This window comes from Phalangium opilio, unplaced genomic scaffold (genome assembly GCF_054372755.1).
Source record: "Phalangium opilio isolate 3A_F unplaced genomic scaffold, DU_Popi_V2 ptg000118l_1, whole genome shotgun sequence".
NCBI classification, from domain to species: domain Eukaryota; kingdom Metazoa; phylum Arthropoda; class Arachnida; order Opiliones; family Phalangiidae; genus Phalangium; species Phalangium opilio.
This window is the reverse complement of record NW_028324211.1, coordinates 896,564-1,100,948: the sequence shown is the minus strand read 5'-3', so window position 1 is coordinate 1,100,948 and position 204,385 is coordinate 896,564. Positions and strand designations below refer to the sequence as shown.

The window sequence follows — 204,385 nt, the reverse complement described above, 5'->3', positions numbered from 1 at the left end:
CATTGTTTGGGCCTGCGAAAAGTTTCATATCTACCTTTTTGGCAAATCCTTTACCATCGTGACTGACCACAAACCGTTGGTTTTTGTCTTCAACTCTACCAATCCGCATTCACCGGCTCGAATCGAACGTTGGCGCTTACGCTTACAACGGTATGACTACGTCACCCGCTACGAAGCCGGCGATACCAACCCTGCAGATTTTCTCTCGCGCTCCCCTGACGTCCAAGCGGTACCATACCAGAATGCACACTTGGCTGATGTGTATGCCCTCCACATCTTAACCAAAGCCATACTTCACGCCATGACGTACGATCAGGTTGTCCTAGCCTCACGGGAGGATGCAGCCATTCAGAAAATCAAGACGCTTTTGACCTATGACTCGTGGCGTAAATCTCGCACATCCGATCGTAATGATAGCGTAGCTCAGGAACTTCTAGCTATGGAACCAATCAAAGATGAGTTGTACATGGCCGAGGAGGTCCTCATGCGTAACTCTCGCATCGTCCTACCGACATCGTTGCGGGAAGCTGCTGTAACCCTTGCACATGAGGGTCACCAAGGTATTTCGAAGACCAAACAATTGTTACGAGCAAAGGTGTAGTTCCCTGGGATGGATCTAATGGTGGACAAGATGGTCCAAGACTGTCTCGCTTGCCAAACCACCGCATTACCAAGCAATCGTGGACCCCTCAATCCTTCGCCCTTACCAGAAGCGCCGTGGAAGTCACTATCAATTGACTTTGCCGGTCCACTTCCTACAGGCGAATACCTTCTCGTCTTGGTGGATGACTATTCGCGTTTTCCCCTTGTGGAACTGGTCCGCTCCACAGCAGGAGGATACGTTATTCCCATCTTACACCGTCTCTTCTGCGCTTGTGTCCCATTCGACCGAATCCCAATCGACCGAACGCGTTTCCCATTCAACCGAAAACAGCCCAAATGTGCGGTTTGGGGAAAATATATATCAAAATTTAAAAAGCAAACGTTTTCACTTTATTTAAGGCTTTTTTTTCCCTACAGTTTTTGTTGTATATATATACTGATGTTTGAAATGTAAAATTTAACTTAAAGAGTGATTGATAACTGAGAGAATTGCTAATAAAGGCGGCTTTCTTTACATTAATAATGGTTACTTGTTTCAATTGAATAAAAAAAGGATAAAACTAGTTACTATAATTGTAGAAATCCCTCCTGTAAGGTTCGAATAATAGAAGTAACCTAACCTAACCAAACCAAACCAAACCTAACCTAAACCCAAACCAAACCTAACCTAAACCTAACCCTAACCTAAACAAACCTGACCAAACCAAACCTAACCTAACCTAACCTAACCTAACCAAACCTGACCAAACCAAACCAAACCTGACCAAACCAAACCTAACCTAACCTAACCTAACCTAACCAAACCTGACCAAACCAAACCAAACCTGACCAAACCAAACCAAACCTAACCTAACCTAACCAAACCAAACCAAACCAAACCAAACCTGACCAAACCAAACCAAACCAAACCTGACCAAACCAAACCAAACCTAACCTAACCTAACCTAACTTACCAAACCTAAACCTAACCAAACCTAACCAAACCTAACCTAACCTAAACCAACCAAACCTGACCAAACCAAACCTAACCTGACCAAACCTGACCAAACCTAACCTAACCTAACCAAACCTAACATAACAGTAATGTTTTGGAAAAGGCATATTATTTGAGAAGTCAATGAAGCTAAACATGAACATTTCGGAAAAGGCGTACCATAGTAAAATAATTTGTAAAATATTACTAACCTAACATAACGAACCCAAACCTAACCTAACATAACAGAAAAGTTTTGAAAAAGGCATATTATTTGAGAAGTCAATGAAGGTATAAAACATCAATATTTTGGAAAAGGCGTAACATTGTTAAATGATTTATAAAATATTACTAACCTAACTTAACCAAACCAAACCTAACCAAACATAACAGTAATGTTTTGGAAAAGGCATATTATTTGAGAAGTCAATGAAGCTAAACATAAATATTTTAGAAAAGGCGTAGAATAGTTAAATGATTTATAAAACATTATTAGCCTAACCTAACCTAACCTAACTTACAATTTCCTTCTCTGGGTTTGAACCCGAGCCTCTGAATTAAAAGCCTGATATTCTACCATGCTGCTGCGGTGATTCGAAATCCTCACAGAAATTTAATTAACTAATTCTTTCAAATAAATTCCCATTCAGCAGAAACCCGCCATTGGGCTGGAAATTTAAATATATTCTTCATAAAAAACCAAAAAGCGGTTTCGGTCGAATGGGATTCGGTCCAATGGGATAATACCTCTTCTGCACATTCGGTATTCCGACCACGGTTCGCTCCGATAACGGACCCCCCTTTAACGGCTATGAGTTTTCGGATTTCGCGAAGGAAATGGGTTTTACACATCGTCGCGTAACTCCTCTCTGGCCACAAGCTAATGGTCTAGTCGAAAGAATGAACAGAACCTTGAAGAAATCGCTCCAAACGTCTTCAATCGAACGATCTAAATGGCAAGACACCTTGAATACATTTCAACTAAACTACCGCGCAACACCACACTCGTCAACAAACTTTGCACCAGCGACGGTGATGTTTGGTCGTGATTTACAATGCAAGTTACCTCAATCTCCAAAACATATCGAAATACCGCCCAACAATATTCAAGAAAACGACGCCGCAGCTAAGGCGAAAATGAAATACCACGTTGATAAACGTTTCATTATACATGCGACACCTTTCTCAATAGGCGATTCAGTATTAGTCCAGACCCGAAAGAAAGGCAAACTTTATCCGACATATGATCCAGGGATTATGGTAGTCACGAAAATAAAAGGTTCAATGATTACAGCTACTAATAACCATCGCACGATAACGCGTAACCAAAGCTTCTACAAGTCGTATAAAGGAGTATCCGCTCAGCGTTGGAGTCAATCTAACAAGGACACTCCCGTGCCTCTGCCACAACCGACCACGACCTTGCCCAGCCAAGAGATGCGTCCAAGGGATGTTCCTATAACAGATAGCACAGATCCTATCAACCCTTCTCGAGAGATTCCTCCCGAATCAAATCTTGATCCACCTATCCGAGAACGTCGCTATCCTCAGCGGGAACATCGACGTCCCCCTCGTTACTTGATAGATGAAATGTGACATTTCTACAATTCCTGAACATTTAACCATTTGGACTTTTATTTTGTTTTCGCGTTACCTTAAGTTAAAATCTAATAAATAAATAAAAATCCCAAGGGGAGGATTGTAGCATTTTCAATCAGTAAAATTAAAACACCCGCCAAAAGCAATAACATAGGTACTATACCGCCATCTAGGCAAAGATATGTAAAATAAAAGAAATTGTAAGGTCCAAGCCCGAGGAAAATATTTTAGTCAGTCATCGTCACTGCGTGACTCCCGGTCGTCTGCAATCTCAATTTCTCAAAAAAAGTATTAAAATGGCGTTGACATTGAAAAATCGACAGTTGTTGTGGGTTTTATATTTGTGGCAAATATATACTAAAAAAAGATGGTGTCATGAATATTGGGTACAGCCATTAATTGAAAGCAGAAAATTTAAAGGGAGTTATCACATCCTACAGCTTGGAAGTGATGTAAACTTCTGGTTATATTTTCGTATGACCAAGGCCCACTTTGCTAAATTGCTTTCTATGGTTGAGATGTCAATTATGAAAAAAATACTCGATTTAGGGAGGCTGTTAGCCCCGAAGAGAGGCTCTCCGTTACTCTGAGGTAAATGTTTTTGCACGTTTTAATTTATGCTTTGATTTTTAATGAATAGAAAATTTGTAGATATTTAGCGTCTGGTGAAAGCATTCGATCCTTATTTTTTAAATATCGCCTTGGACACAGCACAATTAGAAAAATTATTAAGGAAACTTGCGAAAGTATCTGGGTAAATCTTCACGAAATCTATATGCCAGTAAGTAATTTATGGTTGAAAATTTAGGGCCCCCTGTCTTATAACTTGGTATTTTCTTTAGGCTCCTGACAAAAGTCATTGGCAAAGTATAGCTGATAAATTTTTTTAATTTAATTTTATAATTTCTTCTGCAAGCCTAATATAATGAACCAATTAATTTCCTTTGATTTGAGTTTGTGCTTCAAGGTACAAAACTTTACTTGAATATTGATTTTAAGTTATAGACTGACTATTTAAGTTTAAAACCTGACTGACTTACTGTCAGTAATTAATGATCAACGCGCAGCCCAAACCACTTTACCCAGAAGGCTGAAAATTTGCATAGACCTTATATTCTTAGAAAAAAAGGTAGATTTTCCAATCCAAAGCTTGCGGCCCAATATCCTATACACCGGTCTTATGGTTTTTTGGCTTCAATTTGCCGCCATTTTTATTATCAGGTGCCCCTAGAGCACCCAGAAGGCCCGGGTTCAGTTCCCGGTATCGGAGGTCAATTTTCTGTATTCTTTATTAAGAAACGATACTAGGAACTCAATCGATAAAACTCAAGCAGATCCGATATGGTCTAGTGGCTAGGATATCTGGCTTCACCCAGAAGGCACTTGTTCAATTCCCGGAATCTGAGGTCAGTTTTCTAAAATCTTTATTATGAAACGATAGAAGAAGCTCAATGGTGAAAACTCAAGCAGATCCGATATGGTCTAGTGGCTAGGATATCTGTCTTTCACCCAGAAGGCCTGGGTTCAACTCCCGGTATCGGAGGTCAATTTTCTAAATTTTTTATTAAGAAACGATACTAGGAACTCAATTGTTAGAACCCGAGTAGATCCGATATGGTCTAGTGGCTAGGATATCTGGCTTAACCCAGAAGGCCCGGGTTAAATTCCCGGTATCGGAGGTCAGATTTCTAAAAAAATTATTAATCAACGATACTAGGAGCTCAATTGTGCAAATCAAACGGAACCGATATGGTCTAGTGGCTAGGATACCTGGCTCTCACCCAGAAGGCCCGGGTTCAATTCCCGGTATCTGAGGTCAGTTTTCTAAAATCTTTATTATGAAACGATAGAAGAAGCTCAATGGTGAAAACTCAAGCAGGTCCGATATGGTCTAGTGGCTAGGATATCTAGCTTTCACCCAGAAGGCCCGGGTTCGATTTCCAGTATCTGAGGTCAGTTTTCTAAAATCTTTATTATGAAACGATACAAGAAGCTCAATAGTGGAAACCCAAGCAGATCCGATATGGTCTAGTGGATAGGCAAGCTGGCTTTCACACAGAAGGCCCGGGTTAAGTTCCCGGTATCGGAGGTCAATTTTCTAAATTCTTTATTAAGAAACGATACTAGGAACTCAATCGTTAAAACTCAAGCAGATCCGATATGGTCTAGTGGCTAGGATATCTGGCTTCACCCAGAAGGCACTTGTTCAATTCCCGGTATCTGAGGTCAGTTTTATAAAATCTTTATTATGAAACGATAGAAGAAGCTCAATGGTGAAAACTCAAGCAGGTCCGATATAGTCTAGAGGCTAGGATATCTGGCTTAACCCAGAAGGCCCAGGTTCAATTTCCGGTATCTGAGGTCAGTTTTCTAAAATCTTTATTATGAAACGATACAAGAAGCTCAATAGTGGAAACTCAAGCAGATCCGATATGGTCTAGTGGATAGGCAAGCTTGCTTTCACACAGAAGGCCCGGGTTCAGTTCCCGGTATCGGAGGTCAATTTTCTAAATTCTTTATTAAGAAACGATACTAGGAACTCAATCGTTAAAACTCAAGCAGATCCGATATGGTCTAGTGGCTAGGATATCTGGCTTCACCGAGAAGGCACTTGTTCAATTCCCGGTATCTGAGGTCAGTTTTCTAAAATCTTTATTATGAAACGATAGAAGAAGCTCAATGGTGAAAACTCAAGGAGATCCGATATGGTCTAGTGGCTAGGATATCTGGCTTTCACCCAGAAGGCCTGGGTTCAATTCCCGGTATCGGAGGTCAATTTTCTAAATTTTTTAATTAAGAAACGATACTAGGAACTCAATTGTTAGAAACCGAGTAGATCCGATATGGTCTAGTGGCTAGGATATCTAGCTTTAACCCAGAAGGCCCGGGTTCAATTCCCGGTATCTGAGGTCAGTTTTCTAAAATCTTTATTATGAAACGATAGAAGAAGCTCAATGGTGAAAACCTGAGCAGATCCGATATGGTCTAGGAGCTAGGATATCTGGCTTAACCCAGAAGGCCCGGGTTCGATTTCCAGTATCTGAGGTCAGTTTTCTAAAATCTTTATTATGAAACGATACAAGAAGCTCAATAGTGGAAACCCAAGCAGGTCCGATATGGTCTAGTGGATAGGCAAGCTGGCTTTCACACAGAAGGCCCGGGTTAAGTTCCCGGTATCGGAGGTCAATTTTCTAAATTCTTTATTAAGTAACGATACTAGGAACTCAATCGTTAAAACTCAAGCAGATCCGATATGGTCTAGTGGCTAGGATATCTGGCTTCACCCAGAAGGCACTTGTTCAATTCCCGGTATCTGAGGTCAGTTTTATAAAATCTTTATTATGAAACGATAGAAGAAGCTCAATGGTGAAAACTCAAGCAGGTCCGATATAGTCTAGAGGCTAGGATATCTGGCTTAACCCAGAAGGCCCAGGTTAAATTTCCGGTATCTGAGGTCAGTTTTCTAAAATCTTTATTATGAAACGATACAAGAAGCTCAATAGTGGAAACCCAAGCAGATCCGATATGGTCTAGTGGATAGGCAAGCTGGCTTTCACACAGAAGGCCCGGGTTCAGTTCCCGGTATCGGAGGTCAATTTTCTAAATTCTTTATTAAGAAACGATACTAGGAACTCAATCGTTAAAACTCAAGCAGATCCGATATGGTCTAGTGGCTAGGATATCTGGCTTCACCGAGAAGGCACTTGTTCAATTCCCGGCATCTGAGGTCAGTTTTCTAAAATCTTTATTATGAAACGATAGAAGAAGCTCAATGGTGAAAACTCAAGCAGGTCCGATATAGTCTAGGGGCTAGGATATCTGGCTTAACCCAGAAGGCCCGGGTTCAATTTCCGGTATCTGAGTTCAGTTTTCTAAAATCTTTATTATGAAACGATACAAGAAGCTCAATAGTGGAAACCCAAGCAGATCCGATATGGTCTAGTGGATAGGCAAGCTGGCTTTCACACAGAAGGCCCGGGTTCAGTTCCCAGTATCGGAGGTCAATTTTCTAAATTCTTTATTAAGAAACGATACTAGGAACTCAATCGTTAAAACTCAAGCAGATCCGATATGGTCTAGTGGCTAGGATATCTGGCTTCACCGAGAAGGCACTTGTTCAATTCCCGGTATCTGAGGTCAGTTTTCTAAAATCTTTATTATGAAACGATAGAAGAAGCTCAATGGTGAAAACTCAAGCAGATCGAATATGGTCTAGTGGCTAGGATATCTGGCTTTCACCCAGAAGGCCTGGGTTCAATTCCCGGTATCTGAGGTCAATTTTCTAAATTTTTTAATTAAGAAACGATACTAGGAACTCAATTGTTAGAAACCGAGTAGATCCGATATGGTCTAGTGGCTAGGATATCTGGCTTAACCCAGAAGGCCCGGGTTAAATTCCCGGTATCGGAGGTCAGATTTCCAATTTTTTTTTATTAAGAAACGATACTAGGAACTCAATTGTTAAAACCCAAGCAGATCCGATATGATCTAGTGGCTAGGATATCTGGCTCTCACCCAAAAGGCACTTGTTCAATTCCCGGTATCTGAGGTCAGTTTTCTAAAATCTTTATTATGAAACGATATAAGAAGCTCAATGGTGAAAACTCAAGCAGATCCGATATGGTCTAGTGGCTAGGATATCTGGCTTTCACCCAGAAGGCCCAGGTTCAATTCCCGGTATCGGAGGTCAGTTTTCTAAATTTTTTTATTAAGAAACGATACTAGGAACTCAATTGTTAAAACCCAAGCAGATCCTGTATGGTCTAGTGGCTAGGATATCTGGCTTCACCCAGAAGGCCCGGGTTAAATTCCCGGTATCGGAGGTCAGTTTTCTAAAATCTTTATTATGAAACGATAGAAGAAGCTCAATGGTGAAAACCTGAGCAGATCCGATATGGTCTAGGAGCTAGGATATCTGGCTTAACCCAGAAGGCCCGGGTTCGATTTCCAGTATCTGAGGTCAGTTTTCTAAAATCTTTATTATGAAACGATACAAGAAGCTCAATAGTGGAAACCCAAGCAGATCCGATATGGTCTAGTGGATAGGCAAGCTGGCTTTCACACAGAAGGCCCGGGTTAAGTTCCCGGTATCGGAGGTCAATTTTCTAAATTCTTTATTAAGAAACGATACTAGGAACTCAATTGTTAAAACCCAAGCAGATCCGATATGATCTAGTGGCTAGGATATCTGGCTCTCACCCAAAAGGCACTTGTTCAATTCCCGGTATCTGAGGTCAGTTTTCTAAAATCTTTATTATGAAACAATAGAAGAAGCTCAATGGTGAAAACTCAAGCAGGTCCGATATAGTCTAGGGGCTAGGATATCTGGCTTAACCCAGAAGGCCCGGGTTCAATTTCCGGTATCTGAGTTCAGTTTTCTAAAATCTTTATTATGAAACGATACAAGAAGCTCAATAGTGGAAACCCAAGCAGATCCGATATGGTCTAGTGGATAGGCAAGCTGGCTTTCACACAGAAGGCCCGGGTTAAGTTCCCGGTATCGGAGGTCAATTTTCTAAATTCTTTATTAAGAAACGATACTAGGAACTCAATCGTTAAAACTCAAGCAGATCCGATATGGTCTAGTGGCTAGGATATCTGGCTTCACCGAGAAGGCACTTGTTCAATTCCCGGTATCTGAGGTCAGTTTTCTAAAATCTTTATTATGAAACGATAGAAGAAGCTCAATGGTGAAACCTCAAGCAGATCCGATATGGTCTAGTGGCTAGGATATCTGGCTTTCACCCAGAAGGCCTGGGTTCAATTCCCGGTATCGGAGGTCAATTTTCTAAATTTTTTAATTAAGAAACGATACTAGGAACTCAATTGTTAGAAACCGAGTAGATCCGATATGGTCTAGTGGCTAGGATATCTGGCTTAACCCAGAAGGCCCGGGTTAAATTCCCGGTATCGGAGGTCAGATTTCCAATTTTTTTTTATTAAGAAACGATACTAGGAACTCAATTGTTAAAACCCAAGCAGATCCGATATGATCTAGTGGCTAGGATATCTGGCTCTCACCCAAAAGGCACTTGTTCAATTCCCGGTATCTGAGGTCAGTTTTCTAAAATCTTTATTATGAAACGATATAAGAAGCTCAATGGTGAAAACTCAAGCAGATCCGATATGGTCTAGTGGCTAGGATATCTGGCTTTCACCCAGTAGGCCTGGGTTCAATTCCCGGTATCGGAGGTCAATTTTCTAAATTTTTTTATTAAGAAACGATACTAGGAACTCAATTGTTAGAACCCGAGTAGATCCGATATGGTCTAGTGGCTAGGATATCTGGCTTAACCCAGAAGGCCCGGGTTCAATTCCCGGTATCGGAGGTCAGTTTTCTAAAAACTTTATTATGAAACGATAGAAGAAGCTCAATGGTGAAAACTCAAGCAGATCCGATATGGTCTAGTGGCTAGGATATCTGGCTCTCACCCAGAAGGCCCGGGTTCAATTCCCGGTATCGGAGGTCAGTTTTCTAAAAACTTTATTAGTCAACGATACTATGAGCTCAATTGTGAGAAACCAAATAGATCCGATATGGTCTATTGGCTAGGATATCTGGCCTTCACCCAGAAGGCCCGGGTACAATTTCCGGTATCGGAGGTCAGTTTTCTAAAATCTTTATTATGAAACGATAGAAGAAGCTCAATGGTGAAAATTCAAGCAGATCCGATATGGTCTAGTGGCTAGGATATCTGGCTCTCACCCAGAAGGCCCGGGTTCAATTCCCGGTATCGGAGGTCAGTTTTCTAAAAACTTTATTAGTCAACGATACTATGAGCTCAATTGTGAAAAACCAAATAGATCCGATATGGTCTATTGGCCAGGATATCTGGCTTTCACCCAGAAGGCCCGGGTTCAATTCCCGGTATCTGAGGTCAGTTTTCTAAAATCTTTATTATGAAACGATAGAGGAAGCTCAATGGTGAAACTCATGCACATCCGATATGGTCTAGTGGCTAGGATATCTGGCTTTCACCCAGAAGGCCCGGGTTCAATTCCCGGTATCTGAGGTCAGTTTTCTAAAATCTTTATTATGAAACGATACAAGAAGCTCAATAGTGGAAACCCCGTCAGATCCGATATGGTCTAGTGGATAGGCAAGCTGGCTTTCACCCAGAAGGCCCGGGTTCAGTTCCCGGTATCGGAGGTCAATTTTCTAAATTCTTTATTAAGAAACGATGCTAGGAACTCAATTGTTAGAACCCGAGTAGATCCGATATGGTCTAGTGGCTAGGATATCTGGCTTCACCCAGAAGGCACTTGTTCAATTCCCGGTATCTGAGGTCAGTTTTTTAAAATCTTTATTATGAAACGATAGAAGAAGCTCAATGGTGAAAACTCAAGCAGATCCGATATGGTCTAGTGGCTAGGATATCTGGCTCTCACCCAGAAGGCCCGGGTTCAATTCCCGGTATCGGAGGTCAATTTTCTAAATTTTTTAATTAAGAAACGATACTAGGAACTCAATTGTTAGAAACCGAGTAGATCCGATATGGTCTAGTGGCCAGGATATCTGGCTTAACCCAGAAGGCCCGGGTTAAATTCCCGGTATCGGAGGTCAGATTTCCAATTTTTTTTATTAAGAAACGATACTAGGAACTCAATTGTTAAAACCCAAGCAGATCCGATATGATCTAGTGGCTAGGATATCTGGCTCTCACCCAAAAGGCACTTGTTCAATTCCCGGTATCTGAGGTCAGTTTTCTAAAATCTTTATTATGAAACGATATAAGAAGCTCAATGGTGAAAACTCAAGCAGATCCGATATGGTCTAGTGGCTAGGATATCTGGCTTTCACCCAGAAGGCCCAGGTTCAATTCCCGGTATCGGAGGTCAGTTTTCTAAATTTTTTTATTAAGAAACGATACTAGGAACTCAATTGTTAAAACCCAAGCAGATCCTGTATGGTCTAGTGGCTAGGATATCTGGCTTCACCCAGAAGGCCCGGGTTAAATTCCCGGTATCGGAGGTCAGATTTCTAAAAAATTTATTAATCAACGATACTAGGAGCTCAATTGTGACAAACCAAACGGATCCGATATGGTCTAGTGGCTAGGATATCTGGCTCTCACCCAGAAGGCCCGGGTTCAATTCCCGGAATCTGATGTCAGTTTTCTAAAATCTTTATTATGAAACGATAGAAGAAGCTCAATGGTGAAAACCCGAGCAGATCCGATATGGTCTTGCGGCTAGGATATCTGGCTTAACCCAGAAGGCCCGGGTTCAATTTCCGGTATCTGAGGTCAGTTTTCTTAAATCTTTATTATGAAACGATACAAGAAGCTCAATAGTGGAAACCCAAGCAGATCCGATATGGTCAAGTGGATAGGCAAGCTGGCTTTCACCCAGAAGGCCCGGGTTCAGTTCCCGGTATAGGAGGTCAGTTTTCTAAATTCTTTATTAAGAAACGATACTAGGAACTCTATCGTTAAAACTCAAGCAGATCCGATATGGTTTAGTGGCTAGGATATCTGGCTTCACCCAGAAGGCACTTGTTCAATTCCCGGTATCTGAGGTCAGTTTTCTAAAATCTTTATTATGAAACGATAGAAGAAGCTCAATGGTGAAAACTCAAGCAGATCCGATATGGTCTAGTGGCTAGGATATCTGGCTTTCACCCAGTAGGCCTGGGTTCAATTCCCGGTATCGGAGGTCAATTTTCTAAATTTTTTTATTAAGAAACGATACTAGGAACTCAATTGTTAGAACCCGAGTAGATCCGATATGGTCTAGTGGCTAGGATATCTGGCTTAACCCAGAAGGCCCGGGTTCAATTCCCGGTATCGGAGGTCAGTTTTCTAAAAACTTTATTATGAAACGATAGAAGAAGCTCAATGGTGAAAACTCAAGCAGATCCGATATGGTCTAGAGGCTAGGATATCTGGCTCTCACCCAGAAGGCCCGGGTTCAATTCCCGGTATCGGAGGTCAGTTTTCTAAAAACTTCATTAGTCAACGATACTATGAGCTCAATTGTGAGAAACCAAATAGATCCGATATGGTCTATTGGCTAGGATATCTGGCCTTCACCCAGAAGGCCCGGGTACAATTTCCGGTATCGGAGGTCAGTTTTCTAAAATCTTTATTATGAAACGATAGAAGAAGCTCAATGGTGAAAACTCAAGCAAATCCGATATGGTCTAGTGGCTAGGATATCTGGCTCTCACCCAGAAGGCCCGGGTTCAATTCCCGGTATCGGAGGTCAGTTTTCTAAAAACTTTATTAGTCAACGATACTATGAGCTCAATTGTGAAAAACCAAATAGATCCGATATGGTCTATTGGCTAGGATATCTGGCCTTCACCCAGAAGGCCCGGGTACAATTTCCGGTATCGGAGGTCAGTTTTCTAAAATCTTTATTATGAAACGATAGAAGAAACTCAATGGTGAAAACTCAAGCAGATCCGATATAGTCTAGTTGCCAGGATATCTGGCTTTCACCCAGAAGGCCCGGGTTCAATTCCCGGTATCTGAGGTCAGTTTTCTAAAATCTTTATTATGAAACGATACAAGAAGCTCAATAGTGGAAACCCCGTCAGATCCGATATGGTCTAGTGGATAGGCAAGCTGGCTTTCACCCAGAAGGCCCGGGTTCAGTTCCCGGTATCGGAGGTCAATTTTCTAAATTCTTTATTAAGAAACGATGCTAGGAACTCAATTTTTAGAACCCGAGTAGATCCGATATGGTCTAGTGGCTAGGATATCTGGCTCTCACCCAGAAGGCCTGGGTTCAATTTCCGGTAGCGGAGGTCAGTTTTCTAAAAACTTTATTAGTCAACGATACTATGAGCTCAATTGTGAGAAACCAAATAGATCCGATATGGTCTATTGGCTAGGATATCTGGCCTTCACCCAGAAGGCCCGGGTACAATTTCCGGTATCGGAGGTCAGTTTTCTAAAATCTTTATTATGAAACGATAGAAGAAGCTCAATGGTGAAAACTCAAGCAGATCCGATATGGTCTAGTGGCTAGGATATCTGGCTCTCACTCAGAAGGCCCGGGTTCAATTCCCGGTATCGGAGGTCAGTTTTCTAAAAATTTTATTAGTCAACGATACTATGAGCTCAATTGTGAGAAACCAAATTGATCCGATATGGTCTATTGGCTAGGATATCTGGCCTTCACCCAGAAGGCCCGGGTACAATTTCCGGTATCGGAGGTCAGTTTTCTAAAATCTTTATTATGAAACGATAGAAGAAGCTCAATGGTGAAAACTCAAGCAGATCCGATATGGTCTAGTGGTTAGGATATCTGGCTCTCACCAAGAAGGCCCGGGTTCAATTCCCGGTATCGGAGGTCAGTTTTCTAAAAACTTTATTAGTCAACGATACTATGAGCTCAATTGTGAAAAACCAAATAGATCCGATATGGTCTATTGGCTAGGATATCTGGCCTTCACCCAGAAGGCCCGGGTACAATTTCCGGTATCGGAGGTCAGTTTTCTAAAATCTTTATTATGAAACGATAGAAGAAACTGAATGGTGAAAACTCAAGCAGATCCGATATAGTCTAGTTGCCAGGATATCTGGCTTTCACCCAGAAGGCCCGGGTTCAATTCCCGGTATCTGAGGTCAGTTTTCTAAAATCTTTATTATGAAACGATAGAAGAAGCTCAATGGTGAAACTCAAGCAGATCCGATATGGTCTAGTGGCCAGGATATCTGGCTTTCACCCAGAAGGCCCGGGTTCAATTCCCGGTATCTGAGGTCAGTTTTCTAAAATCTTTATTATGAAACGATACAAGAAGCTCAATAGTGGAAACCCCGTCAGATCCGATATGGTCTAGTGGATAGGCAAGCTGGCTTTCACCCAGAAGGCCCGGGTTCAGTTCCCGGTATCGGAGGTCAATTTTCTAAATTCTTTATTAAGAAACGATACTAGGAACTCAATTGTTAGAACCCGAGTAGATCCGATATGGTCTAGTGGCTAGGATATCTGGCTCTCACCCAGAAGGCCCGGGTTCAATTCCCGGTATCGGAGGTCAGTTTTCTAAAAACTTTATTAGTCAACGATACTATGAGCTCAATTGTGAGAAACCAAATAGATCCGATATGGTCTATTGGCTAGGATATCTGGCCTTCACCCAGAAGGCCCGGGTACAATTTCCGGTATCGGAGGTCAGTTTTCTAAAATCTTTATTATGAAACGATAGAAGAAGCTCAATGGTGAAAACTCAAGCAGATCCGATATGGTCTAGTGGCTAGGATATCTGGCTCTCACCCAGAAGGCCCGGGTTCAATTCCCGGTATCGGAGGTCAGTTTTCTAAAAATTTTATTAGTCAACGATACTATGAGCTCAATTGTGAGAAACCAAATTGATCCGATATGGTCTATTGGCTAGGATATCTGGCCTTCACCCAGAAAGCCCGGGTACAATTTCCGGTATCGGAGGTCAGTTTTCTAAAATCTTTATTATGAAACGATAGAAGAAGCTCAATGGTGAAAACTCAAGCAGATCCGATATGGTCTAGTGGCTAGGATATCTGGCTCTCACCCAGAAGGCCCGGGTTCAATTCCCGGTATCGGAGGTCAGTTTTCTAAAAACTTTATTAGTCAACGATACTATGAGCTCAATTGTGAAAAACCAAATAGATCCGATATGGTCTATTGGCTAGGATATCTGGCCTTCACCCAGAAGGCCCGGGTACAATTTCCGGTATCGGAGGTCAGTTTTCTAAAATCTTTATTATGAAACGATAGAAGAAACTCAATGGTGAAAACTCAAGCAGATCCGATATAGTCTAGTGGCCAGGATATCTGGCTTTCACCCAGAAGGCCCGGGTTCAATTCCCGGTATCTGAGGTCAGTTTTCTAAAATCTTTATTATGAAACGATAGAAGAAGCTCAATGGTGAAACTCAAGCAGATCCGATATGGTCTAGTGGATAGGCAAGCTGGCTTTCACCCAGAAGGCCCGGGTTCAGTTCCCGGTATCGGAGGTCAATTTTCTAAATTCTTTATTAGTCAACGATACTATGAGCTCAATTGTGAGAAACCAAATAGATCCGATATGGTCTAGTGGCTAGGATATCTGGCTCTCACCCAGAAGGCCCGGGTTCAATTCCCGGTATCTGAGGTCAGTTTTTTAAAATCTTTATTATGAAACGATAGAAGAAGCTCAATGGTGAAAACTCAAGCAGATCCGATATGGTCTAGTGGCTAGGATATCTGGCTCTCACCCAGAAGGCCCGGGTTCAATTCCCGGTATCGGAGGTCAGTTTTCTAAAAACTTTATTAGTCAACGATACTATGAGCTCAATTGTGAGAAACCAAATAGATCCGATATGGTCTAGTGGCTAGGATATCTGGCTCTCACCCAGAAGGCCCGGGTTCAATTCCCGGTATCTGAGGTCAGTTTTTTAAAATCTTTATTATGAAACGATAGAAGAAGCTCAATGGTGAAAACTCAAGCAGATCCGATATGGTCTAGTGGCTAGGATATCTGGCTCTCACCCAGAAGGCCCGGGTTCAATTCCCGGTATCTGAGGTCAGTTTTCTAAAATCTTTATTATGAAACGATAGAAGAAGCTCAATGGTGAAACTCAAGCAGATCCGATATGGTCTAGTGGATAGGCAAGCTGGCTTTCACCCAGAAGGCCCGGGTTCAGTTCCCGGTATCGGAGGTCAATTTTCTAAATTCTTTATTAGTCAACGATACTATGAGCTCAATTGTGAGAAACCAAATAGATCCGATATGGTCTAGTGGCTAGGATATCTGGCTCTCACCCAGAAGGCCCGGGTTCAATTCCCGGTATCTGAGGTCAGTTTTTTAAAATCTTTATTATGAAACGATAGAAGAAGCTCAATGGTGAAAACTCAAGCAGATCCGATATGGTCTAGTGGCTAGGATATCTGGCTCTCACCCAGAAGGCCCGGGTTCAATTCCCGGTATCGGAGGTCAGTTTTCTAAAAACTTTATTAGTCAACGATACTATGAGCTCAATTGTGAGAAACCAAATAGATCCGATATGGTCTAGTGGCTAGGATATCTGGCTCTCACCCAGAAGGCCCGGGTTCAATTCCCGGTATCTGAGGTCAGTTTTTTAAAATCTTTATTATGAAACGATAGAAGAAGCTCAATGGTGAAAACTCAAGCAGATCCGATATGGTCTAGTGGCTAGGATATCTGGCTCTCACCCAGAAGGCCCGGGTTCAATTCCCGGTATCGGAGGTCAGTTTTCTAAAATCTTTATTATGAAACGATAGAAGAAGCTCAATAGTGAAAACTCAAGCAGATCCGATATGGTCTAGTGGCTAGGATATCTAGCTTTCACCCAGAAGGCCCGGGTTCAATTCCCGGTATCTGAGGTCAGTTTTCTAAAATCTTTATTATGAAACGATAGAAGAAGCTCAATGGTGAAAACCCGAGTAGATCCGATATGGTCTAGTGGATAGGCAAGCTTGTTTTCACCCAGAAGGCCCGGGTTCAGTTCCCGGTATCGGAGGTCAATTTTCTAAATTCTTTATTAAGAAACGATACTAGGAACTCAATCGTTAAAACTCAAGCAGATCCGATATGGTTTAGTGGCTAGGATATCTGGCTTCACCCAGAAGGCACTTGTTCAATTCCCGGTATCTGAGGTCAGTTTTCTAAAATCTTTATTATGAAACGATAGAAGAAGCTCAATGGTGAAAACTCAAGCAGATCCGATATGGTCTAGTGGCTAGGATATCTGGCTTTCACCCAGTAGGCCTGGGTTCAATTCCCGGTATCGGAGGTCGATTTTCTAAATTTTTTTATTAAGAAACGATACTAGGAACTCAATTGTTAGAACCCGAGTAGATCCGATATGGTCTAGTGGCTAGGATATCTGGCTTAACCCAGAAGGCCCGGGATCAATTCCCGGTATCGGAGGTCAGTTTTCTAAAATCTTTATTATGAAACGATAGAAGAAGCTCAATGGTGAAAACTCAAGCAGATCCGATATGGTCTAGTGGCTAGGATATCTGGCGTTCACCCAGTAGGCCTGGGTTCAATTCCCGGTATCGGAGGTCAATTTTCTAAATTTTTTTATTAAGAAACGATACTAGGAACTCAATTGTTAGAACCCGAGTAGATCCGATATGGTCTAGTGGCTAGGATATCTGGCTTAACCCAGAAGGCCCGGGTTCAATTCCCGGTATCGGAGGTCAGTTTTCTAAAAACTTTATTATGAAACGATAGAAGAAGCTCAATGGTGAAAACTCAAGCAGATCCGATATGGTCTAGTGGCTAGGATATCTGGCTCTCACCCAGAAGGCCCGGGTTCAATTCCCGGTATCGGAGGTCAGTTTTCTAAAAACTTTATTAGTCAACGATACTATGAGCTCAATTGTGAGAAACCAAATAGATCCGATATGGTCTATTGGCTAGGATATCTGGCCTTCACCCAGAAGGCCCGGGTACAATTTCCGGTATCGGAGGTCAGTTTTCTAAAATCTTTATTATGAAACGATAGAAGAAGCTCAATGGTGAAAACTCAAGCAGATCCGATATGGTCTAGTGGCTAGGATATCTGGCTCTCACCCAAAAGGCCCGGGTTCAATTCCCGGTATCGGAGGTCAGTTTTCTAAAAACTTTATTAGTCAACGATACTATGAGCTCAATTGTGAAAAACCAAATAGATCCGATATGGTCTATTGGCTAGGATATCTGGCCTTCACCCAGAAGGCCCGGGTACAATTTCCGGTATCGGAGGTCAGTTTTCTAAAATCTTTATTATGAAACGATAGAAGAAACTCAATGGTGAAAACTCAAGCAGATCCGATATAGTCTAGTGGCCAGGATATCTGGCTTTCACCCAGAAGGCCCGGGTTCAATTCCCGGTATCTGAGGTCAGTTTTCTAAAATCTTTATTATGAAACGATAGAAGAAGCTCAATGGTGAAACTCAAGCAGATCCGATATGGTGTAGTGGCTAGGATATCTGGCTTTCACCCAGAAGGCCCGGGTTCAATTCCCGGTATCTGAGGTCAGTTTTCTAAAATCTTTATTATGAAACGATACAAGAAGCTCAATAGTGGAAACCCCGTCAGATCCGATATGGTCTAGTGGATAGGCAAGCTGGCTTTCACCCAGAAGGCCCGGGTTCAGTTCCCGGTATCGGAGGTCAATTTTCTAAATTCTTTATTAAGAAACGATGCTAGGAACTCAATTTTTAGAACCCGAGTAGATCCGATATGGTCTAGTGGCTAGGATATCTGGCTCTCACCCAGAAGGCCCGGGTTCAATTTCCGGTAGCGGAGGTCAGTTTTCTAAAAACTTTATTAGTCAACGATACTATGAGCTCAATTGTGAGAAACCAAATAGATCCGATATGGTCTATTGGCTAGGATATCTGGCCTTCACCCAGAAGGCCCGGGTACAATTTCCGGTATCGGAGGTCAGTTTTCTAAAATCTTTATTATGAAACGATAGAAGAAGCTCAATGGTGAAAACTCAAGCAGATCCGATATGGTCTAGTGGCTAGGATATCTGGCTCTCACCCAGAAGGCCCGGGTTCAATTCCCGGTATCGGAGGTCAGTTTTCTAAAAATTTTATTAGTCAACGATACTATGAGCTCAATTGTGAGAAACCAAATTGATCCGATATGGTCTATTGGCTAGGATATCTGGCCTTCACCCAGAAGGCCCGGGTACAATTTCCGGTATCGGAGGTCAGTTTTCTAAAATCTTTATTATGAAACGATAGAAGAAGCTCAATGGTGAAAACTCAAGCAGATCCGATATGGTCTAGTGGTTAGGATATCTGGCTCTCACCCAGAAGGCCCGGGTTCAATTCCCGGTATCGGAGGTCAGTTTTCTAAAAACTTTATTAGTCAACGATACTATGAGCTCAATTGTGAAAAACCAAATAGATCCGATATGGTCTATTGGCTAGGATATCTGGCCTTCACCCAGAAGGCCCGGGTACAATTTCCGGTATCGGAGGTCAGTTTTCTAAAATCTTTATTATGAAACGATAGAAGAAACTCAATGGTGAAAACTCAAGCAGATCCGATATAGTCTAGTGGCCAGGATATCTGGCTTTCACCCAGAAGGCCCGGGTTCAATTCCCGGTATCTGAGGTCAGTTTTCTAAAATCTTTATTATGAAACGATAGAAGAAGCTCAATGGTGAAACTCAAGCAGATCCGATATGGTCTAGTGGCCAGGATATCTGGCTTTCACCCAGAAGGCCCGGGTTCAATTCCCGGTATCTGAGGTCAGTTTTCTAAAATCTTTATTATGAAACGATACAAGAAGCTCAATAGTGGAAACCCCGTCAGATCCGATATGGTCTAGTGGATAGGCAAGCTGGCTTTCACCCAGAAGGCCCGGGTTCAGTTCCCGGTATCGGAGGTCAATTTTCTAAATTCTTTATTAAGAAACGATACTAGGAACTCAATTGTTAGAACCCGAGTAGATCCGATATGGTCTAGTGGCTAGGATATCTGGCTCTCACCCAGAAGGCCCGGGTTCAATTCCCGGTATCGGAGGTCGGTTTTCTAAAAACTTTATTAGTCAACGATACTATGAGCTCAATTGTGAGAAACCAAATAGATCCGATATGGTCTATTGGCTAGGATATCTGGCCTTCACCCAGAAGGCCCGGGTACAATTTCCGGTATCGGAGGTCAGTTTTCTAAAATCTTTATTATGAAACGATAGAAGAAGCTCAATGGTGAAAACTCAAGCAGATCCGATATAGTCTAGTGGCTAGGATATCTGGCTCTCACCCAGAAGGCCCGGGTTCAATTCCCGGTATCGGAGGTCAGTTTTCTAAAAATTTTATTAGTCAACGATACTATGAGCTCAATTGTGAGAAACCAAATTGATCCGATATGGTCTATTGGCTAGGATATCTGGCCTTCACCCAGAAAGCCCGGGTACAATTTCCGGTATCGGAGGTCAGTTTTCTAAAATCTTTATTATGAAACGATAGAAGAAGCTCAATGGTGAAAACTCAAGCAGATCCGATATGGTCTAGTGGCTAGGATATCTGGCTCTCACCCAGAAGGCCCGGGTTCAATTCCCGGTATCGGAGGTCAGTTTTCTAAAAACTTTATTAGTCAACGATACTATGAGCTCAATTGTGAGAAACCAAATTGATCCGATATGGTCTATTGGCTAGGATATCTGGCCTTCACCCAGAAGGCCCGGGTACAATTTCCGGTATCGGAGGTCAGTTTTCTAAAATCTTTATTATGAAACGATAGAAGAAGCTCAATGGTGAAAACTCAAGCAGATCCGATATGGTCTAGTGGCTAGGATATCTGGCTCTCACCCAGAAGGCCCGGGTTCAATTCCCGGTATCTGAGGTCAGTTTTCTAAAATCTTTATTATGAAACGATAGAAGAAGCTCAATGGTGAAACTCAAGCAGATCCGATATGGTCTAGTGGCTAGGATATCTGGCTTTCACCCAGAAGGCCCGGGTTCAATTCCCGGTATCTGAGGTCAGTTTTCTAAAATCTTTATTATGAAACGATACAAGAAGCTCAATAGTGGAAACCCAAGCAGATCCGATATGGTCTAGTGGATAGGCAAGCTGGCTTTCACCCAGAAGGCCCGGGTTCAGTTCCCGGTATCGGAGATCAATTTTCTAAATTCTTTATTAAGAAACGATACTAGGAACTCAATTGTTAGAACCCGAGTAGATCCGATATGGTCTAGTGGCTAGGATATCTGGCTCTCACCCAGAAGGCCCGGGTTCAATTCCCGGTATCGGAGGTCAGTTTTCTAAAAACTTTATTAGTCAACGATACTATGAGCTCAATTGTGAGAAACCAAATAGATCCGATATGGTCTATTGGCTAGGATATCTGGCCTTCACCCAGAAGGCCCGGGTACAATTTCCGGTATCGGAGGTCAGTTTTCTAAAATCTTTATTATGAAACGATAGAAGAAGCTCAATGGTGAAAACTCAAGCAGATCCGATATGGTCTAGTGGCTAGGATATCTGGCTCTCACCCAGAAGGCCCGGGTTCAATTCCCGGTATCGGAGGTCAGTTTTCTAAAAATTTTATTAGTCAACGATACTATGAGCTCAATTGTGAGAAACCAAATTGATCCGATATGGTCTATTGGCTAGGATATCTGGCCTTCACCCAGAAGGCCCGGGTACAATTTCCGGTTTCGGAGGTCAGTTTTCTAAAATCTTTATTATGAAACGATAGAAGAAGCTCAATGGTGAAAACTCAAGCAGATCCGATATGGTCTAGTGGCTAGGATATCTGGCTCTCACCCAGAAGGCCTGGGTTCAATTCCCGGTATCGGAGGTCAGTTTTCTAAAAACTTTATTAGTCAACGATACTATGAGCTCAATTGTGAAAAACCAAATAGATCCGATATGGTCTATTGGCTAGGATATCTGGCCTTCACCCAGAAGGCCCGGGTACAATTTCCGGTATCGGAGGTCAGTTTTCTAAAATCTTTATTATGAAACCATAGAAGAAACTCAATGGTGAAAACTCAAGCAGATCCGATATGGTCTAGTGGCTAGGATATCTGGCTTTCACCCAGAAGGCCCGGGTTCAATTCCCGGTATCTGAGGTCAGTTTTCTAAAATCTTTATTATGAAACGATAGAAGAAGCTCAATGGTGAAACTCAAGCAGATCCGATATGGTCTAGTGGCTAGGATATCTGGCTCTCACCCAGAAGGCCCGGGTTCAATTCCCGGTATCGGAGGTCAGTTTTCTAAAAACTTTATTAGTCAACGATACTATGAGCTCAATTGTGAGAAACCAAATAGATCCGATATGGTCTATTGGCTAGGATATCTGGCCTTCACCCAGAAGGCCCGGGTACAATTTCCGGTATCGGAGGTCAGTTTTCTAAAATCTTTATTATGAAACGATAGAAGAAGCTCAATGGTGAAAACTCAAGCAGATCCGATATGGTCTAGTGGCTAGGATATCTGGCTCTCACCCAGAAGGCCCGGGTTCAATTCCCGGTATCGGAGGTCAGTTTTCTAAAAATTTTATTAGTCAACGATACTATGAGCTCAATTGTGAGAAACCAAATTGATCCGATATGGTCTATTGGCTAGGATATCTGGCCTTCACCCACAAGGCCCGGGTACAATTTCCGGTATCGGAGGTCAGTTTTCTAAAATCTTTATTATGAAACGATAGAAGAAACTCAATGGTGAAAACTCAAGCAGATCCGATATAGTCTAGTGGCCAGGATATCTGGCTTAACCCAGAAGGCCCGGGTTCAATTCCCGGTATCTGAGGTCAGTTTTCTAAAATCTTTATTATTAAACGATAGAAGAAGCTCAATGGTGAAAACTCAAGCAGATCCGATATGGTCTAGTGGCTAGGATATCTGGCTTTCACACAAAAGGCCCGGGTTCAATTCCCGATATCGGAGGTCAGTTTTCTAAATTGTTTTATTAAGAAACGATACTAGGAACTCAATTGTTAGAACCCGAGCAGATCCGATATGCTCTAGTGGCTAGGATATCTGGCTTTCACCCAGAAGGCCCGGGTACAATTTCCGGTATCGGAGGTCAGTTTTCCAAAATCTTTATTATGAAACGATAGAAGAAGCTCAATGGTGAAAACTCAAGCAGATCCGATATGGTCTAGTGGCTAGGATATCTGGCTCTCACCCAGAAGGCCCGGGTTCAATTCCCGGTATCTGAGGTCAGTTTTTTAAAATCTTTATTATGAAACGATAGAAGAAGCTCAATGGTGAAAACTCAAGCAGATCCGATATGGTCTAGTGGCTAGGATATCTGGCTCTCACCCAGAAGGCCCGGGTTCAATTCCCGGTATCGGAGGTCAGTTTTCTAAAAACTTTATTAGTCAACGATACTATGAGCTCAATTGTGAAAAACCAAATAGATCCGATATGGTCTATTGGCTAGGATATCTGGCCTTCACCCAGAAGGCCCGGGTACAATTTCCGGTATCGGAGGTCAGTTTTCTAAAATCTTTATTATGAAACGATAGAAGAAGCTCAATGGTGAAAACTCAAGCAGATCCGATATGGTCTAGTGGCTAGGATATCTGGCTCTCACCCAGAAGGGCCGGGTTCAATTCCCGGTATCGGAGGTCAGTTTTCTAAAAACTTTATTAGTCAACGATACTATGAGCTCAATTGTGAAAAACCAAATAGATCCGATATGGTCTATTGGCTAGGATATCTGGCCTTCACCCAGAAGGCCCGGGTACAATTTCCGGTATCGGAGGTCAGTTTTCTAAAATCTTTATTATGAAACCATAGAAGAAACTCAATGGTGAAAACTCAAGCAGATCCGATATAGTCTAGTGGCCAGGATATCTGGCTTTCACCCAGAAGGCCCGGGTTCAATTCCCGGTATCTGAGGTCAGTTTTCTAAAATCTTTATTATGAAACGATAGAAGAAGCTCAATGGTGAAACTCAAGCAGATCCGATATGGTCTAGTGGCTAGGATATCTGGCTTTCACCCAGAAGGCCCGGGTTCAATTCCCGGTATCTGAGGTCAGTTTTCTAAAATCTTTATTATGAAACGATACAAGAAGCTCAATAGTGGAAACCCAAGCAGATCCGATATGGTCTAGTGGATAGGCAAGCTGGCTTTCACCCAGAAGGCCCGGGTTCAGTTCCCGGTATCGGAGGTCAATTTTCTAAATTCTTTATTAAGAAACGATACTAAAAAACTCAATTGTTAGAACCCGAGTAGATCCGATATGGTCTAGTGGCTAGGATATCTGGCTCTCACCCAGAAGGCCCGGGTTCAATTCCCGGTATCGGAGGTCAGTTTTCTAAAAACTTTATTAGTCAACGATACTATGAGCTCAATTGTGAGAAACCAAATAGATCCGATATGGTCTATTGGCTAGGATATCTGGCCTTCACCCAGAAGGCCCGGGTACAATTTCCGGTATCGGAGGTCAGTTTTCTAAAATCTTTATTATGAAACGATAGAAGAAGCTCAATGGTGAAAACTCAAGCAGATCCGATATGGTCTAGTGGCTAGGATATCTGGCTCTCACCCAGAAGGCCCGGGTTCAATTCCCGGTATCGGAGGTCAGTTTTCTAAAAATTTTATTAGTCAACGATACTATGAGCTCAATTGTGAGAAACCAAATTGATCCGATATGGTCTATTGGCTAGGATATCTGGCCTTCACCCAGAAGGCCCGGGTACAATTTCCGGTATCGGAGGTCAGTTTTCTAAAATCTTTATTATGAAACGATAGAAGAAACTCAATGGTGAAAACTCAAGCAGATCCGATATAGTCAAGTGGCCAGGATATCTGGCTTAACCCAGATGGCCCGGGTTCAATTCCCGGTATCTGAGGTCAGTTTTCTAAAATCTTTATTATTAAACGATAGAAGAAGCTCAATGGTGAAAACTCAAGCAGATCCGATATGGTCTAGTGGCTAGGATATCTGGCTTTCACCCAAAAGGCCCGGGTTCAATTCCCGATATCGGAGGTCAGTTTTCTAAATTGTTTTATTAAGAAACGATACTAGGAACTCAATTGTTAGAACCCGAGCAGATCCGATATGCTCTAGTGGCTAGGATATCTGGCCTTCACCCAGAAGGCCCGGGTACAATTTCCGGTATCGGAGGTCAGTTTTCCAAAATCTTTATTATGAAACGATAGAAGAAGCTCAATGGTGAAAACTCAAGCAGATCCGATATGGTCTAGTGGCTAGGATATCTGGCTCTCACCCAGAAGGCCCGGGTTCAATTCCCGGTATCTGAGGTCAGTTTTTTAAAATCTTTATTATGAAACGATAGAAGAAGCTCAATGGTGAAAACTCAAGCAGATCCGATATGGTCTAGTGGCTAGGATATCTGGCTCTCACCCAGAAGGCCCGGGTTCAATTCCCGGTATCGGAGGTCAGTTTTCTAAAAATTTCATAAGTCAACGATACTATGAGCTCAATTGTGAGAAACCAAATTGATCCGATATGGTCTATTGGCTAGGATATCTGGCCTTCACCCAGAAGGCTCGGGTACAATTTCCGGTATCGGAGGTCAGTTTTCTAAAATCTTTATTATGAAACGATAGAAGAAACTCAATGGTGAAAACTCAAGCAGATCCGATATAGTCTAGTGGCCAGGATATCTGGCTTAACCCAGAAGGCCCGGGTTCAATTCCCGGTATCTGAGGTCAGTTTTCTAAAATCTTTATTATTAAACGATAGAAGAAGCTCAATGGTGAAAACTCAAGCAGATCCGATATGGTCTAGTGGCTAGGATATCTGGCTTTCACCCAAAAGGCCCGGGTTCAATTCCCGATATCGGAGGTCAGTTTTCTAAGTTGTTTTATTAAGAAACGATACTAGGAACTCAATTGTTAGAACCCGAGCAGATCCGATATGCTCTAGTGGCTAGGATATCTGGCCTTCACCCAGAAGGCCCGGGTACAATTTCCGGTATTGGAGGTCAGTTTTCCAAAATCTTTATTATGAAACGATAGAAGAAGCTCAATGGTGAAAACTCAAGCAGATCCGATATGGTCTAGTGGCTAGGATATCTGGCTCTCACCCAGAAGGCCCGGGTTCAATTCCCGGTATCTGAGGTCAGTTTTTTAAAATCTTTATTATGAAACGATAGAAGAAGCTCAATGGTGAAAACTCAAGCAGATCCGATATGGTCTAGTGGCTAGGATATCTGGCTCTCACCCAGAAGGCCCGGGTTCAATTCCCGGTATCGGAGGTCAGTTTTCTAAAAATTTCATTAGTCAACGATACTATGAGCTCAATTGTGAAAAACCAAATAGATCCGATATGGTCTATTGGCTAGGATATCTGGCCTTCACCCAGAAGGCCCGGGTACAATTTCCGGTATCGGAGGTCAGTTTTCTAAAATCTTTATTATGAAACCATAGAAGAAACTCAATGGTGAAAACTCAAGCAGATCCGATATAGTCTAGTGGCCAGGATATCTGGCTTTCACCCAGAAGGCCCGGGTTCAATTCCCGGTATCTGAGGTCAGTTTTCTAAAATCTTTATTATGAAACGATAGAAGAAGCTCAATGGTGAAACTCAAGCAGATCCGATATGGTCTAGTGGCTAGGATATCTGGCTTTCACCCAGAAGGCCCGGGTTCAATTCCCGGTATCTGAGGTCAGTTTTCTAAAATCTTTATTATGAAACGATACAAGAAGCTCAATAGTGGAAACCCAAGCAGATCCGATATGGTCTAGTGGATAGGCAAGCTGGCTTTCACCCAGAAGGCCCGGGTTCAGTTCCCGGTATCGGAGGTCAATTTTCTAAATTCTTTATTAAGAAACGATACTAAAAAACTCAATTGTTAGAACCCGAGTAGATCCGATATGGTCTAGTGGCTAGGATATCTGGCTCTCACCCAGAAGGCCCGGGTTCAATTCCCGGTATCGGAGGTCAGTTTTCTAAAAACTTTATTAGTCAACGATACTATGAGCTCAATTGTGAGAAACCAAATAGATCCGATATGGTCTATTGGCTAGGATATCTGGCCTTCACCCAGAAGGCCCGGGTACAATTTCCGGTATCGGAGGTCAGTTTTCTAAAATCTTTATTATGAAACGATAGAAGAAGCTCAATGGTGAAAACTCAAGCAGATCCGATATGGTCTAGTGGCTAGGATATCTGGCTCTCACCCAGAAGGCCCGGGTTCAATTCCCGGTATCGGAGGTCAGTTTTCTAAAAATTTTATTAGTCAACGATACTATGAGCTCAATTGTGAGAAACCAAATTGATCCGATATGGTCTATTGGCTAGGATATCTGGCCTTCACCCAGAAGGCCCGGGTACAATTTCCGGTATCGGAGGTCAGTTTTCTAAAATCTTTATTATGAAACGATAGAAGAAACTCAATGGTGAAAACTCAAGCAGATCCGATATAGTCAAGTGGCCAGGATATCTGGCTTAACCCAGAAGGCCCGGGTTCAATTCCCGGTATCTGAGGTCAGTTTTCTAAAATCTTTATTATTAAACGATAGAAGAAGCTCAATGGTGAAAACTCAAGCAGATCCGATATGGTCTAGTGGCTAGGATATCTGGCTTTCACCCAAAAGGCCCGGGTTCAATTCCCGATATCGGAGGTCAGTTTTCTAAATTGTTTTATTAAGAAACGATACTAGGAACTCAATTGTTAGAACCCGAGCAGATCCGATATGCTCTAGTGGCTAGGATATCTGGCCTTCACCCAGAAGGCCCGGGTACAATTTCCGGTATCGGAGGTCAGTTTTCCAAAATCTTTATTATGAAACGATAGAAGAAGCTCAATGGTGAAAACTCAAGCAGATCCGATATGGTCTAGTGGCTAGGATATCTGGCTCTCACCCAGAAGGCCCGGGTTCAATTCCCGGTATCTGAGGTCAGTTTTTTAAAATCTTTATTATGAAACGATAGAAGAAGCTCAATGGTGAAAACTCAAGCAGATCCGATATGGTCTAGTGGCTAGGATATCTGGCTCTCACCCAGAAGGCCCGGGTTCAATTCCCGGTATCGGAGGTCAGTTTTCTAAAAATTTCATAAGTCAACGATACTATGAGCTCAATTGTGAGAAACCAAATTGATCCGATATGGTCTATTGGCTAGGATATCTGGCCTTCACCCAGAAGGCCCGGGTACAATTTCCGGTATCGGAGGTCAGTTTTCTAAAATCTTTATTATGAAACGATAGAAGAAACTCAATGGTGAAAACTCAAGCAGATCCGATATAGTCTAGTGGCCAGGATATCTGGCTTAACCCAGAAGGCCCGGGTTCAATTCCCGGTATCTGAGGTCAGTTTTCTAAAATCTTTATTATTAAACGATAGAAGAAGCTCAATGGTGAAAACTCAAGCAGATCCGATATGGTCTAGTGGCTAGGATATCTGGCTTTCACCCAAAAGGCCCGGGTTCAATTCCCGATATCGGAGGTCAGTTTTCTAAGTTGTTTTATTAAGAAACGATACTAGGAACTCAATTGTTAGAACCCGAGCAGATCCGATATGCTCTAGTGGCTAGGATATCTGGCCTTCACCCAGAAGGCCCGGGTACAATTTCCGGTATTGGAGGTCAGTTTTCCAAAATCTTTATTATGAAACGATAGAAGAAGCTCAATGGTGAAAACTCAAGCAGATCCGATATGGTCTAGTGGCTAGGATATCTGGCTCTCACCCAGAAGGCCCGGGTTCAATTCCCGGTATCTGAGGTCAGTTTTTTAAAATCTTTATTATGAAACGATAGAAGAAGCTCAATGGTGAAAACTCAAGCAGATCCGATATGGTCTAGTGGCTAGGATATCTGGCTCTCACCCAGAAGGCCCGGGTTCAATTCCCGGTATCGGAGGTCAGTTTTCTAAAAATTTCATTAGTCAACGATACTATGAGCTCAATTGTGAGAAACCAAATTGATCCGATATGGTCTATTGGCTAGGATATCTGGCCTTCACCCAGAAGGCCCGGGTACAATTTCCGGTATCGGAGGTCAGTTTTCTAAAATCTTTATTATGAAACGATAGAAGAAACTCAATGGTGAAAACTCAAGCAGATCCGATATAGTCTAGTGGCCAGGATATCTGGCTTTCACCCAGAAGGCCCGGGTTCAATTCCCGGTATCTGGGGTCAGTTTTCTAAAATCTTTATTATGAAACGATAGAAGAAGCTCAATGGTGAAAACACAAGCAGATCAGATATGGTCTAGTGGCTAGGATATCTGGCTCTCACCCAGAAGGCCCGGGTTCAATTCCCGGTATCTGAGGTCAGTTTTTTAAAATCTTTATTATGAAACGATAGAAGAAGCTCAATGGTGAAAACTCAAGCAGATCCGATATGGTCTAGTGGCTAGGATATCTGGCTCTCACCCAGAAGGCCCGGGTTCAATTCCCGGTATCGGAGGTCAGTTTTCTAAAAATTTCATAAGTCAACGATACTATGAGCTCAATTGTGAGAAACCAAATTGATCCGATATGGTCTATTGGCTAGGATATCTGGCCTTCACCCAGAAGGCCCGGGTACAATTTCCGGTATCGGAGGTCAGTTTTCTAAAATCTTTATTATGAAACGATAGAAGAAACTCAATGGTGAAAACTCAAGCAGATCCGATATAGTCTAGTGGCCAGGATATCTGGCTTAACCCAGAAGGCCCGGGTTCAATTCCCGGTATCTGAGGTCAGTTTTCTAAAATCTTTATTATTAAACGATAGAAGAAGCTCAATGGTGAAAACTCCAGCAGATCCGATATGGTCTAGTGGCTAGGATATCTGGCTTTCACCCAAAAGGCCCGGGTTCAATTCCCGATATCGGAGGTCAGTTTTCTAAATTGTTTTATTAAGAAACGATACTAGGAACTCAATTGTTAGAACCCGAGCAGATCCGATATGCTCTAGTGGCTAGGATATCTGGCCTTCACCCAGAAGGCCCGGGTACAATTTCCGGTATTGGAGGTCAGTTTTCCAAAATCTTTATTATGAAACGATAGAAGAAGCTCAATGGTGAAAACTCAAGCAGATCCGATATGGTCTAGTGGCTAGGATATCTGGCTCTCACCCAGAAGGCCCGGGTTCAATTCCCGGTATCTGAGGTCAGTTTTTTAAAATCTTTATTATGAAACGATAGAAGAAGCTCAATGGTGAAAACTCAAGCAGATCCGATATGGTCTAGTGGCTAGGATATCTGGCTCTCACCCAGAAGGCCCGGGTTCAATTCCCGGTATCGGAGGTCAGTTTTCTAAAAATTTCATTAGTCAACGATACTATGAGCTCAATTGTGAGAAACCAAATTGATCCGATATGGTCTATTGGCTAGGATATCTGGCCTTCACCCAGAAGGCCCGGGTACAATTTCCGGTATCGGAGGTCAGTTTTCTAAAATCTTTATTATGAAACGATAGAAGAAACTCAATGGTGAAAACTCAAGCAGATCCGATATAGTCTAGTGGCCAGGATATCTGGCTTTCACCCAGAAGGCCCGGGTTCAATTCCCGGTATCTGGGGTCAGTTTTCTAAAATCTTTATTATGAAACGATAGAAGAAGCTCAATGGTGAAAACTCAAGCAGATCCGATATGGTGTAGTGGCTAGGATATCTGGCTTTCACCAAGAAGGCACGGGTTCAATTCCCGGTATCGGAGGTCAGTTTTCTAATTTTTTTTATTAAGAAACGATACTAGGAACTCAATTGTTAGAACCAGAGTAGATCCGATATGGTCTAGTGGCTAGGATATCTGGCTTAACCCAGAAGGCCCGGGTTAAATTCCCGGTATCGGAGGTCAGATTTCTAAAAAATGTATTAATCAACGACACTAGGAGCTCAATTGTGACAAACCAAACGGATCCGATATGGTCTAGTGGATAGGCAAGCTGCCATTCACTCAGAAGGCCCGGGTTCAGTTCCCGGTATCGGAGGTCAATTTTCTAAATTCTTTATTAAGAAACGATACTAGGAACTCAATTGTTAGAACCCGAGTAGATCCTATATGGTCTAGTGGCTAGGATATCTGGCTCTCACCCAGAAGGCCCGGGTTCAATTCCCGGTATCGGAGGTCAATATTCTAAAAACTTTATTAGTCAACGATACTATGAGCTCAATTGTGAGAAACCAAATAGATCCGATATGGTCTATTGGCTAGGATATCTGGCCTTCACCCAGAAGGACCGGGTACAATTTCCGGTATCGGAGGTAAGTTTTCTAAAATCTTTATTTTGAAACGATAGAAGAAACTCAATGGTGAAAACTCAAGCAGATCCGATATAGTCTAGTGGCCAGGATATCTGGCTTTCACCCAGAAGACCCGGGTTCAATTCCCGGTATCTGAGGTCAGTTTTCTAAAATCTTTATTATGAAACGATAGAAGAAGCTCAATGGTGAAAACTCAAGCAGATCCGATATGGTCTAGTGGCTAGGATATCTGGCTCTCACCCAGAAGGCCCGGGTTCAATTTCCGGTATCGGAGGTCAGATTTCTAAAAACTTAATTAATCAACGACACTAGGAGCTCAATTGTGACAAACCAAACGGATCCGATATGGTCTAGTGGCTAGGATATCTGGCTCTCACCCAGAAGGCCCGGGTTCAATTTCCGGTATCTGAGGTCAGTTTTCTAAAATCTTTTTTATGAAACGATAGAAGAAGCTCAATGGTGAAAACTCAAGCAGATCCGATATAGTCTAGGGGCTAGGATATCTGGCTTAACCAGAAGGCCCGGGTTCAATTCCCGGTATCTGAGGTCAGTTTTCTAAAATCTTTATTATGAAACGATAGAAGAAGCTCAATGGTGAAAACTCAAGCAGATCCGATATGGTCTATTGGCTAGGATATCTGGCTTTCACCCAAAAGGCCCGGGTTCAATTCCCGATATCGGAGGTCAGTTTTCTAAATTGTTTTATTAAGAAACGATACTAGGAACTCAATTGTTAGAACCCGAGCAGATCCGATATGCTCTAGTGGCTAGGATATCTGGCCTTCACCCAGAAGGCCCGGGTACAATTTCCGGTATCGGAGGTCAGTTTTCTAAAATCTTTATTATGAAACGATAGAAGAAGCTCAATGGTGAAAACTCAAGCAGATCCGATATGGTCTAGTGGCTAGGATATCTGGCTCTCACCCAGAAGGCCCGGGTTCAATTCCCGGTATCTGAGGTCAGTTTTTTAAAATCTTTATTATGAAACGATAGAAGAAGCTCATTGGTGAAAACTCAAGCAGATCCGATATGGTCTAGTGGCTAGGATATCTGGCTCTCACCCAGAAGGCCCGGGTACAATTTCCGGTATCGGAGGTCAGTTTTCTAAAATCTTTATTATGAAACCATAGAAGAAACTCAATGGTGAAAACTCAAGCAGATCCGATATGGTCTAGTGGCTAGGATATCTGGCTTTCACCCAGAAGGCCCGGGTTCAATTCCCGGTATCTTAGGTCAGTTTTCTAAAATCTTTATTATGAAACGATACAAGAAGCTCAATAGTGGAAACCCAAGCAGATCCGATATGGTCTAGTGGATAGGCAAGCTGGCTTTCACCCAGAAGGCCCGGGTTCAGTTCCCGGTATCGGAGGTCAATTTTCTAAATTCTTTATTAAGAAACGATACTAAAAAACTCAATTGTTAGAACCCGAGTAGATCCGATATGGTCTAGTGGCTAGGATATCTGGCTCTCACCCAGAAGGCCCGGGTTCAATTCCCGGTATCGGAGGTCACTTTTCTAAAAACTTTATTAGTCAACGATACTATGAGCTCAATTGTGAGAAACCAAATTGATCCGATATGGTCTATTGGCTAGGATATCTGGCCTTCACCCAGAAGGCCCGGGTACAATTTCCGGTATCGGAGGTCAGTTTTCTAAAATCTTTATTATGAAACGATAGAAGAAACTCAATGGTGAAAACTCAAGCAGATCCGATATAGTCTAGTGGCCAGGATATCTGGCTTTCGCCCAGAAGGCCTGGGTTCAATTCCCGGTATCTGGGGTCAGTTTTCTAAAATCTTTATTATGAAACGATAGAAGAAGCTCAATGGTGAAAACTCAAGCAGATCCGATATGGTGTAGTGGCTAGGATATCTGGCTTTCACCAAGAAGGCCCGGGTTCAATTCGCGGTATTGGAGGTCAGTTTTCAAATTTTTTCTATTAAGAAACGATACTAGGAACTCAATTGTTAGAACCAGAGTAGATCCGATATGTTCTAGTGGCTAGGATATCTGGCTTAACCCAGAAGGCCCGGGTTAAATTCCCGGTATCTGAGGTCAGTATTCTAAAATCTTTATTATGAAACAATAGAAGAAGCTCAATGGTGAAAACCCGACCAGATCCGATATGGTCTAGGGGCTAGGATATCTGGCTTAACCCAGAAGGCCCGGGTTCAATTCCCGGTATCTGAGGTCAGTTTTCTAAAATCTTTATTATGAAACGATAGAAGAAGCTCAATGGTGAAAACTCAAGCAGATCCGATATGGTCTAGTGGCTAGGATATCTAGCTTTCACCCAAAAGGCCCGGGTTCAGTTACCGATATCGGAGGTCAGTTTTCTAAATTGTTTTATTAAGAAACGATACTAGAAACTCAATTGTTAGAACCCGAGCAGATCCGATATGCTCTAGTGGCTAGGATATCTGGCCTTCACTCAGAAGGCCCGGGTACAATTTCCGGTATCGGAGGTCAGTTTTCTAAAATCTTTATTATGAAACGATAGAAAAAGCTCAATGGTGAAAACCCGAGCAGATCCGATATGGTCTAGGGGCTAGGATATCGGGCTTAACCCAGAAGGCCCGGGCTCAATTTCCGGTATCTGAGGTCAGTTTTCTAAAATCTTTATTATGAAACGATACAAGAAGCTCAATAGTGGAAACTAAAGCAGATCCGATATGGTCTAGTGGATAGGCAAGCTTGCTTTCACCCAGAAGGCCCGGGTTCAGTTCCCGGTATCGGAGGTCAATTTTCTAAATTCTTTATTAAGAAACGATACTAGGATCTCAATCGTTAAAACTCAAGCAGATCCGATATGGTTTAGTGGCTAGGATATCTGGCTTCACCCAGAAGGCACTTGTTCAATTCCCGGTATCTGAGGTCAGTTTTTTAAAATCTTTATTATGAAACGATAGAAGAAGCTCAATGGTGAAAACTCAAACAGATCCGATATGGTCTAGTGGCTAGGATATCTGGCTCTCACCCAGAAGGCCCGGGTTCAATTCCCGGTATCGGAGGGCAGTTTTCTAAAAACTTTATTAGTCAACGATACTATGAGCTCAATTGTGAGAAACCAAATTGATCCGATATGGTCTATTGGCTAGGATATCTGGCCTTCACCCAGAAGGCCCGGGTACAATTTCCTGTATCGGAGGTCAGTTTTCTAAAATCTTTATTATGAAACGATAGAAGAAAATCAATGGAGAAAACTCAAGCAGATCCGATATAGTCTAGTGGCCAGGATATCTGGCTTTCGCCCAGAAGGCCTGGGTTCAATTCCCGGTATCTGGGGTCAGTTTTCTAAAATCTTTATTATGAAACGATAGAAGAAGCTCAATGGTGAAAACTCAAGCAGATCCGATATGGTGTAGTGGCTAGGATATCTGGCTTTCACCAAGAAGGCCCGGGTTCAATTCGCGGTATTGGAGGTCAGTTTTCAAATTTTTTCTATTAAGAAACGATACTAGGAACTCAATTGTTAGAACCAGAGTAGATCCGATATGGTCTAGTGGCTAGGATATCTGGCTTAACCCAGAAGGCCCGGGTTAAATTCCCGGTATCTGAGGTCAGTATTCTAAAATCTTTATTATGAAACAATAGAAGAAGCTCAATGGTGAAAACCCGACCAGATCCGATATGGTCTAGGGGCTAGGATATCTGGCTTAACCCAGAAGGCCCGGGTTCAATTTCCGGTATCTGAGGTCAGTTTTCTAAAATCTTTATTATGAAACGATAGAAGAAGCTCAATGGTGAAAACTCAAGCAGATCCGATATGGTCTAGTGGCTAGGATATCTAGCTTTCACCCAAAAGGCCCGGGTTCAGTTACCGATATCGGAGGTCAGTTTTCTAAATTGTTTTATTAAGAAACGATACTAGAAACTCAATTGTTAGAACCCGAGCAGATCCGATATGCTCTAGTGGCTAGGATATCTGGCCTTCACTCAGAAGGCCCGGGTACAATTTCCGGTATCGGAGGTCAGTTTTCTAAAATCTTTATTATGAAACGATAGAAAAAGCTCAATGGTGAAAACCCGAGCAGATCCGATATGGTCTAGGGGCTAGGATATCGGGCTTAACCCAGAAGGCCCGGGTTCAATTTCCGGTATCTGAGGTCAGTTTTCTAAAATCTTTATTATGAAACGATACAAGAAGCTCAATAGTGGAAACCCAAGCAGATCCGATATGGTCTAGTGGATAGGCAAGCTTGCTTTCACCCAGAAGGCCCGGGTTCAGTTCCCGGTATCGGAGGTCAATTTTCTAAATTCTTTATTAAGAAACGATACTAGGAACTCAATCGTTAAAACTCAAGCAGATCCGATATGGTTTAGTGGCTAGGATATCTGGCTTCACCCAGAAGGCACTTGTTCAATTCCCGGTATCTGAGGTCAGTTTTTTAAAATCTTTATTATGAAACGATAGAAGAAGCTCAATGGTGAAAACTCAAACAGATCCGATATGGTCTAGTGGCTAGGATATCTGGCTCTCACCCAGAAGGCCCGGGTTCAATTCCCGGTATCGGAGGTCAGTTTTCTAAAAACTTTATTAGTCAACGATACTATGAGCTCAATTGTGAGAAACCAAATTGATCCGATATGGTCTATTGGCTAGGATATCTGGCCTTCACCCAGAAGGCCCGGGTACAATTTCCGGTATCAGAGGTCAGTTTTCTAAAATCTTTATTAGGAAACGATAGAAGAAGCTCAATGGTGAAAACTCAAGCAGATCCGATATGGTGTAGTGGCTAGGATATCTGGCTTTCACCAAGAAGGCCCGGGTTCAATTCCCGGTATCGGAGGTCAGTTTTCTATTTTTTTTTATTAAGAAACGATACTAGGAACTCAATTGTTAGAACCCGAGTAGATCCGATATGGTCTAGTGGCTAGGATATCTGGCTTAACCCAGAAGGCCCGGGTTAAATTCCCGGTATCGGAGGTCAGATTTCTAAAAAATTTATTAATCAACGACACTAGGAGCTCAATTGTGACAAACCAAACGGATCCGATATGGTCTAGTGGCTAGGATATCTGGCTCTCACCCAGAAGGCCCGGGTTCAATTCCCGGTATCTGAGGTCAGTTTTCTAAAATCTTTATTATGAAACAATAGAAGAAGCTCAATGGTGAAAACCCGAGCAGATCCGATATGGTCTAGGGGCTAGGATATCTGGCTTAACCCAGAAAGCCCGGGTTCAATTCCCGGTATCTGAGGTCAGTTTTCTAAAATCTTTATTATGAAACGATAGAAGAAGCTCAACGGTGAAAACTCAAGCAGATCCGATATGGTCTAGTGGCTAGGATATCTGGCTTTCACCCAAAAGGCCCGGGTTCAGTTACCGATTTCGGAGGTCAGTTTTCTAAATTGTTTTATTAAGAAACGATACTAGGAACTCAATTGTTAGAACCCGAGCAGATCCGATATGCTCTAGTGGCTAGGATATCTGGCCTTCACCCAGAAGGCCCGGGTACAATTTCCGGTATCGGAGGTCAGTTTTCTAAAATCTTTATTATGAAACGATAGAAGCTCAATGGTGAAAACCCGAGCAGATCCGATATGGTCTAGGGGCTAGGATATCTAGCTTAACCCAGAAGGCCCGGGTTCAATTTCCGGTATCTGAGGTCAGTTTTCTAAAATCTTTATTATGAAACGATAGAAGAAGCTCAATGGTGAGAACTCAAGCAGATCCGATATGGTCTAGTGGCTAGGATATCTGGCTTTCACCCAGAAGGCCCGGGTTCAGTTCCCGGTATCTGGGGTCAGTTTTCTAAAATCTTTATTATGAAACAATAGAAGAAGCTCACTGGTGAAAACTCAAGCAGATCCGATATGGTGTAGTGGCTAGGATATCTGGCTTTCACCAAGAAGGCCCGGGTTCAATTCCCGGTATCGGAGGTCAGTTTTCTAATTTTTTTTATTAAGAAACGATACTAGGAACTCAATTGTTAGAACCCGAGTAGATCCGATATGGTCTAGTGGCTAGGATATCTGGCTTAACCCAGAAGGCCCGGGTACAATTTCCGGTATCAGAGGTCAGTTTTCTAAAATCTTTATTATGAAACGATAGAAGAAGCTCAATGGTGAAAACTCAAGCAGATCCGATATGGTCTAGTGGCTAGGATATCTGGCTTTCACCCAAAAGGCCAGGGTTCAATTCCCGGTATCTGAGGTCAGTTTTCTAAAATCTTTATTATGAAACGATACAAGAAGCTCAATAGTGGAAACCCAAGCAGATCCGATATGGTCTAGTGGATAGGTAAGCTGGCTTTTACCCAGAAGGCCCGGGTTCAGTTCCCGGTATCGGAGGTCAATTTTCTAAATTCTTTATTAAGAAACGATACTAGGAACTCAATTGTTAGAACCCGAGTAGATCCTATATGGTCTAGTGGCTAGGATATCTGTCTCTCACCCAGAAGGCCCGTTTTCAATTCCCGGTATCGGAGGTCAGTATTCTAAAAACTTTATTAGTCAACGATACTATGAGCTCAATTGTGAGAAACCAAATAGATCCGATATGGTCTATTGGCTAGGATATCTGGCCTTCACCCAGAAGGACCGGGTACAATTTCCGGTATCGGAGGTCAGTTTTCTAAAATCTTTATTATGAAACGATAGAAGAAACTCAATAGTGAAAATTCAAGCAGATCCGATATAGTCTAGTGGCCAGGATATCTGGCTTTCACGCTGAAGGCCTGGGTTCAATTCCCGGTATCGGAGGTCAATTTTCTAAATTTTTTTATTAAGAAACGATACTAGGAACTCAATTGTTAGAACCCGAGTAGATCCGATATGGTCTAGTGGCTAGGATATCTGGCTTAACCCAGAAGGCCCGGGTTCAATTCCCGGTATCGGAGGTCAGTTTTCTAAAAACTTTATTAGTCAACGATACTATGAGCTCAATTGTGAGAAACCAAATAGATCCGATATGGTCTATTGGCTAGGATATCTGGCCTTCACCCAGAAGGACCGGGTACAATTTCCGGTATCGGAGGTCAGTTTTCTAAAATCTTTATTATGAAACGATAGAAGAAACTCATTGGTGAAAACTCAAGCAGATCCGATATAGTCTAGTGGCCAGGATATCTGGCTTTCACCCAGAAGGCCTGGGTTCAATTCCCGGTATCGGAGGTCAATTTTCTAAATTTTTTTATTAAGAAACGATACTAGGAACTCAATTGTTAGAACCCGAGTAGATCCGATATGGTCTAGTGGCTAGGATATCTGGCTTAACCCAGAAGGCCCGGGTTCAATTCCCGGTATCGGAGGTCAGTTTTCTAAAAACTTTATTAGTCAACGATACTATGAGCTCAATTGTGAGAAACCAAATAGATCCGATATGGTCTATTGGCTAGGATATCTGGCCTTCACCCAGAAAGACCGGGTACAATTTCCGGTATCGGAGGTCAGTTTTCTAAAATCTTTATTATGAAACGATAGAAGAAACTCAATGGTGAAAACAAAAGCAGATCCAATATAGTCTAGTGGCCAGGATATCTGGCTTTCACCCAGAAGGCCCGGGTTCAATTCCCGGTATCTGAGGTCAGTTTTCTAAAATCTTTATTATGAAACGATAGAAGAAGCTCAATGGTGAAACTCAAGCAGATCCGATATGGTCTAGTAGCTAGGATATCTGGCTTTCACCCAGAAGGCCCGGGTTCAATTCCCGGTATCTGAGGTCAGTTTTCTAAAATCTTTATTATGAAACGATACAAGAAGCTCAATAGTGGAAACCCAAGCAGATCCGATATGGTCTAGTGGATAGGTAAGCTGGCTTTTACCCAGAAGGCCCGGGTTCAGTTCCCGGTATCGGAGGTCAATTTTCTAAATTCTTTATTAAGAAACGATACTAGGAACTCAATTGTTAGAACCCGAGTAGATCCTATATGGTCTAGTGGCTAGGATATCTGTCTCTCACCCAGAAGGCCCGTTTTCAATTCCCGGTATCGGAGGTCACTATTCTAAAAACTTTATTAGTCAACGATACTATGAGCTCAATTGTGAGAAACCAAATAGATCCGATATGGTCTATTGGCTAGGATATCTGGCCTTCACCCAGAAGGACCGGGTACAATTTCCGGTATCGGAGGTCAGTTTTCTAAAATCTTTATTATGAAACGATAGAAGAAACTCAATGGTGAAAACTCAAGCAGATCCGATATAGTCTAGTGGCCAGGATATCTGGCTTTCACCCAGAAGGCCCGGGTTCAATTCCCGGTATCTGAGGTCAGTTTTCTAAAATCTTTATTATGAAACGATAGAAGAAACTCAATGGTGAAAACTCAAGCAGATCCAATATAGTCTAGTGGCCAGGATATCTGGCTTTCACCCAGAAGGCCCGGGTTCAATTCCCGGTATCTGAGGTCAGTTTTCTAAAATCTTTATTATGAAACGATAGAAGAAGCTCAATGGTGAAACTCAAGCAGATCCGATATGGTCTAGTAGCTAGGATATCTGGCTTTCACCCAGAAGGCCCGGGTTCAATTCCCGGTATCTGAGGTCAGTTTTCTAAAATCTTTATTATGAAACGATACAAGAAGCTCAATAGTGGAAACCCAAGCAGATCCGATATGGTCTAGTGGATAGGTAAGCTGGCTTTTACCCAGAAGGCCCGGGTTCAGTTCCCGGTATCGGAGGTCAATTTTCTAAATTCTTTATTAAGAAACGATACTAGGAACTCAATTGTTAGAACCCGAGTAGATCCTATATGGTCTAGTGGCTAGGATATCTGTCTCTCACCCAGAAGGCCCGTTTTCAATTCCCGGTATCGGAGGTCACTATTCTAAAAACTTTATTAGTCAACGATACTATGAGCTCAATTGTGAGAAACCAAATAGATCCGATATGGTCTATTGGCTAGGATATCTGGCCTTCACCCAGAAGGACCGGGTACAATTTCCGGTATCGGAGGTCAGTTTTCTAAAATCTTTATTATGAAACGATAGAAGAAACTCAATGGTGAAAACTCAAGCAGATCCGATATAGTCTAGTGGCCAGGATATCTGGCTTTCACCCAGAAGGCCCGGGTTCAATTCCCGGTATCTGAGGTCAGTTTTCTAAAATCTTTATTATGAAACGATAGAAGAAGCTCAATGGTGAAAACTCAAGCAGATCCGATATGGTCTAGTGGCTAGGATATCTGGCTCTCACCCAGAAGGCCCGGGTTCAATTCCCGGTATCGGAGGTCAGTTTTCTAAAAACTTTATTAGTCAACGATACTATGAGCTCAATTGTGAGAAACCAAATTGATCCGATATGGTCTATTGGCTAGGATATCTGGCCTTCACCCAGAAGGCCCGGGTACAATTTCCGGTATCAGAGGTCAGTTTTCTAAAATCTTTATTATGAAACGATAGAAGAAACTCAATGGTGAAAACTCAAGCAGATCCGATATAGTCTAGTGGCCAGGATATCTGGCTTTCACCCAGAAGGCCCGGGTTCAATTCCCGGTATCTGGGATTAGTTTTCTAAAATCTTTATTAGGAAACGATAGAAGAAGCTCAATGGTGAAAACTCAAGCAGATCCGATATAGTCTAGTGGCCAGGATATCTGGCTTTCACCCAGAAGGCCTGGGTTCAATTCCCGGTATCGGAGGTCAATTTTCTAAATTTTTTTATTAAGAAACGATACTAGGAACTCAATTGTTAGAACCCGAGTAGATCCGATATGGTCTAGTGGCTAGGATATCTGGCTTAACCCAGAAGGCCCGGGTTCAATTCCCGGTATCGGAGGTCAGTTTTCTAAAAACTTTATTAGTCAACGATACTATGAGCTCAATTGTGAGAAACCAAATAGATCCGATATGGTCTATTGGCTAGGATATCTGGCCTTCACCCAGAAGGACCGGGTACAATTTCCGGTATCGGAGGTCAGTTTTCTAAAATCTTTATTATGAAACGATAGAAGAAACTCAATGGTGAAAACTCAAGCAGATCCGATATAGTCTAGTGGCCAGGATATCTGGCTTTCACCCAGAAGGCCCGGGTTCAATTCCCGGTATCTGAGGTCAGTTTTCTAAAATCTTTATTATGAAACGATAGAAGAAGCTCAATGGTGAAAACTCAAGCAGATCCGATATGGTCTAGTGGCTAGGATATCTGGCTCTCACCCAGAAGGCCCGGGTTCAATTCCCGGTATCGGAGGTCAGTTTTCTAAAAACTTTATTAGTCAACGATACTATGAGCTCAATTGTGAGAAACCAAATTGATCCGATATGGTCTATTGGCTAGGATATCTGGCCTTCACCCAGAAGGCCCGGGTACAATTTCCGGTATCAGAGGTCAGTTTTCTAAAATCTTTATTATGAAACGATAGAAGAAACTCAATGGTGAAAACTCAAGCAGATCCGATATAGTCTAGTGGCCAGGATATCTGGCTTTCACCCAGAAGGCCCGGGTTCAATTCCCGGTATCTGGGATTAGTTTTCTAAAATCTTTATTAGGAAACGATAGAAGAAGCTCAATGGTGAAAACTCAAGCAGATCCGATATGGTGTAGTGGCTAGGATATCTGGCTTTCACCAAGAAGGCCCGGGTTCAATTCCCGGTATCGGAGGTCAGTTTTCTATTTTTTTTTATTAAGAAACGATACTAGGAACTAAATTGTTAGAACCCGAGTAGATCCGAGATGGTCTAGTGGCTAGGATATCTGGCTTAACCCAGAAGGCCCGGGTTAAATTCCCGGTATCGGAGGTCAGATTTCTAAAAAATTTATTAATCAACGACACTAGGAGCTCAATTGTGACAAACCAAACGGATCCGATATGGTCTAGTGGCTAGGATATCTGGCTCTCACCCAGAAGGCCCGGGTTCAATTCCCGGTATCTGAGGTCAGTTTTCTAAAATCTTTATTATGAAACAATAGAAGAAGCTCAATGGTGAAAACCCGAGCAGATCCGATATGGTCTAGGGGCTAGGATATCTGGCTTAACCCAGAAGGCCCGGGTTCAATTCCCGGTATCTGAGGTCAGTTTTCTAAAATCTTTATTATGAAACGATAGAAAAACTCAACGGTGAAAACTCAAGCAGATCCGATATGGTCTAGTGGCTAGGATATCTGGCTTTCACCCAAAAGGCCCGGGTTCAGTTACCGATTTCGGAGGTCAGTTTTCTGAATTGTTTTATTAAGAAACGATACTAGGAACTCAATTGTTAGAACCCGAGCAGATCCGATATGCTCTAGTGGCTAGGATATCTGGCCTTCACCCAGAAGGCCCGGGTACAATTTCCGGTATCGGAGGTCAGTTTTCTAAAATCTTTATTATGAAACGATAGAAGAAGCTCAATGGTGAAAACCCGAGCAGATCCGATATGGTCTAGGGGCTAGGATATCTAGCTTAACCCAGAAGGCCCGGGTTCAATTTCCGGTATCTGAGGTCAGTTTTCTAAAATCTTTATTATGAAACGATACAAGAAGCTCAATAGTGGAAACCCAAGCAGATCCGATATGGTCTAGTGGATAGGCAAGCTTGCTTTCACCCAGAAGGCCCATGTTCAGTTCACGTTATCGGAGGTCAATTTTCTAAATTCTTTATTAAGAAACGATACTAGGAACTCAATCGTTAAAACTCAAGCAGATCCGATATGGTTTAGTGGCTAGGATATCTGGCTTTCACCCAAAAGGCCCGGGTTCAATTCCCGGTATCTGAGGTCAGTTTTCTAAAATCTTTATTATGAAACGATACAAGAAGCTCAATAGTGGAAACCCAAGCAGATCCGATATGGTCTAGTGGATAGGTAAGCTGGCTTTTACCCAGAAGGCCCGGGTTCAGTTCCCGGTATCGGAGGTCAATTTTCTAAATTCTTTATTAAGAAACGATACTAGGAACTCAATTGTTAGAACCCGAGTAGATCCTATATGGTCTAGTGGCTAGGATATCTGTCTCTCACCCAGAAGGCCCGTTTTCAATTCCCGGTATCGGAGGTCAGTATTCTAAAAACTTTATTAGTCAACGATACTATGAGCTCAATTGTGAGAAACCAAATAGATCCGATATGGTCTATTGGCTAGGATATCTGGCCTTCACCCAGAAGGACCGGGTACAATTTCCGGTATCGGAGGTCAGTTTTCTAAAATCTTTATTATGAAACGATAGAAGAAACTCAATGGTGAAAATTCAAGCAGATCCGATATAGTCTAGTGGCCAGGATATCTGGCTTTCACGCTGAAGGTCTGGGTTCAATTCCCGGTATCGGAGGTCAATTTTCTAAATTTTTTTATTAAGAAACGATACTAGGAACTCAATTGTTAGAACCCGAGTAGATCCGATATGGTCTAGTGGCTAGGATATCTGGATTAACCCAGAAGGCCCGGGTTCAATTCCCGGTATCGGAGGTCAGTTTTCTAAAAACTTTATTAGTCAACGATACTATGAGCTCAATTGTGAGAAACCAAATAGATCCGATATGGTCTATTGGCTAGGATATCTGGCCTTCACCCAGAAGGACCGGGTACAATTTCCGGTATCGGAGGTCAGTTTTCTAAAATCTTTATTATGAAACGATAGAAGAAACTCATTGGTGAAAACTCAAGCAGATCCGATATAGTCTAGTGGCCAGGATATCTGGCTTTCACCCAGAAGGCCTGGGTTCAATTCCCGGTATCGGAGGTCAATTTTCTAAATTTTTTTATTAAGAAACGATACTAGGAACTCAATTGTTAGAACCCGAGTAGATCCGATATGGTCTAGTGGCTAGGATATCTGGCTTAACCCAGAAGGCCCGGGTTCAATTCCCGGTATCGGAGGTCAGTTTTCTAAAAACTTTATTAGTCAACGATACTATGAGCTCAATTGTGAGAAACCAAATAGATCCGATATGGTCTATTGGCTAGGATATCTGGCCTTCACCCAGAAGGACCGGGTACAATTTCCGGTATCGGAGGTCAGTTTTCTAAAATCTTTATTATGAAATGATAGAAGAAACTCAATGGTGAAAACTCAAGCAGATCCGATATAGTCTAGTGGCCATGATATCTGGCTTTCACCCAGAAGGCCCGGGTTCAATTCCCGGTATCTGAGGTCAGTTTTCTAAAATCTTTATTATGAAACGATAGAAGAAGCTCAATGGTGAAACTCAAGCAGATCCGATATGGTCTAGTAGCTAGGATATCTGGCTTTCACCCAGAAGGCCCGGGTTCAATTCCCGGTATCTGAGGTCAGTTTTCTAAAATCTTTATTATGAAACGATACAAGAAGCTCAATAGTGGAAACCCAAGCAGATCCGATATGGTCTAGTGGATAGGTAAGCTGGCTTTTACCCAGAAGGCCCGGGTTCAGTTCCCGGTATCGGAGGTCAATTTTCTAAATTCTTTATTAAGAAACGATACTAGGAACTCAATTGTTAGAACCCGAGTAGATCCTTTATGGTCTAGTGGCTAGGATATCTGTCTCTCACCCAGAAGGCCCGTTTTCAATTCCCGGTATCGGAGGTCAGTATTCTAAAAACTTTATTAGTCAACGATACTATGAGCTCAATTGTGAGAAACCAAATAGATCCGATATGGTCTATTGGCTAGGATATCTGGCCTTCACCCAGAAGGACCGGGTACAATTTCCGGTATCGGAGGTCAGTTTTCTAAAATCTTTATTATGAAACGATAGAAGAAACTCAATGGTGAAAACTCAAGCAGATCCGATATAGTCTAGTGGCCAGGATATCTGGCTTTCACCCAGAAGGCCCGGGTTCAATTCCCGGTATCTGAGGTCAGTTTTCTAAAATCTTTATTATGAAACGATACAAGAAGCTCAATAGTGGAAACCCAAGCAGATCCGATATGGTCTAGTGCATAGGTAAGCTGGCTTTTACCCAGAAGGCCCGGGTTCAGTTCCCGGTATCGGAGGTCAATTTTCTAAATTCTTTATTAAGAAACGATACTAGGAACTCAATTGTTAGAACCCGAGTAGATCCTATATGGTCTAGTGGCTAGGATATCTGTCTCTCACCCAGAAGGCCCGTTTTCAATTCCCGGTATCGGAGGTCAGTATTCTAAAAACTTTATTAGTCAACGATACTATGAGCTCAATTGTGAGAAACCAAATAGATCCGATATGGTCTATTGGCTAGGATATCTGGCCTTCACCCAGAAGGACCGGGTACAATTTCCGGTATTGGAGGTCAGTTTTCTAAAATCTTTATTATGAAACGATAGAAGAAACTCAATGGTGAAAACTCAAGCAGATCCGATATAGTCTAGTGGCCAGGATATCTGGCTTTCACCCAGAAGGCCCGGGTTCAATTCCCGGTATCTGAGGTCAGTTTTCTAAAATCTTTATTATGAAACGATACAAGAAGCTCAATAGTGGAAACCCAAGCAGATCCGATATGGTCTAGTGCATAGGTAAGCTGGCTTTTACCCAGAAGGCCCGGGTTCAGTTCCCGGTATCGGAGGTCAATTTTCTAAATTCTTTATTAAGAAACGATACTAGGAACTCAATTGTTAGAACCCGAGTAGATCCTATATGGTCTAGTGGCTAGGATATCTGTCTCTCACCCAGAAGGCCCGTTTTCAATTCCCGGTATCGGAGGTCAGTATTCTAAAAACTTTATTAGTCAACGATACTATGAGCTCAATTGTGAGAAACCAAATAGATCCGATATGGTCTATTGGCTAGGATATCTGGCCTTCACCCCGATGGACCGGGTACAATTTCCGGTATCGGAGGTCAGTTTTCTAAAATCTTTATTATGAAACGATAGAAGAAACTCATTGGTGAAAACTGAAGCAGATCCGATATAGTCTAGTGGCCAGGATATCTGGCTTTCACCCAGAAGGCCTGGGTTCAATTCCCGGTATCGGAGGTCAATTTTCTAAATTTTTTTATTAAGAAACGATACTAGGAACTCAATTGTTAGAACCCGAGTAGATCCGATATGGTCTAGTGGCTAGGATATCTGGCTTAACCCAGAAGGCCCGGGTTCAATTCCCGGTATCGGAGGTCAGTTTTCTAAAAACTTTATTAGTCAACGATACTATGAGCTCAATTGTGAGAAACCAAATAGATCCGATATGGTCTATTGGCTAGGATATCTGGCCTTCACCCAGAAGGACCGGGTACAATTTCCGGTATCGGAGGTCAGTTTTCTAAAATCTTTATTATGAAACGATAGAAGAAACTCAATGGTGAAAACTCAAGCAGATCCGATATAGTCTAGTGGCCAGGATATCTGGCTTTCACCCAGAAGGCCCGGGTTCAATTCCCGGTATCTGAGGTCAGTTTTCTAAAATCTTTATTATGAAACGATAGAAGAAGCTCAATGGTGAAACTCAAGCAGATCCGATATGGTCTAGTAGCTAGGATATCTGGCTTTCACCCAGAAGGCCCGGGTTCAATTCCCGGTATCTGAGGTCAGTTTTCTAAAATCTTTATTATGAAACGATACAAGAAGCTCAATAGTGGAAACCCAAGCAGATCCGATATGGTCTAGTGGATAGGTAAGCTGGCTTTTACCCAGAAGGCCCGGGTTCAGTTCCCGGTATCGGAGGTCAATTTTCTAAATTCTTTATTAAGAAACGATACTAGGAACTCAATTGTTAGAACCCGAGTAGATCCTTTATGGTCTAGTGGCTAGGATATCTGTCTCTCACCCAGAAGGCCCGTTTTCAATTCCCGGTATCGGAGGTCAGTATTCTAAAAACTTTATTAGTCAACGATACTATGAGCTCAATTGTGAGAAACCAAATAGATCCGATATGGTCTATTGGCTAGGATATCTGGCCTTCACCCAGAAGGACCGGGTACAATTTCCGGTATCGGAGGTCAGTTTTCTAAAATCTTTATTATGAAACGATAGAAGAAACTCAATGGTGAAAACTCAAGCAGATCCGATATAGTCTAGTGGCCAGGATATCTGGCTTTCACCCAGAAGGCCCGGGTTCAATTCCCGGTATCTGAGGTCAGTTTTCTAAAATCTTTATTATGAAACGATACAAGAAGCTCAATAGTGGAAACCCAAGCAGATCCGATATGGTCTAGTGCATAGGTAAGCTGGCTTTTACCCAGAAGGCCCGGGTTCAATTCCCGGTATCGGAGGTCAATTTTCTAAATTCTTTATTAAGAAACGATACTAGGAACTCAATTGTTAGAACCCGAGTAGATCCTATATGGTCTAGTGGCTAGGATATCTGTCTCTCACCCAGAAGGCCCGTTTTCAATTCCCGGTATCGGAGGTCAGTATTCTAAAAACTTTATTAGTCAACGATACTATGAGCTCAATTGTGAGAAACCAAATAGATCCGATATGGTCTATTGGCTAGGATATCTGGCCTTCACCCAGAAGGACCGGGTACAATTTCCGGTATCGGAGGTCAGTTTTCTAAAATCTTTATTATGAAACGATAGAAGAAACTCAATGGTGAAAACTCAAGCAGATCCGATATAGTCTAGTGGCCAGGATATCTGGCTTTCACCCAGAAGGCCCGGGTTCAATTCCCGGTATCTGAGGTCAGTTTTCTAAAATCTTTATTATGAAACGATAGAAGAAGCTCAATGGTGAAAACTCAAGCAGATCCGATATGGTCTAGTGGCTAGGATATCTGGCTTTCACCCAGAAGGCCTGGGTTCAATTCCCGGTATCGGAGGTCAATTTTCTAAATTTTTTTATTAAGAAACGATACTAGGAACTCAATTGTTAGAACCCGAGTAGATCCGATATGGTCTAGTGGCAAGGATATCTGGCTTAACCCAGAAGGCCCGGGTTCAATTCCCGGTATCGGAGGTCAGTTTCCTAAAAACTTTATTAGTCAACGATACTATGAGCTCAATTGTGAGAAACCAAATAGATCCGATATGGTCTATTGGCTAGGATATCTGGCCTTCACCCAGAAGGACCGGGTACAATTTCCGGTATCGGAGGTCAGTTTTCTAAAATCTTTATTATGAAACGATAGAAGAAACTCATTGGTGAAAACTCAAGCAGATCCGATATAGTCTAGTGGCCAGGATATCTGGCTTTCACCCAGAAGGCCTGGGTTCAATTCCCGGTATCGGAGGTCAATTTTCTAAATTTTTTTATTAAGAAACGATACTAGGAACTCAATTGTTAGAACCCGAGTAGATCCGATATGGTCTAGTGGCTAGGATATCTGGCTTAACCCAGAAGGCCCGGGTTCAATTCCCGGTATCGGAGGTCAGTTTTCTAAAAACTTTATTAGTCAACGATACTATGAGCTCAATTGTGAGAAACCAAATAGATCCGATATGGTCTATTGGCTAGGATATCTGGCCTTCACCCAGAAGGACCGGGTACAATTTCCGGTATCGGAGGTCAGTTTTCTAAAATCTTTATTATGAAACGATAGAAGAAACTCAATGGTGAAAACTCAAGCAGATCCGATATAGTCTAGTGGCCAGGATATCTGGCTTTCACCCAGAAGGCCCGGGTTCAATTCCCGGTATCTGAGGTCAGTTTTCTAAAATCTTTATTATGAAACGATAGAAGAAGCTCAATGGTGTAACTCAAGCAGATCCGATATGGTCTAGTAGCTAGGATATCTGGCTTTCACCCAGAAGGCCCGGGTTCAATTCCCGGTATCTGAGGTCAGTTTTCTAAAATCTTTATTATGAAACGATACAAGAAGCTCAATAGTGGAAACCCAAGCAGATCCGATATGGTCTAGTGGATAGGTAAGCTGGCTTTTACCCAGAAGGCCCGGGTTCAGTTCCCGGTATCGGAGGTCAATTTTCTAAATTCTTTATTAAGAAACGATACTAGGAACTCAATTGTTAGAACCCGAGTAGATCCTATATGGTCTAGTGGCTAGGATATCTGTCTCTCACCCAGAAGGCCCGTTTTCAATTCCCGGTATCGGAGGTCAGTATTCTAAAAACTTTATTAGTCAACGATACTATGAGCTCAATTGTGAGAAACCAAATAGATCCGATATGGTCTATTGGCTAGGATATCTGGCCTTCACCCAGAAGGACCGGGTACAATTTCCGGTATCGGAGGTCAGTTTTCTAAAATCTTTATTATGAAACGATAGAAGAAACTCAATGGTGAAAACTCAAGCAGATCCGATATAGTCTAGTGGCCAGGATATCTGGCTTTCACCCAGAAGGCCCGGGTTCAATTCCCGGTATCTGAGGTCAGTTTTCTAAAATCTTTATTATGAAACGATACAAGAAGCTCAATAGTGGAAACCCAAGCAGATCCGATATGGTCTAGTGGATAGGTAAGCTGGCTTTTACCCAGAAGGCCCGGGTTCAGTTCCCGGTATCGGAGGTCAATTTTCTAAATTCTTTATTAAGAAACGATACTAGGAACTCAATTGTTAGAACCCGAGTAGATCCTATATGGTCTAGTGGCTAGGATATCTGTCTCTCACCCAGAAGGCCCGTTTTCAATTCCCGGTATCGGAGGTCAGTATTCTTAAAACTTTATTAGTCAACGATACTATGAGCTCAATTGTGAGAAACCAAATAGATCCGATATGGTCTATAGGCTAGGATATCTGGCCTTCACCCAGAAGGACCGGGTACAATTTCCGGTATCGGAGGTCAGTTTTCTAAAATCTTTATTATGAAACGATAGAAGAAACTCAATGGTGAAAACTCAAGCAGATCCGATATAGTCTAGTGGCCAGGATATCTGGCTTTCACCCAGAAGGCCCGGGTTCAATTCCCGGTATCTGAGGTCAGTTTTCTAAAATCTTTATTATGAAACGATACAAGAAGCTCAATAGTGGAAACCCAAGCAGATCCGATATGGTCTAGTGGATAGGTAAGCTGGCTTTTACCCAGAAGGCCCGGGTTCAGTTCCCGGTATCGGAGGTCAATTTTCTAAATTCTTTATTAAGAAACGATACTAGGAACTCAATTGTTAGAACCCGAGTAGATCCTATATGGTCTAGTGGCTAGGATATCTGTCTCTCACCCAGAAGGCCCGTTTTCAATTCCCGGTATCGGAGGTCAGTATTCTAAAAACTTTATTAGTCAACGATACTATGAGCTCAATTGTGAGAAACCAAATAGATCCGATATGGTCTATAGGCTAGGATATCTGGCCTTCACCCAGAAGGACCGGGTACAATTTCCGGTATCGGAGGTCAGTTTTCTAAAATCTTTATTATGAAACGATAGAAGAAACTCAATGGTGAAAACTCAAGCAGATCCGATATAGTCTAGTGGCCAGGATATCTGGCTTTCACCCAGAAGGCCCGGGTTCAATTCCCGGTATCTGAGGTCAGTTTTCTAAAATCTTTATTATGAAACGATAGAAGAAGCTCAATGGTGAAAACTCAAGCAGATCCGATATGGTCTAGTGGCTAGGATATCTGGCTTTCACCCAGAAGGCCTGGGTTCAATTCCCGGTATCGGAGGTCAATTTTCTAAATTTTTTTATTAAGAAACGATACTAGGAACTCAATTGTTAGAACCCGAGTAGATCCGATATGGTCTAGTGGCAAGGATATCTGGCTTAACCCAGAAGGCCCGGGTTCAATTCCCGGTATCGGAGGTCAGTTTCCTAAAAACTTTATTAGTCAACGATACTATGAGCTCAATTGTGAGAAACCAAATAGATCCGATATGGTCTATTGGCTAGGATATCTGGCCTTCACCCAGAAGGACCGGGTACAATTTCCGGTATCGGAGGTCAGTTTTCTAAAATCTTTATTATGAAACGATAGAAGAAACTCATTGGTGAAAACTCAAGCAGATCCGATATAGTCTAGTGGCCAGGATATCTGGCTTTCACCCAGAAGGCCTGGGTTCAATTCCCGGTATCGGAGGTCAATTTTCTAAATTTTTTTATTAAGAAACGATACTAGGAACTCAATTGTTAGAACCCGAGTAGATCCGATATGGTCTAGTGGCTAGGATATCTGGCTTAACCCAGAAGGCCCGGGTTCAATTCCCGGTATCGGAGGTCAGTTTTCTAAAAACTTTATTAGTCAACGATACTATGAGCTCAATTGTGAGAAACCAAATAGATCCGATATGGTCTATTGGCTAGGATATCTGGCCTTCACCCAGAAGGACCGGGTACAATTTCCGGTATCGGAGGTCAGTTTTCTAAAATCTTTATTATGAAACGATAGAAGAAACTCAATGGTGAAAACTCAAGCAGATCCGATATAGTCTAGTGGCCAGGATATCTGGCTTTCACCCAGAAGGCCCGGGTTCAATTCCCGGTATCTGAGGTCAGTTTTCTAAAATCTTTATTATGAAACGATAGAAGAAGCTCAATGGTGTAACTCAAGCAGATCCGATATGGTCTAGTAGCTAGGATATCTGGCTTTCACCCAGAAGGCCCGGGTTCAATTCCCGGTATCTGAGGTCAGTTTTCTAAAATCTTTATTATGAAACGATACAAGAAGCTCAATAGTGGAAACCCAAGCAGATCCGATATGGTCTAGTGGATAGGTAAGCTGGCTTTTACCCAGAAGGCCCGGGTTCAGTTCCCGGTATCGGAGGTCAATTTTCTAAATTCTTTATTAAGAAACGATACTAGGAACTCAATTGTTAGAACCCGAGTAGATCCTATATGGTCTAGTGGCTAGGATATCTGTCTCTCACCCAGAAGGCCCGTTTTCAATTCCCGGTATCGGAGGTCAGTATTCTAAAAACTTTATTAGTCAACGATACTATGAGCTCAATTGTGAGAAACCAAATAGATCCGATATGGTCTATTGGCTAGGATATCTGGCCTTCACCCAGAAGGACCGGGTACAATTTCCGGTATCGGAGGTCAGTTTTCTAAAATCTTTATTATGAAACGATAGAAGAAACTCAATGGTGAAAACTCAAGCAGATCCGATATAGTCTAGTGGCCAGGATATCTGGCTTTCACCCAGAAGGCCCGGGTTCAATTCCCGGTATCTGAGGTCAGTTTTCTAAAATCTTTATTATGAAACGATAGAAGAAGCTCAATGGTGAAAACTCAAGCAGATCCGATATGGTCTAGTGGCTAGGATATCTGGCTTTCACCCAGAAGGCCTGGGTTCAATTCCCGGTATCGGAGGTCAATTTTCTAAATTTTTTTATTAAGAAACGATACTAGGAACTCAATTGTTAGAACCCGAGTAGATCCGATATGGTCTAGTGGCTAGGATATCTGGCTTAACCCAGAAGGCCCGGGTTCAATTCCCGGTATCGGAGGTCAGTTTTCTAAAAACTTTATTAGTCAACGATACTATGAGCTCAATTGTGAGAAACCAAATAGATCCGATATGGTCTATTGGCTAGGATATCTGGCCTTCACCCAGAAGGACCGGGTACAATTTCCGGTATCGGAGGTCAGTTTTCTAAAATCTTTATTATGAAACGATAGAAGAAACTCAATGGTGAAAACTCAAGCAGATCCGATATAGTATAGTGGCCAGGATATCTGGCTTTCACCCAGAAGGCCCGGGTTCAATTCCCGGTATCTGAGGTCAGTTTTCTAAAATCTTTATTATGAAACGATACAAGAAGCTCAATAGTGGAAACCCAAGCAGATCCGATATGGTCTAGTGGATAGGTAAGCTGGCTTTTACCCAGAAGGCCCGGGTTCAGTTCCCGGTATCGGAGGTCAATTTTCTAAATTCTTTATTAAGAAACGATACTAGGAACTCAATTGTTAGAACCCGAGTAGATCCTATATGGTCTAGTGGCTAGGATATCTGTCTCTCACCCAGAAGGCCCGTTTTCAATTCCCGGTATCGTTGGTCAGTATTCTAAAAACTTTATTAGTCAACGATACTATGAGCTCAATTGTGAGAAACCAAATAGATCCGATATGGTCTATTGGCTAGGATATCTGGCCTTCACCCAGAAGGACCGAGTACAATTTCCGGTATCGGAGGTCAGTTTTCTAAAATCTTTATTATGAAACGATAGAAGAAACTCAATGGTGAAAACTCAAGCAGATCCGATATAGTCTAGTGGCCAGGATATCTGGCTTTCACCCAGAAGGCCCGGGTTCAATTCCCGGTATCTGAGGTCAGTTTTCTAAAATCTTTATTATGAAACGATACAAGAAGCTCAATAGTGGAAACCCAAGCAGATCCGATATGGTCTAGTGGATAGGTAAGCTGGCTTTTACCCAGAAGGCCCGGGTTCAGTTCCCGGTATCGGAGGTCAATTTTCTAAATTCTTTATTAAGAAACGATACTAGGAACTCAATTGTTAGAACCCGAGTAGATCCTATATGGTCTAGTGGCTAGGATATCTGTCTCTCACCCAGAAGGCCCGTTTTCAATTCCCGGTATCGGAGGTCAGTATTCTAAAATCTTTATTATGAAACGATAGAAGAAGCTCAATGGTGAAAACTCAAGCAGATCCGATATGGTCTAGTGGCTAGGATATCTGGCTTTCACCCAGAAGGCCTGGGTTCAATTCCCGGTATCGGAGGTCAATTTTCTAAATTTTTTTATTAAGAAACGATACTAGGAACTCAATTGTTAGAACCCGAGTAGATCCGATATGGTCTAGTGGCTAGGATATCTGGCTTAACCCAGAAGGCCCGGGTTCAATTCCCGGTATCGGAGGTCAGTTTTCTAAAAACTTTATTAGTCAACGATACTATGAGCTCAATTGTGAGAAACCAAATAGATCCGATATGGTCTATTGGCTAGGATATCTGGCCTTCACCCAGAAGGACCGGGTACAATTTCCGGTATCGGAGGTCAGTTTTCTAAAATCTTTATTATGAAACGATAGAAGAAACTCAATGGTGAAAACTCAAGCAGATCCGATATAGTCTAGTGGCCAGGATATCTGGCTTTCACCCAGAAGGCCCGGGTTCAATTCCCGGTATCTGAGGTCAGTTTTCTAAAATCTTTATTACGAAACGATAGAAGAAGCTCAATGGTGAAGCTCAAGCAGATCCGATATGGTCTAGTAGCTAGGATATCTGGCTTTCACCCAGAAGGCCCGGGTTCAATTCCCGGTATCTGAGGTCAGTTTTCTAAAATCTTTATTATGAAACGATACAAGAAGCTCAATAGTGGAAACCCAAGCAGATCCGATATGGTCTAGTGGATAGGTAAGCTGGCTTTTACCCAGAAGGCCCGGGTTCAGTTCCTGGTATCGGAGGTCAATTTTCTAAATTCTTTATTAAGAAACGATACTAGGAACTCAATTGTTAGAACCCGAGTAGATCCTATATGGTCTAGTGGCTAGGATATCTGTCTCTCACCCAGAAGGCCCGTTTTCAATTCCCGGTATCGGAGGTCAGTATTCTAAAAACTTTATTAGTCAACGATACTATGAGCTCAATTGTGAGAAACCAAATAGATCCGATATGGTCTATTGGCTAGGATATCTGGCCTTCACCCAGAAGTACCGGGTACAATTTCCGGTATCGGAGGTCAGTTTTCTAAAATCTTTATTATGAAACGATAGAAGAAACTCAATGGTGAAAACTCAAGCAGATCCGATATAGTCTAGTGGCCAGGATATCTGGCTTTCACCCAGAAGGCCCGGGTTCAATTCCCGGTATCTGAGGTCAGTTTTCTAAAATCTTTATTATGAAACGATACAAGAAGCTCAATAGTGGAAACCCAAGCAGATCCGATATGGTCTAGTGGATAGGTAAGCTGGCTTTTACCCAGAAGGCCCGGGTTCAGTTCCCGGTATCGGAGGTCAATTTTCTAAATTCTTTATTAAGAAACGATACTAGGAACTCAATTGTTAGAACCCGAGTAGATCCTATATGGTCTAGTGGCTAGGATATCTGTCTCTCACCCAGAAGGCCCGTTTTCAATTCCCGGTATCGGAGGTCAGTATTCTAAAAACTTTATTAGTCAACGATACTATGAGCTCAATTGTGAGAAACCAAATAGATCCGATATGGTCTATTGGCTAGGATATCTGGCCTTCACCCAGAAGGACCGGGTACAATTTCCGGTATCGGAGGTCAGTTTTCTAAAATCTTTATTATGAAACGATAGAAGAAACTCAATGGTGAAAACTCAAGCAGATCCGATATAGTCTAGTGGCCAGGATATCTGGCTTTCACCCAGAAGGCCCGGGTTCAATTCCCGGTATCTGAGGTCAGTTTTCTAAAATCTTTATTATGAAACGATAGAAGAAGCTCAATGGTGAAAACTCAAGCAGATCCGATATGGTCTAGTGGCTAGGATATCTGGCTTTCACCCAGAAGGCCTGGGTTCAATTAACGGTATCGGAGGTCAATTTTCTAAATTTTTTTATTAAGAAACGATACTAGGAACTCAATTGTTAGAACCCGAGTAGATCCGATATGGTCTAGTGGCTAGGATATCTGGCTTAACCCAGAAGGCCCGGGTTCAATTCCCGGTATCGGAGGTCAGTTTTCTAAAAACTTTATTAGTCAACGATACTATGAGCTCAATTGTGAGAAACCAAATAGATCCGATATGGTCTATTGGCTAGGATATCTGGCCTTCACCCAGAAGGACCGGGTACAATTTCCGGTATCGGAGGTCAGTTTTCTAAAATCTTTATTATGAAACGATAGAAGAAACTCAATGGTGAAAACTCAAGCAGATCCGATATAGTCTAGTGGCCAGGATATCTGGCTTTCACCCAGAAGGCCCGGGTTCAATTCCCGGTATCTGAGGTCAGTTTTCTAAAATCTTTATTATGAAACGATAGAAGAAGCTCAATGGTGAAACTCAAGCAGATCCGATATGGTCTAGTAGCTAGGATATCTGGCTTTCACCCAGAAGGCCCGGGTTCAATTCCCGGTATCTGAGGTCAGTTTTCTAAAATCTTTATTATGAAACGATACGAGAAGCTCAATAGTGGAAACCCAAGCAGATCCGATATGGTCTAGTGGATAGGTAAGCTGGCCTTTACCCAGAAGGCCCGGGTTCAGTTCCCGGTATCGGAGGTCAATTTTCTAAATTCTTTATTAAGAAACGATACTAGGAACTCAATTGTTAGAACCCGAGTAGATCCTATATGGTCTAGTGGCTAGGATATCTGTCTCTCACCCAGAAGGCCCGTTTTCAATTCCCGGTATCGGAGGTCAGTATTCTAAAAACTTTATTAGTCAACGATACTATGAGCTCAATTGTGAGAAACCAAATAGATCCGATATGGTCTATTGGCTAGGATATCTGGCCTTCACCCAGAAGGACCGGGTACAATTTCCGGTATCGGAGGTCAGTTTTCTAAAATCTTTATTATGAAACGATAGAAGAAACTCAATGGTGAAAACTCAAGCAGATCCGATATAGTCTAGTGGCCAGGATATCTGGCTTTCACCCAGAAGGCCCGGGTTCAATTCCCGGTATCTGAGGTCAGTTTTCTAAAATCTTTATTATGAAACGATACAAGAAGCTCAATAGTGGAAACCCAAGCAGATCCGATATGGTCTAGTGGATAGGTAAGCTGGCTTTTACCCAGAAGGCCCGGGTTCAGTTCCCGGTATCGGAGGTCATTTTTCTAAATTCTTTATTAAGAAACGATACTAGGAACTCAATTGTTAGAACCCGAGTAGATCCTATATGGTCTAGTGGCTAGGATATCTGTCTCTCACCCAGAAGGCCCGTTTTCAATTCCCGGTATCGGAGGTCAGTATTCTAAAAACTTTATTAGTCAACGATACTATGAGCTCAATTGTGAGAAACCAAATAGATCCGATATGGTCTATTGGCTAGGATATCTGGCCTTCACCCAGAAGGACCGGGTACAATTTCCGGTATCGGAGGTCAGTTTTCTAAAATCTTTATTATGAAACGATAGAAGAAACTCAATGGTGAAAACTCAAGCAGATCCGATATAGTCTAGTGGCCAGGATATCTGGCTTTCACCCAGAAGGCCCGGGTTCAATTCCCGGTATCTGAGGTCAGTTTTCTAAAATCTTTATTATGAAACGATAGAAGAAACTCAATGGTGAAAACTCAAGCAGATCCGATATAGTCTAGTTGCCAGGATATCTGGCTTTCACCCAGAAGGCCCGGGTTCAATTCCCGGTATCTGAGGTCAGTTTTCTAAAATCTTTATTATGAAACGATACAAGAAGCTCAATAGTGGAAACCCAAGCAGATCCGATATGGTCTAGTGGATAGGTAAGCTGGCTTTTACCCAGAAGGCCCGGGTTCAGTTCCCGGTATCGGAGGTCAATTTTCTAAATTCTTTATTAAGAAACGATACTAGGAACTCAATTGTTAGAACCCGAGTAGATCCTATATGGTCTAGTGGCTAGGATATCTGTCTCTCACCCAGAAGGCCCGTTTTCAATTCCCGGTATCGGAGGTCAGTATTCTAAAAACTTTATTAGTCAACGATACTATGAGCTCAATTGTGAGAAACCAAATAGATCCGATATGGTCTATTGGCTAGGATATCTGGCCTTCACCCAGAAGGACCGGGTACAATTTCCGGTATCGGAGGTCAGTTTTCTAAAATCTTTATTATGAAACGATAGAAGAAACTCAATGGTGAAAACTCAAGCAGATCCGATATAGTCTAGTGGCCCGGATATCTGGCTTTCACCCAGAAGGCCCGGGTTCAATTCCCGGTATCTGAGGTCAGTTTTCTAAAATCTTTATTATGAAACGATAGAAGAAGCTCAATGGTGAAAACTCAAGCAGATCCGATATGGTCTAGTGGCTAGGATATCTGGCTTTCACCCAGAAGGCCTGGGTTCAATTCCCGGTATCGGAGGTCAATTTTCTAAATTTTTTTATTAAGAAACGATACTAGGAACTCAATTGTTAGAACCCGAGTAGATCCGATATGGTCTAGTGGCTAGGATATCTGGCTTAACCCAGAAGGCCCGGGTTCAATTCCCGGTATCGGAGGTCAGTTTTCTAAAAACTTTATTAGTCAACGATACTATGAGCTCAATTGTGAGAAACCAAATAGATCCGATATGGTCTATTGGCTAGGATATCTGGCCTTCACCCAGAAGGACCGGGTACAATTTCCGGTATCGGAGGTCAGTTTTCTAAAATCTTTATTATGAAACGATAGAAGAAACTCAATGGTGAAAACTCAAGCAGATCCGATATAGTCTAGTGGCCAGGATATCTGGCTTTCACCCAGAAGGCCCGGGTTCAATTCCCGGTATCTGAGGTCAGTTTTCTAAAATCTTTATTATGAAACGATAGAAGAAGCTCAATGGTGAAACTCAAGCAGATCCGATATGGTCTAGTAGCTAGGATATCTGGCTTTCACCCAGAAGGCCCTGGTTCAATTCCCGGTATCTGAGGTCAGTTTTCTAAAATCTTTATTATGAAACGATACAAGAAGCTCAATAGTGGAAACCCAAGCAGATCCGATATGGTCTAGTGGATAGGTAAGCTGGCCTTTACCCAGAAGGCCCGGGTTCAGTTCCCGGTATCGGAGGTCAATTTTCTAAATTCTTTATTAAGAAACGATACTAGGAACTCAATTGTTAGAACCCGAGTAGATCCTATATGGTCTAGTGGCTAGGATATCTGTCTCTCACCCAGAAGGCCCGTTTTCAATTCCCGGTATCGGAGGTCAGTATTCTAAAAACTTTATTAGTCAACGATACTATGAGCTCAATTGTGAGAAACCAAATAGATCCGATATGGTCTATTGGCTAGGATATCTGGCCTTCACCCAGAAGGACCGGGTACAATTTCCGGTATCGGAGGTCAGTTTTCTAAAATCTTTATTATGAAACGATAGAAGAAACTCAATGGTGAAAACTCAAGCAGATCCGATATAGTCTAGTGGCCAGGATATCTGGCTTTCACCCAGAAGGCCCGGGTTCAATTCCCGGTATCTGAGGTCAGTTTTCTAAAATCTTTATTATGAAACGATACAAGAAGCTCAATAGTGGAAACCCAAGCAGATCCGATATGGTCTAGTGGATAGGTAAGCTGGCTTTTACCCAGAAGTCCCGGGTTCAGTTCCCGGTATCGGAGGTCAATTTTCTAAATTCTTTATTAAGAAACGATACTAGGAACTCAATTGTTAGAACCCGAGTAGATCCTATATGGTCTAGTGGCTAGGATATCTGTCTCTCACCCAGAAGGCCCGTTTTCAATTCCCGGTATCGGAGGTCAGTATTCTAAAAACTTTATTAGTCAACGATACTATGAGCTCAATTGTGAGAAACCAAATAGATCCGATATGGTCTATTGGCTAGGATATCTGGCCTTCACCCAGAAGGACCGGGTACAATTTCCGGTATCGGAGGTCAGTTTTCTAAAATCTTTATTATGAAACGATAGAAGAAACTCAATGGTGAAAACTCAAGCAGATCCGATATAGTCTAGTGGCCAGGATATCTGGCTTTCACCCAGAAGGCCCGGGTTCAATTCCCGGTATCTGAGGTCAGTTTTCTAAAATCTTTATTATGAAACGATAGAAGAAGCTCAATGGTGAAACTCAAGCAGATCCGATATGGTCTAGTAGCTAGGATATCTGGCTTTTACCCAGAAGGCCCGGGTTCAATTCCCGGTATCTGAGGTCAGTTTTCTAAAATCTTTATTATGAAACGATACAAGAAGCTCAATAGTGGAAACCCAAGCAGATCCGATATGGTCTAGTGGATAGGTAAGCTGGCTTTTACCCAGAAGGCCCGGGTTCAGTTCCCGGTATCGGAGGTCAATTTTCTAAATTCTTTATTAAGAAACGATACTAGGAACTCAATTGTTAGAACCCGAGTAGATCCTATATGGTCTAGTGGCTAGGATATCTGTCTCTCACCCAGAAGGCCCGTTTTCAATTCCCGGTATCGGAGGTCAGTATTCTAAAAACTTTATTAGTCAACGATACTATGAGCTCAATTGTGAGAAACCAAATAGATCCGATATGGTCTATTGGCTAGGATATCTGGCCTTCACCCAGAAGGACCGGGTACAATTTCCGGTATCGGAGGTCAGTTTTCTAAAATCTTTATTATGAAACGATAGAAGAAACTCAATGGTGAAAACTCAAGCAGATCCGATATAGTCTAGTGGCCAGGATATCTGGCTTTCACCCAGAAGGCCCGGGTTCAATTCCCGGTATCTGAGGTCAGTTTTCTAAAATCTTTATTATGAAACGATAGAAGAAGCTCAATGGTGAAACTCAAGCAGATCCGATATGGTCTAGTAGCTAGGATATCTGGCTTTTACCCAGAAGGCCCGGGTTCAATTCCCGGTATCTGAGGTCAGTTTTCTAAAATCTTTATTATGAAACGATACAAGAAGCTCAATAGTGGAAACCCAAGCAGATCCGATATGGTCTAGTGGATAGGTAAGCTGGCTTTTACCCAGAAGGCCCGGGTTCAGTTCCCGGTATCGGAGGTCAATTTTCTAAATTCTTTTTTAAGAAACGATACTAGGAACTCAATTGTTAGAACCCGAGTAGATCCTATATGGTCTAGTGGCTAGGATATCTGTCTCTCACCCAGAAGGCCCGTTTTCAATTCCCGGTATCGGAGGTCAGTATTCTAAAAACTTTATTAGTCAACGATACTATGAGCTCAATTGTGAGAAACCAAATAGATCCGATATGGTCTATTGGCTAGGATATCTGGCCTTCACCCAGAAGGACCGGGTACAATTTCCGGTATCGGAGGTCAGTTTTCTAAAATCTTTATTATGAAACGATAGAAGAAACTCAATGGTGAAAACTCAAGCAGATCCGATATAGTCTAGTGGCCAGGATATCTGGCTTTCACCCAGAAGGCCCGGGTTCAATTCCCGGTATCTGAGGTCAGTTTTCTAAAATCTTTATTATGAAACGATAGAAGAAGCTCAATGGTGAAACTCAAGCAGATCCGATATGGTCTAGTAGCTAGGATATCTGGCTTTTACCCAGAAGGCCCGGGTTCAATTCCCGGTATCTGAGGTCAGTTTTCTAAAATCTTTATTATGAAACGATACAAGAAGCTCAATAGTGGAAACCCAAGCAGATCCGATATGGTCTAGTGGATAGGTAAGCTGGCTTTTACCCAGAAGGCCCGGGTTCAGTTCCCGGTATCGGAGGTCAATTTTCTAAATTCTTTATTAAGAAACGATACTAGGAACTCAATTGTTAGAACCCGAGTAGATCCTATATGGTCTAGTGGCTAGGATATCTGTCTCTCACCCAGAAGGCCCGTTTTCAATTCCCGGTATCGGAGGTCAGTATTCTAAAAACTTTATTAGTCAACGATACTATGAGCTCAATTGTGAGAAACCAAATAGATCCGATATGGTCTATTGGCTAGGATATCTGGCCTTCACCCAGAAGGACCGGGTACAATTTCCGGTATCGAAGGTCAGTTTTCTAAAATCTTTATTATGAAACGATAGAAGAAACTCAATGGTGAAAACTCAAGCAGATCCGATATAGTCTAGTGGCCAGGATATCTGGCTTTCACCCAGAAGGCCCGGGTTCAATAACCGGTATCTGAGGTCAGTTTTCTAAAATCTTTATTATGAAACGATACAAGAAGCTCAATAGTGGAAACCCAAGCAGATCCGATATGGTCTAGTGGATAGGTAAGCTGGCTTTTACCCAGAAGGCCCGGGTTCAGTTCCCGGTATCGGAGGTCAATTTTCTAAATTCTTTATTAAGAAACGATACTAGGAACTCAATTGTTAGAACCCGAGTAGATCCTATATGGTCTAGTGGCTAGGATATCTGTCTCTCACCCAGAAGGCCCGTTTTCAATTCCCGGTATCGGAGGTCAGTATTCTAAAAACTTTATTAGTCAACGATACTATGAGCTCAATTGTGAGAAACCAAATAGATCCGATATGGTCTATTGGCTAGGATATCTGGCCTTCACCCAGAAGGACCGGGTACAATTTCCGGTATCGGAGGTCAGTTTTCTAAAATCTTTATTATGAAACGATAGAAGAAACTCAATGGTGAAAACTCAAGCAGATCCGATATAGTCTAGTGGCCAGGATATCTGGCTTTCACCCAGAAGGCCCGGGTTCAATTCCCGGTATCTGAGGTCAGTTTTCTAAAATCTTTATTATGAAACGATAGAAGAAGCTCAATGGTGAAACTCAAGCAGATCCGATATGGTCTAGTAGCTAGGATATCTGGCTTTCACCCAGAAGGCCCGGGTTCAATTCCCGGTATCTGAGGTCGGTTTTCTAAAATCTTTATTATGAAACGATACAAGAAGCTCAATAGTGGAAACCCAAGCAGATCCGATATGGTCTAGTGGATAGGTAAGCTGGCTTTTACCCAGAAGGCCCGGGTTCAGTTCCCGGTATCGGAGGTCAATTTTCTAAATTCTTTATTAAGAAACGATTCTAGGAACTCAATTGTTAGAACCCGAGTAGATCCTATATGGTCTAGTGGCTAGGATATCTGTCTCTCACCCAGAAGGCCCGTTTTCAATTCCCGGTATCGGAGGTCAGTATTCTAAAAACTTTATTAGTCAACGATACTATGAGCTCAATTGTGAGAAACCAAATAGATCCGATATGGTCTATTGGCTAGGATATCTGGCCTTCACCCAGAAGGACCGGGTACAATTTCCGGTATCGGAGGTCAGTTTTCTAAAATCTTTATTATGAAACGATAGAAGAAACTCAATGGTGAAAACTCAAGCAGATCCGATATAATCTAGTGGCCAGGATATCTGGCTTTCACCCAGAAGGCCCGGGTTCAATTCCAGGTATCTGAGGTCAGTTTTCTAAAATCTTTATTATGAAACGATAGAAGAAGCTCAATGGTGAAACTCAAGCAGATCCGATATGGTCTAGTAGCTAGGATATCTGGCTTTCACCCAGAAGGCCCGGGTTCAATTCCCGGTATCTGAGGTCAGTTTTCTAAAATCTTTATTATGAAACGATACAAGAAGCTCAATAGTGGAAACCCAAGCAGATCCGATATGGTCTAGTGGATAGGTAAGCTGGCTTTTACCCAGAAGGCCCGGGTTCAGTTCCCGGTATCGGAGGTCAATTTTCTAAATTCTTTATTAAGAAACGATTCTAGGAACTCAATTGTTAGAACCCGAGTAGATCCTATATGGTCTAGTGGCTAGGATATCTGTCTCTCACCCAGAAGGCCCGTTTTCAATTCCCGGTATCGGAGGTCAGTATTCTAAAAACTTTATTAGTCAACGATACTATGAGCTCAATTGTGAGAAACCAAATAGATCCGATATGGTCTATTGGCTAGGATATCTGGCCTTCACCCAGAAGGACCGGGTACAATTTCCGGTATCGGAGGTCAGTTTTCTAAAATCTTTATTATGAAACGATAGAAGAAACTCAATGGTGAAAACTCAAGCAGATCCGATATAGTCTAGTGGCCAGGATATCTGGCTTTCACCCAGAAGGCCCGGGTTCAATTCCAGGTATCTGAGGTCAGTTTTCTAAAATCTTTATTATGAAACGATAGAAGAAGCTCAATGGTGAAACTCAAGCAGATCCGATATGGTCTAGTAGCTAGGATATCTGGCTTTCACCCAGAAGGCCCGGGTTCAATTCCCGGTATCTGAGGTCAGTTTTCTAAAATCTTTATTATGAAACGATACAAGAAGCTCAATAGTGGAAACCCAAGCAGATCCGATATGGTCTAGTGGATAGGTAAGCTGGCTTTTACCCAGAAGGCCCGGGTTCAGTTCCCGGTATCGGAGGTCAATTTTCTAAATTCTTTATTAAGAAACGATTCTAGGAACTCAATTGTTAGAACCCGAGTAGATCCTATATGGTCTAGTGGCTAGGATATCTGTCTCTCACCCAGAAGGCCCGTTTTCAATTCCCGGTATCGGAGGTCAGTATTCTAAAAACTTTATTAGTCAACGATACTATGAGCTCAATTGTGAGAAACCAAATAGATCCGATATGGTCTATTGGCTAGGATATCTGGCCTTCACCCAGAAGGACCGGGTACAATTTCCGGTATCGGAGGTCAGTTTTCTAAAATCTTTATTATGAAACGATAGAAGAAACTCAATGGTGAAAACTCAAGCAGATCCGATATAGTCTAGTGGCCAGGATATCTGGCTTTCACCCAGAAGGCCCGGGTTCAATTCCCGGTATCTGAGGTCAGTTTTCTAAAATCTTTATTATGAAACGATAGAAGAAGCTCAATAGTGGAAACCCAAGCAGATCCGATATGGTCTAGTGGATAGGTAAGCTGGCTTTTACCCAGAAGGCCCGGGTTCAGTTCCCGGTATCGGAGGTCAATTTTCTAAATTCTTTATTAAGAAACGATACTAGGAACTCAATTGTTAGAACCCGAGTAGATCCTATATGGTCTAGTGGCTAGGATATCTGTCTCTCACCCAGAAGGCCCGTTTTCAATTCCCGGTATCGGAGGTCAGTATTCTAAAAACTTTATTAGTCAACGATACTATGAGCTCAATTGTGAGAAACCAAATAGATCCGATATGGTCTATTGGCTAGGATATCTGGCCTTCTCCCAGAAGGACCGGGTACAATTTCCGGTATCGGAGGTCAGTTTTCTAAAATCTTTATTATGAAACGATAGAAGAAACTCAATGGTGAAAACTCAAGCAGATCCGATATAGTCTAGTGGCCAGGATATCTGGCTTTCACCCAGAAGGCCCGGGTTCAATTCCCGGTATCTGAGGTCAGTTTTCTAAAATCTTTATTATGAAACGATAGAAGAAGCTCAATGGTGAAACTCAAGCAGATCCGATATGGTCTAGTAGCTAGGATATCTGGCTTTCACCCAGAAGGCCCGGGTTCAATTCCCGGTATCTGAGGTCAGTTTTCTAAAATCTTTATTATGAAACGATACAAGAAGCTCAATAGTGGAAACCCAAGCAGATTCGATATGGTCTAGTGGATAGGTAAGCTGGCTTTTACCCAGAAGGCCCGGGTTCAGTTCCCGGTATCGGAGGTCAATTTTCTAAATTCTTTATTAAGAAACGATTCTAGGAACTCAATTGTTAGAACCCGAGTAGATCCTATATGGTCTAGTGGCTAGGATATCTGTCTCTCACCCAGAAGGCCCGTTTTCAATTCCCGGTATCGGAGGTCAGTATTCTAAAAACTTTATTAGTCAACGATACTATGAGCTCAATTGTGAGAAACCAAATAGATCCGATATGGTCTATTGGCTAGGATATCTGGCCTTCACCCAGAAGGACCGGGTACAATTTCCGGTATCGGAGGTCAGTTTTCTAAAATCTTTATTATGAAACGATAGAAGAAACTCAATGGTGAAAACTCAAGCAGATCCGATATAGTCTAGTGGCCAGGATATCTGGCTTTCACCCAGAAGGCCCGGGTTCAATTCCAGGTATCTGAGGTCAGTTTTCTAAAATCTTTATTATGAAACGATAGAAGAAGCTCAATGGTGAAACTCAAGCAGATCCGATATGGTCTAGTAGCTAGGATATCTGGCTTTCACCCAGAAGGCCCGGGTTCAATTCCCGGTATCTGAGGTCAGTTTTCTAAAATCTTTATTATGAAACGATACAAGAAGCTCAATAGTGGAAACCCAAGCAGATCCGATATGGTCTAGTGGATAGGTAAGCTGGCTTTTACCCAGAAGGCCCGGGTTCAGTTCCCGGTATCGGAGGTCAATTTTCTAAATTCTTTATTAAGAAACGATTCTAGGAACTCAATTGTTAGAACCCGAGTAGATCCTATATGGTCTAGTGGCTAGGATATCTGTCTCTCACCCAGAAGGCCCGTTTTCAATTCCCGGTATCGGAGGTCAGTATTCTAAAAACTTTATTAGTCAACGATACTATGAGCTCAATTGTGAGAAACCAAATAGATCCGATATGGTCTATTGGCTAGGATATCTGGCCTTCACCCAGAAGGACCGGGTACAATTTCCGGTATCGGAGGTCAGTTTTCTAAAATCTTTATTATGAAACGATAGAAGAAACTCAATGGTGAAAACTCAAGCAGATCCGATATAGTCTAGTGGCCAGGATATCTGGCTTTCACCCAGAAGGCCCGGGTTCAATTCCAGGTATCTGAGGTCAGTTTTCTAAAATCTTTATTATGAAACGATAGAAGAAGCTCAATGGTGAAACTCAAGCAGATCCGATATGGTCTAGTAGCTAGGATATCTGGCTTTTACCCAGAAGGCCCGGGTTCAATTCCCGGTATCTGAGGTCAGTTTTCTAAAATCTTTATTATGAAACGATACAAGAAGCTCAATAGTGGAAACCCAAGCAGATCCGATATGGTCTAGTGGATAGGTAAGCTGGCTTAACCCAGAAGGACCGGGTTCAATTCCCGGTATCGGAGGTCAGTTTTCTAAAAACTTTATTAGTCAACGATACTATGAGCTCAATTGTGAGAAACCAAATAGATCCGATATGGTCTATTGGCTAGGATATCTGGCCTTCACCCAGAAGGACCGGGTACAATTTCCGGTATCGGAGGTCAGTTTTCTAAAATCTTTATTATGAAACGATAGAAGAAACTCAATGTTGAAAACTCAAGCAGATCCGATATAGTCTAGTGGCCAGGATATCTGGCTTTCACCCAGAAGGCCCGGGTTCAATTCCCGGTATCTGAGGTCAGTTTTCTAAAATCTTTATTATGAAACGATACAAGAAGCTCAATAGTGGAAACCCAAGCAGATCCGATATGGTCTAGTGGATAGGTAAGCTGGCTTTTACCCAGAAGGCCCGGGTTCAGTTCCCGGTATCGGAGGTCAATTTTCTAAATTCTTTATTAAGAAACGATACTAGGAACTCAATTGTTAGAACCCGAGTAGATCCGATATGGTCTAGTGGCTATTATATCTGGCTTAACCCAGAAGGCCCGGGTTCAATTCCCGGTATCTGAGGTCAGTTTTCTAAAAACTTTATTAGTCAACGATACTATGAGCTCAATTGTGAGAAACCAAATAGATCCGATATGGTCTATTGGCTAGGATATCTGGCCTTCACCCAGAAGGACCGGGTACAATTTCCGGTATCGGAGGTCAGTTTTCTAAAATCTTTATTATGAAACGATAGAAGAAACTCAATGGTGAAAACTCAAGCAGATCCGATATAGTCTAGTGGCCAGGATATCTGGCTTTCACCCAGAAGGCCCGGGTTCAATTCCCGGTATCTGAGGTCAGTTGCCTAAAATCTTTATTATGAAACGATAGAAGAAGCTCAATGGTGAAAACTCAAGCAGATCCGATATGGTCTAGTGGCTAGGATATCTGGCTTTCACCCAGAAGGCCTGGGTTCAATTCCCGGTATCGGAGGTCAATTTTCTAAATTTTTTTATTAAGAAACGATACTAGGAACTCAACTGTTAGAACCCGAGTAGATCCGATATGGTCTAGTGGCTATTATATCTGGCTTAACCCAGAAGGCCCGGGTTCAATTCCCGGTATCGGAGGTCAGTTTTCTAAAAACTTTATTAGTCAACGATACTATGAGCTCAATTGTGAGAAACCAAATAGATCCGATATGGTCTATTGGCTAGGATATCTGGCCTTCACCCAGAAGGACCGGGTACAATTTCCGGTATCGGAGGTCAGTTTTCTAAAATCTTTATTATGAAACGATAGAAGAAACTCAATGGTGAAAACTCAAGCAGATCCGATATAGTCTAGTGGCCAGGATATCTGGCTTTCACCCAGAAGGCCCGGGTTCAATTCCCGGTATCTGAGGTCAGTTTTCTAAAATCTTTATTATGAAACGATAGAAGAAGCTCAATGGTGAAACTCAAGCAGATCCGATATGGTCTAGTGGCTAGGATATCTGGCTTTCATCCAGAAGGCCCGGGTTCAATTCCCGGTATCTGAGGTCAGTTTTCTAAAATCTTTATTATGAAACGATACAAGAAGCTCAATAGTGGAAACCCAAGCAGATCCGATATGGTCTAGTAAATAGGCAAGCTGGCTTTCACCCAGAAGGCCCGGGTTCAGTTCCCGGTATCGGAGGTCAATTTTCTAAATTCTTTATTAAGAAACGATACTAGGAACTCAATTGTTAGAACCCGAGTAGATCCTATATGGTCTAGTGGCTAGGATATCTGTCTCTCACCCAGAAGGCCCGTTTTCAATTCCCGGTATCGGAGGTCAGTATTCTAAAAACTTTATTAGTCAACGATACTATGAGCTCAATTGTGAGAAACCAAATAGATCCGATATGGTCTATTGGCTAGGATATCTGGCCTTCACCCAGAAGGACCGGGTACAATTTCCGGTATCGGAGGTCAGTTTTCTAAAATCTTTATTATGAAACGATAGAAGAAACTCAATGGTGAAAACTCAAGCAGATCCGATATAGTCTAGTGGCCAGGATATCTGGCTTTCACCCAGAAGGCCCGGGTTCAATTCCCGGTATCTGAGGTCAGTTTTCTAAAATCTTTATTATGAAACGATAGAAGAAGCTCAATGGTGAAACTCAAGCAGATCCGATATGGTCTAGTGGCTAGGATATCTGGCTTTCATCCAGAAGGCCCGGGTTCAATTCCCGGTATCTGAGGTCAGTTTTCTAAAATCTTTATTATGAAACGATACAAGAAGCTCAATAGTGGAAACCCAAGCAGATCCGATATGGTCTAGTAAATAGGCAAGCTGGCTTTCACCCAGAAGGTCCGGGTTCAGTTCCCGGTATCGGAGGTCAATTTTCTAAATTCTTTATTAAGAAACGATACTAGGAACTCAATTGTTAGAACCCGAGTAGATCCTATATGGTCTAGTGGCTAGGATATCTGTCTCTCACCCAGAAGGCCCGTTTTCAATTCCCGGTATCGGAGGTCAGTATTCTAAAAACTTTATTAGTCAACGATACTATGAACTCAATTGTGAGAAACCAAATAGATCCGATATGGTCTATTGGCTAGGATATCTGGCCTTCACCCAGAAGGACCGGGTACAATTTCCGGTATCGGAGGTCAGTTTTCTAAAATCTTTATTATGAAACGATAGAAGAAACTCAATGGTGAAAACTCAAGCAGATCCGATATAGTCTAGTGGCCAGGATATCTGGCTTTCACCCAGAAGGCCCGGGTTCAATTCCCGGTATCTGAGGTCAGTTTTCTAAAATCTTTATTATGAAACGATACAAGAAGCTCAATAGTGGAAACCCAAGCAGATCCGATATGGTCTAGTGGATAGGTAAGCTGGCTTTTACCCAGAAGGCCCGGGTTCAGTTCCCGGTATCGGAGGTCAATTTTCTAAATTCTTTATTAAGAAACGATACTAGGAACTCAATTGTTAGAACCCGAGTAGATCCTATATGGTCTAGTGGCTAGGATATCTGTCTCTCACCCAGAAGGCCCGTTTTCAATTCCCGGTATCGGAGGTCAGTATTCTAAAAACTTTATTAGTCAACGATACTATGAGCTCAATTGTGAGAAACCAAATAGATCCGACATGGTCTATTGGCTAGGATATCTGGCCTTCACCCAGAAGGACCGGGTACAATTTCCGGTATCGGAGGTCAGTTTTCTAAAATCTTTATTATGAAACGATAGAAGAAACTCAATGGTGAAAACTCAAGCAGATCCGATATAGTCTAGTGGCCAGGATATCTGGCTTTCACCCAGAAGGCCCGGGTTCAATTCCCGGTATCTGAGGTCAGTTGCCTAAAATCTTTATTATGAAACGATAGAAGAAGCTCAATGGTGAAAACTCAAGCAGATCCGATATGGTCTAGTGGCTAGGATATCTGGCTTTCACCCAGAAGGCCTGGGTTCAATTCCCGGTATCGGAGGTCAATTTTCTAAATTTTTTTATTAAGAAACGATACTAGGAACTCAATTGTTAGAACCCGAGTAGATCCGATATGGTCTAGTGGCTATTATATCTGGCTTAACCCAGAAGGCCCGGGTTCAATTCCCGGTATCGGAGGTCAGTTTTCTAAAAACTTTATTAGTCAACGATACTATGAGCTCAATTGTGAGAAACCAAATAGATCCGATATGGTCTATTGGCTAGGATATCTGGCCTTCACCCAGAAGGACCGGGTACAATTTCCGGTATCGGAGGTCAGTTTTCTAAAATCTTTATTATGAAACGATAGAAGAAACTCAATGGTGAAAACTCAAGCAGATCCGATATAGTCTAGTGGCCAGGATATCTGGCTTTCACCCAGAAGGCCCGGGTTCAATTCCCGGTATCTGAGGTCAGTTTTCTAAAATCTTTATTATGAAACGATAGAAGAAGCTCAATGGTGAAACTCAAGCAGATCCGATATGGTCTAGTGGCTAGGATATCTGGCTTTCATCCAGAAGGCCCGGGTTCAATTCCCGGTATCTGAGGTCAGTTTTCTAAAATCTTTATTATGAAACGATACAAGAAGCTCAATAGTGGAAACCCAAGCAGATCCGATATGGTCTAGTAAATAGGCAAGCTGGCTTTCACCCAGAAGGCCCGGGTTCAGTTCCCGGTATCGGAGGTCAATTTTCTAAATTCTTTATTAAGAAACGATACTAGGAACTCAATTGTTAGAACCCGAGTAGATCCTATATGGTCTAGTGGCTAGGATATCTGTCTCTCACCCAGAAGGCCCGTTTTCAATTCCCGGTATCGGAGGTCAGTATTCTAAAAACTTTATTAGTCAAAGATACTATGAGCTCAATTGTGAGAAACCAAATAGATCCGATATGGTCTATTGGCTAGGATATCTGACCTTCACCCAGAAGGACCGGGTACAATTTCCGGTATCGGAGGTCAGTTTTCTAAAATCTTTATTATGAAACGATAGAAGAAACTCAATGGTGAAAACTCAAGCAGATCCGATATAGTCTAGTGGCCAGGATATCTGGCTTTCACCCAGAAGGCCCGGGTTCAATTCCCGGTATCTGAGGTCAGTTTTCTAAAATCTTTATTATGAAACGATACAAGAAGCTCAATAGTGGAAACCCAAGCAGATCCGATATGGTCTAGTGGATAGGTAAGCTGGCTTTTACCCAGAAGGCCCGGGTTCAGTTCCCGGTATCGGAGGTCAATTTTCTAAATTCTTTATTAAGAAACGATACTAGGAACTCAATTGTTAGAACCCGAGTAGATCCTATATGGTCTAGTGGCTAGGATATCTGTCTCTCACCCAGAAGGCCCGTTTTCAATTCCCGGTATCGGAGGTCAGTATTCTAAAAACTTTATTAGTCAACGATACTATGAGCTCAATTGTGAGAAACCAAATAGATCCGATATGGTCTATTGGCTAGGATATCTGGCCTTCACCCAGAAGGACCGGGTACAATTTCCGGTATCGGAGGTCAGTTTTCTAAAATCTTTATTATGAAACGATAGAAGAAACTCAATGGTGAAAACTCAAGCAGATCCGATATAGTCTAGTGGCCAGGATATCTGGCTTTCACCCAGAAGGCCCGGGTTCAATTCCCGGTATCTGAGGTCAGTTGCCTAAAATCTTTATTATGAAACGATAGAAGAAGCTCAATGGTGAAAACTCAAGCAGATCCGATATGGTCTAGTGGCTAGGATATCTGGCTTTCACCCAGAAGGCCTGGGTTCAATTCCCGGTATCGGAGGTCAATTTTCTAAATTTTTTTATTAAGAAACGATACTAGGAACTCAATTGTTAGAACCCGAGTAGATCCGATATGGTCTAGTGGCTATTATATCTGGCTTAACCCAGAAGGCCCGGGTTCAATTCCCGGTATCGGAGGTCAGTTTTCTAAAAACTTTATTATGAAACGATAGAAGAAACTCAATGGTGAAAACTCAAGCAGATCCGATATAGTCTAGTGGCCAGGATATCTGGCTTTCACCCAGAAGGCCCGGGTTCAATTCCCGGTATCTGAGGACAGTTTTCTAAAATCTTTATTATGAAACGATAGAAGAAGCTCAATGGTGAAACTCAAGCAGATCCGATATGGTCTAGTGGCTAGGATATCTGGCTTTCATCCAGAAGGCCCGGGTTCAATTCCCGGTATCTGAGGTCAGTTTTCTAAAATCTTTATTATGAAACGATACAAGAAGCTCAATAGTGGAAACCCAAGCAGATCCGATATGGTCTAGTAAATAGGCAAGCTGGCTTTCACCCAGAAGGCCCGGGTTCAGTTCCCGGTATCGGAGGTCAATTTTCTAAATTCTTTATTAAGAAACGATACTAGGAACTCAATTGTTAGAACCCGAGTAGATCCTATATGGTCTAGTGGCTAGGATATCTGGCTCTCACCCAGAAGGCCCGGGTTCAATTCCCGGTATCGGAGGTCAGTATTCTAAAAACTTTATTAGTCAACGATACTATGAGCTCAATTGTGAGAAACCAAATAGATCCGATATGGTCTATTGGCTAGGATATCTGGCCTTCACCCAGAAGGACCGGGTACAATTTCCGGTATCGGAGGTCAGTTTTCTAAAAACTTTATTAGTCAACGATACTATGAGCTCAATTGTGAGAAACCAAATAGATCCGATATGGTCTATTGGCTAGGATATCTGGCGTTCACCCAGAAGGACCGGGTACAATTTCCGGTATCGGAGGTCAGTTTTCTAAAATCTTTATTATGAAACGATAGAAGAAACTCAATGGTGAAAACTCAAGCAGATCCGATATAGTCTAGTGGCCAGGATATCTGGCTTTCACCCAGAAGGCCTGGGTTCAATTCCCGGTATCTGAGGTCAATTTTCTAAATTTTTTTATTAAGAAACGATACTAGGAACTCAATTGTTAGAACCCGAGTAGATCCGATATGGTCTAGTGGCTAGGATATCTGGCTTAACCCAGAAGGCCCGGGTTCAATTCCCGGTATCGGAGGTCAGTTTTCTAAAAACTTTATTAGTCAACGATACTATGAGCTCAATTGTGAGAAACCAAATAGATCCGATATGGTCTATTGGCTAGGATATCTGGCCTTCACCCAGAAGGACCGGGTACAATTTCCGGTATCGGAGGTCAGTTTTCTAAAATCTTTATTATGAAACGATAGAAGAAACTCAATGGTGAAAACTCAAGCAGATCCGATATAGTCTAGTGGCCAGGATATCTGGCTTTCACCCAGAAGGCCTGGGTTCAATTCCCGGTATCGGAGGTCAATTTTCTAAAATCTTTATTATGAAACGATAGAAGAAACTCGATGGTGAAAACTCAAGCAGATCCGATATAGTCTAGTGGCCAGGATATCTGGCTTTCACCCAGAAGGCCCGGGTTCAATTCCCGGTATCTGAGGTCAGTTTTCTAAAATCTTTATTATGAAACGATAGAAGAAGCTCAATGGTGAAACTCAAGCAGATCCGATATGGTCTAGTGGCTAGGATATCTGGCTTTCATCCAGAAGGCCCGGGTTCAATTCCCGGTATCTGAGGTCAGTTTTCTAAAATCTTTATTATGAAACGATACAAGAAGCTCAATAGTGGAAACCCAAGCAGATCCGATATGGTCTAGTGGATAGGCAAGCTGGCTTTCACCCAGAAGGCCCGGGTTCAGTTCCCGGTATCGGAGGTCAATTTTCTAAATTCTTTATTAAGAAACGATACTAGGAACTCAATTGTTAGAACCCGAGTAGATCCTATATGGTCTAGTGGCTAGGATATCTGTCTCTCACCCAGAAGGCCCGTTTTCAATTCCCGGTATCGGAGGTCAGTATTCTAAAAACTTTATTAGTCAACGATACTATGAGCTCAATTGTGAGAAACCAAATAGATCCGATATGGTCTATTGGCTAGGATATCTGGCCTTCACCCAGAAGGACCGGGTACAATTTCCGGTATCGGAGGTCAGTTTTCTAAAATCTTTATTATGAAACGATAGAAGAAACTCAATGGTGAAAACTCAAGCAGATCCGATATAGTCTAGTGGCCAGGATATCTGGCTTTCACCCAGAAGGCCCGGGTTCAATTCCCGGTATCTGAGGTCAGTTGCCTAAAATCTTTATTATGAAACGATAGAAGAAGCTCAATGGTGAAAACTCAAGCAGATCCGATATGGTCTAGTGGCTAGGATATCTGGCTTTCACCCAGAAGGCCTGGGTTCAATTCCCGGTATCGGAGGTCAATTTTCTAAATTTTTTTATTAAGAAACGATACTAGGAACTCAATTGTTAGAACCCGAGTAGATCCGATATGGTCTAGTGGCTATTATATCTGGCTTAACCCAGAAGGCCCGGGTTCAATTCCCGGTATCGGAGGTCAGTTTTCTAAAAACTTTATTATGAAACGATAGAAGAAACTCAATGGTGAAAACTCAAGCAGATCCGATATAGTCTAGTGGCCAGGATATCTGGCTTTCACCCAGAAGGCCCGGGTTCAATTCCCGGTATCTGAGGACAGTTTTCTAAAATCTTTATTATGAAACGATAGAAGAAGCTCAATGGTGAAACTCAAGCAGATCCGATATGGTCTAGTGGCTAGGATATCTGGCTTTCATCCAGAAGGCCCGGGTTCAATTCCCGGTATCTGAGGTCAGTTTTCTAAAATCTTTATTATGAAACGATACAAAAAGCTCAATAGTGGAAACCCAAGCAGATCCGATATGGTCTAGTAAATAGGCAAGCTGGCTTTCACCCAGAAGGCCCGGGTTCAGTTCCCGGTATCGGAGGTCAATTTTCTAAATTCTTTATTAAGAAACGATACTAGGAACTCAATTGTTAGAACCCGAGTAGATCCTATATGGTCTAGTGGCTAGGATATCTGTCTCTCACCCAGAAGGCCCGTTTTCAATTCCCGGTATCGGAGGTCAGTATTCTAAAAACTTTATTAGTCAACGATACTATGAGCTCAATTGTGAGAAACCAAATAGATCCGATATGGTCTATTGGCTAGGATATCTGGCCTTCACCCAGAAGGACCGGGTACAATTTCCGGTATCGGAGGTCAGTTTTCTAAAATCTTTATTATGAAACGATAGAAGAAACTCAATGGTGAAAACTCAAGCAGATCCGATATAGTCTAGTGGCCAGGATATCTGGCTTTCACCCAGAAGGCCCGGGTTCAATTCCCGGTATCTGAGGTCAGTTTTCTAAAATCTTTATTATGAAACGATAGAAGAAGCTCAATGGTGAAACTCAAGCAGATCCGATATGGTCTAGTGGCTAGGATATCTGGCTTTCATCCAGAAGGCCCGGGTTCAATTCCCGGTATCTGAGGTCAGTTTTCTAAAATCTTTATTATGAAACGATACAAGAAGCTCAATAGTGGAAACCCAAGCAGATCCGATATGGTCTAGTAAATAGGCAAGCTGGCTTTCACCCAGAAGGTCCGGGTTCAGTTCCCGGTATCGGAGGTCAATTTTCTAAATTCTTTATTAAGAAACGATACTAGGAACTCAATTGTTAGAACCCGAGTAGATCCTATATGGTCTAGTGGCTAGGATATCTGTCTCTCACCCAGAAGGCCCGTTTTCATTTCCCGGTATCGGAGGTCAGTATTCTAAAAACTTTATTAGTCAACGATACTATGAACTCAATTGTGAGAAACCAAATAGATCCGATATGGTCTATTGGCTAGGATATCTGGCCTTCACCCAGAAGGACCGGGTACAATTTCCGGTATCGGAGGTCAGTTTTCTAAAATCTTTATTATGAAACGATAGAAGAAACTCAATGGTGAAAACTCAAGCAGATCCGATATAGTCTAGTGGCCAGGATATCTGGCTTTCACCCAGAAGGCCCGGGTTCAATTCCCGGTATCTGAGGTCAGTTTTCTAAAATCTTTATTATGAAACGATACAAGAAGCTCAATAGTGGAAACCCAAGCAGATCCGATATGGTCTAGTGGATAGGTAAGCTGGCTTTTACCCAGAAGGCCCGGGTTCAGTTCCCGGTATCGGAGGTCAATTTTCTAAATTCTTTATTAAGAAACGATACTAGGAACTCAATTGTTAGAACCCGAGTAGATCCTATATGGTCTAGTGGCTAGGATATCTGTCTCTCACCCAGAAGGCCCGTTTTCAATTCCCGGTATCGGAGGTCAGTATTCTAAAAACTTTATTAGTCAACGATACTATGAGCTCAATTGTGAGAAACCAAATAGATCCGACATGGTCTATTGGCTAGGATATCTGGCCTTCACCCAGAAGGACCGGGTACAATTTCCGGTATCGGAGGTCAGTTTTCTAAAATCTTTATTATGAAACGATAGAAGAAACTCAATGGTGAAAACTCAAGCAGATCCGATATAGTCTAGTGGCCAGGATATCTGGCTTTCACCCAGAAGGCCCGGGTTCAATTCCCGGTATCTGAGGTCAGTTGCCTAAAATCTTTATTATGAAACGATAGAAGAAGCTCAATGGTGAAAACTCAAGCAGATCCGATATGGTCTAGTGGCTAGGATATCTGGCTTTCACCCAGAAGGCCTGGGTTCAATTCCCGGTATCGGAGGTCAATTTTCTAAATTTTTTTATTAAGAAACGATACTAGGAACTCAATTGTTAGAACCCGAGTAGATCCGATATGGTCTAGTGGCTATTATATCTGGCTTAACCCAGAAGGCCCGGGTTCAATTCCCGGTATCGGAGGTCAGTTTTCTAAAAACTTTATTAGTCAACGATACTATGAGCTCAATTGTGAGAAACCAAATAGATCCGATATGGTCTATTGGCTAGGATATCTGGCCTTCACCCAGAAGGACCGGGTACAATTTCCGGTATCGGAGGTCAGTTTTCTAAAATCTTTATTATGAAACGATAGAAGAAACTCAATGGTGAAAACTCAAGCAGATCCGATATAGTCTAGTGGCCAGGATATCTGGCTTTCACCCAGAAGGCCCGGGTTCAATTCCCGGTATCTGAGGTCAGTTTTCTAAAATCTTTATTATGAAACGATAGAAGAAGCTCAATGGTGAAACTCAAGCAGATCCGATATGGTCTAGTGGCTAGGATATCTGGCTTTCATCCAGAAGGCCCGGGTTCAATTCCCGGTATCTGAGGTCAGTTTTCTAAAATCTTTATTATGAAACGATACAAGAAGCTCAATAGTGGAAACCCAAGCAGATCCGATATGGTCTAGTAAATAGGCAAGCTGGCTTTCACCCAGAAGGCCCGGGTTCAGTTCCCGGTATCGGAGGTCAATTTTCTAAATTCTTTATTAAGAAACGATACTAGGAACTCAATTGTTAGAACCCGAGTAGATCCTATATGGTCTAGTGGCTAGGATATCTGTCTCTCACCCAGAAGGCCCGTTTTCAATTCCCGGTATCGGAGGTCAGTATTCTAAAAACTTTATTAGTCAAAGATACTATGAGCTCAATTGTGAGAAACCAAATAGATCCGATATGGTCTATTGGCTAGGATATCTGACCTTCACCCAGAAGGACCGGGTACAATTTCCGGTATCGGAGGTCAGTTTTCTAAAATCTTTATTATGAAACGATAGAAGAAACTCAATGGTGAAAACTCAAGCAGATCCGATATAGTCTAGTGGCCAGGATATCTGGCTTTCACCCAGAAGGCCCGGGTTCAATTCCCGGTATCTGAGGTCAGTTTTCTAAAATCTTTATTATGAAACGATACAAGAAGCTCAATAGTGGAAACCCAAGCAGATCCGATATGGTCTAGTGGATAGGTAAGCTGGCTTTTACCCAGAAGGCCCGGGTTCAGTTCCCGGTATCGGAGGTCAATTTTCTAAATTCTTTATTAAGAAACGATACTAGGAACTCAATTGTTAGAACCCGAGTAGATCCTATATGGTCTAGTGGCTAGGATATCTGTCTCTCACCCAGAAGGCCCGTTTTCAATTCCCGGTATCGGAGGTCAGTATTCTAAAAACTTTATTAGTCAACGATACTATGAGCTCAATTGTGAGAAACCAAATAGATCCGATATGGTCTATTGGCTAGGATATCTGGCCTTCACCCAGAAGGACCGGGTACAATTTCCGGTATCGGAGGTCAGTTTTCTAAAATCTTTATTATGAAACGATAGAAGAAACTCAATGGTGAAAACTCAAGCAGATCCGATATAGTCTAGTGGCCAGGATATCTGGCTTTCACCCAGAAGGCCCGGGTTCAATTCCCGGTATCTGAGGTCAGTTGCCTAAAATCTTTATTATGAAACGATAGAAGAAGCTCAATGGTGAAAACTCAAGCAGATCCGATATGGTCTAGTGGCTAGGATATCTGGCTTTCACCCAGAAGGCCTGGGTTCAATTCCCGGTATCGGAGGTCAATTTTCTAAATTTTTTTATTAAGAAACGATACTAGGAACTCAATTGTTAGAACCCGAGTAGATCCGATATGGTCTAGTGGCTATTATATCTGGCTTAACCCAGAAGGCCCGGGTTCAATTCCCGGTATCGGAGGTCAGTTTTCTAAAAACTTTATTATGAAACGATAGAAGAAACTCAATGGTGAAAACTCAAGCAGATCCGATATAGTCTAGTGGCCAGGATATCTGGCTTTCACCCAGAAGGCCCGGGTTCAATTCCCGGTATCTGAGGACAGTTTTCTAAAATCTTTATTATGAAACGATAGAAGAAGCTCAATGGTGAAACTCAAGCAGATCCGATATGGTCTAGTGGCTAGGATATCTGGCTTTCATCCAGAAGGCCCGGGTTCAATTCCCGGTATCTGAGGTCAGTTTTCTAAAATCTTTATTATGAAACGATACAAGAAGCTCAATAGTGGAAACCCAAGCAGATCCGATATGGTCTAGTAAATAGGCAAGCTGGCTTTCACCCAGAAGGCCCGGGTTCAGTTCCCGGTATCGGAGGTCAATTTTCTAAATTCTTTATTAAGAAACGATACTAGGAACTCAATTGTTAGAACCCGAGTAGATCCTATATGGTCTAGTGGCTAGGATATCTGGCTCTCACCCAGAAGGCCCGGGTTCAATTCCCGGTATCGGAGGTCAGTATTCTAAAAACTTTATTAGTCAACGATACTATGAGCTCAATTGTGAGAAACCAAATAGATCCGATATGGTCTATTGGCTAGGATATCTGGCCTTCACCCAGAAGGACCGGGTACAATTTCCGGTATCGGAGGTCAGTTTTCTAAAAACTTTATTAGTCAACGATACTATGAGCTCAATTGTGAGAAACCAAATAGATCCGATATGGTCTATTGGCTAGGATATCTGGCGTTCACCCAGAAGGACCGGGTACAATTTCCGGTATCGGAGGTCAGTTTTCTAAAATCTTTATTATGAAACGATAGAAGAAACTCAATGGTGAAAACTCAAGCAGATCCGATATAGTCTAGTGGCCAGGATATCTGGCTTTCACCCAGAAGGCCTGGGTTCAATTCCCGGTATCTGAGGTCAATTTTCTAAATTTTTTTATTAAGAAACGATACTAGGAACTCAATTGTTAGAACCCGAGTAGATCCGATATGGTCTAGTGGCTAGGATATCTGGCTTAACCCAGAAGGCCCGGGTTCAATTCCCGGTATCGGAGGTCAGTTTTCTAAAAACTTTATTAGTCAACGATACTATGAGCTCAATTGTGAGAAACCAAATAGATCCGATATGGTCTATTGGCTAGGATATCTGGCCTTCACCCAGAAGGACCGGGTACAATTTCCGGTATCGGAGGTCAGTTTTCTAAAATCTTTATTATGAAACGATAGAAGAAACTCAATGGTGAAAACTCAAGCAGATCCGATATAGTCTAGTGGCCAGGATATCTGGCTTTCACCCAGAAGGCCTGGGTTCAATTCCCGGTATCGGAGGTCAATTTTCTAAAATCTTTATTATGAAACGATAGAAGAAACTCGATGGTGAAAACTCAAGCAGATCCGATATAGTCTAGTGGCCAGGATATCTGGCTTTCACCCAGAAGGCCCGGGTTCAATTCCCGGTATCTGAGGTCAGTTTTCTAAAATCTTTATTATGAAACGATAGAAGAAGCTCAATGGTGAAACTCAAGCAGATCCGATATGGTCTAGTGGCTAGGATATCTGGCTTTCATCCAGAAGGCCCGGGTTCAATTCCCGGTATCTGAGGTCAGTTTTCTAAAATCTTTATTATGAAACGATACAAGAAGCTCAATAGTGGAAACCCAAGCAGATCCGATATGGTCTAGTGGATAGGCAAGCTGGCTTTCACCCAGAAGGCCCGGGTTCAGTTCCCGGTATCGGAGGTCAATTTTCTAAATTCTTTATTAAGAAACGATACTAGGAACTCAATTGTTAGAACCCGAGTAGATCCTATATGGTCTAGTGGCTAGGATATCTGTCTCTCACCCAGAAGGCCCGTTTTCAATTCCCGGTATCGGAGGTCAGTATTCTAAAAACTTTATTAGTCAACGATACTATGAGCTCAATTGTGAGAAACCAAATAGATCCGATATGGTCTATTGGCTAGGATATCTGGCCTTCACCCAGAAGGACCGGGTACAATTTCCGGTATCGGAGGTCAGTTTTCTAAAATCTTTATTATGAAACGATAGAAGAAACTCAATGGTGAAAACTCAAGCAGATCCGATATAGTCTAGTGGCCAGGATATCTGGCTTTCACCCAGAAGGCCCGGGTTCAATTCCCGGTATCTGAGGTCAGTTGCCTAAAATCTTTATTATGAAACGATAGAAGAAGCTCAATGGTGAAAACTCAAGCAGATCCGATATGGTCTAGTGGCTAGGATATCTGGCTTTCACCCAGAAGGCCTGGGTTCAATTCCCGGTATCGGAGGTCAATTTTCTAAATTTTTTTATTAAGAAACGATACTAGGAACTCAATTGTTAGAACCCGAGTAGATCCGATATGGTCTAGTGGCTATTATATCTGGCTTAACCCAGAAGGCCCGGGTTCAATTCCCGGTATCGGAGGTCAGTTTTCTAAAAACTTTATTATGAAACGATAGAAGAAACTCAATGGTGAAAACTCAAGCAGATCCGATATAGTCTAGTGGCCAGGATATCTGGCTTTCACCCAGAAGGCCCGGGTTCAATTCCCGGTATCTGAGGACAGTTTTCTAAAATCTTTATTATGAAACGATAGAAGAAGCTCAATGGTGAAACTCAAGCAGATCCGATATGGTCTAGTGGCTAGGATATCTGGCTTTCATCCAGAAGGCCCGGGTTCAATTCCCGGTATCTGAGGTCAGTTTTCTAAAATCTTTATTATGAAACGATACAAGAAGCTCAATAGTGGAAACCCAAGCAGATCCGATATGGTCTAGTAAATAGGCAAGCTGGCTTTCACCCAGAAGGCCCGGGTTCAGTTCCCGGTATCGGAGGTCAATTTTCTAAATTCTTTATTAAGAAACGATACTAGGAACTCAATTGTTAGAACCCGAGTAGATCCTATATGGTCTAGTGGCTAGGATATCTGGCTCTCACCCAGAAGGCCCGGGTTCAATTCCCGGTATCGGAGGTCAGTATTCTAAAAACTTTATTAGTCAACGATACTATGAGCTCAATTGTGAGAAACCAAATAGATCCGATATGGTCTATTGGCTAGGATATCTGGCCTTCACCCAGAAGGACCGGGTACAATTTCCGGTATCGGAGGTCAGTTTTCTAAAAACTTTATTAGTCAACGATACTATGAGCTCAATTGTGAGAAACCAAATAGATCCGATATGGTCTATTGGCTAGGATATCTGGCGTTCACCCAGAAGGACCGGGTACAATTTCCGGTATCGGAGGTCAGTTTTCTAAAATCTTTATTATGAAACGATAGAAGAAACTCAATGGTGAAAACTCAAGCAGATCCGATATAGTCTAGTGGCCAGGATATCTGGCTTTCACCCAGAAGGCCTGGGTTCAATTCCCGGTATCTGAGGTCAATTTTCTAAATTTTTTTATTAAGAAACGATACTAGGAACTCAATTGTTAGAACCCGAGTAGATCCGATATGGTCTAGTGGCTAGGATATCTGGCTTAACCCAGAAGGCCCGGGTTCAATTCCCGGTATCGGAGGTCAGTTTTCTAAAAACTTTATTAGTCAACGATACTATGAGCTCAATTGTGAGAAACCAAATAGATCCGATATGGTCTATTGGCTAGGATATCTGGCCTTCACCCAGAAGGACCGGGTACAATTTCCGGTATCGGAGGTCAGTTTTCTAAAATCTTTATTATGAAACGATAGAAGAAACTCAATGGTGAAAACTCAAGCAGATCCGATATAGTCTAGTGGCCAGGATATCTGGCTTTCACCCAGAAGGCCTGGGTTCAATTCCCGGTATCGGAGGTCAATTTTCTAAATTTTTTTATTAAGAAACGATACTAGGAACTCAATTGTTAGAACCCGAGTAGATCCGATATGGTCTAGTGGCTATTATATCTGGCTTAACCCAGAAGGCCCGGGTTCAATTCCCGGTATCGGAGGTCAGTTTTCTAAAAACTTTATTAGTCAACGATACTATGAGCTCAATTGTGAGAAACCAAATAGATCCGATATGGTCTATTGGCTAGGATATCTGGCCTTCACCCAGAAGGACCGGGTACAATTTCCGGTATCGGAGGTCAGTTTTCTAAAATCTTTATTATGAAACGATAGAAGAAACTCAATGGTGAAAACTCAAGCAGATCTGATATAGTCTAGTGGCCAGGATATCTGGCTTTCACCCAGAAGGCCCGGGTTCAATTCCCGGTATCTGAGGTCAGTTTTCTAAAATCTTTATTATGAAACGATAGAAGAAGCTCAATGGTGAAACTCAAGCAGATCCGATATGGTCTAGTGGCTAGGATATCTGGCTTTCATCCAGAAGGCCCGGGTTCAATTCCCGGTATCTGAGGTCAGTTTTCTATAATCTTTATTATGAAACGATACAAGAAGCTCAATAGTGGAAACCCAAGCAGATCCGATATGGTCTAGTAAATAGGCAAGCTGGCTTTCACCCAGAAGGCCCGGGTTCAGTTCCCGGTATCGGAGGTCAATTTTCTAAATTCTTTATTAAGAAACGATACTAGGAACTCAATTGTTAGAACCCGAGTAGATCCTATATGGTCTAGTGGCTAGGATATCTGGCTCTCACCCAGAAGGCCCGGGTTCAATTCCCGGTATCGGAGGTCAGTATTCTAAAAACTTTATTAGTCAACGATACTATGAGCTCAATTGTGAGAAACCAAATAGATCCGATATGGTCTATTGGCTAGGATATCTGGCCTTCACCCAGAAGGACCGGGTACAATTTCCGGTATCGGAGGTCAGTTTTCTAAAATCTTTATTATGAAACGATAGAAGAAACTCAATGGTGAAAACTCAAGCAGATCCGATATAGTCTAGTGGCCAGGATATCTGGCTTTCACCCAGAAGGCCTGGGTTCAATTCCCGGTATCGGAGGTCAATTTTCTAAATTTTTTTATTAAGAAACGATACTAGGAACTCAATTGTTAGAACCCGAGTAGATCCGATATGGTCTAGTGGCTATTATATCTGGCTTAACCCAGAAGGCCCGGGTTCAATTCCCGGTATCGGAGGTCAGTTTTCTAAAAACTTTATTAGTCAACGATACTATGAGCTCAATTGTGAGAAACCAAATAGATCCGATATGGTCTATTGGCTAGGATATCTGGCCTTCACCCAGAAGGACCGGGTACAATTTCCGGTATCGGAGGTCAGTTTTCTAAAATCTTTATTATGAAACGATAGAAGAAACTCAATGGTGAAAACTCAAGCAGATCTGATATAGTCTAGTGGCCAGGATATCTGGCTTTCACCCAGAAGGCCCGGGTTCAATTCCCGGTATCTGAGGTCAGTTTTCTAAAATCTTTATTATGAAACGATAGAAGAAGCTCAATGGTGAAACTCAAGCAGATCCGATATGGTCTAGTGGCTAGGATATCTGGCTTTCATCCAGAAGGCCCGGGTTCAATTCCCGGTATCTGAGGTCAGTTTTCTATAATCTTTATTATGAAACGATACAAGAAGCTCAATAGTGGAAACCCAAGCAGATCCGATATGGTCTAGTAAATAGGCAAGCTGGCTTTCACCCAGAAGGCCCGGGTTCAGTTCCCGGTATCGGAGGTCAATTTTCTAAATTCTTTATTAAGAAACGATACTAGGAACTCAATTGTTAGAACCCGAGTAGATCCTATATGGTCTAGTGGCTAGGATATCTGGCTCTCACCCAGAAGGCCCGGGTTCAATTCCCGGTATCGGAGGTCAGTATTCTAAAAACTTTATTAGTCAACGATACTATGAGCTCAATTGTGAGAAACCAAATAGATCCGATATGGTCTATTGGCTAGGATATCTGGCCTTCACCCAGAAGGACCGGGTACAATTTCCGGTATCGGAGGTCAGTTTTCTAAAAACTTTATTAGTCAACGATACTATGAGCTCAATTGTGAGAAACCAAATAGATCCGATATGGTCTATTGGCTAGGATATCTGGCCTTCACCCAGAAGGACCGGGTACAATTTCCGGTATCGGAGGTCAGTTTTCTAAAATCTTTATTATGAAACGATAGAAGAAGCTCAATGGTGAAACTCAAGCAGATCCGATATGGTCTAGTGGCTAGGATATCTGGCTTTCATCCAGAAGGCCCGGGTTCAATTCCCGGTATCTGAGGTCAGTTTTCTAAAATCTTTATTATGAAACGATACAAGAAGCTCAATAGTGGAAACCCAAGCAGATCCGATATGGTCTAGTAAATAGGCAAGCTGGCTTTCACCCAGAAGGCCCGGGTTCAGTTCCCGGTATCGGAGGTCAATTTTCTAAATTCTTTATTAAGAAACGATACTAGGAACTCAATTGTTAGAACCCGAGTAGATCCTATATGGTCTAGTGGCTAGGATATCTGGCTCTCACCCAGAAGGCCCGGGTTCAATTCCCGGTATCGGAGGTCAGTATTCTAAAAACTTTATTAGTCAACGATACTATGAGCTCAATTGTGAGAAACCAAATAGATCCGATATGGTCTATTGGCTAGGATATCTGGCCTTCACCCAGAAGGACCGGGTACAATTTCCGGTATCGGAGGTCAGTTTTCTAAAAACTTTATTAGTCAACGATACTATGAGCTCAATTGTGAGAAACCAAATAGATCCGATATGGTCTATTGGCTAGGATATCTGGCCTTCACCCAGAAGGACCGGGTACAATTTCCGGTATCGGAGGTCAGTTTTCTAAAATCTTTATTATGAAACGATAGAAGAAACTCAATGGTGAAAACTCAAGCAGATCCGATATAGTCTAGTGGCCAGGATATCTGGCTTTCACCCAGAAGGCCTGGGTTCAATTCCCGGTATCGGAGGTCAATTTTCTAAATTTTTTATTAAGAAACGATACTAGGAACTCAATTATTAGAACCCGAGTAGATCCGATATGGTCTAGTGGCTAGGATATCTGACTTAACCCAGAAGGCCCGGGTTCAATTCCCGGTATCGGAGGTCAGTTTTCTAAAAACTTTATTAGTCAACGATACTATGAGCTCAATTGTGAGAAACCAAATAGATCCGATATGGTCTATTGGCTAGGATATCTGGCCTTCACCCAGAAGGACCGGGTACAATTTCCGGTATCGGAGGTCAGTTTTCTAAAATCTTTATTATGAAACGATAGAAGAAACTCAATGGTGAAAACTCAAGCAGATCCGATATAGTCTAGTGGCCAGGATATCTGGCTTTCACCCAGAAGGCCCGGGTTCAATTCCCGGTATCTGAGGTCAGTTTTCTAAAATCTTTATTATGAAACGATAGAAGAAGCTCAATGGTGAAACTCAAGCAGATCCGATATGGTCTAGTGGCTAGGATATCTGGCTTTCATCCAGAAGGCCCGGGTTCAATTCCCGGTATCTGAGGTCAGTTTTCTAAAATCTTTATTATGAAACGATACAAGAAGCTCAATAGTGGAAACCCAAGCAGATCCGATATGGTCTAGTGGATAGGCAAGCTGGCTTTCACCCAGAAGGCCCGGGTTCAGTTCCCGGTATCGGAGGTCAATTTTCTAAATTCTTTATTAAGAAACGATACTAGGAACTCAATTGTTAGAACCCGAGTAGATCCTATATGGTCTAGTGGCTAGGATATCTGGCTCTCACCCAGAAGGCCCGGGTTCAATTCCCGGTATCGGAGGTCAGTATTCTAAAAACTTTATTAGTCAACGATACTATGAGCTCAATTGTGAGAAACCAAATAGATCCGATATGGTCTATTGGCTAGGATATCTGGCCTTCACCAAGAAGGACCGGGTACAATTTCCGGTATCGGAGGTCAGTTTTCTAAAAACTTTATTAGTCAACGATACTATGAGCTCAATTGTGAGAAACCAAATAGATCCGATATGGTCTATTGGCTAGGATATCTGGCCTTTACCCAGAAGGACCGGGTACAATTTCCGGTATCGGAGGTCAGTTTTCTAAAATCTTTATTATGAAACGATAGAAGGAACTCAATGGTGAAAACTCAAGCAGATCCGATATAGTCTAGTGGCCAGGATATCTGGCTTTCACCCAGAAGGCCTGAGTTCAATTCCCGGTATCGGAGGTCAATTTTCTAAATTTTTTTATTAAGAAACGATACTAGGAACTCAATTGTTAGAACCCGAGTAGATCCGATATGGTCTAGTGGCTAGGATATCTGGCTTAACTCAGAAGGCCCGGGTTCAATTCCCGGTATCGGAGGTCAGTTTTCTAAAAACTTTATTAGTCAACGATACTATGAGCTCAATTGTGAGAAACCAAATAGATCCGATATGGTCTATTGGCTAGGATATCTGGCCTTCACCCAGAAGGACCGGGTACAATTTCCGGTATCGGAGGTCAGTTTTCTAAAATCTTTATTATGAAACGATAGAAGAAACTCAATGGTGAAAACTCGAGCAGATCCGATATAGTCTAGTGGCCAGGATATCTGGCTTTCACCCAGAAGGCCTGGGTTCAATTCCCGGTATCGGAGGTCAATTTTCTAAATTTTTTTATTAAGAAATGATACTAGGAACTCAATTGTTAGAACCCGAGTAGATCCGATATGGTCTAGTGGCTAGGATATCTGGCTTAACCCAGAAGGCCCGGGTTCAATTCCCGGTATCGGAGGTCAGTTTTCTAAAAACTTTATTAGTCAACGATACTATGAGCTCAATTGTGAGAAACCAAATAGATCCGATATGGTCTATTGGCCAGGATATCTGGCCTTCACCCAGAAGGACCGGGTTCATTTCCCGGTATCGGAGGTCAGTTTTCTAAAAACTTTATTAAGAAACGATACTAGGAACTCAATTGTTAAATCCCGAAAAGATCCGATATGGTCTAGTGGCTAGGATATCTGGGTTCACCCAGAAGGCACTTGTTCAATTCCCGGTATCTGATGTCAGTTTCCAAAAATCTTTATTATGAAACGATAGAAGAAGCTCAATGGTGAAAACTCAAGCAGATCCGATATGGGCTGGTGAAGAGGCAATCTGGCTTTCACCCAGAAGGCCCGGGTTCAGTTCCCGGTATCGGAGGTCAGTTTTCTAAATTCTTTATTAAGAAACGATACTAGGAACTCAACTGTTAAAACCCAAGCACATTAAGAAACGATACTAGGAACTCAATTTTAGAACCAGAGCAGATCCGATATGGTCTAGTGGCTAGGATATCTGGCTTAAGCCTGAAGGCCCGGATTCAATTCCCGTTATCTGAGGTCAGTTTTCTAATATCTTTATTATGAAACAATAGAAGAAGCTCAATGGTGAAAACTCAAGCAGATCCGATATGGTCTAGTAGCTAGGATATCTGGCTTTCACCCAAAAGGCCCGGGTTCAATTCCCGGTATCGGAGGTCAGTTTTCTAAAAACTTTATTAGTCAACGATACAATGAGCTCAATTTTGAGAAACCAAACAGATGCGATATAGTCTAGTGGCTAGGATATCTGGATTCACCCAGAAGGCACTTGTTCAATTCCCGGTATCTGATGTCAGTTTCCAAAAATCTTTATTATGAAACGATAGAAGAAACTGAATGGTGAAAACTCAAGCAGATCCCATATGGGCTAGTGGATAGGCAATCTGGCTTTCACCCAGAAGGCCCGGGTTCAGTTCCCGGTATCGGAGGTCAGTTTTCTAGATTCTTTATTTAGAAACGATACTAGGAACTCAGTTGTTAAAACTCAAGCAGAACCGATATGGTCTAGTGGCTAGGATATCTGGATTCACCCAGAAGGCACTTGTTCAATTCCCGGTATCTGAGGTCAGTTTTCTAAAATCTTTATTATGAAACGATAGAAGAAGCTCAATGGTGAAAACTCAAGCAGATCCGATATGGTCTAGTGGCTAGGATATCTGGCTTTCACCCAGAAGGCCCGGGATCAATTCCCGGTATCGGAGGTCAGTTTTCTAAAATCTTTATTATGAAACGATAGAAGAAGCTCAATGGTGAAAACTGAACAGATCCGATATGGTCTAGTGGCTAGGATATCTGGCTTTCACCCAGAAAGCCCGGAGTCAATTCCCGTTATCTGAGGTCAGTTTTCTAAAATCTTTATTATGAAACGATAGAAGAAGCTCAATGGTGAAAACTCAAGCAGATCCGATATGGTCTAGTGGCTAGGCAACCTGGCTTTCACCCAGAAGGCCCGGGTTCAGTCCCCGGTATCGGAGGTCAGTTTTGTAAATTCTTTATTAAGAAACGATACTAGGAACTCAATTGTTAAAACCCAAGCAGATTAAGAAACGATACTTGGAACTCAATTGTTAGAACCCGAGCAGATCCGATATGGTCTAGTGGCTAGGATATCTGGCTTAACCCAGATGGCCCGGATTCAATTCCCGTAATCTGAGGTCAGTTTTCTAAAATCTCTATTATGGAACGATAGAAGAAGCTCAATAGTGAAAACGCAAGCAGATCCGATATGGTCTAGTGGATAGGCAATCTGGCTTTCACCCAGAAGGCCCGGGTTCAGTCCCCGGTATCGGAGGTCAGTTTTCTAAATTCTTTATTAAGAAACGATACTAGGAACTCAATTGTTAGAACCCGAGCAGATCCGATATGGTCTAGTGGCTAGGATATCTGGCTTAACCCAGATGGCCCGGATTCAATTCCCGTAATCTGAGGTCAGTTTTCTAAAATCTCTATTATGGAACGATAGAAGAAGCTCAATTGTGAAAACTCAAGCAGATCCGATATGGTCTAGTGGCTAGGATATCTGGCTTTCACCCAAAAGGCCCGGGTTCAATTCCCGGTGTCGGAGGTCAGTTTTCTAAAAACTTTATTACGAAACGATACTAGGAACTCAATTGTTAAAACCCAAACAGATCCGACATAGTCTAGTGGCTAGGATATCTGGATTCATTCAGAAGGCACTTGTTCAATTTCCGGTATCTGAGGTCAGTTTCCAAAAATCTTTATTATGAAACGATAGAAGAAACTGAATGGTGAAAACTCAAGCAGATCCCATATGGTCTAGTGGATAGGCAATCTGGCTTTCACCCAGAAGGCCCGGATTCAATTCCCTTTATCTGAGGTCAGTTTTCTAAAATCTTTATTATGAAACGATAGAAGAAGCTCAATGGTGAAAACTCAAGCAGAACCGATATGGTCTAGTGGCTAGGATATCTGGCTTTCGCCCAGAAGGCCCGGATTCAATTCCCTTGATCTGAGGTCAGTTTTCTAAAATCTTTATTATGAAACGATAGAAGAAGCTCAATGGTGAAAACTCAAGCAGATCCGATATGGTCTAGTGGCTAGGATATCTGGCTTTCACCCAGAAAGCCCGGATTCAATTCTCGTTATCTGAGGTCAGTTTTCTATAATCTTTATTATGAAACGATAGAAGAAGCTCAATGGTGAAAACTCAAGCAGATCCGATACGGTCTAGTGGCTAGGATATCTGGCTTTCACCCAGAAGGCCCGGGATCAATTCCCGGTATCGGAGGTCAGTTTTCTAAAATCTTTATTATGAAACGATAGAAGAAGCTCAATGGTGAAAACTCAAGCAGATCCGATATGGTCTAGTGGCTAGGATATCTGGCTTTCACCCAGAAAGCCCGGATTCAATTCCCGTTATCTGAGGTCAGTTTTCTAAAATCTTTATTATGAAACGATAGAAGAAGCTCAATGGTGAAAACTCAAGCAGATCCGATATGGTCTAGTGGCTAGGCAACCTGGCTTTCACCCAGAAGGCCCGGGTTCAGTCCCCGGTATCGGAGGTCCGTTTTGTAAATTCTTTATTAAGAAACGATACTAGGAACTCAATTGTTAAAACCCAAGCAGATTAATAAACGATACTAGGAACTCAATTGTTAGAACCCGAGCAGATCCGATATGATCTAGTGGCTAGGATATCTGGCTTAACCCAGAAGGCCCGGATTCAATTCCCGTTATCTGAGGTCAGTTTTCTAAAATCTTTATTATGAAACGATAGAAGAAGCTCAATGGTGAAAACTCAAGCAGATCCGATATGGTCTAGTGGCTAGGATATGTGGCTTTCACCCAAAAGGCCCGGGTTCAATTCCCGGTATCGGAGGTCAGTTTTCTAAAAGCTTTATTATAGCGTTTTCCTTTGTGTCCTCGCGGAGCGCTCCCATGGAGCAATAAAAATGGTAGTAGTAGTTTCCAGCTTCGTTAAAGAGCGTTTTTCTTTGAGTTGATCCGAGCGCTCCCGGAGCGCTCCGAAAAATAAATCGTCTTTCATAGGAAAAAAGAAAGCTGCTCCGAGACGGAGGCGTGTCTTACATTGGCCCAGTCGCTCCCTCCCGGTTTGCTCCCGGATTGATCCCAACCGCTCCGACTCGGGAGACGGAGCGACCAAAATCGAGCGCCTTATGACGTAGTTACAGACGTTTTCAAAATGGCGACGAACGAAATGAGAGTGTCGTATCTATTTCTTGAATCATCTACAGACAGTTCCGATGAAGACATTTTGCTGATACTCAAAACTAGAACAAAACGACCAAAAATTATGCATTACATTGGAAATGTTGTCGAAGAATATACAGATGAAGAAGTAAGTAATTGAGGGTAATTGATTAATCAATTATATGAAACGCATGATATCAAGAACGAATTCAGGATACCATCCTAAATTCGTTCTTGATATATACTAATTGATGTAATTATGGTATTTACATAGTTTAGAAGGAACTTTCGTTTGAAACGTGATACTTGTGCCTCGATCATTGCACGTTTTGAGGAATCTGAATTCTTTCCAGTGAATGCGAAACATGGTGGCCGGAACCCAATTACTGCTGAAACCCATATTTTAGCGTTTCTGTGGTATGTTTGTGACTTGAAAGCGTTTTCATATTTTTATTTTATATTAAAACGTTTAGAATAATTTCCAGGTTTGCTGGAAACAAATCTTGCATGCGTGTTGTGGCTGGCCGATTTGGCATTGCTGAAACGTCAATGTTTAGGATTATTCAACGTGTGCTAGAATTTTTGGTCAAGATTGCACCGACGATAATTAAATTTCCATCAACCCGAGAAGAAAAAGACAAAATTGAACAAGATTTTAGAGACGTATTTACTATATCTCCACACATTTTGCCAAACTATTGAATGTTATACAATTTTGATTAGGTAGCAGGCTTTCCTGGTATTCTGGGATGTATTGATGGTAGTTACATCAGCATAAGAACTCCAGCTCACAAAATTAAATCAACATACACTAATAGGCATGACATGGCGTCAATAACATTACAAGGAATTTGTGACCCAAATAGAAGGTTTCTAGATGTTTTTACCGGCATACCCAGCAAAATTCATGACTCACGAGTTCTTAAGCTATCGTTTATCAACAAAGAACTACCTAATTTGTGTTCTAATGAATATCACATCATTGGAGATGCTGCATATCCTTTAAGAGAATGGCTTCTAAAACCTTACCCCGATTCCAGGCCTCTAACTGAAAAACAAAAACTATACAATCTTAGATTTTGTGCTACTAGGGTTTTAATTGAAAATACTTTTGGTATTTTAAAGCAACGTTTTCGTCAATTAACAAGGATAGATTTTCACGGAGTAAATCGCATGTCGAAATTTATTATGGCATGTTGTGTACTGCATAATCTCTGCATAGATCACAAAGACCAATGGGTATCTGATGCTTCTGGTAGCAATGATGATAGTTCTGATAGTGAAACGGATGATAATTTGCCAGAACCTTGTCCTGAAGAAATTGAACATCAAAATGAACGGATTAAAGATTTACTAGCTCGCGGGGAAGCGAAAAGAAAAAGAATCTGCGATGGATTAAAATAAATTCAGATAAACAACTTTAGATCTTTCGCTCAAATGCCATTTTGGTTTAATCAAGTACTGATTTCTGATACTTTTTTTCAAAATAAATAATGATTTATGATACGTTTGTTTTTTTTTTCAAAATGAGTGAGATTTTTGGAAAAGTAATGATTGATATAATTTGTTTGGTTTCAAAGTTGTGATTGACTTTTTTTGACAACAAATAACGAATGTGTATTTTTTAAAGAAAATAATTATTGATTAATGATACAATTTGCGTTTTTTGATTTCTGTTTTGAAAATAATAATGATACAATGTCTTTTTGTTTTTTTTACATAAATAGTGATAGAAATGTTTTTTGAAAGTAAATAATGATTAATGATACAATTTGCATTTGTTTATTTCTGTTTTGAAAATAATAATGATACAATGTCTTTTTGTTTTTTTAAATAAATAATGATAGTAATGTTTTTTGAAAATAAATAATGATTAATGATACAATTTGCGTTTTTTGATTTCTGTTTTGAAAATAATAATGATACAATGTCTTTTTGTTTTTTTGAAATAAATAATGACAGACATGTTTTTTGATAATAATGATACAATGTCTTTTTGTTTTGTTTTTTTTAAATAAATAATGACAGACATGTTTTTTGATAATAATGATACAATGTCTTTTTGTTTTGTTTTTTTTAAATAAATAATGCCAGACATGTTTTTTGATAATAATGATACAATGTCTTTTTGTTTTTTTAAATAAATAATGACAGACATGTTTTTTGAAAATAAATAATGATAGAAATGTTTCTTGAAAATAAATAATGATGATACAATTTTTTTTGAAAATAAATAATAATGAAGCAAATTTGTTTGAAAATAGATGATACAATGTTTTTTTGAACATATGAAGATGAATGGAACAAAGTTTTTTTTTCAAATTAGTCATTTTTTTTTGAAAATAATTCACGTAAGAGGTCCATTTTTTCTTTATGACGCCTTTCTTTGGCCTCTTCCTTAATTTTATTTATATTGTATAAAGTTTCAGTCAATTTGTCATTGTTTCTTACCTTTTTCTTTTTGGAACCATCCGTAGCCACTGTTTCTGATGGGCGTTTTTCAGCAATTTCTACACGCGTAACACCTCTTAAAACTTCTGGTTCGATGCTGTCGTCTAAAGCGGAAATCTTTGATATTTCATTTTCATATTCAACATCTTTTCTTGTTGAGCCTGAAGTTTTATTATTTTTCTCCGAATCTTTCTTTCTCTTCATCACAGTTTTGTAACGTGTGCTACATTGATCCGAAGTCCAGACGATGCCTAAGATCTCTTCAATATCGCTAGAGATTTTGGTCCACATTGTTTTCTTGTTCTTGAATTTCTTCATTGGTCCTACCTGAATCATGTAGGTTTCATACTTATCTAACAGTAGCTTGGTTTCTGTTGTACCCCATTCTAAATTAAATAGCGAAATTAATCACCTGTATTGTTCTTCAATCAATGAATGAGTATCTGAATTTACCTTTTGACGGTTTATCATCAGAGGATTGAAGTGGTGAGACAACAGTGGGAGAAAGGGAAGGTTGTGGTGAAGAAACAGGATTAGACGTTGAGAGTTGTGGTGAAGATACGCGATTAGAAGTTGATAGTTGTGGTGAAGATACGCGATTAGAAGTCGATAGTTGTGGTGACGAAACGCGATTAGATGTCGATAGTTGTGGTGGCGAAACGCGATTAGATGTCGATAGTTGTGGTGACGAAACGCGATTAGAAGTCAGTGGCTGTGGTGACGAAATGCTATTAGATGTCGATGGTTCTTGTGTAGCCAAGGAAGGTTTGGTCTGGTAATTGATAAGTCCACAATCTTTTAGTTGCTTATCACTGAACGTCATTAAGAATCGTTCACCTACAATGTTGAGACAAATTGATAATTACCATAATAACGTGTTCAATAAATCAGAATACATTCATAAAATAGAAAATGTGGCTTTTACTCATGGCATCTAGAAAAAGATTGTCATGATTTCCATCTTTTTTCTATACATGTAAACAATCAACTTTGTTGAATCTTGGTAAAATTGTAGGTTATAAGCCTCATCAATTTTACCCAAGCGGGCCAAGCTAAGCTTTTTACAATAGAAACAAAATAAAGAAAGAACTTACCATTTTTAATTACGATACATAATATTTCTCCGTTATTATGTCTTTGTATTTCGTTTTTATCGTTACAATAAAAAGACTCAAAAATAATTTGATCATGATGATTGGAAGCCATAATAATTCTCAAAATATTTAGCCCTTGGCCTAACAATCACGACGAGATTACCAGACGACGCGTCACAAAACCGCTCTCAAAAATCTCTTGTCTTTCATTGGGAGCAACTATATATATTCGGTCCTCCGAGCTAGAGCGATGACGTAGCACGAAAATATGGAGCGATCTCGGAGCGCTCTCTGGCGACCACAACGGAAAACGTTAAAGACTGTTTTTGAAGAAAAGGATCTCCTAGTTTTATTCCTCCATGGGAGCGCTCCGCGAGGACACAAAGGAAAACGCTATAAGTCAACGATACAATGAGCTCAATTTTGAGAAACCAAATAGATCCGATATGGTCTATTGGCTAGGATATCTGGCCTTCACCCAGAAGGCCCGGGTCCATTTCCCGGTATCGGAGGTCAGTTTTCTAAAAACTTTATTACGAAACGATACTAGGAACTCAATTGTTAAAACCCAAACAGATCCGACATAGTCTAGTGGCTAGGATATCTGGATTCATTCAGAAGGCACTTGTTCAATTTCCGGTATCTGAGGTCAGTTTCCAAAAATCTTTATTATGAAACGATAGAAGAAACTGAATGGTGAAAACTCAAGCAGATCCCATATGGTCTAGTGGATAGGCAATCTGGCTTTCACCCAGAAGGCCCGGATTCAATTCCCTTTATCTGAGGTCAGTTTTCTAAAATCTTTATTATGAAACGATAGAAGAAGCTCAATGGTGAAAACTCAAGCAGAACCGATATGGTCTAGTGGCTAGGATATCTGGCTTTCGCCCAGAAGGCCCGGATTCAATTCCCTTTATCTGAGGTCAGTTTTCTAAAATCTTTATTATGAAACGATAGAAGAAGCTCAATGGTGAAAACTCAAGCAGATCCGATATGGTCTAGTGGCTAGGATATCTGGCTTTCACCCAGAAAGCCCGGATTCAATTCTCGTTATCTGAGGTCAGTTTTCTATAATCTTTATTATGAAACGATAGAAGAAGCTCAATGGTGAAAACTCAAGCAGATCCGATACGGTCTAGTGGCTAGGATATCTGGCTTTCACCCAGAAGGCCCGGGATCAATTCCCGGTATCGGAGGTCAGTTTTCTAAAATCTTTATTATGAAACGATAGAAGAAGCTCAATGGTGAAAACTCAAGCAGATCCGATATGGTCTAGTGGCTAGGATATCTGGCTTTCACCCAGAAAGCCCGGATTCAATTCCCGTTATCTGAGGTCAGTTTTCTAAAATCTTTATTATGAAACGATAGAAGAAGCTCAATGGTGAAAACTCAAGCAGATCCGATATGGTCTAGTGGCTAGGCAACCTGGCTTTCACCCAGAAGGCCCGGGTTCAGTCCCCGGTATCGGAGGTCAGTTTTGTAAATTCTTTATTAAGAAACGATACTAGGAACTCAATTGTTAAAACCCAAGCAGATTAAGAAACGATACTAGGAACTCAATTGTTAGAACCCGAGCAGATCCGATATGGTCTAGTGGCTAGGATATCTGGCTTAACCCAGATGGCCCGGATTCAATTCCCGTAATCTGAGGTCAGTTTTCTAAAATCTCTATTATGGAACGATAGAAGAAGCTCAATTGTGAAAACTCAAGCAGATCCGATATGGTCTAGTGGCTAGGATATCTGGCTTTCACCCAAAAGGCCCGGGTTCAATTCCCGGTGTCGGAGGTCAGTTTTCTAAAAACTTTATTACGAAACGATACTAGGAACTCAATTGTTAAAACCCAAACAGATCCGACATAGTCTAGTGGCTAGGATATCTGGATTCATTCAGAAGGCACTTGTTCAATTTCCGGTATCTGAGGTCAGTTTCCAAAAATCTTTATTTTGAAACGATAGAAGAAACTGAATGGTGAAAACTCAAGCAGATCCCATATGGTCTAGTGGATAGGCAATCTGGCTTTCACCCAGAAGGCCCGGATTCAATTCCCTTTATCTGAGGTCAGTTTTCTAAAATCTTTATTATGAAACGATAGAAGAAGCTCAATGGTGAAAACTCAAGCAGAACCGATATGGTCTAGTGGCTAGGATATCTGGCTTTCGCCCAGAAGGCCCGGATTCAATTCCCTTGATCTGAGGTCAGTTTTCTAAAATCTTTATTATGAAACGATAGAAGAAGCTCAATGGTGAAAACTCAAGCAGATCCGATATGGTCTAGTGGCTAGGATATCTGGCTTTCACCCAGAAAGCCCGGATTCAATTCTCGTTATCTGAGGTCAGTTTTCTATAATCTTTATTATGAAACGATAGAAGAAGCTCAATGGTGAAAACTCAAGCAGATCCGATACGGTCTAGTGGCTAGGATATCTGGCTTTCACCCAGAAGGCCCGGGATCAATTCCCGGTATCGGAGGTCAGTTTTCTAAAATCTTTATTATGAAACGATAGAAGAAGCTCAATGGTGAAAACTCAAGCAGATCCGATATGGTCTAGTGGCTAGGATATCTGGCTTTCACCCAGAAAGCCCGGATTCAATTCCCGTTATCTGAGGTCAGTTTTCTAAAATCTTTATTATGAAACGATAGAAGAAGCTCAATGGTGAAAACTCAAGCAGATCCGATATGGTCTAGTGGCTAGGCAACCTGGCTTTCACCCAGAAGGCCCGGGTTCAGTCCCCGGTATCGGAGGTCAGTTTTGTAAATTCTTTATTAAGAAACGATACTAGGAACTCAATTGTTAAAACCCAAGCAGATTAATAAACGATACTAGGAACTCAATTGTTAGAACCCGAGCAGATCCGATATGATCTAGTGGCTAGGATATCTGGCTTAACCCAGAAGGCCCGGATTCAATTCCCGTTATCTGAGGTCAGTTTTCTAAAATCTTTATTATGAAACGATAGAAGAAGCTCAATGGTGAAAACTCAAGCAGATCCGATATGGTCTAGTGGCTAGGATATGTGGCTTTCACCCAAAAGGCCCGGGTTCAATTCCCGGTATCGGAGGTCAGTTTTCTAAAAGCTTTATTAGTCAACGATACAATGAGCTCAATTTTGAGAAACCAAATAGATCCGATATGGTCTATTGGCTAGGATATCTGGCCTTCACCCAGAAGGCCCGGGTCCATTTCCCGGTATCGGAGGTCAGTTTTCTAAAAATTTATTACGAAACGATACTAGGAACTCAATTGTTAAAACCCAAACAGATCCGACATAGTCTAGTGGCTAGGATATCTGGATTCATTCAGAAGGCACTTGTTCAATTTCCGGTATCTGAGGTCAGTTTCCAAAAATCTTTATTATGAAACGATAGAAGAAACTGAATGGTGAAAACTCAAGCAGATCCCATATGGTCTAGTGGATAGGCAATCTGGCTTTCACCCAGAAGGCCCGGATTCAATTCCCTTTATCTGAGGTCAGTTTTCTAAAATCTTTATTATGAAACGATAGAAGAAGCTCAATGGTGAAAACTCAAGCAGAACCGATATGGTCTAGTGGCTAGGATATCTGGCTTTCGCCCAGAAGGCCCGGATTCAATTCCCTTTATCTGAGGTCAGTTTTCTAAAATCTTTATTATGAAACGATAGAAGAAGCTCAATGGTGAAAACTCAAGCAGATCCGATATGGTCTAGTGGCTAGGATATCTGGCTTTCACCCAGAAAGCCCGGATTCAATTCTCGTTATCTGAGGTCAGTTTTCTATAATCTTTATTATGAAACGATAGAAGAAGCTCAATGGTGAAAACTCAGGCAGATCCGATACGGTCTAGTGGCTAGGATATCTGGCTTTCACCCAGAAGGCCCGGGATCAATTCCCGGTATCGGAGGTCAGTTTTCTAAAATCTTTATTATGAAACGATAGAAGAAGCTCAATGGTGAAAACTCAAGCAGATCCGATATGGTCTAGTGGCTAGGATATCTGGCTTTCACCCAGAAAGCCCGGATTCAATTCCCGTTATCTGAGGTCAGTTTTCTAAAATCTTTATTATGAAACGATAGAAGAAGCTCAATGGTGAAAACTCAAGCAGATCCGATATGGTCTAGTGGCTAGGCAACCTGGCTTTCACCCAGAAGGCCCGGGTTCAGTCCCCGGTATCGGAGGTCAGTTTTGTAAATTCTTTATTAAGAAACGATACTAGGAACTCAATTGTTAAAACCCAAGCAGATTAAGAAACGATACTAGGAACTCAATTGTTAGAACCCGAGCAGATCCGATATGATCTAGTGGCTAGGATATCTGGCTTAACCCAGAAGGCCCGGATTCAATTCCCGTTATCTGAGGTCAGTTTTCTAAAATCTTTATTATGAAACGATAGAAGAAGCTCAATGGTGAAAACTCAAGCAGATCCGATATGGTCTAGTGGCTAGGATATCTGGCTTTCACCCAGAAAGCCCGGATTCAATTCTCGTTATCTGAGGTCAGTTTTCTATAATCTTTATTATGAAACGATAGGAGAAGCTCAATGGTGAAAACTCAAGCAGATCCGATACGGTCTAGTGGCTAGGATATCTGGCTTTCACCCAGAAGGCCCGGGATCAATTCCCGGTATCGGAGGTCAGTTTTCTAAAATCTTTATTATGAAACGATAGAAGAAGCTCAATGGTGAAAACTCAAGCAGATCCGATATGGTCTAGTGGCTAGGATATCTGGCTTTCACCCAGAAAGCCCGGATTCAATTCCCGTTATCTGAGGTCAGTTTTCTAAAATCTTTATTATGAAACCATAGAAGAAGCTCAATGGTGAAAACTCAAGCAGATCCGATATGATCTAGTGGCTAGGCAACCTGGCTTTCACCCAGAAGGCCCGGGTTCAGTCCCCGGTATCGGAGGTCAGTTTTGTAAATTCTTTATTAAGAAACGATACTAGGAACTCAATTGTTAAAACCCAAGCAGATTAAGAAACGATACTAGGAACTCAATTGTTAGAACCCGAGCAGATCCGATATGATCTAGTGGCTAGGATATCTGGCTTAACCCAGAAGGCCCGGATTCAATTCCCGTTATCTGAGGTCAGTTTTCTAAAATCTTTATTATGAAACGATAGAAGAAGCTCAATGGTGAAAACTCAAGCAGATCCGATATGGTCTAGTGGCTAGGATATGTGGCTTTCACCCAAAAGGCCCGGGTTCAATTCCCGGTATCGGAGGTCAGTTTTCTAAAAGCTTTATTAGTCAACGATACAATGAGCTCAATTTTGAGAAACCAAATAGATCCGATATGGTCTATTGGCTAGGATATCTGGCCTTCACCCAGAAGGCCCGGGTTCATTTCCCGGTATCGGAGGTCAGTTTTCTAAAAACTTTATTAAGAAACGATACTAGGAACTCAATTGTTAAAACCCGAAAAGATCCGATATGGTCTAGTGGCTAGGATATCTGGGTTCACCCAGAAGGCACTTGTTCAATTCCCGGTATCTGAGGTCAGTTTCCAAAAATCTTTATTATGAAACGATAGAAGAAGCTCAATGGTGAAAACTCAAGCAGATCCGATATGGTCTGGTGGATAGGCAATCTGGCTTTCACCCAGAAGGCCCGGGTTCAGTCCCCGGTATCGGAGGTCTGTTTTCTAAATTCTTTATTAAGAAACGATACTAGGAACTCAATTGTTAAAACCCAAGCACATTAAGAAACGATACTAGGAACTCAATTTTAGAACCAGAGCAGATCCGATATGGTCTAGTGGCTAGAATATCTGGCTTAAGCCTGAAGGCCCGGATTCAATTCCCGTTATCTGAGGTCAGTTTTCTAAAATCTTTATTATGAAACGATAGAAGAAGCTCAATGGTGAAAACTCAAGCAGATCCGATATGGTCTAGTAGCTAGGATATCTGGCTTTCACCCAAAAGGCCCGGGTTCAATTCTCGGTATCGGAGGTCAGTTTTCTAAAAACTTTATTAGTCAACGATACAATGAGCTCAATTTTGAGAAACCAAATAGATCCGATATGGTCTATTGGCTAGGATATCTGGCCTTCACCCAGAAGGCCCGGGTTCAATTCCCGGTATCGGAGGTCAGTTTTCTAAAAACTTTATTAAGAAACGATACTAGGAACTCAATTGTTAAAACCCAAGAAGATTAAGAAACGATACTAGGAACTCAATTGTTAAAACCCAAACAGATCCGATATGGTCTAGTGGCTAGGATATCTTGGTTAACCCAGAAGGCACTTGTTCAATTCCCGGTATCTGAGGTCATTTTCCAAAAATCTTTATTATGAAACGATAGAAGAAGCTCAATGGTGAAAACTCAAGCAGATCCGATATGGTCTAGTGGCTAGGATATCTGGCTTTCACCCAGAAAGCCCGGATTCAATTCCCGTTATCTGAGGTCAGTTTTCTAAAATCTTTATTATGAAACGATAGAAGAAGCTCAATGGTGAAAACTCAAGCAGATCCGATATGGTCTAGTGGCTAGGCAATCTGGCTTTCACCCAGAAGGCCCGGGTTCAGTCCCCGGTATCGGAGGTCAGTTTTGTAAATTCTTTATTAAGAAACGATACTAGGAACTCAATTGTTAAAACCCAAGCAGATTAAGAAACGATACTAGGAACTCAATTGTTAGAACCCGAGCAGATCCGATATGGTCTAGTGGCTAGGATATCTGGCTTAACCCAGAAGGCCCGGATTCAATTCCCGTTATCTGAGGTCAGTTTTCTAAAATCTTTATTATGAAACGATAGAAGAAGCTCAATGGTGAAAACTCAAGCAGATCCGATATGGTCTAGTGGCTAGGATATGTGGCTTTCACCCAAAAGGCCCGGGTTCAATTCCCGGTATCGGAGGTCAGTTTTCTAAAAGCTTTATTAGTCAACGATACATTGAGCTCAATTTTGAGAAACCAAATAGATCCGATATGGTCTATTGGCTAGGATATCTGGCCTTCACCCAGAAGGCCCGGGTTCATTTCCCGGTATCGGAGGTCAGTTTTCTAAAAACTTTATTAAGAAACGATACTAGGAACTCAATTGTTAAAACCCGAAAAGATCCGATATGGTCTAGTGGCTAGGATATCTGGGTTCACCCAGAAGACACTTGTTCAATTCCCGGTATCTGAGGTCAGTTTCCAAAAATCTTTATTATGAAACGATAGAAGAAGCTCAATGGTGAAAACTCAAGCAGATCCGATATGGTCTGGTGGATAGGCAATCTGGCTTTCACCCAGAAGGCCCGGGTTCAGTCCCCGGTATCGGAGGTCTGTTTTCTAAATTCTTTATTAAGAAACGATACTAGGAACTCAATTGTTAAAACCCAAGCACATTAAGAAACGATACTAGGAACTCAATTTTAGAACCAGAGCAGATCCGATATGGTCTAGTGGCTAGAATATCTGGCTTAAGCCTGAAGGCCCGGATTCAATTCCGTTATCTGAGGTCAGTTTTCTAAAATCTTTATTATGAAACGATAGAAGAAGCTCAATGGTGAAAACTCAAGCAGATCCGATATGGTCTAGTAGCTAGGATATCTGGCTTTCACCCAAAAGGCCCGGGTTCAATTCTCGGTATCGGAGGTCAGTTTTCTAAAAACTTTATTAGTCAACGATACAATGAGCTCAATTTTGAGAAACCAAATAGATCCGATATGGTCTATTGGCTAGGATATCTGGCCTTCACCCAGAAGGCCCGGGTTCAATTCCCGGTATCGGAGGTCAGTTTTCTAAAAACTTTATTAAGAAACGATACTAGGAACTCAATTGTTAAAACCCAAGAAGATTAAGAAACGATACTAGGAACTCAATTGTTAAAACCCAAACAGATCCGATATGGTCTAGTGGCTAGGATATCTTGGTTAACCCAGAAGGCACTTGTTCAATTCCCGGTATCTGAGGTCATTTTCCAAAAATCTTTATTATGAAACGATAGAAGAAGCTCAATGGTGAAAACTCAAGCAGATCCGATATGGTCTAGTGGCTAGGCAATCTGGCTTTCACCCAGAAGGCCCGGGTTCAGTCCCCGGTATCGGAGGTCAATTTTGTAAATTCTTTATTAAGAAACGATACTAGGAACTCAATTGTTAAAACCCAAGCAGATTAAGAAACGATACTAGGAACTCAATTGTTAGAACCCGAGCAGATCCGATATGGTCTAGTGGCTAGGATATCTGGCCTTCACCCAGAAGGCCCGGGTTCAATTCCCGGTATCGGAGGTCAGTTTTCTAAAAACTTTATTAAGAAAGGATACTAGGAACTCAATTGTTAAAACCCAAACAGATCCGATATGATCTAGTGGCTAGGATATCTGGCTTAACCCAGAAGGCCCGGATTCAATTCCCGTTATCTGAGGTCAGTTTTCTAAAATCTTTATTATGAAACGATAGAAGAAGCTCAATGGTGAAAACTCAAGCAGATCCGATATGGTCTAGTGGCTAGGATATCTGGCTTTCACCCAGAAAGCCCGGATTCAATTCTCGTTATCTGAGGTCAGTTTTCTATAATCTTTATTATGAAACGATAGAAGAAGCTCAATGGTGAAAACTCAAGCAGATCCGATACGGTCTAGTGGCTAGGATATCTGGCTTTCACCCAGAAGGCCCGGGATCAATTCCCGGTATCGGAGGTCAGTTTTCTAAAATCTTTATTATGAAACGATATTAGAAGCTCAATGGTGAAAACTCAAGCAGATCCGATATGGTCTAGTGGCTAGGATATCTGGCTTTCACCCAGAAAGCCCGGATTCAATTCCCGTTATCTGAGGTCAGTTTTCTAAAATCTTTATTATGAAACCATAGAAGAAGCTCAATGGTGAAAACTCAAGCAGATCCGATATGATCTAGTGGCTAGGCAACCTGGCTTTCACCCAGAAGGCCCGGGTTCAGTCCCCGGTATCGGAGGTCAGTTTTGTAAATTCTTTATTAAGAAACGATACTAGGAACTCAATTGTTAAAACCCAAGCAGATTAAGAAACGATACTAGGAACTCAATTGTTAGAACCCGAGCAGATCCGATATGATCTAGTGGCTAGGATATCTGGCTTAACCCAGAAGGCCCGGATTCAATTCCCGTTATCTGAGGTCAGTTTTCTAAAATCTTTATTATGAAACGATAGAAGAAGCTCAATGGTGAAAACTCAAGCAGATCCGATATGGTCTAGTGGCTAGGATATGTGGCTTTCACCCAAAAGGCCCGGGTTCAATTCCCGGTATCGGAGGTCAGTTTTCTAAAAGCTTTATTAGTCAACGATACAATGAGCTCAATTTTGAGAAACCAAATAGATCCGATATGGTCTATTGGCTAGGATATCTGGCCTTCACCCAGAAGGCCCGGGTTCAATTCCCGGTATCGGAGGTCAGTTTTCTAAAAACTTTATTAAGAAACGATACTAGGAACTCAATTGTTAAAACCCAAGAAGATTAAGAAACGATACTAGGAACTCAATTGTTAAAACCCAAACAGATCCGATATGGTCTAGTGGCTAGGATATCTTGGTTAACCCAGAAGGCACTTGTTCAATTCCCGGTATCTGAGGTCATTTTCCAAAAATCTTTATTATGAAACGATAGAAGAAGCTCAATGGTGAAAACTCAAGCAGATCCGATATGGTCTAGTGGCTAGGATATCTGGCTTTCACCCAGAAAGCCCGGATTCAATTCCCGTTATCTGAGGTCAGTTTTCTAAAATCTTTATTATGAAACGATAGAAGAAGCTCAATGGTGAAAACTCAAGCAGATCCGATATGGTCTAGTGGCTAGGCAATCTGGCTTTCACCCAGAAGGCCCGGGTTCAGTCCCCGGTATCGGAGGTCAGTTTTGTAAATTCTTTATTAAGAAACGATACTAGGAACTCAATTGTTAAAACCCAAGCAGATTAAGAAACGATACTAGGAACTCAATTGTTAGAACCCGAGCAGATCCGATATGGTCTAGTGGCTAGGATATCTGGCCTTCACCCAGAAGGCCCGGGTTCAATTCCCGGTATCGGAGGTCAGTTTTCTAAAAACTTTATTAAGAAAGGATACTAGGAACTCAATTGTTAAAACCCAAACAGATCCGATATGGTCTAGTGGCTAGGATATCTGGGTTCACCCAGAAGGCACTAGTTCAATTTCCGGTATCTGAGGTCAGTTTCCAAAAATCTTTATTATGAAACGATAGAAGAAGCTCAATGGTGAAAACCCAACCAGATCCAATATGGTCTAGTGGATAGGCAATCTGGCTTTCACCCGGAAGGCCCGGGTTCAGTTCCCGGTATCGGAGGTCAGTTATATAGATTCTTTATTAAGAAACGATACTAGGAACTCAATTGTTAAAACGCAAGCAGATCCGATATGGTCTAGTGGCTAGGATATCTGGGTTAACCCAGAAGGCACTTGTTCAATTTCCGGTATCTGAGGTCAGTTTCCAAAAATCTTTATTATGAAACGATAGAAGAAGCTCAATGGTGAAAACTCAAGCAGATCCGATATGGTCTAGTGGCTAGGATATCTGGCTTTCACCCAGAAGGCCCGGGTTTAATTCCCGGTATCGGAGGTCAGTTTTCTAAAAAATTTATTTATCAAGGATACTAGGAGCTAAACTGTGACAAACCAGACGGATCCGATATGGTCTAGTGGCTAGGACATCTGGCTCTCACCCAGAAGGCCCGGGTTCAATTCCCGGTATCGGAGGTCAGTTTTCTAAATTTTTTTATTTTGAAACGATACTAGGAACTCAATTGTTAGAACCCGAGCAGATCCGATATGGTCTAGTGGCTAGGATATCTGGCTTAACCCAGAAGGCCCGGGTTTAATTCCCGGTATCGGAGGTCAGTTTTCTAAAAAATTTATTTATCAAGGATACTTGGAGCTAAACTGTGACAAACCAGACGGATCCGATATGGTCTAGTGGCTAGGACATCTGGCTCTCACCCAGAAGGCCCGGGTTCAATTCCCGGTATCGGAGGTCAGTTTTCTAAAAACTTTATTAAGAAACGATACTAGGAACTCAATTGTTAAAACCCAAACAGATCCGATATGGTCTAGTGGCTAGGATATCTGTGTTCACCCAGAAGGCACTTGTTCAATTCCCGGTATCTGAGGTCAGTTTCCAAAAATCTTTATTATAAAACGATAGAAGAAGCTCAATGGTGAAAACTCAAGCAGATCCGATATGGTCTAGTGGCTAGGATATCTGGCTCTCACCCAGAAGGCCCGGGTTCAATTCCCGGTATCGGAGGTCAGTTTTCTAAAAACTTTATTAGTCAACGATACTATGAGCTCAATTGTGAGAAACAGAATAGATCCGATATGGTCTATTGGCTAGTATATCTGGCCTTCACCCAGAAGGCCCGGGTTCAATTCCCGGTATCGGAGGTCAGTTTTCTAAAAACTTTATTAGTCAACGATACTATGAGCTCAATTGTGAGAAACCAAATAGATCCGATATGGTCTATTGGCTAGGATATCTGGCCTTCACCCAGAAGGCCCGGGTTCAATTCCCGGTATCTGAGGTCAGTTTTCTAAAATCTTTATTATGAAATGATAGAAGAAGCTCAATGGTGAAAACTCAAGCAGATCCGATATGGTCTAGTAGCTAGGATATCTGGCTTCACCCAGAAGGCATTTGTTCAATTCCCGGTATCTGAGGTCAGTTTTCTAAAATCTTTATTATGAAACGATAGAAGAAGCTCAATGGTGAAAACTCAAGCAGATCCGATATGGTCTGGTGGCTAGGATATCTGGCTTTCACGCAGAAGGCCCGGGTTCAATTCCCGGTATCGGAGGTCAGTTTTCTAAAAAATTTATTTATCAAGGATACTAGGAGCTAAACTGTGACAATTCAAACGATCCGATGTGGTCTAGTGGCTAGGACATCTGGCTCTCACCCAGAAGGCCCGGGTTCAATTCCCGGTATCGGAGGTCAGTTTTCTAAATTTTTTTATTTTGAAACGATACTAGGAACTCAATGGTGAAAACTCAAGCAGATCCGATATGGTATAGTGGCTAGGATATCTGGCTCTCACCCAGAAGGCCCGGGTTCAATTCCCGGTATCGGAGGTCAGTTTTCTAAAAACTTTGTTAGTCAACGATACTATGAGCTCAAATGTGAGAAACCAAATAGATCCGATATGGTCTATTGGCTAGGATATCTGGCCTTCACCCAGAAGGCCCGGGTTCAATTCCCGGTATCTGAGGTCAGTTTTCTAAAATCTTTATTATGAAATGATAGAAGAAGCTCAATGGTGAAAACTCAAGCAGATCCGATATGGTCTAGTAGCTAGGATATCTCGCTTTCACCCAAAAGGCACTTGTTCAATTCCCGGTATCTGAGGACAGTTTTCTAAAATCTTTATTATGAAACGATAGAAGAAGCTCAATGGTGAAAACTCAAGCAGATCCGATATGTTCTAGTGGCTAGGATATCTGGCTTTCACCCAGAAGGCCCGGGTTCAATTCCCGGTATCGGAGGTCAGTTTTCTAAATTTTTTTTATTAAGAAACGATACAGGAACTCAATTGTTAAAACCCAAGCAGATCCTGTATGGTCTAGTGGCTAGGATATCTGGCTTCACCCAGAAGGCATTTGTTCAATTCCCGGTATCTGAGGTCAGTTTTCTAAAATCTTTATTATGAAACGATAGAAGAAGCTCAATGGTGAAAACTCAAGCAGATCCGATATGGTCTAGTGGCTAGGATATCTGGCTTTCTCGCAGAATTCCCGGGTTCAATTCCCGGTATCGGAGGTCAGTGTTCTAAAAAATTTATTTATCAAGGATACTAGGAGCTAAACTGTGACAATTCAAACGATCCGATATGGTCTAGTGGCTAGGACATCTGGCCTTCACCAGAAGGCCCGGGTTCAATTCCCGGTATCTGAGGTCAGTTTCCAAAAATCTTTATTATAAAACGATAGAAAAAGCTCAATGGTGAAAACTCAAGCAGATCCGATATAGTCTAGTGGCCAGGATATCTGGCTTCCACCCAGAAGGCCCGGGTTCAGTTCCCGGTATATGAGGTCAGTTTTCTAAAATCTTTATTATGAAACGATAGAAGAAGCTCAATGTCGAAAACTCAAGCAGATCAGATATGGTCTAGTAGCTAGGATATCTCGCTTTCACCCAGAAGGCCCGGGTTCAATTTCCGGTATCGGAGGTCAGTTTTCTAAAATCTTTATTATGAAAGGATATATGAAGCTCAATGGTGAAAACACAAGCAGATCCGATATGGTCTAGTGGCTAGGATATCTGGGTTAACCCAGAAGGCACTTGTTCAATTTCCGGTATCTGAGGTCAGTTTCCAAAAATCTTTATTATGAAACGATAGAAGAAGCTCAATGGTGAAAACTCAAGCAGATCCGATATGGTCTAGTGGCTAGGATATCTGGCTTTCACCCAGAAGGCCCGGGTTTAATTCCCGGTATCGGAGGTCAGTTTTCTAAAAAATTTATTTATCAAGGATACTAGGAGCTAAACTGTGACAAACCAGACGGATCCGATATGGTCTAGTGGCTAGGACATCTGGCTCTCACCCAGAAGGCCCGGGTTCAATTCCCGGTATCGGAGGTCAGTTTTCTAAATTTTTTTATTTTGAAACGATACTAGGAACTCAATTGTTAGAACCCGAGCAGATCCGATATGGTCTAGTGGCTAGGATATCTGTGTTCACCCAGAAGGCACTTGTTCAATTCCCGGTATCTGAGGTCAGTTTCCAAAAATCTTTATTATAAAACGATAGAAGAAGCTCAATGGTGAAAACTCAAGCAGATCCGATATGGTCTAGTGGTTAGGATATCTGGCTCTCACCCAGAAGGCCCGGGTTCAATTCCCGGTATCGGAGGTCGGTTTTCTAAAAACTTTATTAGTCAACGATACTATGAGCTCAATTGTGAGAAACCAAATAGATCCGATATGGTCTATTGGCTAGGATATCTGGCCTTCACCCAGAAGGCCCGGGTTCAATTCCCGGTATCGGAGGTCAGTTTTCTAAAAACTTTATTAGTCAACGATACTATGAGCTCAATTGTGAGAAACCAAATAGATCCGATATGGTCTATTGGCTAGGATATCTGGCCTTCACCCAGAAGGCCCGGGTTCAATTCCCGGTATCTGAGGTCAGTTTTCTAAAATCTTTATTATGAAATGATAGAAGAAGCTCAATGGTGAAAACTCAAGCAGATCCGATATGGTCTAGTAGCTAGGATATCTGGCTTCACCCAGAAGGCATTTGTTCAATTCCCGGTATCTGAGGTCAGTTTTCTAAAATCTTTATTATGAAACGATAGAAGAAGCTCAATGGTGAAAACTCAAGCAGATCCGATATGGTCTGGTGGCTAGGATATCTGGCTTTCACGCAGAAGGCCCGGGTTCAATTCCCGGTATCGGAGGTCAGTTTTCTAAAAAATTTATTTATCAAGGATACTAGGAGCTAAACTGTGACAATTCAAACGATCCGATGTGGTCTAGTGGCTAGGACATCTGGCTCTCACCCAGAAGGCCCGGGTTCAATTCCCGGTATCGGAGGTCAGTTTTCTAAATTTTTTTATTTTGAAACGATACTAGGAACTCAATGGTGAAAACTCAAGCAGATCCGATATGGTATAGTGGCTAGGATATCTGGCTCTCACCCAGAAGGCCCGGGTTCAATTCCCGGTATCTGAGGTCAGTTTTCTAAAATCTTTATTATGAAATGATAGAAGAAGCTCAATGGTGAAAACTTAAGCAGATCCGATATGGTCTAGTGGCTAGGATATGTGGCTTTCACCCAGAAGGCCCGGGATCAATTCCCGCTATCGGAGGTCAGTTTTCTAAAATCTTTTTTATGAAACGATAGAAGAAGCTCAATGGTGAAAACTCAAGCAGATCTGATATGGTCTAGTGGATAGGCAATCTGGCTTTCACCCAGAAGGCCCGGGTTCAGTCCCCGGTATCGGAGGTCAGTTTTCTAAATTCTTTATTAAGAAACGATACTAGGAACTCAATTGTTAAAACCCAAGAAGATTAAGAAATGATACTAGGAACTCAATTGTTAGAACCCGAGCAGATCCGATATGGTCTAGTGGCTAGGATATCTGGCTTAACCCAGAAGGCCCGGGTTTAATTCCCGGTATCGGAGGTCAGTTTTCTAAAAAATTTATTTATCAAGGATACTTGGAGCTAAACTGTGACAAACCAGACGGATCCGATATGGTCTAGTGGCTAGGACATCTGGCTCTCACCCAGAAGGCCCGGGTTCAATTCCCGGTATCGGAGGTCAGTTTTCTAAAAACTTTATTAAGAAACGATACTAGGAACTCAATTGTTAAAACCCAAACAGATCCGATATGGTCTAGTGGCTAGGATATCTGTGTTCACCCAGAAGGCACTTGTTCATTTCCCGGTATCTGAGGTCAGTTTCCAAAAATCTTTATTATAAAACGATAGAAGAAGCTCAATGGTGAAAACTCAAGCAGATCCGATATGGTCTAGTGGCTAGGATATCTGGCTCTCACCCAGAAGGCCCGGGTTCAATTCCCGGTATCGGAGGTCAGTTTTCTAAAAACTTTATTAGTCAACGATACTATGAGCTCAATTGTGAGAAACCAAATAGATCCGATATGGTCTATTGGCTAGGATATCTGGCCTTCACCCAGAAGGCCCGGGTTCAATTCCCGGTATCGAAGGTCAGTTTTCTAAAAACTTTATTAGTCAACGATACTATGAGCTCAATTGTGAGAAACCAAATAGATCCGATATGGTCTATTGGCTAGGATATCTGGCCTTCACCCAGAAGGCCCGGGTTCAATTCCCGGTATCTGAGGTCAGTTTTCTAAAATCTTTATTATGAAATGATAGAAGAAGCTCAATGGTGAAAACTCAAGCAGATCCGATATGGTCTAGTAGCTAGGATATCTGGCTTCACCCAGAAGGCATTTGTTCAATTCCCGGTATCTGAGGTCAGTTTTCTAAAATCTTTATTATGAAACGATAGAAGAAGCTCAATGGTGAAAACTCAAGCAGATCCGATATGGTCTGGTGGCTAGGATATCTGGCTTTCACGCAGAAGGCCCGGGTTCAATTCCCAGTATCGGAGGTAAGTTTTCTAAAAAATTTATTTATCAAGGATACTAGGAGCTAAACTGTGACAATTCAAACGATCCGATGTGGTCTAGTGGCTAGGACATCTGGCTCTCACCCAGAAGGCCCGGGTTCAATTCCCGGTATCGGAGGTCAGTTTTCTAAATTTTTTTATTTTGAAACGATACTAGGAACTCAATGGTGAAATCTCAAGCAGATCCGATATGGTATAGTGGCTAGGACATCTGGCTCTCACCCAGAAGGCCCGGGTTCAATTCCCGGTATCGGAGGTCAGTTTTCTAAAAAGTTTATTAAGAAAGGATACTAGGAACTCAATTGTTAAAACCCAAACAGATCCGATATGGTCTAGTGGCTAGGATATCTGGGTTCACCCAGAAGGCACTAGTTCAATTTCCGGTATCTGAGGTCAGTTTCCAAAAATCTTTATTATGAAACGATAGAAGAAGCTCAATGCTGAAAACCCAACCAGATCCAATATGGTCTAGTGGATAGGCAATCTGGCTTTCACCCGGAAGGCCCGGGTTCAGTTCCCGGTATCGGAGGTCAGTTATATAGATTCTTTATTAAGAAACGATACTAGGAACTCAATTGTTAAAACGCAAGCAGATCCGATATGGTCTAGTGGCTAGGATATCTGGGTTAACCCAGAAGGCACTTGTTCAATTTCCGGTATCTGAGGTCAGTTTCCAAAAATCTTTATTATGAAACGATAGAAGAAGCTCAATGGTGAAAACTCAAGCAGATCCGATATGGTCTAGTGGCTAGGATATCTGGCTTTCACCCAGAAGGCCCGGGTTTAATTCCCGGTATCGGAGGTCAGTTTTCTAAAAAATTTATTTATCAAGGATACTAGGAGCTAAACTGTGACAAACCAGACGGATCCGATATGGTCTAGTGGCTAGGACATCTGGCTCTCACCCAGAAGGCCCGGGTTCAATTCCCGGTATCGGAGGTCAGTTTTCTAAATTTTTTTATTTTGAAACGATACTAGGAACTCAATTGTTAGAACCCGAGCAGATCCGATATGGTCTAGTGGCTAGGATATCTGGCTTAACCCAGAAGGCCCGGGTTTAATTCCCGGTATCGGAGGTCAGTTTTCTAAAAAATTTATTTATCAAGGATACTTGGAGCTAAACTGTGACAAACCAGACGGATCCGATATGGTCTAGTGGCTAGGACATCTGGCTCTCACCCAGAAGGCCCGGGTTCAATTCCCGGTATCGGAGGTCAGTTTTCTAAAAACTTTATTAAGAAACGATACTAGGAACTCAATTGTTAAAACCCAAACAGATCCGATATGGTCTAGTGGCTAGGATATCTGTGTTCACCCAGAAGGCACTTGTTCAATTCCCGGTATCTGAGGTCAGTTTCCAAAAATCTTTATTATAAAACGATAGAAGAAGCTCAATGGTGAAAACTCAAGCAGATCCGATATGGTCTAGTGGCTAGGATATCTGGCTCTCACCCAGAAGGCCCGGGTTCAATTCCCGGTATCGGAGGTCAGTTTTCTAAAAACTTTATTAGTCAACGATACTATGAGCTCAATTGTGAGAAACAGAATAGATCCGATATGGTCTATTGGCTAGGATATCTGGCCTTCACCCAGAAGGCCCGGGTTCAATTCCCGGTATCGGAGGTCAGTTTTCTAAAAACTTTATTAGTCAACGATACTATGAGCTCAATTGTGAGAAACCAAATAGATCCGATATGGTCTATTGGCTAGGATATCTGGCCTTCACCCAGAAGGCCCGGGTTCAATTCCCGGTATCTGAGGTCAGTTTTCTAAAATCTTTATTATGAAATGATAGAAGAAGCTCAATGGTGAAAACTCAAGCAGATCCGATATGGTCTAGTAGCTAGGATATCTGGCTTCACCCAGAAGGCATTTGTTCAATTCCCGGTATCTGAGGTCAGTTTTCTAAAATCTTTATTATGAAACGATAGAAGAAGCTCAATGGTGAAAACTCAAGCAGATCCAATATGGTCTGGTGGCTAGGATATCTGGCTTTCACGCAGAAGGCCCGGGTTCAATTCCCGGTATCGGAGGTCAGTTTTCTAAATTTTTTTATTTTGAAACGATACTAGGAACTCAATGGTGAAAACTCAAGCAGATCCGATATGGTATAGTGGCTAGGATATCTGGCTCTCACCCAGAAGGCCCGGGTTCAATTCCCGGTATCGGAGGTCAGTTTTCTAAAAACTTTATTAAGAAAGGATACTAGGAACTCAATTGTTAAAACCCAAACAGATCCGATATGGTCTAGTGGCTAGGATATCTGGGTTCACCCAGAAGGCACTAGTTCAATTTCCGGTATCTGAGGTCAGTTTCCAAAAATCTTTATTATGAAACGATAGAAGAAGCTCAATGGTGAAAACCCAACCAGATCCAATATGGTCTAGTGGATAGGCAATCTGGCTTTCACCCGGAAGGCCCGGGTTCAGTTCCCGGTATCGGAGGTCAGTTATATAGATTCTTTATTAAGAAACGATACTAGGAACTCAATTGTTAAAACGCAAGCAGATCCGATATGGTCTAGTGGCTAGGATATCTGGGTTAACCCAGAAGGCACTTGTTCAATTTCCGGTATCTGAGGTCAGTTTCCAAAAATCTTTATTATGAAACGATAGAAGAAGCTCAATGGTGAAAACTCAAGCAGATCCGATATGGTCTAGTGGCTAGGATATGTGGCTTTCACCCAGAAGGCCCGGGATCAATTCCCGGTATCGGAGGTCAGTTTTCTAAAATCTTTTTTATGAAACGATAGAAGAAGCTCAATGGTGAAAACTCAAGCAGATCTGATATGGTCTAGTGGATAGGCAATCTGGCTTTCACCCAGAAGGCCCGGGTTCAGTCCCCGGTATCGGAGGTCAGTTTTCTAAATTCTTTATTAAGAAACGATACTAGGAACTCAATTGTTAAAACCCAAGAAGATTAAGAAATGATACTAGGAACTCAATTGTTAGAACCCGAGCAGATCCGATATGGTCTAGTGGCTAGGATATCTGGCCTTCACCCAGAAGGCCCGGGTTCAATTCCCGGTATCGGAGGTCAGTTTTCTAAAAACTTTATTAAGAAAGGATACTAGGAACTCAATTGTTAAAACCCAAACAGATCCGATATGGTCTAGTGGCTAGGATATCTGGGTTCACCCAGAAGGCACTAGTTCAATTTCCGGTATCTGAGGTCAGTTTCCAAAAATCTTTATTATGAAACGATAGAAGAAGCTCAATGGTGAAAACCCAACCAGATCCAATATGGTCTAGTGGATAGGCAATCTGGCTTTCACCCGGAAGGCCCGGGTTCAGTTCCCGGTATCGGAGGTCAGTTATATAGATTCTTTATTAAGAAACGATACTAGGAACTCAATTGTTAAAACGCAAGCAGATCCGATATGGTCTAGTGGCTAGGATATCTGGGTTAACCCAGAAGGCACTTGTTCAATTTCCGGTATCTGAGGTCAGTTTCCAAAAATCTTTATTATGAAACGATAGAAGAAGCTCAATGGTGAAAACTCAAGCAGATCCGATATGGTCTAGTGGCTAGGATATCTGGCTTTCACCCAGAAGGCCCGGGTTTAATTCCCGGTATCGGAGGTCAGTTTTCTAAAAAATTTATTTATCAAGGATACTAGGAGCTAAACTGTGACAAACCAGACGGATCCGATATGGTCTAGTGGCTAGGACATCTGGCTCTCACCCAGAAGGCCCGGGTTCAATTCCCGGTATCGGAGGTCAGTTTTCTAAATTTTTTTATTTTGAAACGATACTAGGAACTCAATTGTTAGAACCCGAGCAGATCCGATATGGTCTAGTGGCTAGGATATCTGGCTTAACCCAGAAGGCCCGGGTTTAATTCCCGGTATCGGAGGTCAGTTTTCTAAAAAATTTATTTATCAAGGATACTTGGAGCTAAACTGTGACAAACCAGACGGATCCGATATGGTCTAGTGGCTAGGACATCTGGCTCTCACCCAGAAGGCCCGGGTTCAATTCCCGGTATCGGAGGTCAGTTTTCTTAAAACTTTATTAAGAAACGATACTAGGAACTCAATTGTTAAAACCCAAACAGATCCGATATGGTCTAGTGGCTAGGATATCTGTGTTCACCCAGAAGGCACTTGTTCAATTCCCGGTATCTGAGGTCAGTTTCCAAAAATCTTTATTATAAAACGATAGAAGAAGCTCAATGGTGAAAACTCAAGCAGATCCGATATGGTCTAGTGGCTAGGATATCTGGCTCTCACCCAGAAGGCCCGGGTTCAATTCCCGGTATCGGAGGTCAGTTTTCTAAAAACTTTATTAGTCAACGATACTATGAGCTCAATTGTGAGAAACAGAATAGATCCGATATGGTCTATTGGCTAGGATATCTGGCCTTCACCCAGAAGGCCCGGGTTCAATTCCCGGTATCGGAGGTCAGTTTTCTAAAAACTTTATTAGTCAACGATTTTATGAGCTCAATTGTGAGAAACCAAATAGATCCGATATGGTCTATTGGCTAGGATATCTGGCCTTCACCCAGAAGGCCCGGGTTCAATTCCCGGTATCTGAGGTCAGTTTTCTAAAATCTTTATTATGAAATGATAGAAGAAGCTCAATGGTGAAAACTCAAGCAGATCCGATATGGTCTAGTAGCTAGGATATCTGGCTTCACCCAGAAGGCATTTGTTCAATTCCCGGTATCTGAGGTCAGTTTTCTAAAATCTTTATTATGAAACGATAGAAGAAGCTCAATGGTGAAAACTCAAGCAGATCCGATATGGTCTGGTGGCTAGGATATCTGGCTTTCACGCAGAAGGCCCGGGTTCAATTCCCGGTATCGGAGGTCAGTTTTCTAAATTTTTTTATTTTGAAACGATACTAGGAACTCAATGGTGAAAACTCAAGCAGATCCGATATGGTATAGTGGCTAGGATATCTGGCTCTCACCCAGAAGGCCCGGGTTCAATTCCCGGTATCGGAGGTCAGTTTTCTAAAAACTTTATTAGTCAACGATACTATGAGCTCAAATGTGAGAAACCAAATAGATCCGATATGGTCTATTGGCTAGGATATCTGGCCTTCACCCAGAAGGCCCGGGTTCAATTCCCGGTATCTGAGGTCAGTTTTCTAAAATCTTTATTATGAAATGATAGAAGAAGCTCAATGGTGAAAACTCAAGCAGATCCGATATGGTCTAGTAGCTAGGATATCTCGCTTTCACCCAAAAGGCACTTGTTCAATTCCCGGTATCTGAGGACAGTTTTCTAAAATCTTTATTATGAAACGATAGAAGAAGCTCAATGGTGAAAACTCAAGCAGATCCGATATGTTCTAGTGGCTAGGATATCTGGCTTTCACCCAGAAGGCCCGGGTTCAATTCCCGGTATCGGAGGTCAGTTTTCTAAATTTTTTTTATTAAGAAACGATACAGGAACTCAATTGTTAAAACCCAAGCAGATCCTGTATGGTCTAGTGGCTAGGATATCTGGCTTCACCCAGAAGGCATTTGTTCAATTCCCGGTATCTGAGGTCAGTTTTCTAAAATCTTTATTATGAAACGATAGAAGAAGCTCAATGGTGAAAACTCAAGCAGATCCGATATGGTCTAGTGGCTAGGATATCTGGCTTTCTCGCAGAATTACCGGGTTCAATTCCCGGTATCGGAGGTCAGTGTTCTAAAAAATTTATTTATCAAGGATACTAGGAGCTAAACTGTGACAATTCAAACGATCCGATATGGTCTAGTGGCTAGGACATCTGGCCTTCACCAGAAGGCCCGGGTTCAATTCCCGGTATCTGAGGTCAGTTTCCAAAAATCTTTATTATAAAACGATAGAAGAAGCTCAATGGTGAAAACTCAAGCAGATCCGATATAGTCTAGTGGCCAGGATATCTGGCTTTCACCCAGAAGGCCCGGGTTCAGTTCCCGGTATATGAGGTCAGTTTTCTAAAATCTTTATTATGAAACGATAGAAGAAGCTCAATGGTGAAAACTCAAGCAGATCAGATATGGTCTAGTAGCTAGGATATCTCGCTTTCACCCAGAAGGCCCGGGTTCAATTTCCGGTATCGGAGGTCAGTTTTCTAAAATCTTTTTTAGTCAACGATACAATGAGCTCAATTTTGAGAAACCAAATAGATCCGATATGGTCTAGTGGCTAGGATATCTGTGTTCACCCAGAAGGCACTTGTTCAATTCCCGGTATCTGAGGTCAGTTTCCAAAAATCTTTATTATAAAACGATAGAAGAAGCTCAATGGTGAAAACTCAAGCAGATCCGATATAGTCTAGTGGCCAGGATATCTGGCTTTCACCCAGAAGGCCCGGGTTCAGTTCCCGGTATATGAGGTCAGTTTTCTAAAATCTTTATTATGAAACGATAGAAGAAGCTCAATGGTGAAAACTCAAGCAGATCAGATATGGTCTAGTAGCTAGGATATCTCGCTTTCACCCAGAAGGCCCGGGTTCAATTTCCGGTATCGGAGGTCAGTTTTCTAAAATCTTTATTATGAAAGGATATATGAAGCTCAATGGTGAAAACACAAGCAGATCCGATATGGTCTAGTGGCTAGGATATCTGGGTTCACCCAGAAGGCACTAGTTCAATTTCCGGTATCTGAGGTCAGTTTCCAAAAATCTTTATTATGAAACGATAGAAGAAGCTCAATGGTGAAAACCCAACCAGATCCAATATGGTCTAGTGGATAGGCAATCTGGCTTTCACCCGGAAGGCCCGGGTTCAGTTCCCGGTATCGGAGGTCAGTTATATAGATTCTTTATTAAGAAACGATACTAGGAACTCAATTGTTAAAACGCAAGCAGATCCGATATGGTCTAGTGGCTAGGATATCTGGGTTAACCCAGAAGGCACTTGTTCAATTTCCGGTATCTGAGGTCAGTTTCCAAAAATCTTTATTATGAAACGATAGAAGAAGCTCAATGGTGAAAACTCAAGCAGATCCGATATGGTCTAGTGGCTAGGATATCTGGCTTTCACCCAGAAGGCCCGGGTTTAATTCCCGGTATCGGAGGTCAGTTTTCTAAAAAATTTATTTATCAAGGATACTAGGAGCTAAACTGTGACAAACCAGACGGATCCGATATGGTCTAGTGGCTAGGACATCTGGCTCTCACGCAGAAGGCCCGGGTTCAATTCCCGGTATCGGAGGTCAGTTTTCTAAATTTTTTATTTTGAAACGATACTAGGAACTCAATTGTTAGAACCCGAGCAGATTCGATATGGTCTAGTGGCTAGGATATCTGGCTTAACCCAGAAGGCCCGGGTTTAATTCCCGGTATCGGAGGTCAGTTTTCTAAAAAATTTATTTATCAAGGATACTTGGAGCTAAACTGTGACAAACCAGACGGATCCGATATGGTCTAGTGGCTAGGATATCTGGCTCTCACCCAGAAGGCCCGGGTTCAATTTCCGGTATCGGAGGTCAGTTTTCTAAAAACTTTATTAAGAAACGATACTAGGAACTCAATTGTTAAAACCCAAACAGATCCGATATGGTCTAGTGGCTAGGATATCTGTGTTCACCCAGAAGGCACTTGTTCAATTCCCGGTATCTGAGGTCAGTTTCCAAAAATCTTTATTATAAAACGATAGAAGAAGCTCAATGGTGAAAACTCAGGCAGATCCGATATGGTCTAGTGGCTAGGATATCTGGCTCTCACCCAGAAGGCCCGGGTTCAATTCCCGGTATCGGAGGTCAGTTTTCTAAAAACTTTATTAGTCAACGATACTATGAGCTCAATTGTGAGAAACCAAATAGATCCGATATGGTCTATTGGCTAGGATATCTGGCCTTCACCCAGAAGGCCCGGGTTCAATTCCCGGTATCGGAGGTCAGTTTTCTAAAAACTTTATTAGTCAACGATACTATGAGCTCAATTGTGAGAGACCAAATAGATCCGATATGGTCTATTGGCTAGGATATCTGGCCTTCACCCAGAAGGCCCGGGTTCAATTCCCGGTATCTGAGGTCAGTTTTCTAAAATCTTTATTATGAAATGATAGAAGAAGCTCAATGGTGAAAACTCAAGCAGATCCGATATGGTCTGGTGGCTAGGATATCTGGCTTTCACGCAGAAGGCCCGGGTTCAATTCCCGGTATCGGAGGTCAGTTTTCTAAAAAATTTATTTATCAAGGATACTAGGAGCTAAACTGTGACAATTCAAACGATCCGATGTGGTCTAGTGGCTAGGACATCTGGCTCTCACCCAGAAGGCCCGGGTTCAATTCCCGGTATCGGAGGTCAGTTTTCTAAATTTTTTTATTTTGAAACGATACTAGGAACTCAATGGTGAAAACTCAAGCAGATCCGATATGGTATAGTGGCTAGGACATCTGGCTCTCACCCAGAAGGCCCGGGTTCAATTCCCGGTATCGGAGGTCAGTTTTCTAAATTTTTTTATTTTGAAACGATACTAGGAACTCAATGGTGAAAACTCAAGCAGATCCGATATGGTATAGTGGCTAGGATATCTGGCTCTCACCCAGAAGGCGCGGGTTCAATTCCCGGTATCTGAGGTCAGTTTTCTAAAATCTTTATTATGAAATGATAGAAGAAGCTCAATGGTGAAAACTCAAGCAGATCCGATATGGTCTAGTAGCTAGGATATCTCGCTTTCACCCAAAAGGCACTTGTTCAATTCCCGGTATCTGAGGACAGTTTTCTAAAATCTTTATTATGAAACGATAGAAGAAGCTCAATGGTGAAAACTCAAGCAGATCCGATATGTTCTAGTGGCTAGGATATCTGGCTTTCACCCAGAAGGCCCGGGTTCAATTCCCGGTATCGGAGGTCAGTTTTCTAAATTTTTTTTATTAAGAAACGATACAGGAACTCAATTGTTAAAACCCAAGCAGATCCTGTATGGTCTAGTGGCTAGGATATCTGGCTTCACCCAGAAGGCATTTGTTCAATTCCCGGTATCTGAGGTCAGTTTTCTAAAATCTTTATTATGAAACGATAGAAGAAGCTCAATGGTGAAAACTCAAGCAGATCCGATATGGTCTAGTGGCTAGGATATCTGGCTTTCTCGCAGAATTCCCGGGTTCAATTCCCGGTATCGGAGGTCAGTGTTCTAAAAAATTTATTTATCAAGGATACTAGGAGCTAAACTGTGGCAATTCAAACGATCCGATATGGTCTAGTGGCTAGGACATCTGGCCTTCACCAGAAGGCCCGGGTTCAATTCCCGGTATATGAGGTCAGTTTTCTAAAATCTTTATTATGAAACGATAGAAGAAGCTCAATGGTGAAAACTCAAGCAGATCAGATATGGTCTAGTAGCTAGGATATCTCGCTTTCACCCAGAAGGCCCGGGTTCAATTTCCGGTATCGGAGGTCAGTTTTCTAAAATCTTTTTTAGTCAACGATACAATGAGCTAAATTTTGAGAAACCAAATAGATCCGATATGGTCTAGTGGCTAGGATATCTGTGTTCACCCAGAAGGCACTTGTTCAATTCCCGGTATCTGATGTCAGTTTCCAAAAATCTTTATTATAAAACGATAGAAGAAGCTCAATGGTGAAAACTCAAGCAGATCCGATATAGTCTAGTGGCCAGGATATCTGGCTTTCACCCAGAAGGCCCGGGTTCAGTTCCCGGTATATGAGGTCAGTTTTCTAAAATCTTTATTATGAAACGATAGAAGAAGCTCAATGGTGAAAACTCAAGCAGATCAGATATGGTCTAGTAGCTAGGATATCTCGCTTTCACCCAGAAGGCCCGGGTTCAATTTCCGGTATCGGAGGTCAGTTTTCTAAAATCTTTATTATGAAAGGATATATGAAGCTCAATGGTGAAAACACAAGCAGATCCGATATGGTCTAGTGGCTAGGATATCTGGGTTCACCCAGAAGGCACTAGTTCAATTTCCGGTATCTGAGGTCAGTTTCCAAAAATCTTTATTATGAAACGATAGAAGAAGCTCAATGGTGAAAACCCAACCAGATCCAATATGGTCTAGTGGATAGGCAATCTGGCTTTCACCCGGAAGGCCCGGGTTCAGTTCCCGGTATCGGAGGTCAGTTATATAGATTCTTTATTAAGAAACGATACTAGGAACTCAATTGTTAAAACGCAAGCAGATCCGATATGGTCTAGTGGCTAGGATATCTGGGTTAACCCAGAAGGCACTTGTTCAATTTCCGGTATCTGAGGTCAGTTTCCAAAAATCTTTATTATGAAACGATAGAAGAAGCTCAATGGTGAAAACTCAAGCAGATCCGATATGGTCTAGTGGCTAGGATATCTGGCTTTCACCCAGAAGGCCCGGGTTTAATTCCCGGTATCGGAGGTCAGTTTTCTAAAAAATTTATTTATCAAGGATACTAGGAGCTAAACTGTGACAAACCAGACGGATCCGATATGGTCTAGTGGCTAGGACATCTGGCTCTCACGCAGAAGGCCCGGGTTCAATTCCCGGTATCGGAGGTCAGTTTTCTAAATTTTTTATTTTGAAACGATACTAGGAACTCAATTGTTAGAACCCGAGCAGATTCGATATGGTCTAGTGGCTAGGATATCTGGCTTAACCCAGAAGGCCCGGGTTTAATTCCCGGTATCGGAGGTCAGTTTTCTAAAAAATTTATTTATCAAGGATACTTGGAGCTAAACTGTGACAAACCAGACGGATCCGATATGGTCTAGTGGCTAGGACATCTGGCTCTCACCCAGAAGGCCCGGGTTCAATTCCCGGTATCGGAGGTCAGTTTTCTAAAAACTTTATTAAGAAACGATACTAGGAACTCAATTGTTAGAACCCGAGCAGATTCGATATGGTCTAGTGGCTAGGATATCTGGCTTAACCCAGAAGGCCCGGGTTCAATTCCCGGTATCGGAGGTCAGTTTTCTAAAAAATTTATTTATCAAGGATACTAGGAGCTAAACTGTGACAATTCAAACGATCCGATGTGGTCTAGTGGCTAGGACATCTGGCTCTCACCCAGAAGGCCCGGGTTCAATTCCCGGTATCGGAGGTCAGTTTTCTAAATTTTTTATTTTGAAACGATACTAGGAACTCAATGGTGAAAACTCAAGCAGATCCGATATGGTATAGTGGCTAGGACATCTGGCTCTCACCCAGAAGGCCCGGGTTCAATTCCCGGTATCGGAGGTCAGTTTTCTAAATTTTTTTATTTTGAAACGATACTAGGAACTCAATGGTGAAAACTCAAGCAGATCCGATATGGTATAGTGGCTAGGATATCTGGCTCTCACCCAGAAGGCGCGGGCTCAATTCCCGGTATCTGAGGTCAGTTTTCTAAAATCTTTATTATGAAATGATAGAAGAAGCTCAATGGTGAAAACTCAAGCAGATCCGATATGGTCTAGTAGCTAGGATATCTCGCTTTCACCCAAAAGGCACTTGTTCAATTCCCGGTATCTGAGGACAGTTTTCTAAAATCTTTATTATGAAACGATAGAAGAAGCTCAATGGTGAAAACTCAAGCAGATCCGATATGTTCTAGTGGCTAGGATATCTGGCTTTCACCCAGAAGGCCCGGGTTCAATTCCCGGTATCGGAGGTCAGTTTTCTAAATTTTTTTTATTAAGAAACGATACAGGAACTCAATTGTTAAAACCCAAGCAGATCCTGTATGGTCTAGTGGCTAGGATATCTGGCTTCACCCAGAAGGCATTTGTTCAATTCCCGGTATCTGAGGTCAGTTTTCTAAAATCTTTATTATGAAACGATAGAAGAAGCTCAATGGTGAAAACTCAAGCAGATCAGATATGGTCTAGTAGCTAGGATATCTCGCTTTCACCCAGAAGACCCGGGTTCAATTTCCGGTATCGGAGGTCAGTTTTCTAAAATCTTTATTATGAAAGGATATATGAAGCTCAATGGTGAAAACACAAGCAGATCCGATATGGTGTAGTGGCTAGGATATCTGTGTTCACCCAGAATGCACTTGTTCAATTCCCGGTATCTGAGGTCAGTTTCCAAAAATCTTTATTATAAAACGATAGAAGAAGCTCAATGGTGAAAACTCAAGCAGATCCGATATGGTATGGTGGCTAGGATATCTGGCTTTCACCCAGAAGGCCCGGGTTCAATTCTCGGTATCGGAGGTCAGTTTTCTAGATTTTTTTATTAAGAAACGATACTAGGAACTCAATTGTTAGAACCCGAGTAGATCCGATATGGTCTAGTGGCTAGGATATCTGGCTTAACCCAGAAGGCCCGGGTTAAATTCCCGGTATCAGAGGTCAGATTTCTAAAATCTGTATTATGAAACGATAGAAGAAACTCAATGGTGAAAACTCAAACAGATCCGATATAGTCTAGTGGCCAGGATATCTGGCTTTCACCCAGAAGGCCCGGGTTCAATTCCCGGTATCTGAGGTCAGTTTTCTAAAATCTTTATTATGAAACGATAGAAGAAGCTCAATGGTGAAAACTCAAGCAGATCCGATATGGTCTAGTGGCTAGGATATCTGGCTTTCACCCAGAAGGCCCGGGTTCAATTCCCGGTATCTGAGGTCAGTTTTCTAAAATCTTTATTATGAAACGATAGAAGAAGCTGAATGGTGAAAACTCAAGCAGATCCGATATGGTCTAGTAGCTAGGATATCTCGCTTTCACCCAGAAGGCCCGGGTTCAATTTCCGGTATCGGAGGTCAGTTTTCTAAAATCTTTATTATGAAACGATATAAGAAGCTCAATGGTGAAAACTCAAGCAGATCCGATATGGTGTAGTGGCTAGGATATCTAGCTTTCACCAAGAAGGCCCGGGTTCAATTCCCGGTATCGGAGGTCAGTTTTCTAGATTTTTTTATTAAGAAACGATACTAGGAACTCAATTGTTAGAACCCGAGTAGATCCGATATGATCTAGTGGCTAGGATATCTGGCTCTCACCCAAAAGGCACTTGTTCATTTCCCGGTATCTGAGGACAGTTTTCTAAAATCTTTATTATGAAACGATAGAAGAAGCTCAATTGTGAAAACTCAAGCAGATCCGATATGGTCTAGTGGCTAGGATATCTGGCTTTCACCCAGAAGGCCCGGGTTCAATTCCCGGTATCGGAGGTCAGTTTTCTAAATTTTTTTATTATGAAACGATACAGGAACTCAATTGTTAAAACCCAAGCAGATCCTGTATGGTCTAGTGGCTAGGATATCTGGCTTCACCCAGAAGGCATTTGTTCAATTCCCGGTATCTGAGGTCAGTTTTCTAAAATCTTTATTATGAAACGATAGAAGAAGCTTAATGGTGAAAACTCAAGCAGATCCGATATGGTCTAGTGGCTAGGATGTCTGGCTTTCACCCAGAAGGCCCGGGTTCAATTCCCGGTATCGGAGGTCAGTCTTCTAAAATCTTTATTATGAAACGATAGAAGAAGCTCAATAGTGAAAACTCAAGCAGATCCGATATGGTCTAGTGGCTAGGATATCGGGTTCAATTCCCGGTATCGGAGGTCAGTTTTCTAAATTTTTTTATTAAGAAACGATACAGGAACTCAATTGTTAAAACCCAAGCAGATCCTGTATGGTCTAGTGGCTAGGATATCTGGCTTCACCCAGAAGGCATTTGTTCAATTCCCGGTATCTGAGGTCAGTTTTCTAAAATCTTTATTATGAAACGATAGAAGAAGCTCAATGGTGAAAACTCAAGGAGATCCGATATGGTCTAGTGGCTAGGATATCTGGCTTTCACCCAGAAGGCCCGGGTTCAATTCCCGGTATCTGATGTCAGTTTTCTAAAATCCTTTTTATGAAACGATAGAAGAAGCTCAATGGTGAAAACCCGAGCAGATCCGATATGGTCTAGGGGCTAGGATATCTGGCTTAACCCAGAAGGCCCGGGTTCGATTTCCGGTATCTGAGGTCAGTTTTCTAAAATCTTTATTATGAAACGATACAAGAAGCTCAATAGTGGAAACCCAAGCAGATCCGATATGGTCTAGTGGATAGGCAAGCTGGCTTTCACCCAGAAGGCCCGGGTTCAGTTCCCGGTATCGGAGGTCAGTTTTCTATATTCTTTATTAAGAAACGATACTAGGAACTCAATCGTTAAAACTCAAGCAGATCCGATATGGTCAAGTGGCTAGGATATCTGGCTTTCACCCAGAAGGCATTTGTTCAATTCCCGGTATCTGAGGTCAGTTTTCTAAAATCTTTTTTATGAAACGATAGAAGAAGCTCAATGGTGAAAACTCAAGCAGATCCGATATGGACTAGTGGCTAGGATATCTGGCTTTCACCCAGAAGGCCCGGGTTCAATTCCCGGTATCTGATGTCAGTTTTCTAAAATCTTTTTTATGAAACGATAGAAGAAGCTCAATGGTGAATCCTCAAGCAGATCCGATATGGTCTAGTGGCTAGGATATCTGGCTTTCACCCAGAAGGCCCGGGTTCAATTCCCGGTATCGGAGGTCAGTTTTCTAAATTTTTTTATTATGAAACGATACAGGAACTCAATTGTTAAAACCCAAGCAGATCCTGTATGGTCTAGTGGCTAGGATATCTGGCTTCACCCAGAAGGCATTTGTTCAATTCCCGGTATCTGAGGTCAGTTTTCTAAAATCTTTATTATGAAACGATAGAAGAAGCTCAATGGTGAAAACTCAAGCAGATCCGATATGGTCTAGTGGCTAAGATATCTGGCTTTCACCCAGAAGGCCCGGGTTCAATTCCCGGTATCTGATGTCAGTTTTCTAAAATCTTTTTTATGAAACGATAGAAGAAGCTCAATGGTGAAAACTCAAGCAGATCCGATATGGTCTAGTGGCTAGGATATCTGGCTTTCACCCAGAAGGCCCGGGTTCAATTCCCGGTATCGGAGGTCAGTTTTCTAAATTTTTTTATTACGAAACGATACAGGAACTCAATTGTTAAAACCCAAGCAGATCCTGTATGGTCTAGTGGCTAAGATATCTGGCTTTCACCCAGAAGGCATTTGTTCAATTCCCGGTATCTGAGGTCAGTTTTCTAAAATCTTTATTATGAAACGATAGAAGAAGCTCAATGGTGAAAACTCAAGCAGATCCGATATGGTCTAGTGGCTAGGATATCTGGCTTCACCCAGAAGGCATTTGTTCAATTCCCGGTATCTGAGGTCAGTTTTCTAAAATCTTTTTTATGAAACGATAGAAGAAGCTCAATGGTGAAAACCCGAGCAGATCCGATATGGTCTAGGGGCTAGGATATCTGGCTTAACCCAGAAGGCCCGGGTTCGATTTCCGGTATCTGAGGTCAGTTTTCTAAAATCTTTATTATGAAACGATACAAGAAGCTCAATAGTGGAAACCCAAGCAGATCCGATATGGTCTAGTGGATAGGCAAGCTGGCTTTCACCCAGAAGGCCCGGGTTCAGTTCCCGGTATCGGAGGTCAGTTTTCTATATTCTTTATTAAGAAACGATACTAGGAACTCAATCGTTAAAACTCAAACAGATCCGATATGGTCAAGTGGCTAGGATATCTGGCTTTCACCCAGAAGGCCCGGGTTCAATTCCCGGTATCGGAGGTCAGTCTTCTAAAATCTTTATTATGAAACGATAGAAGAAGCTCAATAGTGAAAACCCAAGCAGATCCGATATGATCTAGTGGCTAGGATATCTGGCTCTCACCCAAAAGGCACTTGTTCATTTCCCGGTATCTGAGGACAGTTTTCTAAAATCTTTATTATGAAACGATAGAAGAAGCTCAATGGTGAAACCTCAAGCAGATCCGATATGGTCTAGTGGCTAGGATATCTGGCTTTCACCCAGAAGGCCCGGGTTCAATTCCCGGTATCGGAGGTCAGTTTTCTAAATTTTTTTATTATGAAACGATACAGGAACTCAATTGTTAAAACCCAAGCAGATCCTGTATGGTCTAGTGGCTAGGATATCTGGCTTCACCCAGAAGGCATTTGTTCAATTCCCGGTATCTGAGGTCAGTTTTCTAAAATCTTTATTATGAAACGATAGAAGAAGCTTAATGGTGAAAACTCAAGCAGATCCGATATGGTCTAGTGGCTAGGATATCTGGCTTTCACCCAGAAGGCCCGGGTTCAATTCCCGGTATCGGAGGTCAGTCTTCTAAAATCTTTATTATGAAACGATAGAAGAAGCTCAATAGTGAAAACTCAAGCAGATCCGATATGGTCTAGTGGCTAGGATATCGGGTTCAATTTCAGGTATCGGAGGTCAGTTTTCTAAATTTTTTTATTAAGAAACGATACAGGAACTCAATTGTTAAAACCCAAGCAGATCCTGTATGGTCTAGTGGCTAGGATATCTGGCTTCACCCAGAAGGCATTTGTTCAATTCCCGGTATCTGAGGTCAGTTTTCTAAAATCTTTATTATGAAACGATAGAAGAAGCTCAATGGTGAAAACTCAAGCAGATCCGATATGGTCTAGTGGCTAGGATATCTGGCTTTCACCCAGAAGGCCCGGGTTCAATTCCCGGTATCTGATGTCAGTTTTCTAAAATCTTTTTTATGAAACGATAGAAGAAGCTCAATGGTGAAAACCCGAGCAGATCCGATATGGTCTAGGGGCTAGGATATCTGGCTTAACCCAGAAGGCCCGGGTTCGATTTCCGGTATCTGAGGTCAGTTTTCTAAAATCTTTATTATGAAACGATACAAGAAGCTCAATAGTGGAAACCCAAGCAGATCCGATATGGTCTAGTGGATAGGCAAGCTGGCTTTCACCCAGAAGGCCCGGGTTCAGTTCCCGGTATCGGAGGTCAGTTTTCTAAATTTTTTTATTAAGAAACGATACAGGAACTCAATTGTTAAAACCCAAGCAGATCCTGTATGGTCTAGTGGCTAGGATATCTGGCTTCACCCAGAAGGCATTTGTTCAATTCCCGGTATCTGAGGTCAGTTTTCTAAAATCTTTATTATGAAACGATAGAAGAAGCTCAATGGTGAAAACTCAAGCAGATCCGATATGGTCTAGTGGCTAGGATATCTGGCTTTCACCCAGAAGGCCCGGGTTCAATTCCCGGTATCTGATGTCAGTTTTCTAAAATCTTTTTTATGAAACGATAGAAGAAGCTCAATGGTGAAAACCCGAGCAGATCCGATATGGTCTAGGGGCTAGGATATCTGGCTTAACCCAGAAGGCCCGGGTTCGATTTCCGGTATCTGAGGTCAGTTTTCTAAAATCTTTATTATGAAACGATACAAGAAGCTCAATAGTGGAAACCCAAGCAGATCCGATATGGTCTAGTGGATAGGCAAGCTGGCTTTCACCCAGAAGGCCCGGGTTCAGTTCCCGGTATCGGAGGTCAATTTTCTATATTCTTTATTAAGAAACGATACTAGGAACTCAATCGTTAAAACTCAAGCAGATCCGATATGGTCAAGTGGCTAGGATATCTGGCTTTCACCCAGAAGGCCCGGGTTCAATTCCCGGTATCGGAGGTCAGTCTTCTAAAATCTTTATTATGAAACGATAGAAGAAGCTCAATAGTGAAAACTCAAGCAGATCCGATATGGTCTAGTGGCTAGGATATCGGGTTCAATTCCCGGTATCGGAGGTCAGTTTTCTAAATTTTTTTATTAAGAAACGATACAGGAACTCAATTGTTAAAACCCAAGCAGATCCTGTATGGTCTGGTGGCTAGGATATCTGGCTTCACCCAGAAGGCATTTGTTCAATTCCCGGTATCTGAGGTCAGTTTTCTAAAATCTTTATTATGAAACGATAGAAGAAGCTCAATGGTGAAAACTCAAGCAGATCCGATATGGTCTAGTGGCTAGGATATCTGGCTTTCACCCAGAAGGCCCGGGTTCAATTCCCGGTATCTGATGTCAGTTTTCTAAAATCTTTTTTATGAAACGATAGAAGAAGCTCAATGGTGAAAACTCAAGCAGATCCGATATGGTCTAGTGGCTAGGATATCTGGCTTTCACCCAGAAGGCCCGGGTTCAATTCCCGGTATCGGAGGTCAGTTTTCTAAATTTTTTTATTACGAAACGATACAGGAACTCAATTGTTAAAACCCAAGCAGATCCTGTATGGTCTAGTGGCTAGGATATCTGGCTTCACCCAGAAGGCATTTGTTCAATTCCCGGTATCTGAGGTCAGTTTTCTAAAATCTTTATTATGAAACGATAGAAGAAGCTCAATGGTGAAAACTCAAGGAGATCCGATATGGTCTAGTGGCTAGGATATCTGGCTTTCACCCAGAAGGCCCGGGTTCAATTCCCGGTATCTGATGTCAGTTTTCTAAAATCTTTTTTATGAAACGATAGAAGAAGCTCAATGGTGAAAACCCGAGCAGATCCGATATGGTCTAGGGGCTAGGATATCTGGCTTAACCCAGAAGGCCCGGGTTCGATTTCCGGTATCTGAGGTCAGTTTTCTAAAATCTTTATTATGAAACGATACAAGAAGCTCAATAGTGGAAACCCAAGCAGATCCGATATGGTCTAGTGGATAGGCAAGCTGGCTTTCACCCAGAAGGCCCGGGTTCAGTTCCCGGTATCGGAGGTCAGTTTTCTATATTCTTTATTAAGAAACGATACTAGGAACTCAATCGTTAAAACTCAAACAGATCCGATATGGTCAAGTGGCTAGGATATCTGGCTTTCACCCAGAAGGCCCGGGTTCAATTCCCGGTATCGGAGGTCAGTCTTCTAAAATCTTTATTATGAAACGATAGAAGAAGCTCAATAGTGAAAACTCAAGCAGATCCGATATGGTCTAGTGGCTAGGATATCGGGTTCAATTCCCGGTATCGGAGGTCAGTTTTCTAAATTTTTTTATTAAGAAACGATACAGGAACTCAATTGTTAAAACCCAAGCAGATCCTGTATGGTCTGGTGGCTAGGATATCTGGCTTCACTCAGAAGGCATTTGTTCAATTCCAGGTATCTGAGGTCAGTTTTCTAAAATCTTTATTATGAAACGATAGAAGAAGCTCAATGGTGAAAACTCAAGCAGATCCGATATGGTCTAGTGGCTAGGATATCTGGCTTTCACCCAGAAGGCCCGGGTTCAATTCCCGGTATCTGATGTCAGTTTTCTAAAATCTTTTTTATGAAACGATAGAAGAAGCTCAATGGTGAAAACTCAAGCAGATCCGGTATGGTCTAGTGGCTAGGATATCTGGCTTTCACCCAGAAGGCCCGGGTTCAATTCCCGGTATCGGAGGTCAGTCTTCTAAAATCTTTATTATGAAACGATAGAAGAAGCTCAATAGTGAAAACTCAAGCAGATCCGATATGGTCTAGTGGCTAGGATATCTGGCTTAACCCAGAAGGCCCGGGTTCGATTTCCGGTATCTGAGATCAGTTTTCTAAAATCTTCATTATGAAACGATACAAGAAGCTCAATAGTGGAAACCCAAGCAGATCCGATATGGTCTAGTGGATAGGCAAGCTGGCTTTCACCCAGAAGGCCCGGGTTCAGTTCCCGGTATCGGAGGTCAATTTTCTATATTCTTTATTAAGAAACGATACTAGGAACTCAATCGTTAAAACTCAAGCAGATCCGATATGGTCTAGTGGCTAGGATATCTGGTTCTCACCCAGAAGGACCGGGTTCAATTCCCGGTATCTGAGGTCAGTTTTCTAAAATCTTTATTATGAAACGATAAAAGAAGCTCAATGGTGAAAACTCAAGCAAATCCGATATGGTCTAGTGGCTAGGATATCTGGCTTTCACCCAGAAGGCCCGGGTTCAATTCCCGGTATCGGAGGTCAGTCTTCTAAAATCTTTATTATGAAACGATAGAAGAAGCTCAATAGTGAAAACTCAAGCAGATCCGATATTGTCTAGTGGCTAGGATATCGGGTTCAATTCCCGGTATCGGAGGTCAGTTTTCTAAATTTTTTTATTAAGAAACGATACAGGAACTCAATTGTTAAAACCCAAGCAGATCCTGTATGGTCTGGTGGCTAGGATATCTGGCTTCACCCAGAAGGCATTTGTTCAATTCCCGGTATCTGAGGTCAGTTTTCTAAAATCTTTATTATGAAACGATAGAAGAAGCTCAATGGTGAAAACTCAAGCAGATCCGATATGGTCTAGTGGCTAGGATATCTGGCTTTCACCCAGAAGGCCCGGGTTCAATTCCCGGTATCTGATGTCAGTTTTCTAAAATCTTTTTTATGAAACGATAGAAGAAGCTCAATGGTGAAAACCCGAGCAGATCCGATATGGTCTAGGGGCTAGGATATCTGGCTTAACCCAGAAGGCCCGGGTTCGATTTCCGGTATCTGAGGTCAGTTTTCTAAAATCTTTATTATGAAACGATACAAGAAGCTCAATAGTGGAAACCCAAGCAGATCCGATATGGTCTAGTGGATAGGCAAGCTGGCTTTCACCCAGAAGGCCCGGGTTCTGTTCCCGGTATCGGAGGTCAATTTTCTATATTCTTTATTAAGAAACGATACTAGGAACTCAATCGTTAAAACTCAAGCAGATCCGATATGGTCTAGTGGCTAGGATATCTGGCTCTCACCCAGAAGGACCGGGTTCAATTCCCGGTATCTGAGGTCAGTTTTCTAAAATCTTTATTATGAAAGGATAAAAGAAGCTCAATGGTGAAAACTCAAGCAAATCCGATATGGTCTAGTGGCTAGGATATCTGGCTTTCACCCAGAAGGCCTGGGTTCAATTCCCGAAATCGGAGGTCAATTTTCTAAATTTTTTTTATTAAGAAACGATACTAGGAGAGAATAGTAAGCCTCGATACCCGCGGGCAGCGCAGGGGGGATGAATTTTTTCCCCCATCCTCGACACCCGCGCAGGGTGGGTCAAATTTTTTTGGCCCCCCGGTATTTTTTGCCCCCTCCAATTCCGCCCCCGGAGGGGGTGGTACTTCTTGTTCCCCCTCACTGACTTTCACCGTCTCTTTATTTCGGTGACTTTCACCATCTCTTTATTTCGCCGTCTCTTTACCCCCGCTCCATTCCCGTCTCTCTCTTTACCCCCGCTCCTTTCCCGCCACTGTATTTTTTTTACGCCGCCTCTCTCTCACTTTCTCTTTCGCCCCGAGCTCCATACCGGCGAAAGCGCTGTCAATGCGGGGGATCTTTTACCATCTTTCTCTCTCTCTCTAGCGCGCAATTCCTCCTCTCTAGCTAGGTTCCCATGTACGAGCCTGCGCGCGATCTCTCGCCTTTGGTCAACTCCGTATAGTTTAATTCCTCATGTTTTAAACTTTCCCTCTCTAGTAAACTAAATCTATCTCTCTCCGTATTTCTCTCCCGAATTTTTACTTTTGCGCTATGTATGTTATCAAGCAAGAAACATTTAATATTTTTTACCATGTTTTTATTTATATATTTACACAAAGTATTTTTTCAACTAAAGTATTAATATTACGGATGCGTTCGTTAAAATGCAATTTATCAATATAATAATAGTTCAAACGATTCTCGTAAGGTATTTTATATATTACGATTAAAGGGCAAAAAGTAACTTGTTTTTTCACCATTGTAAGAGTCTTTTAGCTTCGTCTTTTCTTGATATGGAAGATATAGTCCTCGTTTTCCGAAGTAACGTATGATTCGATAGGCACATTGAGTGTTTGTTGCCCGAGAATGAACGGACAGTCGGGGTACAATTGTCTATGTTTATCGCGTACCGATTCCGAAGTTGTCCATACATGAAGAGTACCGTGGCAAAAGAAGCATCTGAAGGTACGGTCCGTCTGGACTAGCGTTTTTTGCCCGAAAATGAATGGACAGTCGGGGTGCAATTGTCTATGTTTATCGTGTACCGATTCCGAGGTTGTCCATACTTGAAGAGTACCGTGAGAAAAGAAACATCTGTAGGTATCTCTACGGTCTAAATAAAACCCGTCTCGCGCTAGTTCGGCGGTATCAACGTAAAGCGACGTCCACGATTGGAAAGTTTTTAAACGGGATTTTTCCGAATTCATGTCCTATTTAGCATATCGCGGTTCTTGGGGTCGGTGAAAATTTCTTTGACGTAGGTATCCAAAATTGCCTTTTGAATGACAGACTTTGGAATGCGAAACTCCATATAATCAGAGCGGGCGGTGGGTGGAACGTCGTGACCCTTGTCGTCATCGATCGGTACGTTGTTTGTTGGAAGTCCGCGGATGAAGGGACAACTAGGAAAATGCCGTTTGTGCTCTTCGTGCACAGAATCTCGAGATTTCCAACTGTTTTATATACCGTGACAAAAATAACACTCTACGGTATCGGTACCATACGTATATAAATAAAAAAATCCGTCTCTAGCTAAATCTCTGGGATTTGTATACGGGGCTTCCCAACGAGAGAAACTTTCACGTCTTTTCGCCTCGACGTTCATACTGGGTTATGAAGCCCAACGGCCTTTCCCGTTTGCTTATATAAAAACATATACACCCCCTAGCGGCTAAAGGAATTCATGTCCAGACCTGTTCGCCCACTCCTTCCTTCCCCCACAACAAAAACTAAACTTTAACTAGAACCCAACCAATAACCGGAACTCCATAAAAACAAAACTCTAACAAGACCTAGGGCCCCTCGACAAAACGAAACAAAAGAGGCCCCCGTAAAAATAATCCGTGTCTAGACTTGCATACTATAACTAAAATTCTTTAACTGTGTCAAGGTTACATCATCTCGGTTTTATTAGAAATGAGGCCCACTCCTTCCTTCCCAAACAGCAAAAACTAAACTAAACTTTAACTAGAACCCAACCTATAACCGGAACTCCATAAAAACTAAACTCTAACAAGACCTAGGGCCCTCGACAAAACGAAACAAAAGAGGCCCCCGTAAAAATAATCCGTGTCTAGACTTGCATACTATAACTAAAATTCTTTAACTGTGTCAAGGTTACATCATCTCGGTTTTATTAGAAATGAGGCCCACTCCTTCCTTCCCCCACAGCAAAAACTAAACTAAACTTTAACTAGAACCCAACCTATAACCGGAACTCCATAAAAACTAAACTCTAACAAGACCTAGGGCCCCTCGACAAAACGAAACAAAAGAGGCCCCTGTAAAAATAATCCGTGTCTAGACTTGCATACTATAACTAAAGCGTTTCAAGGTTACATCATCTCGGTTTTATTAGAAATGAGGCACAATCAATCCGAATAACGGATCCTTGCAATACGTGTTTAGACACGTTCGCTCTCCTAGCTAGAAAAAATAGGCCCTGTTTAAAACTGTAATATGTGTATGTTGAAAAAATAAAATCATTTTTAGGGGAAAAAGACATTTATTTATTTTTTACATATAAAATTCGTTAAGTGTATCAAGATTGCACGAAATATTAATTTCGGCTTTGTTAGAATATGCCCATAAGGCGTAAATTAAAGCCTTGTCAAAGGCGCAGGCCGTTCGGTGCTCACCGACTGGATGTGGGTACAAGCAACGTACGGGGAGAGAAGAAATGTCCGCGGTGGTGGCTTTCGGGCACTTGAAATCGTTTAGATCGTGCACCGTTCTGTTAAGGCGGTCCGATAGAAAGGCGACTTTGGAATCGCCCTTGGAGAAGATAAAATCGACCCCCTGAAGAGCAGCGGCGAGGCATTCGTCGATTTTGCTGTAAGAGGTTAGGCCAGCAGTCCAGTCCAGCTGGTGTAGATTACGCGAGACCCATTGGTTCTGGCGTTGTTTTGAAATCGCCACGTGAGATTTATTGTAGGGTGACGCGAATGTCCAGGAAACGGTTGAAGGCTTTGCCTCGATGGTCGTTATGGCCAGTTCTTTAACGATGAGGTCTATAGTGCCGTCACTACGAGTGCACCCGTTCAGGTATTCTAACTCAATAACGGCGGACTTCATAATAATAACTAGCGGCGAGTCTATGTATGACCGTGTAAAACCGAACAGAGGTTGAATATGAAACCTCAAACGACCGTTGGGCTTCTCTTATAGAGGCTGGAAACGATGAGGCCCGGACGTGGACTAATACCGAGTCGGGATTGGATACGAGAATTCCGAAGGGGGCGTGGTTCTCTTATAGAGGTTGGATATGATGACGTCATTCATCCACGGGTCCCTTTTAAATTTCTTGAAAAACAGGTTTGTGCTTCTTCTCCTCGTTCTGTGCATAATGTATACAACGCAGTATATACCGCAAGCGGAACTGTCGGGGGGCTGTAAAGCCCTCCTATTATAGTTTATTTTCGTAGAATTTTCTCTCATAAATGTTTTAATATCTTCTGTCAAGGGACCCAAGCCCAAGGAATCAAAATAATAACATTGTTTATTCCCATCTATATAGAGACAAATCCAATGACTACCGTTTCCTTTGTGATTATCTAGATTTATAACAAGGGACGCCGGATATCGAAGGATATATTTGGGTAGAACATCGCGTGGGTATACGCCCATGAAACCGCGGGAGTATCTCAAAACCCTTTTTATGGTTGAAGCGTTCATGGCGAATCTACAACGACTGTCCTATTATGATCTATGTGCATTAAACTTTGAAACTCTGAATAAACGATCAAGCTCAGCGTTTCGGGTACCGGTTCTTCGAATCCGAGTTCAAGTCGCAATTGTCCCTGTCGTATAGGGTTGTAATGATTTATATCTGACGCGGTACCATCTTGAGTCAAATCAAAACAGTAAAGCGTATAGCCTTTGGGATACTCCTTCATAGATATTTCGTTACCATCGTCTTTGTAATGAGTACCAGATCCGGTAAACAGAGAATAATATGATCTAGCGTAAAGACCCTTTTTGAAATTTGGTCGCAAAGGCTTAGCGAGTACTTGTTCCGAGCCGATAATCGGATTAATATAATTCACGTTAAAGTTGTTGAATTCGAAAGGGTTCCAACCCAATTTGCCGTTATACGAGTTATGAGTTACTAATCCCGCTGTTAATCTGTTTGGTAAAACCCCTAAATATACGTTATCTATAGTAGTTTTTTGAATATTTGCCGCAATGGTAAAAACTTTCACTTCTGTCCTAGTGAATGGATATTTTGCCGTGGCTTTAGTCCAAGCCGATTCTAAAGCTAGCATTACTCGAGGGGCTACTCGCACTTTACGAATATATAAACCTACTTCGAGTATTTCGTGCTTGTACCACACGCCACCGGGGGGAGGAGCTCCGAGCAAAACAAAACCCGGTTTATTTCGGGTCATCCTGACTCTAAGACTGACGCCATTGGGTATGAATTTTGAAACGTTAAACATATCAGCGTGTAGGGCTCCGTACATTTCAATCTCTTTCGAATCCTTTGCTAACTCTTTCCTGACAATATGCCCGGTTTTCAGTTACAGAAAGCATTTTCCCAGCCGTATCTTTATGCCATAAAGAAGAAGTTAAATGAGATTTTTTAGCGTCTCCGCCATAGTTTAGCAATGTTTCTAGGTAGGCTTTGAAGGCGTAGTTTCTTGTTGAAGATGAAATAGGCGTATCATTGGCGGTTACTTCTTCCGTATCCCAGAGTGAGTGTAAAAAATTGTTGACGGGCGCTACGTTATCGGCTTCAACAAGATCGGTACCATCCGTATGTACTATTTTAGCTCGAACATAAAGCATAGTTAGAGAGGCGTCAATATATTCTTCACCGTTTCCAGGTACGTAAAATTCAATCTGAGAGTCTCCATCCAAAACCGAAATAGGTCGATAGCAAACATATTTGGCCGATTCTACCGATGTTTGAATCGGGACAGATTCGAAAAAGTCCAGCTCAGATATTGTCGCTTGAAACATGTTTAGGAGAAAATATCGTGTCGTCTTGACCTGTAGGGTATACGACGGCGAAATGGCTTTATTTTCCTGGTAGCCGCTCGTTTTATACCTTTTTTACTTTGAGCCCGTTTTCGTTTCAAGGGTTTTTTACGTCTGCGACGTTTCCCCCCTCCCCCATGCTGTGTTCTAATATCATCTAAAGTTTCCGTTACTCTTTTCTTAGCAGCCTCTTTAATATCCTTGCCCGATACTACGTCACTGAAAATTTTGGTCCCTGTACTAACAGCTTTTCTGCCGAGAAATTTGGCACCGCTTGTAAGCAAAGGCCTAACAAACCTTACCAATCCGGAAAAAAAACTCCCAAATCCGTGACCTTTCAAATTAGGGTTATTTCCTATATAATACCCTCTGGACCCCGCTTGATTATTGTAATATCGCTTGTAGCAACATTCTCGCCTTTCTAAGACGTCGGGCTTTTGGTCTAGTGGCTAGGATATCTGGCTCTCACCCAGAAAGCCCGGGTTCAATTCCCGGTATCGGAGGTCAGTTTTCTAAAAACTTTATTAGTCAACGATACTATGAGCTCAATTGTGAGAAACCAAATATATCCGATACATATCGGTCTATTGGCTAGGATATCTGGCCTTCACCCAGAAGGCCCGGGTACAATTTCCGGTATCGGAGGTCAGTTTTCTAAAATCTTTATTATGAAACGATAGAAGAAACTCAATGGTGAAAACTCAAGCAGATCCGATATAGTCTAGTGGCCAGGATATCTGGCTTTCACCCAGAAGGCCCGGGTTCAATTCCCGGTATCTGAGGTCAGTTTTCTAAAATCTTTATTATGAAACGATAGAAGAAGCTCAATGGTGAAAACTCAAGCAGATCCGATATGGTCTAGTGGCTAGGATATCTGGCTCTCACCCAGAAAGCCCGGGTTCAATTCCCGGTATCGGAGGTCAGTTTTCTAAAAACTTTATTAGTCAACGATACTATGAGCTCAATTGTGAGAAACCAAATATATCCGATATGGTCTATTGGCTAGGATATCTGGCCTTCACCCAGAAGGCCCGGGTACAATTTCCGGTATCGGAGGTCAGTTTTCTAAAATCTTTATTATGAAACGATAGAAGAAACTCAATGGTGAAAACTCAAGCAGATCCGATATAGTCTAGTGGCCAGGATATCTGGCTTTCACCCAGAAGGCCCGGGTTCAATTCCCGGTATCTGAGGTCAGTTTTCTAAAATCTTTATTATGAAACGATAGAAGAAGCTCAATGGTGAAAACTCAAGCAGATCCGATATGGTCTAGTGGCTAGGATATCTGGCTCTCACCCAGAAGGCCCGGGTTCAATTCCCGGTATCGGAGGTCAGTTTTCTAAAAACTTTATTAGTCAACGATACTATGAGCTCAATTGTGAGAAACCAAATAGATCAAATATGGTCTATTGGCTAGGATATCTGGCCTTCACCCAGAAGGCCCGGGTACAATTTCCGGTATCGGAGGTCAGTTTTCTAAAATCTTTATTATGAAACGATAGAAGAAACTAAATGGTGAAAACTCAAGCAGATCCGATATAGTCTAGTGGCCAGGATATCTGGCTTTCACCCAGAAGGCCCGGGTTCAATTCCCGGTATCTGAGGTCAGTTTTCTAAAATCTTTATTATGAAACGATAGAAGAAGCTCAATGGTGAAAACTCAAGCAGGTCCGATATGGTCTAGTGGCTAGGATATCTGGCTTTCACCCAGAAGGCCCGGGTTCAATTCCCGGTATCGGAGGTCAGTTTTCTAAAATCTTTATTATGAAACGATAGAAGAAACTAAATGGTGAAAACTCAAGCAGATCCGATATGGTCTATTGTCTAGGATATCTGGCCTTCACCCAGAAGGCCCGGGTACAATTTCCGGTATCGGAGGTCAGTTTTCTAAAATCTTTATTATGAAACGATAGAAGAAACTCAATGGTGAAAACTCAAGCAGATCCGATATAGTCTAGTGGCCAGGATATCTGGCTTTCACCCAGAAGGCCCGGGTTCAATTCCCGGTATCTGAAGTCAGTTTTCTAAAATCTTTATTATGAAACGATAGAAGAAGCTCAATGGTGAAAACTCAAGCAGATCCGATATGGTCTAGTGGCAAGGATATCTGGCTCTCACCCAGAAAGCCCGGGTTCAATTCCCGGTATCGGAGGTCAGTTTTCTAAAAACTTTATTAGTCAACGATACTATGAGCTCAATTGTGAGAAACCAAATATATCCGATATGGTCTATTGGCTAGGATATCTGGCCTTCACCCAGAAGGCCCGGGTACAATTCCCGGTATCGGAGGTCAGTTTTCTAAAATCTTTATTATGAAACGATAGAAGTCACTCAATGGTGAAAACTCAAGCAGATCCGATATAGTCTAGTGGCCAGGATATCTGGCTTTCACCCAGAAGGCCCGGGTTCAATTCCCGGTATCTGAAGTCAGTTTTCTAAAATCTTTATTATGAAACGATAGAAGAAGCTCAATGGTGAAAACTCAAGCAGATCCGATATGGTCTAGTGGCAAGGATATCTGGCTCTCACCCAGAAAGCCCGGGTTCAATTCCCGGTATCGGAGGTCAGTTTTCTAAAAACTTTATTAGTCAACGATACTATGAGCTCAATTGTGAGAAACCAAATATATCCGATATGGTCTATTGGCTAGGATATCTGGCCTTCACCCAGAAGGCCCGGGTACAATTCCCGGTATCGGAGGTCAGTTTTCTAAAATCTTTATTATGAAACGATAGAAGAAACTCAATGGTGAAAACTCAAGCAGATCCGATATAGTCTAGTGGCCAGGATATCTGGCTTTCACCCAGAAAGCCCGGGTTCAATTCCCGGTATCTGAGGTCAGTTTTCTAAAATCTTTATTATGAAACGATTGAAGAAGCTCAATGGTGAAACTCAAGCAGATCCGATATGGTCTAGTGGCTAGGATATCTGGCTTTCACCCAGAAGGCCCGGGTTCAATTCCCGGTATCGGAGGTCAGTTTTCTAAAAACTTTATTAGTCAACGATACTATGAGCTCAATTGTGAGAAACCAAATAGATCCGATATGGTCTAGTGGCTAGGATATCTGGCTTTCACCCAGAAGGCCCGGGTTCAATTTCCGGTATTTGAGGTCAGTTTTCTAAAATCTTTATTATGAAAAGATACAAGAAGCTCAATAGTAGAAACCCAAGCAGATCCGATATGGTCTAGTGGATAGGCAAGCTGGCTTTCACCCAGAAGGCCCGGGTTCAGTTCCCGGTATCGGAGGTCAATTTTCTAAATTCTTTATTAAGAAACGATACTAGGAACTCAATTGTTAGAGCCCGAGTAGATCCTATATGGTCTAGTGGCTAGGATATCTGGCTCTCACCCAGAAGGCCCGGGTTCAATTCCCGGTATCGGAGGTCAGTTTTCTAAAAACTTTATTAGTCAACGATACTATGAGCTCAATTGTGAGAAACCAAATAGATCCGATATGGTCTATTGTCTAGGATATCTGGCCTTCACCCAGAAGGCCCGGGTACAATTTCCGGTATCGGAGGTCAGTTTTCTAAAATCTTTATTATGAAACGATAGAAGAAGCTCAATGGTGAAAACTCAAGCAGATCCGATATGGTCTAGTGGCTAGGATATCTGGCTCTCACCCAGAAAGCCCGGGTTCAATTCCCGGTATCGGAGGTCAGTTTTCTAAAAACTTTATTAGTCAACGATACTATGAGCTCAATTGTGAGAAACCAAATATATCCGATACATATCGGTCTATTGGCTAGGATATCTGGCCTTCACCCAGAAGGCCCGGGTACAATTTCCGGTATCGGAGGTCAGTTTTCTAAAATCTTTATTATGAAACGATAGAAGAAACTCAATGGTGAAAACTCAAGCAGATCCGATATAGTCTAGTGGCCAGGATATCTGGCTTTCACCCAGAAGGCCCGGGTTCAATTCCCGGTATCTGAGGTCAGTTTTCTAAAATCTTTATTATGAAACGATAGAAGAAGCTCAATGGTGAAAACTCAAGCAGATCCGATATGGTCTAGTGGCTAGGATATCTGGCTCTCACCCAGAAAGCCCGGGTTCAATTCCCGGTATCGGAGGTCAGTTTTCTAAAAACTTTATTAGTCAACGATACTATGAGCTCAATTGTGAGAAACCAAATATATCCGATATGGTCTATTGGCTAGGATATCTGGCCTTCACCCAGAAGGCCCGGGTACAATTTCCGGTATCGGAGGTCAGTTTTCTAAAATCTTTATTATGAAACGATAGAAGAAACTCAATGGTGAAAACTCAAGCAGATCCGATATAGTCTAGTGGCCAGGATATCTGGCTTTCACCCAGAAGGCCCGGGTTCAATTCCCGGTATCTGAGGTCAGTTTTCTAAAATCTTTATTATGAAACGATAGAAGAAGCTCAATGGTGAAAACTCAAGCAGATCCGATATGGTCTAGTGGCTAGGATATCTGGCTCTCACCCAGAAGGCCCGGGTTCAATTCCCGGTATCGGAGGTCAGTTTTCTAAAAACTTTATTAGTCAACGATACTATGAGCTCAATTGTGAGAAACCAAATAGATCAAATATGGTCTATTGGCTAGGATATCTGGCCTTCACCCAGAAGGCCCGGGTACAATTTCCGGTATCGGAGGTCAGTTTTCTAAAATCTTTATTATGAAACGATAGAAGAAACTAAATGGTGAAAACTCAAGCAGATCCGATATAGTCTAGTGGCCAGGATATCTGGCTTTCACCCAGAAGGCCCGGGTTCAATTCCCGGTATCTGAGGTCAGTTTTCTAAAATCTTTATTATGAAACGATAGAAGAAGCTCAATGGTGAAAACTCAAGCAGGTCCGATATGGTCTAGTGGCTAGGATATCTGGCTTTCACCCAGAAGGCCCGGGTTCAATTCCCGGTATCGGAGGTCAGTTTTCTAAAATCTTTATTATGAAACGATAGAAGAAACTAAATGGTGAAAACTCAAGCAGATCCGATATGGTCTATTGTCTAGGATATCTGGCCTTCACCCAGAAGGCCCGGGTACAATTTCCGGTATCGGAGGTCAGTTTTCTAAAATCTTTATTATGAAACGATAGAAGAAACTCAATGGTGAAAACTCAAGCAGATCCGATATAGTCTAGTGGCCAGGATATCTGGCTTTCACCCAGAAGGCCCGGGTTCAATTCCCGGTATCTGAAGTCAGTTTTCTAAAATCTTTATTATGAAACGATAGAAGAAGCTCAATGGTGAAAACTCAAGCAGATCCGATATGGTCTAGTGGCAAGGATATCTGGCTCTCACCCAGAAAGCCCGGGTTCAATTCCCGGTATCGGAGGTCAGTTTTCTAAAAACTTTATTAGTCAACGATACTATGAGCTCAATTGTGAGAAACCAAATATATCCGATATGGTCTATTGGCTAGGATATCTGGCCTTCACCCAGAAGGCCCGGGTACAATTCCCGGTATCGGAGGTCAGTTTTCTAAAATCTTTATTATGAAACGATAGAAGAAACTCAATGGTGAAAACTCAAGCAGATCCGATATAGTCTAGTGGCCAGGATATCTGGCTTTCACCCAGAAGGCCCGGGTTCAATTCCCGGTATCTGAAGTCAGTTTTCTAAAATCTTTATTATGAAACGATAGAAGAAGCTCAATGGTGAAAACTCAAGCAGATCCGATATGGTCTAGTGGCAAGGATATCTGGCTCTCACCCAGAAAGCCCGGGTTCAATTCCCGGTATCGGAGGTCAGTTTTCTAAAAACTTTATTAGTCAACGATACTATGAGCTCAATTGTGAGAAACCAAATATATCCGATATGGTCTATTGGCTAGGATATCTGGCCTTCACCCAGAAGGCCCGGGTACAATTCCCGGTATCGGAGGTCAGTTTTCTAAAATCTTTATTATGAAACGATAGAAGAAACTCAATGGTGAAAACTCAAGCAGATCCGATATAGTCTAGTGGCCAGGATATCTGGCTTTCACCCAGAAAGCCCGGGTTCAATTCCCGGTATCTGAGGTCAGTTTTCTAAAATCTTTATTATGAAACGATTGAAGAAGCTCAATGGTGAAACTCAAGCAGATCCGATATGGTCTAGTGGCTAGGATATCTGGCTTTCACCCAGAAGGCCCGGGTTCAATTCCCGGTATCGGAGGTCAGTTTTCTAAAAACTTTATTAGTCAACGATACTATGAGCTCAATTGTGAGAAACCAAATATATCCGATATGGTCTATTGGCTAGGATATCTGGCCTTCACCCAGAAGGCCCGGGTACAATTCCCGGTATCGGAGGTCAGTTTTCTAAAATCTTTATTATGAAACGATAGAAGAAACTCAATGGTGAAAACTCAAGCAGATCCGATATAGTCTAGTGGCCAGGATATCTGGCTTTCACCCAGAAAGCCCGGGTTCAATTCCCGGTATCTGAGGTCAGTTTTCTAAAATCTTTATTATGAAACGATTGAAGAAGCTCAATGGTGAAACTCAAGCAGATCCGATATGGTCTAGTGGCTAGGATATCTGGCTTTCACCCAGAAGGCCCGGGTTCAATTTCCGGTATCTGAGGTCAGTTTTCTAAAATCTTTATTATGAAAAGATACAAGAAGCTCAATAGTAGAAACCCAAGCAGATCCGATATGGTCTAGTGGATAGGCAAGCTGGCTTTCACCCAGAAGGCCCGGGTTCAGTTCCCGGTATCGGAGGTCAATTTTCTAAATTCTTTATTAAGAAACGATACTAGGAACTCAATTGTTAGAGCCCGAGTAGATCCTATATGGTCTAGTGGCTAGGATATCTGGCTCTCACCCAGAAGGCCCGGGTTCAATTCCCGGTATCGGAGGTCAGTTTTCTAAAAACTTTATTAGTCAACGATACTATGAGCTCAATTGTGAGAAACCAAATAGATCCGATATGGTCTATTGTCTAGGATATCTGGCCTTCACCCAGAAGGCCCGGGTACAATTTCCGGTATCGGAGGTCAGTTTTCTAAAATCTTTATTATGAAACGATAGAAGAAACTCAATGGTGAAAACTCAAGCAGATCCGATATAGTCTAGTGGCCAGGATATCTGGCTTTCACCCAGAAGACCCGGGTTCAATTCCCGGTATCTGAAGTCAGTTTTCTAAAATCTTTATTATGAAACGATAGAAGAAGCTCAATGGTAAAAACTCAAGCAGATCCGATATGGTCTAGTGGCAAGGATATCTGGCTCTCACCCAGAAAGCCCGGGTTCAATTCCCGGTATCGGAGGTCAGTTTTCTAAAAACTTTATTAGTCAACGATACTATGAGCTCAATTGTGAGAAACCAAATAGATCCGATATGGTCTATTGGCTAGGATATCTGGCCTTCACCCAGAAGGCCCGGGTACAATTTCCGGTATCGGAGGTCAGTTTTCTAAAATCTTTATTATGAAACGATAGAAGAAACTAAATGGTGAAAACTCAAGCAGATCCGATATAGTCTAGTGGCCAGGATATCTGGCTTTCACCCAGATGGCCCGGGTTCAATTCCCGGTATCTGAGGTCAGTTTTCTAAAATCTTTATTATGAAACGATAGAAGAAGCTCAATGGTAAAAACTCAAGCAGATCCGATATGGTCTAGTGGCTAGGATATCTGGCTTTCACCCAGAAGGCCCGGGTTCAATTCCCGGTATCGGAGGTCAGTTTTCTAAAATCTTTATTATGAAACGATAGAAGAAACTCAATGGTGAAAACTCAAGCAGATCCGATATAGTCTAGTGGCCAGGATATCTGGCTTTCACCCAGAAAGCCCGGGTTCAATTCCCGGTATCTGAGGTCAGTTTTCTAAAATCTTTATTATGAAACGATTGAAGAAGCTCAATGGTGAAACTCAAGCAGATCCGATATGGTCTAGTGGCTAGGATATCTGGCTTTCACCCAGAAGGCCCGGGTTCAATTTCCGGTATCTGAGGTCAGTTTTCTAAAATCTTTATTATGAAAAGATACAAGAAGCTCAATAGTAGAAACCCAAGCAGATCCGATATGGTCTAGTGGATAGGCAAGCTGGCTTTCACCCAGAAGGCCCGGGTTCAGTTCCCGGTATCGGAGGTCAATTTTCTAAATTCTTTATTAAGAAACGATACTAGGAACTCAATTGTTAGAGCCCGAGTAGATCCTATATGGTCTAGTGGCTAGGATATCTGGCTCTCACCCAGAAGGCCCGGGTTCAATTCCCGGTATCGGAGGTCAGTTTTCTAAAAACTTTATTAGTCAACGATACTATGAGCTCAATTGTGAGAAACCAAATAGATCCGATATGGTCTATTGTCTAGGATATCTGGCCTTCACCCAGAAGGCCCGGGTACAATTTCCGGTATCGGAGGTCAGTTTTCTAAAATCTTTATTATGAAACGATAGAAGAAACTCAATGGTGAAAACTCAAGCAGATCCGATATAGTCTAGTGGCCAGGATATCTGGCTTTCACCCAGAAGGCCCGGGTTCAATTCCCGGTATCTGAGGTCAGTTTTCTAAAATCTTTATTATGAAACGATAGAAGAAGCTCAATGGTGAAGACTCAAGCAGATCCGATATGGTCTAGTGGCTAGGATATCTGGCTCTCACCCAGAAGGCCCGGGTTCAATTCCCGGTATCGGAGGTCAGTTTTCTAAAAACTTTATTAGTCAACGATACTATGAGCTCAATTGTGAGAAACCAAATAGATCCGATATGGTCTATTGGCTAGGATATCTGGCCTTCACCCAGAAGGCCCGGGTACAATTTCCGGTATCGGAGGTCAGTTTTCTAAAATCTTTATTATGAAACGATAGAAGAAACTCAATGGTGAAAACTCAAGCAGATCCGATATAGTCTAGTGGCCAGGATATCTGGCTTTCACCCAGAAGGCCCGGGTTCAATTCCCGGTATCTGAGGTCAGTTTTCTAAAATCTTTATTATGAAACGATAGAAGAAGCTCAATGGTGAAGACTCAAGCAGATCCGATATGGTCTAGTGGCTAGGATATCTGGCTCTCACCCAGAAGGCCCGGGTTCAATTCCCGGTATCGGAGGTCAGTTTTCTAAAAACTTTATTAGTCAACGATACTATGAGCTCAATTGTGAGAAACCAAATAGATCCGATATGGTCTATTGGCTAGGATATCTGGCCTTCACCCAGAAGGCCCGGGTACAATTTCCGGTATCGGAGGTCAGTTTTCTAAAATCTTTATTATGAAACGATAGAAGAAACTAAATGGTGAAAACTCAAGCAGATCCGATATAGTCTAGTGGCCAGGATATCTGGCTTTCACCCAGATGGCCCGGGTTCAATTCCCGGTATCTGAGGTCAGTTTTCTAAAATCTTTATTATGAAACGATAGAAGAAGCTCAATGGTAAAAACTCAAGCAGATCCGATATGGTCTAGTGGCTAGGATATCTGGCTTTCACCCAGAAGGCCCGGGTTCAATTCCCGGTATCGGAGGTCAGTTTTCTAAAAACTTTATTAGTCAACGATACTATGAGCTCAATTGTGAGAAACCAAATAGATCCGATATGGTCTAGTGGCTAGGACATCTGGCTTTCACCCAGAAGGCCCGGGTTCAATTCCCGGTATCTGAGGTCAGTTTTCTAAAATCTTTATTATCAAACGATACAAGAAGCTCAATAGTAGAAACCCAAGCAGATCCGATATAGTCTAGTGGATAGGCAAGCTGGATTTCACCCAGAAGGCCCGGGTTCAGTTCCCGGTATCGGAGGTCAATTTTCTAAAATCTTTATTATGAAACGATACAAGAAGCTCTATAGTAGAAACCCAAGCAGATCCGATATAGTCTAGTGGATAGGCAAGCTGGATTTCACCCAGAAGGCCCGGGTTCAGTTCCCGGTATCGGAGGTCAGTTTTCTAAAATCTTTATTATGAAACGATAGAAGAAACTCAATGGTGAAAACTCAAGCAGATCCGATATAGTCTAGTGGCCAGGATATCTGGCTTTCACCCAGAAGGAACGGGTTCAATTCCCGGTATCTGAGGTCAGTTTTCTAAAATCTTTATTATGAAACGATTGAAGAAGCTCAATGGTGAAACTCAAGCAGATCCGATGTGGTCTAGTGGCTAGGATATCTGGCTTTCACCTAGAAGGCCCGGGTTCAATTCCCGGTATCTGAGGTCAGTTTTCTAAAATCTTTATTATGAAACGATACAAGAAGCTCAATAGTAGAAACCCAAGCAGATCCGATATGGTCTAGTGGATAGGCAAGCTGGCTTTCACCAAGAAGGCCCGGGTTCAGTTCCCGGTATCGGAGGTTAATTTTCTAAATTCTTTATTAAGAAACGATACTAGGAACTCAATTGTTAGAGCCCGAGTAGGTACTATATGGTCTAGTGGCTAGGATATCTGGCTCTCACCCAGAAGGCCCGGGTTCAATTCCCGGCATCGGAGGTAAGTTTTCTAAAAACTTTATTAGTCAACGATACTATGAGCTCAATTGTGAGAAACCAAATATATCCGATATGGTCTATTGGCTAGGATATCTGGCCTTCACCCAGAAGGCCCGGGTACAATTTCCGGTATCGGAGGTCAGTTTTCTAAAATCTTTATTATGAAACGATAGAAGAAACTCAATGGTGAAAACTCAAGCAGATCCGATATAGTCTAGTGGCCAGGATATCTGGCTTTCACCCAGAAGGCCCGGGTTCAATTCCCGGTATCTGAGGTCAGTTTTCTAAAATCTTTATTATGAAACGATAGAAGAAGCTCAATGGTGAAGACTCAAGCAGATCCGATATGGTCTAGTGGCTAGGATATCTGGCTCTCACCCAGAAGGCCCGGGTTCAATTCCCGGTATCGGAGGTCAGTTTTCTAAAAACTTTATTAGTCAACGATACTATGAGCTCAATTGTGAGAAACCAAATAGATCCGATATGGTCTATTGGCTAGGATATCTGGCCTTCACCCAGAAGGCCCGGGTACAATTTCCGGTATCGGAGGTCAGTTTTCTAAAATCTTTATTATGAAACGATAGAAGAAACTCAATGGTGAAAACTCAAGCAGATCCGATATAGTCTAGTGGCCAGGATATCTGGCTTTCACCCAGAAGGCCCGGGTTCAATTCCCGGTATCTGAGGTCAGTTTTCTAAAATCTTTATTATGAAACGATAGAAGAAGCTCAATGGTGAAGACTCAAGCAGATCCGATATGGTCTAGTGGCTAGGATATCTGGCTCTCACCCAGAAGGCCCGGGTTCAATTCCCGGTATCGGAGGTCAGTTTTCTAAAAACTTTATTAGTCAACGATACTATGAGCTCAATTGTGAGAAACCAAATAGATCTGATATTGTCTATTGGCTAGAATATCTGGCCTTCACCCAGAAGGCCCGGGTACAATTTCCGGTATCGGAGGTCAGTTTTCTAAAATCTTTATTATGAAACGATTGAAGAAGCTCAATGGTGAGACTCAAGCAGATCCGATATGGTCTAGTGGCTAGGATATCTGGCTTTCACCCAGAAGGCCCGGGTTCAATTCCCGGTATCTGAGGTCAGTTTTCTAAAATCTTTATTATGAAACGATACAAGAAGCTCAATAGTAGAAACCCAAGCAGATCCGATATGGTCTAGTGGATAAGCAAGCTGGCTTTCACCCAGAAGGCCCGGGTTCAGTTCCCGGTATCGGAGGTCAATTTTCTAAATTCTTTATTAAGAAACGATACTAGGAACTCAATTGTTAGAGCCCGAGTAGGTCCTATATTGTCTAGTGGCTAGGATATCTGGCTCTCACCAAGAAGGCCCGGGTTCAATTCCCGGTATCGGAGGTCAGTTTTCTAAAAACTTTATTAGTCAACGATACTATGAGCTCAATTGTGAGAAACCAAATAGATCCGATATGGTCTATTGGCTAGGATATCTGGCTCTCACCCAGAAGGCCCGGGTTCAATTCCCGGTATCGGAGGTCAGTTTTCTAAAAACTTTATTAGTCAACGATACTATGAGCTCAATTGTGAGAAACCAAATAGATCCGATATAGTCTAGTGGCCAGGATATCTGGCTTTCACCCAGAAGGCCCGGGTTCAATTCCCGGTATCTGAAGTCAGTTTTCTAAAATCTTTATTATGAAACGATAGAAGAAGCTCAATGGTGAAAACTCAAGCAGATCCGATATGGTCTAGTGGCAAGGATATCTGGCTCTCACCCAGAAAGCCCGGGTTCAATTCCCGGTATCGGAGGTCAGTTTTCTAAAAACTTTATTAGTCAACGATACTATGAGCTCAATTGTGAGAAACCAAATATATCCGATATGGTCTATTGGCTAGGATATCTGGCCTTCACCCAGAAGGCCCGGGTACAATTCCCGGTATCGGAGGTCAGTTTTCTAAAATCTTTATTATGAAACGATAGAAGAAACTCAATGGTGAAAACTCAAGCAGATCCGATATAGTCTAGTGGCCAGGATATCTGGCTTTCACCCAGAAAGCCCGGGTTCAATTCCCGGTATCTGAGGTCAGTTTTCTAAAATCTTTATTATGAAACGATTGAAGAAGCTCAATGGTGAAACTCAAGCAGATCCGATATGGTCTAGTGGCTAGGATATCTGGCTTTCACCCAGAAGGCCCGGGTTCAATTCCCGGTATCGGAGGTCAGTTTTCTAAAAACTTTATTAGTCAACGATACTATGAGCTCAATTGTGAGAAACCAAATAGATCCGATATGGTCTAGTGGCTAGGATATCTGGCTTTCACCCAGAAGGCCCGGGTTCAATTTCCGGTATCTGAGGTCAGTTTTCTAAAATCTTTATTATGAAAAGATACAAGAAGCTCAATAGTAGAAACCCAAGCAGATCCGATATGGTCTAGTGGATAGGCAAGCTGGCTTTCACCCAGAAGGCCCGGGTTCAGTTCCCGGTATCGGAGGTCAATTTTCTAAATTCTTTATTAAGAAACGATACTAGGAACTCAATTGTTAGAGCCCGAGTAGATCCTATATGGTCTAGTGGCTAGGATATCTGGCTCTCACCCAGAAGGCCCGGGTTCAATTCCCGGTATCGGAGGTCAGTTTTCTAAAAACTTTATTAGTCAACGATACTATGAGCTCAATTGTGAGAAACCAAATAGATCCGATATGGTCTATTGTCTAGGATATCTGGCCTTCACCCAGAAGGCCCGGGTACAATTTCCGGTATCGGAGGTCAGTTTTCTAAAATCTTTATTATGAAACGATAGAAGAAACTCAATGGTGAAAACTCAAGCAGATCCGATATAGTCTAGTGGCCAGGATATCTGGCTTTCACCCAGAAGACCCGGGTTCAATTCCCGGTATCTGAAGTCAGTTTTCTAAAATCTTTATTATGAAACGATAGAAGAAGCTCAATGGTAAAAACTCAAGCAGATCCGATATGGTCTAGTGGCAAGGATATCTGGCTCTCACCCAGAAAGCCCGGGTTCAATTCCCGGTATCGGAGGTCAGTTTTCTAAAAACTTTATTAGTCAACGATACTATGAGCTCAATTGTGAGAAACCAAATAGATCCGATATGGTCTATTGGCTAGGATATCTGGCCTTCACCCAGAAGGCCCGGGTACAATTTCCGGTATCGGAGGTCAGTTTTCTAAAATCTTTATTATGAAACGATAGAAGAAACTAAATGGTGAAAACTCAAGCAGATCCGATATAGTCTAGTGGCCAGGATATCTGGCTTTCACCCAGATGGCCCGGGTTCAATTCCCGGTATCTGAGGTCAGTTTTCTAAAATCTTTATTATGAAACGATAGAAGAAGCTCAATGGTAAAAACTCAAGCAGATCCGATATGGTCTAGTGGCTAGGATATCTGGCTTTCACCCAGAAGGCCCGGGTTCAATTCCCGGTATCGGAGGTCAGTTTTCTAAAAACTTTATTAGTCAACGATACTATGAGCTCAATTGTGAGAAACCAAATAGATCCGATATGGTCTAGTGGCTAGGACATCTGGCTTTCACCCAGAAGGCCCGGGTTCAATTCCCGGTATCTGAGGTCAGTTTTCTAAAATCTTTATTATCAAACGATACAAGAAGCTCAATAGTAGAAACCCAAGCAGATCCGATATAGTCTAGTGGATAGGCAAGCTGGATTTCACCCAGAAGGCCCGGGTTCAGTTCCCGGTATCGGAGGTCAATTTTCTAAAATCTTTATTATGAAACGATACAAGAAGCTCTATAGTAGAAACCCAAGCAGATCCGATATAGTCTAGTGGATAGGCAAGCTGGATTTCACCCAGAAGGCCCGGGTTCAGTTCCCGGTATCGGAGGTCAGTTTTCTAAAATCTTTATTATGAAACGATAGAAGAAACTCAATGGTGAAAACTCAAGCAGATCCGATATAGTCTAGTGGCCAGGATATCTGGCTTTCACCCAGAAGGAACGGGTTCAATTCCCGGTATCTGAGGTCAGTTTTCTAAAATCTTTATTATGAAACGATTGAAGAAGCTCAATGGTGAAACTCAAGCAGATCCGATGTGGTCTAGTGGCTAGGATATCTGGCTTTCACCTAGAAGGCCCGGGTTCAATTCCCGGTATCTGAGGTCAGTTTTCTAAAATCTTTATTATGAAACGATACAAGAAGCTCAATAGTAGAAACCCAAGCAGATCCGATATGGTCTAGTGGATAGGCAAGCTGGCTTTCACCAAGAAGGCCCGGGTTCAGTTCCCGGTATCGGAGGTTAATTTTCTAAATTCTTTATTAAGAAACGATACTAGGAACTCAATTGTTAGAGCCCGAGTAGGTACTATATGGTCTAGTGGCTAGGATATCTGGCTCTCACCCAGAAGGCCCGGGTTCAATTCCCGGCATCGGAGGTAAGTTTTCTAAAAACTTTATTAGTCAACGATACTATGAGCTCAATTGTGAGAAACCAAATATATCCGATATGGTCTATTGGCTAGGATATCTGGCCTTCACCCAGAAGGCCCGGGTACAATTTCCGGTATCGGAGGTCAGTTTTCTAAAATCTTTATTATGAAACGATAGAAGAAACTCAATGGTGAAAACTCAAGCAGATCCGATATAGTCTAGTGGCCAGGATATCTGGCTTTCACCCAGAAGGCCCGGGTTCAATTCCCGGTATCTGAGGTCAGTTTTCTAAAATCTTTATTATGAAACGATAGAAGAAGCTCAATGGTGAAGACTCAAGCAGATCCGATATGGTCTAGTGGCTAGGATATATGGCTCTCACCCAGAAGGCCCGGGTTCAATTCCCGGTATCGGAGGTCAGTTTTCTAAAAACTTTATTAGTCAACGATACTATGAGCTCAATTGTGAGAAACCAAATAGATCCGATATGGTCTATTGGCTAGGATATCTGGCCTTCACCCAGAAGGCCCGGGTACAATTTCCGGTATCGGAGGTCAGTTTTCTAAAATCTTTATTATGAAACGATAGAAGAAACACAATGGTGAAAACTCAAGCAGATCCGATATAGTCTAGTGGCCAGGATATCTGGCTTTCACCCAGAAGGCCCGGGTTCAATTCCCGGTATCTGAGGTCAGTTTTCTAAAATCTTTATTATGAAACGATAGAAGAAGCTCAATGGTGAAGACTCAAGCAGATCCGATATGGTCTAGTGGCTAGGATATCTGGCTCTCACCCAGAAGGCCCGGGTTCAATTCCCGGTATCGGAGGTCAGTTTTCTAAAAACTTAATTAGTCAACGATACTATGAGCTCAATTGTGAGAAACCAAATAGATCTGATATTGTCTATTGGCTAGAATATCTGGCCTTCACCCAGAAGGCCCGGGTACAATTTCCGGTATCGGAGGTCAGTTTTCTAAAATCTTTATTATGAAACGATTGAAGAAGCTCAATGGTGAGACTCAAGCAGATCCGATATGGTCTAGTGGCTAGGATATCTGGCTTTCACCCAGAAGGCCCGGGTTCAATTCCCGGTATCTGAGGTCAGTTTTCTAAAATCTTTATTATGAAACGATACAAGAAGCTCAATAGTAGAAACCCAAGCAGATCCGATATGGTCTAGTGGATAAGCAAGCTGGCTTTCACCCAGAAGGCCCGGGTTCAGTTCCCGGTATCGGAGGTCAATTTTCTAAATTCTTTATTAAGAAACGATACTAGGAACTCAATTGTTAGAGCCCGAGTAGGTCCTATATTGTCTAGTGGCTAGGATATCTGGCTCTCACCAAGAAGGCCCGGGTTCAATTCCCGGTATCGGAGGTCAGTTTTCTAAAAACTTTATTAGTCAACGATACTATGAGCTCAATTGTGAGAAACCAAATAGATCCGATATGGTCTATTGTCTAGGATATCTGGCCTTCACCCAGAAGGCCCGGGTACAATTTCCGGTATCGGAGGTCAGTTTTCTAAAATCTTTATTATGAAACGATAGAAGAAACTCAATGGTGAAAACTCAAGCAGATCCGATATAGTCTAGTGGCCAGGATATCTGGCTTTCACCCAGAAGGCCCGGGTTCAATTCCCGGTATCTGAGGTCAGTTTTCTAAAATCTTTATTATGAAACGATAGAAGAAGCTCAATGGTGAAAACTCAAGCAGATCCGATATGGTCTAGTGGCTAGGATATCTGGCTCTCACCCAGAAAGCCCGGGTTCAATTCCCGGTATCGGAGGTCAGTTTTCTAAAAACTTTATTAGTCAACGATACTATGAGCTCAATTGTGAGAAACCAAATATATCCGATATGGTCTATTGGCTAGGATATCTGGCCTTCACCCAGAAGGCCCGGGTACAATTTCCGGTATCGGAGGTCAGTTTTCTAAAATCTTTATTATGAAACGATAGAAGAAACTCAATGGTGAAAACTCAAGCAGATCCGATATAGTCTAGTGGCCAGGATATCTGGCTTTCACCCAGAAGGCCCGGGTTCAATTCCCGGTATCTGAGGTCAGTTTTCTAAAATCTTTATTATGAAACGATAGAAGAAGCTCAATGGTGAAAACTCAAGCAGATCCGATATGGTCTAGTGGCTAGGGTATCTGGCTCTCACCCAGAAGGCCCGGGTTCAATTCCCGGTATCTGAGGTCAGTTTTCTAAAATCTTTATTATGAAACGATAGAAGAAACTCAATGGTGAAAACTCAAGCAGATCCGATATAGTCTAGTGGCCAGGATATCTGGCTTTCACCCAGAAGGCCCGGGTTCAATTCCCGGTATCTGAGGTCAGTTTTCTAAAATCTTTATTATGAAACGATAGAAGAAGCTCAATGGTGAAAACTCAAGCAGATCCGATATGGTCTAGTGGCTAGGGTATCTGGCTCTCACCCAGAAGGCCCGGGTTCAATTCCCGGTATCGGAGGTCAGTTTTCTAAAAACTTTATTAGTCAACGATACTATGAGCTCAATTGTGAGAAACCAAATAGATCCGATATGGTCTATTGGCTAGGATATCTGGCCTTCACCCAGAAGGCCCGGGTACAATTTCCGGTATCGGAGGTCAGTTTTCTAAAATCTTTATTATGAAACGATAGAAGAAACTCAATGGTGAAAACTCAAGCAGATCCGATATAGTCTAGTGGCCAGGATATCTGGCTTCCACCCAGAAGGCCCGGGTTCAATTCCCGGTATCTGAGGTCAGTTTTCTAAAATCTTTATTATGAAACGATACAAGAAGCTCAATAGTAGAAACCCAAGCAGATCCGATATGGTCTAGTGGATAGGCAAGCTGGCTTTCACCCAGAAGGCCCGGGTTCAGTTCCCGGTATCGGAGGTCAATTTTCTAAATTCTTTATTAAGAAACGATACTAGGAACTCAATTGTTAGAGCCCGAGTAGGTCCTATATGGTCTAGTGGCTAGGATATCTGGCTCTCACCCAGAAGGCCCGGGTTCAATTCCCGGTATCGGAGGTCAGTTTTCTAAAAACTTTATTAGTCAACGATACTATGAGCTCAATTGTGAGAAACCAAATAGATCCGATATGGTCTATTGTCTAGGATATCTGGCCTTCACCCAGAAGGCCCGGGTACAATTTCCGGTATCTGAGGTCAGTTTTCTAAAATCTTTATTATGAAACGATAGAAGAAACTCAATGGTGAAAACTCAAGCAGATCCGATATAGTCTAGTGGCCAGGATATCTGGCTTTCACCCAGAAGGCCCGGGTTCAATTCCCGGTATCTGAGGTCAGTTTTCTAAAATCTTTATTATGAAACGATAGACGAAGCTCAATGGTGAAAACTCAAGCAGATCCGATATGGTCTAGTGGCTAGGATATCTGGCTCTCACCCAGAAGGCCCGGGTTCAATTCCCGGTATCGGAGGTCAGTTTTCTAAAATCTTTATTATGAAACGATAGACGAAACTAAATGGTGAAAACTCAAGCAGATCCGATATAGTCTAGTGGCCAGGATATCTGGCTTTCACCCAGAAGGCCCGGGTTCAATTCCCGGTATCTGAGGTCAGTTTTCTAAAATCTTTATTATGAAACGATAGAAGAAGCTCAATGGTGAAAACTCAAGCAGATCCGATATGGCCTAGTGGCTAGGATATCTGGCCTTCACCCAGAAATCCCGGATTCAATTCCCGTTATCTGAGGTCAGTTTTCTAAAATCTTTATTATGAAACGATATAAGAAGCTCAATGGTGAAAACCCAAGCAGATCCGATATGGTGTAGTGGCTAGGATATCTGGCTTTCACCAAGAAGGCCCGGGTTCAATTCCCGGTATCGGAGGTGAGTTTTCTAATTTTTTTTATTAAGAAACGATACTAGGAACTCAATTGTTAAAACCCAAGCAGATCCGATATGATCTAGTGGCTAGGATATCTGGCTCTCACCCAAAAGGCACTTGTTCAATTCCCGGTATCTGAGGTCAGTTTTCTAAAATCTTTATTATGAAACGATATAAGAAGCTCAATGGTGAAAACTCAAGCAGATCCGATATGGTCCAGTGGATAGGCAAGCTGGCTTTCACCCAGAAGGCCCGGGTTCAGTTCCCGGTATCGGAGGTCAATTTTCTAAATTCTTTATTAAGAAACGATACTAGGAACTCTATCGTTAAAACTCAAGCAGATCCGATATGATCTAGTGGCTAGGATATCTTTCTTTCACCCAGAAGGCCCGGGTTCAATTTCCGGTATCGGAGGTCAGTTTTCTAAAATCTTTATTATGAAACGATATAAGAAGCTCAATGGTGAAAACTCAAGCAGATCCGATATGGTGTAGTGGCTAGGATATCTGGCTTTCACCAAGAAGGCCCGGGTTCAATAACCCGGTATCGGAGGTCAGTTTTCTAATTTTTTTTATTAAGAAACGATACTAGGAACTCAATTGTTAAAACCCAAGCAGATCCGATATGATCTAGTGGCTAGGATATCTGGCTCTCACCCAAAAGGCACTTGTTCAATTCCCGGTATCGGAGGTCCGTTTTCTAAATTTTTTTATTAAGAAACGATACTAGGAACTCAATTGTTAAAACCCAAGCAGATCCTGTATGGTCTAGTGGCTAGGATATCTGGCTTCACCCAGAAGGCATTTGTTCAATTCCCGGTATCTGAGGTCAGTTTTCTAAAATCTTTATTATGAAACGATAGAAGAAGCTCAATGGTGAAAACTCAAGCAGATCCGATATGGTCTAGTGGCTAGGATATCTGGCTTTCACCCAGAAGGCCCGGGTTCAATTCCCGGTATCGGAGGTCAGTTTTCTAAAATCTTTATTATGAAACGATAGAAGAAGCTCAGAAGTGAAAACTCAAGCAGATCCGATATGGTCTAGTGGCTAGAATATCTGGCTTTCACCCAGAAGACCCGGGTTCAATTCCCGGTCTCGGAGGTCAGTTTTCTAAAATCTTTATTATGAAACGATAGAAGAAGCTCAATGGTGAAAACTCAAGCAGATCCGATATGGTCTAGTGGCTAGGATATCTGGCTCTCACCCAGAAGGCCCGGGTTCAATTCCCGGTATCGGAGGTCAGTTTTCTAAAAACTTTATTAGTCAACGATACTATGAGCTCAATTGTGAGAAACCAAATAGATCCGATATGGTCTATTGTCTAGGATATCTGGCCTTCACCCAGAAGGCCCGGGTACAATTTCCGGTATCGGAGGTCAGTTTTCTAAAATCTTTATTATGAAACGATAGAAGAAACTCAATGGTGAAAACTCAAGCAGATCCGATATAGTCTAACGGCCAGGATATCTGGCTTTCACCCAGAAGGCCCGGGTTCAATTCCCGGTATCTGAGGTCAGTTTTCTAAAATCTTTATTATGAAACGATAGAAGAAGCTCAATGGTGAAGACTCAAGCAGATCCGATATGGTCTAGTGGCTAGGATATCTGGCTCTCACCCAGAAGGCCCGGGTTCAATTCCCGGTATCGGAGGTCAGTTTTCTAAAAACTTTATTAGTCAACGATACTATGACCTCAATTGTGAGAAACCAAATAGATCCGATATGGTCTATTGGCTAGGATATCTGGCCTTCACCCAGAAGGCCCGGGTACAATTTCCGGTATCGGAGGTCAGTTTTCTAAAATCTTTATTATGAAACGATAGACGAAACTAAATGGTGAAAACTCAAGCAGATCCGATATAGTCTAGTGGCCAGGATATCTGGCTTTCACCCAGAAGGCCCGGGTTCAATTCCCGGTATCTGAGGTCAGTTTTCTAAAATCTTTATTATGAAACGATAGAAGAAGCTCAATGGTGAAAACTCAAGCAGATCCGATATGGCCTAGTGGCTAGGATATCTGGCCTTCACCCAGAAATCCCGGATTCAATTCCCGTTATCTGAGGTCAGTTTTCTAAAATCTTTATTATGAAACGATATAAGAAGCTCAATGGTGAAAACCCAAGCAGATCCGATATGGTGTAGTGGCTAGGATATCTGGCTTTCACCAAGAAGGCCCGGGTTCAATTCCCGGTATCGGAGGTGAGTTCTCTAATTTTTTTTATTAAGAAACGATACTAGGAACTCAATTGTTAAAACCCAAGCAGATCCGATATGATCTAGTGGCTAGGATATCTGGCTCTCACCCAAAAGGCACTTGTTCAATTCCCGGTATCTGAGGTCAGTTTTCTAAAATCTTTATTATGAAACGATATAAGAAGCTCAATGGTGAAAACTCAAGCAGATCCGATATGGTCCAGTGGATAGGCAAGCTGGCTTTCACCCAGAAGGCCCGGGTTCAGTTCCCGGTATCGGAGGTCAATTTTCTAAATTCTTTATTAAGAAACGATACTAGGAACTCAATCGTTAAAACTCAAGCAGATCCGATATGGTCTAGTGGCTAGGATATCTGGCTTTCACCCAGAAGGCCTGGGTTCAATTCCCGGTATCGGAGGTCAGATTTCTAAAAAATTTATTAATCAACGATACTAGGAGCTCAAATGTGACAAACCAAACGGATCCGATATGGTCTAGTGGCTAGGATATCTGGCTCTCACCCAGAAGGCCCGGGTTCAATTCCCGGTATCTGAGGTCAGTTTTGCAAAATCTTTATTATGAAACGATAGAAGAAGCTCAATGGTGAAAACCCAAGCAGATCCGATATGGTCTAGCGGATAGGATATCTGGCTTAACCCAGTAGGCCCGGGTTCAATTTCCGGTATCTGAGGTCAGTTTTCTTAAATCTTTATTATGAAACGATACAAGAAGCTCAATAGTGGAAACCCAAGCAGATCCGATATGGTCTAGTGGATAGGCAAGCTGGCTTTCACCCAGAAGGCCCGGGTTCAGTTCCCAGTATCGGAGGTCAATTTTCTAAATTCTTTATTAAGAAACGATACTAGGAACTCTATCGTTAAAACTCAAGCAGATCCGATATGATCTAGTGGCTAGGATATCTTTCTTTCACCCAGAAGGCCCGGGTTCAATTTCCGGTATCGGAGGTCAGTTTTCTAAAATCTTTATTATGAAACGATATAAGAAGCTCAATGGTGAAAACTCAAGCAGATCCGATATGGTGTAGTGGCTAGGATATCTGGCTTTCACCAAGAAGGCCCGGGTTCAATTCCCGGTATCGGAGGTCAGTTTTCTAATTTTTTTTATTAAGAAACGATACTAGGAACTCAATTGTTAAAACCCAAGCAGATCCGATATGATCTAGTGGCTAGGATATCTGGCTCTCACCCAAAAGGCACTTGTTCAATTCCCGGTATCGGAGGTCAGTTTTCTAAATTTTTTATTAAGAAACGATACTAGGAACTCAATTGTTAAAACTCAAGCAGATCCGATATGGTCTAGTGGCTAGGATATCTGGCTTCACCCAGAAGGCACTTGTTCAATTCAGGGTATCTGAAGTCAGTTTTCTAAAATCTTTATTATGAAACGATAGAAGAAGCTCAATGGTGAAAACTCAAGCAGATCCGATATGGTCTAGTGGCTAGGATATCTGGCTTTCACCCAGAAGGCCTGGCTTCAATTCCCGGTATCGGAGGTCAATTTTCTAAATTTTTTTAGTAAGAAACGATACTAGGAACTCAATTGTTAGAAGCCGAGTAGATCCGATATGGTCTAGTGGCTAGGATATCTGGCTTAACCCAGAAGGCCCGGGTTAAATTCCCGGTATCGGAGGTCAGATTTCTAAAAAATTTATTAATCAACGATACTAGGAGCTCAAATGTGACAAACCAAACGGATCCGATATGGTCTAGTGGCTAGGATATCTGGCTCTCACCCAGAAGGCCCGGGTTCAATTCCCGGTATCTGAGGTCAGTTTTGCAAAATCTTTATTATGAAACGATAGAAGAAGCTCAATGGTGAAAACCCGAGCAGATCCGATATGGTCTAGCGGCTAGGATATCTGGCTTAACCCAGTAGGCCCGGGTTCAATTTCCGGTATCTGAGGTCAGTTTTCTTAAATCTTTATTATGAAACGATACAAGAAGCTCAATAGTGGAAACCCAAGCAGATCCGATATGGTCTAGTGGATAGGCAAGCTGGCTTTCACCCAGAAGGCCCGGGTTCAGTTCCCGGTATCGGAGGTCAATTTTCTAAATTCTTTAATAAGAAACGATACTAGGAACTCTATCGTTAAAACTCAAGCAGATCCGATATGATCTAGTGCCTAGGATATCATTCTTTCACCCAGAAGGCCCGGGTTCAATTTCCGGTATCGGAGGTCAGTTTTCTAAAATCTTTATTATGAAACGATATAAGAAGCTCAATGGTGAAAACTCAAGCAGATCCGATATGGTGTAGTGGCTAGGATATCTGGCTTTCACCAAGAAGGCCCGGGTTCTATTCCCGGTATCGGAGGTCAGTTTTCTAATTTTTTTTATTAAGAAACGATACTAGGAACTCAATTGTTAAAACCCAAGCAGATCCGATATGATCTAGTGGCTAGGATATCTGGCTCTCACCCAAAAGGCACTTGTTCAATTCCCGGTATCGGAGGTCAGTTTTCTAAATTTTTTATTAAGAAACGATACTAGGAACTCAATTGTTAAAACTCAAGCAGATCCGATATGGTCTAGTGGCTAGGATATCTGGCTTCACCCAGAAGGCACTTGTTCAATTCAGGGTATCTGAAGTCAGTTTTCTAAAATCTTTATTATGAAACGATAGAAGAAGCTCAATGGTGAAAACTCAAGCAGATCCGATATGGTCTAGTGGCTAGGATATCTGGCTTTCACCCAGAAGGCCTGGCTTCAATTCCCGGTATCGGAGGTCAATTTTCTAAATTTTTTTAGTAAGAAACGATACTAGGAACTCAATTGTTAGAAGCCGAGTAGATCCGATATGGTCTAGTGGCTAGGATATCTGGCTTAACCCAGAAGGCCCGGGTTAAATTCCCGGTATCGGAGGTCAGATTTCTAAAAAATTTATTAATCAACGATACTAGGAGCTCAAATGTGACAAACCAAACGGATCCGATATGGTCTAGTGGCTAGGATATCTGGCTCTCACCCAGAAGGCCCGGGTTCAATTCCCGGTATCTGAGGTCAGTTTTGCAAAATCTTTATTATGAAACGATAGAAGAAGCTCAATGGTGAAAACCCGAGCAGATCCGATATGGTCTAGCGGCTAGGATATCTGGCTTAACCCAGTAGGCCCGGGTTCAATTTCCGGTATCTGAGGTCAGTTTTCTTAAATCTTTATTATGAAACGATACAAGAAGCTCAATAGTGGAAACCCAAGCAGATCCGATATGGTCTAGTGGATAGGCAAGCTGGCTTTCACCCAGAAGGCCCGGGTTCAGTTCCCGGTATCGGAGGTCAATTTTCTAAATTCTTTATTAAGAAACGATACTAGGAACTCTATCGTTAAAACTCAAGCAGATCCGATATGATCTAGTGCCTAGGATATCATTCTTTCACCCAGAAGGCCCGGGTTCAATTTCCGGTATCGGAGGTCAGTTTTCTAAAATCTTTATTATGAAACGATATAAGAAGCTCAATGGTGAAAACTCAAGCAGATCCGATATGGTGTAGTGGCTAGGATATCTGGCTTTCACCAAGAAGGCCCGGGTTCTATTCCCGGTATCGGAGGTCAGTTTTCTAATTTTTTTTATTAAGAAACGATACTAGGAACTCAATTGTTAAAACCCAAGCAGATCCGATATGATCTAGTGGCTAGGATATCTGGCTCTCACCCAAAAGGCACTTGTTCAATTCCCGGTATCGGAGGTCAGTTTTCTAAATTTTTTTATTAAGAAACGATACTAGGAACTCAATTGTTAAAACCCAAGCAGATCCTGTATGGTCTAGTGGCTAGGATATCTGGCTTCACCCAGAAGGCATTTGTTCAATTCCCGGTATCTGAGGTCAGTTTTCTAAAATCTTTATTATGAAACGATAGAAGAAGCTCAATGGTGAAAACTCAAGCAGATCCGATATGGTCTAGTGGCTAGGCTATCTGGCTTTCACCCAGAAGGCCCGGGTTCAATTCCCGGTATCGGAGGTCAGTTTTCTAAAATCTTTATTATGAAACGATAGAAGAAGCTCAGAAGTGAAAACTCAAGCAGATCCGATATGGTCTAGTGGCTAGAATATCTGGCTTTCACCCAGAAGACCCGGGTTCAATTCCCGGTTTCGGAGGTCAGTTTTCTAAAATCTTTATTATGAAACGATAGAAGAAGCTCAATGGTGAAAACCCGAGCAGATCCGATATAGTCTAGGGGCTAGGATATCTGGCTTAACCCAGAAGGCCCGGGTTCAATTTCCGGTATCTGAACTCAGTTTTCTAAAATCTTTATTATGAAACGATACAAGAAGCTCAATAGTGGAAACCCAAGCAGATCCGATATGGTCTAGTGCATAGGCAAGCTGGCTTTCACCCAGAAGGCCCGGGTTCAGTTCCCGGTATCGGAGGTCAATTTTCTAAATTCTTTATTAAGAAACGATACTAGGAACTCTATCGTTAAAACTCAAGCAGATCCGATATGGTCTAGTGGCTAGGATATCTCGCTTTCACCCAGAAGGCGCGGGTTCAATTTCCGGTATCGGAGATCAGTTTTCTAAAATCTTTATTATGAAACGATATAAGAAGCTCAATGGTGAAAACTCAAGCAGATCCGATATGGTGTAGTGGCTAGGATATCTGGCTTTCACCAAGAAGGCCCGGGTTCAATTCCCGGTATCGGAGGTCAGTTTTCTAATTTTTTTTATTAAGTAAAGATACTAGGAACTCAATTGTTAAAACCCAAGCAGATCCGATATGATCTAGTGGCTAGGATATCTGGCTCTCATCCAAAAGGCACTTGTTCAATTCCCGGTATCTGAGGTCAGTTTTCTAAAATCTTTATTATGAAACGATATAAGAAGCTCAATGGTGAAAACTCAAGCAGATCCGATATGGTCTAGTAGCTAGGATATCTGGCTTTCACTCAGAAGGCCCGGGTTCAATTCCCGGTATCGGAGGTCAGTTTTCTAAATTTTTTTATTAAGAAACGATACTAGGAACTCAATTGTTAAAACCCAAGCAGATCCTGTATGGTCTAGTGGCTAGGATATCTGGCTTCACCCATAAGGCATTTGTTCAATTCCCGGTATCTGAGGTCAGTTTTCTAAAATCTTTATTATGAAACGATAGAAGAAGCTCAATGGTGAAAACTCAAGCAGATCCGATATGGTCTAGTGGCTAGGATATCTGGCTTTCACCCAGAAGGCCCGGGTTCAATTCCCGGTATCGGAGGTCAGATTTCTAAAAAATTTATTAATCAACGATACTAGGAGCTCAAATGTGACAAACCAAACGGATCCGATATGGTCTAGTGGCTAGGATATCTGGCTCTCACCCAGAAGGCCCGGGTTCAATTTCCGGTATCTGAGGTCAGTTTTCCAAAATCTTTATTATGAAACGATAGAAGAAGCTCAATGGTGAAAACCCGAGCAGATCCGATATAGTCTAGGGGCTAGGATATCTGGCTTAACCCAGAAGGCCCGGGTTCAATTTCCGGTATCTGAACTCAGTTTTCTAAAATCTTTATTATGAAACGATACAAGAAGCTCAATAGTGGAAACCCAAGCAGATCCGATATGGTCTAGTTGATAGGCAAGCTGGCTTTCACCCAGAAGGCCCGGGTTCAGTTCCCGGGATCGGAGGTCAATTTTCAAAATTCTTTATTAAGAAACGATACTAGGAACTCAATCGTTAAAACTCAAGCAGATCCGATATGGTCTAGTGGCTAGGATATCTGGCTTCACCCAGAAGGCACTTGTTCAATTCCCGGTATCTTGAGGTCAGTTTTCTAAAATCTTTATTATGAAACGATAGAAGAAGCTCAATGGTGAAAACTCAAGCAGATCCGATATGGTCTAGTGGCTAGGATATCTGGCTTTCACCCAGAAAGCCTGGGTTCAATTCCCGGTATCGGAGGTCAATTTTCTAAATTTTTTTAGTAAGAAACGATACTAGGAACTCAATTGTTAGAACCCGAGTAGATCCGATATGGTCTAGTGGCTAGGATATCTGGCTTAACCCAGAAGGCCCGGGTTAAATTCCCGGTATCGGAGGTCAGATTTCTAAAAAATTTATTAATCAACGATACTAGAAGCTCAAATGTGACAAACCAAACGGATCCGATATGGTCTAGTGGCTAGGATATCTGGCCCTCACCCAGAAGGCCCGGGTTCAATTCCCGGTATCTGAGGTCAGTTTTCCAAAATCTTTATTATGAAACGATAGAAGAAGCTCAAGGGTGAAAACCCGAGCAGATCCGATATGGTCTAGCGGCTAGGATATCTGGCTTAACCCAGTAGGCCCGGGTTCAATTTCCGGTATCTGAGGTCAGTTTTCTTAAATCTTTATTATGAAACGATACAAGAAGCTCAATAGTGGAAACCCAAGCAGATCCGATATGGTCTAGTGGATAGGCAAGCTGGCTTTCACCCAGAAGGCCCGGGTTCAGTTCCCGGTGTCGGAGGTCAATTTTCTAAATTCTTTATTAAGAAACGATACTAGGAACTCTATCGTTAAAACTCAAGCAGATCCGATATGGTCTAGTGGCTAGGATATCTCGCTTTCACCCAGAAGGCCCGGGTTCAATTTCCGGTATCGGAGGTCAGTTTTCTAAAATCTTTATTATGAAACGATATAAGAAGCTCAATGGTGAAAACTCAAGCAGATCCGATATGGTGTAGTGGTTAGGATATATGGCTTTCACCAAGAAGGCCCGGGTTCAATTCCCGGTATCGGAGGTCAGTTTTCTAATTTTTTTTATTAAGAAACGATACTAGGAACTCAATTGTTAAAACCCAAGCAGATCCGATATGATCTAGTGGCTAGGATATCTGGCTCTCACCCAAAAGGCACTTGTTCAATTCCCGGTATCTGAGGTCAGTTTTCTAAAATCTTTATTATGAAACGATATAAGAAGCTCAATGGTGAAAAATCAAGCAGATCCGATATGGTCTAGTGGCTAGGATATCTGGCTTTCACTCAGAAGGCCCGGGTTCAATTCCCGGTATCGGAGGTCAGTTTTCTAAATTTTTTTATTAAGAAACGATACTAGGAACTCGATTGTTAAAACCCAAGCTGATCCTGTATGGTCTAGTGGCTAGGATATCTGGCTTCACCCAGAAGGCATTTGTTCAATTCCCGGTATCTGAGGTCAGTTTTCTAAAATCTTTATTATGAAACGATAGAAGAAGCTCAATGGTGAAAACTCAAGCAGATCCGATATGGTCTAGTGGCTAGGATATCTGGCTTTCACCCAGAAGGCCCGGGTTCAATTCCCGGTATCGGAGGTCAGTTTTCTAAAATCTTTATTATGAAACGATAGAAGAAGCTCAGAAGTGAAAACTCAAGCAGATCCGATATGGTCTAGTGGCTAGGATATATGGCTTTCACCCAGAAGACCCGGGTTCAATTCCCGGTTTCGGAGGTCAGTTTTCTAAAATCTTTATTATGAAACGATAGAAGAAGCTCAATGGTGAAAACCCGAGCAGATCCGATATAGTCTAGGGGCTAGGATATCTGGCTTAACCCAGAAGGCCCGGGTTCAATTTCCGGTATCTGAACTCAGTTTTCTAAAATCTTTATTATGAAACGATACAAGAAGCTCAATAGTGGAAACCCAAGCAGATCCGATATGGTCTAGTGGATAGGCAAGCTGGCTTTCACCCAGAAGGCCCGGGTTCAGTTCCCGGTATCGGAGGTCAATTTTCTAAATTCTTTATTAAGGAACGATACTAGGAACTCAATCGTTAAAACTCAAGCAGATCCGATATGGTCTAGTGGCTAGGATATCTGGCTTCACCCAGAAGGCACTTGTTCAATTCCCGGTATCTGAAGTCAGTTTTCTAAAATCTTTATTATGAAACGATAGAAGAAGCTCAATGGTGAAAACTCAAGCAGATCCGATATGGTCTAGTGGCTAGGATATCTGGCTTTCACCCAGAAGGCCTGGGTTCAATTCCCGGTATCGGAGGTCAATTTTCAAAATTTTTTTAGTAAGAAACGATACTAGGAACTCAATTGTTAGAACCCGAGTAGATCCGATATGGTCTAGTGGCTAGGATATCTGGCTTAACCCAGAAGGCCCGGGTTAAATTCCCGGTATCGGAGGTCAGATTTCTAAAAAATTTATTAATCAACGATACTAGGAGCTCAAATGTGACAAACCAAACGGATCCGATATGGTCTAGTGGCTAGGATATCTGGCTCTCACCCAGAAGGCCCGGGTTCAATTCCCGGTATCTGAGGTCAGTTTTCCAAAATCTTTATTATGAAACGATAGAAGAAGCTCAATGGTGAAAACCCGAGCAGATCCGATATGGTCTAGCGGCTAGGATATCTGGCTTAACCCAGTAGGCCCGGGTTCAATTTCCGGTATCTGAGGTCAGTTTTCATAAATCTTTATTATGAAACGATACAAGAAGCTCAATAGTGGAAACCCAAGCAGATCCGATATGGTCTAGTGGATAGGCAAGCTGGCTTTCACCCAGAAGGCCCGGGTTCAGTTCCCGGTATCGGAGGTCAATTTTCTAAATTCTTTATTAAGAAACGATACTAGGAACTCTATCGTTAAAACTCAAGCAGATCCGATATGGTCTAGTGGCTAGGATATCTCGCTTTCACCCAGAAGGCCCGGGTTCAATTTCCGGTATCGGAGGTCAGTTTTCTAAAATCTTTATTATGAAACGATATAAGAAGCTCAATGGTGAAAACTCAAGCAGATCCGATATGGTGTAGTGGCTAGGATATCTGGCTTTCACCAAGAAGGCCCGGGTTCAATTCCCGGTATCGGAGGTCAGTTTTCTAATTTTTTTTATTAAGAAACCATACTAGGAACTCAATTGTTAAAACCCAAGCAGATCCGATATGGTCTAGGGGCTAGGATATCTGGCTTAACCCAGAAGGCCCGTTTTCGATTTCCGGTATCTGAGGTCAGTTTTCTAAAATCTTTATTATGAAACGATACAAGAAGATCAATAGTGGAAACCCAAGCAGATCCGATATGGTCTAGTGGATAGGCAAGCTGGCTTTCACCCAGAAGGCCCGGGTTCAGTTCCCGGTGTCGGAGGTCAATTTTCTAAATTCTTTATTAAGGAACGATACTAGGAACTCAATCGTTAAAACTCAAGCAGATCCGATATGGTCTAGTGGCTAGGATATCTGGCTTCACCCAGAAGGCACTTGTTCAATTCCCGGTATCTGAGGTCAGTTTTCTAAAATCTTTATTATGAAACGATAGAAGAAGCTCAATGGTGAAAACTCAAGCAGATCCGATATGGTCTAGTGGCTAGGATATCTGGCTTTCACCCAGAAGGCCTGGGTTAAATTCCCGGTATCGGAGGTCAGATTTCTAAAAAATGTATTAATCAACGATACTAGGAGCTCAATTGTGTCAAACCAAACGGATCCGATATGGTCTAGTGGCTAGGATATCTGGCTCTCACCCAGAAGGCCCGGGTTCAATTCCCGGTATCTGAGGTCAGTTTTGTAAAATCTTTATTATGAAACGATAGAAGAAGCTCAATGGTGAAAACCCGAGCAGATCCGATATGGTCTAGGGGCTAGGATATCTGGCTTAACCCAGAAGGCCCGGGTTCAATTTCCGGTATCTGAGGTCGGTTTTCTAAAATCTTTATTATGAAACGATACAAGAAGATCAATAGTGGAAACCCAAGCAGATCCGATATGGTCTAGTGGATAGGCAAGCTGGCTTTCACCCAGAAGGCCCGGGTTCAGTTCCCGGTGTCGGAGGTCAATTTTCTAAATTCTTTATTAAGAAACGATACTAGGAACTCAATCGTTAAAACTCAAGCAGATCCGATATGGTCTAGTGGCTAGGATATCTGGCTTCACCCAGAAGGCACTTGTTCAATTCCCGGTATCTGAGGTCAGTTTTGTAAAATCTTTATTATGAAACGACACAAGAAGCTCAATAGTGGAAACCCAAGCAGATCCGATATGGTCTAGTGGATAGGCAAGCTGGCTTTCACCCAGACGGCCCGGGTTCAGTTCCCGGTATCTCAGGTCAGTTTTCTAAAATCTTTATTATGAAACGATAGAAGAAGCTCAATGGTGAAAACTCAAGCAGATCCGATATGGTCTAGTGGCTAGGATATCTGGCTTTCACCCAGAAGGCCTGGGTTCAATTCCCGGTATCGGAGGTCAATTTTCTAAATTTTTTTATTAAGAAACGATACTACGAACTCAATTGTTAGAACCCGAGTAGATCCGATATGGTCTGGTGGCTAGGATATCTGGCTTAACCCAGAAGGCCCGGGTTAAATTCCCGGTATCGGAGGTCAGATTTCTAAAAAATTTATTAATCAACGATACTAGGAGCTCAATTGTGACAAACCAAACGGATCCGATATGGTCTAGTGGCTAGGATATCTGGCTTGGAGATCGTTGCTTACTTTCGCGGAGTGCGGTTGTTTCTTTTCGCTCTCCGTGTTTCTTGCGTTTTACGGTTTCCTTTTTCGGCGGTCCTTTCTCCGCCTTGTTAGTTTTGCGGCGTACTTTGTTGGCTGTTTTTGATTGTACGGACTTCGGCTTTCGCCCACGAAGCCTCGGTCTCGAGGGTTTCCTTCGGGGAGTCCTCCATCATGGCGGCGCTTCGACGAAGCGTCTTCGTTGTTTGTTTGGTGCAAACCACTGCTGTTGTTGTTGCTGCCGTTAAAAATCATTTGGTCTTGATGCCATTTCGTCTGTGGTACCTGGTACTGGAGGTTACTTTATTACGTTTTTGTCGGAGGAAGATGCTGAAGAGTGTGTCAAAGCTGGGGTGGAAATCATGGACGTCCTGTGTCCTGCTGAATCAGTCGTCTCGAGATCGGTAATTATTAAAATACATGGTTTGCCTGAATTCGTGTCCGATGATGCCGTGGTTGCGAAATTGGTCTCCCTTGGTTGCGAAATCAAAGGGGAGGTCGTTTGGCGTAAATTTGATGGATTGTATCTTGGTGAGCGTTGCGTACGCGTGGTTTTGCCCAAGGGGGTTTCATCACTTCCGTACGGCTTGAAAATCGCGGATGTTCTCGGTCGCGAAACCTTTTATCGCGTTCGCCATGAGGCGCAAAATCGGGTTTGTAACGGGTGTCTCGCTGAAGGTCACATTTACAAAACTTGTCCGCGTAATGTTTGTCGTCGGTGTGAGACACACGGTCATCTTGCCCGTGACTGCCCAGAGAAGTTGGGTCAGGTAGCTATCGGTTCTGAACGCGATGTCGTGCTCCAGTCCGAAGTCTCTCCTGTACGTGATGGGGCAGGCTTGCCCCCTGCTCCCATGTCCGATGGAGTTGCTGATGCGGAGATTCCTAATGTCAGCGTTACCATTTCTGGCCATCATGGCCAGAATCTCAGTTCTAGTGAGGATATGCTCGTCGACGGTGACCCCGATGCGGAAGTTAACCCATTTGAGTCAGAGGGGGGCGGCAATCGGGGAACTAAACATTCTCTTGGTTCCACCTCTGACTTGTCGCAGAAACGTCCCCAGTTCCTGAGGAAACCGAATCCGAATCTGGCCAACGCTCGTGGGTTTACTCCGAATAAACCGCCGGACCCTTCACAGACAAAGTAGGTTGCATGGCTGTCAAAATAGCTACTTTAAATGTTCATGGTTTACGAGACGTGGGTAAGATGGCTTTATTAGTCGAATTCATTAAGGACATGGACATATTTTTTTTACAAGAAACGCATTAGGATGCGTCGCATGTCGCTGCCTTTAAATTGTTATTTTTTGGTCAATTGTTTTTTTCTCATGATCTAGTGAGTGGCTTTCGGGGGGTTGCTATCTTGTTTACTAAAAAATTGTCTATACGGGTCTTGAATGTTACTCAAATAATTTCCGGTCGGGCTTTATTGGTTACTACCGAGTTTTTTGATGTAAGAACGTATTTTTTTAATGATTACGCCCCCAACGCCGAGGGTGATCGGGTTTAGTTTTTTGGAGATATCAGAAATTCTTTCCCGGACGGTAGAGTCGTGTTTGCGGGGGATCTAAATGATATTTGTAGTCGCCACCTGGATCGTTCGCCCTCGGGGGTGGGGTCCTCTGGTTTTCGGCCTACTAACGTTCAAGTTTTTAAGGATAGCCTAAGTTTGATTGACACTTACCGACTTAAACATGCTAATAATTGTGAATTTACGCGTTCGGGTTTTGTATTTGGTAAATTTATTCGTTCTCGCATTGACTACATTTTTGTTCGTAATTTTGACTCCCATAATGTCCGTCATTCCCTTATCCGACCTTGTCCTATTTCCGATCATGCCATGGTCATCACTCACATGGATTTCGAGGGCGTCATTCGCGGTCCGGGGACTTGGTCTTTTAATGACTCCTTTCATGACGAAGCCGTTTTCGCAACGGCCGTACAGCGCGTCATCGCTCGTAGTCGGTCTACGCCGGAATGTCGCGATGACATTTTCCTTTGGTATGAAAATTTAAAGACTCGACTACGTGACTATGCGATTTTTTATGGTAAATCGCGTGCCAGAGATCAGCGGCAGACACGCGCGACGTTGGCCTCTCGGTTCACGTTTCTCTCGGACCAGTTAATACAGACTCCCGCGGATCATCTCGAGAAGGAGTTGTTTGACGTTCAGACGGCTTTACGGGACTATGACTTACGTGAGTTGCAGGGTGCGGTCGTCCGTTCAAATTTGGCGTGGCAGGATTTGGGGGAACAACCTTCCGGGTACTTTCTTAGTTTGGAACAGCACCGCCAATCCAGGCGGAGCCTGAAACATCTTCAGTTGGATGACGGTACCACCCTCGACGATAGCCTCCGAGTGCGGGGCGAAGTCTTCCGCTATTTTAGTGATCTCTACCGACGGGCTCCGAGAGATGATTCCGTTACGGATCACTTTACGTCCTTCGTCAAGGACCGGTTGACACCTGACGACAGGGATCTGTGTGACGGTCCTGTTACGTGGCCCGACCTTACCGCCGCCTTACGCGCGATGGCCGTTGGTCGTAGCCCGGGCACGGATGGGCTTACCGTCCGGTTTTGGCGGTTCGTCTTACCACTGATTAAGGACGAATTCTTGCGCCTTTTGATGGAAATCCATACCACGGGTCGGCTACCCCGGTCCATGACGCAGGGTATGGTGGTTTTCTTGCCAAAGGAGGGGGACCCGTCGCTTCTTCGTAATTGGAGGCCGATTACGCTATTAAATACGGATCGAAAGCTCATTGCAAAGGTGTTTGCCTCTCGACTCTCGTTGATCGCGCCGTCCGTCATTTCCCCTTGTCAAACGGGCGCTATTCGTGGGCGTGACGTGTCCACGACGACTCGGTACGTGAGCGATGTGATGTCTTACTTACATCTGAAAAACCAGCCCGGTATACTATTGAAGATGGACCTGACAAAAGCGTTCGATTGTGTGGACTGTACTTTTCTGCTTCGCACACTTGCCTCGTTTGGTTTTGGCCCCGTGTTTCTGAAATGGATGGAGATTTTTCTCACCAGTAGCAGTACCACTATCAAAGTTAATGGCTTTCTTTCTCCGGTATCGGAGGTCAGTTTTCTAGAAAATTTATTATGAAACGATCCATGAATTTCAATTGTGAAAACCCGAGCAGATCCGATGTGGTCTAGTGGCTAGGATATCTGGCTCTCACCCAGAAGGCCCGGGTGCAATTCCCGGTATCGGAGGTCAGTTTTCAAAAAACCTTATTAAGAAACAATACTAGGAGCTCAATTGTGGAAAACTGAACAGATCCGATATGGTCTAGTGGCTAGGATATCTTATTTTCACCCTGAAGGTCCGGATTCATTGCCTGGTATCAGAAGTCAGTTTTCTTTAAATTTTATTGATCAACGATACTAGGAACTCAATTGTGAAAAGCCAATTGGATACGGTATGGTCTAGTGGCTAGCATATCTGGCTTTCACCAGGGTTGGCAAGTTTTAAACAAACTGTTTTAAACTTTGGTTTAAAACTCGTTTTAAACAGCCATGAAAAAAAACATTAATTTGTTTAAAACGTTTTAAACAAACAGTTTAAAACATGTTTTTTATGGAAAGGAATTTCGAATATTTTTAACTCGTTCAATTTCAAAATGAGCGAAAATATTAAATATTTTCATTATATCTAAAATGATATAAAGAATGTGTAGATTTTACTGATGACTAATATTTTTGTAGCACCCTAGGAGCGAAGGCACTCGGCACAGTCCGTCAGCCCGTCGGGATATTTTTTATTACTTTTCACGCGAACATTATTCCATAAAGAAGGGTTTTTAAGTTTTTGGACGCCATTTAAAAAGATGGCAACAAATCGAACCCAAAAGACCTTTCAGCCCGTCTATAGGTTAAAGGAAACCATTGTACTAAATATTTGTGAAATCGGTTGAATCGCGCGGACTTTATTGCATAGAGAATATTTTCTTACATTTCTGGGCGCCATTTTAAAAGATGGCGAAAAATCTAACCCGAAAGACCATTCAGCCCGTCTTAAGGTTAAAGCAAACCAGTGTACTAAATATTTGTGAAATCGGTTGAAACGCGCGTACTTAATTGCATAGAGAATATTTTTACCTCTCCGAGTGACGTATGTCACGGAGAGGTTCTAATTTCGACGTGTCTGTGTGTCTGTCTGTCTGTGTGTGTGTCTGTCTGTGTGTCTGTCTGTCCGTTGTTACACCCACGTGACCGCGTTCGCAGTTTGCAAATCGGAGCAAACGTGTATTCAATTTCCAGACTGCATTTACAGTCCCGGAAATTGTATTCCAGTTACAGGCTATTACTCCATTGCCTGTCTAACAACTCTGTTCATTTGTCCACCCCACATGGACACCAATCTGAACTTACTAACTTCTAAACACTTCTGTACACCTGGCTTCTAACACCACTATCTTCTGGTCTTTGTTTTTGTCCACCCCACATGGACACCAGTCTGTACACCTGGCTTCTAACACCACCATCTTCTGGTCTTTGTTTTTGTCCATCCCACATGGACACCAGTCTGTACACCTGGCTTCTAACACCACCATCTTCTGGTCTTTGTTTTTGTCCATCCCACATGGACACCAGTCTGTACACCTGGCTTCTAACACCACCATCTTCTGGTCTTTGTTTTTGTCCATCCCACATGGACACCAGTCTGTACACCTGGCTTCTAACACCACCATCTTCTGGTCTTTGTTTTTGTCCATCCCACATGGACACCAGTCTGTACACCTGGCTTCTAACACCACCATCATCCTTAAGGTTAAGACATACGCGGCGATCGGCTAGGGTTACGAGAAACGTCTAGCCTTCCAATGGAGGGGTCTTCCTCCAAGGTTCACGCAATTGCGATGTTCTTATCTACAGCTGCGATTCGAATCCTTTATATACTACCTATTTGAGTAAGTCGAAACAACAGTCATATCCTTCAATTCAAACGTCAATATTAGTCAAGTCTCTCAAGGTTGTTTAATTATTCTTTTTTAAAACGATGTAACGCTCAATAAGGCGAACAACTAACGAAGAAAATATTACATATTAATTATATTTATTTTAATATTTAAGATAATCTCTTTTCTCAATTCAAAATTAATACGGAAAGAGTTAAAAAGCAGTCTATTTTTTGTCTGTGTGTGTCCGTCCGTTATCACACTAGTATAGTGCGCCGAGTTAGCGGTTCGCTTTGTTTTGATGTGTTAAGAAATCCTACAGAACCTTAATATTCACTTTTTCCATAATATAAAGTGAATATGTGGAAATCTTTTTCGTAATTACGATGCATTTAGTACATTTGTAGCTTTAAAGCTCTGTTTCATTTTGATATTCCAAGGATGTTTTTTAATATTATTATTTGAAATGGCTGTTTATATATTACTTAAGCTATACTACATCTGTATATAGAATAATCCTTGGTTTAGGTATTTCAAGACGAAAGCTATGGCCTCGATTCTGTCGGGTAAATCAAGATTGATCCGCAATAGGCTTAGTGAACCAAAGAGTAAATAATTGAGACCTGAGGTGGAGTAAACTCTGGGTTTTGATTATCGTGTCTGTAATGAAGGGACATTAACGGTTCAGAGTGAACCGAAAGTTAAATACACGTTAAAATAATCAAATTTAGATTTTATAATAGAAGAAAGCATCATGGTAGCAATTAGATCAGTGAAAGGGCTAATCGTTATCGGATCATAGATTTGAAGTTTTCATTCTTGTTTCAAAGTTAATATAGAACGAGTATTGATACTGTTAGTTATTTAAAACAGAATTGTATATTTGATTTGCGATAAATGATAAAATGAAGTTTCAAGTGTGTGACTCTCTGAAATACGGTAGGGGGTAGAGACGAGTGCTTTTTATTGATATCGTTAGTTACTAAATTCAATGTAGTGAAGTTAATTTTGGGATAAATGACAAGCGCAGGCTCTCTTTCAAATGACCGTAAACGGTTGGTCTTTCATAATACGGGAAATCAACGACAAAATGTATAATGCAATACAATGCAAAAAGGTCAAAGGTTATATTCTTCCGTCCATACTCCGTGATTGTTTTAACTTGTGTTTTTATTTTACGTGCCCAAAGAAAATATACGCTCCAGGAATGGAAGGTATGTCTGGGGGTTGGGTTGACCAAGGAACTTCCGGTCTATGCAATTTCAATGTAGCCGGAAATACCTCGGTCAACCGAGCCTGCCTTTGGAGCGTACTAGGAGGGGCCAGACAAAAATTTACACTAGAGGAAGCTACACTTTCCATTCCTGGGGCGTGTATCTTCTTTGACGTGCCTTATCTCCAAAAAAATAGCAACATATGCCTTTTTCCATTGCCATTTTCTTTGGAGTAATGTCACTGGAGTGAGAACGAAAATGTCATTAGAAATCTTATTTATTTTAATAATAACTCCTTTAATATTGCTCCATAATGGTAGATTACTAGCAGACAATGGAAAACCGAATAACTTTAGTCATTTCTGTGTGAATCTAAAAAATTTAGGCCGTTGCTTTTTTAGCCTGTTTCTCGGGCCAAAATGGACTTTCTTTATTAAAAAATGATATGAATTTTAGTTACAAGATTGCTTTGCGAAACTGTGCAAACTGTTAGCCAGCGTTAAAAAAGACATTTTGAAGCTATTTGTAGACGTTATATTGTAAGCAAAATTATTTTATATGAATTAAATATTAGTAAAGCATCCACTGATGTGTTTATGCTTCTTGTTTGTTTAACTAAAAATCATCTATCTGTAGACCAAAAATATAAAAAATATTTTTTAAATTTAACGAGACGGCAGGGTTGATACGCCCACCTAGTTGTAAATAGATCTTTTTAATCCGCCGGAGCTATTCTTAATAAGAATTTCTATGCTAGTAGGTTGTCAATAAAACTACTAGTAAATTATTGTTAATGAAAGTTGGAATTATTGTTAAAGAAAGTTGGAATTATTGTTGTTGAAAGTTGGAAGTGCTGTGGATTTAAGTGAGTATTTGACGTTTTTTATATAGAATGGAGGAAGATAATGTTGAGAGTAAGGGTGAAATGCGAAAGCGTAAAGCGAGGGAAAGGATGAGGGCAAAAAGGTCAGACCCTGAGTTTAAGAAGAAAGAAAATGAAAGGAGAAGAGTTTTAGCAGCTCAGAAAAAAGCTAAGGCTGAAGGTGAAGCTTCTAGTACTTCTAGTCTTAATTTGTTTGTTAGTTCTATTGAGTCGCCTGTTGGCCACGGTAGTACTAAGGATAATGTATTAGACGTAAGTTCAGGTGAAAGCTCTGTAAGAGTCGGGGTAATTACTACCGACGAACCTATGAATTTGGTTAATAATAAATCGGTTAGTTCTATAATGGTAGCGAACGATGAACAATTACCTTCTACGTCTCATGGCAATGTGTATCCGTTAGAGAGAATGAGAATTTTGAGACAAAATGAAGAGTTTAGAATGAAGGAGGCGCGATCTATGGCAAAGAAGCGAGAGAATGAGTCATATCGTGAAAGGGAAAATCAGGTTGGTGTACTTACCAAGCGAATGAAAAGGCTTGATGAATGGTATAGAGCAGGCGAAAGAGTTAAGGATCAATTAAGTAAGGCTAATAGACGCCAAGATTTAGAGTACGTTGAAGCAGAACGTGCTAGTAATCAGATGAGTAAGGCTAGTAAACGCCAAGATTTAGAGTACGTTGAAGCAGAACGTGTGAGAAATCAGTTGGGTATGGCTAGAAAACGCCAAGATTTAGAGTACGTTGAAGCAGAACGTGCTAGTAATCAGATGAGTAAGGCTAGTAAACGCCAAGATTTAGAGTACGTTGTACCAGAACGTGCTAGTAATCAGATGAGTAAGGCTAGTAAACGCCAAGATTTAGAGTACGTTGAAGCAGAACGTGTGAGAAATCAGTTGGGTATGGCTAGAAAACGCCAAGATTTAGAGTACGTTGAAGCAGAACGTGTGAGAAATCAGTTGGGTATGGCTAGAAAACGCCAAGATTTAGAGTACGTTGAAGCAGAACGTGCTAGTAATCAGATGAGTAAGGCTAGTAAACGCCAAGATTTAGAGTACGTTGTAGCAGAACGTGCTAGTAATCAGATGTGTAAGGCTAGTAAACGCCAAGATTTAGAGTACGTTGTAGCAGAACGTGCTAGTAATCAGATGAGTAAGGCTAGTAAACGCCAAGATTTAGAGTACGTTGAAGCAGAACGTGTGAGAAACCAGTCGGCTATGGCTGAAAGTCGTGCAAATGTCGAGTTTAGGAACTCTGAACGTTCTAGAAACAGATTGTCTGTGGCAGAAAGGAGGGCAAATCCTTTAGTTATAGAGCAGACGTATTTTGATACCATTAAAGAAGGTCCAACGTGTAAATGTGAAGGATGCTCAAATCTTTTTTTAAAGCATCTGGTAGCTTAGTTAAGTCTGCGGTGTTTTTAGCTGTCCCTGGTATTCACCGTCGTGAGCTAAGTGACAGAGTATTTTTATGCAGTGCTTGTAATAAAGCTGTAAAGAAAAACGAAATCCCCAAGTTTTCCAGGGAAAATGGTTTTGAGTTTCCTGAAATTCCGGTAGAACTAGTTAATTTGTCTAATTTGGAGGAAAGAATGATTTCACCAAGAATACCTTTTATGCAAATAAGAAGGCTAGGTTGTGATCAACAAAGGGGGATTAAGGGAAACGTGGTCAACGTTCCTATAAATGTAGAGTCTACAGTGTCAGTGTTACCACGGTTACCTCGTGAAACAGATACTATTCAAATTGAGTTTATGAGGAGAATGCAATATAATACACCCTATTTGTACGAAACTGTTAGGCCGAAAAAAATGCACGAAGCTCTTAAGGTTTTGGTGAAAACACCGTTGTATATTAAGCATGGGATAACCGCTAGGAGCGATATATTAGATCCAATTCCAGAAGAACTTGAATTTATTGTTGACGAAAATGACCGTCAGTTAAACCATGGTGATACATTAAGTGAAAACCCACAAGGGACAATGAATGTAGAGAATGAGAATGATAGCGATGAAATTTGGAATGAATCTAACGAAGTTAATTCATTCCCAGTTGGGAATCAAGACACGTTGTTAGTGTCATTGTCTGATTTCCTACCTACTAATACCATGCATGTTAAGTTTGCTCCTGGTGAAGGTCAAACGCCAATGTCTTTACTCTATGACGAGGACGCGGAGGAATTGTCATTCCCCAGTATTTATGTGGGTCAGAAGAGAGACCTTAAGTTTAAAGGTAGTTTTGGGGACATTGCTAAGTGGGAGCTTCGTAATATTGATAGGCGTTGTGCTAAAAATCCGTCTAAATTGTTTTACACTTTTGTTAAGTTGGAAACTATGAAAGTTAGAGATTCCATACAAGTTTGTATGAGAAAAACCAAGAGAAAAGATGGCTCAAACTACACTGCTGGGTTTTTATCGTCTGCTGGTGCACTGGATTCAATTGTTAAGCAGGATGATGGTTTCAGAGTATTAGAAAATTTGCAGTCCTCGCCTTCATATTGGCAGCATAGGCAGAAAGAGTTAATGGCTATGATTAGGCAGCTTGGTACGGCTACCTTTTTTATAACGTTTTCAGCTGCGGAAGGCAAATGGCCTGAGCTTTTGAACATACTCAGGGTGACTTCGGGTCAGGATCGCTTAGCGAATGACGATATTAGCAATTTAAGTTTTTCGGAAAAGGCAAAGTTGATTCAGGATGATCCTGTTACTTGTGCTAGATATTTTGACCACCGTTTTCGGGCTCTTCTTAAAGCTCTGCAAAAGCTAGGCCCTCTTGGTGTTATTGAAGATTATTACTTCAGAGTTGAAATACAGCAAAGAGGCTCTCCTCATCAACATGGGTTGATATGGATTAAAGATGCGCCTAAGCTAAAAGATGACTTGTCAAATGTTAAAGAGGTAGAGGAATATATTGATAAAGTTATTTCTTGCGCTGGTAAATTGAACGATGATAATGGGGATTTGTTAACGTCATTGCAAATGCATAAACACACGACAACGTGTAGGAAGAAGGTTAATGATAGTTCAGTTTGTCGTTTTGGAATTCCATTTCCTCCCATGCCTAGAACTATTATTTATGATCCGAGTTTAAGAGAACCCGGTACTCTTGACGAAGAACTTAAGTGTAAGAACAATTCCAAGAAATTGCGTGAGCTTTTGCAATCGAAAGAAAAAGAATTGTGGGTAGATAGTTTTGAGGAGTTGTTGGAAAAGTTGCGTATAACTGAAGATGATTATATTAAAGCTATTACGTATGATATCAAAAGGAAAGTGGTTTTATTGAAAAGACACCCTAAAGATACTAGGGTTAATCCGTACAACCCGTGCACTTTGCGCCTCTGGCAAGCGAATATGGACATTCAGTTTGTTCCTGATCCTTACGCTCTGGTTATGTATATCGTGTCTTATATAGGGAAATCTCAGCGTGGTATGTCAATGCTTCTGCGTGAAGCTGCTAAACGAGCGCAGTCAGATAAATGCACGGTGAAGCAAAAGTTGAAGGTGAATTCTAATCAGTTTTTGAACGCGCACGAGGTAAGCGCGCAGGAAGCGGCTTATAGTGCTTTACAAATCCCAGTCTCCAGGTGTAGTCGGGCTTGCATTTATGTTAATACAAATGTGCCCGAAAATCGTGTTCATATTCTCAAAAGCAAAGTTGAGCTTGAACAATTGTCCAAAGATAGTTTGGATGTTTTCGCTTCTGGAATGTTAGACCATTATGTTCAAAGGCCAGATGATTTAGAGGCAGTAACGTTAGCTCAATTTGCGGCTTGGTATGAATTTTCCAAAAGTCATATTGATGACGGTGAGAGCGATGAAGTTCAATGTGGTAAATGGTTAAAACTGAAAAATGATTCAGGGTTCATTAGAAAACGTGGTCATTCTAAAATTATACGGTATCGTAGATTCAATTTAGTGAAAGATCCCGAGCAGTTTTATCGTGAACAAATCATGTTATTCTCGCCTTGGCGTGATGAGAGTAGAGATATTTTGACAAAGGATGTAAAATCTGAGTATGAGCTTAGACTTGAGATTATAACGGAATCTAGAAAAGAATTTCACAATGAAATTGACGAAGTAGCTATTGAACAGGCTGTGAGAGATTTCGAAAGTGAAGCTTTTGAAGCTGATCTCACTAATATCCAACCTGAATTGGAACATCAAAATGAAATAGATAGGTCTTTAATTGTTGAACATTCTGAATTTCTAATTAATACAGTGGAAGAGGCAATAGGAAATATTAACAGAGATATTCTTGATGGTAATGCAGAAAAAACTGTTGCTCCATCAGTCACGTTAGTTAATGATTCAGAATACAATGCCCTTGTTAGAAAGCTGAATTTGAAACAAAAAGAAATATTTTATGAAGTTCTGCACCATATAATGTGCAAAGAAACGCCTTTACGGCTATTTGTTACAGGAGGCGCTGGTGTTGGAAAAAGCGTTTTGATAAGTGCCGTATTTGAATCTGTTACTAGATTTTACAATAAGCAACCAGGGTCTAATCCCTCGGAGGTTAAAGTTCTGCGATGCGCACCTACGGGCAAGGCTGCCTTTAATATAGGTGGCGCGACTTTGCATAGTACCTTTTGTCTACCCGTTAGTCAATTTGCCGGAAACATTTCCAGATTAGAAAGTGAAACTCTTCACAATTGTAGATTGATGTATGGTCAAGTGAAGTTGTTAATTATTGACGAAATATCAATGGTTGGTGCGAAGGTTTTTAACCGAGTTAACTCGAGAATGCAAGAGATAATGGGTTGCCCAGATTATTTTGGTGGTGTCTCTGTACTTTTAGTTGGAGATTTTAACCAACTTAGACCCGTCCGGGATCATTTCGCTTTTCAAAGTCAAAGTGATAGTGACAATCCATATGCGTCTTTAATTGGTAACCCAATATGGGAGGAATTCCAATTTAGTGAGCTTGAAGAAATTATGAGGCAAAAAGATGATAAGAGGTTTGCGGAAGCTTTGAATAGAATGTCTGTGGGAACTATGAATCAGGATGATATTGACTTATTCGTAAGTTTGGAAGTAAACAGAGAGCGTGTACCGCCAAAAGATGCGATACATCTTTTCCCTACTAATGTTGAAGTCAACCAATTTAACCAAGAGACTCTTTTAAAAATGAGTACGGAAAAGTGCAATTCAATTTCAGTAGATGTTGTGAATGGTGATCTTAGTAGCGAAGTTAAAAGAAATATTCTTTCCCAAATTCAAACGTTAGCAACGTCTGATACGTATGGTCTTCCTAAAGAACTAACACTCGCCTGCGGTGCGAGATATATGATGACTAACAATGTCGATACGTCTGATGGACTTACGAATGGTGCGACAGGTTGGTTAAGGAAGATAGAGTACGGCACTAATAGGCTCGGGAAACAAATTCCGTTCAGGGTTTGGATTGAGTTTGCTGATGGTAATGTTGGGAAGTTGTTGAGGCAAAAGTGTCTTGGAGCAGAATAACTATAACAGGAATTGGACTCCTGTCGAGAAGGTTATTAAGGCGTTTAGTAGAAAATGGAGGCAAAATAATGTTTCAGTCTCTAGGAGACAGTTTCCTTTGGTCATTTCTGAGGCTATTACGATACACAAGAGTCAAGGCGATACATACTCCTCTGTAGTAGTGCATTGTAATCCCAGAAAGAAATTAGAGAGAACTCATTTATATGTTGCTTGCAGTAGGGCGAGAAACGCCTCCGGTTTGTATATTGAGGGTAAATTTCAAGTTCCAAATGCGCCTAAAAACAATCAAGTAGAATTGGAACTTCGAAGATTACGAGATACAAAGAGTATTGTATTACCGTTTTTGAACGAAAATGTGTACATTTATGTTCATAATGTGCAGTCCTTAAACGCACATTTGGAAGATATCTTATCAGACACTGTAATAAAAAATGCCCAGTTATTATGCTTTGTTGAAACGTGGAAGAAAGATACCGATGAGTTTAGTGTGCCATCCTTTAGGGAAGTGGGTGGTATATATCTGCCAAGAACCGCACGTAGAATTGCGTTTGGTTCTTCCATTTATTTAAAAGATACACCCGAAAATGTAGTTAACGATTTGCATAATAGGGTTTTGCGAACCGATAGACCTTTCAGAAATTCGCATGTGGAACGTTGTTGGTTGGATGTTTCCATTGAAAATGAACCGGTGACTGTTGTTTTGTTGTACAAATCGCCCGGAGCGAGTTTGAGATCAGTATTTGAGGATTTTAATCCTTTATTCGATATAAGATACGATGCCTCTGTTCCGACAGTTGTTGTCGGAGATTTTAATATAAATTTTTTAAAAAGTAAAACGGCCCTGAATCAGTTCTTTGATTCTTTTAACATGTCTCTTCTGCCGGGTCTTGAAGAGAAAGTTTCAACTGACTATCATTGCCAGTTAGATTTAGCGTTCGGAAACAAACTTTTTCAAGACAAATTCGAGGCCTCTTACAGAGAATCGTACTATTCGTATCATAAAGGAATATGTTTCGTTAAAAAGAAATAGCTGTAGAAGATTAGTATACCGTTATGGTAGGTGAACTTCCTAGCTGTAGAAGCTTTGTATTATAACCCTGTGAAAGTCCTAGCTGTAGAAGCTTTGCATTATAACCCTGTGAAAGTCCTAGCTGTAGAAGCTTTGCATTATAACCCTGTGAAAGTCCTAGCTGTAGAAGCTTTGTATTATAACCCTGTGAAAGCCCTAGCTCTCGAAGCTTTGTATTATAACCCTGTGAAAGCCCTAGCTCTCGAAGCTTTGTATTATAACCCTGTGAAAGCCCTAGCTCTCGAAGCTTTGTATTATAACCCTGTGAAAGCCCTAGCTCTCGAAGCTTTGTATTATAACCCTGTGAAAGCCCTAGCTCTCGAAGCTTTGTATTATAACCCTGTGAAAGCCCTAGCTCTCGAAGCTTTGTATTATAACCCTGTGAAAGCCCTAGCTCTCGAAGCTTTGTATTATAACCCTGTGAAAGCCCTAGCTCTCGAAGCTTTGTATTATAACCCTGTGAAAGCCCTAGCTCTCGAAGCTTTGTATTATAACCCTGTGAAAGCCCTAGCTCTCGAAGCTTTGTATTATAACCCTGTGAAAGCCCTAGCTCTCGAAGCTTTGTATTATAACCCTGTGAAAGCCCTTGCTCTCGAAGCTTTGTATTATAACCCTGTGAAAGCCCTAGCTCTCGAAGCTTTGTATTATAACCCTGTGAAAGCCCTAGCTCTCGAAGCTTTGTATTATAACCCTGTGAAAGCCCTAGCTCTCGAAGCTTTGTATTATAACCCTGTGAAAGCCCTAGCTCTCGAAGCTTTGTATTATAACCCTGTGAAAGCCCTAGCTCTCGAAGCTTTGTATTATAACCCTGTGAAAGCCCTAGCTCTCGAAGCTTTGTATTATAACCCTGTGAAAGCCCTAGCTCTCGAAGCTTTGTATTATAACCCTGTGAAAGCCCTAGCTCTCGAAGCTTTGTATTATAACCCTGTGAAAGCCCTAGCTCTCGAAGCTTTGTATTATAACCCTGTGAAAGCCCTAGCTCTCGAAGCTTTGTATTATAACCCTGTGAAAGCCCTAGCTCTCGAAGCTTTGTATTATAACCCTGTGAAAGCCCTAGCTCTCGAAGCTTTATATTATAACCCTGTGAAAGCCATAGCTCTCGAAGCTTTGTATTATAACCCTGTGAAAGCCCTAGCTCTCGAAGCTTTGTATTATAACCCTGTGAAAGCCCTAGCTCTCGAAGCTTTGTATTATAACCCTGTGAAAGCCCTAGCTCTCGAAGCTTTGTATTATAACCCGAAAGGGTCTGTGAAAGTCCTAGCTCTCGAAGCTTTGTATTATAACCCGAAAGGGTCTGTGAAAGTCCAGCTCTCGAAGCTTTGTATTATAACCCGAAAGGGTCTGTGAAAGTCCTAGCTCTCGAAGCTTTGTATTATAACCCGAAAGGGTCTGTGAAAGTCCTAGCTCTCGAAGCTTTGTATTATAACCCGAAAGGGTCTGTGAAAGTCCTAGCTCTCGAAGCTTTGTATTATAACCCGAAAGGGTCTGTGAAAGTCCTAGCTCTCGAAGCTTTGTATTATAACCCGAAAGGGTCTGTGAAAGTCCTAGCTCTCGAAGCTTTGTATTATAACCCGAAAGGGTCTGTGAAAGTCCTAGCTCTCGAAGCTTTGTATTATAACCCGAAAGGGTCTGTGGAAGTCCTAGCTCTCGAAGCTTTGTATTATAACCCGAAAGGGTCTGTGGAAGTCCTAGCTCTCGAAGCTTTGTATTATAACCCGAAAGGGTCTGTGGAAGTCCTAGCTCTCGAAGCTTTGTATTATAACCCGAAAGGGTTAGTGAAGTCCTAGCTCTCGAAGCTTTGTATTATAACCCGAAAGGGTTAGTGAAGTCCTAGCTCTCGAAGCTTTGTAAAGTCAGCCGTAATCAATGGTTGATGGAAATCCTAGCTCTCGAAGCTTTGTATTTTAACCCGAAAGGGTCTGTAAAAGTCCTAGCTCTCGAAGCTTTGTATTTTAACCCGAAAGGGTTAGTGATAGTCCTAGCTCTCGAAGCTTTGTATTATAACCCGAAAGGGTTAGTGATAGTCCTACCTCTCGAAGCTTTGTATTATAACCCGAAAGGGTTAGTGAAAGTCCTAGCTCTCGAAGCTTTGTAAAGTCAGCCGTAATCAATGGTTGATGGAAATCCTAGCTCTATAGGAGCTTTGTATGATGAAAGAGGTATCTTTGAAAGTAATGCATAATTTAGTGGCGTAGCGTGAGGGGGTGAAAGGATCTCTATTCTAGGGGATTAGATTGTACTGTTTAGTCGAAACTTGAAAGCGGTTACCTAACATTGTAATGCTGATAATATTCATCAAAGCTCCATTAAGTATGCGAGTTGAGAGAAGATTCTCGGAATTGAAATTGATCAAATGTATTAGTCTTCAATGTCCAAGTCGAGATTAACAAATCTCCTTATCTTGACAATCGAACAATAGGTATAAATCAACTTTTATCACCATACTAAAGACTTTGCATTGGAAAAAAAAACGCAAAATAAAAGTTTATTTAATGAAATACATTTCATTTTAATCCTTTAGAAAACAGTGAAACATTGTCACAGCTTTATTACAGAGCTTAATAAGCATAATTGCGAAAAAAGGGAGGGCAGAAAATCTTTTGTTAGCCTCGGGTGGGATAAAGTCACGCTACGCCACTGCTATAGAAAGGGTTGCCCAAATTGAGTTGAAGTGCTAGCTGTAGAAGCTTTGCATAGTAACTCGGAAGGGTTAGTGATAGTCCTAGCTCTCGAAGCTTTGTATTATAACCCGAAAGGGTTAGAGATAGTCCTAGCTCTCGAAGCTTTGTATTATAACCCGAAAGGGTTAGTGATAGTCCTAGCTCTCGGAGCTTTGTAAAAATCAGCCGTAATCAATGGTTGATGGAAATCCTAGCTCTAGGAGCTTTGTAAAATGAACTTATAACCCAGATGGGTTAGAAGCTTTACCTTTTTAAGTTGTTGAAAACCCTAGCTGTAGAAGCTTTGTATTATAACCCTAAAGGGTTGGTGAAATTCCTAGCTCTCGGAGCTTTGTATGATCAGCCGTAATTAATGGTTGGTAGAAATCCTAGCTCTAGGAGCTTTGTAATATTAACTCACCCGATAGGGTTGCTTGAACTGGAAACTTATTGCCCGAAAGGGTCGCTCAAATTAGAAACCTATTGCCCGAAAGGGTCGCTCAAATTAGAAACCTATTGCCCGAAAGGGTCGCTCAAATTAGAAACCTATTGCCCGAAAGGGTCGCTCAAATTAGAAACCTATTGCCCGAAAGGGTCGCTCAAATTGGAAACCTATTGCCCGAAAGGGTCGCTCAAATTGGAAACCTATTGCCCGAAAGGGTCGCTCAAATTGGAAACCTATTGCCCGAAAGGGTCGCTCAAATTGGAAACCTATTGCCCGCAAGTGTCCCTCAAATTGGAAACCTATTGCCCGCAAGGGTCGCTCAAATTGGAAACCAATTGCCCGCAAGGGTCGCTCAAATTGGAAACCTATTGCCCGCAAGGGTCGCTCAAATTGGAAACCTACTGCCCGAAATGGTCGTTCAAATTGGAAACCTACTGCCCGAAATGGTCGTTCAAATTGGAATCCTACTGCCCGAAATGGTCGTTCAAATTGGAATCCTACTGCCCGAAATGGTCGTTCAAATTGGAATCCTACTGCCCGAAATGGTCGTTCAAATTGGAAACCTACTGCCCGAAATGGTCGTTCAAATTGGAAACCTACTGCCCGAAATGGTCGTTCAAATTGGAAACCTACTGCCCGAAATGGTCGTTCAAATTGGAAACCTACTGCCCGAAATTGTCGCTCAAATTGGAAACTGTGGAAGTGGTATCTGTGATATCTAGTTATGAAGGGTTGCTGAAACTGGTATGTTCAGTTGGTAGAGTTACTATTCTCTCATCAGATATAATTGGTAAGTTAAATAGAATCACTTTTGATAAAAAATAGAGGTAGCCTATCGTTAAATACAAAAAAATCACTTCTGTGTTACGTATAGTGAACAAGTTTATTTACGTGAAGATGCGTTTGTACAAAGCGCGATACTAGTCGCATCCATATTAGTTATTACTAATTTTTAAATAAAAACAGATGAATAAAGTTTAGTTCACAATTTAACAAGAAGTGTTTTTTATCTTTAACATTATCACCTTTGATGGGGTTTAAAACGTTTTTTTACCATCGTAGAAAAAAGGACGCTAACCATTATTGCATTGTGTGGGTGCAATCAAGAGTACCACGAGAATTGCAACGCATGCAACAGTTAGGCATCATAGTGCCCGTCACGGAGCTCACCGATTGGGTCCACCCAATGGTAATAGTGGAAAAACCAAAAGGAAGGTCACACCCGGAACCCTCCTATCCAATGCCTACCGCTCAACAAATCTACGCTGATCTACACCGTCCTGGACTCGCAAAGTGCGTTCTGGCACATAGAGCTGGATGAACCAAGCTCTTACTTGTGTACAATCGCAACACCTTACGGACGATACAGATTCCTCCGGCTACCTTATGGTCTCTCCTCAGCGTCAGAATTATTTCCAGCAACTAGCGGTAGACAAGATAGAATACTTGGGCAACATCCTGTCCTCCAAAGGCCTCGAAATTTCACCACAGAAGTTCAAGCGATTCAATGAATACCGTCACCAACAGACAAAAAATCATTACCAAGATTCCTTGGCATGGTGAATTACTTGGCAAAATTCCTGCCCTAACACTCAACAATTACAGCTCCACTACGCGAGCTCCTGAAGAAAGAGGTCTCATTCATGTGGGACGCAAAGAGGGAAGCTGTCTTCCTAAAACCAAAACGCCTCATCTCCTCGTCCCCAGTACTGGCCTATTACAACTCACAAGCCATCAGGACAATATCAGTAGAAAGCAGCCTAATAGGCGTCGGTGCAGTACTACTACAAAATGGTAAACCTGTTGAGTATGCTTCAACCTCTTTCACCCGCACTCAACTAAACTACGCGCCAATAGAACGCGATCTACTAGGCATAGTCTACGCGTGCGAAAGATTCCACTATTATGTCATTGGAGTCCCCTTTATCGTACAGGCCGATCATAAACCTTTAATTGTCATCATTAAGACTCTCACCACGCATCCAGCGCTTAGTTCTTCGCCTGCTCAGATACCAACAACCTGGCACTCATTTACAAGTGCCCGTCACGTTGTCACGTGCTCCTCAATCCACGACAGAAATTGACTCATCCTACTTAGAAACCGATGAGCCGGGAGTGTGGTTCTGTTGCAAGGAAAACAAACTCAATTCAACAACGCTACCGCATCTGAGCCAGCTGCACAAACGATTTTTTCTACATAAAAGAAGGATGGCCATCGGTATACGAAAAATTACACACCGAGTTAAAGCCGTTCTGGGCGATAAAAGAAGAACTTCATGTATCAGAAGGCCTAATTTACCGAGGGGATGCGCTTTACGTCCCGAAGTGCTCCGCCGTGATGTCATGACCCAAATTCACTCAGTTCATCAAGGAATAACCGCGTGCCTATCTAAAGCCAAGCTGTATGTCTACTGGCCACAAATGAAAAGAGGCATCACAAAGTATGTCCAGAACTGTACAACTTGCCGAAAAAACGGACCGTTCGAACACGCTATGAGCTTACGCCTCACGATGTACCTGAGCTACCCTCGCACACTGTTGGTGCGGATCTCTTCCACATCAATAATACAAATCTGATCATTCTAGTTGACTATTAGTCCAAATGCGTAGAAGCTCAAGAGTTACGAAGCACTAATGATAAAGCAATAATAAAGTTCCTAAATCCACAATTCTGTCGATATGGTGCTCCGCAGAAATTGGTGTCTGATAATGGTCCTCCCTTTAACTCGAGCTTTTTCAAGGGTTTATTCCAACAATGGGCAGTAGAACACGTAACATCCAGCGCATATCATTCTTAAAAAGCAACGGTATGACAGAACGAACCATACAAACAATAAAAAACCTGGCAATCAAAGCGCAACAGGAAGGTCGTGACCTACAGTATGTTCTTATGGAATATCGTTCGACGCCCATTGGAAAGCTACCGTCGCCCAGCGAGATGTTAAAAGGACGCCGTACCAGAACACCGTAAACTATAAACAAAACAAACACTTCAAACGCACTTCTCAACTTGTCATATTCGCAAACCTTACTGGATTAAAAAACCCAATGATTAAACGTCAAAATCACGCGCACCGCACAAAACCTAAAACCCTAAAGGCCGGGAGACCAGTATATTACCATGTCGGACCACGGTAATGGAAACCTACACGAAAGCAAAGAGCCCTTGTCGTCTATCCTGAAGATAAATGACGGAAAAACATTGCGGAGAACTCCCCACCAAATACGTCCGACACACCTACACAGTACAGTACCTCAAAGCGACTACGCTGAACCCAACACGGCACAAGAAGTACAACAGGTGGAGGACAATTGTGTTAAGCATTTGCGGCAAACTTTAACCAATCTACCCGATCCTGCGGCCAATACTTACCGTACCACTTCAAGAGTCAGACTAGGAAGATTACCACCACCCATACAAAAACAAACTTCAATTTCAACAACTCAAATTTATTCACCGACCTCGGCAACGCAGAACACAACTCCAACACCACGACCCTTGCAAAATCAAACTTCAGTCTTAACAACTCAAACTCATTCACCGATTTCAGCAACACAGATCCGATCTCCTACTATACTTCAAACGTCAAGACCAGAGCAAAAGCAAATAGTGGTTGTAATTACACCGCGTAAACTCTAACCGCCACGTAAAACATCAATATCAAACATTAGGACTTTAAGTCCTGGCACGACGCCTGCTCAGACGCTGGACAACACCCGAACAGCGCTACTCGAATTTCTCCGGGAACTTCCCCATTTCCCAAGACAATTTCTGTATCTGCCATACCCAGCACACAAGCACCATTTACACATTAACAGCAAGTACACAACAACCAAGTTCAAGCCGAACAAGAACTAATATTTTCAATCCAAATGGTTTTCGTAATACTTAATTTTTTAAAAAATGAAAGATGTTATATACTCCTGTTATATACTTTTGTAATACACTTGATATATACTCTTGCTATATACTCTTAATAACATTATCATATATTGTAAGTCTCGCCACTAGTATACCCTGATCCACTACTGCGCGCCACCTATAGCGAATAACGAGGTTTCCTCATAAAGGAGCTAGCTACTTTGTATTCAGTTTATATTGGACACTTGATGAGCACAGTCAATAAATATTTTATTAAAATTAATTCTGTCGACTTACTAAACATAAGTGGGTTTTCCCAGAACCTTGTTTTAGACGTACGAGTGTTTTTTTTTTTTTTTGGTTCGAATTAGAAATTAGTAGTTTTGCATAAATTGGTAGTAATGAAAATTAGAGATACGTTTAGGACATTTCATGTTTTTTAAATTAGGGAGACTAGAGATTAAATAAAGATTTACGATTTGAAAGTGAACTTTAAAATTACCGAGATAAACCTATGGTAAAAGAAACACCTTTCAGTTCTATAACCTTGAAAAACTGATAAGGAAAGTTCAGTTTTTCGTTAGAAAGGAAACAAGATCTTTTCGTAAAGGTATGATCTAATGGAAATCGTGTCTTACAGATTTTATTCTGAATTAAACGTTTTATAAGGCAAAGCTAGTGGTATGCATCAGAGAATAAAATTTAACATAGAACTTATATATTCTTTGTAAGTAATGATTTGAAACCTAGGATTAGCGGATGATTATATATTTTGACAATGTAGAGAAAACTATTCAATGACTTAAGCCTCGTTAGACAAAACAAAGCGAAAAAATGTTGGTCTAGTATTTCGATATTGAGTCGTATACTAGTCTTTTCCCCGACTCGGAGAGGTAATATTTTGGTTTTCCCAACTTGTTTACATTTCTGGGCGCCATGTGTTAAGATGGCGGCGGATTAGAAAAATCTTTCTTAGTACGCGCCTACTACTTATGAGTAACGTTCCTGCAAATTTTCAGCCTTCTAGGGCAAGCGGTTTGGGCTGGGCGTTGATTATCAGTCAGTCAGTCAGTCAGTCAGGACTTTGATTTATATAGTATTAAATAATAGAAATAATAAGCTTCAGTCAAAACCTTGCAATAATTTGACTGTTTCTTAAGAGTGTTTAATTGTTTGGAAACCCTACAAGTTGATTTATCCGTTACCAATCTGTATTGAAGACTGATATTCTATAATTTGATTAAGAATTACTTATTTTGTCGTCTAAATAAGGTAAAGGAACGTTTTTGTACACTGTTGGTACATTTTACTGTTCTAAACTGATTACGCGTAATATTTAAAGCCAGGCCCTTGCCAGTGCTAAAATTAATACGCTTAATCCGTAAACGGAAAACATGAAGCGCCTACAAAGTAGAAAGGGGTGTGAAGTTTCAAATGTATGAGTTCTGACCAAGAAACTCTGCGGTATGGAAGCGAAAATTCCTTAATAGTGGCCACAAAAGAAATCAAGCATTTGGACATTTGGGGTTAAATGAACAATTTTACCCATCACCCTAATTTTGGATGCGCTATTAAAAAATTACATTTTAGTTTTGAAAAGATCTTTTGCTCTTTTTAAACAGTCAGTAGAACATTTCGAATATTCAAATTTGATCCCTCAACACGTACTCCCTTTTAAATAATTAATTTCATGATAAAATGTTTTCGGAAAATCTAATTTTAAATCGTGTTTTAAACAATAAAAACACTACTTTTTTTACGACATTTTTGCCAACCCTGGCAAGGACCCTTTCTTAAAACTTCAAATTCTAAATTTTAGGAGCTCTTGATTTCGTTTTTTCGAGTTTTTCTTCTCAATACGTGTTCGTGGTCCGTTGGTCAAGCTGTATGATACTCGCTTTGGGTTCAAGTGGTCCCTGGTTCTAATTCCACACGGACAATTTCTTACACCTTGAAATTCTAAATTTAAGGAGCTCTTGCTCGTTTTAAACAGTCAGTATAATATTTCACATATTCTGTATTGATCGCTTAACACGCACTCCCTTCAAAATAATTAATATCATAAAATAATTTCGGAAAATCTAATTTTTTCTTGAAAAAGCTCAAATATGTTATTTTTCAATTAATTTGGAGGGAATAAACCGATTAACAATTAAATAACTTGATTGAATTAAATTGTGATTAAGGAATAAATTAATATAAATAAAGAAAAATCGCAATATCGGATCTTCAGTCAATTGATAAACATCACTCTCATCGTTTGTTTTTTCTGTCTTGGTCCAGCCAAGACCATTTTGTTTAATCAAGCAGGCTGTGAAAATAAGCGCCTTGCGCTAGCGGGAGTAGTGGCTTAAATGGAGAGCTGCGATAAATAATATATAGACTATTAGTTCTGCAAGAGTGATTTTAAACATGTTTAAAACTAGGTTTTTTTGCGTTTTTTACTGTTTTTTTTTCTAGTTGTTTAAAAAAACAGTTCAAAACAACAAATCGTGTTTTAAACAATAAAAAACACAACTTTTGTTTTTTTTTAAAAAAACTCAATTTTTCCCAACCCTGTCCCTCAGGAGGTGGCGTGTTTGTTACTCTCACTGGAGGAAAATGTTCCTTCGGGATGGTGTTTTTCCTTTTCTGAACGATTTCCTCGGGGTGAAATTCTTCTGGTTCTGCTGGTTCTTCTCCAGGAGAAGGCGCCTCTTCGTTTTCCTCTAACGGAACTTCAGGGGTTTGGTACAACTTGAGTTGCGACATGTTAATTGGGCCGGTCTTTTGTCCCGAGATCATGTCTTCTAGGACGTAGACTAGCGGACTTCTCTTCTCTATGATCTTGTAGGGGCCCGTCCACTTTGGACATAGCTTGGCCATTCGACCCAAGTTAGCGTTGGATAGGGGATGAATCAATTTCCAAACGATCGTCCCAATGTCGAATTCTAGATCTCTTTTGAGATCATAGTATTTTTTCCTGTTTGGCCTGAACCAGTTTCGAGAAAGTCTTGGTTAATTTCCACTGGTTCTTTATGATCTTCAAGGTCTCCGAACGACCTTCAAATTCCTCGAGGGGCATCCCTATGTCGATGTCTCGGTTCTCGTCCCATGTTTAAGTAAAAGGGAGATCTTTTAGTCGTTTCGTGGGAGCTGAGTTTATCGCGAACGCAAGAGCGTTCAGGGTTTCATCCCATGTTCTGTGATTGTTCTCTACATATATGGAAATGGTTTCTCCGTATATGGAAATGGTTTCTCCGAGGACTCGGTTTACCCGCTCATTGATGTTCGACTGAGGGTGATACGGCGAAGTGTGAATTGGTCCAATGTTGAATAATTTGCACGTATTGTGCCATAGAGAGGACACGAACTGAGTCCCTCTGTCGCTTAGTATTTGCTTCGGTGCTCCCCATCGACATACGAAGTTCTTCAGTGCGAGGGCGCATGCTACGGCTGTTATTTTTTTAAAGGGATTAGTTCGATGAATTTTGTCATGTAATCCGTAAAGACGAGTAGAAATTTGTATCCTCTTCTACTGATTGGAAAGGGTCCCATGATATCAACTCCTATTTTGTCGAAGGGTCCAGTCGGAACTGTAGATATCATAAGGCCAGGTGTCTTGCGGTTACTGACCTTATACGGTTGGCATAGGACTCACTCCTTGACATATTGCCTGACGTCCTTGTCGAGTTCAGGCTACCAGTATCTATGTCCGACTTTTTCTCGCGTCTTGTATTTACCTCTACGGGCAGACAGAGGATGATCATGCAAAAGTCTCATAGCTTCTCTTCTGAGAGATTGAGGTAGGTAGATCCGCGTTGGACGAACTCCTGACGCTTTTCGGTAAATGAGATTGTTTTCCATCTCGTAATCTGAGTTGTCTGGAGGATTATCTTCTCTCAATTGTTCAATGACTTCTCGAATAACAGGATCTTCCCCTTGAGTGGTAATGATATCATCGCGATCAAAGATATGAAAATTCGCGTGTGGATATGGTGGTAAAATATACGCGACGTGTGAATGATCTGATGGTGCGTTCGACTCTTCAGATGATGTGTCTTGATTTTCCTCTTCCATGGTGGAGGCTATTGACATGGCGAACAGTCCTATTGGAGCTCGCGAAAGGGCGTCTGCCACGACGTTTTCTACTCCTTTCTTATGTTGAACCTTGAAATCGAACGTTTGTAGATACATCGCCCATCTGACGAGTTTTGAGTTCGGTTCTTTGAGTCCAAATAGCCATTGTAACGCCTTGTGGTCTGTTACGACTGTAAAAGCTTTACTTTCCAGGTACGGGCGGAAATGTCCAATGGCCCAATATATTGCTAGACACTCCTTTTCGGAAGTACTGTACTTTGCTTCAGCGTTTCGAAGATTTCTACTAGAGTAAGCGATTGGGACTTCGATTCCGTCTTGAATCTGAGATAGCATTGCACCTAAGCCGGCATCTGACGCATCTGTTGTCAAAATGCTTGGCGCATCCGGTTTATACGCGGCCAATGGAGGTGAGCTGCAAATGGCGTCTTTGATTCTCTTAAAAGATTCCTCTTGGTCGGGACCCAATGTGAACTTGACACCTTTCTTCTTCAATTGATTGAGGGGGGTGGCTATCTTTGAATAATGAGGTATGAACCTTTGATGCCATCCGGCCATTCCAAGGAATCTTTGGAGTTGTCTTAGAGTCTTTGACTGAGGAAATTTCTTGATTGCATCAACCTTAGAAGGATCTATGTAAATTCCGGTTTCGTTGATTACATGTCCAAGGACGACTGCTTCCGATTGGGCGAAGCGGCATTTCTTCAACTGAAGGGTTGAGCCACTGTTCTTTAGTTTATTCATTACGTACTGCAGAGCGTTCTTCTGCTCTTTCCATGTCTCGGAGGCAATAAGAATGTCGTCGAGGTACACGACGATAGCGAATTTTTCTCCATCTCGGAAGACTTCATCCATTAGGCGTTGGAAGGTACTTGGCGCGTTGCAAAATCCGAACGGTAATACGTTAAATTCGTATTTTCCCGCGTGCGTTATGAAAGCTGTCTTTGGCGCACTTCCTGGTTCCATTTCAACTTGCCAATATCCCGATTTCAAATCCAACGCGGTGATATTTGGGTTTTCCCAATTTACTGAGAGTTTCGTCCATTCTCGGAATCGGATAGGGATCCTTGGCGGTGATGGAATTTAATTCTCTGACATCGATGCAGAAACGGTATTTCTTCTTGCCTGTGCCGGATCCGTCGTCTTGCTCTAGGATCACTACTGGCGAGGCCCATGGTGACGTCGAAGGTTTGATTATCCCATCCATGAGCATGTCATAGATGCTTTGTTCGATGATTTTTTCCTTGGCATCACATTTCGGTATGGTCTTTTTTGTATAGGCTTAGCAGTCCCTGTGTGTATTTCATTGACCACTGAGCTGGTTCTTCCTAACTTATCACTAAAGAGTTCCGGAAATCGGAGAAGGAGTTATTTCAACTCTCTCTTCTGCTTTTATAAGAGAGAGGTTGATTCAACTGCTTCGTTGAAGCTAGAAACCATTTGAGGTGAGGGAGGAAGCTTATCTTCTGATACGTCTACGAGTTTCAATAATAGTCCATCAAGGCTACAAGTTAAATTTCCAAAATCGATAATGGTTTTCCAGTCTTCTAGAAAATCTTGGCCTATGATTGCATCGCAGAGAAGTGAAGGGAACTCTTGACTAAACCTCCTCGTTATATCTTGTTTAATGTCAAATTCTAATACGGTAGAGCCTTTAGTGAAAGAGTATTGTCCATTTCCCATTAAGATACACTCTGATTTTTCCGAGTTCGGTTCTAATCTGACATCTCGAAATCTTTGTATGGCCCGCCATTGGTCTAAACTAATCATGGAAACTTCTGCACCATTATCTATTCTAGTTTGTAGGGTTGTATGTTCAAAGTTAATGTTTATTAGGTGTGGACTTCTTTTGCTGGGTCTTCTTCTTCGTCGAATTGTTGCCAATTGTAACGGTGGTCTTGCCACAATTCGGTTTTCTTCCTGTGGGACTATTGGTTGGCGGGAGGGAGACGTCCTCTGGGATTCCCCCCCGAGTTGGCGTTTCTCGGAAACGGACCTCTTTGTCTCTCCACCCTTGGTGACGGACATTCACTGGCATAGTGACGTAAGTCACCGCAGTTGAAACAAGTGACTGGTCGGTCGTCCTGAGTGACTCTCGGAGGATCTTGGTTCTCCTGGACTTGATTCTGCGGACGTCTTGGGACGAGTTGCATTTCATTTTGTTGAGGTTGGTTCTCTCGAGGCTCAACTTTAAGATTCCTTCCCTCAAAGACCCTAGTTTGCTGAGGAAAATCTCGGGGTAGGCTTCTTCTTCGTCGAGGTCTTGATGCAAGGTGGTTTTGCCTTGGTTGGGGACTGGGCCTCGGGAAAGGAGCTCGATAATTTTGATTCGGATAGTTTTGGGGATCATTTTGGACAGGGGGAGGGTTGTAATAGCCCTCCTGATGGGGGGATGTTAGTGTTCCCATGCGGGATGTCCCTGTTAGTATGAGTTCCCATATTCGGGATGTACCCTTGATTCGTCCCTGTCTGGGAATAACCAGGTGTAGGGGAAGCTGTTGGTTGTACACCCGAGTACTGAGGGTTTACTTTAGTTTTGGGTGCTATATATCTCAAGGCCTGTTGCATAGGTGGCTGTTGTTGTGTGACAGAATTTGGGTTGTCTTGGGATGAGAGGGGTTGATCTAACTCAAAAGTTTGTTCTATCTGTAGGCATACATCGTGCAATTCGGATAACGTTTGCGCTGGTAGAACCATTAGTAACCTCTTATACTCCATTCTTAAATTTTGTTTCATTATTATGAGTAGTTCATCTTCCGGTTTTGGGGGACGTAAATTCTGATTTACCCTCACGAAATAGCCAAAGAACTCGTCGATGGATTCATTTTGTCCTTGTCGTCTATTATGTAAAGCTATTCGGGCCTTAGCTCCCTCATCCTTAACTCTATAATGATGCTTCATTCGTCTCTTAAATTCTGCTCAATCTACTCCTTGGGGGAGGGAACGATACCAATAGAGGGCGTTGTCCCTTAACAGGAGGGGCCTGAAAAGCATCTTATCTTCGTCACTTAGTTTATAGAAGTTGGCGTATTCTTCGAATTGTTTAAGAAACTCGGGGACACTTTCGTGTTTTCTACCGTAAAAAGCTAATCTCTCAGGGGGTTCTAAACCCTTTACGTTACCCTGACTTGATACTGCCAGGTTTGATAGGATTGTAGGACTGACGCTAGGAAGGCTGCCTGCTGGGCACCTCCAGTATTTGGACTACTCTGGGGATGAGGGTTTGATGTCCCTTGGGGCTGACTAGTACCTTGTGTACCTTGAGGTTGTCCTCTAGGAGGGGACTGGGGAATGCCCTGTGTAATATGTCCCGTAGGGTTCTGGGTTTGTCCAGGGTTTATTGGATTGGGTCTATTTGGCCTACTAGGGGCATTTGTATATGTGACCGAACTTCTACGTGGAAATGACCCACTGGGGGCGATAGTAGTTACTGTGACTGGCGAAATATTTGCATTTGACGTGGCTTGTGGTATATTTTGTTTTGAGGAAACCAAACTATTCAGAGTATGCTTTGCCCTGGCGTATGAATTTAATTTAACCTCTTCCGTTTGTTTGGGTGGGTCTGGTTTGAGTAGACTGGGTCTCGTTATCCCACTTAACGCAACTAAATCTGGGGTACTCCCCTTGTGTCTTTTTCTAACGAGGTTATTCCCCTGGGGGTAATAACTTTGACTCATACTTTCAAATAGGGCTAAATTATTCTCATGTCCAGTTCCTTGTTCCTGCGTATTGCAGTATGGGGTTAAATCCAGATTATCGTCCCATGGGGAATCGTCACCTTGGTTTTGGGCATATGCCATATTTAAATCGCTCAATCTAGGGGGGCGTATAATATTCGCGACCGCGAGGTTAGGCTTAGCTAACTGTAAGGTTGACTCTGAGGATTCCGAATTATTGTCCGAAGCTGAGGAGGATTCTGTATCTTGTCTTTCACGGTATAATTTTAAATTTGGGCACGATTCGGGAGTGTTTATGTAATGGTTCCCCCTCGGAAAAAGAATTATCGGCCGGTCGTTGGAGGGGTTCGCGCTACAAGTCCCTTGTGTACAATAGCGAGGGGAGTTGTGTAGGCCTAACTCAAAACCGTCACTATCGTCCCATAAGGGAATTTGCTTTAAAGGAAAATAAACATACCTTTTGGTTGATCTTTGAATAACTCTTTATTATGTCAAAGTAATTTAACTGTCAAAAATTAATCGAGATCCAAAATTGGAATCGCGATACACGCGGAATACAATTTATTTCGTTCAAAAATACTTTAACCGAAATGGACCCGTGCCTGGTCCCGTGAGAATCACAAAACGAACTGATCCGCAGAAACAAATAGGCGAACTAAACTATATGAAACAAACCGGCGTTCCTTTTCGCCTCGGTTTGATTTTTAGAACGGGGGTTTTTTATGGATAGAGTAAGAAAGGAGGAGGGGCTTTGATGGCGGCGGGCTGAACATAGTCCCAAAGTGGACTAGGGTGCTCAGCCCTCCGTCATCGTCTGCAACGGCTTCAGGGATGAGGCCGCTGCAATAAAAAAGAAATTTGTTAAATACTAGATGGCGACATTATCTTTTGGATTTTGTCATTTAATCATAGAAGATATTCTGGTAGAGTATTATCAACGAATACAATGATAGAAAGTATGGAACTTATCATTGAATACCTCGAGTTCATAAAAATGTTTTTACCTTTTCTTCTTGTAACATCAGAATAAGTTGTTTTTTTTTCATTCAATTGTTCTTTGGAAGGAACTTTGGCCTCATCGAGATCCTCGTCTCCAGTTCTGGCTGTTCCATTATCAATTGGAGGCATGCCAAGAAGCTGGCTGAGTTCTCGTTCATCCTTGAGCAAACTGGTTAGCTGCTCCATACGTTGGTACTTTTCCTTCAAAAGCCTTTCGACTCTTCTTTTCAAATGGAACTCCTGTTCTAGGAGTCCCATGTTTCCCATGTCGTTAAAATCGTAGAACGGGAACACTATTAATTCTTGGCAGAGATTGTGGTACTTGTTTTCTAACTCTTTAAGGAAGGTTTCCATTCGAACACGCAGATCTTTCTCCTCGTTTACCATTTGACGTTGCAGGTCTTGGTGATATTTGAAGACGTTTTGCAGTCTAACCATTTGGTCCTTTTCACATAAGCCAATCTTGGCCCTTGTGTCGCTTAAGGTTTTTTGGGATTCGGCTAGCATTTTAGTTATCTTGTCGACAAGATTGAAACTACGAAAAGAAAAAGTGATACTTCAGAAACGTTTGGGAGATAATTTGCAGCTATGTCAGAGACTAAACAATTTTTATGTCTTAAACATAACTAACTCAATAACTAAACGTCCATTACTAAGTATTAACAGTCAGAATCAAGGGCATTACGTTGCTGACTCTCTTAGAAATGATTTCACTACACATTCAAGTGATCACTAACCCATTCCCAAATTAGAGAAACACCTAGCTTTACAACTTAAAATTACGGAGGTTGGTACGCTATTATAATAAATTCCAACCCAGTGATGGGCATTTTCCTGATTTTTCATTTTCTCACGCTCACGCTCACGAGTATTTACTCAGAGAGTAGGAGCTCTCAGCTCTCGCTCACTTTTGGTTTTGCGAAAAAGTGTAGCTACTCTTCTCCGCTTTCTTTTACAATATATTTGTCATAGCCTCTCCTCTCATAAAATAATATGTGCGTGTTCTCCAAGATGGCGCTGCTCTCTGCTCAATTACTCTAGTAAATAAATGGCACAAAAAGCTCTTGCCTCACACTGACACAAAAAAATATGGCGAGCTCACAGTGCTCTCCGCTCTTCCATAAACCAAGTCCGTCAGCTCTCAATTATTGGGCACATTTCCACAAGGAATTTATGGGTTTCCTCTCATCTCATTTCAACTGGTTTTTTCGATACTCGAAGCTCACCACTCTTTATAGTTTTTGTTAACTCAATAGCTTATGACGCTCATATCATATTTCGCTCTCAATTCAATACCAAATATCATCTCATTAAAATTTTAGGGCTTCTCTTTTTTTTTCTTTTCATTTATTTCTGGCGTTCTTCATATATTTTACCGCTCGACTCATTGTCAAAGCTCACATTAATGAGCTCTTTTCAAAGCTCATCTCATCTCATTTTAAATTGTAATCGTGTTGGTACTCTTCTCAATTAAAAATTTCGTACAGTATAACCGCCTGTTGTATCTCATTTATGAAATTCTCTATGTACCACCATTCATCTCATCTCATTTCTGATATTCTTATTGTATCTCACTCATCTCATTTGTAAAAAACTCACTATATCACCACTTCTTTCAGTTTTATTTAGTCATTTATTTCTCTGTTTCGATAGCACGCCGAACGCTAGATTGGCTTTCTGCGCGGTGTCAATTTAAGGTAGAATAACTTGCATATTAGAACCGGCAGGTACTTACCATAAAGAAGGAACTTGTTTAAATGAAAATAGATTTATATGTGTTTAAGCCTTAAAATTGATTCTACATATTCTATGGATACCAAATTTTAAAGCAATTATCTTCTGCACCGATAGGCTACAGACCGCGGAGAGATTGAAATCAGAGCACAAAGGGTAGATTAAACTATAGGACCGTAGACGGTAGACGTCAACGTTTTTTGAGCAGCGTGTAATTAAGGATTAAAACTTGCGTGAAAAAATAGATATTTTTATTTCTGCCTTTTTATGCAGGATCTAGGGGTGTTTGCCGCTTCTCCAAAACATCCGGCTTGCTCATTACATGAGCCATTCGACTTTCCCGGTAGAGAATTAGCCGCTCTACAACATCTGGCTTTAAACGGTTTCTCCTTGTATTTTTGATGAATCCGGCAACACTAAAAAGTCGTTCCACGTCCCATGACGAGGCTGGAATTGCCAGAAGAATTCTGTCCAATTTACTGAGCCTGTAACGTTTTTCGTATAGCTATATACAGTCGATGTAAATTATGGCATTGAATAATATTACCTAGGAAATAAATCTTTGTTTTTCCAATATATTATTGGATTTTCAAGGTTTTGTGTATCAGAAAACGCTTCTTTTAAATACGCTTCTATCTCGGACACTTTGGACTGGCATGTATTTAGTCGAGTTTTTTGGGAAATTATTTCAAGAAAACACTTAAAGCCATCTATGGAAGGTTACCCATATAGAGGTTACGATAGCGATAGTTTTTAGAAAAAAAAATACCTTTATCTTCTACTTTATCATCATTGCCTTCATGACAGTCATTTCTATCCAGTTCTGTTTCACCAGAATCTACATGGAGATTTTCATCATCTGGGACATAATAGTTTAGCTGATTGATAAGGGCTTCTCGTGCCTCTTCAATTGTTGGTAAACCAAGATTTTTCGCCAGTGCATCTGTATTGATATTAAGGAACAGGATTAAGAATTTAAAAAAAAACATTAACAGTTCATAATATCGTTTCAAATTTGAACAGTTTTTAATATTTCGTCATTTTTCTTGACGATAAACCAGCTATATTTGAAGATTACTAAATTAAGAGTGCAGAGAGTAAATTTAGAACCCTGCTATACGCATAACATGCTAAGATATATTTTTGGTAATTTGAGTATGTAAAAAAAGTTTAGTCGTTGAACTTTGGGTTAGTATAATTTTGTTCTGAATCGGGTTATCATATTTTCTTGCATGTGCCCCACAAATTTTAAGGCAAAACTTTGCGCGTTTCGTTGTAATGAAGTAAAAAAACTCACTTTCAGAAAGCCCCAGTTTAATTGCTGGGTTTAGAATTGTGGCCGCAGTGAACGATTCATCTTTACACAGTCTGGCTTCAAATCGAGTTTTTATTCCATTCAAAAGCAACTTTTTCATCTCAAAATATCTTGAACACTGGACTTTGTTGATTTTTCCATACGTGTATACTATTAATGATTGTACAATGGCAGATGTGGATTTGGTTGCCGATTGTACCATCTTTGTTACTTCGTGGATTGGTTTGAGTAGCGCTATTATCTCTCCAATTGCAGGCCTAATAAAAATAAATAATTTTGCCGATTTCTATGGGTTCAGCTTTAGCCGTTAAAGGGATGGTGAAGAGGGAACATCAAGTTAATTTGCCTCGATTCAACTTATAATGACATGTATGTTCTAATTGGGAAAGATCATTGAACTGTAAAGGGGGAGGTGCGTAAAGTTTCGAAGGATTCGCCTGGTAAAATTTATTAGTGGTCTAGTTAATTACTTGAAGTTATTTTTGGGAACCTCTATTTGTCCTTCTTTTGTAGTTTTTGGTCATTGCTCGCCCTTAGCAGTAATTGTTGCACATCGGAAAAAATCTATTGATATATAAGTGCATCATTATAAATGCTATTTTTCTACCAACAAGCCGTAGGCAGGAGTAGAAATAATTAACTTTGTTCAACCCTGTGCAAAATGTAATCAGTGAAAAACAATACGATGAAAACATATACCTCGTAAATATCATTTATGGATGTTAGAGTAGAGTCCCATCTCGTTTTGTTATATCCAGAAAGTGTCTTGTTTGCTGCTTTCTTTAAAAGTCCATAGTAGAAGTTCGAGTTTCTAAAAAAATTATGTCTTTACACTGTTGAATAGTTTTAGCAGCTTCCAAATCTCCCTTTTCTGCGTCATGAACAACAAGTTGAATTGTATGTGCCACACAACTAATTCTATCCCATTGAAGTAATATTTGAGATATTTCATTTTCTGACACTCCTGTTTATTTAATAACCCCAGTAGCACATGGGCTCCACAGTACAGTCTTTTAACTGTCCGTGTGTTCGCTAGGTGTCCTAAAAACTCGGGACTGATAATACACGTAAACACAAGCCGAAAAGCAATAATGTTAACAGTCCATTATTATTAATAATTTTATAAGTCGGCTGACAGTCTTCCGAATGCTCTAAATTTAGCCTGTTTTTCTTACTCTAGATTATATTAAATCAGGCGCGACCAAGTTTTAGTATTGTTTTGAAACATTCCGCCGGCTTGACTATATTAAGTCTCGGATTTTCAGTTTTAATCTTGATATGGGACAGTCCGCCGGCTTGACTATATTATGACTCGCATTTTCAGGTTTATTCTAGTTATGAGACAGTCTGCTGGCTTCTCTGTATTAAGCCTCGGATTTTCAGTTATAGTCTTGTTATGAGACAGTCCGCCGGCTTCTCTAAATTTAGCCTCGCATTTTCAGTTTTAGTCTGTTTATGAGACAGTCCGCTGGTTTTACTACATCAAATCTTGCGTTTTCAGTTTAAGTTTGAAAATCTTAGTGCCATGTTTTTATTTTTCCTGGTTCATTTCAAATAAATATGAAGTCTCAAATTTTTTTCTGATTTTTCAAACAATTTTTTCAATGAAAATTAAATTTTTTAAAATTTGTTAGGCTTAGCAATGGGTCTCGATTTTAGCGCACTTACCTACCGGCCAATAAAAATCTCTTTAGGGATAGAGCCAAATCAGCCAATCCCGTGAGGGTTAGAAAATATTAAGTGGTATGTTGTCTGCTTCAAACAGGAAAAGCCGAGTTCCCAAGTGCGCAAAATAAGTATTTTTTTAGAGTGGGCTCGTTACCAGTGACTCCGCGGTGCCCGTCGTCTGCTAAAGTTTGAGGAGGATAGTAATTGTGTTGCAGCTTGACACTGCTGAGGTGTAAAAGATGGGTTTTTTTAATTTTTTCCATCTCGAAGATCACAAAAAATAATAGAAACAATAATCTAAGAACACAGATCTTCCCATTCCAAAGGCTAATAACTAGACACTCAAGATATACAACAAAATACGGCCCGCCACATTTTAATATAATAAGATTACGAGGGTAATTTGAGTTTAAGTGAAACGTATAAAAGCATAAACCTGCTAATTACTAAAGTTCCTAATCCGCTTATCGTTAGACGATCGAAAACGCGTCTTTCTTTCGAGTGCTAAAAGTAGAATACATATTTCTGAACCTAATGCAGACGACGCAAATGAGACTCGCCCGAGAAAACCTTTGTTAGTGACTATTAAAAATCGCGGGCGCTGATTGGCCGGTAGGTCGCTTTATCAGAATTCAAATGCATGTTTTGGATACAAAACTTCAAATATTGTTTAATACTATAAATAGCGCTTCAAATATCAGAAAAAATTCAAGGCGGCATATTTTAACATAAGGAATCAGAATAAAAATACTTAATTTTGGCCAATAGTGTCCCTTTAAGCCTCGCTTTTTCAATTTAGTTTGTTTGTGAGACTCCGCTGGCTTTACTATATCAAGTCTCGCATTTTCGGTTTTAGTCTGGCTATGAGACAGTCCGCAGGCTTCTCTGTATTAAGAGTGGCGCGTTCAAGTTATACTCATGTTTTGAGACAGTGCGCCAGCTTTTCTATATTAAGTCTCGCTCATTCAATTATTAGCCTTGTTATGAGCCAATCCGCTGGCTACCCTAAGTCTCGCACGTTTAACTAAGCAAGAGTATAACTTGAACACGCCACAAAGTAGTCGGCGGACTGTCACATGCCCAGACTAAAACTAAAAGTTTAAAATTTGATATAGAGAAGCCGGCGGACTGTCTCATAACCAAAGTAAAACTGAAAGTGCGAGACTTAATATAGTGAAGCCGGCGGACTGTCTCATAACCAAACTAAAACTGAAAGTGCGAGACTTAATATAGAGAAGCCGGCGGACTGTCTCATAACCAGACTGAAACTGAAAATGCGAGACTTATAATAGAGAAGCCGGCGGACTGCCTCATGACGATCGTCATGAGACAGTCCGCCGGCTTCTCTACATTTCAGTATCTGATATCCATTATTAGTATTGTTATTATATGTTTTGTTTTAGGTGTCATTTGTTTTTATTTTATTCCTTATTTAAGTCCCTGACTTCCTTGGTTTTATCTTGTAATAAAACATTCCCCTGGCTCTCCCATAATAAGTCTATGACTTCCTTATTTCAGAACTCTAATCAGACAGTCCACTAGTTACGATATATTAAGCTTCGCGCGTGCTAAATTTAGACTTGTAATGGAACAATCTGCCGGCTGCTCTATTTTTGAGTTTCCAACGTCGTCGAGCTTGTTGGAATTTATCTGAATTGTATCTATATCATGTCAACGTTTGACTTCTTCAATTTGTTCTGTTTTTCATTCTAAACTTATGTTATTTTTTTTAAATGATAAAAGTTTATGGAAATGTGTGGTTTCCTTTAATGCCAATGCATAGCGACTCCCACACTCTACGTGAACGGCCCAAAGTGTAGGATTTCGGTTGAAATAAAGGTTTAGAAAATCCAAAATAACGAAACCTATTCTCCACTAAAGTTCCACGATTCTGCTGATGTAAATTTGAACTACAAGCAAAACTTTATTTAAAAGTCCATTATATCTCAACAACTAACTGTAACATGCTAATTTACCCAGATTTAAATATAAATTTATCTTTATAAGCATGATTTTACAATAATATCAAAGAAAATGTTACGGATTATGGCTAATTTTATCTATCCCTTATATTTAGATAAGCCTTCAAATCGTTCTAAAACATATCTCTTTGCTCCTCTGTTATTATCGGAGATTCAATGGCAATGAACACTTTCATTAAGTGCAGTCATTTGAAGCTATTTACCACTTTACGAACGTTGCCATAACTGCGGGAGTTCGGTCGAATGGGGCCTCAGAATTAATTTTTCGATCGAATGGTTTGGAACCGTCCATTTACCAGCCGATATCGTGTCCCTTCGCCAGCCGATATCGTGTCCATTTTTCCAGCCGATATCATGTCCATTTTCCCAGCCTATATCGTGTCCATTCGCCAGCCGACATCGTGTCCATTTTTTACCCGATATCGTGTTCATTTTTCACGCCGATATCGTGTCCATTTTTCCAGCCGATATCGTGTCCATTTTTCCAGCCGATATCGTGTCCATTTTTCCAGCCGATATCGTGTCCATTCGCCAGCCGATATCGTGTCCATTCGCCAGCCGATATCGTGTCCATTTTCCAGCCGATATCGTGTCCATTCGCCAGCCGATATCGTGTCCATTCGCCAGCCGATATCGTGTCCATTAGCCAGCCGTTATGTTGTCCATCCGCAAGCCGATTTTGCGTCTATTCACCTTGCGATTTCATAACCGTTTACCAGTTGATTTTGTGTCCATCCGCTTGCCGATTTTCTGACCGTTTGCTTGCAAATTTCATGCCCTCTAGACTACCAATTTTGAGTCCATTCGCCAGCTGATTTTCTGACCGTTTGATTGCAAATTTCTTGTCCATTCGCTTACCGATTTTGTATCCATAAAGTGCATTTTGCAATCAACCGTAGTAAACGTTGGGATAGCACGACACTTATCTGGGCGGACATTTCGCACTATAGGGTAGGGTTTAAAGTCACAAATCAGGCGATCCAAAAAACCGTCCAGCTAGTTAAAATTCGTACTGTCCCCGCAGTTGATTTTTGTTGCAGGGGAAGGTGCATTTTAAAATTAGCATAAAATTTACCAAAATAGGGATGTCCAATCCTTTATAACTCAAATTACGACTTTCTAAAAGTGTATCGTCTGAGTCATCGTCACTGTCGTCATTCATTAAGCCCATTTCTTCAAATGGGAAGTTTTCTTCCGATGTGTCATAGACCCTACTTAATGGTGTCCACTCAGGAGTGACCGACTGAAGGACAGTATTCTTAAAAGCTTTCGTTATGTTGGACGCGTTGTCCACCATAACCTTTCCTACCTATAGTTTTAAAGTTTCATTTTTACTAAGATTAAACGGCTATGATATGAAGTATGATTTTTTCACGCATATGTTAATCCTATACAGGGTGTTTCTGGAAGATCTGTAGAAAATTATGGGGGGGGGGTGATCTTTGGACGATTTCGAGTCAAAAATGTTCTGACATTTTGTCGTTTGGGCCAACGTTTTACAGTTATGATTGAAGTGTTTTATGGATGATCCTTTAAATTTTATTATCATTATCTTCCAGTTTCTTAAATAAATTTAAGAAATCATCCGTAAAACACTCCAAACACAACCTGAAAACGGTGGTCCAGACAAAAAATGTCACAGAACATTTTTGACTTGAATTCGCCCAAGGATAACTCCCCATAATTCCTTACAGACCTTTCAGAAACACTCTGTAGATAACGTAACGTATGGCTGTTTGAAACCAAATAAAAGTACTAAATTATTTTACAATTAAAGTAATTAAGTACTGTATGGTATCAGCAGAAATACGATTGTTACCTGCATTGGGTCAATTTTGATACTTTTCAACGACTCTATAACTTTTTCTCTTATGATATCCCCAGTGTGCCGCTCGCCAAAGTAGTTGAATGAAATAGTTTTAGAGATCAATTGCCAACGATCTGTAAAAAAAATGCGACCGTGACATGTCAGTATTGTGGAAACCATAAATAACTAGTTCAAATTGCAATCTGGAAAC

General features: G+C 41.8%; 3 protein-coding genes, 1 long non-coding RNA gene and 232 other non-coding genes across 240 annotated transcripts; 233 read left to right on the top strand and 3 right to left on the bottom strand.

Moving 5' to 3' along the window:
* The first annotated feature begins 3,615 nt into the window (after positions 1 to 3,615).
* On the top strand, positions 3,616 to 4,061 carry LOC149623016 (uncharacterized). The gene is made up of 3 exons (XR_016374953.1): positions 3,616 to 3,766; positions 3,827 to 3,956; positions 4,018 to 4,061. It is a non-coding gene; the product is annotated as an uncharacterized LOC149623016 (long non-coding RNA).
* A 1,813-nt stretch (positions 4,062 to 5,874) lies between these two features.
* On the top strand, positions 5,875 to 5,946 carry TRNAE-UUC (transfer RNA glutamic acid (anticodon UUC)). Its single transcript has one exon. It is a non-coding gene; the product is annotated as a tRNA-Glu (tRNA).
* A 1,843-nt stretch (positions 5,947 to 7,789) lies between these two features.
* On the top strand, positions 7,790 to 7,861 carry TRNAE-UUC (transfer RNA glutamic acid (anticodon UUC)). The gene has a single exon. It is a non-coding gene; the product is annotated as a tRNA-Glu (tRNA).
* Positions 7,862 to 8,882: 1,021 nt separating this feature from the next.
* Positions 8,883 to 8,954, top strand: TRNAE-UUC (transfer RNA glutamic acid (anticodon UUC)). The gene has a single exon. It is a non-coding gene; the product is annotated as a tRNA-Glu (tRNA).
* A 615-nt stretch (positions 8,955 to 9,569) lies between these two features.
* TRNAE-CUC (transfer RNA glutamic acid (anticodon CUC)) lies at positions 9,570 to 9,641 on the top strand. Its single transcript has one exon. It is a non-coding gene; the product is annotated as a tRNA-Glu (tRNA).
* Positions 9,642 to 9,843: 202 nt separating this feature from the next.
* TRNAE-CUC (transfer RNA glutamic acid (anticodon CUC)) lies at positions 9,844 to 9,915 on the top strand. Its single transcript has one exon. It is a non-coding gene; the product is annotated as a tRNA-Glu (tRNA).
* A 201-nt stretch (positions 9,916 to 10,116) lies between these two features.
* TRNAE-UUC (transfer RNA glutamic acid (anticodon UUC)) lies at positions 10,117 to 10,188 on the top strand. The gene has a single exon. It is a non-coding gene; the product is annotated as a tRNA-Glu (tRNA).
* A 338-nt stretch (positions 10,189 to 10,526) lies between these two features.
* On the top strand, positions 10,527 to 10,598 carry TRNAE-CUC (transfer RNA glutamic acid (anticodon CUC)). The gene has a single exon. It is a non-coding gene; the product is annotated as a tRNA-Glu (tRNA).
* Positions 10,599 to 10,938: 340 nt separating this feature from the next.
* TRNAE-UUC (transfer RNA glutamic acid (anticodon UUC)) lies at positions 10,939 to 11,010 on the top strand. The gene has a single exon. It is a non-coding gene; the product is annotated as a tRNA-Glu (tRNA).
* Positions 11,011 to 12,032: 1,022 nt separating this feature from the next.
* On the top strand, positions 12,033 to 12,104 carry TRNAE-CUC (transfer RNA glutamic acid (anticodon CUC)). The gene has a single exon. It is a non-coding gene; the product is annotated as a tRNA-Glu (tRNA).
* Positions 12,105 to 12,306: 202 nt separating this feature from the next.
* On the top strand, positions 12,307 to 12,378 carry TRNAE-CUC (transfer RNA glutamic acid (anticodon CUC)). Its single transcript has one exon. It is a non-coding gene; the product is annotated as a tRNA-Glu (tRNA).
* Positions 12,379 to 13,128: 750 nt separating this feature from the next.
* Positions 13,129 to 13,200, top strand: TRNAE-CUC (transfer RNA glutamic acid (anticodon CUC)). Its single transcript has one exon. It is a non-coding gene; the product is annotated as a tRNA-Glu (tRNA).
* Positions 13,201 to 13,402: 202 nt separating this feature from the next.
* Positions 13,403 to 13,474, top strand: TRNAE-CUC (transfer RNA glutamic acid (anticodon CUC)). The gene has a single exon. It is a non-coding gene; the product is annotated as a tRNA-Glu (tRNA).
* Positions 13,475 to 13,812: 338 nt separating this feature from the next.
* On the top strand, positions 13,813 to 13,884 carry TRNAE-UUC (transfer RNA glutamic acid (anticodon UUC)). Its single transcript has one exon. It is a non-coding gene; the product is annotated as a tRNA-Glu (tRNA).
* A 202-nt stretch (positions 13,885 to 14,086) lies between these two features.
* On the top strand, positions 14,087 to 14,158 carry TRNAE-CUC (transfer RNA glutamic acid (anticodon CUC)). The gene has a single exon. It is a non-coding gene; the product is annotated as a tRNA-Glu (tRNA).
* A 202-nt stretch (positions 14,159 to 14,360) lies between these two features.
* Positions 14,361 to 14,432, top strand: TRNAE-CUC (transfer RNA glutamic acid (anticodon CUC)). Its single transcript has one exon. It is a non-coding gene; the product is annotated as a tRNA-Glu (tRNA).
* Positions 14,433 to 14,634: 202 nt separating this feature from the next.
* On the top strand, positions 14,635 to 14,706 carry TRNAE-CUC (transfer RNA glutamic acid (anticodon CUC)). Its single transcript has one exon. It is a non-coding gene; the product is annotated as a tRNA-Glu (tRNA).
* Positions 14,707 to 15,181: 475 nt separating this feature from the next.
* On the top strand, positions 15,182 to 15,253 carry TRNAE-CUC (transfer RNA glutamic acid (anticodon CUC)). The gene has a single exon. It is a non-coding gene; the product is annotated as a tRNA-Glu (tRNA).
* A 65-nt stretch (positions 15,254 to 15,318) lies between these two features.
* On the top strand, positions 15,319 to 15,390 carry TRNAE-CUC (transfer RNA glutamic acid (anticodon CUC)). Its single transcript has one exon. It is a non-coding gene; the product is annotated as a tRNA-Glu (tRNA).
* Positions 15,391 to 15,455: 65 nt separating this feature from the next.
* Positions 15,456 to 15,527, top strand: TRNAE-CUC (transfer RNA glutamic acid (anticodon CUC)). Its single transcript has one exon. It is a non-coding gene; the product is annotated as a tRNA-Glu (tRNA).
* A 65-nt stretch (positions 15,528 to 15,592) lies between these two features.
* Positions 15,593 to 15,664, top strand: TRNAE-CUC (transfer RNA glutamic acid (anticodon CUC)). The gene has a single exon. It is a non-coding gene; the product is annotated as a tRNA-Glu (tRNA).
* A 201-nt stretch (positions 15,665 to 15,865) lies between these two features.
* On the top strand, positions 15,866 to 15,937 carry TRNAE-CUC (transfer RNA glutamic acid (anticodon CUC)). Its single transcript has one exon. It is a non-coding gene; the product is annotated as a tRNA-Glu (tRNA).
* Positions 15,938 to 16,002: 65 nt separating this feature from the next.
* On the top strand, positions 16,003 to 16,074 carry TRNAE-CUC (transfer RNA glutamic acid (anticodon CUC)). The gene has a single exon. It is a non-coding gene; the product is annotated as a tRNA-Glu (tRNA).
* Positions 16,075 to 16,139: 65 nt separating this feature from the next.
* Positions 16,140 to 16,211, top strand: TRNAE-CUC (transfer RNA glutamic acid (anticodon CUC)). The gene has a single exon. It is a non-coding gene; the product is annotated as a tRNA-Glu (tRNA).
* Positions 16,212 to 16,276: 65 nt separating this feature from the next.
* On the top strand, positions 16,277 to 16,348 carry TRNAE-CUC (transfer RNA glutamic acid (anticodon CUC)). The gene has a single exon. It is a non-coding gene; the product is annotated as a tRNA-Glu (tRNA).
* Positions 16,349 to 17,371: 1,023 nt separating this feature from the next.
* On the top strand, positions 17,372 to 17,443 carry TRNAE-CUC (transfer RNA glutamic acid (anticodon CUC)). Its single transcript has one exon. It is a non-coding gene; the product is annotated as a tRNA-Glu (tRNA).
* Positions 17,444 to 17,645: 202 nt separating this feature from the next.
* Positions 17,646 to 17,717, top strand: TRNAE-CUC (transfer RNA glutamic acid (anticodon CUC)). Its single transcript has one exon. It is a non-coding gene; the product is annotated as a tRNA-Glu (tRNA).
* An 886-nt stretch (positions 17,718 to 18,603) lies between these two features.
* Positions 18,604 to 18,675, top strand: TRNAE-CUC (transfer RNA glutamic acid (anticodon CUC)). The gene has a single exon. It is a non-coding gene; the product is annotated as a tRNA-Glu (tRNA).
* Positions 18,676 to 18,877: 202 nt separating this feature from the next.
* Positions 18,878 to 18,949, top strand: TRNAE-CUC (transfer RNA glutamic acid (anticodon CUC)). Its single transcript has one exon. It is a non-coding gene; the product is annotated as a tRNA-Glu (tRNA).
* Positions 18,950 to 19,287: 338 nt separating this feature from the next.
* TRNAE-UUC (transfer RNA glutamic acid (anticodon UUC)) lies at positions 19,288 to 19,359 on the top strand. Its single transcript has one exon. It is a non-coding gene; the product is annotated as a tRNA-Glu (tRNA).
* A 202-nt stretch (positions 19,360 to 19,561) lies between these two features.
* Positions 19,562 to 19,633, top strand: TRNAE-CUC (transfer RNA glutamic acid (anticodon CUC)). Its single transcript has one exon. It is a non-coding gene; the product is annotated as a tRNA-Glu (tRNA).
* A 202-nt stretch (positions 19,634 to 19,835) lies between these two features.
* On the top strand, positions 19,836 to 19,907 carry TRNAE-CUC (transfer RNA glutamic acid (anticodon CUC)). The gene has a single exon. It is a non-coding gene; the product is annotated as a tRNA-Glu (tRNA).
* Positions 19,908 to 20,109: 202 nt separating this feature from the next.
* TRNAE-CUC (transfer RNA glutamic acid (anticodon CUC)) lies at positions 20,110 to 20,181 on the top strand. The gene has a single exon. It is a non-coding gene; the product is annotated as a tRNA-Glu (tRNA).
* A 202-nt stretch (positions 20,182 to 20,383) lies between these two features.
* Positions 20,384 to 20,455, top strand: TRNAE-CUC (transfer RNA glutamic acid (anticodon CUC)). Its single transcript has one exon. It is a non-coding gene; the product is annotated as a tRNA-Glu (tRNA).
* Positions 20,456 to 20,519: 64 nt separating this feature from the next.
* On the top strand, positions 20,520 to 20,591 carry TRNAE-UUC (transfer RNA glutamic acid (anticodon UUC)). The gene has a single exon. It is a non-coding gene; the product is annotated as a tRNA-Glu (tRNA).
* A 202-nt stretch (positions 20,592 to 20,793) lies between these two features.
* On the top strand, positions 20,794 to 20,865 carry TRNAE-CUC (transfer RNA glutamic acid (anticodon CUC)). Its single transcript has one exon. It is a non-coding gene; the product is annotated as a tRNA-Glu (tRNA).
* A 202-nt stretch (positions 20,866 to 21,067) lies between these two features.
* Positions 21,068 to 21,139, top strand: TRNAE-CUC (transfer RNA glutamic acid (anticodon CUC)). The gene has a single exon. It is a non-coding gene; the product is annotated as a tRNA-Glu (tRNA).
* Positions 21,140 to 21,341: 202 nt separating this feature from the next.
* TRNAE-CUC (transfer RNA glutamic acid (anticodon CUC)) lies at positions 21,342 to 21,413 on the top strand. Its single transcript has one exon. It is a non-coding gene; the product is annotated as a tRNA-Glu (tRNA).
* A 202-nt stretch (positions 21,414 to 21,615) lies between these two features.
* Positions 21,616 to 21,687, top strand: TRNAE-UUC (transfer RNA glutamic acid (anticodon UUC)). Its single transcript has one exon. It is a non-coding gene; the product is annotated as a tRNA-Glu (tRNA).
* Positions 21,688 to 21,751: 64 nt separating this feature from the next.
* On the top strand, positions 21,752 to 21,823 carry TRNAE-CUC (transfer RNA glutamic acid (anticodon CUC)). The gene has a single exon. It is a non-coding gene; the product is annotated as a tRNA-Glu (tRNA).
* A 202-nt stretch (positions 21,824 to 22,025) lies between these two features.
* TRNAE-CUC (transfer RNA glutamic acid (anticodon CUC)) lies at positions 22,026 to 22,097 on the top strand. The gene has a single exon. It is a non-coding gene; the product is annotated as a tRNA-Glu (tRNA).
* A 613-nt stretch (positions 22,098 to 22,710) lies between these two features.
* Positions 22,711 to 22,782, top strand: TRNAE-CUC (transfer RNA glutamic acid (anticodon CUC)). Its single transcript has one exon. It is a non-coding gene; the product is annotated as a tRNA-Glu (tRNA).
* Positions 22,783 to 22,847: 65 nt separating this feature from the next.
* Positions 22,848 to 22,919, top strand: TRNAE-CUC (transfer RNA glutamic acid (anticodon CUC)). Its single transcript has one exon. It is a non-coding gene; the product is annotated as a tRNA-Glu (tRNA).
* Positions 22,920 to 23,121: 202 nt separating this feature from the next.
* Positions 23,122 to 23,193, top strand: TRNAE-CUC (transfer RNA glutamic acid (anticodon CUC)). Its single transcript has one exon. It is a non-coding gene; the product is annotated as a tRNA-Glu (tRNA).
* A 338-nt stretch (positions 23,194 to 23,531) lies between these two features.
* On the top strand, positions 23,532 to 23,603 carry TRNAE-UUC (transfer RNA glutamic acid (anticodon UUC)). Its single transcript has one exon. It is a non-coding gene; the product is annotated as a tRNA-Glu (tRNA).
* A 203-nt stretch (positions 23,604 to 23,806) lies between these two features.
* On the top strand, positions 23,807 to 23,878 carry TRNAE-CUC (transfer RNA glutamic acid (anticodon CUC)). The gene has a single exon. It is a non-coding gene; the product is annotated as a tRNA-Glu (tRNA).
* Positions 23,879 to 24,080: 202 nt separating this feature from the next.
* Positions 24,081 to 24,152, top strand: TRNAE-CUC (transfer RNA glutamic acid (anticodon CUC)). The gene has a single exon. It is a non-coding gene; the product is annotated as a tRNA-Glu (tRNA).
* Positions 24,153 to 24,765: 613 nt separating this feature from the next.
* On the top strand, positions 24,766 to 24,837 carry TRNAE-CUC (transfer RNA glutamic acid (anticodon CUC)). The gene has a single exon. It is a non-coding gene; the product is annotated as a tRNA-Glu (tRNA).
* Positions 24,838 to 24,902: 65 nt separating this feature from the next.
* On the top strand, positions 24,903 to 24,974 carry TRNAE-CUC (transfer RNA glutamic acid (anticodon CUC)). Its single transcript has one exon. It is a non-coding gene; the product is annotated as a tRNA-Glu (tRNA).
* Positions 24,975 to 25,587: 613 nt separating this feature from the next.
* Positions 25,588 to 25,659, top strand: TRNAE-CUC (transfer RNA glutamic acid (anticodon CUC)). The gene has a single exon. It is a non-coding gene; the product is annotated as a tRNA-Glu (tRNA).
* Positions 25,660 to 25,724: 65 nt separating this feature from the next.
* TRNAE-CUC (transfer RNA glutamic acid (anticodon CUC)) lies at positions 25,725 to 25,796 on the top strand. Its single transcript has one exon. It is a non-coding gene; the product is annotated as a tRNA-Glu (tRNA).
* Positions 25,797 to 26,134: 338 nt separating this feature from the next.
* On the top strand, positions 26,135 to 26,206 carry TRNAE-UUC (transfer RNA glutamic acid (anticodon UUC)). The gene has a single exon. It is a non-coding gene; the product is annotated as a tRNA-Glu (tRNA).
* A 203-nt stretch (positions 26,207 to 26,409) lies between these two features.
* TRNAE-CUC (transfer RNA glutamic acid (anticodon CUC)) lies at positions 26,410 to 26,481 on the top strand. Its single transcript has one exon. It is a non-coding gene; the product is annotated as a tRNA-Glu (tRNA).
* A 202-nt stretch (positions 26,482 to 26,683) lies between these two features.
* Positions 26,684 to 26,755, top strand: TRNAE-CUC (transfer RNA glutamic acid (anticodon CUC)). The gene has a single exon. It is a non-coding gene; the product is annotated as a tRNA-Glu (tRNA).
* Positions 26,756 to 27,368: 613 nt separating this feature from the next.
* Positions 27,369 to 27,440, top strand: TRNAE-CUC (transfer RNA glutamic acid (anticodon CUC)). The gene has a single exon. It is a non-coding gene; the product is annotated as a tRNA-Glu (tRNA).
* A 65-nt stretch (positions 27,441 to 27,505) lies between these two features.
* On the top strand, positions 27,506 to 27,577 carry TRNAE-CUC (transfer RNA glutamic acid (anticodon CUC)). Its single transcript has one exon. It is a non-coding gene; the product is annotated as a tRNA-Glu (tRNA).
* A 613-nt stretch (positions 27,578 to 28,190) lies between these two features.
* On the top strand, positions 28,191 to 28,262 carry TRNAE-CUC (transfer RNA glutamic acid (anticodon CUC)). Its single transcript has one exon. It is a non-coding gene; the product is annotated as a tRNA-Glu (tRNA).
* A 65-nt stretch (positions 28,263 to 28,327) lies between these two features.
* Positions 28,328 to 28,399, top strand: TRNAE-CUC (transfer RNA glutamic acid (anticodon CUC)). The gene has a single exon. It is a non-coding gene; the product is annotated as a tRNA-Glu (tRNA).
* A 339-nt stretch (positions 28,400 to 28,738) lies between these two features.
* On the top strand, positions 28,739 to 28,810 carry TRNAE-CUC (transfer RNA glutamic acid (anticodon CUC)). Its single transcript has one exon. It is a non-coding gene; the product is annotated as a tRNA-Glu (tRNA).
* A 65-nt stretch (positions 28,811 to 28,875) lies between these two features.
* TRNAE-CUC (transfer RNA glutamic acid (anticodon CUC)) lies at positions 28,876 to 28,947 on the top strand. The gene has a single exon. It is a non-coding gene; the product is annotated as a tRNA-Glu (tRNA).
* A 613-nt stretch (positions 28,948 to 29,560) lies between these two features.
* Positions 29,561 to 29,632, top strand: TRNAE-CUC (transfer RNA glutamic acid (anticodon CUC)). Its single transcript has one exon. It is a non-coding gene; the product is annotated as a tRNA-Glu (tRNA).
* Positions 29,633 to 29,697: 65 nt separating this feature from the next.
* On the top strand, positions 29,698 to 29,769 carry TRNAE-CUC (transfer RNA glutamic acid (anticodon CUC)). The gene has a single exon. It is a non-coding gene; the product is annotated as a tRNA-Glu (tRNA).
* Positions 29,770 to 30,519: 750 nt separating this feature from the next.
* TRNAE-CUC (transfer RNA glutamic acid (anticodon CUC)) lies at positions 30,520 to 30,591 on the top strand. The gene has a single exon. It is a non-coding gene; the product is annotated as a tRNA-Glu (tRNA).
* Positions 30,592 to 30,930: 339 nt separating this feature from the next.
* TRNAE-CUC (transfer RNA glutamic acid (anticodon CUC)) lies at positions 30,931 to 31,002 on the top strand. The gene has a single exon. It is a non-coding gene; the product is annotated as a tRNA-Glu (tRNA).
* Positions 31,003 to 31,614: 612 nt separating this feature from the next.
* TRNAE-CUC (transfer RNA glutamic acid (anticodon CUC)) lies at positions 31,615 to 31,686 on the top strand. Its single transcript has one exon. It is a non-coding gene; the product is annotated as a tRNA-Glu (tRNA).
* A 477-nt stretch (positions 31,687 to 32,163) lies between these two features.
* TRNAE-CUC (transfer RNA glutamic acid (anticodon CUC)) lies at positions 32,164 to 32,235 on the top strand. Its single transcript has one exon. It is a non-coding gene; the product is annotated as a tRNA-Glu (tRNA).
* Positions 32,236 to 33,668: 1,433 nt separating this feature from the next.
* On the top strand, positions 33,669 to 33,740 carry TRNAE-CUC (transfer RNA glutamic acid (anticodon CUC)). Its single transcript has one exon. It is a non-coding gene; the product is annotated as a tRNA-Glu (tRNA).
* Positions 33,741 to 35,173: 1,433 nt separating this feature from the next.
* TRNAE-CUC (transfer RNA glutamic acid (anticodon CUC)) lies at positions 35,174 to 35,245 on the top strand. Its single transcript has one exon. It is a non-coding gene; the product is annotated as a tRNA-Glu (tRNA).
* Positions 35,246 to 35,721: 476 nt separating this feature from the next.
* TRNAE-CUC (transfer RNA glutamic acid (anticodon CUC)) lies at positions 35,722 to 35,793 on the top strand. Its single transcript has one exon. It is a non-coding gene; the product is annotated as a tRNA-Glu (tRNA).
* Positions 35,794 to 37,772: 1,979 nt separating this feature from the next.
* Positions 37,773 to 37,844, top strand: TRNAE-UUC (transfer RNA glutamic acid (anticodon UUC)). Its single transcript has one exon. It is a non-coding gene; the product is annotated as a tRNA-Glu (tRNA).
* Positions 37,845 to 39,825: 1,981 nt separating this feature from the next.
* On the top strand, positions 39,826 to 39,897 carry TRNAE-CUC (transfer RNA glutamic acid (anticodon CUC)). Its single transcript has one exon. It is a non-coding gene; the product is annotated as a tRNA-Glu (tRNA).
* Positions 39,898 to 40,236: 339 nt separating this feature from the next.
* On the top strand, positions 40,237 to 40,308 carry TRNAE-UUC (transfer RNA glutamic acid (anticodon UUC)). The gene has a single exon. It is a non-coding gene; the product is annotated as a tRNA-Glu (tRNA).
* Positions 40,309 to 40,784: 476 nt separating this feature from the next.
* TRNAE-CUC (transfer RNA glutamic acid (anticodon CUC)) lies at positions 40,785 to 40,856 on the top strand. The gene has a single exon. It is a non-coding gene; the product is annotated as a tRNA-Glu (tRNA).
* Positions 40,857 to 41,469: 613 nt separating this feature from the next.
* Positions 41,470 to 41,541, top strand: TRNAE-CUC (transfer RNA glutamic acid (anticodon CUC)). The gene has a single exon. It is a non-coding gene; the product is annotated as a tRNA-Glu (tRNA).
* A 1,707-nt stretch (positions 41,542 to 43,248) lies between these two features.
* On the top strand, positions 43,249 to 43,320 carry TRNAE-UUC (transfer RNA glutamic acid (anticodon UUC)). The gene has a single exon. It is a non-coding gene; the product is annotated as a tRNA-Glu (tRNA).
* A 2,119-nt stretch (positions 43,321 to 45,439) lies between these two features.
* TRNAE-UUC (transfer RNA glutamic acid (anticodon UUC)) lies at positions 45,440 to 45,511 on the top strand. Its single transcript has one exon. It is a non-coding gene; the product is annotated as a tRNA-Glu (tRNA).
* Positions 45,512 to 47,219: 1,708 nt separating this feature from the next.
* Positions 47,220 to 47,291, top strand: TRNAE-UUC (transfer RNA glutamic acid (anticodon UUC)). The gene has a single exon. It is a non-coding gene; the product is annotated as a tRNA-Glu (tRNA).
* Positions 47,292 to 47,630: 339 nt separating this feature from the next.
* On the top strand, positions 47,631 to 47,702 carry TRNAE-UUC (transfer RNA glutamic acid (anticodon UUC)). The gene has a single exon. It is a non-coding gene; the product is annotated as a tRNA-Glu (tRNA).
* Positions 47,703 to 49,958: 2,256 nt separating this feature from the next.
* TRNAE-UUC (transfer RNA glutamic acid (anticodon UUC)) lies at positions 49,959 to 50,030 on the top strand. Its single transcript has one exon. It is a non-coding gene; the product is annotated as a tRNA-Glu (tRNA).
* Positions 50,031 to 50,369: 339 nt separating this feature from the next.
* Positions 50,370 to 50,441, top strand: TRNAE-UUC (transfer RNA glutamic acid (anticodon UUC)). Its single transcript has one exon. It is a non-coding gene; the product is annotated as a tRNA-Glu (tRNA).
* A 1,160-nt stretch (positions 50,442 to 51,601) lies between these two features.
* Positions 51,602 to 51,673, top strand: TRNAE-UUC (transfer RNA glutamic acid (anticodon UUC)). Its single transcript has one exon. It is a non-coding gene; the product is annotated as a tRNA-Glu (tRNA).
* A 1,298-nt stretch (positions 51,674 to 52,971) lies between these two features.
* On the top strand, positions 52,972 to 53,043 carry TRNAE-UUC (transfer RNA glutamic acid (anticodon UUC)). Its single transcript has one exon. It is a non-coding gene; the product is annotated as a tRNA-Glu (tRNA).
* Positions 53,044 to 57,216: 4,173 nt separating this feature from the next.
* TRNAE-UUC (transfer RNA glutamic acid (anticodon UUC)) lies at positions 57,217 to 57,288 on the top strand. The gene has a single exon. It is a non-coding gene; the product is annotated as a tRNA-Glu (tRNA).
* Positions 57,289 to 66,657: 9,369 nt separating this feature from the next.
* On the top strand, positions 66,658 to 66,729 carry TRNAE-UUC (transfer RNA glutamic acid (anticodon UUC)). Its single transcript has one exon. It is a non-coding gene; the product is annotated as a tRNA-Glu (tRNA).
* A 2,392-nt stretch (positions 66,730 to 69,121) lies between these two features.
* TRNAE-UUC (transfer RNA glutamic acid (anticodon UUC)) lies at positions 69,122 to 69,193 on the top strand. The gene has a single exon. It is a non-coding gene; the product is annotated as a tRNA-Glu (tRNA).
* A 1,708-nt stretch (positions 69,194 to 70,901) lies between these two features.
* Positions 70,902 to 70,973, top strand: TRNAE-UUC (transfer RNA glutamic acid (anticodon UUC)). Its single transcript has one exon. It is a non-coding gene; the product is annotated as a tRNA-Glu (tRNA).
* Positions 70,974 to 71,585: 612 nt separating this feature from the next.
* On the top strand, positions 71,586 to 71,657 carry TRNAE-CUC (transfer RNA glutamic acid (anticodon CUC)). Its single transcript has one exon. It is a non-coding gene; the product is annotated as a tRNA-Glu (tRNA).
* Positions 71,658 to 72,407: 750 nt separating this feature from the next.
* Positions 72,408 to 72,479, top strand: TRNAE-UUC (transfer RNA glutamic acid (anticodon UUC)). The gene has a single exon. It is a non-coding gene; the product is annotated as a tRNA-Glu (tRNA).
* Positions 72,480 to 73,365: 886 nt separating this feature from the next.
* Positions 73,366 to 73,437, top strand: TRNAE-UUC (transfer RNA glutamic acid (anticodon UUC)). Its single transcript has one exon. It is a non-coding gene; the product is annotated as a tRNA-Glu (tRNA).
* A 2,255-nt stretch (positions 73,438 to 75,692) lies between these two features.
* On the top strand, positions 75,693 to 75,764 carry TRNAE-UUC (transfer RNA glutamic acid (anticodon UUC)). The gene has a single exon. It is a non-coding gene; the product is annotated as a tRNA-Glu (tRNA).
* Positions 75,765 to 77,472: 1,708 nt separating this feature from the next.
* TRNAE-UUC (transfer RNA glutamic acid (anticodon UUC)) lies at positions 77,473 to 77,544 on the top strand. Its single transcript has one exon. It is a non-coding gene; the product is annotated as a tRNA-Glu (tRNA).
* Positions 77,545 to 78,156: 612 nt separating this feature from the next.
* TRNAE-CUC (transfer RNA glutamic acid (anticodon CUC)) lies at positions 78,157 to 78,228 on the top strand. Its single transcript has one exon. It is a non-coding gene; the product is annotated as a tRNA-Glu (tRNA).
* A 750-nt stretch (positions 78,229 to 78,978) lies between these two features.
* On the top strand, positions 78,979 to 79,050 carry TRNAE-UUC (transfer RNA glutamic acid (anticodon UUC)). Its single transcript has one exon. It is a non-coding gene; the product is annotated as a tRNA-Glu (tRNA).
* Positions 79,051 to 79,936: 886 nt separating this feature from the next.
* TRNAE-UUC (transfer RNA glutamic acid (anticodon UUC)) lies at positions 79,937 to 80,008 on the top strand. The gene has a single exon. It is a non-coding gene; the product is annotated as a tRNA-Glu (tRNA).
* A 612-nt stretch (positions 80,009 to 80,620) lies between these two features.
* TRNAE-CUC (transfer RNA glutamic acid (anticodon CUC)) lies at positions 80,621 to 80,692 on the top strand. Its single transcript has one exon. It is a non-coding gene; the product is annotated as a tRNA-Glu (tRNA).
* A 750-nt stretch (positions 80,693 to 81,442) lies between these two features.
* On the top strand, positions 81,443 to 81,514 carry TRNAE-UUC (transfer RNA glutamic acid (anticodon UUC)). The gene has a single exon. It is a non-coding gene; the product is annotated as a tRNA-Glu (tRNA).
* A 339-nt stretch (positions 81,515 to 81,853) lies between these two features.
* Positions 81,854 to 81,925, top strand: TRNAE-UUC (transfer RNA glutamic acid (anticodon UUC)). Its single transcript has one exon. It is a non-coding gene; the product is annotated as a tRNA-Glu (tRNA).
* A 338-nt stretch (positions 81,926 to 82,263) lies between these two features.
* TRNAE-CUC (transfer RNA glutamic acid (anticodon CUC)) lies at positions 82,264 to 82,335 on the top strand. Its single transcript has one exon. It is a non-coding gene; the product is annotated as a tRNA-Glu (tRNA).
* A 202-nt stretch (positions 82,336 to 82,537) lies between these two features.
* On the top strand, positions 82,538 to 82,609 carry TRNAE-UUC (transfer RNA glutamic acid (anticodon UUC)). Its single transcript has one exon. It is a non-coding gene; the product is annotated as a tRNA-Glu (tRNA).
* A 339-nt stretch (positions 82,610 to 82,948) lies between these two features.
* Positions 82,949 to 83,020, top strand: TRNAE-UUC (transfer RNA glutamic acid (anticodon UUC)). Its single transcript has one exon. It is a non-coding gene; the product is annotated as a tRNA-Glu (tRNA).
* Positions 83,021 to 83,358: 338 nt separating this feature from the next.
* On the top strand, positions 83,359 to 83,430 carry TRNAE-CUC (transfer RNA glutamic acid (anticodon CUC)). The gene has a single exon. It is a non-coding gene; the product is annotated as a tRNA-Glu (tRNA).
* A 612-nt stretch (positions 83,431 to 84,042) lies between these two features.
* Positions 84,043 to 84,114, top strand: TRNAE-CUC (transfer RNA glutamic acid (anticodon CUC)). Its single transcript has one exon. It is a non-coding gene; the product is annotated as a tRNA-Glu (tRNA).
* Positions 84,115 to 84,453: 339 nt separating this feature from the next.
* TRNAE-UUC (transfer RNA glutamic acid (anticodon UUC)) lies at positions 84,454 to 84,525 on the top strand. Its single transcript has one exon. It is a non-coding gene; the product is annotated as a tRNA-Glu (tRNA).
* A 748-nt stretch (positions 84,526 to 85,273) lies between these two features.
* On the top strand, positions 85,274 to 85,345 carry TRNAE-CUC (transfer RNA glutamic acid (anticodon CUC)). The gene has a single exon. It is a non-coding gene; the product is annotated as a tRNA-Glu (tRNA).
* A 750-nt stretch (positions 85,346 to 86,095) lies between these two features.
* On the top strand, positions 86,096 to 86,167 carry TRNAE-UUC (transfer RNA glutamic acid (anticodon UUC)). The gene has a single exon. It is a non-coding gene; the product is annotated as a tRNA-Glu (tRNA).
* A 1,337-nt stretch (positions 86,168 to 87,504) lies between these two features.
* On the top strand, positions 87,505 to 87,576 carry TRNAE-UUC (transfer RNA glutamic acid (anticodon UUC)). Its single transcript has one exon. It is a non-coding gene; the product is annotated as a tRNA-Glu (tRNA).
* A 791-nt stretch (positions 87,577 to 88,367) lies between these two features.
* On the top strand, positions 88,368 to 88,439 carry TRNAE-UUC (transfer RNA glutamic acid (anticodon UUC)). The gene has a single exon. It is a non-coding gene; the product is annotated as a tRNA-Glu (tRNA).
* Positions 88,440 to 89,642: 1,203 nt separating this feature from the next.
* On the top strand, positions 89,643 to 89,714 carry TRNAE-UUC (transfer RNA glutamic acid (anticodon UUC)). Its single transcript has one exon. It is a non-coding gene; the product is annotated as a tRNA-Glu (tRNA).
* Positions 89,715 to 91,805: 2,091 nt separating this feature from the next.
* Positions 91,806 to 93,987, bottom strand: LOC149622908 (uncharacterized). Of its 5 annotated transcripts, none has more exons than XM_089853523.1 (5): positions 93,592 to 93,987; positions 93,423 to 93,465; positions 92,951 to 93,334; positions 92,498 to 92,883; positions 91,806 to 92,439 (listed from the first exon to the last, which is right to left on the bottom strand). In XM_089853523.1, the coding sequence occupies exons 1-5, from the start codon at positions 93,592 to 93,594 to the stop codon at positions 91,876 to 91,878; spliced, it is 1,380 nt and encodes a 459-aa protein (XP_089709649.1). In that variant the 5' UTR covers positions 93,595 to 93,987; the 3' UTR covers positions 91,806 to 91,875. The 5 variants fall into 5 exon arrangements, with proteins under 5 accessions (XP_089709649.1, XP_089709650.1, XP_089709648.1 ...); XM_089853524.1 differs by having other exon boundaries at positions 92,951 to 93,269; positions 93,364 to 93,465; positions 93,592 to 93,698; XM_089853522.1 differs by lacking the exon at positions 93,423 to 93,465.
* A 1,319-nt stretch (positions 93,988 to 95,306) lies between these two features.
* TRNAE-UUC (transfer RNA glutamic acid (anticodon UUC)) lies at positions 95,307 to 95,378 on the top strand. The gene has a single exon. It is a non-coding gene; the product is annotated as a tRNA-Glu (tRNA).
* Positions 95,379 to 96,581: 1,203 nt separating this feature from the next.
* Positions 96,582 to 96,653, top strand: TRNAE-UUC (transfer RNA glutamic acid (anticodon UUC)). The gene has a single exon. It is a non-coding gene; the product is annotated as a tRNA-Glu (tRNA).
* A 2,067-nt stretch (positions 96,654 to 98,720) lies between these two features.
* TRNAE-UUC (transfer RNA glutamic acid (anticodon UUC)) lies at positions 98,721 to 98,792 on the top strand. Its single transcript has one exon. It is a non-coding gene; the product is annotated as a tRNA-Glu (tRNA).
* Positions 98,793 to 100,354: 1,562 nt separating this feature from the next.
* On the top strand, positions 100,355 to 100,426 carry TRNAE-UUC (transfer RNA glutamic acid (anticodon UUC)). The gene has a single exon. It is a non-coding gene; the product is annotated as a tRNA-Glu (tRNA).
* A 1,288-nt stretch (positions 100,427 to 101,714) lies between these two features.
* Positions 101,715 to 101,786, top strand: TRNAE-UUC (transfer RNA glutamic acid (anticodon UUC)). The gene has a single exon. It is a non-coding gene; the product is annotated as a tRNA-Glu (tRNA).
* A 929-nt stretch (positions 101,787 to 102,715) lies between these two features.
* Positions 102,716 to 102,787, top strand: TRNAE-UUC (transfer RNA glutamic acid (anticodon UUC)). The gene has a single exon. It is a non-coding gene; the product is annotated as a tRNA-Glu (tRNA).
* Positions 102,788 to 103,487: 700 nt separating this feature from the next.
* TRNAE-UUC (transfer RNA glutamic acid (anticodon UUC)) lies at positions 103,488 to 103,559 on the top strand. Its single transcript has one exon. It is a non-coding gene; the product is annotated as a tRNA-Glu (tRNA).
* Positions 103,560 to 104,033: 474 nt separating this feature from the next.
* On the top strand, positions 104,034 to 104,105 carry TRNAE-UUC (transfer RNA glutamic acid (anticodon UUC)). Its single transcript has one exon. It is a non-coding gene; the product is annotated as a tRNA-Glu (tRNA).
* A 65-nt stretch (positions 104,106 to 104,170) lies between these two features.
* TRNAE-CUC (transfer RNA glutamic acid (anticodon CUC)) lies at positions 104,171 to 104,242 on the top strand. Its single transcript has one exon. It is a non-coding gene; the product is annotated as a tRNA-Glu (tRNA).
* Positions 104,243 to 104,444: 202 nt separating this feature from the next.
* On the top strand, positions 104,445 to 104,516 carry TRNAE-CUC (transfer RNA glutamic acid (anticodon CUC)). The gene has a single exon. It is a non-coding gene; the product is annotated as a tRNA-Glu (tRNA).
* A 201-nt stretch (positions 104,517 to 104,717) lies between these two features.
* On the top strand, positions 104,718 to 104,789 carry TRNAE-CUC (transfer RNA glutamic acid (anticodon CUC)). The gene has a single exon. It is a non-coding gene; the product is annotated as a tRNA-Glu (tRNA).
* A 611-nt stretch (positions 104,790 to 105,400) lies between these two features.
* TRNAE-CUC (transfer RNA glutamic acid (anticodon CUC)) lies at positions 105,401 to 105,472 on the top strand. The gene has a single exon. It is a non-coding gene; the product is annotated as a tRNA-Glu (tRNA).
* A 66-nt stretch (positions 105,473 to 105,538) lies between these two features.
* TRNAE-CUC (transfer RNA glutamic acid (anticodon CUC)) lies at positions 105,539 to 105,610 on the top strand. Its single transcript has one exon. It is a non-coding gene; the product is annotated as a tRNA-Glu (tRNA).
* Positions 105,611 to 105,949: 339 nt separating this feature from the next.
* TRNAE-UUC (transfer RNA glutamic acid (anticodon UUC)) lies at positions 105,950 to 106,021 on the top strand. Its single transcript has one exon. It is a non-coding gene; the product is annotated as a tRNA-Glu (tRNA).
* Positions 106,022 to 106,905: 884 nt separating this feature from the next.
* TRNAE-UUC (transfer RNA glutamic acid (anticodon UUC)) lies at positions 106,906 to 106,977 on the top strand. Its single transcript has one exon. It is a non-coding gene; the product is annotated as a tRNA-Glu (tRNA).
* A 65-nt stretch (positions 106,978 to 107,042) lies between these two features.
* Positions 107,043 to 107,114, top strand: TRNAE-CUC (transfer RNA glutamic acid (anticodon CUC)). The gene has a single exon. It is a non-coding gene; the product is annotated as a tRNA-Glu (tRNA).
* A 202-nt stretch (positions 107,115 to 107,316) lies between these two features.
* Positions 107,317 to 107,388, top strand: TRNAE-CUC (transfer RNA glutamic acid (anticodon CUC)). Its single transcript has one exon. It is a non-coding gene; the product is annotated as a tRNA-Glu (tRNA).
* Positions 107,389 to 107,999: 611 nt separating this feature from the next.
* On the top strand, positions 108,000 to 108,071 carry TRNAE-CUC (transfer RNA glutamic acid (anticodon CUC)). Its single transcript has one exon. It is a non-coding gene; the product is annotated as a tRNA-Glu (tRNA).
* A 657-nt stretch (positions 108,072 to 108,728) lies between these two features.
* Positions 108,729 to 108,800, top strand: TRNAE-CUC (transfer RNA glutamic acid (anticodon CUC)). Its single transcript has one exon. It is a non-coding gene; the product is annotated as a tRNA-Glu (tRNA).
* Positions 108,801 to 109,001: 201 nt separating this feature from the next.
* TRNAE-CUC (transfer RNA glutamic acid (anticodon CUC)) lies at positions 109,002 to 109,073 on the top strand. Its single transcript has one exon. It is a non-coding gene; the product is annotated as a tRNA-Glu (tRNA).
* A 611-nt stretch (positions 109,074 to 109,684) lies between these two features.
* TRNAE-CUC (transfer RNA glutamic acid (anticodon CUC)) lies at positions 109,685 to 109,756 on the top strand. Its single transcript has one exon. It is a non-coding gene; the product is annotated as a tRNA-Glu (tRNA).
* A 66-nt stretch (positions 109,757 to 109,822) lies between these two features.
* TRNAE-CUC (transfer RNA glutamic acid (anticodon CUC)) lies at positions 109,823 to 109,894 on the top strand. The gene has a single exon. It is a non-coding gene; the product is annotated as a tRNA-Glu (tRNA).
* Positions 109,895 to 110,368: 474 nt separating this feature from the next.
* On the top strand, positions 110,369 to 110,440 carry TRNAE-UUC (transfer RNA glutamic acid (anticodon UUC)). Its single transcript has one exon. It is a non-coding gene; the product is annotated as a tRNA-Glu (tRNA).
* A 65-nt stretch (positions 110,441 to 110,505) lies between these two features.
* TRNAE-CUC (transfer RNA glutamic acid (anticodon CUC)) lies at positions 110,506 to 110,577 on the top strand. Its single transcript has one exon. It is a non-coding gene; the product is annotated as a tRNA-Glu (tRNA).
* A 202-nt stretch (positions 110,578 to 110,779) lies between these two features.
* On the top strand, positions 110,780 to 110,851 carry TRNAE-CUC (transfer RNA glutamic acid (anticodon CUC)). The gene has a single exon. It is a non-coding gene; the product is annotated as a tRNA-Glu (tRNA).
* Positions 110,852 to 111,052: 201 nt separating this feature from the next.
* TRNAE-CUC (transfer RNA glutamic acid (anticodon CUC)) lies at positions 111,053 to 111,124 on the top strand. Its single transcript has one exon. It is a non-coding gene; the product is annotated as a tRNA-Glu (tRNA).
* A 613-nt stretch (positions 111,125 to 111,737) lies between these two features.
* TRNAE-CUC (transfer RNA glutamic acid (anticodon CUC)) lies at positions 111,738 to 111,809 on the top strand. The gene has a single exon. It is a non-coding gene; the product is annotated as a tRNA-Glu (tRNA).
* A 792-nt stretch (positions 111,810 to 112,601) lies between these two features.
* Positions 112,602 to 112,673, top strand: TRNAE-UUC (transfer RNA glutamic acid (anticodon UUC)). Its single transcript has one exon. It is a non-coding gene; the product is annotated as a tRNA-Glu (tRNA).
* A 474-nt stretch (positions 112,674 to 113,147) lies between these two features.
* Positions 113,148 to 113,219, top strand: TRNAE-UUC (transfer RNA glutamic acid (anticodon UUC)). The gene has a single exon. It is a non-coding gene; the product is annotated as a tRNA-Glu (tRNA).
* A 65-nt stretch (positions 113,220 to 113,284) lies between these two features.
* Positions 113,285 to 113,356, top strand: TRNAE-CUC (transfer RNA glutamic acid (anticodon CUC)). The gene has a single exon. It is a non-coding gene; the product is annotated as a tRNA-Glu (tRNA).
* A 202-nt stretch (positions 113,357 to 113,558) lies between these two features.
* On the top strand, positions 113,559 to 113,630 carry TRNAE-CUC (transfer RNA glutamic acid (anticodon CUC)). Its single transcript has one exon. It is a non-coding gene; the product is annotated as a tRNA-Glu (tRNA).
* A 201-nt stretch (positions 113,631 to 113,831) lies between these two features.
* Positions 113,832 to 113,903, top strand: TRNAE-CUC (transfer RNA glutamic acid (anticodon CUC)). Its single transcript has one exon. It is a non-coding gene; the product is annotated as a tRNA-Glu (tRNA).
* A 613-nt stretch (positions 113,904 to 114,516) lies between these two features.
* TRNAE-CUC (transfer RNA glutamic acid (anticodon CUC)) lies at positions 114,517 to 114,588 on the top strand. Its single transcript has one exon. It is a non-coding gene; the product is annotated as a tRNA-Glu (tRNA).
* Positions 114,589 to 114,927: 339 nt separating this feature from the next.
* TRNAE-UUC (transfer RNA glutamic acid (anticodon UUC)) lies at positions 114,928 to 114,999 on the top strand. The gene has a single exon. It is a non-coding gene; the product is annotated as a tRNA-Glu (tRNA).
* A 1,567-nt stretch (positions 115,000 to 116,566) lies between these two features.
* Positions 116,567 to 116,638, top strand: TRNAE-UUC (transfer RNA glutamic acid (anticodon UUC)). Its single transcript has one exon. It is a non-coding gene; the product is annotated as a tRNA-Glu (tRNA).
* A 65-nt stretch (positions 116,639 to 116,703) lies between these two features.
* TRNAE-CUC (transfer RNA glutamic acid (anticodon CUC)) lies at positions 116,704 to 116,775 on the top strand. Its single transcript has one exon. It is a non-coding gene; the product is annotated as a tRNA-Glu (tRNA).
* Positions 116,776 to 116,976: 201 nt separating this feature from the next.
* Positions 116,977 to 117,048, top strand: TRNAE-CUC (transfer RNA glutamic acid (anticodon CUC)). The gene has a single exon. It is a non-coding gene; the product is annotated as a tRNA-Glu (tRNA).
* Positions 117,049 to 117,249: 201 nt separating this feature from the next.
* Positions 117,250 to 117,321, top strand: TRNAE-CUC (transfer RNA glutamic acid (anticodon CUC)). The gene has a single exon. It is a non-coding gene; the product is annotated as a tRNA-Glu (tRNA).
* A 475-nt stretch (positions 117,322 to 117,796) lies between these two features.
* Positions 117,797 to 117,868, top strand: TRNAE-CUC (transfer RNA glutamic acid (anticodon CUC)). The gene has a single exon. It is a non-coding gene; the product is annotated as a tRNA-Glu (tRNA).
* A 66-nt stretch (positions 117,869 to 117,934) lies between these two features.
* TRNAE-CUC (transfer RNA glutamic acid (anticodon CUC)) lies at positions 117,935 to 118,006 on the top strand. Its single transcript has one exon. It is a non-coding gene; the product is annotated as a tRNA-Glu (tRNA).
* Positions 118,007 to 118,346: 340 nt separating this feature from the next.
* TRNAE-UUC (transfer RNA glutamic acid (anticodon UUC)) lies at positions 118,347 to 118,418 on the top strand. The gene has a single exon. It is a non-coding gene; the product is annotated as a tRNA-Glu (tRNA).
* A 1,430-nt stretch (positions 118,419 to 119,848) lies between these two features.
* Positions 119,849 to 119,920, top strand: TRNAE-UUC (transfer RNA glutamic acid (anticodon UUC)). Its single transcript has one exon. It is a non-coding gene; the product is annotated as a tRNA-Glu (tRNA).
* A 65-nt stretch (positions 119,921 to 119,985) lies between these two features.
* Positions 119,986 to 120,057, top strand: TRNAE-CUC (transfer RNA glutamic acid (anticodon CUC)). Its single transcript has one exon. It is a non-coding gene; the product is annotated as a tRNA-Glu (tRNA).
* Positions 120,058 to 120,258: 201 nt separating this feature from the next.
* TRNAE-CUC (transfer RNA glutamic acid (anticodon CUC)) lies at positions 120,259 to 120,330 on the top strand. Its single transcript has one exon. It is a non-coding gene; the product is annotated as a tRNA-Glu (tRNA).
* Positions 120,331 to 120,530: 200 nt separating this feature from the next.
* On the top strand, positions 120,531 to 120,602 carry TRNAE-CUC (transfer RNA glutamic acid (anticodon CUC)). Its single transcript has one exon. It is a non-coding gene; the product is annotated as a tRNA-Glu (tRNA).
* A 65-nt stretch (positions 120,603 to 120,667) lies between these two features.
* TRNAE-CUC (transfer RNA glutamic acid (anticodon CUC)) lies at positions 120,668 to 120,739 on the top strand. The gene has a single exon. It is a non-coding gene; the product is annotated as a tRNA-Glu (tRNA).
* A 340-nt stretch (positions 120,740 to 121,079) lies between these two features.
* Positions 121,080 to 121,151, top strand: TRNAE-UUC (transfer RNA glutamic acid (anticodon UUC)). The gene has a single exon. It is a non-coding gene; the product is annotated as a tRNA-Glu (tRNA).
* An 886-nt stretch (positions 121,152 to 122,037) lies between these two features.
* Positions 122,038 to 122,109, top strand: TRNAE-UUC (transfer RNA glutamic acid (anticodon UUC)). The gene has a single exon. It is a non-coding gene; the product is annotated as a tRNA-Glu (tRNA).
* A 477-nt stretch (positions 122,110 to 122,586) lies between these two features.
* TRNAE-UUC (transfer RNA glutamic acid (anticodon UUC)) lies at positions 122,587 to 122,658 on the top strand. The gene has a single exon. It is a non-coding gene; the product is annotated as a tRNA-Glu (tRNA).
* A 201-nt stretch (positions 122,659 to 122,859) lies between these two features.
* Positions 122,860 to 122,931, top strand: TRNAE-UUC (transfer RNA glutamic acid (anticodon UUC)). Its single transcript has one exon. It is a non-coding gene; the product is annotated as a tRNA-Glu (tRNA).
* Positions 122,932 to 123,932: 1,001 nt separating this feature from the next.
* Positions 123,933 to 124,004, top strand: TRNAE-UUC (transfer RNA glutamic acid (anticodon UUC)). Its single transcript has one exon. It is a non-coding gene; the product is annotated as a tRNA-Glu (tRNA).
* Positions 124,005 to 124,342: 338 nt separating this feature from the next.
* TRNAE-UUC (transfer RNA glutamic acid (anticodon UUC)) lies at positions 124,343 to 124,414 on the top strand. The gene has a single exon. It is a non-coding gene; the product is annotated as a tRNA-Glu (tRNA).
* Positions 124,415 to 125,025: 611 nt separating this feature from the next.
* Positions 125,026 to 125,097, top strand: TRNAE-UUC (transfer RNA glutamic acid (anticodon UUC)). Its single transcript has one exon. It is a non-coding gene; the product is annotated as a tRNA-Glu (tRNA).
* A 202-nt stretch (positions 125,098 to 125,299) lies between these two features.
* On the top strand, positions 125,300 to 125,371 carry TRNAE-UUC (transfer RNA glutamic acid (anticodon UUC)). Its single transcript has one exon. It is a non-coding gene; the product is annotated as a tRNA-Glu (tRNA).
* A 201-nt stretch (positions 125,372 to 125,572) lies between these two features.
* On the top strand, positions 125,573 to 125,644 carry TRNAE-UUC (transfer RNA glutamic acid (anticodon UUC)). The gene has a single exon. It is a non-coding gene; the product is annotated as a tRNA-Glu (tRNA).
* A 1,273-nt stretch (positions 125,645 to 126,917) lies between these two features.
* On the top strand, positions 126,918 to 126,989 carry TRNAE-UUC (transfer RNA glutamic acid (anticodon UUC)). The gene has a single exon. It is a non-coding gene; the product is annotated as a tRNA-Glu (tRNA).
* Positions 126,990 to 127,443: 454 nt separating this feature from the next.
* TRNAE-UUC (transfer RNA glutamic acid (anticodon UUC)) lies at positions 127,444 to 127,515 on the top strand. The gene has a single exon. It is a non-coding gene; the product is annotated as a tRNA-Glu (tRNA).
* A 611-nt stretch (positions 127,516 to 128,126) lies between these two features.
* On the top strand, positions 128,127 to 128,198 carry TRNAE-UUC (transfer RNA glutamic acid (anticodon UUC)). Its single transcript has one exon. It is a non-coding gene; the product is annotated as a tRNA-Glu (tRNA).
* A 454-nt stretch (positions 128,199 to 128,652) lies between these two features.
* Positions 128,653 to 128,724, top strand: TRNAE-UUC (transfer RNA glutamic acid (anticodon UUC)). The gene has a single exon. It is a non-coding gene; the product is annotated as a tRNA-Glu (tRNA).
* Positions 128,725 to 129,199: 475 nt separating this feature from the next.
* TRNAE-UUC (transfer RNA glutamic acid (anticodon UUC)) lies at positions 129,200 to 129,271 on the top strand. The gene has a single exon. It is a non-coding gene; the product is annotated as a tRNA-Glu (tRNA).
* A 4,653-nt stretch (positions 129,272 to 133,924) lies between these two features.
* Positions 133,925 to 166,586, bottom strand: LOC149622783 (uncharacterized protein F54H12.2-like). The gene is made up of 7 exons (XM_089853515.1): positions 166,530 to 166,586; positions 166,399 to 166,480; positions 135,531 to 135,588; positions 135,304 to 135,485; positions 134,809 to 135,205; positions 134,586 to 134,750; positions 133,925 to 134,378 (listed from the first exon to the last, which is right to left on the bottom strand). The coding sequence occupies exons 1-7, from the start codon at positions 166,584 to 166,586 to the stop codon at positions 133,925 to 133,927; spliced, it is 1,395 nt and encodes a 464-aa protein (XP_089709641.1).
* On the top strand, positions 136,081 to 136,152 carry TRNAE-CUC (transfer RNA glutamic acid (anticodon CUC)). The gene has a single exon. It is a non-coding gene; the product is annotated as a tRNA-Glu (tRNA).
* On the top strand, positions 136,492 to 136,563 carry TRNAE-CUC (transfer RNA glutamic acid (anticodon CUC)). Its single transcript has one exon. It is a non-coding gene; the product is annotated as a tRNA-Glu (tRNA).
* Positions 136,903 to 136,974, top strand: TRNAE-UUC (transfer RNA glutamic acid (anticodon UUC)). Its single transcript has one exon. It is a non-coding gene; the product is annotated as a tRNA-Glu (tRNA).
* TRNAE-UUC (transfer RNA glutamic acid (anticodon UUC)) lies at positions 137,177 to 137,248 on the top strand. Its single transcript has one exon. It is a non-coding gene; the product is annotated as a tRNA-Glu (tRNA).
* Positions 137,314 to 137,385, top strand: TRNAE-CUC (transfer RNA glutamic acid (anticodon CUC)). The gene has a single exon. It is a non-coding gene; the product is annotated as a tRNA-Glu (tRNA).
* Positions 137,588 to 137,659, top strand: TRNAE-UUC (transfer RNA glutamic acid (anticodon UUC)). Its single transcript has one exon. It is a non-coding gene; the product is annotated as a tRNA-Glu (tRNA).
* TRNAE-CUC (transfer RNA glutamic acid (anticodon CUC)) lies at positions 137,725 to 137,796 on the top strand. Its single transcript has one exon. It is a non-coding gene; the product is annotated as a tRNA-Glu (tRNA).
* TRNAE-UUC (transfer RNA glutamic acid (anticodon UUC)) lies at positions 138,135 to 138,206 on the top strand. The gene has a single exon. It is a non-coding gene; the product is annotated as a tRNA-Glu (tRNA).
* TRNAE-CUC (transfer RNA glutamic acid (anticodon CUC)) lies at positions 138,546 to 138,617 on the top strand. The gene has a single exon. It is a non-coding gene; the product is annotated as a tRNA-Glu (tRNA).
* TRNAE-CUC (transfer RNA glutamic acid (anticodon CUC)) lies at positions 138,820 to 138,891 on the top strand. The gene has a single exon. It is a non-coding gene; the product is annotated as a tRNA-Glu (tRNA).
* On the top strand, positions 139,236 to 139,307 carry TRNAE-CUC (transfer RNA glutamic acid (anticodon CUC)). Its single transcript has one exon. It is a non-coding gene; the product is annotated as a tRNA-Glu (tRNA).
* TRNAE-CUC (transfer RNA glutamic acid (anticodon CUC)) lies at positions 139,647 to 139,718 on the top strand. Its single transcript has one exon. It is a non-coding gene; the product is annotated as a tRNA-Glu (tRNA).
* TRNAE-UUC (transfer RNA glutamic acid (anticodon UUC)) lies at positions 140,058 to 140,129 on the top strand. The gene has a single exon. It is a non-coding gene; the product is annotated as a tRNA-Glu (tRNA).
* TRNAE-UUC (transfer RNA glutamic acid (anticodon UUC)) lies at positions 140,332 to 140,403 on the top strand. The gene has a single exon. It is a non-coding gene; the product is annotated as a tRNA-Glu (tRNA).
* TRNAE-CUC (transfer RNA glutamic acid (anticodon CUC)) lies at positions 140,469 to 140,540 on the top strand. Its single transcript has one exon. It is a non-coding gene; the product is annotated as a tRNA-Glu (tRNA).
* TRNAE-UUC (transfer RNA glutamic acid (anticodon UUC)) lies at positions 140,743 to 140,814 on the top strand. The gene has a single exon. It is a non-coding gene; the product is annotated as a tRNA-Glu (tRNA).
* TRNAE-CUC (transfer RNA glutamic acid (anticodon CUC)) lies at positions 140,880 to 140,951 on the top strand. Its single transcript has one exon. It is a non-coding gene; the product is annotated as a tRNA-Glu (tRNA).
* On the top strand, positions 141,290 to 141,361 carry TRNAE-UUC (transfer RNA glutamic acid (anticodon UUC)). The gene has a single exon. It is a non-coding gene; the product is annotated as a tRNA-Glu (tRNA).
* Positions 141,974 to 142,045, top strand: TRNAE-CUC (transfer RNA glutamic acid (anticodon CUC)). The gene has a single exon. It is a non-coding gene; the product is annotated as a tRNA-Glu (tRNA).
* TRNAE-CUC (transfer RNA glutamic acid (anticodon CUC)) lies at positions 142,385 to 142,456 on the top strand. Its single transcript has one exon. It is a non-coding gene; the product is annotated as a tRNA-Glu (tRNA).
* On the top strand, positions 142,796 to 142,867 carry TRNAE-UUC (transfer RNA glutamic acid (anticodon UUC)). The gene has a single exon. It is a non-coding gene; the product is annotated as a tRNA-Glu (tRNA).
* Positions 143,343 to 143,414, top strand: TRNAE-CUC (transfer RNA glutamic acid (anticodon CUC)). The gene has a single exon. It is a non-coding gene; the product is annotated as a tRNA-Glu (tRNA).
* TRNAE-CUC (transfer RNA glutamic acid (anticodon CUC)) lies at positions 143,754 to 143,825 on the top strand. Its single transcript has one exon. It is a non-coding gene; the product is annotated as a tRNA-Glu (tRNA).
* On the top strand, positions 144,165 to 144,236 carry TRNAE-CUC (transfer RNA glutamic acid (anticodon CUC)). The gene has a single exon. It is a non-coding gene; the product is annotated as a tRNA-Glu (tRNA).
* TRNAE-UUC (transfer RNA glutamic acid (anticodon UUC)) lies at positions 144,576 to 144,647 on the top strand. Its single transcript has one exon. It is a non-coding gene; the product is annotated as a tRNA-Glu (tRNA).
* Positions 144,713 to 144,784, top strand: TRNAE-UUC (transfer RNA glutamic acid (anticodon UUC)). The gene has a single exon. It is a non-coding gene; the product is annotated as a tRNA-Glu (tRNA).
* TRNAE-CUC (transfer RNA glutamic acid (anticodon CUC)) lies at positions 145,945 to 146,016 on the top strand. Its single transcript has one exon. It is a non-coding gene; the product is annotated as a tRNA-Glu (tRNA).
* Positions 146,356 to 146,427, top strand: TRNAE-CUC (transfer RNA glutamic acid (anticodon CUC)). The gene has a single exon. It is a non-coding gene; the product is annotated as a tRNA-Glu (tRNA).
* TRNAE-UUC (transfer RNA glutamic acid (anticodon UUC)) lies at positions 146,629 to 146,700 on the top strand. The gene has a single exon. It is a non-coding gene; the product is annotated as a tRNA-Glu (tRNA).
* TRNAE-CUC (transfer RNA glutamic acid (anticodon CUC)) lies at positions 147,040 to 147,111 on the top strand. Its single transcript has one exon. It is a non-coding gene; the product is annotated as a tRNA-Glu (tRNA).
* On the top strand, positions 147,177 to 147,248 carry TRNAE-UUC (transfer RNA glutamic acid (anticodon UUC)). The gene has a single exon. It is a non-coding gene; the product is annotated as a tRNA-Glu (tRNA).
* On the top strand, positions 147,314 to 147,385 carry TRNAE-CUC (transfer RNA glutamic acid (anticodon CUC)). Its single transcript has one exon. It is a non-coding gene; the product is annotated as a tRNA-Glu (tRNA).
* TRNAE-UUC (transfer RNA glutamic acid (anticodon UUC)) lies at positions 147,724 to 147,795 on the top strand. The gene has a single exon. It is a non-coding gene; the product is annotated as a tRNA-Glu (tRNA).
* Positions 148,135 to 148,206, top strand: TRNAE-CUC (transfer RNA glutamic acid (anticodon CUC)). Its single transcript has one exon. It is a non-coding gene; the product is annotated as a tRNA-Glu (tRNA).
* TRNAE-CUC (transfer RNA glutamic acid (anticodon CUC)) lies at positions 148,546 to 148,617 on the top strand. The gene has a single exon. It is a non-coding gene; the product is annotated as a tRNA-Glu (tRNA).
* On the top strand, positions 148,957 to 149,028 carry TRNAE-UUC (transfer RNA glutamic acid (anticodon UUC)). The gene has a single exon. It is a non-coding gene; the product is annotated as a tRNA-Glu (tRNA).
* Positions 149,094 to 149,165, top strand: TRNAE-UUC (transfer RNA glutamic acid (anticodon UUC)). Its single transcript has one exon. It is a non-coding gene; the product is annotated as a tRNA-Glu (tRNA).
* On the top strand, positions 150,326 to 150,397 carry TRNAE-CUC (transfer RNA glutamic acid (anticodon CUC)). The gene has a single exon. It is a non-coding gene; the product is annotated as a tRNA-Glu (tRNA).
* Positions 150,737 to 150,808, top strand: TRNAE-CUC (transfer RNA glutamic acid (anticodon CUC)). Its single transcript has one exon. It is a non-coding gene; the product is annotated as a tRNA-Glu (tRNA).
* Positions 151,010 to 151,081, top strand: TRNAE-UUC (transfer RNA glutamic acid (anticodon UUC)). Its single transcript has one exon. It is a non-coding gene; the product is annotated as a tRNA-Glu (tRNA).
* On the top strand, positions 151,695 to 151,766 carry TRNAE-CUC (transfer RNA glutamic acid (anticodon CUC)). Its single transcript has one exon. It is a non-coding gene; the product is annotated as a tRNA-Glu (tRNA).
* On the top strand, positions 152,106 to 152,177 carry TRNAE-CUC (transfer RNA glutamic acid (anticodon CUC)). Its single transcript has one exon. It is a non-coding gene; the product is annotated as a tRNA-Glu (tRNA).
* Positions 152,380 to 152,451, top strand: TRNAE-CUC (transfer RNA glutamic acid (anticodon CUC)). Its single transcript has one exon. It is a non-coding gene; the product is annotated as a tRNA-Glu (tRNA).
* Positions 152,654 to 152,725, top strand: TRNAG-UCC (transfer RNA glycine (anticodon UCC)). The gene has a single exon. It is a non-coding gene; the product is annotated as a tRNA-Gly (tRNA).
* On the top strand, positions 152,928 to 152,999 carry TRNAE-CUC (transfer RNA glutamic acid (anticodon CUC)). The gene has a single exon. It is a non-coding gene; the product is annotated as a tRNA-Glu (tRNA).
* On the top strand, positions 153,339 to 153,410 carry TRNAE-CUC (transfer RNA glutamic acid (anticodon CUC)). The gene has a single exon. It is a non-coding gene; the product is annotated as a tRNA-Glu (tRNA).
* Positions 154,712 to 154,783, top strand: TRNAE-UUC (transfer RNA glutamic acid (anticodon UUC)). Its single transcript has one exon. It is a non-coding gene; the product is annotated as a tRNA-Glu (tRNA).
* Positions 154,986 to 155,057, top strand: TRNAE-CUC (transfer RNA glutamic acid (anticodon CUC)). Its single transcript has one exon. It is a non-coding gene; the product is annotated as a tRNA-Glu (tRNA).
* On the top strand, positions 155,397 to 155,468 carry TRNAE-CUC (transfer RNA glutamic acid (anticodon CUC)). The gene has a single exon. It is a non-coding gene; the product is annotated as a tRNA-Glu (tRNA).
* On the top strand, positions 156,357 to 156,428 carry TRNAE-UUC (transfer RNA glutamic acid (anticodon UUC)). The gene has a single exon. It is a non-coding gene; the product is annotated as a tRNA-Glu (tRNA).
* On the top strand, positions 156,494 to 156,565 carry TRNAE-CUC (transfer RNA glutamic acid (anticodon CUC)). The gene has a single exon. It is a non-coding gene; the product is annotated as a tRNA-Glu (tRNA).
* TRNAE-CUC (transfer RNA glutamic acid (anticodon CUC)) lies at positions 157,726 to 157,797 on the top strand. Its single transcript has one exon. It is a non-coding gene; the product is annotated as a tRNA-Glu (tRNA).
* Positions 158,958 to 159,029, top strand: TRNAE-CUC (transfer RNA glutamic acid (anticodon CUC)). Its single transcript has one exon. It is a non-coding gene; the product is annotated as a tRNA-Glu (tRNA).
* Positions 159,917 to 159,988, top strand: TRNAE-UUC (transfer RNA glutamic acid (anticodon UUC)). The gene has a single exon. It is a non-coding gene; the product is annotated as a tRNA-Glu (tRNA).
* On the top strand, positions 161,150 to 161,221 carry TRNAE-UUC (transfer RNA glutamic acid (anticodon UUC)). Its single transcript has one exon. It is a non-coding gene; the product is annotated as a tRNA-Glu (tRNA).
* Positions 161,834 to 161,905, top strand: TRNAE-UUC (transfer RNA glutamic acid (anticodon UUC)). The gene has a single exon. It is a non-coding gene; the product is annotated as a tRNA-Glu (tRNA).
* Positions 162,108 to 162,179, top strand: TRNAE-CUC (transfer RNA glutamic acid (anticodon CUC)). Its single transcript has one exon. It is a non-coding gene; the product is annotated as a tRNA-Glu (tRNA).
* TRNAE-UUC (transfer RNA glutamic acid (anticodon UUC)) lies at positions 162,930 to 163,001 on the top strand. Its single transcript has one exon. It is a non-coding gene; the product is annotated as a tRNA-Glu (tRNA).
* TRNAE-UUC (transfer RNA glutamic acid (anticodon UUC)) lies at positions 163,204 to 163,275 on the top strand. The gene has a single exon. It is a non-coding gene; the product is annotated as a tRNA-Glu (tRNA).
* Positions 163,887 to 163,958, top strand: TRNAE-UUC (transfer RNA glutamic acid (anticodon UUC)). The gene has a single exon. It is a non-coding gene; the product is annotated as a tRNA-Glu (tRNA).
* Positions 164,161 to 164,232, top strand: TRNAE-CUC (transfer RNA glutamic acid (anticodon CUC)). Its single transcript has one exon. It is a non-coding gene; the product is annotated as a tRNA-Glu (tRNA).
* TRNAE-UUC (transfer RNA glutamic acid (anticodon UUC)) lies at positions 165,255 to 165,326 on the top strand. Its single transcript has one exon. It is a non-coding gene; the product is annotated as a tRNA-Glu (tRNA).
* Positions 165,392 to 165,463, top strand: TRNAE-CUC (transfer RNA glutamic acid (anticodon CUC)). The gene has a single exon. It is a non-coding gene; the product is annotated as a tRNA-Glu (tRNA).
* Positions 166,075 to 166,146, top strand: TRNAE-UUC (transfer RNA glutamic acid (anticodon UUC)). The gene has a single exon. It is a non-coding gene; the product is annotated as a tRNA-Glu (tRNA).
* Positions 166,587 to 169,566: 2,980 nt separating the features above from the next.
* TRNAE-CUC (transfer RNA glutamic acid (anticodon CUC)) lies at positions 169,567 to 169,638 on the top strand. The gene has a single exon. It is a non-coding gene; the product is annotated as a tRNA-Glu (tRNA).
* A 25,827-nt stretch (positions 169,639 to 195,465) lies between these two features.
* LOC149622781 (protein regulator of cytokinesis 1-like) lies at positions 195,466 to 196,175 on the bottom strand. Its single transcript, XM_089853514.1, has 2 exons — positions 195,674 to 196,175; positions 195,466 to 195,509 (listed from the first exon to the last, which is right to left on the bottom strand). The coding sequence occupies exons 1-2, from the start codon at positions 196,173 to 196,175 to the stop codon at positions 195,466 to 195,468; spliced, it is 546 nt and encodes a 181-aa protein (XP_089709640.1).
* Between the last annotated feature and the right edge of the window lie 8,210 nt (positions 196,176 to 204,385).

What these genes read in the sequence shown, in the direction of transcription:
- LOC149622908 (XM_089853522.1), bottom strand. Translation starts at nt 93,703, where the DNA reads ATGGCTTCCAATCATCATGATCAAATTATTTTTGAGTCTTTTTATTGT. An exon ending in ATGTATCGTAATTAAAAATG is followed by an intron (nt 93,335 to 93,591) that starts GTAAGTTCTTTC and finishes TCAACATTGTAG; the next exon opens with GTGAACGATTCTTAATGACG. An exon ending in ATGGTTCCAAAAAGAAAAAG is followed by an intron (nt 92,440 to 92,497) that starts GTAAGAAACAAT and finishes AAATTAAGGAAG; the next exon opens with AGGCCAAAGAAAGGCGTCAT.
- LOC149622783 (XM_089853515.1), bottom strand. Translation starts at nt 166,586, where the DNA reads ATGGAGGACTCCCCGAAGGAAACCCTCGAGACCGAGGCTTCGTGGGCG. An exon ending in TTTTTTTCCGGATTGGTAAG is followed by an intron (nt 135,486 to 135,530) that starts GTTTGTTAGGCC and finishes ATTTCTCGGCAG; the next exon opens with AAAAGCTGTTAGTACAGGGA. An exon ending in GCTCCTCCCCCCGGTGGCGT is followed by an intron (nt 134,379 to 134,585) that starts GTGGTACAAGCA and finishes TTTACCAAACAG; the next exon opens with ATTAACAGCGGGATTAGTAA.
- LOC149622781 (XM_089853514.1), bottom strand. Translation starts at nt 196,175, where the DNA reads ATGCTAGCCGAATCCCAAAAAACCTTAAGCGACACAAGGGCCAAGATT. An exon ending in TGATGTTACAAGAAGAAAAG is followed by an intron (nt 195,510 to 195,673) that starts GTAAAAACATTT and finishes TTTTTATTGCAG; the next exon opens with CGGCCTCATCCCTGAAGCCG.